General features: G+C 52.3%; 74 protein-coding genes and 1 non-coding gene across 75 annotated transcripts; 38 read left to right on the forward strand and 37 right to left on the reverse strand.

Moving 5' to 3' along the window:
* Positions 1-6,434: 6,434 nt before the first annotated feature.
* On the forward strand, positions 6,435-6,990 carry BDP55DRAFT_730776 (complex 1 protein; the record flags this gene model as incomplete). Its single annotated transcript, XM_060579736.1, has 5 exons — positions 6,435-6,457; positions 6,518-6,650; positions 6,720-6,798; positions 6,873-6,914; positions 6,968-6,990. 5 exons carry the CDS (start codon positions 6,435-6,437, stop codon positions 6,988-6,990), a joined length of 300 nt encoding a protein of 99 aa, XP_060427030.1.
* A 759-nt stretch (positions 6,991-7,749) lies between these two features.
* BDP55DRAFT_717491 (histone H2A-like protein) lies at positions 7,750-8,446 on the reverse strand (the record flags this gene model as incomplete). The annotated part of the gene is made up of 3 exons (XM_060578376.1): positions 8,252-8,446; positions 7,857-8,149; positions 7,750-7,814 (listed from the first exon to the last, which is right to left on the reverse strand). The coding sequence occupies exons 1-3, from the start codon at positions 8,305-8,307 to the stop codon at positions 7,750-7,752; spliced, it is 414 nt and encodes a 137-aa protein (XP_060427031.1). The 5' UTR covers positions 8,308-8,446.
* Positions 8,447-10,923: 2,477 nt separating this feature from the next.
* Positions 10,924-11,912, forward strand: BDP55DRAFT_670871 (histone H2B). Its single transcript, XM_060575418.1, has 4 exons — positions 10,924-11,226; positions 11,325-11,396; positions 11,453-11,540; positions 11,591-11,912. The coding sequence occupies exons 1-4, from the start codon at positions 11,064-11,066 to the stop codon at positions 11,679-11,681; spliced, it is 414 nt and encodes a 137-aa protein (XP_060427032.1). The 5' UTR covers positions 10,924-11,063; the 3' UTR covers positions 11,682-11,912.
* A 157-nt stretch (positions 11,913-12,069) lies between these two features.
* On the reverse strand, positions 12,070-14,298 carry BDP55DRAFT_556893 (uncharacterized protein; the record flags this gene model as incomplete). Its single annotated transcript, XM_060569637.1, has 3 exons — positions 12,070-12,526; positions 12,585-14,094; positions 14,178-14,298. 3 exons carry the CDS (start codon positions 14,296-14,298, stop codon positions 12,070-12,072), a joined length of 2,088 nt encoding a protein of 695 aa, XP_060427033.1.
* Positions 14,299-15,303: 1,005 nt separating this feature from the next.
* BDP55DRAFT_229771 (peptidase family C54) lies at positions 15,304-17,169 on the forward strand. Its single transcript, XM_060566139.1, has 4 exons — positions 15,304-15,980; positions 16,048-16,216; positions 16,273-16,500; positions 16,555-17,169. The coding sequence occupies exons 1-4, from the start codon at positions 15,410-15,412 to the stop codon at positions 16,940-16,942; spliced, it is 1,356 nt and encodes a 451-aa protein (XP_060427034.1). The 5' UTR covers positions 15,304-15,409; the 3' UTR covers positions 16,943-17,169.
* On the reverse strand, positions 17,128-19,399 carry BDP55DRAFT_229818 (DnaJ domain-containing protein). The gene is made up of 3 exons (XM_060566140.1): positions 18,937-19,399; positions 17,448-18,873; positions 17,128-17,382 (listed from the first exon to the last, which is right to left on the reverse strand). The coding sequence occupies exons 1-3, from the start codon at positions 19,044-19,046 to the stop codon at positions 17,251-17,253; spliced, it is 1,668 nt and encodes a 555-aa protein (XP_060427035.1). The 5' UTR covers positions 19,047-19,399; the 3' UTR covers positions 17,128-17,250.
* A 215-nt stretch (positions 19,400-19,614) lies between these two features.
* BDP55DRAFT_670881 (uncharacterized protein) lies at positions 19,615-20,035 on the reverse strand. Its single transcript, XM_060575419.1, has one exon. The coding sequence runs from the start codon at positions 19,889-19,891 to the stop codon at positions 19,718-19,720; it is 174 nt and encodes a 57-aa protein (XP_060427036.1). The 5' UTR covers positions 19,892-20,035; the 3' UTR covers positions 19,615-19,717.
* A 554-nt stretch (positions 20,036-20,589) lies between these two features.
* On the forward strand, positions 20,590-22,654 carry BDP55DRAFT_230064 (SPX domain-containing protein). The gene is made up of 5 exons (XM_060566142.1): positions 20,590-20,780; positions 20,970-21,137; positions 21,224-21,967; positions 22,034-22,333; positions 22,392-22,654. Exons 1-5 carry the CDS (start codon positions 20,738-20,740, stop codon positions 22,532-22,534), a joined length of 1,398 nt encoding a protein of 465 aa, XP_060427037.1. The 5' UTR covers positions 20,590-20,737; the 3' UTR covers positions 22,535-22,654.
* On the reverse strand, positions 22,341-24,812 carry BDP55DRAFT_230043 (cystathionine gamma-synthase). Its single transcript, XM_060566141.1, has 3 exons — positions 24,664-24,812; positions 24,489-24,583; positions 22,341-24,428 (listed from the first exon to the last, which is right to left on the reverse strand). The coding sequence occupies exons 1-3, from the start codon at positions 24,709-24,711 to the stop codon at positions 22,775-22,777; spliced, it is 1,797 nt and encodes a 598-aa protein (XP_060427038.1). The 5' UTR covers positions 24,712-24,812; the 3' UTR covers positions 22,341-22,774.
* Positions 24,813-25,878: 1,066 nt separating this feature from the next.
* BDP55DRAFT_730784 (uncharacterized protein) lies at positions 25,879-27,777 on the reverse strand (the record flags this gene model as incomplete). The annotated part of the gene is made up of 1 exon (XM_060579737.1): positions 25,879-27,777. One exon carries the CDS (start codon positions 27,775-27,777, stop codon positions 25,879-25,881), a length of 1,899 nt encoding a protein of 632 aa, XP_060427039.1.
* A 4,117-nt stretch (positions 27,778-31,894) lies between these two features.
* Positions 31,895-33,469, reverse strand: BDP55DRAFT_230147 (essential for mitotic growth 1). The gene is made up of 3 exons (XM_060566143.1): positions 33,306-33,469; positions 32,665-32,933; positions 31,895-32,550 (listed from the first exon to the last, which is right to left on the reverse strand). The coding sequence occupies exons 1-3, from the start codon at positions 33,343-33,345 to the stop codon at positions 32,074-32,076; spliced, it is 786 nt and encodes a 261-aa protein (XP_060427040.1). The 5' UTR covers positions 33,346-33,469; the 3' UTR covers positions 31,895-32,073.
* A 2,087-nt stretch (positions 33,470-35,556) lies between these two features.
* On the forward strand, positions 35,557-36,503 carry BDP55DRAFT_670895 (ribosomal protein S17). The gene is made up of 2 exons (XM_060575420.1): positions 35,557-35,853; positions 35,944-36,503. The coding sequence occupies exons 1-2, from the start codon at positions 35,719-35,721 to the stop codon at positions 36,229-36,231; spliced, it is 423 nt and encodes a 140-aa protein (XP_060427041.1). The 5' UTR covers positions 35,557-35,718; the 3' UTR covers positions 36,232-36,503.
* BDP55DRAFT_670898 (ATPase) lies at positions 36,504-39,471 on the reverse strand. Its single transcript, XM_060575421.1, has 3 exons — positions 39,138-39,471; positions 36,945-39,051; positions 36,504-36,879 (listed from the first exon to the last, which is right to left on the reverse strand). Exons 1-3 carry the CDS (start codon positions 39,252-39,254, stop codon positions 36,659-36,661), a joined length of 2,445 nt encoding a protein of 814 aa, XP_060427042.1. The 5' UTR covers positions 39,255-39,471; the 3' UTR covers positions 36,504-36,658.
* Positions 39,472-40,182: 711 nt separating this feature from the next.
* On the reverse strand, positions 40,183-42,288 carry BDP55DRAFT_556941 (oligomeric Golgi complex subunit 6; the record flags this gene model as incomplete). The annotated part of the gene is made up of 2 exons (XM_060569643.1): positions 40,183-41,997; positions 42,049-42,288. 2 exons carry the CDS (start codon positions 42,286-42,288, stop codon positions 40,183-40,185), a joined length of 2,055 nt encoding a protein of 684 aa, XP_060427043.1.
* Positions 42,289-43,736: 1,448 nt separating this feature from the next.
* On the forward strand, positions 43,737-46,645 carry BDP55DRAFT_557004 (autophagy protein Apg9; the record flags this gene model as incomplete). Its single annotated transcript, XM_060569651.1, has 3 exons — positions 43,737-44,443; positions 44,513-45,233; positions 45,299-46,645. The coding sequence occupies 3 exons, from the start codon at positions 43,737-43,739 to the stop codon at positions 46,643-46,645; spliced, it is 2,775 nt and encodes a 924-aa protein (XP_060427044.1).
* An 805-nt stretch (positions 46,646-47,450) lies between these two features.
* On the reverse strand, positions 47,451-48,306 carry BDP55DRAFT_670910 (uncharacterized protein). Its single transcript, XM_060575422.1, has one exon. The coding sequence runs from the start codon at positions 47,854-47,856 to the stop codon at positions 47,554-47,556; it is 303 nt and encodes a 100-aa protein (XP_060427045.1). The 5' UTR covers positions 47,857-48,306; the 3' UTR covers positions 47,451-47,553.
* Positions 47,997-48,915, reverse strand: BDP55DRAFT_230346 (uncharacterized protein). Its single transcript, XM_060566144.1, has 3 exons — positions 48,677-48,915; positions 48,569-48,610; positions 47,997-48,510 (listed from the first exon to the last, which is right to left on the reverse strand). The coding sequence occupies exons 1-3, from the start codon at positions 48,825-48,827 to the stop codon at positions 48,137-48,139; spliced, it is 567 nt and encodes a 188-aa protein (XP_060427046.1). The 5' UTR covers positions 48,828-48,915; the 3' UTR covers positions 47,997-48,136.
* A 1,367-nt stretch (positions 48,916-50,282) lies between these two features.
* On the forward strand, positions 50,283-51,854 carry BDP55DRAFT_230417 (mitochondrial carrier domain-containing protein). Its single transcript, XM_060566145.1, has 7 exons — positions 50,283-50,430; positions 50,557-50,626; positions 50,727-50,762; positions 50,830-50,962; positions 51,029-51,178; positions 51,249-51,720; positions 51,778-51,854. Exons 1-7 carry the CDS (start codon positions 50,393-50,395, stop codon positions 51,815-51,817), a joined length of 939 nt encoding a protein of 312 aa, XP_060427047.1. The 5' UTR covers positions 50,283-50,392; the 3' UTR covers positions 51,818-51,854.
* Positions 51,855-52,706: 852 nt separating this feature from the next.
* On the reverse strand, positions 52,707-54,642 carry BDP55DRAFT_230465 (DnaJ domain-containing protein). Its single transcript, XM_060566146.1, has 2 exons — positions 53,450-54,642; positions 52,707-53,392 (listed from the first exon to the last, which is right to left on the reverse strand). The coding sequence occupies exons 1-2, from the start codon at positions 54,431-54,433 to the stop codon at positions 52,799-52,801; spliced, it is 1,578 nt and encodes a 525-aa protein (XP_060427048.1). The 5' UTR covers positions 54,434-54,642; the 3' UTR covers positions 52,707-52,798.
* A 729-nt stretch (positions 54,643-55,371) lies between these two features.
* On the forward strand, positions 55,372-56,292 carry BDP55DRAFT_634287 (uncharacterized protein; the record flags this gene model as incomplete). Its single annotated transcript, XM_060572647.1, has 1 exon — positions 55,372-56,292. The coding sequence occupies one exon, from the start codon at positions 55,372-55,374 to the stop codon at positions 56,290-56,292; it is 921 nt and encodes a 306-aa protein (XP_060427049.1).
* Positions 56,293-56,402: 110 nt separating this feature from the next.
* BDP55DRAFT_634288 (vacuolar protein 14 C-terminal Fig4p binding-domain-containing protein) lies at positions 56,403-59,672 on the reverse strand (the record flags this gene model as incomplete). Its single annotated transcript, XM_060572648.1, has 9 exons — positions 56,403-56,766; positions 56,855-57,014; positions 57,062-57,141; positions 57,203-57,321; positions 57,363-58,270; positions 58,337-58,994; positions 59,079-59,246; positions 59,330-59,492; positions 59,605-59,672. 9 exons carry the CDS (start codon positions 59,670-59,672, stop codon positions 56,403-56,405), a joined length of 2,688 nt encoding a protein of 895 aa, XP_060427050.1.
* Positions 59,673-60,656: 984 nt separating this feature from the next.
* Positions 60,657-61,507, forward strand: BDP55DRAFT_230598 (uncharacterized protein). The gene is made up of 3 exons (XM_060566147.1): positions 60,657-60,716; positions 60,787-60,862; positions 60,917-61,507. The coding sequence occupies exons 2-3, from the start codon at positions 60,859-60,861 to the stop codon at positions 61,318-61,320; spliced, it is 408 nt and encodes a 135-aa protein (XP_060427051.1). The 5' UTR covers positions 60,657-60,716; positions 60,787-60,858; the 3' UTR covers positions 61,321-61,507.
* A 569-nt stretch (positions 61,508-62,076) lies between these two features.
* BDP55DRAFT_230644 (uncharacterized protein) lies at positions 62,077-63,372 on the forward strand. The gene is made up of 2 exons (XM_060566148.1): positions 62,077-62,292; positions 62,344-63,372. Exons 1-2 carry the CDS (start codon positions 62,263-62,265, stop codon positions 63,202-63,204), a joined length of 891 nt encoding a protein of 296 aa, XP_060427052.1. The 5' UTR covers positions 62,077-62,262; the 3' UTR covers positions 63,205-63,372.
* A 1,111-nt stretch (positions 63,373-64,483) lies between these two features.
* BDP55DRAFT_730795 (fatty acid desaturase) lies at positions 64,484-66,358 on the reverse strand (the record flags this gene model as incomplete). Its single annotated transcript, XM_060579738.1, has 2 exons — positions 64,484-66,005; positions 66,132-66,358. The coding sequence occupies 2 exons, from the start codon at positions 66,356-66,358 to the stop codon at positions 64,484-64,486; spliced, it is 1,749 nt and encodes a 582-aa protein (XP_060427053.1).
* A 1,570-nt stretch (positions 66,359-67,928) lies between these two features.
* Positions 67,929-69,247, reverse strand: BDP55DRAFT_634290 (cell wall glucanase; the record flags this gene model as incomplete). Its single annotated transcript, XM_060572649.1, has 2 exons — positions 67,929-69,115; positions 69,175-69,247. 2 exons carry the CDS (start codon positions 69,245-69,247, stop codon positions 67,929-67,931), a joined length of 1,260 nt encoding a protein of 419 aa, XP_060427054.1.
* Positions 69,248-71,426: 2,179 nt separating this feature from the next.
* On the reverse strand, positions 71,427-73,753 carry BDP55DRAFT_614605 (aminotransferase class I and II; the record flags this gene model as incomplete). Its single annotated transcript, XM_060571246.1, has 5 exons — positions 73,027-73,753; positions 72,842-72,942; positions 72,265-72,775; positions 71,703-72,194; positions 71,427-71,675 (listed from the first exon to the last, which is right to left on the reverse strand). The coding sequence occupies exons 1-5, from the start codon at positions 73,255-73,257 to the stop codon at positions 71,427-71,429; spliced, it is 1,584 nt and encodes a 527-aa protein (XP_060427055.1). The 5' UTR covers positions 73,258-73,753.
* An 801-nt stretch (positions 73,754-74,554) lies between these two features.
* BDP55DRAFT_730798 (1,3-beta-glucan synthase component FKS1) lies at positions 74,555-80,529 on the reverse strand (the record flags this gene model as incomplete). Its single annotated transcript, XM_060579739.1, has 3 exons — positions 74,555-74,897; positions 74,962-80,256; positions 80,315-80,529. 3 exons carry the CDS (start codon positions 80,527-80,529, stop codon positions 74,555-74,557), a joined length of 5,853 nt encoding a protein of 1,950 aa, XP_060427056.1.
* Positions 80,530-89,025: 8,496 nt separating this feature from the next.
* BDP55DRAFT_557035 (SprT-like family-domain-containing protein) lies at positions 89,026-90,999 on the forward strand (the record flags this gene model as incomplete). The annotated part of the gene is made up of 2 exons (XM_060569655.1): positions 89,026-89,864; positions 89,916-90,999. 2 exons carry the CDS (start codon positions 89,026-89,028, stop codon positions 90,997-90,999), a joined length of 1,923 nt encoding a protein of 640 aa, XP_060427057.1.
* Positions 91,000-92,727: 1,728 nt separating this feature from the next.
* Positions 92,728-94,083, reverse strand: BDP55DRAFT_670953 (ran-interacting Mog1 protein). Its single transcript, XM_060575423.1, has 2 exons — positions 93,661-94,083; positions 92,728-93,556 (listed from the first exon to the last, which is right to left on the reverse strand). Exons 1-2 carry the CDS (start codon positions 93,735-93,737, stop codon positions 93,031-93,033), a joined length of 603 nt encoding a protein of 200 aa, XP_060427058.1. The 5' UTR covers positions 93,738-94,083; the 3' UTR covers positions 92,728-93,030.
* Positions 94,084-94,844: 761 nt separating this feature from the next.
* BDP55DRAFT_557190 (HIT domain-containing protein) lies at positions 94,845-95,617 on the forward strand (the record flags this gene model as incomplete). Its single annotated transcript, XM_060569668.1, has 6 exons — positions 94,845-94,890; positions 94,993-95,075; positions 95,142-95,210; positions 95,295-95,387; positions 95,445-95,459; positions 95,510-95,617. The coding sequence occupies 6 exons, from the start codon at positions 94,845-94,847 to the stop codon at positions 95,615-95,617; spliced, it is 414 nt and encodes a 137-aa protein (XP_060427059.1).
* A 172-nt stretch (positions 95,618-95,789) lies between these two features.
* On the reverse strand, positions 95,790-97,392 carry BDP55DRAFT_557133 (CRAL/TRIO domain-containing protein; the record flags this gene model as incomplete). Its single annotated transcript, XM_060569664.1, has 4 exons — positions 95,790-96,334; positions 96,387-96,486; positions 96,543-96,584; positions 96,634-97,392. The coding sequence occupies 4 exons, from the start codon at positions 97,390-97,392 to the stop codon at positions 95,790-95,792; spliced, it is 1,446 nt and encodes a 481-aa protein (XP_060427060.1).
* A 2,045-nt stretch (positions 97,393-99,437) lies between these two features.
* BDP55DRAFT_230921 (DASH complex subunit Dam1-domain-containing protein) lies at positions 99,438-100,732 on the forward strand. The gene is made up of 4 exons (XM_060566152.1): positions 99,438-99,984; positions 100,046-100,112; positions 100,176-100,233; positions 100,299-100,732. The coding sequence occupies exons 1-4, from the start codon at positions 99,652-99,654 to the stop codon at positions 100,513-100,515; spliced, it is 675 nt and encodes a 224-aa protein (XP_060427061.1). The 5' UTR covers positions 99,438-99,651; the 3' UTR covers positions 100,516-100,732.
* An 18-nt stretch (positions 100,733-100,750) lies between these two features.
* Positions 100,751-101,278, reverse strand: BDP55DRAFT_634298 (zinc finger-containing protein; the record flags this gene model as incomplete). Its single annotated transcript, XM_060572650.1, has 3 exons — positions 100,751-100,886; positions 100,973-101,152; positions 101,229-101,278. The coding sequence occupies 3 exons, from the start codon at positions 101,276-101,278 to the stop codon at positions 100,751-100,753; spliced, it is 366 nt and encodes a 121-aa protein (XP_060427062.1).
* Positions 101,279-101,565: 287 nt separating this feature from the next.
* Positions 101,566-103,961, forward strand: BDP55DRAFT_717516 (Gaa1-like protein). Its single transcript, XM_060578377.1, has 4 exons — positions 101,566-101,785; positions 101,865-102,114; positions 102,181-103,294; positions 103,358-103,961. Exons 1-4 carry the CDS (start codon positions 101,770-101,772, stop codon positions 103,835-103,837), a joined length of 1,860 nt encoding a protein of 619 aa, XP_060427063.1. The 5' UTR covers positions 101,566-101,769; the 3' UTR covers positions 103,838-103,961.
* Positions 103,962-105,663, reverse strand: BDP55DRAFT_670997 (PCI domain-containing protein). Its single transcript, XM_060575424.1, has 3 exons — positions 105,127-105,663; positions 104,833-105,068; positions 103,962-104,766 (listed from the first exon to the last, which is right to left on the reverse strand). The coding sequence occupies exons 1-3, from the start codon at positions 105,392-105,394 to the stop codon at positions 104,125-104,127; spliced, it is 1,146 nt and encodes a 381-aa protein (XP_060427064.1). The 5' UTR covers positions 105,395-105,663; the 3' UTR covers positions 103,962-104,124.
* Positions 105,664-105,943: 280 nt separating this feature from the next.
* BDP55DRAFT_730807 (NAD dependent epimerase/dehydratase) lies at positions 105,944-107,459 on the forward strand (the record flags this gene model as incomplete). The annotated part of the gene is made up of 8 exons (XM_060579740.1): positions 105,944-106,071; positions 106,131-106,144; positions 106,200-106,262; positions 106,316-106,410; positions 106,473-106,564; positions 106,619-106,919; positions 106,970-107,305; positions 107,361-107,459. The coding sequence occupies 8 exons, from the start codon at positions 105,944-105,946 to the stop codon at positions 107,457-107,459; spliced, it is 1,128 nt and encodes a 375-aa protein (XP_060427065.1).
* Positions 107,460-107,872: 413 nt separating this feature from the next.
* BDP55DRAFT_556998 (putative N6-adenine methyltransferase-domain-containing protein) lies at positions 107,873-108,950 on the forward strand (the record flags this gene model as incomplete). The annotated part of the gene is made up of 5 exons (XM_060569649.1): positions 107,873-107,904; positions 107,999-108,167; positions 108,269-108,385; positions 108,461-108,650; positions 108,721-108,950. 5 exons carry the CDS (start codon positions 107,873-107,875, stop codon positions 108,948-108,950), a joined length of 738 nt encoding a protein of 245 aa, XP_060427066.1.
* A 451-nt stretch (positions 108,951-109,401) lies between these two features.
* Positions 109,402-111,290, reverse strand: BDP55DRAFT_556980 (ubiquitin carboxyl-terminal hydrolase; the record flags this gene model as incomplete). Its single annotated transcript, XM_060569647.1, has 6 exons — positions 109,402-109,538; positions 109,593-109,788; positions 109,845-110,632; positions 110,737-110,847; positions 110,896-111,132; positions 111,206-111,290. The coding sequence occupies 6 exons, from the start codon at positions 111,288-111,290 to the stop codon at positions 109,402-109,404; spliced, it is 1,554 nt and encodes a 517-aa protein (XP_060427067.1).
* Positions 111,291-112,473: 1,183 nt separating this feature from the next.
* On the forward strand, positions 112,474-113,894 carry BDP55DRAFT_231541 (metallo-beta-lactamase superfamily protein). Its single transcript, XM_060566153.1, has one exon. The coding sequence runs from the start codon at positions 112,594-112,596 to the stop codon at positions 113,449-113,451; it is 858 nt and encodes a 285-aa protein (XP_060427068.1). The 5' UTR covers positions 112,474-112,593; the 3' UTR covers positions 113,452-113,894.
* Positions 113,895-117,828: 3,934 nt separating this feature from the next.
* On the forward strand, positions 117,829-119,921 carry BDP55DRAFT_556923 (uncharacterized protein; the record flags this gene model as incomplete). Its single annotated transcript, XM_060569640.1, has 6 exons — positions 117,829-118,081; positions 118,143-118,828; positions 118,884-118,997; positions 119,059-119,250; positions 119,308-119,694; positions 119,751-119,921. 6 exons carry the CDS (start codon positions 117,829-117,831, stop codon positions 119,919-119,921), a joined length of 1,803 nt encoding a protein of 600 aa, XP_060427069.1.
* A 1,702-nt stretch (positions 119,922-121,623) lies between these two features.
* On the forward strand, positions 121,624-121,710 carry BDP55DRAFT_t235. Its single transcript has one exon. It is a non-coding gene; the product is annotated as a tRNA-Glu (tRNA).
* Positions 121,711-122,134: 424 nt separating this feature from the next.
* BDP55DRAFT_671017 (uncharacterized protein) lies at positions 122,135-122,966 on the forward strand. The gene has a single exon (XM_060575425.1). The coding sequence runs from the start codon at positions 122,339-122,341 to the stop codon at positions 122,696-122,698; it is 360 nt and encodes a 119-aa protein (XP_060427070.1). The 5' UTR covers positions 122,135-122,338; the 3' UTR covers positions 122,699-122,966.
* Positions 122,967-123,747: 781 nt separating this feature from the next.
* Positions 123,748-124,560, forward strand: BDP55DRAFT_770397 (CFEM domain-containing protein). Its single transcript, XM_060581085.1, has 4 exons — positions 123,748-123,902; positions 124,014-124,084; positions 124,187-124,249; positions 124,336-124,560. The coding sequence occupies exons 1-4, from the start codon at positions 123,822-123,824 to the stop codon at positions 124,391-124,393; spliced, it is 273 nt and encodes a 90-aa protein (XP_060427071.1). The 5' UTR covers positions 123,748-123,821; the 3' UTR covers positions 124,394-124,560.
* Positions 124,561-125,611: 1,051 nt separating this feature from the next.
* Positions 125,612-127,191, reverse strand: BDP55DRAFT_556954 (uncharacterized protein; the record flags this gene model as incomplete). Its single annotated transcript, XM_060569645.1, has 3 exons — positions 125,612-126,257; positions 126,309-126,775; positions 126,832-127,191. 3 exons carry the CDS (start codon positions 127,189-127,191, stop codon positions 125,612-125,614), a joined length of 1,473 nt encoding a protein of 490 aa, XP_060427072.1.
* A 1,289-nt stretch (positions 127,192-128,480) lies between these two features.
* On the forward strand, positions 128,481-129,183 carry BDP55DRAFT_671021 (uncharacterized protein). The gene has a single exon (XM_060575426.1). It carries the CDS (start codon positions 128,745-128,747, stop codon positions 128,955-128,957), a length of 213 nt encoding a protein of 70 aa, XP_060427073.1. The 5' UTR covers positions 128,481-128,744; the 3' UTR covers positions 128,958-129,183.
* An 831-nt stretch (positions 129,184-130,014) lies between these two features.
* Positions 130,015-134,196, forward strand: BDP55DRAFT_231717 (armadillo-type protein). Its single transcript, XM_060566155.1, has 6 exons — positions 130,015-130,366; positions 130,484-130,703; positions 130,769-130,944; positions 131,001-131,432; positions 131,493-133,564; positions 133,625-134,196. Exons 1-6 carry the CDS (start codon positions 130,184-130,186, stop codon positions 133,830-133,832), a joined length of 3,291 nt encoding a protein of 1,096 aa, XP_060427074.1. The 5' UTR covers positions 130,015-130,183; the 3' UTR covers positions 133,833-134,196.
* An 880-nt stretch (positions 134,197-135,076) lies between these two features.
* Positions 135,077-135,430, forward strand: BDP55DRAFT_671026 (uncharacterized protein). The gene has a single exon (XM_060575427.1). The coding sequence runs from the start codon at positions 135,091-135,093 to the stop codon at positions 135,322-135,324; it is 234 nt and encodes a 77-aa protein (XP_060427075.1). The 5' UTR covers positions 135,077-135,090; the 3' UTR covers positions 135,325-135,430.
* Positions 135,431-139,150: 3,720 nt separating this feature from the next.
* BDP55DRAFT_634310 (uncharacterized protein) lies at positions 139,151-142,948 on the forward strand (the record flags this gene model as incomplete). The annotated part of the gene is made up of 3 exons (XM_060572651.1): positions 139,151-139,192; positions 139,411-139,822; positions 139,848-142,948. The coding sequence occupies 3 exons, from the start codon at positions 139,151-139,153 to the stop codon at positions 142,946-142,948; spliced, it is 3,555 nt and encodes a 1,184-aa protein (XP_060427076.1).
* Positions 142,949-145,298: 2,350 nt separating this feature from the next.
* On the reverse strand, positions 145,299-146,849 carry BDP55DRAFT_730818 (uncharacterized protein; the record flags this gene model as incomplete). Its single annotated transcript, XM_060579741.1, has 1 exon — positions 145,299-146,849. The coding sequence occupies one exon, from the start codon at positions 146,847-146,849 to the stop codon at positions 145,299-145,301; it is 1,551 nt and encodes a 516-aa protein (XP_060427077.1).
* A 2,968-nt stretch (positions 146,850-149,817) lies between these two features.
* On the reverse strand, positions 149,818-153,806 carry BDP55DRAFT_695622 (uncharacterized protein; the record flags this gene model as incomplete). The annotated part of the gene is made up of 5 exons (XM_060577487.1): positions 149,818-151,149; positions 151,695-152,254; positions 152,318-153,164; positions 153,223-153,325; positions 153,385-153,806. 5 exons carry the CDS (start codon positions 153,804-153,806, stop codon positions 149,818-149,820), a joined length of 3,264 nt encoding a protein of 1,087 aa, XP_060427078.1.
* A 1,704-nt stretch (positions 153,807-155,510) lies between these two features.
* Positions 155,511-156,759, forward strand: BDP55DRAFT_557013 (OTU-like cysteine protease; the record flags this gene model as incomplete). The annotated part of the gene is made up of 2 exons (XM_060569652.1): positions 155,511-155,880; positions 155,942-156,759. 2 exons carry the CDS (start codon positions 155,511-155,513, stop codon positions 156,757-156,759), a joined length of 1,188 nt encoding a protein of 395 aa, XP_060427079.1.
* Positions 156,760-156,901: 142 nt separating this feature from the next.
* On the reverse strand, positions 156,902-159,190 carry BDP55DRAFT_671041 (acetamidase/Formamidase). The gene is made up of 8 exons (XM_060575428.1): positions 159,025-159,190; positions 158,945-158,963; positions 158,831-158,888; positions 158,538-158,768; positions 158,097-158,399; positions 157,909-157,997; positions 157,583-157,825; positions 156,902-157,468 (listed from the first exon to the last, which is right to left on the reverse strand). Exons 1-8 carry the CDS (start codon positions 159,097-159,099, stop codon positions 157,173-157,175), a joined length of 1,314 nt encoding a protein of 437 aa, XP_060427080.1. The 5' UTR covers positions 159,100-159,190; the 3' UTR covers positions 156,902-157,172.
* A 625-nt stretch (positions 159,191-159,815) lies between these two features.
* BDP55DRAFT_705728 (transmembrane protein UsgS) lies at positions 159,816-161,614 on the reverse strand (the record flags this gene model as incomplete). The annotated part of the gene is made up of 4 exons (XM_060578042.1): positions 161,056-161,614; positions 160,875-160,981; positions 160,580-160,782; positions 159,816-160,557 (listed from the first exon to the last, which is right to left on the reverse strand). Exons 1-4 carry the CDS (start codon positions 161,219-161,221, stop codon positions 159,816-159,818), a joined length of 1,218 nt encoding a protein of 405 aa, XP_060427081.1. The 5' UTR covers positions 161,222-161,614.
* A 1,351-nt stretch (positions 161,615-162,965) lies between these two features.
* BDP55DRAFT_231892 (uncharacterized protein) lies at positions 162,966-163,649 on the forward strand. Its single transcript, XM_060566156.1, has one exon. It carries the CDS (start codon positions 163,012-163,014, stop codon positions 163,432-163,434), a length of 423 nt encoding a protein of 140 aa, XP_060427082.1. The 5' UTR covers positions 162,966-163,011; the 3' UTR covers positions 163,435-163,649.
* Positions 163,650-163,864: 215 nt separating this feature from the next.
* On the forward strand, positions 163,865-166,548 carry BDP55DRAFT_556927 (inheritance of peroxisomes protein 1-domain-containing protein; the record flags this gene model as incomplete). Its single annotated transcript, XM_060569642.1, has 2 exons — positions 163,865-164,117; positions 164,180-166,548. 2 exons carry the CDS (start codon positions 163,865-163,867, stop codon positions 166,546-166,548), a joined length of 2,622 nt encoding a protein of 873 aa, XP_060427083.1.
* A 1,034-nt stretch (positions 166,549-167,582) lies between these two features.
* Positions 167,583-169,199, forward strand: BDP55DRAFT_671052 (RTA1 domain-containing protein). The gene is made up of 4 exons (XM_060575430.1): positions 167,583-167,861; positions 167,926-168,025; positions 168,125-168,271; positions 168,354-169,199. The coding sequence occupies exons 1-4, from the start codon at positions 167,843-167,845 to the stop codon at positions 169,105-169,107; spliced, it is 1,020 nt and encodes a 339-aa protein (XP_060427084.1). The 5' UTR covers positions 167,583-167,842; the 3' UTR covers positions 169,108-169,199.
* Positions 169,200-170,200: 1,001 nt separating this feature from the next.
* Positions 170,201-171,337, forward strand: BDP55DRAFT_671054 (uncharacterized protein). Its single transcript, XM_060575431.1, has one exon. The coding sequence runs from the start codon at positions 170,467-170,469 to the stop codon at positions 171,298-171,300; it is 834 nt and encodes a 277-aa protein (XP_060427085.1). The 5' UTR covers positions 170,201-170,466; the 3' UTR covers positions 171,301-171,337.
* Positions 171,338-172,013: 676 nt separating this feature from the next.
* On the reverse strand, positions 172,014-172,743 carry BDP55DRAFT_634319 (uncharacterized protein; the record flags this gene model as incomplete). Its single annotated transcript, XM_060572652.1, has 2 exons — positions 172,014-172,480; positions 172,704-172,743. 2 exons carry the CDS (start codon positions 172,741-172,743, stop codon positions 172,014-172,016), a joined length of 507 nt encoding a protein of 168 aa, XP_060427086.1.
* Positions 172,744-177,256: 4,513 nt separating this feature from the next.
* BDP55DRAFT_695629 (uncharacterized protein) lies at positions 177,257-178,324 on the forward strand (the record flags this gene model as incomplete). The annotated part of the gene is made up of 1 exon (XM_060577488.1): positions 177,257-178,324. One exon carries the CDS (start codon positions 177,257-177,259, stop codon positions 178,322-178,324), a length of 1,068 nt encoding a protein of 355 aa, XP_060427087.1.
* Positions 178,325-183,079: 4,755 nt separating this feature from the next.
* Positions 183,080-184,081, reverse strand: BDP55DRAFT_634321 (uncharacterized protein; the record flags this gene model as incomplete). Its single annotated transcript, XM_060572653.1, has 1 exon — positions 183,080-184,081. The coding sequence occupies one exon, from the start codon at positions 184,079-184,081 to the stop codon at positions 183,080-183,082; it is 1,002 nt and encodes a 333-aa protein (XP_060427088.1).
* A 1,420-nt stretch (positions 184,082-185,501) lies between these two features.
* On the reverse strand, positions 185,502-186,537 carry BDP55DRAFT_557017 (methyltransferase; the record flags this gene model as incomplete). The annotated part of the gene is made up of 4 exons (XM_060569653.1): positions 185,502-185,705; positions 185,787-186,131; positions 186,234-186,405; positions 186,479-186,537. 4 exons carry the CDS (start codon positions 186,535-186,537, stop codon positions 185,502-185,504), a joined length of 780 nt encoding a protein of 259 aa, XP_060427089.1.
* A 310-nt stretch (positions 186,538-186,847) lies between these two features.
* Positions 186,848-187,852, reverse strand: BDP55DRAFT_695632 (mitochondrial carrier domain-containing protein; the record flags this gene model as incomplete). The annotated part of the gene is made up of 1 exon (XM_060577489.1): positions 186,848-187,852. The coding sequence occupies one exon, from the start codon at positions 187,850-187,852 to the stop codon at positions 186,848-186,850; it is 1,005 nt and encodes a 334-aa protein (XP_060427090.1).
* Positions 187,853-187,930: 78 nt separating this feature from the next.
* Positions 187,931-188,251, reverse strand: BDP55DRAFT_730830 (uncharacterized protein; the record flags this gene model as incomplete). The annotated part of the gene is made up of 1 exon (XM_060579742.1): positions 187,931-188,251. One exon carries the CDS (start codon positions 188,249-188,251, stop codon positions 187,931-187,933), a length of 321 nt encoding a protein of 106 aa, XP_060427091.1.
* Positions 188,252-188,824: 573 nt separating this feature from the next.
* On the reverse strand, positions 188,825-191,368 carry BDP55DRAFT_671065 (heterokaryon incompatibility protein). The gene has a single exon (XM_060575433.1). The coding sequence runs from the start codon at positions 190,988-190,990 to the stop codon at positions 188,912-188,914; it is 2,079 nt and encodes a 692-aa protein (XP_060427092.1). The 5' UTR covers positions 190,991-191,368; the 3' UTR covers positions 188,825-188,911.
* A 170-nt stretch (positions 191,369-191,538) lies between these two features.
* BDP55DRAFT_586838 (DNA repair protein rhp54) lies at positions 191,539-194,446 on the forward strand. The gene is made up of 2 exons (XM_060570881.1): positions 191,539-191,695; positions 191,761-194,446. Coding segments are annotated over exons 1-2 (2,409 nt in total). The 5' UTR covers positions 191,539-191,693; the 3' UTR covers positions 194,168-194,446.
* A 97-nt stretch (positions 194,447-194,543) lies between these two features.
* On the reverse strand, positions 194,544-199,120 carry BDP55DRAFT_556952 (UDP-glucose:glycoprotein glucosyltransferase; the record flags this gene model as incomplete). Its single annotated transcript, XM_060569644.1, has 3 exons — positions 194,544-197,696; positions 197,748-198,921; positions 198,987-199,120. 3 exons carry the CDS (start codon positions 199,118-199,120, stop codon positions 194,544-194,546), a joined length of 4,461 nt encoding a protein of 1,486 aa, XP_060427094.1.
* Positions 199,121-200,137: 1,017 nt separating this feature from the next.
* On the forward strand, positions 200,138-204,090 carry BDP55DRAFT_557002 (coatomer WD associated region-domain-containing protein; the record flags this gene model as incomplete). Its single annotated transcript, XM_060569650.1, has 6 exons — positions 200,138-200,167; positions 200,247-200,296; positions 200,361-200,680; positions 200,740-202,638; positions 202,690-203,792; positions 203,848-204,090. The coding sequence occupies 6 exons, from the start codon at positions 200,138-200,140 to the stop codon at positions 204,088-204,090; spliced, it is 3,645 nt and encodes a 1,214-aa protein (XP_060427095.1).
* A 348-nt stretch (positions 204,091-204,438) lies between these two features.
* BDP55DRAFT_671073 (GANP/Nin1/mts3/eIF-3 p25 family protein) lies at positions 204,439-205,833 on the reverse strand. The gene is given in 3 exon segments (XM_060575434.1): positions 204,439-204,543; positions 204,560-204,842; positions 204,942-205,833. The coding sequence occupies 2 exon segments, from the start codon at positions 205,491-205,493 to the stop codon at positions 204,561-204,563; spliced, it is 834 nt and encodes a 277-aa protein (XP_060427096.1). The 5' UTR covers positions 205,494-205,833; the 3' UTR covers positions 204,439-204,543; position 204,560.
* A 775-nt stretch (positions 205,834-206,608) lies between these two features.
* Positions 206,609-208,027, reverse strand: BDP55DRAFT_730836 (glutathionylspermidine synthase; the record flags this gene model as incomplete). The annotated part of the gene is made up of 1 exon (XM_060579743.1): positions 206,609-208,027. The coding sequence occupies one exon, from the start codon at positions 208,025-208,027 to the stop codon at positions 206,609-206,611; it is 1,419 nt and encodes a 472-aa protein (XP_060427097.1).
* Positions 208,028-210,447: 2,420 nt separating this feature from the next.
* BDP55DRAFT_730837 (uncharacterized protein) lies at positions 210,448-210,846 on the forward strand (the record flags this gene model as incomplete). The annotated part of the gene is made up of 1 exon (XM_060579744.1): positions 210,448-210,846. One exon carries the CDS (start codon positions 210,448-210,450, stop codon positions 210,844-210,846), a length of 399 nt encoding a protein of 132 aa, XP_060427098.1.
* Positions 210,847-213,603: 2,757 nt separating this feature from the next.
* Positions 213,604-214,560, forward strand: BDP55DRAFT_232265 (uncharacterized protein). Its single transcript, XM_060566159.1, has one exon. It carries the CDS (start codon positions 213,623-213,625, stop codon positions 214,463-214,465), a length of 843 nt encoding a protein of 280 aa, XP_060427099.1. The 5' UTR covers positions 213,604-213,622; the 3' UTR covers positions 214,466-214,560.
* Positions 214,561-215,355: 795 nt separating this feature from the next.
* On the forward strand, positions 215,356-218,996 carry BDP55DRAFT_232233 (uncharacterized protein). Its single transcript, XM_060566158.1, has 3 exons — positions 215,356-215,784; positions 215,946-218,535; positions 218,588-218,996. Exons 1-3 carry the CDS (start codon positions 215,702-215,704, stop codon positions 218,597-218,599), a joined length of 2,685 nt encoding a protein of 894 aa, XP_060427100.1. The 5' UTR covers positions 215,356-215,701; the 3' UTR covers positions 218,600-218,996.
* Positions 218,838-220,326, reverse strand: BDP55DRAFT_557019 (aldehyde reductase II; the record flags this gene model as incomplete). The annotated part of the gene is made up of 4 exons (XM_060569654.1): positions 218,838-219,157; positions 219,254-219,382; positions 219,522-219,911; positions 220,071-220,326. The coding sequence occupies 4 exons, from the start codon at positions 220,324-220,326 to the stop codon at positions 218,838-218,840; spliced, it is 1,095 nt and encodes a 364-aa protein (XP_060427101.1).
* A 2,386-nt stretch (positions 220,327-222,712) lies between these two features.
* On the forward strand, positions 222,713-224,541 carry BDP55DRAFT_730840 (uncharacterized protein; the record flags this gene model as incomplete). The annotated part of the gene is made up of 4 exons (XM_060579745.1): positions 222,713-223,103; positions 223,386-223,583; positions 224,019-224,321; positions 224,408-224,541. 4 exons carry the CDS (start codon positions 222,713-222,715, stop codon positions 224,539-224,541), a joined length of 1,026 nt encoding a protein of 341 aa, XP_060427102.1.
* Positions 224,542-226,744: 2,203 nt separating this feature from the next.
* Positions 226,745-228,142, forward strand: BDP55DRAFT_730842 (mannosyl-3-phosphoglycerate synthase; the record flags this gene model as incomplete). Its single annotated transcript, XM_060579746.1, has 1 exon — positions 226,745-228,142. The coding sequence occupies one exon, from the start codon at positions 226,745-226,747 to the stop codon at positions 228,140-228,142; it is 1,398 nt and encodes a 465-aa protein (XP_060427103.1).
* Between the last annotated feature and the right edge of the window lie 741 nt (positions 228,143-228,883).

A 228,883-nucleotide genomic window follows, 5' to 3' on the forward strand; every position in this document is an offset into this window, starting at 1 on the left:
ATAAATAAAATATTTTTAGCCTCTTAAAGACCCTCTTTAAATCCTCTATATATTAATCCCTATTTTTAAAATAAACTAGGATATTATCTATATATATTATATAATATATATTTAATAAATTAATAAATACTTAATAAATATATACCTAAAACGATATAGGCGTATTTATAAGGCCGAACGGTATTACCGTATATTTAAAATAATTATATCTCGTCCTAAATACTATCTTTTATTTATTTATTAATTAAATTATAATATAATAATATACGTCCTTAATATCGACCTTTAAAATCTATTAAGCCCTTTTAAGCCTATTTAAAAGTTCGCTAATTAAAAAGAGGGGATATTTATTTTTTAATATAATTTTATTTAGCCCTTTATAGTCTATATATAATTTAAAAGATCCGTTCTTTTTAAAAACGAATATTACTAAGGCTCCTACCTTATTTATTAAAAGGACAATCCTCCCGTTCTTAAAATTTCTTAATAATATATTTTCTTAATTTATTAAATTATTATTTATTTAAAGGATATATTAGCCCGTATAGTAATTTCGCTCCTTTTAAAAATCGATCTTATACTTAGCTCCTTTTAAAACTAATAGATTAATTACCGCACCTTTATTAAATATAGCCGCTTTATTTTATAATTTTTAAAAAATAATTATTTTTAAATCCTTATTTTTTTCTCTAAATAATATTATTAAAGGCTTTATATCCGCTACGGCCTTATAAATATAAAATATATACGCTTTCTCCTTATTTTTAATAATCTTTTATATAAATATAGCCGGCTTAATAATAAAGATCCGATTATAATACTAAATATTTATTCTTATATTAATTATTATACCCTCCCGTCCTATAAAATATTAAAATAAGAATAGGTCCCCCGTACCTTCTAAATATAGGGCTTTAATAAATAGTTACCGGATCTTTTTTAAGTACCCTCTTAAATTTAATAAAAAGAACGTTAATTAAAAGGCCGGTCTTATTTTTACTTTTTTATTATTAAATTTATATAAAAAAAGGATTTTAATATATATTAATTAAAGGCCTAGTCTTTTTATTAACTTTATATTAATTAGGTCTATTTAAAAATAGCTATCTATATTTATAAGGACCTTTTTTTTAGTAAATTTTCGGATTATTAAGGTATACCCCTTAATAATAACCTTAATATATACCAACTCTTTAAGGAGCATAAGTAATACTAGCGGTATACTTATACCTCCTTATTTTCCGAATTATCTATTTCTATTATTTAACTTCTTTAAACTATATTTATAAATACTTTTAATATATCTAGCCTTAATCCTATCGGTACGTTATTTAGTAAATTATAGTATTACTAAGCTATATATTTTATTTTCCTATAAAAATAATATATTTTAAAGCTTTTATTTAGCCGGATCCTTATTAACGGCCGCTCGGTATTATAATTTTTTAATTATAGGGACCTTTATATTATTAAATATAATTAAATTATTATAATAGTCATAGTAAATTTTAAAGGTGCTAACCTTTTTTATATTATTAATTTAGTACTAGATTGCTTCCTATTCTTAATATAATTATAATTACTTTAATAATTTAAATAAAATATATAAAGGCGTTCTACCTTTTAAATTATAATCTTTAATTTATTAATAACGATTTAATATTAGATCATTTTTTCCTATAACTTTATTAATAAACTAAAAACGTAATTATAGGCCTATTTTTTATCATTTTTAAAAAGCGACCTTAGGTTATTATAAATTATACTCTATTTAGTAAAAAATTATAAAAGGGTCGCCTTTTTTTTTTCTTTATTCCTTAAAATACTCTTTAATATTTTCTTTTTTATATTTTAAGGTTGATATATTTTTAGTAAATAAATAAAAAAAAGACCTCTTAATCTATTTTATTATTAAAACTTACTTAATAGTTTTTTTATTACATTTAGATTAATAAAGCTACTTTAAAAAAAGCCTATTTAATTTAATATCCATTTAAGGCCTTTAAGTAAAGATCGTTCGCTTTTTTAACTATTTTAATTTAATCGTTTATTTAAACTATCGCCGTATTATTACCTAATATTTAGTAATTATAATTTAAAGGTTTCTTATACTCCTATATCCTTTTTAACCTTACCGACCTCTTAATAAAAAGGTAAATAATTTCTTTTTAATACTTCAATCGTTTTAAATAAAGTAGTTCGATAAGATCGCTAAAAAAAAGCTATTATTATAAAGCTAGGCCTCTTATTTATAATATTTTATTAATTACCTTCCTTATATAATAGCGGTATATATACCTTTTTACTCTTTTTATTTCCCTTTTACCCTTCTTTTTATATTTAAATCGGTAGGTTCTCGGGTTATCTTTAATTACCGTCGTTATTTAATATTAAAATTTAATCTTACTTTTTATTTTAACCTAAACGTAATATAAAATACGGTATACTCCCGGTAAATAGAACCGAAGCCTTAATCGTTTTAATATTAGTTAAAAATCGGTAAGTTTTATATTTATAATTAATAAAAGATATTTATAATTTATTTACGCTAATATTTATTATTTTAAAAAATATCGGTATATTACTAATATATTCTCCTTTATTTTAATTATTTATATTATATTAGTCCTATATTTTTACTTTATATTAGTTATACTAGTTTATAAAAACTTAAAAATTATAAAAGATATAGCTAAATATTATAGTTAAGAAAAATATAAAAGGTAAGTCTAATATATAATATAGATTTAAATTTAATATTCTTATAAAGCTATTATAAAAATTAGCCTTTCTCCTTAGGCTAGGCTTTATTAAAAATTTACTAAGCCTTAGCCGTAGCCTTATAATTAAGCTATATCGAGCTTTAGCTATAGCCTTATAGCTAAGCTAGGCTCGGTTAAGTACCCATATACTAGCACTCTTACAATAATATATTATATATATATATATAAAACTAAAATATAATTACTCCTTATAGGACAAAAGAACTATAAAATAAGTTATATATTAATAAAATAAGGATTATATTAGATTATTCTAATTTAATATAACTTAGGGTCTAAATAATTATTTTAAATTAAAATAATCTAAAACGACCTAAAAAATAAAAAATATATTTAAGGACGAGATTTTTATATAGGATAGATTTAAGCCGGGCTTAAAGATAGACTTTTTATAGCTTCTTTAATTATTAATTTTGTATTAGATTTTACGATTATTTTTAGCTATTTTTATTAAAAACCTTTTAATAAGATTATTATTAATTATTAAAGCTTTATTTTATAGCTTATAAAATATAACTCCCTTTAAAGTTATTTAATAACCTTATTTATTATTATTTAGTCCTTATGGCCTAAACTTTTGTAAATTTACCTTATTATAATTAGCTGGCCGTAATATATATAAAATAAAATATAAATTTAAAATACTCGGTATTAAAATAAAGGGCGTTATTAATAAATAAGAATCGAGGTAATATAATAGGCTAGAGGGAGTCGGTCCTATTAAGGAAATAGTATTTAAAATAGAATTTTAATTTTATTTTAAAGCAATAAGGCCAATAATAGGATAATAACTATATTTTTTATAATAATTTAGATAATAAATTATTAATTAAGTTATTATATAATTAAAGAACGCTAACTCTATAAAATTAATTAATACTAGAAGAATTATTAATTAAAAAAGGTTAATAATATATGAATATATTATAGGATTTTACATTACTTCTACGTACTATCTCTTCTACTTATTTAATCGCGCGCACGCTTATATAATACTAGTGGATTTCCGGAATTGCGGGTCTCTGGTTAACCTAATATATAGTTCTTTTTTTATCATATAATTATTTTATATTTATATCTAGGTAATATTATTTGAAATAACCGGTTCGGCCTACTTATTTATTTAATTATAATAATTGATTATATTATTAATCCGGTTATATATATATTATATAGCTTAATAATAGGTTATATAATATCTTTATAAGGCCGGTATATAATATAGAATTTATAATATATATATATTTAAAGTAATAAATTAATATTATTTTAATTAATTATATATAACCGCCCCTTATCGAGAGGTTATAGGGTACGTATCTCCGTATTTACGTAATTATTAATTATATAAACGTAAAAAACATTAGCTATAGGTGGATTTAAACTACCTCCTTTAAAATCGCACTAAAAATTAGCCGAGACGCTCGGGCACTTCTAGGCTTATACTACTGAGCCACGTCGCTAATAATATATAAATATATTAGCGTTTTAAAAAATATATTATATTATTAAGGCTATATTCTATAGTTTAATAGCGTAGACTATATTAAGGTTTGGCTATTAAGGGTAATATATATTAGTATTTAATATTAAAATTAAAATAATGAAGGAAATTTAAAATAAAAAAATCATATTAGAGCGGAGTAATAGAGTTTAAATATATTATTAATTAAATTTCGAGTTAATTATAAAAGTAAATATATATACTGTTATAAGATATATGCCGCTATATTAATTTTGTATGCCTCTTTATTAACTCCCTAAGACTTATATTATTAATTAAAAATAATATTAAACTTATTAACTATCAAATTAATATTAAGACCTATAACGTTCATTTTTTATTTAAAAACAATTCCTAAATTTTATACTTACTTAATAAGACATTTATAATATTAAAACCGTTATTAAAAAAAAACTAACTATTTTCTAATAGCCGTTTCAATAAGGCTCTTTAATAAATAAAAATAAAAATAAGTAAAAGGAAAATAGGTAGAGGGTATTAATAATAGCTCGGACTTTAAACAAAATAATAAGCCCTTAAAAACTATAAAGGTGCCGGCAGGCAGGCACGAAGCCCCTGGCCGAGGAGCTTACTTAAGCGTACGTGTAGTGCACGTCTGGCACGTAGTGCTAGAAGTGACTGATCTTTTAGGTTGATTGGCAGGAGCGCAGCACACCACCTGCCCCCTTTATAATATATTATATAGCTATATTATATATTGTATTATATAATTTTCTTTAAAAGCTAATCCCGTTGTTAAGGTTAATTTTTCACGCCTATAAAGCTGGAAAAAAACTCTTATATACGCCTAGATAAGCTGCCCGGCTAGAGGCTTTATACTTGCTTGCCGGTACCTTTTATTACGACCCAACGTACATGACCAACCCAGAGGCCAGCTACCGGGCCACGGCGGCTATAGCACACTATATATATATATATATAAAACCGGGATATAATTACTCTTTATAGGACGGAAATACTATAAAATAAATTATATATTAATAAAATAAAGATTATATTAAATGAAAATGATTTAATATGCTGTAAGGTTTAATAATTAGTTTAAATTAAAATGATCCGGAATGACCTAAAGGATAAAAGATATATTTAAGGATAAGATTTATATATAGAATAGATCTAAACTAGGTTAAAAATAGACTTTTTATAGCTTTTTTAATAATAAATTTAATATTAAATTTTATAATTATTTTTAATTATTTTTATTAAGAACTTTTTTAATAAGACTATAATTAATTATTGAAGCTTTATTTACTTTATAATTTATAAATATAACTTTAAAAAAATTATTCATAATTACAATATATTATTATTTAATATTATAGCCTTAATTGTTATAAATATACCTACTATAATTAGCTAGTTATAATACCTTTATACTTATTTTACTTCTATTAACGAAAATAGGACATAGCCTAATTCCCCTCTCTAGGTATTATAATTTTTAATATAGAGATAGTCTAGTTATATAGCCTTATAGTTATTATCCTCTTACAAATCTACTATCATACGTACTAATGGCTATATACTCTAAATTATTAACGTAGCTTTTCTGAATAAGATTCAATACTAATATCAAACTAAAGTCAACTTTATACTATAGACTTCAATAACCTGTAAAATCATATCTAAGTATACTCCTTAATGGTCAGTTATGCTTTTATTTAAATAAGTAATAAAATAGTAAAAGTTTAGTTATTTCTAAAGTATAATTAAATTATAAGTTATTTGCTTGTATAAAACCCTAGACTCCCTCCATTACTATAATAAATGCTAGTTTGAAATATCACTTCTATATAGATATCGTAGCTTACCCCCACTAGTAAATGTCCTAACAGTCTATAGAAGTCTTAATGGGATGTAGAAGTCTTGATAGGACGTGACAGTTCCGCGATGCGGCTCTGCTCAGGCTTCGTGCCTCAGGCCACAATCGGCGATACCAACGCCCCGGCCTGCATCTTTGTACCAAGCTCATCTACCTCATTCCCGGGAACTTCGTAATTGTCGACGCGCCATTGGCAGCCCAAGCCCGTTCTATGTTACCATCCTTTCGCCCATACGCTCTTTCTACTCCAGACGACTTTCATCCTTCGGTCCCGACGCAATTGAATTGAGCTTGGCCCATCATCATGTCGACCCGTCAAGCGGCACTGTGAGTCAAAGATCAACGACTGACAGGGCAGAGCCGACATGCTGACAGTTGTCACGACAGGTCGCTTTACCGGCGTTCGCTGAAGCTGGCTCTCGACTGGGCTGTTCATCGCCACCTCTGGAGAGGCCAGGCGCTGTACATACGCTCCTTGTTCGAGGCCAACCGATCCGTGACGGACTCCAGACAAAAGAGAGTGAGTAATGCGTCGGGCAGAGACTGGGAATGAGTTCGGAGCGACGAATGCTGATATGAACTTTCACAGGAGCTTTTGGCCCAGACAGAGAAACTGCTGTCGAAGTGGAAGCACCCAGAGCCCTACGTGCACCCGACAGCACCCGGCGGTTCGTCACATCCTTCTCCGAGAAACGACAGCCCTCTACAAATAGCGCAGACGATGCTGATGACGATTCTACAGGTTCCAAATTCGAGCGCAACCTCCGAGCACCTATCCTTGATCGTGAGTCCAATCCGTGACGAATATTGCACCACCCCCTCCTAACCGAGAAATAGCGCCACCCCCATTGAAGTTCTGAGCGAGGAGTGAAGGCACGGAATGGAGAAAGACTGGGATTACAAAACACGACGTTGATTTACACGACATAGAAATTCCATGTGGAAGCTTCAATGCGCGATTCTGACATCACCGTACCGGGGGTTGTGGACCGGGACAGTTGATGCACCATCGTAACAAATATGTGCCGTCTGGCCAAACCTAGCCCAGCGGCCGCCAACGCGCATGTCGTTCAGCCCGCAAGCATAGCTCACCCGATCCTTACGAGCCTGTATAATACAATACCGTCATCCGATTACTATAGACATCAAATTGTCACGTCGTATCAAATAGTGGCACAGGAAATCGGCCATTGGATATTTCCGCCAGTCTCTTTGCTCTATAGGAGGGAACAACCTATAAGACTGATAACATATACGCCCTGGTAACGAATTTAGAGAAAAGCAGCTGCATGCGCATGCGGCACATCTGTCACCGATGAGCCTGACTAAATATCCGCTGACACATCTTCTCAGACACTTGACTCGACGGTCACCGATAGCGAAGCTGAACAGACCCGTCAGAAACAAACTCACACACCGAACCAAGAAAGGCAGTATCACCCAATTATGCGAAACATGATCTTCAAAAGGTATTCTCATTCGTAACCATAGCTTCCTGCCGTGGTATTATTGTACAACCCAAACGTGAAAATCAACCGTGAACCCTGAACCGTGACCCCGATGTCATGACAACCCAAAGCAGCCGACCAGCACGAAAAAAACCCAAACTAGACACCCGTTTACAACTCTTGGCTCTGGTTCTTGCCAGTCTTGCCAGTCTTCTTGGGCAGCAGGTCTTGAAACTCTGTTAGCAATTGACGGCGAAACCGATGCGAGGTCAACTTACTCTGGTGAATGTTGGGCAGAACACCACCCTGGGCGATCGTGACGTGGCCGAGAAGCTTGTTCAACTCCTCATCGTTGCGGATGGCGAGCTGAAGATGACGAGGAATAATGCGGGTCTTCTTGTTGTCGCGGGCGGCGTTGCCAGCAAGCTCGAGAATCTCAGCAGCAAGGTACTCGAGGACTGCGGCGAGGTAAACGGGGGCACCAGCACCGACACGCTGGGCGTAGTTGCCCTTGCGGAGCAGACGGTGAACACGACCGACAGGGAATGCGAGACCGGCCTTAGAGGAACGACTAGAGATTCAAGGTTAGTAAACGAAACTCAACCTTGTGATGTTGGAAAAAGGCGCAAGGGAATATGCCGCCTTCCAAAAAGCTTCGGAATAAGGAACTTACGATTGCGCGTTCTTGGAACCGCTGGCCTTGCCGCCGGACTTTCCGCCTCCAGTCATTTTTGAATTTGGGGTTTGGGGTGAGTTGTGGGAGAGAGTTGGGTATTGAAGTAGACGCGTAAAAAGCGACTTGACTGAGTGCTGGCTGTGAGTTGGGGATGGAAAAGTGAGATGAAGATGGAAGAAAGGGCGTTGATGGTGGGGAGTGAAGAAGTTAAGTAGTTTTCGCGTTAGAGGAGCTCAATCACGGATCACCAACGCGCGATTTGGCGCTAAGCCCAAACCAGAAAATCGGTGTTGTGGTAGACTGAATGGTGCAGTGCTGCGGTGCATCATTTTTCTGGGCCCCGGGCTGGAAGGCAGGTACGTACCTTATCAGTCCTGCCGCCCGCAGCAATGCCGCTTGTTTGGTGGACGCAAGCTAGGTACAGATAAGCCTCAAGGCAGGCTGCCAGACGCGACTTCCACGACAGGGCCCCAAGGCAAGGAAGCGATTGCGTCCAGATGCGATCAATGCAAGGAAATAAAACCCCCCGCGGTCCCGCTCCCCTTTCCATCATCATTGCCGGGCCCTACTCACGTCCCTTTTCCCCTTCCACCTTTTTTTTCATTTGCACTTTCCGCTTTTAACCCCCCCCCCCCCCCCCCCCCCCCCCCCTTCCCGCGCGGGGTTCCGATTTTCGAATTATTTGACTGGCCAGGAAAAACCGTCACCGAGCCACGCCTTGATCACTTTCTCTTGCCTAATTTTCCTCCCCTCCCATCACTCACATTTCTCTGAACGAATCGCCACGACACAATCAGTTGGAGAGAGTATCACTTATCGGACTGATGCGACGCACTCACTTCTCCTTCTTCTGTCGACTATGTGAACACAATTTTTTTTTTGTTCTGGAGCTATAGTGTTTTGATGCAAGACAATACGGCTCATTTTCACGCATAGCTCCGACCATCCAGAGCATTTAAATTATCAGAGGATTCTTTTTGTGAAAAATGGTTGACCAAGTATACCGCTACTACTTTTGGTGTCAAAGTTCCGAGCTGAGGCCATCTCGAGGCATGTTAGTCAACCATGTCCTTACTCTGATGACCTGCGATATCTTTTGTTCTCTTCCCATTTTGCATTTTGTTGAAATGGAAAGCCTTGCATCTCAACTCCTTTATGCGAACTATAGATTTAGTGTCCAGTGACATTTCGACCCCATATGACTTGCATCGAGATGGATCTCAGATCTACTGGAACCCGCTGTACATCACGAATACAGTCCGATACGTGTGTTCATGTGAAGAAGCCTAATGAGACCCAGGCACCTGGGCCTCATATGGCCCATCGCTCGGCTCCATCCCGTATCGGGTCCGGAGAAATCTTCAAATCGAGAGCCCCGCGTCCTGTCTGACCCCGTCGGATAGAGCCTCCTAGAGCGCCTTATATAGCGACCCCTGCATGCTGCTCGTGGTGTTTCTACAGTAAACGGGCCCAGCCTTATAATGGCACTGAGTGTGGAGGGGTCCCGATTTGTACCGTAGAGCCCACCGCGTTACCATTGACCGCGTTTCCAGTGGCTGAAGAGTGGACGAAGTTTCTCCTGCTAAACGGAGTACGCCATCATGCAGGCTAGGTATTTGTACTCCACGTTCGATACCGCGGGCTCATGCCTTGCCTTTGTCGCCAGGTAGGGGTCGTTCTACCTCAGGTGTGCACGAAATATGGATCTCAACGAGCAGAGAACCTAGTACAGAATTTCACTGAGCCCCCGACAATTACAATAAAGACGTTTAGACCTAGGCCACTTAGAAATCGAGGTTGCAGGCTAGTCGGCTGCCCCCGTGGTCAACGACGCAAGCTGCAATCGACGCGTCGAGAAAAGTGCGAATCTCCTGCAAACTCAGAGGCTGCTCTCGGTGTCACCATTCCCCGAATGCACGCGAAGAGAAGCTCTATCTTACGGTGCCGTGCATAAGGCGTGTTTCTATCTCCATCTAGAGTGCTAAACCACCTCTGGCAGTATGGGCACTACATAGGCACATGTCGAACCGCCTGAAGATGTCGACTCAGCGGCGCATTGGCACGGGGACCCGAACATTCTCTCTGTTCTCAACTTATCACGTGTGTTGGAGAGATCCGGTTGACTCTAAATTGTTACTACGCACCAGCACTGCGAGAGCCATATTCTCGAGTCGTCAGTCAACCTCCCTAGACAATAAGTGGTGACTCGTGAGTAGGTGACCCGGCGAGTATTCGTGATGGGGACTGTTGGTTCGTTCGTGATGGGATGCTGTTATTGGTTGTAGCCCGTTCTTCAAGTCTCCCCTGCCCGCTTGGTGATACGCGAATTAAAAAAAAAATACATTGAGCGTCCCGTCACGTATTTGTTTTTTAGCGCGAACGCGTATGAGCACCCCAGTCCGGCAGCCGCTCTCGTGGGCGGTGGTCCTTCCCTCCATATTCCAGACCCGCTTTCCCGGTTCCCAGCCAACCAAGACAGCCGATTCCCCTTTTACCAGGCAAAGGCAACACCAGTGCACGCCCCCGGTACCCAGCCCAGGGCCTCAGTGTGCCGCTGCTACTGGTAACTGACCACCCACCTGGGCCACCCCTCCCCAAAATCACTCTGTCCTCGCATCAAATCAGTAACGCCGCAGGAGCCCGTCGCGTCCAGCTACAAAAACCCAGCCCACCCCCCCAAACTTCTTCCTGCCACATCAACTCTTCCTTACTCCATCATCCAGCTTCATCCACGGTCGCCAGTCGCAATCCATTTCAACCAACTTACTCACCTACTCATTTTTCACCTCCACTAATCCAAACCGCAAAAATGCCCCCCAAGGCCGCCGACAAGAAGCCCGCCTCCAAGGCCCCTGCCACTGCCTCCAAGGCACCCGAGAAGAAGGATGCTGGCAAGAAGACCGCCGCCTCTGGCGACAAGAAGAAGCGCACCAAGTCCCGCAAGGAGACCTACTCCTCCTACATCTACAAGGGTGAGTGGCATCGATGCCTCGCGACATTAGTCGACGCGTCGCGTCTTCCACGATATCCAACACTTTCAATACAACGTATTCTGACGCGATCTTCACAGTCCTGAAGCAGGTCCACCCCGACACTGGTATCTCCAACCGTGCCATGTCTATCCTCAACTCCTTTGTCAACGGTAAGTAAAACATCGCAATGCCTATTGATGTGCATTGTTCCTAACGCGGCACTCAGACATCTTCGAGCGCGTTGCCTCCGAGGCTTCCAAGCTTGCCGCCTACAACAAGAAGTCCACCATCTCCTCTCGCGAGATCCAGACCTCGTATGTCATCATCCTATACCCGAAAGTCAAACCAGCTAACCCTTCCGCAGTGTTCGCCTCATCCTGCCCGGTGAGCTGGCCAAGCACGCTGTCTCTGAAGGCACCAAGGCCGTTACCAAGTACTCTTCTTCCACGAAATAAGGGTGCTTGTACTGCTTTTCTTTTCGGGCATTGGATTTTACTTGGCATTTGGGTGTCATGATGAGACCTGTCAAGGTTACCAATATCCTTGGGGTCTCTTAATGCGTTACGGATGGTTTGCTTTTTTGGGGGCAATGTCTTCACGGTCAAACGGGGTTCGCGGGTTGTACAATACACCTTGAGAATAGGGTTTTCGGACGAATGAAATCGTACACATGAACATCAACAAAAGTTTTCTCGCCATTGCCTATGTGCTCCCATGCGCGCATCTACTAAATTGAGAGCATAGGTTTCCGTTTGGCCCGCGAGCTACTTGGCACAACAGAACAAGCAATATTGAACGCACCACGCATGACAACCAATTGCAGCGCGACAACAACGATGCCTGTTATCCGAGCCCGGCCTTGCTACGTTTGACAACATGGGCGACAGGCTGCAGAATGCCTTTGTTGTTAAGCGCGCCTAGTGCGGTTCCGCTACTCCAGCCCATTTTCTCGAGCATCGCGCGACCTTTATTTTCCTGGCTCAACTCTGGCGCGGACCCTCCGACGACCTCACCATCCCGATAAGCGACGCCAGCGTGCCCGCCGCCACCTCCACGCCGAGCCGATTGCCTGTGCACGGCGGCTCGCACTGCTGAATCGTTGCGGGGGAAGTATTTGCGACCGACCCGAGCAATGGCCATATCGAAGATCTCATCAGCAAATTTGGCGGTCCTGAAAGTCCGGTGGAGCATGGGTCGCCTTTGATCACCCGACCCTGTCGACTTGGATTTGATATTGAATTTGCTGGCCAGTTCGTGAATCACCTTCCGAGCATGATTGTCCATGGGCGGCAAAGTGAGACTGCGGCAACAAGTCAGCTTTCAGTATATCGGGTGCACTTGAAAGGCACGGAACTTACCTAGGTTGCGTGCCCAAGAGGAACGTCCTCAGCTCATCGGCGATTTGTTCAAGCCCCATCCCGTGCGGGTATTTGACTCTGAGATCTTCCGGGTTGGCATGTTTACCTAACAGACCTTGAGTACGCAAGGCCTGGCGCTCTTTCTTCCTCTCGGCCTTTTTCAAGCGGTCATTCTTCCACGCGGCCTTCATCTTGCCCTCTAGCTCGGAGTCCGAAACGTCAAATACGGGAACCTTGCCTCTGGCACCCTTGCCCTTCTTGGGCTTCAGAGCCGGGCGGCTCCAGTCCATGAAATCGAAATCGTCGATCTCATTCGCAAATCTGTCTGCAGCTGATGTAAAGATATCGTCGTCTTGGTCGCTTGAATCCGAATGCGGCGATGCGTCTTCAGCATGGGATTGCTCGAGTGATGCCAGATAGGACACATCCGTCTCAAAAATGCCTATCAGTGCATGATCATCTTGCGTGCTTTTGCCCCTTCCGGATCGCCTCTGTGTAGTACGGATAGGCCTCTTGTCGCTCGCTCGAGGAACCTCTCCGGCATCTGCTGACATACACTCCGGATCGCTGTTGCCGTCTGATGACTCCTTAGTCTTGCTCGTGGCTACAATGGTCTGGAACGAGTCATCGATACCGTCGGACTCACTCAAAGAACCGCCAATGTCACGGCGAGAGTAGGCTTTCGCAGGCATCAGGGCTTCGTCCTCGCCATATTCCCTCATGTTGGCAATATAGTCAGCAACCAAGTCATCTTCCTCCTGTCGCTTCAAATCTTTGACGGCATTTGGACGAGATTGCTGTATAGAGCTTCCCGCGGTCTTCACAGGCACATTTTGGCGGCTGTCTTTCCTCGACTTGACCGTCTTCTCCAGGACGTTGATCTCCGTGGAAATGCCGCCCAGGTTGAAGGTTTTCAGCTTTGATTTGGCCTTGGACTTTGAACTTTGTCCATCCCTGGGGACCTTGTTGCGACCTCGGAACAGAATGACCTCCTCACTCGAATTGGAAGGCGCAGGCGACGGAGAACGAGTCGGAGTTCGATCCACAGATGTGTCAAGCAGTTGATTCTCTCCCACAACGTCGAAGAAGAATGGAAGAGGCGATGCTGTATCCTGTGTGACGGGAGCCTCAGCGCCAGTGACGTCATCCGCTCGAGGGATCATAGCCTGTTCTGCCTCTTGCGGGCCTAGAGAGGCATCTGTAATTTGTACGGCATCATCAACCGGTGTTGCCTCGTGGTTGAGGGCTTCGTCAAGCGAAAAGGCAGGCTCAAGTTCGGTGGAAGGTGTATCGGCGGCTCGATCATGGGTAGTATTTTGTCCATCGGTTTCCGCTTGAGGTCTGTTTGTAAACCCCACCTCATCCTTCTGTAAGATGCTCTCTAGTTGTTTGAGGGGCTCTGCGGCTCCAGTATTGATAAAGGCAACCGGCCTATGGCGTAGTTTTGAATCACTGCTCCAGGGTGACGAGCGATGAGCGGTGCTGCGGGCTTCGTCTTGCAATGTGAAACCTATGGCGAACCTGGTTAACTCATACGTCGCAAATGAGAGGTACTTTCAGAAAAGAATTCTGATCAGGATGGCATATACTGACCGGCTGAGGCCATCGCAGGAATGAAGCTGGGTGCATGCCGCTCTGTGCCACCAGGAGGGCGAAAGCGAGGGGCATTGCGTGGTGGCGCACGAGCGCCACCTCTTCTTCCACCGCGCGGCATCGCTGCTCACGCGATGCAGAGGCTTCAATGAAGTCTCGTCCAGATATGCGGTCTCTGGGTAGTGAATGAGCAGTTCTTGTCGACTGGAAGACACGGTTGTGGGAGCTCTGAGCCTCACCTTTTGCTGAGGTCGGAAAGCATGTGGCAAGCTAGCTTAAAAAATCCCTTCTATCCGTCCCTGTATTATAACACAAAGTGGGGGGTGGGGACCTAGGCACCGGGGGTAAGGTACCTCAGGTGCCACGGGTGCTTACCTACTTGGAGAAGCACCGTAGAAGTTGATACCTTAGGTTTGCACGAAAGCCTCCGAGAGTTGCTGAGCACTATTGCAGCTGTTATCGATAACAAAAGCTTGGACCGGGCACAAATCATTGGCCACAGGGCAAAGTATCCGGATACATGCCTTGCGGACAAGATCCAGCGCCTTCCGAGGTAAACGCTTCGAACCGTAAGTACTCTGTACTTATCGCATTAGTTGTCGATCAAAAGAGGACCTGGGCCGCCCTCCCCTCACCAGGGCACCTAGCGTGGGGCATCATGCCTCCCTACGGATACAGGCTCCTTACTGTGCAACGGTACTACCTGAGTGCCACATCAAGAGCCCCGCTGTGTTCGGCCGATGCGTCACAGGGCCTGTCCGCCTGTCACCGGCTCAGATAGCTGAGAACCTGCGCTGCAGGTGTTCCTTCTGGTTACGTAGAGTTCCTTTCTATCACGCAAGGTAGTCTGGCTGTGCTAGCTTGTCTGCCTATCCATTCACGGTACCTACCTCCCCGTCGCATGCCTCGAGTCGAGATTGCCATCCCCCTTACTCTTCCATCATCTCCCGACAGACAGGCCGACCGACTTATTACGTTGATCATCTATCACGCCTGCGGCCACGCATCCGCCTGATTTCTAGTGTAATCGCCCAACTCTCAAGCTTGCACTGTCTGTCATCTGCAACATTCGCCCTTCTGTCTGCTTTTGACTTCTCCAAAGTCGTACTTACAGCTGTCAGAAGGAAGGACCGCTAGATTACCTTTGTTGTCGCCTGCGCACACGAGATCAACTTACTCAAGGACGAGTCATTCGATATCGTAGACAGGCTTTGCAGTCGAACCTATCCGCGATGGCTGCGGTAGACCTCGGCCGATACCGTCGCATCGTCCAGATGTTTTGGGATCCCGAACCCACCAACGACCATCAGAGCGATCTTCCAGTTTGGTGCTTGGGTCGTTCTTACAAGCTGAATACCAAGGCTACAAAAGAGAAAGATACAGACCATCGAAGCCAAACCCCTCCGTCGACCGAGCCAACCGAACACAAGCCAAAAGCCTCACAGGTGTTGGCGACAGCCTCGGCCTCAGCCAAGGCCCCGGAAACCCCCCCAGATTCTGTGTCCAGTAGCTTTTCGTCTTCGCTTGCTTACGATGAGGATTACCTGGAGCAGGACGGCGGATGGCCATCGGCGTTTCTCGACGATTTTGAGTCCAAGTTTTGGATGACGTACCGATCAGAATTCCAGGCCATAGCCAAATCTACAGATCCACGAGCCTCGTCCGCTTTATCATTCTCAATGCGTATCAAAAGTCAACTGGTGGATCAAAACGGTTTCTCGTCTGACAGTGGCTGGGGATGCATGATCCGGTCAGGTCAAAGCTTACTCGCGAACGCGACGGCGGTTATCAACCTAGGGCGCGGTCAGTTGCTCTGGATACCTCAACAATCACTTTTGCTATAAGTGCCTTTCGCTGACTCTGCTGGTAGGATGGCGACGAGGTGATAAACCCGAAGAGGAGAGAAAGCTGATTTCCCTATTCGCGGACGATCCGAGGGCGCCTTATTCCATCCACCAATTTGTTCAACACGGGGCAGTGGCATGTGGGAAATACCCAGGAGAGTGGTTTGGCCCCTCGGCCACCGCTCGCTGCATTCAGTACGCCTACATTATTGTTCCTAGATGCGGAAATGCAGGCTAATTTCCTACCCCAGAGCCTTGGCCAATGCTCAAGAACACCCGCCTCTCCGAGTGTACTCCACCGGAGACGGGCCTGATGTCTATGAGGAGAACTTCATGAAGATTGCTAAACCCGAAGGTTCTCAGTTCCATCCGACACTCATATTGGTTGGCACGAGGCTCGGAATTGACAAGATTACCCCGGTCTACTGGGAGGCTCTCATAGCCGCACTACAAATGCCACAGTCGGTGGGCATTGCAGGGTAAGTACCTCAAACAAAGTCAAGATATGGTGTACTCATTCATGGCTATTACAGTGGCAGACCTTCCTCTTCCCACTACTTCATTGGCACACAAGGTTCTTACTTATTTTACCTCGATCCGCACCATACTCGACCTGCCCTTCCCTTCCACACGGATCCTTCTCGCTACAGTGAAGCAGATATTGATACAGCCCATACTCGACGCTTACGCCGGCTTCATGTCCGGGAGCTGGACCCCAGTATGCTTATTGGTTTCTTGATTCAGGACGAGGACGACTGGGCCGAGTGGAGGCGTAACGTGAAGCACGTCCAAGGAAAAGCAGTGATTCATGTAGCAGACTACGACCCTGTGTCGAGAAGCGGAGGAGGAGAGCGGGACAGCGCCATTGATGAAGTGGAAACGCTTAGTGACGATGACGGCGACACCATCTTGGACGCTTGAGATTTTCCGGCGTATGCTACGATCCTTCAGTCAGGATCCAAGACCGAAATCCATGGGCGTTGGAAACGCATCAATGTACATGGCCCGATACAGGGCTTCCTCACCTCAAGCCACTGGGCTAGGGATAGGTTACATCCCGATTTCAGCGATGGTCGCATTATTGGCGTAAAGGATCCTTACTTTGATCACGAGGGTGGGCGACACAGGATTGGTTGGGTATGGACATTGATTCGATTTGGGGTGCGACTTCGCTTTTCAAACGTTGGATAATCGTCTAAGGCAGCTCAGTCTTAAGTACAGATATTGACTCAGCGTCTCTTCTTCTTGGCACCCGCTGGGGCTTTTGCATTCGGTGCTGGCCGGGCGTGATTAAGATCGCGAATGTGACTGAAGAGCTGGCTTTTGGAGGGAAACGATGCATTACACACAATGCATGTATTCTACGGGTCGGGTGTCAGTGATCAAAAGCGCAATTATTTTTGGTTCCATCCAGAAGGGGACTTACAGTGTTAGTTTCGGCATCCTCCACTGCTTGGCGTGCTGCTCTCTTTTCACGTTTCGCCTTGGCCTTCCCTAACTTCTTTGGCTGTGGTCCGTGGTCACTATCATTGTCATCGTCAAGTGACAAAGCTTCTAGACTGGCTGATGCAGTCTGAGCAGCAGCAGAAGCGGCAGCAGCAGCAGCTTTTGTGCCATCACCCTGGCTCGCCCTGGTGAGAGTAGGATCGTCCGCGAATAACCTTTGCTCAACCTCGGCACGCGAAGCATACTCGTCATCTCCGATATTGTCGGACGACGTATCAGTGAGCTCTGTCTCATCGATTTGAGAGGCTGATTCTCCCGGTGTGTCATCCTTGCCCTTGACGGCGTCTTCTTGACCACGTTCCTGAGAATCAACCTCCTCCTCCTCCCCAGATTCGTGGCTCGGCATCTCTTTCGCAGGCGCGATAGGAGCGTCGCGTAGACCCAGATCCATATCTTCGTTCTTCATTTGGCGCCTCAAGTACTGCACTGCCTTTATGTGTTTTTTGCTCCTCTCATGTGCCTCGAATGATTTCTCGCTCTTGAAAGTCTTGTTGCATACAACGCATTCGATCTCCTCTACCTCTGATTCCTCCTCCTCGCTGCTTGAGAAGTGGCCGGCCGCGTCGCCATCCTCCCTCGCCTGAGCCCAGTCAGGAACGAAAGCCTCGGATAGCTTCTCTTTATTGGCGGCACGTGAGCGTGCGGCTTGAGCGGCAGCGGCGGATCGTAAAGACTCCTGGCGTTCGGCAGCTGTTTGAGTGTTTGGAAGATAACGAGGATCGCGTTTTCGAACAAAGGTGACGAGGAATCTGACTGCTTCGTTGAATTCTCGTATGGCTTCATCACGAATCTTCTTATTTTCCTTCTCCATAGCACGCCTGATACGACGATCTGGGGCCTCTACGAGTCGGTATTCATCCTTCCATGCAAAAGTCTTGCGAGTCGAGAAGCTCGCCCAGGCACTGTAGAAGGCCTTGACAGTGTGCTCATAGCTGTCTGTAGAGGAGCCAAAAGTGGGATAATCTGGAGTGTCTCTCACGTCATAGACGCCAGCGGCGATTTCCTCGTCAACAAGATGGTCGAATGTCGCCTTCGCGATGCCGAAGAACCCTGTAGGACCGTCCGTGAAGGGAACGGTGGAATCAAAGTGGCGAATGAGGGAGAATATATCTTCGGTGGACGTGAGCTTCACATTGTTGTACTCGGGAGTACTGCCTAAATCGGTCGGATCGGTCCCACGCAAGATAGCTTCGCGATGAGAGTCGTACCAAGCTTTTTCCTGGGGATCGGCGAGGACTTCGTATGCTGCCTGGATTTCGGCGAAGCGACGGGTCGCGTTCAGGACATCGTGAAAGTTTCGGTCCGGATGAAGCTCAAGTGCTCGTTTTCTGTAAGCTTTCTTAATTCTGTAGTCCCGAGACCGATTAGTACAAGTTCAAGAGCACTGGAAGCGAAGAACGAGCACGTACTCGTCGTCAGAAGCGTCGCGCTCAACTCCAAGTAGCTCATAGTAACACGTCTTGACGGGTTGGGATGAGCTCTCGCTCTGGTCTCGGCCAGAGGATTGTTGAGCGCCCATGGCACGTCGAAGACACTATGGAGCGTAAAGAGAAGTGGGTGGCTAATTTGTCCGCTAGAGTTGGTCTACGAAGTACCTGTTGATGTGGGAGCTGCCACGTAATAGTGTGATGGAGCCAGTACGTGTTTGTTGAAAGCTGGCGACCGGTCGAACAATTCGGAGATGCTGCTCAATTAAAAACAAGTGACCAAGATATTCAGCGGGTCAAGAACATCAGGAATGATCGCAACAGATGAAGGGAATATGTAAGTTAGCCCCGTTAGGTAAGGTATTTCCGTAAGTACGGATAGAACTTCGTTGTAGTGCTTGGACTTTAGGTAATAATTCTTGAACCGACTTTCTTTTTTTTACAGGTGCCCCTCCATACTGTACCTTATGCCCCGCAACCCCTCATTGTCTTCCGTCCCGGGCCAGATAAGATAAGAAACCAAGGGTTGTCGAGGTCGGAGGTAGTAGGTACCGCGACAAGGTACTGGGTACTTATCCATCCAGGTTCGGAGCATACATCTACGTTGCCTTGTCGCATGGATATAGTCATACTCTGTATTCGTACCTATTCGTACGATGACAAAGACGAACAATGACTCTCGCTTGGTCCACCTGGTATGGCAACGTGCCAAGTCTGAGATTTGTGACTGGACCGAGTTGCAATACGCAGCATTAGAGAGGAGCTACTTTTCGACTGGATTAAATGCCACCCTTTTGTGGGTGTGCTTTGGGTGAGATATCTTCAGATGACTGACGCCATGTACGGAAACCACAGTCTGCATAGCTGGGACTGATGCAGGTAGGTAGAGGTAGGTATCTGAATCCGTACTCCGTACACTAAGCAAGTCTCGCGTCATGCAAACTTGGAACTTGCAGTGACTTGAAAGGTTGGAATCCTGCAGACAAGGGGGATGGTACCCGTTGCGACGTTTTCATACTGTAGTTTCCCTATACATATAGGTTGGCCCATCCGTGTGACTGTATCTTGGGACGGTCTCGTCAGGTAAGGTACTGTACAGACCGGGTAACCCACCAACTCTGCCCGATCCCCTACTGCACTTTCTTGATGTTACTCCAAGCATGCCTGCATGTATCCATGAGCCTAGGTTCTACGGAGACAAGTCCATTACCTACCAAAGGTACCTACCCACTACCTACCTAGGTACTGTATCCCGGTCGTGATCTGTTCTCGTCTGCCCCAGACTCCGATTAGGTATTCACCTATCGCCTTACCTTGCCTTACCTAATACCTGAAAAAGACAAAGGACTGACGAGAAGCAACAAGCGAGGAGCCACTGTCGGGGATGGGATGGGATGGCGTAAGGTAGGCACGCACGGTGTAGGCACCCATGCCATGCCCTCCCCCCTCCTCGCCTTTCCCTCCCTGTCCTGGTTGTTCGACAGCATGGTCCAGCCCAGCCTAGCCCAGCAAGTCGAGGCCGGTGACAGGAAACCAATTTAGTTACGTACTTTTGCGTGTCTGTGACTGAAATTTTATATAGTGCAACTACGCTGCTGACCCTTTATCCGTACCTATCTTTTCTTCACAAGCCCCCCAACCCTCTTTCTTGACCATTCGTCTGTGAATCCAGGGCTATCCTATCCACCCCTCGGAGAGAAAGCCATGTCTTTACACCTTGCCAAGACACCCGTCCGAGTATCGAGTATTGTTGCACTGCAGATCCGACCAAATTGAATACGCCATGAAGTTTGCACACGACTTTAAGGAAACGCTTAGGCGGCAAGGTAAGTCTACTAGATGCCTTTTTCTTATCCGTATTTCCTCTCAAATTCCATATCTTCAGCTCACAGAGACGGGCGTCTCATCCTCATCCCCCTCCTTACGTTACCTGTTCGTCTCATCTCAGATGCTCTGCGGGAATGAATGTCCTCTTCAGAAGAGACGATGCATTGACTGACGCTGCTCAACTCCAGACTTCCCGCCTCACTGGATTGATCAGGCCATCCCATATGGCCAGCTGAAGAAGGTTCTCAAACGTGTCGCCAGGGAACTCAAGGATTTGGGGCTTGATCCTGAGACTCTACGCCAACTTCTCGACCCGGCCAATGATTCGCCACTGGCCGCTAAATACCGTCTCAATGGTAAACTCTCTGCCCCCTCCCGCCCAACGGTGTTCGGATCGCCGTCACCCCCCACCTCTACCACAACGGCTAACTTGCACACACAGCTGCCGGGAACTCAAAGCTATTGAGGCCAAAGCTGACTGTCTTGGTGCACATGCGCGACGGCAATGCTATTGATGCATCGCTGACGCCCGCGTCCCGTTCCCTCATTGAACGCATCGCCGCCTTGCAGTCCCACGATCCAGGTCAACCGATCCCGGCCGCAGCTCATGAGGAGGCCGTACCAGCAAAGTCGCCAGTTTCATCTGCCGAGTCTCTTGCCAATGCTGAGATTGAGTTATCAGACACCCAGAGTTGTCTCCAAGTCCAAAGCCACTTACTGCCTACCGAGCACTTTGAGCGAATCGAAGTTCCACTTGTCTTTGATAGTGAATTCTTTGATATCCTGCAGAGCGATGTCAACAACTTGGATGCACTTCAGGCAAAGGAAGAAAAGGCCATGGTGACAGAAATCGTTGCCCTGAGACAGGAAATTTCGCATTTGACAAAACCCAGCCGACTCTCCAAGAGCGACCTTGCGAGGTGGCGCGCCATTTTCGAACTGTATCTGGACGCCCAGGTCTTCTTCTCAACCAATGAGCAAGATCACGGGTCACGAACCAGCCAGACGGCTGCGAAGCAGCTTCAGTGGTTCCAGGAAGAAATCACAAAGAGGAATCTCGTCAAATCATTCAAGATTGCCGAGAGTCGCGAAGCCCTGGTTCGCTTCTTGAGTCTCAACGCCGTTCTCCTCAAAAATTTGCAGTTCCAGGAAATTAACCAGGTTGCCATCTACAAGATTCTGAAAAGTGAGCCTCGCTCCTCCCGTTACCACTTTCAACCTACTTTGATATTCCAAAGCTAATCTGTGACAGAATTCGATAAACGAACTTGTCTTGGTGTTTCAAAATCCTTTCCCATTCAAGTCCACTCCGACAAGCTGCTGGCTGGCTCCGTGGCAAAAGACATCTGCGCCCAAATGTCCACCGATTTGGTGTCAGTCGTACCGCAGATTAGCGACTATCTGTGTCCAATTTGCTTCGCCATCGCTTATAGGCCTGTCCGATTAGCCTGCCAACATGTATTTTGCATCCGGTGCATTGTCAAGATCCAGCGTCGGAAAGAGAACCACTGTCCTTTGTGTAGAGCAGACACCGTCATGAAGGCTTCCGCAGGTGAGTAGAACAAATTACTTGATACAAAGTGTAAACTGTCTGACACTGATGATCGCAGATAATCTGGATATTCAACTAGAGAGATACATGCGCAAGTACTTTCCCAAGGAGGCTAAGGAGAAGCAACGGGCCAACGAGATCGAACGAGGCATCGAAGACTATGGTCCCGAATACGTGCACTCTGAATGCTCCATCATGTAAATGTTGCCATGTTTTATTTTCTTCTTCTTCGCTTTCCCATAGATTTCTTAGAGATACCCTTGCCGGTTGTAGCTCGAGCTTCCGGTCGTGACGAGACTTGAATGTGAGAAATAGTCTTGCAGTCGTTACTGGCGAGTGCTTTCTCGCTACTCTCATAATTCTTGTCACCTTCAGCTTCTGCGTGCCTCCGCGCCCAACTATCCATTACCGACCCTCTACTACCGAGTTTTGCTGTGCGATTCAAGCATCTTGGGACATTTCAACTGCTTCAAGAGCACTGGTGAAAATCATTTGTAACTCGTCCGTCTCCTCCAGTCCGACACTGACGCGAATGAGGTCCGGATCAACACCCAGGCCGGCTGCCCAGTCGAGCTCTTGGTAATGCGCCAATAGTACGTAGGGCGATGTCAGAGTAAAGTTCGTACCCAGACTTGGGCCCTTGGCCGTCTCAATGGCGTCGAAGAACGCAATGGCGTGGGCCTTCTTGTGGAACGTGACCGAGAGAAGGCCGCCATAGCCTCCGCCGGGCAACTTGCAAAGATCGTAGTTGGGTCTCGTCGGGTTGACTCTGGGGTAATAGACGCATTTTACCAGCGGGTGGGCCGAGAGGATGTCGCAAATGGTCTCGGAACTCTCGTTGATACGCTCAATACGCGAGGCAAAATCGCGACTGTTACGCTCCATGAAAACGACGTCCTCTGGCCAGTACGTGTCTTCCAGGTCCTCGACCCAAGCAGCCTTCAGGGCCTGGTAATACTTGCCGCTTGGGTTCAGGATGGCGCTGCCACCCATGACGTTGCAGTCGCCCGAGAAGATCTTGGTCAGACTGCTCACGACGATGTCGGCGTATTGTAGCACGTCAATGTTGATGAAGCTGCCAATGGTCTCGTCTACAACGACGCCAAAGTCGTACTTATCTGCGAGGGTACGGATCCGCGCCAAGTTTGGACAGGTTAGGAGGGGGTTGCCGGGGAATTCACAGAAGAGCGCCAGGAAGCGCTCGCCACCCTCCAGACGCTTTTCGAGGTCGTCAAGATCTTCTTCTGAAGCGCGTCCGTAGAAGAGACAACCAGGGCCAAACTTTTGCAGGATCTTGAGCGTATCAACGTAGGGGAAGCCAAAGTTGACAGACTGGAGGTCGCCCCTGGCGCGCAGCATGGCCCTGTGGGCGTTGTAGATGGCGTTCATGCCGCACGGGAACAGGTATACGTCGCTCTCTTGCAAGTCCTTTTGATTTCTGGTGTTTTCTCCCATGGGAGGCAGTGAGCTGATGCTGGCCTCCATGTCGGCGGCCATGGCGCCCGCAATTCTACGCTTGATGGCCGACCTGGCGCGCTCGACGAGGGACAGGTCGAGATTGCGGCCAAAGCGTTCCTCGAGGAAGCGCAGGCTTTCTTGCGTTTCAAACGCACTCTGCGGATTCACCTTGGCCGCGGGGTGGTGAGTTGTCTTGGTGTCGTCGATGGAGGATGGGCGGTGGTATCTCTTCGGGCCTCTGTGGACCTTTCCCACTGGCGAGTTAGGCCTTGCCACGGGCACAAAGAGGCCCTCCTTTAGTAGACCGTGACAGAACTCGGCCCTTCTGCTTGAGATTCCGTCTCCTGTATGCTGCCAGTACTGCTTGGCGACGGGGAACACCTCGGGGGCATACACCACGGCAGAGACGGTTGGTGACAGGGAGCGCAAGAGCGGCGAGATATCCTTGGCCGTGTCGAGCCCGAAATCAATGACGGTGGCATCGGCAGAAATTGAAGCATCTGCGTGCTTCTTTACAAAGGCCAGACACCTTCTCGCAATACGAGGAGTGGGAAACAACATGGCCTTCTGATCAGAGGGGCCATGCTGTGCAATCAGATCTTCAGCCAAGGCTCCGATGCTCCTATGAATGAAGAATCTTGACAGGGTCATAGTCTCAGCCGGGTACACAGAGTTGATTTAGGAAGACGAGGCTTACCTGGGATATCCGGTTGTCATCCTATCGACGACCCATGACTCTCCCTCTTCATAGCCGACATTCGCCTTCCACGTAGGAAGCTGAACGCTCACTGCCTGCAGGGGTTGTCAGTAACGACGTCACGTGGCTCTGAGGCATGGAAAAGTGAAGCATGTGGGAAATGGCTGTGGCGTACATGAGCAGTGTCTGGCGGGATGGATTGTCCCAGCTCTATAGCGGGCATTTTGACAATCTTGACTTGGGCTTCTATCTACGTGAACTGCACGATATGTTAGACCTCAGTTAGAAGTGTGTATGTTTAGACCAGGGATTGACTTGCTCTAGATTTCACCGAGGTGATGGTGTGTGTGTGTGTGGGATTTTATGCGTCGTTGGACTGTATGAGAATGAGATGAGTCAAGTAGACTGAAGTTTGGATTGTACAAGATGTGGGTCAAGGCCGGTGTAGAAGTGGCTAAAGTAGGTAAGGTATCACGCAAGAGCCCTCCACACATACAATCTTTCCTCTTTTCCGCAGTCTATATCTGTCTCATTCTCTCTTTCTGTACGTGGGGGGTGTGTATTTGCGCACTTTTGAGATGAAAGATGGTACAGACGGGGTAAGATAGGGGAAATGGTGACCCGGTTCAGCATCTGTGGATGAGAATAGACTGTCAATTGCGAATCTCATCAAGTTTGCCTCCAATGTCACGCCGGTACTTGACTAGAAGTTGGTAGAAATCTGCCAAATCCCCAGGACTGGGAGTGTGTGTCACTGTGACTGGTAGTTGTTGGTCTGTGCCGTGGCATGCGGGGCGCCGAGGATCGGAGTGAAACCCCGTGAGGGGCATTTCGTCTCTACGTAACCGAGACCATGATCAAGACCCCAAAAATTTCCAGCTCTTAGACGTGCAGCTCGACTTTTATGCCATGAGACGAGGAACACTACTCAACGCCAGTCTAGCATTTTGATAAACTTGACCCAAGAGAAGAAACCATGTACACGCATTAAGAGATTAAGCGGACCTCCGTGTTGGCCCGTGACCAAAAGAGTACAGGGGCGTCTCTAGCATCTATCTCAATGTTCATTCCAAGCAAGCAAACGTACTTCAACATAATTTTACCTGATCACATTCCATATCCTCACTGCGGCGGCCTCAGCCTCAGCTTGCCATCATCACCCTTCGTGAATAAAACAACTGCCACGCCATGCATCCAAATCCGTGTCCAATCCGTAAATGCCAGCCTCTAAATAGGAAAAAAATGTACTGCAATAGCCTCGGCACTCGTTCTGTGCGGCCGAGTAATCTGTTGGTGGTTTGGTGTTACTCGACCATGGAGGTCTTGCCAGCCTCGACCGCTGTATCAAAACAATCTGGTGGAAGACACTCCGTTACCCTCTTCAATCTCGTCAATGGTACTGACGCCTGCTGGTCTTGCTGCCGATACAGCTGATGCTATCACTTGGTGCTACGCTGATAGCGTCGTCTTCCCAGGCACTACGGCCACTATCAATGCGGCTCTTTGGCGGAGGAGGAGCGCGTGCCGATACATACGTCGGTGCTCGCGTAGCAGGGGGGTAGGCGAAGACCGGTTGTGTGTTTCGAACCACCGTTGGGGGTCTACTTGGAGCTCTGGTAGGAGCTCTGCTCGGTGCCCTGCTCGGTGCCTTGCTAGGGACAACAGTCGGCGCAGCCTGACTGGGTGCCATACTCGGAGCTCGGCTGGGGGCCACAGTGGGAGCTCTGCTACGCGCAACAGTCGGAGGCCGGCTTGGCGCCCTACTCGACGCTCTGCTCGGTGCCATGCTCGGGGCCTTGGTGGGCGCGCGGCTCGGGACAAGACTGGGGGCCATGGTCGGCGCGCGACTCGGCGCACGGCTAGGTGCTTGACTCCGCCCGCCCAGGATCGTCTCGACACTAGGCGGGGGCGGGCGGACGGTGGATTGAGACCTTCCGCTTCGGGCTGAGACATAGGTTCCGGCATCGTCAAGGACGGTGCGGGGCACCGCCGACCTGCTGGCTATGCTGTGTCTTGAGCCTGAATTACTCTGGTGCTCGTAATCGGTGAGCATGAGGGGAGCGGTCCGGGGAACGGCGGCCTGGCTGCGGGATCGAACACTGCTGCCTCTTCCCCCTTCGAGCTGATAGCGAGACGAAGCCCGGCTGCGGGTGTCGTCGTACAAGTCATCGGCGGCACGGCTTCGGGCGCCGACCTGGCTGTACTTGGCCATGTACTGGGGAGGTGCTCGGTTATCCGCGAGAGCCGGGTAAGCCTCTGGATACCGAATCTTCTCGACGGTCCTCTCGACTTCGACATAGCGTCCGGCCTGCGGATCCGCATATTGATCGGGGAAAGTGGCACGGCGTTGGAACGGAGGGGCGGCTCCGGAGCCGTCAAACTCCTGACGCGGAGCTCGTGCACGTTCCTTTCGCATCATTCCGTATGTGACGGCAGCGCCGGCGGCGGCGCCAACAGCTGCACCTAAAAGACTTCCGACAAGGGTGTTGGTAGTGATGCCGCTCGATGGAGAGGGCTGGGAAGGAGTTTCGTCTCTCTTTGACGGCGATTCGATGACAGAGGTGGTGACGCTTCGACGGAGCATTGTGTAGGGGGGTTCGTTACCGGGAAATGTCCCAGAGCGAGCAGCCATGGCGAAGACAGACGAAAAGCTTCCGGCAGAAGCGGAACCAGAAACAGAAGGCGGCGGCGGCGGTTCGGATGCTGCAACGTCGTAATTCCAATCCAGGATGCGACCAGCCTCTTCCGTGGTAGACTGTGTTTTTCGAACAGTCGACCCAGCATAAGAGGGAGGATAGTTGGGAGGGGGTTGATATACAACCTCCATGGTGTTACCATCCAAGTCGGTCACAGTGGCCCGGTGGATATCGCCACTCTGAGTGATTAAAGCGGGTCGAGTGAACTGATCAGCCGGGACGTTAGACAGCAGGTTTGGATTGGCCCGCACAGCAAAGGCGTGGAAGTCGGTGACAGCTGTGGGGGAGGAAGCAGAAAAGACGGCGCGAGAAAGCTTCAGGGGCTCGCTGGAATTGCGGGCCTCGCGGATTTGGAAAATGGGGGTGAGCGGGGATAGTATACCGTACGTGACGGTGCTGGGAAGTCTGATGGGGCTTGAGGTGGTGATGGTCGTCTTGGAGTCGGTGTCGGCGTCTTCGTTGGCGTTGGCGTTGGCGTCCGGGGGAGCGGTCTGCGAATCCGTAGATATATAGTGGATGCCCAAGGGTTGGAGGACGGCCGAGTAGAAGGAAGTTGAGGAGGGAAGATGGGAGACATCAAAGTAGGGAGTCATTTGGGGCGGTTGATGGTAAGAAGCCAATCTATAACCAGATCAGGCGGCTGTTTGAGGAAGGCGAGAGTGAAGCGAAGGGCTATGTGACAGGGCGAGAACAGTTGGTTGCGTGTAAGTGCCGTTGCGCTTCCGCGGACGCGAGGGAGGAAAAGAGGCGCAGACAGGCGATTCGAGCTAGCTAGGCTTGGTGGCAGCGTGGCAGCCTGGTTGATTTGTGCGTCCGTCGAGGTGGTTGCAAAGAAAATTCCGAGTGAAACTATCGAGGGCAACCTATTGATAATGGTGTGAAGGTTGGTAGTAGTAGTGCGCGGTGAGTGGTGGACTGGTGGTGGTGATGGTTGTAGTGCTAGTGGGTGATAAGATATCGACAAAGTCCAGTAGGTAATGGGCAGCGTAGCACTGGTGGCAGGAGACCCAAGTATACCCAATTTAGATAGATAGACAGACACTAGAATGCTAAGGTAAAAAGAAACGGGAATAGGCATCAACTGGAAGTCCAACTTCCCAAATGCTGCGTGGAAATAAATGCTTAAAAGAGATCCCTCTGAGTCTGACCAGGGGGAGGAAAGAGGGCACACGCAACCGACATAAACCAAGCCGTGTGAATGTCAAGCAAGCCTGCCCGCAGACATGTGTCTTATGTACCTTACCTTACTCCGTACAGCGTCTCTGACAACCCTATCCACCTGCAACTGCAAGTAGCCATACGGATACCGGGACTTTGTCTTCAGGGTTCGGCGTGCCTAGGTAAGGTATCATCGGCGGCACACCTCCATCACCCCAGTAGCACGGGGCCGCCATAGACTGACAGCCTGTTCCTGCTGCCGAGCCCAATCCCACTCACAAGTCGGTTATCCTGCTCCAGTGCTGTCTCAGTAAGTCGGTCTCACTCTCGCCCAGTGCCTTCTGGCCAAATCCAATATGCAGCAAGCCCGTTCCGGTCGAGTCCGGTGCAGCTGCGATGGTGGGTGGTCGACTGCAGCTAATGGCCAGTGAAGGAAGTGACATGTCCACACTGCGCCGGGGCACCCAGCCGGAGACCTCAGACGGAAGCATACGGTCACCTTCATCTTTTTCTGCGCCTATGAAAGTTGAGGCTATCCCAATGCCGCGCCAGCCAATTTGGCATAGCCTGTACAGAGTACAGACATACGAATTCCAACTACGTGTAATTTGCCCCATCGTCCAGATATTTGTTTTTATTCCCTCGTTCTGAATGGTGACTGGTGGCATCAGACCGTGGCCAGGCCCAACGATTTACAACCGGCCAAAGGCAAACGCCGCTTGGTATCGGGAGCCGAATGTGGTAAGGCCATGATCAATCATTCTAATATCCGTACGTCTTCCTTCAAAAGTCACGCTCCGTGAGTCTATCAAGAACATCCCCCGAAAAGCTGTGCCCGACCGAGTTGCGCACTGGGGCTGGGCTACGTGTACATGGAAGACCGAGGACCGAGAAGTGAAGTGTTGCTCAGGGGGGGGTACGGAGTAGATCGTCCTGCAAGCAGCCACGCCTGCCGCATCTCACGATCTGGATCGCGTCGAGAGCATGATCATCGATGTGTACTCTGTATTATTCGGGACCCTCACTCTGCGTCCGTACGGATACTGGCACTGGAGTGTTTTATCGCGTCGTGTCGTGCCGTGTCGTGTCTGGCTGCTATTCGCCTCTTCAAGCCCCGCCTTGACCCCCGTTGCCCTCATTGCTGCATACTCATTTGTCGTGCCCTGAGTTAAACCAGGATGAGATTAGCCAACCTCTCGGGACCGCTAGAAAGATGGAAAGAAATAGTATCCGTAGAATCCTCGGTCCATACGAAGGCTGGAGGCGGTGGAAGACTGGAAGTACACCTAGAGAAAAGTCACGTTGAGTGCTATTAGCAAGTGACAAAGTGAACTAGAAATATTCAAGACTTTCGGGTAGTAAGTGAGCTAAACAGGCCGAGAAATGCCGCACTGCAGATTAACGAAAGGCGGTCGTCAGAAATCACTGGGACCATAAATCGCGTCTAGAGCTGCTGTCATTGGATGAAATGAACGGAGGAGTGCGCGGGACTCGGGAGCGTTTGTGGCATCCAAGTGGTTCGGTGGAATCAGTAAAAAGCCGCTCGTTGCGCGCGTTCCAAATGAAAGCGGTTGGCTGCTGCGTGGCTCTCATGTTCTAAACGGTTAGATACCGAGTACGGAGTACCTAATACTAAGTACCAACGGATAATATACTAAGGTACTCCGTATTTCCTGATAGGCGGCCCGGTGGACAAGCTTGGCAAGCACGGTATCTGTAAGGTCAAAGTCAAGGGCACCTCGTCAGGTTTTCACACATCAAAGTGCAAATGGAAGGAAAGAATCCACCTTTACCGTCTTTCAATAGTCAAAATAGGAAGATATTAAGGCAGGCACGGATACGGGTACTTTAGACTTCAATGTTTCAACCTGCACCGGCGACTTCCAAAGCGCTTCCTTGGCTCATGTACATCTATATCAAATTGGCCAGCCACCTCAGCTAAGGCAAGGCAAGGTTCTTTGAGAGGTACTTCCAATCTTCGCATCTCTCTGTAACTCACCGCATCGAATCCGCTTCCATCACGTCGCAGCTTGATAGGCTCTTTTGCGGCTTTGCCTTGACCGACTTACCCTTCTGTATACTCTGTGAGTATGGATATCAGTTACCAACAACGGTTTTGCGCGATCCCGCGTCTCTCCACTTTGCTTGCGCACCGCAGGTGCCAACAGTAACACCCAGCCTCGCACTTTCCAGCTCGCGTGCTTCCATCAACTTGGCTGGTGAGTTGGCCATGCCGCCCATCGTCGGATTTCAGCACATTCAAGTCCTCGACTCCATACCACAAGGGCACTAATGCAACTATACGTCCACCTTGTCTGCTGCCCAACCTCCCACCAGCTCGAGCCCCCGGGCCCGTACTTGTTTGATGAGCTCGGTACGGAAAAAGTCCAGTCAGGGCGCATGCGGATGCGCATACATAATTCCTCTCAGCCACTCGGGCACATCGGACCGCGCCGCCCTATTCCAAGGCCCCCCCCCCCCAGCTACCTAACTTTTGTCAATTCTGTCAACTTTGTCTGTCAAATCTGTCACATCCAGCTCGTCAAGTTATGCGGTGTACACACCAGCCCGGGTCTGACTCCCTCACCATGCATGGCAAGGCGGACGAGCCTCACTACTGTCGCGTCTCGTTCGTCCCTGAGCAGACTGAGGTCACCAACAAGACTTCCTTCTGCTTCCATACGTTTTTGCTTCCAGGTTCCATACCTTAGTTGCCTGCTCCAGAGCCAGACTCCAGCCCCTATTACCGCCATTCCGGGCCCCTGACTCTCCTGCCGTCACTCGTCTGTCTCCCCGCCTCAGTCCACTCAGGCGTCAATGATATGCCAAATCATCATCGCAACTGTCACCTAACACGGGTCCTACACATTTCATTGGACCGCACCTGTAATCTATGCCATCGGTCGATCAGCCTCCCAGCAACACATGTCTGATTCCTTTCGCCCTCTCTCCCCCGTGATGCCAACAGCACGTAGCTGAGGAAGCTAGGCAGACATACATGGCATCGTAACATTCGTCGATTGCAGTGCGTTCCTCGGCATACACGCATGTTGGTCACATTGAATGCACAGGAGATTTGGTTCGTCACCCCATCAATACAGTAGATATCTTGTCTTTCTCAATAGCCTCCCAAGTCAGAGGCTTTGTACATTTTGACGGCATAGTCGCCAGTATCCAGCCATACACCTATTATTCCTTGCGACGTTTCTCTTTTCCCATTTTGTCTCGGCTCCCCAGCAATCTCGCTGAGCGTTTGATCTCGACACACCGTTTTTCAAGTGAAAATCGAGATGAGGCCCATTTACCACGACACTTGCCGAGAGCACCAAAGATACTCCTCTGCTTCCGGCAGCAACAGTGTTCAAGACCGCCATCCTTACAGGTCCTGAAGAAGGGGCAAACAAAAAGAAAGGACGGCCCAAGTTGAAATTGGACCGCCTAGGTGAAGAAAGCGTCTTGGACCCGTTGTTGAACGCCCCGGTTTTGGTTGCAAAAACAGCGACAGCGCTAGCACAGGTGACCCAAATTTCCGAGGTTGCGTGCGGACACCATGATGTTGTATCGCGGTTCCATAAGCTAGACCCCTTGACTTTCGATTTGCCGCTCTGGGCGCATATTGCGTCTCCACGCGCCTAAAGGTCACCACTTACATTGCCGCTCTTATTCGTCGTCTCTGCCGCCTGAATTTATGTCTCTGCAACATCAACGACTGAGTCGATATCGAGATTCGACTACTGAATGTCCCAGGAATCCTCGGCGGCGTGGCAAAACTTGCTGCATGCGACGCTGGCGGACAAGCTGTAGTTGCTGATGGAAATCTTCTCGTCCACGAGACCATCAGCAAAGGTATCGGCACCCTTGGCCATGGCACCGACGAAGACGCAAACACTCTCCTTGGGAGCGAGGGTGTCGATGTAGTCCCTCACGTGTACCAGAGGGGCCTCGAAACTGAGGGTGACCTTGCGGCAGTTGGGCGGAAGGTGATCGGTGATGGGGTTCTGGATTACGCGAAGAAGCTTCTCCTGCGAGTTGGTGGAGCGGATAGACAAGCGATGCAACAGCTGAACCATCAGACCGGCAAAACGCTTGAATGTACGTGGGATACGGACAGACGGCGAGACCTCAATCAAGACACCCTTAGCGGTGTGAATGTAGATCTGAAGCTTGCCAGCCTTGTTAATGGGAGAGTCGAGCAGGGTCAGGAGGCACTAGTCAGTATGGTCAGCATGTTGGATGCAGACTTGAAGGGCTAGGCGCGTTGAGGCGCATCAGAGAGCAAAGGCAGTAGCAGAAGCAAAAGCAGTTCGCTGGTAGTATCCAACCTGATGTGTAATATCCGGGCGCGCATCACTGATGTCACGATTCATCTTGCGCATAACTCCAATGTGCTCGTCGCTGTTGAGTAGCGAGTACTTCTCCTCACGCTGGACGCCGTTGCGACCAGTACCGCCATGTGAGGCCTTGTACGTCTCGAGACTGGCGTTGGAGAGAACGACGATGAGGCGCTGAGAGTCCTTGTCGGTGAATGGGATGGCGGTGTGCTGTTCAGCAACCAGCTGAGGGAGAGCTGGAGGAGGAAGTGACTGGGTGCCTAATGGGATACGCGCGTTAGCAAACCACGTTGACAGATTATGGCTAGCTTTGCAGGCTTGCCCTTGTGCGAACTATCTGCCGTGTCTTCCATAGTGTCGCGATTATCTGCGTCGTACTCTTGGTTTGTTTGGGGTAAGAGATGGGTAAAAAGTGTGCAGGGCGGCGCGGGGTAACTACGGCTTATAACCAACTCATGCAATGGCCCGCGCAATCGGAAGAACGGTGACTGGCAGAGAGGTTGACCGCGAGAATGAAGGCTCCCGGAATGACAGCGGCAGACAATCGCAATAGGTAGTAGCCTTGGACTCGGGTTTTGCACTTGATGCAAGGGAAACGTGAGTCGTGCAAGGGACACACATTGGGAACTTACGAGGTCGCTTGACACCAGCACGGGCCTCTGGGGAAGACATGTTGATTTTTTTTTGGGAGGGAGAATTCGAGGATCGGGTGGTAGGATCTGGTGCAAGGTTTTCCAAGCTCCTTCTTCTTCTTCTTCTTCTTCTTCTTCTTCTTCCTCGTTCCTTCTTTTCTCGTTGCACAAAGAGGAAGGCGCGTACAGCAGGCGCGTTGTTGCACACAACCGGAAAACGATGTGAAGTGGCAATGAGAGATTAAAAAATGAAGATAAAAAAAAGAGGTGAAAATTTCAATTGACAGATATGAGGCCAATCTGGTCACTGAGGATAGGGAAGGGACTGAGTGAGTATGCGGTAAATGGTGAAGAGGTGAGTGTGAGTCGAGAGGGAGGAATGTTGGTTTTTGAATTTTTTTCGACGGGTGAGGGATCAAATCTGAGGGAGGATGATTTAGGCCGAGCTGCGAGGGAAGAAGATAAAGCCAGCAAGCACGGGTTAAATGGTGGCTTACCTTATGGAGGGATACTCAACACTACAGTTGTACGGAGGACCTGCTGGGGGCCCTGGGACTTTGGGTGCGGGGTGAGTGTGATGGAAATGGAGCTCGGATACATTCACACAGTGTCAAACTCATCTTCTCGTGAAAGTTCCGCTTCAAGAGGCCTCGCTCACGACAGTGCGAGGCTGGTGTGCCAGAGGGAGGTACTTCTGTATCGTCGCGTTGAGTGGAGGACTCATCTGCGGTCCCATTTCAGCAAACTCAGGCCCACCTCGACTACCTAGGTTCTCTCAATTCTCCGCTGCATTTCTCGCACGCTCAGAGTCTCGACTCACGGCACCCAGATTCTGCTCGGCTCGGGTCTTAGCCACTCGACTTTTAGCCGCTACGGCGAATGTTTGCCGAGCCATCAACTATGTTACAACCCAACAGAAACATCAAGTCTTGGGTTCCTTGTCCTCCGCCATACTTGGTATATTGGCCATGACTACTCCGTAGCTAAGGTACCTAAGGTTTCCTCCATCAGGTGTCCCAAGGCCTGTCTCCTCTCAGCGAACTTAACGGGTCTCTTTTACACCTATCGCTCCGTCAATATGCGTCGAAATCCACCTGTATCGGAGACTTCAGGCCTCAGCCTATTCCGTATCAAAGCTGCTACCCGCCGTAGACTTTCGCATCCTAAGTGTTTTTCTTCTTTGTAGCAGCATGCGAGATCGGTGTCTTCATATGCCCATGGCTATTAATGCCTCGGTGAGCATGCGGTGCGGCCCACCAGCTACCCGGTAGTGGAAGTAAGATAAGTACGGAGTACACCATGTAAGTGTTCCAGCCACCTATAAACTCTGAGTTGGCCGAACGTCGAAAACCCTCTGCCGCAGTGGGATGAAGGACGTACAAACCTCGGCTGTCCCAGCAGACATCATCTCACATGAGTAAATGTAAACGCCTTGGCTACTCGTTCGATATAAGGGTCGGCCCTTTGAATTTCCAAGACGACAGAAAGGTCACGGCTTGCAAAGTCTTGTGTGAAGAATTCCTTTGCATTGTATCAGTCTGAGGCTCTCACAGAGTATGCTTCCGATGACCAAGCCGCTAAGGAAACGCCCACCCAATTCTAAGAGAACCTGCCGTGCTATCACAAGAGGCAGTATATCTAATAAGCAGAATTGCCCCTAAAGCCAGATGGTCGTTGGCTGGGGAGACATGTAGTGCTATTTTCGCAGTGAGCGTAGGTATTGCTCCGCCTTGCATATGGCTTACGCCCTGAGGTAGGACTGTCCTGTCTGGAATACATGACCGACATTTAGACATCAAGGCAGCTAGCTGATCGACATAATCGTTCCCCGTTCGAGGGCGGGCTCGGAAACGCCCGTGTCCAATCACACCGGCGATGTTTCTGACTTCAAGACAAGAAGAGAATTTACATCTCAGATCTGAAACTAAGAGGTAAACCTCCTAGGGACTGTTGAAAGTGAAAGAGATTGCGTGGCTTGATCAGCTACCTATCTTAGCTCTTGACACGGCAGACCAAGGTATCTTATCTTAAAACAACTCTCGTGTCCTAGGAAGCTGTCACAGAAAGCCACAGGCCAAGCCAAACAACCTCGTCTAATTTAAGGTTATCTTAGCGTCTGATCTTTCCGTTCTGTCGGACTCCAATCTGGCAGGCCAGAAAAAGGTCAGAGTGTCGGCGAAAACATGGCCCGCTAAGCCAATGAGAAGCTAGGAAGCACACCCCATTTTTTTCTTTTCTACTCCCTCCAGGAGGGCCATGGGACATATGGCGTCGAGGTCACCATCATAGGAAGGCATCCCATCTACCGCGCGAAACTCTCTCAGTAGCTCACACTTCACGACCTAAGAGCCCGCGTGGAATCGAACTCGACAGACCGAAGTGACTGCCATTGTCATCCTACCCATCGCCCACCATGTCAGCCCAGACAATGGCGCAAGCGCGCGCAGTCGTACGCGAACTCAACGGCGTCGTCGTGAGCGCCGGGCTCATGCAAAAGACAGTCAAAGTGCGCGTGGGTGGCCAGCAATGGAAGCAAAAGGTTCAAAAGGTAAGCATATCGAACCCCGGAGGATTCCCCAACCCTTCGATCTGCTAGTACCGTATCTCGGAGACTTACCACACACCGCGGCTTTCCTAGATGTTCACGAAACCAACGCACTACCTAGTCCACGACCCCAACTCATCCCTCCGCACAGGCGATGTCGTTTCTATTGTTCCCGGATGGAGGACGTCACCTCACAAGCGTCACGTCGTCAAGAGCATCATCGCGCCCCACGGTACCCCCATCTCAGCGCGTCCGCCGGTGCCGACCGAGGACGAGAGGATTGCGGCCAAGGTTCAGAAGAGAGAAGCAAAGGTTGCTAGAAGAGAGACGCGGAGGCAGGAGAAGTCTTCAAAATCAAACCCTGAGCCCGAGGTCGACTGAGGGCTTGGTCTGACGGAAAGGAAAAAAACTATCTTACACACAGAACCAGGAAAAGGTTCAGTGTGGATTGCAACACAACACTGTACAACAAAAATGAGGAGGGGAAGAGGGTTGATACAGCGCTGGGCATCGTCTTTAGTCAACGACGTCCTTGGCCTGATATGTAGTTGGAGTCGTGTGGGCGAAGCTTCAAGGTCACTGGCGAATCATCGTACAAACGCCAGCACTATTGTAGTAGTCTTGTCTGAGCCATTTACGCAAAATATTTTGTAAAACTCGATTTGTCTTGTTCCTTTACCGGTAATCATGCGCTTCTGGAGGGTATCACTTTCACGTGCGCTCCCTAGCCAACCGACCAACTGCCATATCTCGCATAAACAAAAAGAATCCCAAAACACCCGAAACCTCACATGCCTATTGCCCTACATCATCCTCCTCGCTCGCCAAACTCTCTGGCCCAGTCCTCATATTCTTTCAACCCAGTCTTGCTTACACTCGGTCGAATAGTAGTCAAACTTGCCTCAAAGTCTGCTAATGAAATTGGCCGAATTTCATCCATAGTCATGTGCAAGAGAGCCTCGCCCAAAGAGCGGAGCGGACCCATGGCCGCATCTTTAGCCAAGGCCGTTATGTCGGAACCCGAGAACCCTGTGCTTATGTCAGTACCAGCTCTGGCAGTCCAGTAGTCTCTGGATCGACGGCGATTGGCTTACCATCTGTAAGGAAAACGAGTTTCTCAATGTCTGTATCAGACAGGACATGCTTTTGCTGCCCCAGGAGTGTTCGAAACTGGGTAGAGCGAGTCTCAGACTCGGGCAGCGGTATGTATTGCCGCCTCACAAACCTGCGGCGTGCTGCTTCATCAATGGCCCAAGGCAGATTGGTTGCTGCCAAAACGAGCACTCTGTTCGCATCTCCTCTGCTCTTGTCCTTTTCGTCGACGGTTCGACCCGCCGCAGCTCGCTGTAAATCGCTCCATTGTATCAGAAACTCGGTCTTGATCCTCCTTGTCGCCTCGTGCTCTCCCGACCCAGATCTCTGAGAAAGTAAGGAGTCAATTTCGTCGACGAAGATGATGCTCGGCGCCAGAGTCTTTGCCAGAGAGAACAATGCTCGGACGAGCTTCTCTGATTCGCCCAGGTATTTACTCGTCAAGCTGCTTGCTGATATTGAGAAGAACGTCGATCGCGACTCTGTTGCCACAGCACGCGCCAGCATGGTTTTGCCAGTACCTGGCGGGCCAAAAAGTAGCATTCCTCGTGCAGGCTCCCGAAGTCCCATGAATAGGTCCGGTCGTAAGAATGGGTAAACCACGTTCTCCCTGAGTGCGTTCTTGGCTACTTCCAGGCCGGCAACATCGCTCCATCGGACCTCGTCGCCCTGAACAATAATCTCGTTGAGAATTTGCTTCGCGGCTGCCTCGTCTACGCCGGCTGGCAAGTTTTTCATAATCTTCTTCTTTGTTGCCTTCCAGGCCGTTTTGAGCGAAGAGTCCCCATTCTCATCATCGGCAGATGCTTCAGAGGAAGGTGCTTCAGCATCAGCTGCGATTGCATTTTCTTTCCTCTTTCCCTTTCTTTTTTTGTCGGATACCTTGGTATTCTTCTCTATGCTGTCCGAGCAACTGGAAGACGAACGGCCCCGTGGCGGTTGTGCGTTACGACGAGTTTGTTCGGCTTTGTCTTGTTCTGATCCGCTCGTGAGATTATGACTGGACCGAGTAGGTACGTCTCCGACTGGCTTCCTCCGGATTTTGGCCACGTCTGGCGTAGTCTTGCGTCGCAATTCTGACTCGTCAGCGTCAGACGATGGCGGCCGTTCATGAGACGATACTTTGGATCGCGAGGTTGAGAATGTTTGGTCTCTCGAACGCGGGGTCCGTTCTTGCCTTGGGGTGCTATGTTCGGCCGTTGGAGCATCTTGGTACGACATGGCATTCAAAGCACTAGATGCCGCGCTTACGGACAAGGCTGAAGGCCTCACTTGCGATGAGTCCTCAGAGGTTCTTGCGCTACCAACCGCATCAGAGAGAGGCGTATGAGCTTCTCTAGGCGTCACGAGCCGTCGGGTATGTACGTCCCATTGCATGCCAGATGAGGACAGCGGTTTGCGGGACTGCTCGGCAGGTGTTGCAGGCGCAGATGAGACTTCTGGTACCGCCGGAGACGCTCTGGCTAGTCTTTCTCTAGAACCCAGAGCAGTCCATGCAAGAGTTGCAGCCTTGCTGGCACCAGGTCCCTCGGTCTTAGACAATTTGCGACTTGACTTTGCAGACTTATCGCCTGGCTTTCCGGTTCGCAACGTCGTCCGCATTGTGTATTTCTCAGGACTCGGAGACCTCATGGTCGGTTCTTTCCTAGACGTTACTCGGGGAGAGTTTGATGGGCCGGCAAAGGGAGAGGCTACGGGGTTTTGGTCGCGACCGACTACAGCCTGCTCAGATGATGTTCTGTAGGGCAACGAAGGTCTTTTTGGCAAGGCGGGCCGTGAGAGATCGGGGTATCTTATCGCTGGAATTGTCCCCTGGCCAATGTAGCCTCTTTCTGGAGTAGACATGGTGTATGGGTCGGGGGAGATGGAGCGGCTCGGGGCGGGTGAGTTGGTGGGTTGAGGAGTCAAGGCGTCTTGTCGGGATATTCGTAACGCTTCAAGCAGGTCAATGCGCTCCTTGCACTGCAGTTCGAGCTTGCGCAGAGAATCTATCAAGGCGTCTTCTGTTTCGGTTCCAGCAACGTAATTGGGTAGCAGCTTGGTGATGCGTTGGTCGTTGAGCTGATCTAGGGCATTCCTCCAGCATCGCATCGCCTCGGTCTCGTCACCCTAGGACACGGGGAAACTTGAATCAGCACAAACGAATCATCCGCGGGTGCGCTACGCCATTGAAGTCCGGACCAAGTGGGAAATACCTGGCTTTCATAGTAAACAGCAGTGGAGCATTTCAAGTAGCTGTCGTCGTATGTCTTCTGGAGGATGGCAAGGCCCCGGGAGCGTGACATGGTACTGGAAGCCAGACCATAGTACATTCAAATCTGAGTGGAGACGCGTTGTTGCTCTGACGTTGCGATGCAATTTGTCACGATCCGGAGCGTCGAAGCAGTCGAAGGGAGTTTTTCACCGCGGGGATGGAGTTGGTCGAACTGGAGCTGAGGTTCAGGTCAGGCAAAGTTCAGGGCCAGGATGCCTTTGTTTCTCTTGCAGTGGGATTGCCGGCGAATGATGGCGGGGGGGGACAATTGAAGGCTAGTGGGCCGCAGTGACGTCGCTCTTGGTGGCTGAGTGGGGGTTAAGGTAGTGGAAGGACGGGCGGCAACTTCCAGTGGAGGTCATCTGCAGCGTGGCACGCGTCGGTAGCTAGCTCCCTACCACTCTTACCTAAGGTACCTGAGCTGACTTAGGTAAGTTGCAGTGGAAGTAATGAACGTGAGTTCGATCAGGTGCCTGCTGTACCAACGTGTGAATTTCCCTTAAGTTGTGACATTTGAAGATGCTCGCATAATGTCAGTTGCACCCCTGGGTAGGTCAACACCGAGACCAGCCAAGCACCTGACGACACTATGACATCTCAGGTACCTACGCTGTAAGTCACAAAGCATACTTGCGAAAAACATATCTCACATCGTCCGTACACCAAATTAGGAGACAGCAACATTCTGGGACAACTGGTCATTGAAGGTAGAGAAGGCCTTGTGGCTTCATCTCTTGTCATTTGTCTACCTGCCACATAGTCCCAGCCAAAGTCTCGACTTGATCTTGGGACAGATCTGGTCGAGCAAGATATCATCCCAGGAAGAATTTTGGAGCTTGGTCAAGCTCATCTGCCTGTCCAGCGCAATACGAGTTGGGTCAAAGATGACCTTGCATTACTGCAGCATCATTTACATCGCTTCGGTGGGGGCCTTGTAAGTAACGTATTATTTGCCAGACACATCCGGCTGTCCTATTGCGTTCCCTTCAAGACAAGAGGACCCTGATCTCCCCCGATGTTCTTGGAAATAAGTCTCGCAGCAACTGAGACTCGTCACCCTCATCGGCCGACGTATTGTCACCGGCCGACAGCTCGTCTGCCAAAAGTAACATCTGCTCGACATGCTCAAACTCGTCGCAGAATCTCTCCGCAGCCTTCTCCGTGAGCTCTCTCGCTAGACTTGAATCTTGCAGACGCTTCACATTTTCCATGGCGTCCATCAGCGCCGATGGTAAGAAGTCGTCAAGAGCCTGGCTGGCTCGGCTCAAAGCTGACGGCTGTACCTCCTCAAGCGACGCTACCTTCTTCACATCGCTGGCTTCTGTTGTAAAATTGCTCAAAGATTCAAGAATCTGCTCCAGACCAGAACCACGACGGAAGAATTGGTATTGCTCTTCCGTGAGCTTCTTGCTCTCCTCCACAACCCTCTCTTGCAGCCGCTGTGTTCTTCTCTGAGTAAAGTCGAAAGGTTCGAGAGCATGCTTTGACGCGAGCAAGCAGTTGGTTATGAAGATGGCACCAGCCGATTGTCTCACACCTTTGGCCATATTTTCGCAACCTGCCAAGAAGGGCTCAAAGGCCTCTGCAAGAATTGGTTGGAAGTCGGCTTCGCGATCCGATGACGATGCCATCGATATCTCGTACGTTTTCATGACCGCAGTAAGCTGCTTCAGCGCTTCGAGCAAAAAGTCTGGAGGGACAAGATCCGAAGGCGTCTGCTGGAAATCGCCCTGTAGAGTTGCGATGTGATCCCTCATGAGCGATCGGAACTGCCTTAAGGCACCTGATTCGAGTCCTGTCATGAGTTCCAAAAGAGCACACTCGCTGCCCAGAAGTTTGGCAAACGTGTATCGATAGAAGCCAAGAATGTTCGCTAACTTGTAGGCGAGAATAGTCTCTTCGTTGGACTGAATGACCTGCTCGACCCTTTGCCGCAGCATTCTCGTTGCCCCTGAGACATCCCGGTCCACCAGGTCGTTTAACGCCTTGAGAGCATCAAAGTCGGGTGCTGTGTCAGCGTCACCCTCGCCGAGAAGCTGCCAGAGCTCATTAGCTCGTCCAGTCTGGAGTCCCTTGGCAATTTCGTCGCCTTCCGACACAAAGAGTATTTCCAGAGCCTCTCTTTCGCTAACAGTGGCCGAGTGTATCCAGGCAAGCATGTCGCCCACATAACGGAGTGGATCGTGGGCAGCCATCTCAATGGGCTTAACCGAGTGATCTTCGAGTCCTGCTGTCGTTGTGCCCGTTAGGGCAACATGAAAAGAGTCGGACAGGATGCGTTCTCTAGCTTCCGCAAAGAAATCCAGGCAATTTTGGAAGAGCGATGGTCGCTCTGCAAGGACTCTAATGGCGCGACGGATTGATGAGTTCATCTGGGGGTTCTCGAGATTCAGTGTTCTGAATTCGCGCTGGACCCATTTGTACAACTTTTGGAAGGCGAGACCGAGATTCTTGGACGTCTGCTCCATGAGTTGCAGACCCAGCGTCTGCTTCTCGAATCCGAGTAGAATCTCACAGTCCTGACTGACTCGTTTTGCCTTGTAAAGCGCAGCGAAGAATTTGTCGTCAACAGGCTCGGCGGTTGATGTCAGAGAGACGACTTCATCGTCAGAAAGGATAAAGTGACTGCGTAAGGTCTTGAGGAGTTGCTGTTTAGATTCCACGTCTGCCCTTTGCTTCATCAAGGATGAAGCCTCTTCCAGGATAGGTCCCGTCTCTTGTTGAGCTGCAGTAATCCGGCCCCTCACATCTTGATAGTTGTGATTCAACTTGTCCAGGGTAGCCCCTATGCGACGCAATTGCTAAACGGGATGTAAATAAACAGATTGTGCACAACGGACGGAAGAACTTACGTCGGCGACTCTGCCAAATTGGGAGACAATCTCCCCATTGCTGTCAATTACCTCCTTCTGCAGGCCCAACCGTAGTTGACGGCGTGTCTCGGGTGTGTTCTTGAGGTTACGGCTGTCGAGCAATTGCAAGGCATCCCGGAATTCGGAGTCGGCATATGATGTTGAAAGAACAGTAGTCACCTTGGATGTAAGAGGGTTCAGTGCCCTTGCCGATGAAGTAGTTGAAGGTGACTGAGGCATGCTGCCGATACTAGAACTGGACACATCTCTGCTGGGCAGTGGTCTCAGGGATGGCGGCGGAGCAGAGACCATGATGAGCAACAATAGGTGAGTCAACCGAGATCATCAAGGCGTTGGAAGAAGTAGGTGATGATTGAAATCGGATGGACACTTAGGTTGCAGCTATCTGGCTAGATACCTGTGAAGGAGTTGACCTGCCCTCCTGGGTTTGACTGGCACTTGTGAGTATGGACTTAGACGTGAGGATAGATGACTACGAGCTATCCCTACCTTGAGTTACGTAAGATACTCTGTACTTCCAGTAGGTACACAGGGCTGGTGCGAAGCGCAATATCGCTGAAGTACGTAAGCAAGGGTCGGATGGGTATGGAAGGAGGCCTGGTGCAATCCTCTGGATGGTACGGAGTACGGAGTACAGATACCTAGCTAGGTACTCCGTATGGTTGGTCACCTAACACTCACAGACCTTCGGGTACCTTAGATACCTTGAGATAAGAGCGTCGATAAGGCACCTTATGACGTCCAACCCCCAGAGAAGGCGGTCGGGAATAAGAACGGCAAAAATGACATTGACCGCCTGCTGCCTGTGTCTACGGCCCCCACTCAGCACGTCTGAGCCATGCCGTCACCTGGATGTTCTCCGTATGCGCACCACATACAGCTAGCTGCCTATCTGCTGGAGGGAGACTAATAGTTGCAACTGGGAAGCCAAAGCGAAAGGTACTTACCTTACTGATCCCTCCATGGCCTGTCCTGACCTTTGCTAGACACTATCTTACAGCTTTGGTTTCTTTTGAGTATTTCTGCTACTCGTGCCGCTCAGGTCAAATTGTCCGTTCTTGACTTATCTTAGCGTGGTGCGAGTGTCCGACACAACGGGTTTACCCATTCGAGCAAGGCATCTTTCTCTGAACAACGTGCCGTCTTCTTATCCTTCTTCCTACCTTACCTTCCTCAACTGGTATGCAGACTTTGTGACTGTAATCGTCTTTTACTGTTTCAACATCAGACTAAAAGCTTCCTTATGCAGTAGCTAGCTTCCTTGTTCCACCGTGTCAAACTTACTTACCTGCGCTGACCAGGAGTCACTCCGCATGGGCTTGTGAGTATGAAGTCCTTCACCCCCAACACTTCCCAGAGCCTCTGTCACCTGCAACCACCCGAGATGGCCACATGACCGCCAAACCTCATATCAAGTGACAGCCACAGAGCCACCTTCAAATCGCCTTGCCGTTTAAACCTCGTCGTTCTCCCTAGCTGACCTAGTACTCCTCTAGAAACGCGATACCCAACCGACTCTGACCTCCAAATCAGACTGCTTCTTGTCGCGCAAGCTGCACTCGTTCCTTCCTTCTCCAAACAAGGCCCCTACGCGTCGCCATGAGCGACGATCATAGGCCTTGACGACCGATCAGCCTTCCCCGTATTCCGATTACCTTTTCCTCCACATGGCTTCCAACATCTTCCCTCAACTCGGCCCGCTGTCTCGAGGGTCAAGGTCTTTTTACAAAGAGCTCAGAGGAGATCCGGACGGCGACCTGGATATCGAAGAACACGCAGGTCTGGATGTGGACGAGGAGAATCTGCAAGAGCAGTTCCAAGACTACGACCTGGACCACATGCCAGGCCTCACCGTAGAAGACAGTCAAGCGACTCTCGACAGCAATGCCAACCTGCTCAAAACAACTGCAGGAGTCGTAGCGGGGCAGACCGGTCGCGGAAATCACCGTGGCGGAATCCGACAAGAGCCGAGTCCACGATGGCTGGGACAGGATGACGACGGAGATAATGACGTCCCGGCTTCTCTGCTGGTTGAACCACATGAAGCGGTAGCGCAGTCTAAAGGATCTGGGCGGAGGAAGCCAGCTACTCCGTCAAGGCAAAACGCAATACCCGGTCCTTCTAGCCGACGAACACATGCCCAATGGGAAGCAACACAAGCTCAGCAAAGACTTCATCCAGCAGATCCCGTCAAGCCAATCAGGCCTCACGCGAAGCGATATTCCAGAGGCCTTGGATCTAATAACGAAAAAGAAAAGGCTCTTTGGAGATGGGTTAATGTCTCGAACCTCGACTTCTTCGTTCAGGATGTCTACTACTACTACCGAGGGAGCGGTTTCTGGTGTATCGTGTGCGCGCGGGCATTACACCTAGTGTAAGTCGAGACCTTTGGTCTGCTGGACGTTGACAGTACATGTGAAAGATGCTGACCATATACTTCTAGAGAGTCCGCCTTCTTCGCCGTATTTCTGACCTTTCTTACTCAATGTGTTGAGTACACGAAAATCCCCAACAGCAACTCATTGAAAGAAGTTACGATTCCTCAGTGCACCAGAAAGATGTCGTTCATGTGGAATACAGGATTGTGGCTCTACGTATTCTACTTTATATGGAAGACAGTACAGTTCACCATAGACCTTCGACGTTTGAACCACATGCGCAACTTCTACATATATCTACTAGAGATACCGGAGGAGGATATGCAGACTGTATCCTGGCAAGATATCGTTGCCCGCGTCATGGCCTTGCGGGACGCGAATCCCAAAACAGCCATCAACGTACGACCATCTGCGCGAGAGTGGATGCGCAATCAGTCTAAGGAGAGGCTGGATGCTGCAGACATTGCCAACCGTCTCATGCGGAGAGAGAACTACTTGATAGCCATGATGAATAAGGACATTCTCGACCTTACGCTCCCGATACCCTTCTTGCGACAACACCAGTTCTTTTCCCGAAGTCTGGAATGGAACTTGCATTTCGCAATCTTGACTTATGTTTTCGACTCCAACAATCAGGTTCATCAAGAGTTCCTCAAAGCCGATCGCCGAGGTCTTTTGAGTCTCAAGTTGAAGTCGAGGCTTGTCTTCGCCGGGGTCATCAACTTGTTGATAGGGCCTTTTGTGGTCGCTTATCTCATTGTGGTGCATGCATTCACGTACTACAATGTAAGTGTCTTTTTATTGTGACTTCACAAAGATCACATCAGAGAAGCTAATATATTGGGCATCAGGAATACCAGAAAGACCCTTCAACGTTCAGCCACAGAAGATACACGCCTCTTGCTGAGTGGAAGTTTCGCGAGTTCAATGAGGTCCCGCATCTCTTCCAAGAGCGTATCAATATGTCTTATCCGTTTGCGAGTCGATATATTGACCAGTTCCCGAAAAAAATGACGGAACAATTTGCTAGAACGGTAACCTTCGTCGCAGGAGCTCTTACTTCGGTTCTTGCTGTCGCCTCATTCCTCGATCCACAACTCTTCCTTGGGTTCGAGATCACATCTGAGCGGTCAGCACTGTTCTATATTGGCTTGTTCGCAGCCATATGGGCGGCTGCCAGGGGCATGATATCTGAAGAGACAACCGTGTTCAATCCAGAGCACGCCCTGCTCTATGTCATTGAATACACGCGCTACATGCCAGACCACTGGAAAGACCGTCTTCACACAGCCGATGTAAAGCGTGAATTCTCGGAGCTGTACAAGCTCAAGCTGGTGATTCTGATGGAGGAGATCATTGGTATACTTACAGCCTCGCTGGTGCTCATCTTCTCGGCACCGAAATGCAGCGATCAGATAATCGACTTCTTCCGGGAATTCACAATCCACGTGGATGGAGTTGGCTACATCTGCTCGTTTGCTGAGTTCGACTTCAAGAAGGGCATGGGCAAGGCTAAGCAACCATCCGGCCCTGGCGATGTTCGAGAAGACTATTATTCCACGAAGCATAACAAGATGGCGGCATCTTACTACGGCTTCTTGGACAACTATGTGATTAACCCGAAAACGGGCATCCCGGGCCATCTACCGCCGGGAAGTCGCCATCCTTTCCATCCTCCACCAGCGTTCCCCGGGCTGAACTCGCCAACACTGGCGGCCGACATGCAAAACTCCAGGATGGGTCGGCATGACCTGTCACGGAGTCGGGCTCCTCCTGGTGGTGGAGTTGGACAACAAACCCGAACGCCGAGGTTTGGGCCTTCGATGACGGCTCCGTCGCCGATGGCATCGATGCTCCTCGACCCACACCACCAACCGGCTGCGACAGGGTTCGGCGTCCGAAGTACGCATCGGAGCCGAGCGGGCCGTGGGGGATACCAAGGCGAAGGTATCATTGAAGAGTCTGAAGACGGCCTGGGTATAGACGGCAAACTGCATTCTCAAGGACCATTCGAAGACGAGATCTATGGAGGCTCGGGACCTCTAGGCGAGTCTGTATGGGAGACGTCGCCGCCCAAAGGGTTGAGTCGAGAAAATAGCATGGCTGATACAGGCGAGCAAGACGCCGGGGTATTGGGGCTGATTTACCAATTCCAGCAGGCCCACCGCAGCAATCCCCAAGGCGGAGGAGGGCTCTAATGCTGTAACCCCACATCCGTAGACAATGTTATGGGTTTGTTGACCAGTAAAGTAGAATCCGGAGAGTGAAGCTGGGTAAAGGGGTCATGGGAACATGAATTTTATGGCTTTGAACATTTTCAGTCCTCGACGTGGGTCCGCCATAGTTGGCAAGGAATGCGAAGGAGGATACCCGGCTCAAGAAGCCCAGTAGTATGCACACGAACTATCAATATAGAATTGGAATAGACAGATTTGAATCACCAGCGCGAACCTTGAGAGCTGTCACTCTCATGGTCCAGCCGACGGGGCGTACGCCGGACCGGACGGGGAAAGGGAGATGTCGTATCTCCGAGCAGCCCGTATCCGGGGTTCCATAGCACCGTATGAGTGCCTTTAGGCGAAGCGATCCGCGGACGAGGACAAGTACGCAAGTATAGGCGTGCCACGCAAGCACACATTCGCCATTACTATAAGGGGATTGCAACAGAGTCAAACCAAGTCAATGCGAGTTGATTCGAGCCCCTGGGTAGCTGTGCAAGTACTCGCCGAGTAGCAAGCTAGCAGCTCAGACAGTGACACTGACAAGGCAATACGGAGCACAGTGTCAGGGAGGAAAGAAAAAAAGTTTTTTTGTCCGGAGCGTGACAAGGTGGATGTGGCCGGAGATGGTGAAGTCCGCTCAGTGGCGGATGCCAATACTGGAGTCTGGATGGGCGTTCTAGGGCTGGAGATTGATAAGATGAGATTAGATGCAAGCAATGGAGGCCCGAGTGCCGTGTCGAGAAAGGATGCTGGCAACCGAGATTAACGAATCTGAGAGCCTTGATCGTCCCCCATATTGGTGGTATTATGCTATTGCGAATTGCAGGAGACGAGACGACCTTTTGTTGTTTGTGGCGCTCTCTTCCGCATCGTTTCCCTTTGCCTTACCAACTGCAGCCTTTGCAAATACTAAACCCGCGCAAGCCCAACATGTTAAGTATCATACCTGACGATAATGTAAACCATATGCCATGCTTTGGGAAGGGATAGACAGAAAGAGAGGGGGGGTGTCCTGTCCTCTCTGTCTGTACTCGTATCCGTACGTCCACCATATTACCCATTTCATTGGCAGGGGCAGAAGAAGCGACCCGCCAAAGGGGGTGCGATATTATTCCAGAACCGAGGCCGGAGGCTACATGAGCCTTGAGGAAGCGTCGTCGAAGCGAGGACGCGAATTGATGGGCCATTGCCCTTGGAAGTGAACGCAGCCTCCCCCAAGGGTTAGAGGCTTCTTTCTGTCCTTCTAGAAAGACGATGAGAGAGTGAGTGCCGGCGGGGGTCGGGCTTGTCAGACTGTGCGGGTATTACCGTTTGACTGGATTGGATCGCTTTTGCAGTGGTGCTCACGTCTTTTGAGACCCTGCTTAGGGACCCTGCCATCCTGCCACATATCTCTCAGGTAGCTAAGGCAGCTTCAAGGTCTCGTGTTGAGGTCACCCTTTTCCTTAGCCACTCGCCGGAGAGCGCTTATAGAGAGGGTCGGAACACTGGAGACAACGGCCACGCGGGCCCATTGAAAGCACGCGTTGAATCCGGGGGTTCGGCCGAACCCTTGGCTGGCTTAGCTAAGCGTGTTAAGGTGCGGATAAACCGAAAAAGGAAAAAAAAAAAAACCGAAAAGGAACATGGTAATCCAATTCTCATCTTGGGTGCTGGCCTTGTCCTCAACGCAGTTGGGCTGTCTATCATCTCAGGCCAAATCCGGGGGCCCTGAGATCTGAGATGGACAAAAGGGTCGGATGATGCGCCGATACAAAGTCTGAGGTGTCGAAATGGGACTTCTAGGGTGGATGTGGTCACATCGGATGTAAAGTCAGCGTCATGAACTGTGTTTCTGGCATCTGCACGGTCAGGGAAAGGTTAGAAACGATACAAAACACTGGCCACACGACGACTTACAGTGCACTGCGGCCGCGACATTCGGTGCGGTGTACGGAAATGCTGTGGCGAAGGGGTCAGCAGACAGAGATGAGATTGATAACAAAAGTCAGGGGAAGAAATCCACACAGATCTTGCTAGGATGACCCACTCCGCCATCGACCAGATTTACCAGAATACCAGATGCAATGATAGCCTCGATAGGCAGACTAGGACGCGGGAGAGGAGAGGTCATGACATTGGTCAAAAGCAGGACAAGAAAGCTGGGAAAAAATCCCATCAACTGCCTACTGGCTGCTGGCAAGCCGAAGCTGGGTCTTGGGGGAAAAGCGGGCTGCTGATCTCCGAGGCCGCACAAGACGAGACCCGAGGTTGGACTCTGGAATCTGGACTGTCCAGTTTACTGTTGAACTGGGACACGTTGACAGAATGGAACACGGACAAAAAAAGTTTTCGTTCAGAAGCTCTTCCTTGCACTCCCTTTTTCCCTCCGACCTATTTCTGCCTGGTCATGCTGCTGAGATATACGAGCATGTTTGGACATCAATACGGTCTCTACTCTATTTTGAGGAACATGTTGGCTTCCTGTCTTGTCATGCTCTGCCATTTCAAGATTAGATAAACACTCACCTTGCATTACGAGCAACTTGAAGGGTGACATTCCTCTTTGCATCTTAGCGACTTGAACATGCCAACACATATCCAGAGACAGATATTCAATGTTCCAAGGGCAAAGGGCAAAAGGCAAAAGTGACCAAGATATTGAGACCATATATTAAAGTCCGTTGGCGTAGGAAGATATCTTAGGTACCTTAGGTGCTTGGGTAGACCGGGCCGTTAGGTAGCTCGCCTGGGAACCCCTGAAAAACCGGCTCAGCTGGCATTAAACCCGCTGGAAGGAGAGACTTCAATGACCCAAGTACCTTCCCGGGCAGCTCTGGAAAACTGCGACTACCTCAGGCTTACCTATGGTACCTCTACCATCTACCTCAGAAGGTAAGGTCATGTAGTTACCTAAAGTGCGGATATTGGAAGGTAGGTAGAGAGCATATCTTGTCAAGCAAATGCCTTCTTTACAAATTACGTGTCTACCTCGGTTTAGGGCCATCCATGGATGTGATTTCTTTCCATTCTCGACCTATTACGGATACCTGGGAACCTACGGATAGGTAGCTAGGTGTCTCGTCCCCTCTCTTCCACCTTAGTTCTCGGCCCCGACTTCATCCACAGTAAATGTACCTTCACTGGACCTTCACTGGACCTTCACTCTTAGCCCCAGCCTCCACTGCCTGTGCTTTACCTGACTCTGCTAGCTCCAATTGGCCTTTTTTTTTTTTTTTTTTTTTTTTTTTTTCCTTTCCCGCTAGTTACGACTTGGTTTGGTCTTCCTTACCTCCGCCGTTCCTCCAACCTCAACTCTCGCAACTGCCACCTGCATATCAACCGTGCATCGCAACTCTCAACGCACGGCGTCGTGAGCTCAAGGTCGCTTCTTCTAGATAGCTCCCATTGCACTCGCACTTGCCATTGCACGCCGTTGCCCGAATATCGTCGACTTTTCTGGCCGAACCGATCCTCCACGGCCTCTTTCCGAATCTACGTCCAGAGCCATAGGTTTCCCTAGGCCTACGAGAGATAATCGCGAGTAGAGAGGAAAGAAGACAAAAAAAACCAGAAAAGCCATCGACACCGACGGCCAACGCGATCATTTCCGCCTCTCCCTCAACGAGAGCTCCTCCCGCCACATCCGTGGTCGCCATCGCCGACCCCCTCGATCCCCCTCCAGCTGTCAATCTGGCGGCTCTTCAGCCCAAGCCCTACGGCGAAGCATCTGCTGTGGCCGCAATGGCCCAGCCTAATGCAGAGCCCGCCGAGGAATACGAGTGCGCAATGCCCCCATCTACACATTTATCACGTCCACATCTTCCGCCGCCACCCTTCGCAATCGACTCTTCTTGACGATGACGCACACCATATCGTACCCTCTCGCTGACTCTTTGCTCTGCTAGCTATGAATCTCTACCGCCCAACTTTTCCCTCGTGCAGAACATGGCTGCCGGGGCGTTTGCGGGCATAGCGGTACGCTATATTCTTTGCTTGCGGTCTCGGCCCCGAACGAGCTGCCCGCTTTCACGTTTGGTATCCACAAGGTCCCGGAAGCTGATGATTCCATTTGCAGGAGCATACTGTCATGTATCCGATTGACGCTATCAAGGTACGATGCCGCTCCCTTCAATGAATGCATATCGCAAATCATCATCCGCTAACCCCGAGCTTTGCAGACCCGCATGCAGGTCCTGAACCCCAATCCCTCGGCCGTCTATAATGGTGTGATTCAAGGTACATACCGCATAGCTAGTCGCGAGGGCGTCCTCAGCTTGTGGAGAGGCATGTCCAGTGTCGTTGCCGGTGCCGGTGAGTGGCCTCCCAGCATTACTGCTGTCATTTCGAAGAAGGCCTTGCATTTGCTCACACTATCAGGTCCCGCTCATGCTGTATATTTCGCCACATATGAGGCCGTCAAGCATGTTATGGGTGGCAACCAAGCCGGTGTTCACCATCCTCTGGCTGCTGCGACCAGTGGTGCTTGCGCTACGATTGCCAGCGATGCGCTGATGAATCCTTTCGATGGTACGTGGTCCCAACATCGCCTCGTCCGCCCATTAGGTATTCCCAGTAACTAACGTCGAGTCAATTCTAGTCATCAAGCAGCGCATGCAGATCCAGGGGTCGGCTAAGATGTACCGTTCCATGACCGATTGCGCCAAGTATGTCTACAAGACCGAGGGACTGGCGGCTTTCTACGTTTCTTACCCAACTACGCTGTCCATGACGGTGCCCTTCACTGCCCTCCAATTCTTGGCGTACGAATCCATATCGACGGCCATGAACCCTGACAAGGGATACGATCCCACAACACATTGCTTGGCTGGTGGTGTCGCCGGTGGTTTCGCTGCCGCTTTGACTACGCCCATGGATGTCATCAAGACCATGCTTCAGACCCGAGGAACTGCCACCGATCCGGCATTGAGAAATGTGAACGGATTCATGGCTGGATGCCGGTTACTATACGAGCGTGAGGGCTTCCGCGGTTTCTTCAAGGGTGTGCGCCCCCGCGTGGTTACCACCATGCCTAGCACAGCCATTTGCTGGTCTGCCTACGAGGCGTGCAAGTAAGTTGCCCCTGATTCCCCCACTACAAAATCAGTGCGCTAACAACAACCTCGCAGGGCCTACTTCATCAAAAAGAACGACAACCCGAACCCTTGAGACGGTACGCCGCTGTGCATATAGAAGAAACTGTCATTGACGATTCGATCACCGATTAGAGCGGTCGTGTAAATTTAGAAAGCAGGGTCGAGACCTATGGGGAACTCGGACCCCCGATTTGGTCTTTTTATACTTGGGGGGCACGATAGGCACGATACCAGCAATTCCGGCGAGTAATACTCTTCCTCTGCTAGGTAGTGACGTGAGGAATGATGCTCGCAGTCTTCCGAGCGGGGTCTATTTGGTGCTGGGGATCCGGTGGTTTGGCAAAATGCAACGTTTGAAAGGATACTCAACATGTTGGCGTCAGAAAATGACGGACTTGCCTGGAGTTGGTATGCTCACGGACGGATTTATAGAAACTAATCTGACATGCCGTCCCTCACTCTTCTCTACATGTGCTAAGTTAAGTCATTGACACGTCTTCATCTGTGTCCCTGTGGGAGCAATGCCAGCAATGGACCAACACTGCAACTCCCGAAACCCCAGTCTGATCATCTGAATCACTGTTTGTAAAGGGGCCAACGAGAATAGCAATAAAAATCGAATAGCAATGGACTGCCGTCTTAGTATTCGTCAAGTGTCCAACTTGCTCTCATGAGGGGAGAGGATTCGTACTGGGTTCAAGCCCGAACAGCCAGGATACTGACAGCAAGCGTATACGTTTTGGTTTTCGGCGCGAAGCAAAGAAGTATCACCAAGTCTCGTTGCCAACTTGAACGTGTTTATTGGCACATTGTGTTTATTTCTGACACCACAGACTATGGTATCGACTCCAGGAGAGAAGCTTGCGATTGACTGGCTTCTTGCCTCCTAGCTCGGAGCCGTTTGCCCCGTCTCAAACTACGAATGACGATAAAATGTAATATTGGCCGTCGAGTGAGGCCCCGTGAAACTCCAGGCTTTGACCTATTAAACTCCTTGATTCAGATGCTGCGCTCTCTTCGAGTCTGTCCCAATGCGTCACAACCCCCATCCTCTTTAGAAGGGGAAGCCGCCACCGCCGCCTCCTCCACCAAACTTGAAGTGGAATTGCTGGCCGCCGCCGCCGCCGCCGCCCTGCTGGTACATGAACGGGTGCCCGCCACCGAAGGGGTTACCCTGGAACGGGCTGCCCTGCTGCTCCTGGTTGTTCGGGTCGTCGCCGCGGTCGAAGCGTTCACGGAGCTCGGGGCTGCTGAGGATCTCGTACGCCTCGTTGATGGATGCCATCTTCTTCTCCGCAGCCTCTTTGGAGAGTCCTTGCTTGGCGGCCTTGTCGGGGTGGTGGACCTTGGAGAGCTTGCGGTAGGCCTGCTTGATCTGGCGGTCGTCGGCGTCGTGGGATACACCGAGCACCTTGTAGTAGTCCTTTGTCTTGCTCCGCTTCAGTGCGATCTGGGCCTTTTGCATGAGGGGTTGGACGACGTCGTTCTTGTCTGGACGGATCTTGCTAGCCTCCTCGAAGGACCTGATGGCCGCCTCGAACTCTTCTCCCTCCATCATGACCTTGGCGCGGTACAGCAAGCCGTAGAACGATTGGTCGTTGAGGGCGAAGGCCTCCTCGCAGTATTGTTTGGCTTTCTTGCCGTTCATCTACGACGGTTGTTAGCCAATCCAAATGCAGTTTCTTCCAATGTACGTTGTACTTACGTCGTAGTAGCCCTGGCACGCCATTTCTGCCACCTGGATGTAAAGCGATGACTGGGCGCCAGGGGGAATAGTGCTGTCGGCGCGCAGTTCCTCGACTTGGTTCTTGATGTCAGTGATCAATCCGGTGTCGTCGGCAGAGTCGATGAGTAGCTTGACACCGGTCATGGGTTGGTTCTTCTCGAAAGCCTTATTGACCCTGTTCAGGGTCTTCTCAATGGCCTTTTGTTGCTTCAGGAGCTTCCTACAGGGCTTCGAATCGGGGTCGGAGTGCAGGCACTTCCGCGTCTGGGCCATACCGTTCTGGAGATCACCGAGTCCGTAAAAGGTGATGGCGGCGATCTTGATGTGCGGCGTCGTGTCTCCCGGCCTCATCTGCAGTACGTGGTGCAGATCGCTCATGCCCTCCTCGACCTCACCCCGCTGGAAACGGCAGCGCGACCTCATCTCACGCAGGGAAATGGCCCGGTTGGCGGTCATGATGGCCTGGCCGGCATGTCCCACGCAGGCTTCCCAGTCGCCGCTCTTCTCGGCTGCCGCAGCGAGGTGGGCAGCGCCCTGGGCCTCGTCGAGGGCAGCGAGCTCAGCAGAGGCGGGGTCCTTTTTGGCCAGTTTGTACTGCTCTCTTGCGCCGTCCCAGTCTGCAATCTTGGACTTGATCTTGGCCAGCTGTACGTGGGCACCCTCGAAGCCGGGCTTGAGTGACAGGACCTTGTTGAAGTCTTCGGTTGCCTGGCTCGTACGGCCGAGGGAGAGGTAGGTTGTCGCGCGCTTGAATAGCGTCAAGTAGTTGGAGGGGTCGCGGGCGACGGCGGCATCGTAGTAGACAAGTGCATCGGAAGTCTGGCCCTTCGACAGGTGAGCTTGAGCGGTGGTCAGGAGGGACGACACGGGGGTATCGGAGGGTATCTGGTCGGCAGATATGGCGAGAGCAGGCGTCGAGAGCAAACTGGCTGCGAAAGCCAGGGCGCAAAGGCGGACGTACATGGCTGGCGCCAGGTGATTGCGAAGAACGAGTGAAGAGAAATCAGTTGCTCGGAGCCAAGTGTGAGTGTAGGAGTAAGTGGACAGATTTCGAAGGAAAGGAGAGAGAAAACGACCCAGGCTCAAGAAGAGAGTGGGGGAGGAATGAAGGGGGGGGTATAAAGAGAGTGAGGAAATTGGAAAAGTTGTCCTCAAAAGAAGCCAAGTAATACGGATGGGATGAAAGCTACATATGACCACATCAAGCTAAGGTTGTGGGGCAAGTACTCCTTAACGGGCTGACAGTGACAAGCCTCCTTCGTGTCCTTATTCCGAAGATGTTATACAATGTTTACAAGTACACAAACACCCATCGGCTATTCTTACAGCCAGAATTGTCTTGGGCAATTGGCTAACCATGGCAAGATAATACCAAGTTCTAGAAGAGAACACGAATCCTATTTTTTTTTTTCTTGAGGCTCTTCCGTAGACAATGCACAGCAAACAGGCAAACCGGAAAGCGCTCTACAATGGAGTTGCCACCCCTGGATGATCGAGTCGCAAACTCAATATTCCGTCAATGAATGCGACGGGGACTCTCACTTGGGAGACGCGCTGAAGTGTCCAGATTCCAGAAGTAGACACAACGGAGATCGGGCCCACTTGGCGTCTTTTTGCAGGGGTGTTGGCTGCACTTTGCCTGATTAGGCAGAGCTTTGTGCCTTACAGAGTACGTACCCTGCATCTCACTTGCATTGCTTCCTCTGAACCTACCCGGCGCCAATCAGTCGCGAGACAAAGCAACCAATGCACCTCAAATTCCTCGATAATCATAACAAGCAACAACGACAAAGATAGTTGTGGTTACTAGTCCGGTAAATCCACCGCCCATACCAAAGAGGAGTACCTTTACATCAGTGTCTCTACATGAGAGAGACAGCTGAACCTCACCGCACCGCAACATGGCTCATCTTCCACCCACAACCGCCATCTTCTCACCCTCGATAGCCCGCATCGCCGCCTCTACCGCCAAAGACTGGAGCTATGTTGATAGCTGGCTCACCTCAAAATATCAGGGCCGCTCCGTCCCGCCTTTCGAGCGCAGTCCCGAAACCCTCAAAGCCCTCCTCGCCCTGGCTAATACCAACGAAGCCGCGGATGAAGAGCGTGAACTAGTCACTCGAGCCGAGGCCGCCGCCCTCCAGGAGCTGAGCATCGCCCAAGACCGCTCCGAAACCCAGTCAGATCTCCCGACCTCGGCCACCGTCCGGGAGAGGATCCTCGGCACCGTCCAGGATCACCTTACGCGTGAAGGACGCACCGCGCTGAATTCACTGGCTACCTTGTCATGTCAACTCTCCGTAGCCCACCCGGATGCCGAGAGTATTGGCCGTTCTATGATTGCTCTGCATGCCGAAGCCTCGGAGCTAGAACAGATGCGCGTTCGGGTGCACATTCTCCAAAAGCACATTGAGCGAGAGGCTGCCATGGCTAACGAGATGCTGCGCACCTTGAAAAGTGACGACTACAAGCCCGTCGCTGACCTGGCCCGGCAGAATTTGGACATGCAGAGGAGGATCAAGGCCATGGCCGCGCGCATCCCCGAACTCAAGGACCGCATGGCTACTCTCAACCAATCTCCAGCTGCCTCCCATCCTACCATCGAAAAGGTTGCTCAAGATGAGGCCGACTTTCTTGACCTCCTTGCCCAAAAGAAGGGTCTGGATGCCGAAGTCGGCCAGTTCTCGGCTCTCCCCGATGATGTTAGGACAGCCCGGGCTGAGTTAGAGCATCTTCGCGCAGAAGTACGGGCCGTAGCACAGCACCGCGATGCCATATTCGAAGGGCTCGTTGAACGCGAAAGTCCCCGCAAAGGCCGTTGATGATTATGTTATTTCGTCTACAATACAGACACTTGCAAGCTCGCGCTTGCGTATGTTGGGGGTATTTGCACAATGATTCGCTAAAGGCCACAAGCCGTCTGCACCGGCCATTAGCCAGGTCGCTTTCCCCTGACTGCACCTCCCAGGTTCCTAATCTGCCGCATACCCAAACCTGATCTCTTGACCGCTGCTGGTGCAGGTGGAGGAGGGTCTTTGACAGGAACAGGTGGCCCGCTGGTATTGCGCGCCTCTTTTGCTCCCTTTGAGTCGAGGCCTTCTCCAAGCCGCAAATCCGCGACACCAAGGCTGCCTCGGCCTTCCTCAACGTCGCCAGAGTGTCTCTGGGCTCGGCGAGCCCTTTCCTGGACAGTGCGGAACTTCTCCAGTAGCTCGTTCCATCGAATGATGCTATCCTCTCTACTCTTGAGCCTATTCGGCCTGTCGTAGCTTGAGCTTGCCGTAGAGGGTGGATTGCTATGGGGTTAGAGTCAGCAGTTGTCATACAATCACGCCTTGAAGTTGCCTGTGTTCTCAGGGAGAGGTACGGCCTGGTGGCACTTACACTTTGGGGGCAATGTGGAGGTACCCGATTGAACTGACTGCGTTCAAGCGATTCTTTAGGGCGGCAAAAGCCGAGGATTGGGGGAGGAGCATCAAAAGGCCGTACAGGCATTTGTACAAGTGAGGAAATTTCTCAGGCTCAAGAAGCTGCAGTCGGAGGTCTTTTGGCCGTTAGCTGGAGTGACAACGTGGGCCATTGCAAACTTACAAGTGAATACAGGAGATTCTATCAACTGCACCAGCTTGTCAATCTGGATAAGAATGTTCACCGTCATCTCCAGCTCGGCGCTGTCACCGTCTCATTAGCCCACAGTGATCGTAATAAATCTGCGACGAACTCGAGACTCACAAAATTTGCAGAAGGTTATACGCCTGCTCGTAAGCCTGGGCCAACAGGCAGAGGGAAAAGGTTGCGACGGCGTTGTGGCACCACGAGCGGAACAGCGCGACAAAGAAAGTTTGTCCGTCCTGTATATCGTTCGTCAGCAAAGTAATCGAAATAGGAGAACCGGGAATCTTGCCTTCGATTCCAAATTCCGAAGTCGCTTGCGCAGTTCCGACAGCTCCGGAGCAGTAATTAGGTTGTTGTTCAGATTCTGCACCATTATGCTAGCAAACTCGACATCTTCCTCCTTTTCGATACAGTCTGCGAGTGTACGGTAGATCCTCTCTGCGCTCAGGCTCACGCAAAGCTGGCGGATGATCAGGTTTCCTCGTGTCTCAAGCAGTTTTCTGTCAGTAGCAAACAGCTGCAATAAGTTGACCATGAAATTTGAAAAGTAATCGTCTTCGCTGTTGCGAGAGATCTGTGACAGCAGCTGTAGATCTTTCGTGACAACAGTTTCAGCTGGATCAGAGAGCGTCTTAAGCAAGGCAGGGAAAGTTCCGTCATTAAAGGCGAGAACTTTCCTAGGGGCCTTCCTATGAAGCATTATCAACCACGTCAAGGCCGCAACACGAGTTGCCTCGTGGTCATTGAGGAACAACAGTGTCAAAGCATTCACGGCTGCGGCGTAGTCCAAATCTACTTGGGGATGGTTATTTGTTAACGGTGCAACCGGCGTCGAGAGAGAACGATTGTGCCCCTGGGCTGGGGTTGGGCTCCGCATTTCGAGGTCCCGCGAACTAGAAAGGGAAGCTCGTGCACTAGATGGCCCCTCCTGTCGTTCGCCAGATAATGGGATGCGTGACATGGACTGAGAGGCGCCACCTATCTCAGGCTCGTCAGAGAGGGAGACGACATAGTCCATCAGGCCGGCATTGACGCGTGCGGCAGCTTGGCGTATGGATTCAACACCACTGGCCATAGCAGGTAGCATGTGAGCCAGGACCTTTGGAGTGAAAGGTAGTACCTCTTCGGGGCAAATATCCAAGAACTCGACTATCCATCGCAGCGACTCCAAGAGAGAGTCCTCCTCTATCACACAAAGAGTCAGCTGTAGTTCGCACTAGGCTCTAGGGCGGAGTGAAATGCAAGCCTTACCAAGGGGAGAGTCCAGAGTGGCGGTTAGTATCTCGAGAATTTTTCGGTAGTTGATTTGGACATCTTGTCCTGGTACCCAGTCTTCCTCGCCGCTGCTATCATCGTCGTCGGATTGTGAGTCAACCTCATCACCCTCTTCCGGGCCGATTTGGAGACTCCCCGAATCTACCGACTCTTCGCGTTTTCGTTTTCCGCCTTCGCGCGACTTTTTGCTCTCAGCGATGCCCTTCTTGATCCTAGATATCCTCTTAATCTCGCTGAGAAACTTGTCGAGGCAGGCTCTAGTTGCAACGTGAACATCTCTATTGGGGTCACTCAGAAACCTGAGCAAGCCACCGAGGAAGTCGGGAAGAAATGTGACGAGTTCCAAGTCAGGAATAGAGTCGAGCAATGTAATCCAGCCAACTAAGAATTGGCGGGTAAAAGGGTTGATGACCCAGATGCGCTCCTGGAGGAGTGGGATGAATCGGCGTAAGGAAAAGGCGGTAGGAGGGGCAGCGCGTTCTTCAAGTTCATCCTTATCGCTAAGCTCCTGCTGATCCAACTCTCCCTCAAGGACGGACACGTACGACGCAGCCGATTCAGAGACAATGTCTTTGATCAGTCGGTCGAGCAGTTCGGCACCGTTTTTGACGGATAACTCAGAGTCGGCTCCCAGCTGTGTATATAGTCAGGTCAGAACTCCGGGCGAAGGGGGACGCTGGGGTGGTGTATTTTTGTCTTTGACGTCGAGTGTACTAACCTTGCAGAGGGCGTCGAAGATGTCATTAAAGTATATCAAGATCTCCCCCTTGGCGACCTTGGCAATATTGTACATGGCCTCACAGGCATAGTATCTGACTCTCGCATCTTGATCAGTGAAGCATGCTAGCACTGGCGGAACGATCTTCTCGAGATAGCGGGGTAGTTCCTATGATGTCAAATCAGCCACAAAGGTCCAGGCCAAGAATAGTGATCACAGCCATTTCATGAAAGGTGCATGTTGGCACATACGTGACCGAGGGCGATGGCAGCTGCGGCCAGGCCTATCAAGCCTCCATTTCGAGCATGGGGTTGATGCACCGCATAGGCGAACTCATTGCAGAGTTGCTCGAGGATTGCTTGGACTCTTGGGTAGTCTCTAGTAACGACTAGCTCTCGGATGACTCGTTCGAGCCTAGAGCGAGTTTGAAATGCAAAGAGTCAGCCACGAGTGAAGAGCATGAGATGAGATGAGATGAGATGAAGTGAATGAGAATAAGGGGAGTGCTGGGGATGGTAAGGCGTACTCGAGTGCGCCAACCTTGCGCTTGTCATAGAGCTTATCGTTTAAAGCTCTCTGGATGCTGACTTCCATGTTTGGTGGCGAGGTCGAGACAGCAACGACGGGATCATGTCCCGGAACGTTGGCGCAGGACCTTGTGTGAGATGAGTCGGTGACAGTCCAAGTGAGGTCAGGTAGGTACAACTGTCGGTAGTCCGCGTTGGGTTGAAATGGTGGAGAAGGATACGGATAAGATGACAGGAGCCAATCGAGATGCAAGCAGTAAGGTCCTGGAGTGAGCTGGGTTCACTTTCGGGTCACAGTGGCAGGATCGATATGTTTAGTGGCAAGTGTCGGGGACTTGGAACTCGGAAGCCGTCACTGAAGAAAACTAAACAAGTTAGGAGTTGCAGATGGAGAGGATGACGAGATCTCCCAAGGTGCCGCGTTGCAGTGTGATGTCGCGATAGGCGCGCTGAAGTGAGGCTGCAGCCGGGTTAAGAGCAAATAGAAGCAGCCGAGACAAGCAAGAAGCAGGCTTTGGGACCGTGGGACGTCAAAGAAAGAGGCGGGTGCAGGCGGCAGGCGGAGGTATGTGGCGTCACTGGCGACCTGAAGGATGAACAATTGGATGGAACCCACCTCAAGCCCCAGGCACGGTAAGGTAAGAAAACAGGCACGCCGCACGACAGGGCACCCACTGGCACCCTCTGGCATCCTACACAATATGAATACCACAGTAACGTAAGTACTCATGGGATGTACCTTTTTCCGTTTCCTTGAACCCAAAGCGCCTGCACCTCAGGCAAGGTGCCAAGGGTTTTACCGAATCTACTTCCAGATCTTGTTTCCGCGCCTCAGAACAGTTACTCTCGATACTGCCAGCCATTGCCTTTCACACATCAGGGTAATTTATGTCAAGTACAAATACATGAGTCGCAGGAAGCTGCATCGGAATAAAGCCCCTCCTGGGTGCCTTGAGGTAAGCGCGAACCTCAGCAAAGCATCACAGGCTCACCGAACCTTGGGGGAAACAGCAATCTCCAGCGACTGAGCGCAGCGTGGCTTACTATAGTGGAGACAACCAAGGTATCAGAGTATGGAGTTGGAATCTACTTATCCTGCCGCCTCAATAGAGTAAGGTACCCATTTCTAGGATTCAGGATGCCATTGCGACAATGGAACGTGGTTGACGTGAGACAACAAGTTAGGTAGCGGGGTAACTACCTTACAGTACAAAGCAAGTACTCCGTAAGGTGGGCAGACATCGCTCATCGTAATGGGTCAGAGATATATACCGCCACGACTTTGATCCTTGAATCTAACTGAAATCCAAGCGCCGAGGCAACTTCTTTATCTCTGGACAGGAATCTCTACAAACTTTGAGGCAGCTTTGTTCCAACCCGCAATATTCAACAGAGAGTGTAATCTCGGCCACGGTACAAAGTATCAATCCTTGTTATCGCGTCTCTTCCCTGCTCCTCCAAGAGACAAACATTTTGATTCTTTCTTTTTCAACCCCCCCCGCCTCGTCGCTCGCCTCTCGCTTCTGCCCTTCGCTCCTAGAGTCCCAGCGACTTCCACTCCTATAGCTTCCGTTAGCCCCACCTTGTTTGCTCTGGTGTTTATGCTGGCGGCGAATACCATGTCTACTGCTTCAGTGAGTCAATGCTACCGAGCGGCTTCTGTCACCCATTCGTGGGTATCAGACCTCGACGGTAATACGCCGCGACAAAGGTAACTGGGTATTCAACATGCTTTCGGAACCCCATTGTACTATGAGAACGGTAGACTCCGCGAGAGGCACGAGAGGCACGAGAGGGCAAACGGTCCTCTCGTGAACCAATGTCATCCTATACCAACTGTCTGATCCTGGTACCCAAGCCAAGATCAAGGCGTTGATCTCAACCAGTCACCTTGGACGATTCTCCCCTAAAAATTCCAGTGGTTTGGGTCGGCCTGGCCAACTTCCATCTACCCCTGCCCTGCTCTCAACTTTCTGCTCGCCTCTTTCCTCCCTCCATCAGTCTCATCTCTGTCTTTTAAATCACAAGTTGGCACGGCAATATCACGCACGCAGATGAGTACTCAGAATAGATAAAATGACGGAATCCAATGGTATCCGAAACGTTGTGTTTAGTATCTACACGTTACGATACTCCTCCATTCTGTCTACACAAGAAAGACACCACCAAGCCCCTCACTCATCAACCTCGCCTTCCTCTTGAGCGCCACTATCGCCTTCCTGTTGACCGTCACCACTTGACTGGCCTCCTTGTTCGGCGTTACTCGACGAGCCTTCATTTTTAGCCTTAATAGCCTTGTCGAGCGCGGCCCTCGCTCGCTTCACAGCAGGGTCCTACCTTGTGTAAGCTGGCTGGCTTTGTGAGGGTAGCTGTAGCTGAACAAGTAGCTATTCCAAACACTTACATGCGGGCCTAGGCTCGCTCTGAGTCGCTTATATGCTGCCTCATCCATTGGTGTCTTCTTCTTCTTCTTCTTTTGGTTTTGGTTTTCGTCCGGCATGGTCGAAAGCTTTGAGAGCTGTGTTTAGAAAGTCTCGACTCCTTTTGATTTCCCCGTTGTTCAGTCGGGAAAGACTCGCTCGAATTGCTCGTTAGCTTCGCCAACTCATCCTCGACTATTCGTCTGGTTGACGGACTCACATGTTGCTCAAAGCTGGATGGCGGCCAGGGATTACGTATTGGCTGTGGTAGGACACCTAAAGAAGTTGCAGAGATAAGGTTGACTGTGAGATCTGCAGATGCTAACGAGAGCACTACTGAAAATCCAAGTTCGTCTCGGGCATGATGCAGGGCAAATGCAATACCTTAAATACATTTCACGACCTGCGCCTCAACTGTCCGTCAACAAAGCATTCGAGAAACTGCATACCACCGCATCCTTGGGCTTCGACCGGCAGCTGCCTACCTTTGGCCCCCCTGTTCATGTTCAAGAGCTGTTCAAGAGCTGCTCAGGAGGTGCTGTTCAAGAGTACCCGTTCAAGAGTATCTGTTCAGGATTTGCTGTCCAGGAGCTTTTCAGCCCCCTCCCCTACAGCCGTGCCCAAAAATGTGGCTGCAGGCGCCCAACAGACTGTCAGATCCAGACCAGCCTCTCACCCAATCTAGAAAGCCGCCCATACTCATGTCTCGAAGGAGGTGGTGATGTGGCACCCATGATTCCAAAGGCCGTCTTGATTGCCGGGGATAGCCACTCTACAATACGGCTACCCAGGCACTACTTGGCCAACGGCCGTTACAAGACATACCTCATGTTGCGTCTACGCTTTTCCTTCTCTTGCGAGTGCTTCCGGGAGTACGGGGAGCCGGGCTGGCCTCCGAAGTTGACCGTTCCGTGTCACCCCGAAGCCCGGCGTTTCGAGCACCTCCTTCTCTCCCCTCCGCCGCTGTTCAATATTCGTTTGCTATCACTTGTGGCACAAGTCCCCCTTTGCTTTCTCTTTAGGACCTCTCATCGACTTGCCATGGAAACTGTTTGGGTTGCTTTATGGATACTTAGCTTCTGTACCACCATTTCTCGTCTCATGGTCATTGGCCGGTTTCAAGGAGGATGGTCGGAGATGAGAAAGACCTGGGTTCGTACGCTGATCAAGGAGATATGACAGTCCAACGCGTTAAAGGCCCTGTTGGTCTTAGCATGTTCACTGTCCATGGCACTGGGACTGTAAACTCGTACAAGGAAACGGAGATCGGAGGGTGGACCAGGATTTCCCGCCCGGGTCGGTATAGAAGACGGGTGCCCGCTGCTTGGCGTTATTGCTTATTCCAATGTTACGTGGTGTGTCTGCACCGTACTCTGTACTCTGTACTCTGGAATTGGACCACCCTAGCTCTTATGTTGTCTCCTGGGACCCTCTGTGCCTTTCCGTATCCTCTGCCTTCCCCCTTCTCTCTTCTTAGTTTGCTTGAGAGCTGTTGAATCCCTATTAAAGTGGCTTGAACCGGGTTGTGTTCCGATATGGCGTAAAATCTCTTACGGCCAGCAGCCTCATTGATTCACAGATCGTGCATATTTCAGGGTCAGGACATCCGACCGGACCGTGAATCACAGATCGGAAAAGGAGGCGTTTTCATGTGTGCCATGGTAAGGTAGAGAAGTATGCAGGAGGGGGGGCAAGGTTGAGATGATTAAACAATATGTTTCTGTCTTGCGACATGGCCCGTTAAGACCCTACGATCGCGCCTCTAAGCCGTCCCGTTACTCCGTATCCCAATATGAGGGTAGTCTGCAAGCCTATGGTTGCACCGTCCCAACTTCCAACGTTCATTGGTCCATGAGGAAACCGGGGAGCAAGGAGAGAATCCCACGCCGGTTGAAGGTTGGCTGACAACATTAAATTTGCTGTCTCTCCCTTTCCTCTACTCCCCCTTTCCCCGCGTACAGAGGAGAAAAGGCGAGGAAAAAGAAACAAAGCAAACCATGAAAGTGGGCGATGGTTGGTTAAGGCACAGCCAGAACCTCGGAAGTCGTCTCGAGGCCCCGGGGGAGGGAGCGGCGGCTCAAGGGGACTCAGGCGACGATGTACAGATCGGGCAACCCGATCATGCGGTCTGTTGCATATGTTCGTCACATCATATGCATGCACCCTCATTTTCACACACACAGATTTCAATATCATATCAGATCGATTCGTTTTCCAGATATTATTGTAGCCTATCTTGGCTTGGGCGCCACAGGCCACATGGTTGGTATGCACGTATGCATTTCTACGCTCCCCCTCACCTCACCCCCTAATCCCCCAGTCGCGAGTAGACTCATTCGCTTGCTCTCTCCACCACAAGAGAATTATGTTGAAAAGTACATTATGCAACCAGATGACGAACAGGGGACCAGCTCTTGTGAGATTAAGATGCGAGACCGAAACGGCCAACCGGATTCCATCAGTGACCGTGACCGCCGTTCTGGATGTGGTCCGCCGCGACCTTTTGGCATTTTGCCAAGATGGCCGCCTGCCTGGACACCTCGGCCAGCCGACCTATCACGTCCTTGTTACCGTCGACAAAGCCGTAGAGGGCGTATGGAATGCCCACATCGTTGCAAAAGTCCTGCACGAGCCGCTGCGTCTTGCGCAGATTGTGGCGTGGGATGCGCGGGTACATGTGGTGGACGACCTGGAACTGCAAGCCGCCGTGGAAGAAGTCGAGCCAGGTCGGGCAGTCGACGTCCATGGTCGTCCTTAACATCTTTTGCGGGAACGACTCGTGGGGGCCGAGGTCCGCGGTGCTCATGGCGAAGTGGGAGAGCGTGATCTGGACGTGCAGCGGGGCCTGGAACATGTGGCTGATGATGACGAAGACGAAGCGGTCCCAGTTGGTGGGGATGGACTTGTACACGATGCCGTAGCCGAACCAGATCCAGAAGAAGACCTGGCCGGCCATCTCGAGCCAGCGGTGCCACCAGGCGATACCCTTCTTTGGACCGCGGCCCATGATGAGGTGGTCCCAGGAGAGTCTGTACAGGTTAAAGCGGCCAAAGAGCATAATGGGATAGTAGAGATACGACTGTGCCTTCAGGAACAGCTTCGCGGCGAAGTCGTACTCCATTACACGCTCGTAGTAGGTCGACGTCAAGTTACCGAGGAAACGGTGGGAGACGGCGAAGAAGGGCAGATGCTCGATATCGGGGTCATGCTCGGGAGAATTCGTAACAATGTGGTGGACGTTGTGGTTCCGCTTCCACCATCCAATGGACAGCCCGCCCATGAAGTCGGCAATGAAAATGCCAATACACGTGTCGACGTGAAAGTTGTGAGTGATGCCCATATGCCCGGCATCGTGAGCGGTAAAGACGAGCTGGTGCCAGAAACAGCCCAGACAAGCTGCACTCGGGAAGTACCAGCCCCATCGCAGAAACGTCAGCATGCCGACGAAGAGGAGTGTATACCGTGATACCTCGATGGCATAGGCACGATAGTCGCAGTCGTAAAGCCCCTCAGCCTTGATACGCTTGTCGAGCAGCCTGTACTTTCGCACGATGTCCGACTGCGTCTCGTCGTCCAGGGCAGGGTACTTGTCGAGGTCGAGACGGATCTGCTTCCGCGTCTCGGAGTCGAGGAAGGCAGTACCGTTCATCTCCTTGTCGTCATGGCCATCGTCGATTACTGACGTAGCGGAAGAACCATGGGCCGAGTTTGGGCTCGGCGCGGCACCGTGTCTATGGCGGACTTGGTTCTGGGCGGTGTCAAATACGGGCGAGGCTTCTCGTGAGCTGATATCGCTGGGCGATGAGGCGCCAAAGAAGCGCAGTGCGTCGTCGTCTTCGGCAGGGTCAAACTCCGAGCCGCCCTGCTCGATGGCTCTGAATTTGCCTCCCTGGATGGGCGGCACAAAATTCCTCCAGTGGCCCTCGATTCTTCCGATACGATACCGAGCCATCTGTGCCTTGGCTTCCGGGGAATGCAGTCTGCCGTATTGCAAGGCATTGATAAGTCAACGTAATTTCTCGTTCTCGTTCTCTTCCTCGGCCTTTTCCCAACTCGCGACGGAGAGGATCTGGTGGGAGTTGGAAGAGGAACAGGGGTGCGCTTACACGGTGACCTCGTCGGTGGCATCCCGACCGACCATGTGCTGGATAGCCTTGTCGCCGCCAGGGTGGTATGCCAACCACCCATCCAACTTGACGACGAAATCGTCAACTATTGTGACAGTTCTGCCTTGTGCGATTAAATCTTCAATCTCGCGGCGCGACATGAGCGGGTACTCCCTCGTCCTCTTTGGCTGCTTCCCACCAGATGCTGTCCCCGCGGAGGTAGCCATTGCGCCTGCGGCTTCGACGCGACCGCGTTCAACGTTTTGTCGTTGGAATTGGGTTTGGCTGTCGGTTGCAAAGCTGCAAAAGTAAAAGAAGCTTGGGACGGGGGGTGGCTAGAGCAAGTCCTGTAACCCCAATGGAACGAACGAAATTGGAGTTCTTGAAGAAGAAAGGCAGATACCGGGAATAAAAGAATGGGAAAAGTGGTGTGCTTTGGAGGGGTGGCTGGCGGCAGAGAAGAACAACTGAGGTAATCGGAACGTGGGAAGGGATGCTGCAGCTTTGGTTCGCCGAAGCTCACCGCATCTTGTTGATCCGGCCGTCAAAGGTACACCTGGACCGTACATCAAGGTATTAGACGGTACCTCCAGTGGGCGCGTACCTCAACGTAAGCTATCAATGGTAAGTAGTGGGCCTTACACTCTCACAGAAAAAGTCGTGTCCTTTCTAATTCAGCTAAGGAAAGCTTGAGATGCTTTTAGTGCTTCCAAACTCATCCACCTACGCGGTTCAGATACCGGTACTTGAGTGTAAGTGGGAGTCAGGACAGGGAGTCAACATGTTGGAGGGGCTCTGCGCGGGCTCTGCGCCGGGATCCGCGGCGAAAACCCATCCCGCTCTGTAATACCTCCACCATCTTAGGCCTAGGGCACGCTGTCCATCCATGCGCCCTTGAACAACCTTGCCGTAGCTGCGCAGGTACCTCACCTCACACCAAGGCCACTAATCGGGTGATCGGGGGCCGCTCGAGTCCGCTGGCCGTTGCAAATAGACAGCCACAGCCACATTCCTCCCAAGACAAATCGTTCGAGAAACATCGCTGAAAAGTTCCACCATAGCGTGTTTCTAGTTGTCTCGGCTCACCCTCTGCCTGTGCCTGCGCTTCAATTACCCCATTTCTCGTTCTAGTATATACGTGTACAGATAGGCTCTCAGCATCGATCACGATGAACTTGGCTGGGTAAATTGAGTTGCTCGCCTCTCTCTTGAATTGCTCTCACTTGCTCCCATCGCAACCACATTTGGCCTTTTCTCATCTCTTGTTTCTTTGGGGGGCTCCCCTCCCATCCATCGAAACAACATGTCAGACTAGCCTCATCAGGGACGAGGTACTATCGGCCGTGTGGGGCCGGATGGCCCGGTTGTCCGATTCTTGGCCACGGAGAACCATCGGATCAGACACAGCCAGTTGTCTGCCTACCTACCTTAGGAGCATTGTGCTATGACGTTCGCATACATATCCACGGACACTAATGAGGAGCCACACGTCTTAATTGACAGCGAGTGCTTAATTCACCTTGAAAAGAATCGTTGGGCTTGGTGCAAGGTACTATGGTAGATCATCGAAGAAGAAAGAACCTTGAAGACAGCGACATGAACGCATAGCCTACAGATGCAGCGTAGCAGCAGTAGCTGATTCCAAAAAGAATTTGTTTTGTAATATATGTAACATGAATGTTTTGATAATCGTCATGTCAACCAAAAAAATCATATGTATCCGCTTCGTCCTTGGCTTGCCCGCAGCCCAGCAGAAACAAACGACCGTCTCACTTCCTCCTCTAGCAGTTCTTCTGCTTATTTTCCAGATGCCGAGTCCAAAGCTCCAATGCCCCAGTACTGCTCCGCATTGAAGGTCGCTGCCTCGGCGTGCTTCCAGAGGTCGTTGAAAGCAGAGAAGAGAATAACATCACTTGGATGGCTTGCGTATGCCCTCTTGATTGAGTCAACAGCCAACTTCTGCTCACTGAGACCTGGCACAGCGGCACCGTTGGCAGTTCCCTTCCATGGCCAACCCGTCTCCGTGCAGACAACGCGCTTGCTCCGGTCAGAGAGCTTGGCCTGGACCTGAGCAACCGTGTTAGTGATGAACGAGCCAGCATCTTTCGCCGCCGTGTTGCTGTCGAAGAAGGGGTGAATGTTCATGGCGCAGTAGTCAGAAGCATCGCAAAGAGCAGGGTTGGCAAGGACCGCCACAAAGGTATCGACAGTGACGACGGGGCCGTTGTAGCCGTTAGCGCGGAGAAGCTGGCGCGTCTGGGTGATGGCTGTGACCATTTGCTGCGCTGTGGCCTTGCCATTGTTGACCAATTCGTTGCCGACACTGACAGTATCGATCAAAGACCAGTCGCCGTTGGCTGCCGTGATAATGGATGCGACCTGGGTAGAGATCGAGCTGATGTCAAAGATGCCCAAGAAGAGTTTGAGACCAGCCTTCTTGGCCGCGGGAAGGGCGTTCGCGATCTGATTGCAGTCGGTACCGTAGGTGCGCACTACCGAGTACTTTCCCTTGAGCTCCGTAAAGTCGGCGTCGATCTCAGTAGCTGTTTTACACAATCCCGCTGCCGTGTAAGGCGCATAGGCGATTCCGTAAAGAGTCGAGTTTGAAGTAAGAGTCGAGTTTGTAGTAAGGGAGGAAGAAGGTGTGGGCGCAGAGGATGATGTTGAAGAAGCGGAGAGAAGAGTGGTCGTCGAGGCGACCAATGAAGAAGACGAGCCAAGGATGTCGCTGGTGAGGTCTCGCGACGAGGTTACGCGGGTAGCTAATTCCTCGGACCGGGTTTTGAGCTCTACAGGCTTCGAGGGGCGCTTGGGTGATTGCGTCGCGGGCACGAAGCGGACCGTTTCGACGGTCGTTTCCAAAGGGGTGCCCTCTTCATCGACATAAACAATGACTTGAGGAGCCTCGGTAGCCTCCTTGAGCGTAGAATCGGTAACAAGGATCTTCTCAGGACGGATGATTGCTCCTCTGGCATCTCTAGTACCTATATCAAAATGTCAGACATGCTATTGAACATCCTGGCAACGGACAAGCCTGGCTTACCTTTGGGATGAGCAGCTGACAGCCCCAGCAATACAGCGACTGCTAGAGTCGACGAAAGACTGGCTGACTTCATTTTCGTTTTGCGACTTTAACAGCTTGGTGGTGCGTGATAATTGGGCCCGAGATAGGCAAAGTAATGATACCAGAGAATGTGATGATATAGGCGACCGTGGTTTTGGCTTCGACTGAGGTTGAATTTCGCTGGAACAGGATTGTTCAAAGTCGGGGTCTGTAGCGACAAAACCGTGAGTTAAACAGGTTTGGGAATAGGATTGAACGAGAGAGAAGAATAGTAGGGTCGGAAAACGAGTGACTACAACGAAAGCATCGACATCAGCAGGAAAGGAACGAATCGCTGTCGATACAGCTTTGCACTACACGAAGCCAACGGCGACGGGCAACAGTCTAAGACGAGGGAACGAAGACAAGAAGATGGGGAGACGGGAAGTGCGAAAAGAGGCAGAAAGGGTGGGCATGGTGTAGTCAAGTAACGTAGTCCTCCACCCCACGAGGGGGACGTCCATGGTGCCTGGCTGGGACTCCTCACGGCCCAATCATTTTACAGAAATGTTCGGCAGGGGCTTGCTGTCTCGAGCCAAGAGTAACAAGAACGAGGTAAGATGAGGTACGGGAAACAATCCAGTAGGAGATGGGACGGGAAGGGAGTAACGAACGGAAGGGAGAGACAGCGCCACCGGAGGCAGGAATGTTGGTTTCCACTTGTAACAAGCAACACATTGCACTGGGGGAAAGAGCCAGCTTGTATCCGAGGAGCCGAGGAACCCCTCCCGAGGAATGTAAAGTCAACAAGAATTTTATGTAGATTTGTTAACTCACTTCCGAAAATGGGGTTTGTAGCTCGAGGTGTTGACGATTTGCAGCGTGTTGGTCACAAGTTATTCTCAATATCTGAAGATAATGACGAACAAACGTAGAGCCGTTGGGAATGTTGAGTGCCTGGTTCTCGATGCCGTCGTCGAGCTCGGCCGGTCTGAGTTCGATTGCTCCGAGTCAGTACAGTCAAGAGCGCAATGCTCGACAATTCTAGTAGGTAAAGTGGTAGGAAGCGTTGCTCTTTGATTGCCAGGTAGGACCGGATGCTGCAACAGAAGGAATGTTGTTTCTACTCAAAAAGTATAAGGAAAGTAATGAGAGGTAATTAAGATAGTCGTCTCAGACGGTTCAATGAATGTGTCAAGATTTCGGGAGCCGAAAAGATGAACAGAAACGACATTGAGGCATCTTATAGAGCTCGCCGTATGATCAGAATACATTGTACCCTAGAGCCACCCATTATCTTCTTCATCCAGCCTCCGAGGGAGACGACGACGGCAACACAGCCTAGGTACTGCAAAGGCGTCTCCCTTGAGCCCTCATCGGCGCCGTATAGGTAATCAATTGCGGTGCCCGGCCATCGAGAGGTGGCCAGTCTCTGAACGCCAACTTCACACGGGTGCCCGATCCAAGGGCCCGGTACCGCAATGGATCTCCCGATCTGTACCTAGTAGGAAAGACCCTTACGCGTGTTTGAAGGAAGACTCGTCACTCCACCGACTACAAGGCGGGGGGCTTATTCTAAAATCCCTTGTAAGGTATCGGAAGAGTGCAAAAAGCGGACGGTAGAGCACGTCTAAGAGAGAAGTCCGCTAGTCTGGAACACTTACAGAACCCGAAGCCGCGAAACCTTCAGCTTTTTTTCAACCTTGACCGAATGGAGAGGGGAAAGAGAGAAAACTTTCCGAGAGGTCTGGACCTACGGGCTCCGTCAACAAAGGTGTAGGGCGGCATAATGCCGAGTTGCTGGGGCTATTTGACCGCCCACCCGATGCCGGATCCGGGGCCGAGCTGACAGCGGGAAGTGGGTGGTGGGTACGGCCTTTGTACTGCTACCATCACACATATCCCCTTTGTCTAATATTTTCCAGTCTTTGTCTAGCGTTGAGAACTCCCTCTCTTGCATAGCTCCGCACCCTGATTGTTTCAAATTCCTGTACGACAGGAGATGTCCGAAATGAAAATAATGACTGCCGTTTCAGCCTCTATGATTAATTAGTATGTATATGTTTGTCATTACAAGTGAGTCCGCAAACTCTCTAGGGTATCCGAGTCCCCAGCCGCCGTGATCTCGATACCGGCATCGTCTATGTTCGACACAAGCCACATATGAAAACGACACCTGCATGAAGTCATCCACTATCTCCACTATAGTGCATGCCGTAAAGTCATTCCAAGCAGAGTGGGAGTTGAGTACGCTATGATGACTTGGAGCTCGACTTCCGGGTCATGACCTTCGTGATGGCGTGTCGGATGGTAACACCTGCTTTCTCGATATCCTTCCTTGGCAAGCCTGTAGTTAGGCACACCTTGAGCGCTGGCTGAATCTGCCAACTGTCGTCCTTCGGGTTCAGGTCGTTGGCAATGGGCATGCTCTTGAGGCGCGTAATGAGTACTCCATTGGCAAGGGCCTTGATGAGCAAGCCACGGTTAGCACCTTTCTTCTCCTGGAAGCTCATATGTCAATGACTTACCTCATCAACACAGTCTTGTAGGAGCCTTTCTTGGTCCTCTCGTGTAAGCTTGCGTGCAGCGACAACCTCGGCCTTAAGCACCAGCAGCATGATGGGGTTCTCAGGCGAGCTGGTGCAGACGACCCAGTCACTGCGAGGATCCAGCTGCGCCCTCATGGCCTTGGTGTTCTCACGACACTGGGTGAGGATGTCCGGGTTAGATTGCAAAACGCTGAGAGTCTCGCTGGCCGTGACCGCAAGCATGGCTGGCAGTGCAGCCGAGAAGGTGTAAGAAGCTGCCGTGAGACGCTGGTGCTCAACAACATCCTTGGCACCAGCGCAGAAGCCGCCACCAGCGCAAAGAGGGCCGGCGAGGGAGCCCGCGATCATGTCTACCTGAGAGGGGTCGACGTTCTGCGCTTCCGTAAGGCCGCGACCGGTTCGGCCGAGGACGCCAAAAGACCAAGTTTCGTCGAGGATGATACGGAATCTGTACTTTTCCTTCAATTCAACCTGCATGCATTGTCAGCCAACATTGGTCGCCTGTCGGGTGGCGGAAGTAGCGCCATTACGAGCTACTCACAAGTCTGGGCAGGTCTGCGCTGTCTCCCGTGATCTCGAACAAGCCTTCCGAGACAATGAATCTTCTCGTCAACTTCTTGCCCTTCTGGTCCTTAACCACTTTCCGGATAACTCGCTCGAGGTCGTCCATATCGCCGTGGTTGTACCACTTGATGGTGCTTCGAGACGCCTCCATACCCTTACGAATGGAGTAATTGACGGCGCGGTCAGCGACAATGATGTCTCCGCGCTTGCAGAAGGCGGGGATAACACTCGAGATAGTAGAGAAGGCTTGGGCATAAACAATGCAGGCTTCGGTACCAAGATAGGCGGCGATGTCTGCTTCAGTCTTCATGTGCACGTCCTGAGTCCCGTAGAATTGGGGAGGGCCGCATGGGCCCACGCCGTAGGTACGCAGCGTCTGGATGGCCTTGTCCTTGATCTGTTCGTTGGCGTTGAAGTTATAGAAATTGTATGAAGCGAGGTTCGTGACAGTGCGTCCGTTTGCGAGCTTGGTCTTGGGGCCGGTCGGTCTGCACAATATTAGTCAAGTGGTCTCGGGCGAATGATCGTTGATGGGAAAGGGGGATCGGTCGTACCCAACAATCACAGGCAACCTTTCGGCTTCAATCTCCTCGAGAGCAGTTTGAGGAGCCACAAGCGGCTCCGGGGTCCAGTCTTCTACCAACTCGTCGATTTCCTACCCAGCAGTGTCAGTGAAAGGCTCGGGGCTTCAGAGTTCGCAGTCAAGAGAGCATAGGGCAGGGGATCGGAGTCAATGTACATCGTCGCGAAGTTTGATGAAATTCTGCTTCTGGGTTGAATAGGAGGGCGACAAGAGGTAGCGGACGAAGAAGATGAAGAGAACTAGCTCAATGCCTGAACGGATAGGATCGTTCTGGTAGCTCGACTGAATGTAACGAATTAGGACGGATGAGCCAGGAACTTTTTGAAAGGCCTCGGAGGCCTCGTGCAGCCAGGCGATGAGCTTCGTTTGGGCCTCGCCTGCGTCCATGATGGCTTTGACGGAAATGCAGAGTAAGGACAATGCAATTCGACCGCAGTGGTTGACTGTGAGAGACGGAGAGATGCGGGACACGAGTCGACAAGTTGATGTGTTGTATCTGCAGAGTGGGCAAAATTGTGAGGGTAGTCGCGGCCGAAGAGTCCGGACCTGATGGTAGGAGGGAAATGAGGATTACGGGATGGTGCGTTGGACCGTCGGCCAATCCTGGTGCGATGGATGCCCGGGTGCTTTGCGCTCGCTACCTTGAGATATCCGTACAGAGAGCCCTGGATTGACAGGTACAGAGCCAAGGTGCTGCAGTTAAAGACGCGCAAGACACACGATGATGGAGACTTTCTTTCCGGGCAGTGGAGAGGTAGCAAGGAATTATCAAGGTGCCTTGGTGAGGGAACCAGAGGCAAGAAATCGGCCAAGTCACAAGTGCGCTCAGGTCGTGAAAATGCGCCAAAGTGACAGCACCTCCGACGCGGTTTTTTCCCCGAGCGCGCCCCCTGGCAATCGATCCTTCCATGACCTTTCACGTGAGTTCTGATTGGCCTACAGGGTTCTCTGCCCCTGAGTGCCTGAAATGTCCCGTGCTTTCGGATACTTGAATGCGTCCCTCCTAAGCGCCCAATACTCGATATTGCATATTCATATAATACACACTCTGCCCAGCACCCTCCGTCACTCACGGCACCTTATCTCACTTAACATCAACCCATGGAAGTTCTCCGAGGACAAATGCTGTCATCCCTTCCTCTAAGGGTGGCAGGATTACTCTCATTCGCAACTACTTTTCTCACCATAGTGAGAGGACTAGCCTCCTTAAGATGTCCACAGAGCAGGCCCCTTGAACTTAACACCTGGACCTAATCCGCGCAGCTACGCACAGCCCATGCCATGGTTCAAGGGTTGGGGTGGCCGTGTCATCAAGCTCAAGTCACTTCAAACCTTTGCACACTACGACTTGATAGGTAGAGCATGTAAGTGAACAAAATGGGACTTGATTATACACCCGTCTAAGGTAGTCTCACACTTGGCCTTTGGTGATATATGTAGTCTGCAGGCTTTCACAGCCGTGATTCCATGCCAGCCAAGTTTTCCCGCCCGTACAAAAAGAGAAATGAATAGGTAGCAGTCGGAAAAGACACAATACACGCCTGGTAATGGACATTAAAAACCTGCCGCCGGAGTCTGGGCTGTTCATCCTTGGAAACATCCCGAGACCGCTTGTGGAACGACAACTCTCTCTCTCTCTCTCTCTCTACCACCCCCGAATGCGTCTATGATACAACTCGTACAATTAGAAAAGGCGCACTCTCTCCGAGTTGCTGGTCTTGGATGCCTTTGCCGACGACGAAGTCATCGTGAGGTAGGCTCCCGAGTAGTCTGGCGCTCCGGTACCAGTCTCAGTCTCTCCTAGCGTGTTGTCGTTGTTGAGGCTGGTAGGTTGGATCAGGGCCAGGTCCGTCGAGTCCAGAGCCTTAAACATGCTCATAGGGATCATGTCACCAGCGACGGCAGGGCCGATCATGAGAGCCATGAAGAGAATGAACATGGTGAAGTAGAGGATGGCATAGCGGAACACACGCTTGCGTCTCAACTTGGACTGCTTCATCGAGTAGATTGGCGGGCGGATTTGGCGACTATTCATGGATTGTTAGCAACGGTGCAAGAAAGAATTGTGGAAAGAGTGATAGGAGTACGTACCCAGGACGAAGCCAGAAGAGCATCATGGAGTGCAGCATGTCAATCTTGGGAACAAGAATGACCGGAAGCATGATGAAGAGGAGGAAGTGACCCAAAACAAAGTCGGCCGCGAACATGCTCAACTCCGTGATCTTGCAGAGGAATTCACGGGCGGGCTGGGAGATCGTGTGCCATCCCATAGAGTACCACTTGCCGGTCCAGAATGCAATGTTCGCTGCGTCCGTCTTCATCTCACGCGTCAAGGTGAGCGAGATAATCAGTTTGAAGATGAAACGTTGGATTGCGACCACAGCGATCATGCCAAGCATAGTTCGGGCGAAATCGAAAGACTCAAGCAGGAACATGACCTCGAAGAAGACAAGTAACATGACCACAGCAATGCCGTGGGCAATCGCCGCAAGGACACTACCGAACTTCTTGCAGCACATGCTCAGGAGGGGACCCATGAAGCAGGCCATGAAGAAGAACATCATCAACGCGCCAGCGTTGACTGCAATAGGGGCCAGTGCGACAACTCCGACTCTGATCAGAGAGTTGGTGCGCTTGATCTCCGAAGATGAGGCATCGGGGTTGTTGGTAGCAGAGACACCGGTCTGGGCGTTGATGTACAGGTACGGAATGACGGTGACGACCACGAGAAGGAGAGGGGTAAGAATCTCGCCCCAGAACATGTTGGTGATGGCCGCACGGGAAACGTCGGATGACATCTTGGCAGATGGGTCGCCAAGAGCCTTGCGCTTGTAACCTGTAATACGGGTACGAGACAGACGGCAGAAGGCGATCCAGGAGGATGCGTGGGAGCGAGAGTTACCACGGGACAACCATCTCAAGAAGTCGCGGTAGTCGATGAAGAAATCACTCCAAGCGAACTGATGCGGGTTGTACAGGAAGGGCGAGATAACCAGGGCGAGTAGGGAGATCCAGAAGTAAACGAGTGCGGCTTGCCAGATAGTGACGGTGGCGAAGAGAAGCATCATCAGGAGACGGGACCCGAAGTAGATTGAAGGACCGGCAAAACGGGAGTACAAGACACCGAAGGGGATGCGAGCAGTCGCAAAGCCACGACCAGTACCAATGTACCGGGCACCGCCAAACGAGAGATCCTGCTGTACCGAATTTGCGTAAATCTGGCAAACGAAGACCTCGAAGAACGGCGAGAGCGAAGAGAACTGCTTGCCAAGACGCTTGGTGGCACGCCAGAAACCTCTCTCAGTCAACTCTTGTACGACCAGCGGCACGAAGGCCAACAGCAACACAAAGATAATGGAGAGAATGCAGCGGTACACCCAATCCATGAGAGCATCGGTGTTCTGGCAACCAGTCGGGAAGAGAGGATCAGTGATAGGAACGTCGCGGTTGTAGTCGCAAGCCTTGGTTTCTTTCCGGAGGGCGCCCAAGCTGAGCAAGCAGATCATGAACATCTGGACGGACAACATAATGAACATGTTGTTGAGATGGAAACCGGGATGGGCGTAGTAGAAAGAGAGGAAACGGTCCAAAGGCAACTGAGTTCCGAGGTAGTAGTACTCGCGAGAAAGCATCTGCTCACCCATACCAGTTCCAATCTTGGTGGTGAAGTTCAGAATTGAGCCGAATCCCAAATCACGACCCTTACCACACTGGTAGTACTCGCAGTGCTTGATTCTGCCACCTCGCAAGAGGGCGTTCATTCCGGCGTAAATATCCTCGTTGAGATGCAAACCCTTCTGGGCCTTCGAAACACCACCACGAGTCGTCATGAAGATACCATTGAGGAAATCCGGGTGACCATAATGAAGCTTGCCTCCGATTTGAGCGAGGGTACGGGCGAAAAGGGTACCGAATGTCTGTTCCTTTCCAGCAGCGACGTCACCAAGAATACCAATGTTCTCGGAGAAAATGTACTCGCGAGCACCAAGAATAGCGACAGGGTTGGTCATCTTGCTCTTGACACCAGGAGTATAGGGGCTGACATTATCAGTCTTCATCTCCTCGAATTCTGCGAGCACAGATCGGATCTTGAGGCACTCCTCGAGGTAGTTGTCCTGGTTGGCGTCGATAAGCTGGATGTATTCTCCGCGGTAGAAGATAAGCGAGTGGTTCTGGTTGTCGGATTTGCCGTCGCCCAAGATGGGGTTACCGGAAAGTTGGATGCGGAACTTGGGCTTGCGCATGCCGTTTTCCATGATCTCCGAGTGACCGTCGATGAGGGCAGAGTACAGACGGGGCTCGTCACCCTCAGCCAGAGGAGGCTCCTCGTCGAGGTAGGCAATCTGAAGATCGGGGTAGGCGCGAAGCAGGAACTCGGCATTCTCCATTTCTTCTTTCTTGAACTTGGCGTAACGCTGCATGGAAACACAGAGCTTGAACTTGCGGCGGGCCATGCGCTCGAGCTCACGCTCGAGCTTGTCGGAGTTTCCACCAAACATTTGGACAACCTCTGGGTTTTCCACACGATACAAAAGCTTGATAGCTCTACTATAATTCATGAAGCCAGAAATCGTGCGATACAAGGTCTGGAAGCGAAGAGATGCCCAGATACGGGTTCTGAGAGTGTACTCGGGGGCGGAAGATTTGAAACCAATGCAGTAGAAGGGCAAATCGTCGATCTTGCTCTTGGCGGTGTCCTTCTCGTTCTTCTCGTTGGTGTTACCGTCGCCATTGAATTGTGAAGTTTCATCAGCCAAAATCTTTGTATCCTTGACGAAGCAGTCCCATTCATGCGGATGAAGCTGCTTGAGGTACTCGAGCAATGTGACGCGAGAGTAGGGCTCATCCTCACGAATAATCTCGCGGAGAGAGAGCAGGATCTTTTCGCTGTAATGGGGAATGAGAACGGTGAAAGTCGGCATGTTGTCGACTGGCACAGGCTCCGGGATGGGAGTCGACAGCGACTGAGCGAAGAAAGAAAGACGTCTTTCGGCTTCGCTGTCGGTAGGGAAGAACTCTGTCTTGAACGAGTGATCTTCCTGAGAAACGAAGAAAGTAGGCGCTCTCAACGTTCTCTTACCCTCTTGCTCAGAAGGAACCTGGTGGTAGAGAAGCTTCTGCACGTGGTCGATGGCCAATAGATGTTCTCTGTACATGGAGATGACGATGGCGTTCCACACCTGAGAGATGAGCACCTTTGGCTTGTACTTGATTTCCATGTCGCCAGTAGCAAGAATCTTGGAGTAGATACGCTTGGGCAAGCGAGAGAAAATGTTTCTCCAAGGAGTCCAGATGGAAGAACCAATGTAGAAGGATCGGGCAATGGAGAAAATCGCATTGACCAAGACATACCACAAGTACGTGTCAAGGAAGAAGAAAATCAAATCGGTGAAGGCCATTAGAGCCAGAAGAACGTACGGCTGCTTCTTGCAAAGAACATCTCCAATGATCTTGTCGCCAAGACAATCGATTTGCATGATGGTGAGGTATCGAATAGGATCCCTGAAGGACAGGGTCAGGTAGACGTAGGATTCTCCGAATTTGGCACCGAAGACGGCGACCCATAGGAAGTAGGACATGGCCATGTCGTTGCCCTTCAAGCGTGGGTAGCTTGCAGTGAATGTCTGACTGGCAACGTACTTGCGCGAGTTCTTGGTCAGGTAGCTTCCGAAGAGGCCGCCGAGCGGCATAACCGAGAAGAAGATGAAGGTGAGGATTGCAATGATGAACTGCACAATGGCGAGGATCTTAGCAATCTGCGCATTGGGGTTCGGAAGCACAAAGACATAGACGAAGGGCGCGACATTGATGACCAGAATGAAGATCAAGAATAAGAGACGCTTGGTCAGGTGCTGCGCGCCAGCCCATTTGCGAGGCACGTACGCCCACTCGGCCAGGGTAGCCAAAACCTGAATGAGCGCGGCGATCGTGCCACCGAATCCAACGATAGAGAAGTTCTGGGCCGTCGACGGCTGCTGGTTGGCTTGTTGCTCGTACGAAGGACCGACGACCAAACTGGGAGAGTTGTATGAAGTGTAGAACCAGAACATGGTCAAGTGAATGATCCAAATGCGGTTGAAGTTAACAAGCAAATGGAACCATGATCGAGTCTCCTTGTACGTCTTGAAGAAGCACTTCTTCCAGTTGATGTCCTTGAACTTGAGGTAGCGCTCGGCAGGAGGAACGTCGACCAACTTAGACTTGTCCTCAAGGACGATCTTCTCGATTCCCTCGGGGTACCAGAAAAGCTGGTTGCAGTCGTCGTATCCGATAACTTTGTCGTGATCACGCTCACGTCGCACGTAGACGCCATCGGAGATTTCGTAGCCCTGGTCTCTGCAGTACTGGTAGATGGGTGTAATGACGTTGTTGAGGAAAGTGAACTCCTCCACAGGCTCCACCAGGTTCTGGCATGCGGGAGTGTTGAGGTAGTCGTCGGCACACTTAAAGATGAAGCACAAGCACTCGGGCATGAAGCGAACCTGGTTGGCTTCACCCCAGCAGAGCAGGTACAAAGCAAGCTGGCGAACGCGATCATGCTGAGACATGCGGTTCATGCGAGTCTTCCAACGGTACTCGGCAGCTTCGAGAGAGTTGTCACCCTCAAGATCGTCCAGAGCCTCGGCCTCGTTCTCGGCTTCACCCTTCTTCTTCTTCTTGTTCTTGGCCTTGCGGCGTAGCCCCTTGCCCTTCATATTGGCGAAGCCGACTGCATCATCCAGGTCCAAGTGGGCGGCGAAGTACCACTTGCGGTAGTTGGCGTTGTCTCCACCAATGTAATCGGCATGGAGAGACAGCAGAGCCTGATTAGGGGTCATGCGGGAAGCTCTTGAGTCCAAAAGAATCATGAAGTGGTCGTACATGTTGCGCATGCTGTCCCGCTGGAATCCGAACTTGGCACAAAGATCGAGGAAAATGTCCTCAATCTCCTCCTTGGACAGGGGAATTTGAGCATCGGCACTCCAGGCAGGGTACGGCTCGCGAGAAGCAGCCGACATCATGTTGGCGTAGTCCATGCCGTAGTTGGGTGTCGAAGCCCCGGAAGAGCGGTTGCCGCCGTAAGAGATCTGAGAGGAAGGGGGTCTGAATCCACGAGCACCGCCCTGATCATAGCTGTTGTAACGTTCGTCGCCGCGGCCGTAGTAGTCCATATCGGCAGCGCGAGCCATGTCGGATCTCATGGTGAAGTCGCTGAAGGTCTCGGAGTCTTCCTCGGAGCCCTGATGGCGTTGCCCACCAGCATGTCCCTGGTTGTAGTCCTGGTCGTAGTACCCATTGGGGTTGTTGTTGTTATTGTCATAGTAGCCGTCCTGGTACTGCTCGTTGTTGTCGTAGTATCCACCATCCTGGTGGTAGGCATTGTTCGGGTCGGCATTGTAGTAGCCCCTGGAGAGTACAGTTAGCCCAATCCTTCAATTGGAGTCGGCGAAAACGGAGAACATACGACTCATCGTAGTAGCCATCACCACCCTGCTGGGGGTGACCACCGTGGGCGTCGTAAGCACCATGCTGATCATAGTACTGCTGGTCGTCCTGGTAGTAGGAATCGGTCTGCTGAGTTCCGTTTCCTCCATGGCCGCGACCCTGTTGTTGGCCGTAGCCGTCATCGTAGTCCTGGTGGCCTCCGCCACCAGCACCACCGGCTGGATATCCCGACATTCTGAAAGTTGATTATCTAGCAGAACATGAGAGTCAGTACGGATGGGTCGATACTATTGCAAGCCACATCCATTGGCAGGCGGGGCTGTGAAGAGAGAGCAAAAAGGTATTGGGGAGAGGAGAGGGAGGTTGGTTCACTGACCGTCCAAAAGTCATCAGGGAGGATTCTCGAGATGATTGTGGTATGATCAGTGGGAGGGCTGACGATGGTGAGCCCAAACTGATGTGGCCGGCACAACAAGAGTAGATAGCGACAGTGATTTGGATTGCAAAGTCGTAGACCGTCTAGTGGCTCGGCGGCGTGAGGTAGTTAACCCTTGCGGTAGAGGAAGGGGGCTGCGGGAGCACGGCAAGGCCGACTGGCGTAGTTGGCTTGGTGATTGTTCCTTTGGAGGTGGTAAAACCGTAAACCAAAGGGGTTGGGCAAGGTTGGCGCCGGATACAAGATGCGTTGGACTGCTTGGGAGAGGAGGATAAAGCACGACCTCTTGCAGTAGATCGAAAAGCTTGGCCGGCTCTGGAGAAGACGACGAAGCGATTGACTGGTGATGTGTAATACTTTTTTTTTGTTGTTTTCAAAACCGCGACTGCCTGGGAGGCCGTCTCACAAACGAGCGTGATGAATTAAGGGTAGAGAAATCGCAGGTGAAGGAGGAAAGAAAAGGGGTGGACGGAACGCGAAGTGTGGAAGGTGCGAACCTGTTGTGGTGTGGAAGGAGGTAAGAAGGTGAGGTCGAGGTGAAGCAGTGGGAGAGAAGAGGTTGGGTGGAGGAGCAGGAGGTAGAGGGAGTGTATGGAAGTGACAACGGGCCTGTTGGTACTAAGGTAAGAGATGACAGGCTAAGGAGGACGGTACCTTTACGAATACACAAGTAACAACCCACGCCACAATGCTTCAAAAAGGGGGGAGGCGGATGGATGGATAGGTGGATGGATGGGCGGTTAAGGGATAAGACGGGGGGTGCAGCACAGTGGGAGATGACACAAAGAGACACCCGACCTTACTTTAGATCCTTAGCTGGGAGGGAACCACAGCCTACAGTAGAGGGCAGACCTATGGATTACTTTCTAACGAACAGCACGACAGACACAAGGAGGTACAGGAGGCTGGCAGGCACAGATGGATGCACAACTGGGAAAAAGGAGAGAGGGGATTATACAAGAACCAAGCAAACCCTGTCCGGTCTCCTTTCCCTTCCTGCTCTACTTCCTGAGTCCCTCTCTCAGTATTCATACAGTGCACAAGAAGTCGCGCCGGCAGCTATGTATGCACCAAAAACAAGGCGAAGTAAAAAAAAAAAAAAAAAATTGGAAAAGGAAAAGGAGGAGAGACCATCCCCTCACATTCCCAGACGGCCCGTCCTTGAACGGCTGCAGCAAGCAGGAAATTTAGAACAGGGATGGGTCCACACAGGGAATCTTGCCTCCTTGCACAGTAGACAGAGGCAGGCATGAATAGTACGGATTGATGAACTACGGATTCACTCACAGGCAGGCGCAGTGCTTTCGAAAGCGCCACCAGAACTGGACCAGATTCAGACATGCCGCCCAGTCGAAGAATAGGAGAATAGACAGGGCTTGGTGATGATGAAGGTGGCCCACCTATCGTCAAGGATCGACCTCGTCCAAGGAAGTAAGGTACTCCGTACCTACTGGGCATATTGCGCATACTGCGTATGCAGGCGATAGCAGCATCTTGAAAGTTGGAACGCATTAATAGGGATTGCGGAACTTGTTCCTGCCTTGCCTTCTTTTCTTCCTTCCCCGTCTCTTCCATGGTCAGTGGTAGGTAAGTAGACTGTCTCTCGCAACTTCCCAAGCTGCGGTTCTCTTTGGAGGTATCAGGCTCTTCTGAGTTTTCCGGCAGGAAGGCGTGGCTGTGCGACTGCATTCCTGCATGTTGACTGGTCAGATGAAAAGAACAGACAAGTTGAAGGTCCAGCTGGGCAAGGAGCCGGGGCAAACGGCGTGTCGCGTCTGTGGGCGGAAAGAGTGGGATGTCCTGGCCAGTCAAGCTAAGGATGGGTAGGAACGACTTGGAGCAGTGGAGGTATCTAGGTACCTTTGCATGTCATCGCACTGTGTCAAAAGGTACGTTCCTCGAGAGGGTGGAGAATTATGATGGACAGGGGAGGGGGCTGGTCCCAGCAGGAGAGTGAAGTGCAGGCCTGCAGCGGTGCCAGCTTTTCTAACCAGCCGTGCGGCGCATGCTAGCCTGCCAGCAACTGCACTGCTACCGTCATTGAGTTTTGACTGGCAGTGACAGTGCCAGACTTACTGCCAATTTCAAGGCGAGAAAACTCCCGTCAACCTCCACTCCGACCTATCACCTGCACCCGACAGGGGCTGTGTGCACAGTGGAATTGTCGGGCCAAGGAAGGGGACGATGAGCATCCAATGTCATTGGATGCGAATTGGCTTTTGGGGGCACGGCTCCACCACAGAGGAACGTCAAACACCCCCCTCACTCGCCCACTCACCTCACACAGCACTGTGCTCTCACGGCACTCTTCACTCACTCCGACCTTGGAGCTACCTACGCGTACAGATACAGGTGCTGCTATTCATAGACCAGGTGTGAGTGTCTCTTCATTTCTATGTATCTAGATACAGACTTTTGTGTGTTTTTCTCAATCCTCACTTTTCAATCGACATTTTCCTTCAGTCATCAACCATATCCCCGATCTAAAGACAACTTCACGCATTCAGCGAGTAAGCAGGCTTCACTACGGATACAGAGTGACTGGTTTGAAGTCACATTGCATCCGTACGCCATACGGCACCCAGCCATTTTCAAAACGAATAGTGAAGCTCACTTCACGCGTCACCATGGGTTGGCACTTTCAATCCTAGCAAATATGATAGTCTAGAAAGAAGCCTGAAGGAACCGCATCTCGTTATCCGTATTTGTACTACGCAGAATCGTTATCTGTCCCGCAGTCCTTGGCAGCTGGTACGGACTATGGAGTAGCTGCCTTCGAAGTTCATGGGGGCGCTCCATCAGTCCATCGGCCATCATCCATGTCTCCATTGGATTATCAATCCTCTCTTTCCCTCTGTTTTGAGACTCTTCTTTCCCTTTCCATTGGTTGTGGACAAATATCTCAACGAGAGGGAGAAGTTAGAACGGGCTGAGCCTCTCACGGGAAAGGGGCAACCGACCCGCGCAACAGGGGACGCTACTCCGTACCTGAATCCTTGGGTTTCCTTCCAGAGCAAGGCCGGGCGTTCCGGTACTTGCTGCTAGGTAATTAACAGCCAGGGCAGGGGTCGACTCAAGCGTGTCAAGGTCCTGTCCAGATCACAGCCGAGATCCATGGGGGTTGGGCGACCGAACCTGGCACGCTTGGGTGAGGGTTCGTCTCGTCGCGGGTGCGTCTGACCTCTCAAACCTGTCCTTCACACAGTTCTCGCACCGCCGCCTCGCCCAAATGGGAGTTGGTTTTTTCAGCCAGCAAAATGTTGCCCATCAAGCCTGTCTGGCGGACTACCTAGGGGACTGGAGATTCTGCCTCCCTCTCGGCCCGTCGCGGTTTGCCGTCAACGCCGTATCGATCTTCAAATGTTCAATACGAGTTTGGACGCGAAATCGTCTACGAGCTAGCGAGAGTAATAAGAAGTAAGGTGGCAATCCTAGGATATCTTCGAGAGCATCCTGTTCCCGAGATCCCGTCAACGGTCAAACTCGTCTCGCTCCGCACCTTGTCATTCTCCCGGCTCCCCTTGACCCCAACCTCAGATCATCCTTTCCGAGGACGATTCGAACCAGACCAAAGCAATAGAAGCATGGCTTTTCAACTTCTCCGACAGCATATCCACTTCAATCCATGGACCTTGTAGACTTTCCGTTCACCTTCACCTCGTCTCCCATAACGGCTGTCACATACTTGCAGCAGCCACATTGTCTGCAACCCTCGCGCGTTTTCCGAGCCACGACGGTCGTCCCCGTCATCCGGCCTCAGCCAAGGCTCTGGAAGGCTGAAGGATAAGCAACACACACAGACTCTTGCCGATGGTCGTGGGTGGGCAGCGATGTCCCCCCCCCCCGGTCTCAGTAATTGCAGCTGCGCCTCGGTGGGCTCGTTCTACTGTGGACTCCGGCACTACAACTTCAACGCAGTGCAATGCAGGACAGCTCTAGGAGCATCTGTTCTATCTCTTTCGCATACGGGTAGAGTTGATGAGGCTGTTGCTCGCTTTGACCTTCGGACTGAGCGAGCTGTCAGCTGCAGCTCGCAAGCAGAGACAGAGGCGGACTTCAGCACAGTCTGACCTCTTGCAGCGGAGATCGGATTGATCGCAGGTTGGAGTTATAGTCAGTGAGCTATCGGATATGCCGCTCGACAGCAAGTATTACAGGCAAAGCTTGATGACGTGAGTTGAATATCACTGCGGCCGCCCGCCCAGAGTGACTGGTATATCTCAGTTGTCGCTGGCTACCTGATCCGGGCTACATCGTGAATAACACGAGAAGGGTTGCGTGTCTCCGCTGGTACACGAGCCTTGTCAATCCTCCAGAGTCGATAGCTCGTAATAATGCTGGCTGCACGTCGTGCCTGTTGGTTGCCAAGTGGCCTCACGCCGACAAAGGATGCGTTGGGTTTGCCACCGCTGCACCAGCACGACCGAACTGGAAGCACTTTGGCAGTCCAATACGCAGACACGCAGACAGACGTACGAATCCCGAGTACCTGCGGCCAACACATTACCTGCATCCTGCCTTAGTGTGAACCACTGAACCCACCATTGATCTATCTTCGGATACTCACTCTTCGCACTGTCCATGTACATACACGGTAGAGAGCCATAAGAGTGTTGTCGCGTCTGCATACTGATTTTCATGCTCCCAGGCCAGGGACGCGTCGTTTTGGTGACTTTAGTAGGCGGCCCGACAGCAGATCAGCACCGCTAGGATATACGATCTACAACCGTCGACACTCGACAGCAAATGGCTGAATTGGATGATGGGACAATGCCATGTTGAACTTGAGATGATCAGTGGTTGAAATCCCTAGATTCTCGCCGTGGCAATTGCCCAGTCACACGCATGGCATCCGTATTTGTACTCCGTCGCACAAAGTGCTCAAAACTTGCTTGACAGTCACCCCAGAAAGAAGGCGACGTGAGTGAACTCTCCAAAGCATGTACCCTGAGCTTGAGGTACATAAGATGGTATGATACTACCTTACAGGCCCATGGTGGCATGGTGGTGCCAGTGGAATGACGACAGTTGTGCCGAGTGCGAAATTTGCCCCAGAGGAAAGACGATGAACGATTTGTCGATTTGTTTCCATTTCGATGCACAAACTTCAAAGTGCTATGGAGACCCATCCGCGCTTGCTGGTCCACTGTTTATTTCATGAGCGGCCTCCTATGTCAAGATGTATTCGTATATCCGTACTGTGGGCAGTGCTAGTAAGCTGAATGAATTTCGCCCTCACTCCATGGATTTGTCTCTATGGTTCTGCTTGTTCTGAATGGATATAGAATAGACGCAAGGGAAAATATTTATACATGTGAACACACTCAAATACCCACAGAGGCGACCGCAACAGTACGAAGGGGATTCTAAACATCACGATGCACTCACCATCCGTGCATCCATTGAAATTGGGGCGTCCCGGAGGATTTGGAGCCTGGTTGTGCCTGGGTCAGAAACCTGGAGCCTCTGGAGACTGGAGGGGAGGCGGGAGAGTGGGGGCGAAAGGTGGGTGGGAAAGCGGGCGTGGAAGGCTGGCGGGGCTAATAATCGAAGCCGAAAAGGAGGCCTGCAGTGTAAGTGTGCACATTGGTGACTGGGAAGGGGGGCGGAGAGGGGGGGGGGATGCGCCAACGCTAACGATAACGAAATGGGTGGTAAACCCAACCTGAATTGGACGCGGGCGCGATTGTGGATGTGTTGTTCGGATGCAGGTACCGGCTTTAGAACGAGTCAATCAGAGTCTTGGAAAAACACCACCATCATCTACGGAGTACCTTATGGCACACTATCCGCATCGTGGTAGGGAAAGTATTACTTGGACAACTCACCGAACAACAAGATTCAAACAAGGCGCAGTGCTTGTCTTGGCGTCGGGGTCTCGCAACTACCTCTTGCCCGCCGCTCCTCATTATTCGTTCTTTTCCCGACTATTTCTTTTCTAATGCGGATGAATGCGTATGAATTTACGAATACCTATCTAAGGGGTCTACTCCGTACGGATATACGAATCTTCAATCTCTGGTGTTCCGCACGGTCCACGATGATGCTGTCATACACACGTCCCCCAACCCACTTGGTTCGAACAGAAAGAAAGAAAAAAATACCACGCTGAACCTCCATGGCATTTTCCGGCATGCCTAGCAAATCGATTTTTTCCCTTTGCGAACGATAGCGCAACACACCAAAATGTCAGCTAATCCCCATTTTCTACCATGCTAATATCGGTACGGAGTAAAACCCACTGCAAAGCCGGATTCCGAGTTTGCGCAACGATCTCGATCGGAGGGGTGTCCGTCGTTCGCCTTTTTCCTTCATCACTACCATACTGGCAGAGGTCTTGTCCACCGTCCATGCATCCTAATATCTCACAAGTTGTTGGACTTTAACGATTCGGCAGGATGTGCTTTCGGGCTGCCTCCGAAATTGCTACTTATCTACCTACGGTGTATACGTACGTCACTTTGACTAGCTGACGACAAATCGACCATGCTAGTCTATAGTCTTTGAGGGATTGATATTCAGTCAGTTTGTCGTACGTCCTGAAGCAGATGGGCCGCGCTGTACGCATTTTGAACCGATGCAGAGATGGGCATGCCATACAAAAGCCCACTGCGATCTGGTTGTAGCAATCCCCGGCATTATCGCAGCAACTTGAATTCAGTCGTGGAGCAGATCTCATTCCCCAGTTACTGCGTATCTACAGCTATCAACCTCTAAGGAATCTCAGGCATGTTGAGTGGCCAACAGCATCAGCGTCAGCATCAGCGCCTGGGTTGGGCTACGGTTTCATGCTAGATCCCTCTAGCAAGGCCCGCCGGTGCTGGTGGCTTTCGTGGCGCAGCGGACAACGGGTTCGATGCCCGTCCAAATAAAGCCAGAATTTCTTTTAAGCAACGGGCTTCTCAAAGTTCCAGGGGGTTTTTCTTTGTTCCGCCGGTGCGGACAGGGGCCAGATAAGACGCAACATCCACACAATCCGTCTGTTTCTTGTTCTTTGTCTCACAATGCTAGCACCATGCCGCTGTTGTCAGTACTGAGCATATACCTAGCCGGCGTTAGATACTGTCCGGACGCTCCTTCTTGGCTTGGAGAGTCTTGACACGGCAATTAGGAATAAGATTGTTAAACAATCACCCTGTAGGGTATAGTAAGGGCAGAATTTCAGACTCGAGTCCGTTCTCCTTATGCCATACTCCGTACCGCGCGGCCTTCTTCTCCACGGGCAGCATCCCCCCCGTTTCCTTTCTCTGCCTGCCAACGGATACCTTATTACGGCGTGCATCTAGACTCCTGAAGACTTCGGCAAGAAGACAGGAGTCTCAGGACGCTGGCGGGCGACCTCCATTGACGGGTGCGGGTCTCATCTTGTTTTCCTGAACAATGCGCGCTTCCATTTGGTTGGGTCCCCCTCTGTGCCACACGGTACTTTATCTTTAGGGCAAGGGGATCAAATTTCCGTGCGTGCCGATTGCCTGCTCAGAAGCGGTCCGGTGTTTTGGCACACCCATTCACCCCGTCCCTGATCGACCGCTGCATTACAGGACATCCTGTCGCATCTTCCACTGTCCTTGGTAGATCTCATGGCTACCAAGCCTGTAAGACACCGCGGCGGCATCTCTCGCGACGCTGGGCTGGCTATCAAAAGGTCGGTGTGCTCCAGGTCTCCCTTTTGGTAATGGTCCTGATGGACAACTCTGTAACGTATTATGTTGTTCCGTCCAGGGCTGTGCATGTGCAGTATCGTTTCTCGAATGCATCAAGCTTCAGCTTTGCAGGGGTACCTGGGGCCTGTCAACTCAGGACTAGCCTCGAACGGCCATTCTTGGTCCGAACCGTGATCTGAAAGCTCCTTGACAGTTGATGCTTTGATGGGAGACTACGGCCAAAGCTCTTTAGTAGAAGCGAACAAGTTGAAGATACCATGTTCAACGCAGAGCTTCATTATCAGAGTGATACTCATTTTCCAGCAAAAAGCTCATCAGGTTACTCATTTTGCTTTACCTTACCCCCGTAGGTATCTAAGCGGTACGCACCACCTCATCCAATGTTGTCACGTGTCTGCATGCCATGGCTTCCAAGTCACGTGCCTATTGTCCTCCACCAGCTTGATTGGGCAATCTTCCAGAATGGCCATTCCACTTCCAGCGAACGGTTGCCCCTCGCAACGCAGAGACATGCACCGATCTACAAGGCGGCTCTGCAATACTTTCTTGCAATGTCAAGCCACACCCATGCCAATCAGACTTGGAGAGGAAATCTGACTTACAGCTATAAGCGGCGAATATTTCACCATCATGGCCGGGTACGTCGACTTTGCCTCGTCTAGTGAGGACGAATTCCCCGACCTAGATGCCGTCCTGCAGAGAAGTAAACAATTTCGCCGACCGACGAAAGCACCTACACAGACAACGTCCACCAGCATTGATAGTGACGACGATGCTTCACCGTCGAGACAGCTTGAAGAGGAGGCTCTTCAGTGGAATGAATCGAAGTTGAAAGACTCCGGTGTCGGGAAATCAGCAGTGAAGGCTACGCCGCCGACAGTCCGACGTCGAAAGCTTGGTGGAAAGGCAGACAACCCCTTGTTGAGGCCATTTGGGACTTTTTCGACGAGAAACGAGGGCCAGAACCTCTTCGATGTTCCTGCCAAATCCAAAGAGGTGCCCCGTGTAGGCGTGAGGGAGCTGCGTGTCAGAAGTCGGGACGCAACGCCAACGGGGAATTCATCAACAAAGTCGGACGACGAATCAGACGGTAGCACGAACGAGCAGACTGAGATTACCGAGGCCGACATATCTGAATTCTTTGGGGACTCCGCCTCAGAGTTCGAGGACGATAGTACCCCGACACTCTTTGGCAATGACTCTACGGCCTCGAGAGCTCGTGGTCCAGTATCAGGCCGCAGTCAAGAGGCAACCGCACCGAGACAGAAGGAGCACCAGCCAACCACGAAGCCTGCACCAGAAATCGACTTCCCCAAACCCAAGCCATCCAGTCAAAGCAGACCTCGACAGATCACCAAACCGAAGGGGCGAAGCACCGAGAGTGTGCCTGGGAGGAAATCGACACGGCCACAGTCAGCGATCGTAGATCTCACTGAAGATATGGCGGATGCTCTTCGCCGGCTAGACATGTAAGAGCCGTCTCGTAAGTGGCATTATGACATACTAACACCATGATGCAGCACAGCCGAACCACCAAAGAAGCAGAGCAAGGCTAGAAAAGATGACGCTCCCTCAAAAACCCCGCCATTGACACCACCGAGACCATCCAGCAAGTCGCTGGCATCTCCCAAAAAGCTCCCAGGTATTCCAAAGACACCCCATGGACCTGGTATGGATATGTTTTGGAGTCAGGAGTTTGTGGATGAGTGGAATGAAGAGCACTCGCCCAAGAAACTGATCTTGCCTCCGGCCCAAAGAAGTCCGGCGAAAAGTCCCAAAAAGGCAAAGGAACAGAAGACAGCTACGGCCAATCGAAAGGAAAGCAAGAAGGCGTTCGAGCAGAGGAAACACGACGTCGCGCAGGCCTTCCTCCAGGAACTTGACGAAACCATCACTCAGGGCAAGCTGCAGTCTCTGGCCGAGTCCACAGGAGGAGTCAAGATCCAATGGTCGGCCAAACTCAACACCACAGCAGGAAGAGCGAATTGGAGGCGCGAAACTATCCGCACCAAGCACGCCGACGGGTCCGAGAAATCAGTCATACACAAGCATCACGCTTCCATTGAACTCGCGGAGAAGGTCATTGACGACGAAAGCCGTCTTCTCAATGTTGTCGCACACGAATTCTGCCACCTGGCCAACTTCATGGTCAACGGCATCACTGGCAACCCGCACGGCAAAGAATTCAAGATCTGGGCGGCCAGGTGTTCCCAGCGGTTCGGGGACCGGGGCATCGAGGTGACGACGAAGCACTCGTACGAGATCGATTTCAAGTACGTGTGGGAGTGCACCGAATGCGGCCTCGAGTACAAGCGCCACTCCAAGAGCATCAACCCGGAGCGCCATAGGTGTGGCTCCTGCAAGGCGCAGTTGAAGCAGACGAAACCAACGCCCAGGGCCGCCGGGAAGCCGTCCGAGTATCAGCAGTTCTTCAAAGAGCAGATGAAGGTGCTGAAGAAGGAGCACCCTGGGAGTCCACAGAAGGAGGTGATGAAGATTATCGCAGAGCGGTGGGCAAAACGAGGTGGCAGTGCCCGGGCGACGCCCGACTCGGAGGCGGATGTGAACAAGATTGGGTCTCAGCTGGTGGATTTGACGTTATAAGAGGAGGGCATGGGGGATTGGCGTTCAAATTAAGCAGGGTCCATGTAGTTCTCCCTCTTTGCTTCAAAGTGAATCACCGCCCCTCTTGGGTTTACTCAATTTATACCCAGTGGCCGGGAATGCTCTCATCATAAGCATAATAGTGCCATTGTCGATAAAAGTGAACTCGTCTAGGTTCGTTAAGTGACATAGAAGCAAGCATATAGTACCTACCCAAAGCCAAGCTACTTGTGCGAAAATCATGTGTAATTGCCCGAGTGCTTTCATACACCCATTTGCCGTTCTATATAAATTGACTGAAAAGTGCGTCGTGAACAATCTGCATCGGTTGAAATTGGTTTTCTCACTAGTATTACTCCAGGTACAATTTCACCCAGACCCAAGTCAACTTCCCTCTTAACCGTCCAAAGATATGGATACGGTGCCCTAAACCCATATTCATCTCCATATGATGTGTTTCACTCCCTACGTATTCTTGGAAGAATATACTCTGAGAGATGCACGACTTGACATGGAAGGATCGAGGAATGCGTTAAGTTTACATTGGGAAGACCTCATCTTGGAGGAAATGTCTGACACAGCTACGCGCCGCAAGCACAGCACAAACTGGGTGCCCGTTGATGACCGTCTCCTTATCGGAAAGGCCCTGCTGCGCCCACATGTTGGAGAAAGCATTCGAAAGCCGCCTTGACGTCAGCATAGTAGAGTATATATACCCTCTCCCGCTGGCTGGGTGCTGGGTCTACAGGGAGATTGTGGAAGTCCTCGAGGGGCCTCAAGGTTTTATGAGTGGCACATCTGGCCGGGAAAGGGATAATCATGAGAGTGTTGTTCAGGGGGTAAGAAGACACGAACTCATTAACCGGCACTCTGTTTGCTTGTCTTCCATTGGTATGTCTTTCTATCGCAGGCAAGATAGCTATCAAGTGCTCTACCCTTCGTCGAATGTAGAGGGCTTCAAGGCTAAGCACAAACCCTCGTATTACTCCGTTTATACCCACTAAAATATCATGATCACACATCAGCAACGATGGTGGAACTTTGATCAAGATGAAATTATCCTCATTCACCTTTGCCAAGTCCTAATAGCAAGATGAATATTAGTCGAGAGTCTCGTTTCTTCGAAGAATAGGTAATTACCTGTCTCACAAGTAACGCTTCGAGTCTAAAGTTGAAAATGCGTCTGAGTTGTGGCTCGGTCAGTGATAAAGACATTGTTCATTTCTTGAGCAGATATATAATACGCGCCGGGATCGGGGAGGCTTCGCATCGCGTAGGAAAGGGTGATGTTCCACTGTAAATAAGGTATCACACGTTCTGAGTGGAACAATGATGTATATGTCGACGTTTGGTAAATTATCAAGGCATACGAGACGATACAATGCTCTTCCACCTTGTGAACAACATATTGGGGTCAAACCCGTTGTCACAGTCTGCGGTACAGATTGTCTGGGAATGAGGTTGACAATCACTAGTAAGGAGATAGTAAGTGAATGGCTTCTGTTTCTTGCGCGAGATGGCCACCAGACTTCGATCCCTTCAGCTCGTCTATGTTTGTCGACATACCGAGGACGAGTGCGATACTCGAGGCTTGCTGGCCTAGCTATCGAACCTTATGCAGCCCAGCAGTCAATTATCGATGGAAGAATAGTAGAGTGCAATAGCTCTTAATACCCCTCCTGGGCAGTGGTCGAAACAATCAGAACTTGGAGGAAGACATTTGGATGTAGGTAATCATAAACTTCACTTTAAATTTTTGATATCGTAATTCTCGGCATAGGATAACTCAACCAGTAAAACCTAAAGAACCTAAGAGATGGCGTGGCTATCATCTCGCATCATCGTCAACTTTCACCATCCTCCTTCTCCGTGTTGACGCCCCTGGCGGGAAAAGGGGAATACCCAGATCTGTCAACTGCTTTTCGTGGGGTGTGTATCTGCCTCATCATTCACACTTGCATCCGTTCTGGGGATGACCCTTCCTACTTCCCCTTTCTTTCATCGAACCCCTATCCTCGTCTTCCTCCTCTCTCAAACCTCCTGGAACAGAGACCAGTCCTTCACCTTGAACGTCTCCCAAATCCGCGCAGCATACTCAACCGCATCCCCAATCAACTTTCCCTGCTTACCAAGCTCCAAATCAACATCAGCCTCATCGTACTCGCCCTTGATATGCGGCACATTAATCGTCACCAAAATATCAGTCGACTCCTTTTCCAGACGAACAAGCGTAAGAATAATAGCCGTAAAGTCAGGCGCCGACGAAGACCTCGAGGAGGAAGAAGACTTGGACACGTGCGGGGTCTGCGTCGCGATGAGAGTGTAGGCTGGGATATCGGTGCTGAGGCGCGAAAAGGAGGTCTCGGTGGTGTTCCACACCTTGACGGTGTCGACGTCCTCGCCGACGAGCTCCTCGAGGTGCGTCGTCAGGGCGCGGCCGTCGATTTCGGGGCTGGAGCCGGCGGGGCCGACGCGTTCTGTGATGTCAAAGATTATGCTGGTGAAGCCGTCCGAGTCGATCCAGACTTCTTGGTTGTCGGGGACCTCGCGGAGTTTGCTACACGGGAAAGCTGTATCAGTGGCAAGGAACTAAGCAGAGCTACTTGGGAGGTTGTAGGAGAGCGGCGAGAGGAGAGAATAGATGGGTGAGAGAAGACTTACCTGACGTCGGCGAACTTGTCGGGCAAGTCGCTGACCAGAGCGCCGCCGTAGAGGGGGGTGCTTTTGTATCGGGTCATGATGTTGCTTTGGGGGACGGAGGGGTTGTTGTGACTGAACAGAGGATTGCTTCGATAGGATAGTCGGACCTCCTTTGTGAACTAGGCTTCTTCGTTGATGTTGTTGTGAAGATATACAGGGCTGGCGCAAAGGTTGCGGTCGATGAAGTTTACAGTGTGTAATCTGATGGAGCTGGTCTGGCGGGCGGGACGGGGCTGGGTATCACAAGAAAGTTACTGTAAGAAGAATGTCACTTGAGGAAGAAACAACGCTCTTTTCTGGTCTGACTGCCCGCCTTGCCTTATTTTGGCTGCCTTGCTTGCAGGTGCCGAGAGCACCAGGGTTTCTGTTCAGTCATTCCAAGGTGGGGTTACGTCGGCTTGGGTAGAAAAAAAGGGACCTGGCGTTGCGCAGCACCTTCGCAAGGAGGGGTATGACGACGATGGTGCCCAGGATCAGGTCTCGAGGTAGGTCACTCGTGCAGACTGCAGCAGCTCCTTCAGCAACTCCGCGCCACAGGCTGCGCTGCGCTGTGCTGCTGCTGGACAGGTCGCTCTCTTCCCAGTGCCGCGCGCGCCGCCCACTGAGCTGATGCGCTGTTCAGTCAGTTCAACTACTACTTGGCAAAAAAGGATGCTTCACAATGCAAAATTCGTTGCAAAGGAAAAGCGACAGGTAGGTTCCATCCAGCAGACGTTTAAAAACCCGAAAAACAAAAATTCGAACCTGGGTACTCCAGATGAGGGTGTGCCAAAGATTGGTGGAATGGAGTCTGTTGGGCCATCCAACGGTCACATCTGGTAAAAGGCAAGAGGTGAGTTCGATAGGAGGTCCCACTCCGAACTTTTGAGTTCTTTTTGCTCGCTAAGTAGCCTATGCCTTTCTCCTGGTCCCCGGTCGTAGTAGTAGCGCGCCGAATGGACCCCACACAAGCTTCCTCAGCTTCCGTATCCCCGCCCACCCTCACCTCACTGAGGTGCATTATGCCCTCCGCATCTCTCTTCAATCCTTCCCTTTGCTCAGACTTGGTGTCATCATCCTTTCCCTTTTCCTCTCGCAATTGACAGGCCAATTTTCAACTTGTCTAATCTTTCAATTCACAAACACAAAAACTCACAACCGCCATCATGACCTCCAGCCTGGCTTCGTGCATCTTTTGCAAGATCATCAAGGGTTTGTGGTTATCCCCCCCAATTCCCGCTCACTTGATTCCAACCCCAAGACATCTCCGAACCCCCGCAACCACAGAAACTAACTGACATGTTTCCCCTACAGGCGAGATTCCCTGCTTTAAGCTCTTTGAGAGCGAGAAGACACTCGCGTTCCTCGACATCAACCCCCTCAGCCGCGGCCACGCTGTAAGAATTGCCCATCTTGCATCCGTAATCGTCCTGTAATTATAGACTTACATTGTTCCCCCGCAGCTTGTCATTCCCAAGCACCACGGTGCCAAGTTGTCTGATATTCCCGACGATCAGCTCAGTGAGGTTCTCGTAAGTCTCCTTCGACCTCTCGCGCCCCCCGTGTGTGTGTGTCTGTGTGTGTGTTCAGTTCACTCTGACCCTACGTTATCGCAGCCTGTTGTGAAGAAGCTCGTCGCCGCTACCGGTGCCACCGATTACAACATTCTTCAAAACAATGGCCGTATCGCCCACCAAGTCGTCGACCACGTGAGTGTTCCTCCTTTATTCATCCGCCTTCCTATTCACCATGGCTAATTATCATAGGTTCACTTCCACATGGTAACATTTCTCATCAACGCCTCATACTCTCGTACTAACACCCATTGGAGATCCCCAAGCCCAATGAGACCGAGGGTCTCGGCGTCGGCTGGCCGCAGCAGGCGACCGACATGGACAAGCTCAAGGCCCTCTTTGACGATATCAAGTCCAAGATGTAGAGAAGCCAATTGTGGTATTTTCGACACCCCCGCCCTTAAATCGATAGCAGGGACATCAGTTCCCCGTAATTCAACGTCCCTGGCTCTTTCAACCTCCTTTACACCCAACCAATTCTCATAACCTGCGTATACGTCCATCGTGATTCTAATTGGATGCCGGTCGAGCCGGTCTCTAGTCTACATCATCGGCCGATGTCTCGACCGCGGGTGCTCCGTTGGTTGGCGCAGGGGCGGGGGCTGCAGCCGGCGTAGGAGCAGCGGCAGCGACGGGAGCAGGTGCCCCCTTGGAGTACATGTCGATCTTGCCACCGTCCTGGATGACGCCAGTCCGATCCAGAACACACTTTGCTCGGAGGTAAGGGTCGAGCTTCCAGTAGTCATCCCTGAGTTTGCGAGCAAGGTCCTCGCGCTGTGCCTTGATGGCTGCCTCCTTGTCTGTTCCGGCCTCTTTGATCCACTGAATGGTTGTCTCCTCATACTCTTGGATGAGTTCTTCTCTGCCAGAAAGCAGCGCGTCTCTTGTTGTCGTATCCTTCATCTTGTCATTCTCTCCAGCGACTGGCTCCAGGTACTTGTAGTCCCAGTTCTCCTGACCGTCGAGCTCCTTGAGGATGTGGCTTGGCTCGATGAACTCTGACATTTCCTTGGCATTGTTGGTGAAGTGAACCTTGGCAGCCACGACCGGATCCAGCCAACCCTTGATAATCTTCCAGATACCTGATAATTGCTTAGCTGTGTTACTTGAAGATCAACCATGGGGTAAACAAACCTTGGAAGACCCAAGGGGCCTTGTGCACCAGAACGGCACCGAGAGATTCGGGGTAATTTGCCTCGAAGCACTTGATCATGAATTTCACAGGGGTGTAGTCCTAAAGTAATGGTAAGAAGACATTTAATCAAGCCGCGCTGTACGGGGGTGACTAACCATGTTTGCCAGTGAAAAGCCAGTCATATCAAACACGATTGTCTTTGTCTCGTTAGCACGAGCCAAACTGCCAAAACACGGATCAACTTACCGCAGTATCAACGGGAGGAGCTAGGACCATACGAGCTGTCTCAATCAAGAAGACGGTATACTTCTCGAGACTCTCCTCGCATTGCTCCCCCTGCCTATGCATGCGCACCCTGACCTGGCAGATCGGGCGTCCTCCCTTATCAAGGCCATGGATGAAAGTCTTGCCTGAACGAGCCTGGGTCATGAAGTCCTCTCCCAGCTGCTTGATCTTGGGGTCGGAATTTTGCGCGGCTTCCAGCGCACCAGCCTCACCATTCTTCATGATTTCGTCGTCAACCTTCATCTCCGTCAATCTCCAGTGCATGGTGGAGATCATCATGACGAAAGCCTTCTCAACGTCCCACTTGCGCGCTCTCAGGAATCGTAGGGCAAGGGCATCGGGATGGTCATGCTTGACCATTGACCATATCGTGGCGCGCAAAGCTTCGGGACTCTGGTTGGCCAAAGCCTCTTTGAACTGGGCAGTTTGACCGTACTTATCATCGCCATCCTCTTTGATGCCAGCTGGAACAGCGGTCGATGTCGCGGCGCCCTCTTTCTTGTCCTTGCGGCTGAATAGCGAAGTGCGCTTCTTCTTGGGCTTGTCACCTTTTCCGGCGGCCGACGTCTCGCTCGGGGCTATGCTAGCAGACGCGCTGTCTGCAGCGGCGGTACTGGTCTCCTCTCCCAGGGACATGATCAGGTTCCACAGTTGGCGCAACTTGTCCTCCTGCTCCGGCGTGAGGTTGCCCTGTCTCCCAGGGGGAATGTCCGTCGCCATGATGTCTGATGGGTGAAGTTCTGAGATTTCGGTGTCTGGCTGAGGGTCAGGGTTCAAACCAATGGTTTGCTGGTAAAACAGGCCGTATGCGCAGGCAAGAGCAACGACGACAGAACAGAGGACGACGTCAACCCGAGACTCGAGGAGGACACGCGGGTTCTTGAGGTTGGGGAGGCCCGGTGACTGTGGTGATCCGAGTGGTTGGAATCGTCTGTAATTTGAGGATTTGGAGAGGCAGTTGAATTTCCGGACACAGGGTCTGACTGGGAGTTGCCGTCCAAATCGCGAAGTCAATGGCAGTTGTGCAAGGCGGCTCCCCGAAGTGTACTGGAGGGAGCTTTGTGGAAACGTGAAAATTCGAGGCAAAGCCGAGGTTTGTGGTTTCAAACTGACCGGCATCAGTCGACGACGTCAGTCAATGCTCTGGACTATATTGGTGGTGCTGAGACGGGGTCAGCAGGGTCATCCCGAAGTATAGTGCGTTGGCAAATAGCGGCGGACTGGAGAGGAGATTTGGCAAGGTGAAAAGAATCAAGCCGAGTGATGCGCGGGTGGCCGGAATATGGCTTGCGCCGGAGGTTGAAGTGACGGGAGGGAGGGACAGACTGGGTGGCTGACATGCGCCGGAGGGCAGTTAAGGTATGGAGGGGTTGTGAGGATTGGGGAATGACTAGGGTAGGTACCTACTTTGGTTACGCGGCTGATGGAAAGTTTACCAACAGGCGTCTATGCGGTTGGCAGCCAAGGAGTGACAGTGCAGAGAGAAGACGAGAGGAACAAAGTCGGGACGAGTGTTGAAGCAACGGAAAGTACTTTACGGAGTAAGGTGAGAAGATGACGGATAGAGCAGTGAGACTGGACCTATTACGTGGGCAGTGAATGTGCGACGGAGGGGCAGCGTTGCGGACGGAGCTTTGAGTAAAGAGGAAAGTCGGGGGCGACGGGGATTCAGGGAGGCTTAGACGCGGCCGAGAGGGGGGAGCCTGGAAGAGGACGACGACAGCTCAGGGACAAAAAGCGCAGCGTTGCGCGGGACAAGCGCTGGAGGATGCTGGCCAAACTTCCAATGGAGATGGTGGACGCAGGCGATGTTCAATTTCCGAGCGTTCCGGATTGGCACAGCTTCCAAGAATACCTGAGGTGCCTTATTCGTTTGTGTCTTTTGTTGTAGTAACTGGGTGTTAGCTGTGGATTTGCCCAATGTACCTTGGATCTGGACTGGCGAGCTAAGGTATCGTGCTGATGGATGTGTGGTGGGAGAGGAACAGCTGTGCAGACTCAGCAAGAAGACCGGGAAGGACTGTATACCTTAGGTTTAGGTGGAATGGGCGCGACGTTTGGCAGTGAAATGGGGACAGTGGTGGCCGGGTCAGGTTCGTTCAGGTTCGCAGAGTACTGAATGTAATAAACGCTGTGGAAAACGAGCACAATTGAAATACGACGTATTCGAATCCGTTAAGGTACCTCAGAGGCTTAGGGCCGCGAGGGAAGTGCGAGTGCGAGTATTGGATCGGGTTCCGTACCTTCCTTATTTTAGCAGATCCACCAAAGTCATCAGAAATGGCCACGCGACCTCCCGTCGGATGCGATGAGGCAGGGACGCCAGGTACATTGCCTGTGCGTGCCTCCTCCCTAGGTAGTTGAGCGAACGCGAACATGGAAACTCCCCAAGTGCTAAATGGACGTACCTTACTCCGTAATGGAACTTCGGGGCCGAGCTACGCGAGACGCGCTCGATGAACCTAATGGACGGAAACCTCAGTTCAGCCTGCCAAAGTTCTAACACCAGGGATGGCCCTGAGGAAACCCAATTTTGCGTCATCCCGCCTGATGACCAGCTGTCGGCCGGGGTCTTTTAGAGATGATGGGCCACTGTTACAGCACCTACTCCGTACACGTGCTGAGCTGCAGTTTTTGGTTTGCGCTGGGTGCGGGGGCCATGCCGTTGGAAGTTTCCATTGAACCCCGCCAGGATTAAAAACAAGAAACACAGTCCACCGGCCTTGAGATGCGTTGTAACACACGGTACAACCGACGTCGGGCACCAAATCATTTGTTGATGTTGACTTTCAATTGAACCTCCATTAACCAGCGACCACAGCTCCATTTCACCACCATACCTACCCCACAACAACCTTACTTCGACACCCCGCGTTACACAAACAGCTGCCACCGACACCGACGCATCTGACGACCTCTTTCTCACCGAGTTCCCCAGTAAGGTATTGCACATAGCACAACCCATTCCCACCGCCCATCATGGCAGATTACGATGCCAACGGAAAGCGATCCACCTCGCGCACACGCAACTCTCGTCCCACAACCCCCATGCGCCCGACCACGCCCCTGCGCCCTTCCTCGCGATCCTCCTTTCGCGAATCCGCCAGAGACAGCGTCCACGGCGGCGGCGAGTCGTTCCCACTCAATACCTTTGAGCCCGCCTTTGCAGAGCTCTCAGACGCCATGGCCGACCTCGAGGCCAACATGATGCACTTCCAGCTGATGCACGAGAGTCTGGCCCGCTTCAGCGAGTCGTTTGCGAGTTTCATGTACGGCTTGAACATGAACGCCTTTTGCGTGGATTTCCAAGAGGTACCCTTGTTCCATCAGCCATTTTTCGGCTTAGTAGCCATGCTGACGTTTTCTCCCCAAGGGTCCCGTTCCAGAGTCCTTCAAAAGGGCAAAGCTGCAAGAAGAGATGAACACAGCCGCAGGATCAGGTAGGATTCTCAAACAATCTCTGGTGGGCACCTTGGCAGTTTTTCTAACATGCACATTCACAGGTATTCCTCGTGAATTTGAAAAGCCTAGCAATGATTTTGACGGCGAGACGACTTTCATGTACTTATCCATACCCAAAGCTTCCTCGTTGGGAGCTTCGCAAGCATCCTGCTAACCACTCACAGGACCACCGACGTTTCGTTCGTCGAGAACCCACCCGCATCCTCCAAACCAACCCCGAAATACAAGACCCCCAGCACGGCTACTAGAGGTTCCCGCGTGCCGGCACCTGCTACACGTGGAGGCACAACGCGCGGTCGCGCGGGAGGCCGCGGAGGCTCCGAGACAACGAGAGGTCGGGGTACTGGTATCGTCAGACCACGCGGTCGTGGCGTCCGATGAAAGTTCTTCAACAAACGCCCTCTGTGGAACTTTACTACTAGCAACATCGCCGCCGCTTACTTGTCCCACGCTCCGAGCCCTCGGAAGCTGGGTCTCAACTTCCCGACCACGGCCCTTCATGGTGCTGTAACGAGAAAGGGGTGATGGAAAGTCCAGTACATTATGTCGTGAAAGGGTATCATCTAGCGTCTACTCTGGAGCCACGGTAGACTTATTGGCAAGAGGCGGGCACCTCTCAGGTCTCCATCTCGATCTCCTGGTCGAGGGCCTTCTCGGGGCCATCCTTGTTGGGACCTTTGTCGTCTGTACGAATGCCAACGACGGCCTCTGCTTCTTTCTGGGTATACGGTTCCTCCTTCAGCTGCTTGACCCTGGAAATGTATAGGTTAGCGGGGCCGCAACGGACAAGAGCATGGATCGGCCAGTTGAAGACGTAGCGGTGTAGGAGAAGACGAACCTGCGCTTGTGAGGCTTTGCTTTACGGTGGCCCACGAGGCTGACCTCGGTCTCAAACCATTTGGCGCATTCGACGCAATAATGTTGACCCAATCCCGGAAGATCCTCCTTCGCTTTTGATCCCGTGAAACGTTGGAGGTGGCGCGGCGAGCGCAAGTCGGCCTTGATCTGATCGACATCCCTGTAGTATGCTTTGTTAGGAACCAAGAGACGGATTCGAATTTTTGACCGTAGTTCGCTCCTGCAAAATCCCTTACCTTGTCTTTCTGCGTGTCTTGGTCAAGGTTTTCTTATTGGTGACACCCATTTTGCCGGTTCGTCGAGTCCGACGAGAGAAAATGCTTATGGTCTATGAGTTGTCGTAGTTGCGTCGGTGAACGATTGGGGAGGGTGGCAGAATCCCAAAATTGATACTCGGGATGGCGATGGCGGGGCAGAATTCTGGTGGTGAGCCACAGAAAAGTTGCTTCACCGCTCACAGGTGACGGGGATTAGTGCCTCCGTGCTCCCGGGCCCACTAAGAAGTCTAGGTACCTGGCGGATAGAATCGCCCGAAGCTTGAGCCAAAGTCGGGAATGGAACGCGAGGGGACGCGCCCGGATAATTGAATATATGGGCACTCCTGTCACTTGTACTCCGTACCTACTCCGTACCTCGATCAATGCCTCCACGCCCAGGACGCCCTTACAACCCATCTTTGAAGATGACGGTTGTCCTTACGGAAGTCACCGCACAGCAAAGACAACTTAATTGTGCAATTGGGCAGCTTCCGGGAGCTGCAGCAGAACAGTCTCCGTCATGTCGCGACTAATATGTGAGAATACACAAGGAACCCCTTGATCCCCCCCTGCTCTTGGCTATATTGTAGCTAACCTGGCATCGCATCTATCTAGCTTCAGCATTGTCGTTGCGTCGTGATCCGCGCATCCTCAAGCTCCCGCCCTACATATCATTAGCATGCATCCTAGGTGGAATCGCATGGCTGTTTCTCTTGCCTCTTAGCGACTATTCTCGACGAACCTATATTTCCGAGAATGCGCTGCTTCCGGGCCAAGTCCACACGTACTTCGGTGGAAGCGACCAACATGTGTTGCGGGCGTATAAGCATGAGGTCAACTCGGTCAGGGACAAGTCCAACTACGAGTAGGACACCACAATGATGCCTTCGCGGCGATATTGTATCTTGGACTAACCAATGGGGTATCACAGAATCAACGACAAACTCGAGGGCATCCTCAAGAGCGTTGGCTTGAAGGTCGGCCGCCAAAACTACACGTACGAATCCGCCGGCGATGTATACACTGGAGAAAACATCTACGCCATTCTTCAAGCTCCTCGTGGCGATGCCACGGAGGCAATTGTGCTCATCGCGGCCTGGAAGACGGTCGACGACAAGTTCAACCAGAACGGCCTTCCGCTGGCGCTGACACTGGCGAGGTATTTCAAGCGGTGGTCACTGTGGTCCAAGGATATCATCCTTGTCATTCCTCCGGACAGCAGGACGGGCACACAGGCTTGGGTCGACGCATATCACGACTCGCACGACTCCTCCCGCGTAAACTCGCTCCCGCTCAAATCTGGCGCTTTACAGGGTGCCATCGCAATCGACTACCCCCAGGAACACCGCTTCGAGTCTATTCACATCATCTATGATGGTATCAACGGACAGCTCCCCAATCTGGACCTCATCAACTCCGTCGTCAATATCGCGGGTGGCCAGATGGGCATGGGCACCGCCATTCAGGAGATGTGGTCACACTCTGACAAGTACCGGGACCGACTCCTCACGATGCTCCGCGGCATGTTGAACCAGGGGCTCGGCCACGCTTCTGGTCCCCATAGCAGCTTTATCCCCTATCACGTCGACGCCGTCACTCTGCAACCATTTGGCGAAGGGTGGCACGATGAGATGGGGATGGGTCGCCTTGTTGAAGGAACGTTCCGCAGTCTGAACAACCTCCTCGAGCACCTCCATCAGAGCTTTTTCTTCTACCTTCTCATGCACAAAGAGAGGTTTGTGAGCATCGGCACGTACCTACCGAGTGCCATGATTCTGGCTGCCAGCTTCACCATCACCGCAATCTCCCTCTGGGTGAAGAGTGGTCATCAGGGCCAGCCGTCAGCTTCGGCCAACACGACAGTGAAATCAGAGAATGAGGGCACTGCGTCTCAGGAGGTACTTGAAACAGCAAAGGGCACAAATACACCATCACCTTCCGTTCCCGCCGTAGAACGCGACTTGTTTCTTCCTCTGGGTCTCGTAGCCGTTTGCCAGTTTCTTGGCGTCGTGCCATTGTACATCTTCAATCACATGCCTGCAAACGTAAGCTCTTTCCCACTCACCCCAGCTTAAACAGATACAAATGCTTACACTCCTACCCTACAGATGCTCACCGTGGTATACACAGCCTTCGCCCTCACCAACTGCGCCCTCCCCTTTTTCATCTCCTCGCTCCTCACCTCCACCTACAACCCCACAGTCCAGCAATACCAGCTGGTCAAGTCCTTCTCCCTCCTCTTGCTCGGCATGTTCCTCTCGGCTCTGGCGACCCTCAACTTCTCTCTCGCCTTCCTCGTCGGCGTCATGGCTAGCCCGCTGTCCTTCATGCAGCCGTGGCCGAACCACGCTGCCGTCCGCTGGGCCTGCGCCGCCTTTCTCCAGCTCGCCTCCCCGACCGCGGCGCTGTACTCTGTCTCGTCGTACTTTAACATCAGCATTGGCGAGGTCCTAAAGGAAGCGGCTTTCGGGTGGGATGTCTGGGGCATGTATACGCCTGTCATCATCTGGGGTGTGTGGTGGCCTGCGTGGCTCATGGGGTCCGTCATCGTGCTTGGACAGCCTACGGCCAAGTCAAAAAGTGCATGATATACCAAGAGAGTTTTGTCATGTAGTCTGTATGAAAGCATCATTCCTGGAGTAGTCTAGGGACCGACAAGCGTAAAAAGAAACGTCTTGAGCTTTGGAATTAGCGCATCGGAAAAGAGGGCAGTAGCATTGTCATCAAAATCATAACGGCCCTTTTTTTGAGGCCGATTTCCATTCCTCTTCTAAGTCTAGTGGTGTACATTGGTCTCCCCCTAGCCACAGTAGACCTTTATTACAGGCATACTTTTCCCTTTCCGCCCATAAACCTGGTATCCTCTGCTTGTCCACTAAGCCGCCCACACGTCGCCGCCGGCAGTCTCGATCCAGTTACCGAGCTGGTTGACTTGCGAGTCCCAGTCGAGCAGCCGCTGGCGCATGTTGCCAATCTGCTTCATATCGAGCACCTTGGGCTGGACCCAGGTGATGTGCGCCACCTCGTCGACCTGATCAATGTTGCCGCGCAGCAGACCCAGGCTCAGAGCCTTCATGATGAGGTGCTCGATCTCGTTGGGGCGAACCTTAGTCTCCTGAGCGATATCGGCGAAGGACATGGCGCGGTCGTGGGGCGGCCGGCGGAAGACGGCCTCGGTGAGGGATGCGAGGTAGATCTTCTGGCGGAGGTGGCCGGCGTTCTCGGCGAGCAAGGGCTTGGCCCGCATGCGAGCCGAGAGAGCCTCGAAGCCCTGGAGGTCGCCGCGGTTGAAGGCGAAGAGGAGGTCGCGGAACCACTCGTCCTGTGTGCCCTTGAGGGCGTCGAGGACGGGGTGCAGCAGCAGCTCACCAAAGTTGTAGATGGTGTCGGAGACTAATGCGGCGATGCTAAGGTGCAGCGCTCTCCTGTGTCGCTCCTGGGGTGTGAGGGAGTTGATGTCGATGCAGGCGAGGTAGAGAAGGGCGTTGCGGTAGTAGGCTGCGAACTCCATCTTACGCTAGATTTGGAAACCGTATCAGCAATTGTCCTATACCTCCTCGAGGAGGGTGGGCTAGGAGCTTACCTGGTAGTAGTTGGCGTTCGCATCGTAGAACGCTGCGTGGACAATCGTCTCAACAGAGTCGAAGCTGTCTAGTATTCTCTCGGCTGTGTCGAGGTCCTTGCGGGCACCATCCATATCCTCTAGATCCAACTTTACTCTGGCCACCGCAACGGAAGCGTATACAAGGGCATCCTGTGAGTTCTCGTTGTCCACCTTCTTTGCGACTCCTTGGAGGAATGTAAGGCGCTCCTCGTCATCTATCAAGACCTCGTCAGTTCCCAGACTGCTCCACACGCTTGTATAACTATGCCTTACCAGAGCATTCCGTAGCAGCCTTCAAGGCCAGGTCGACAAGCTTAAGCTGGTTGATCTTATCCGCAAACTTAAGGATGAAGACCTTGTAGAAGGAAAGCCGCTGGGGCTTGCTGCCCGGGTGACTGAAGAACTGGCCGAGAGCATCGGTAAGCTGGTGCCAGAGTTTCCTCTCCCAGTAGTTCTCAAACTCCAGAACAAGGTGCTGAAGTTCCTCGGGGGCCTCGTCGCGCTGCTCCGCCAGGAAGTCGGGAATTGCGTCGGCGCTCATCTTGGTGGGAGGTCGAGTTTGGGGCTCGGTCGGTGGGTGTGAGCTTCGGAGGGGTTGAGGATGACGACAAAATCGTGAAAGAAAGACCAAGTGGTAGTTCTTTCCTCAGATAGCAGCTTCAGAGTCAGAGGGATTGAGGCTCGGGAGCGGGCTTTCGTCGTGGAAAATGCCGGGGAGTTCGTCTAGTGGTTGTGTGAATGTGTTGATGAATGCAAGCAGCAACAGTAGCAGCTCCGGAGGGGCGATGCACATAACGCGGCTAGCTAGCAGCCTGGTCAGTCAGCTAAGGTAGAGAGGTACGTAGCGCAGCACCGATTCGGATGCTTTTGGATAAGACCCGCTCTCAGACACGATAACCAATGGTTGTTTTTCCGATCCTATGACCAGGGAATGGGCCGTGCACTTGCTTTCCACGTGACCCGCTCACCTTCCGTCCGGGATTCTGGATGAAGCTCGCGACTTTGGAGCTTGCGGCAGGTCAAGAAGTGTTCAGTCGCGAGTCAATTGAGAGGCCACCGCACTTATTTGTTGCAGCCTCGATATCCGAAAATGGCCTCCTTTCAAACCGCCGTGCGGTCGACCCAGAAGGTCGCGCACAATGCCTTGAGAAGCAGGCCCATCTCCGATGTTGCCATCACCCGTACCGGCAAGCCCATCCTGCGAACCCAGGGCGGAAGGTAGGCATACCAATCAATTTCATTACTATGGGCCGTATCTGACTCTGTTCTGAATATAGACACTCTCTTGGTGGTATGCATCGATCGAACAGTTGACTACGGAACTTTTGTCTAAGATCGAAGTATAGGACACACTGCAACGGTTTTCGGTGCAACGGGACAGGTTGGACGGTACATCGTGAACAGGCTCGGTACGAACATACACTCCACGAATCGCTACTGCAATTCTGACCGATTACAATAGCTCGCCAAGGATGCACTGTTGTCATCCCTTTCCGCGAGGAGATGGCCAAGCGCCACTTGAAGGTCTCTGGTGACCTTGGCCGAGTTGTCTTCCTTGTATGGTCTCCCTTCCGATGCGGTGAATTGTAGTCCAGCAGGGACTAATGAGATGGCTATAGGAGTACGACCTTTACAACACTCAATCGATCGAGGAGAGCGTCAGACATTCCGATGTTGTCTATAACCTGGTCGGCCGCGACTACCCCACCAAGTAGGTTTACGAAGCGAGGGGCACTTCAAGATCGATGGCTAAGAAATCGCCTAGGAACTATTCCCTCGAGGATGTCCATGTTGAGGGAACTGAGCGGATAGCTGAGGCTGTCGCCAAGTACGATGTCGATCGTTTTATCCACGTCTCCAGTTACAACGCCAACCTGGAGTCGACATCCGAGTTCTTCCGCACCAAGGCCCGTGGTGAGCAGGTCGCTCGCAGCATCTACCCCGAGACCACCATCGTGAGGCCGGCTCCCGTCTTCGGTTTCGAAGACAACCTTCTCTTAAAGCTCGCCAACGTCATGAACCTCTTCACTGCCAACAACATGCAGGAGAGATTCAGACCTGTCCACGTAAGCTATCCGTGATGACATCTACCTTACACGAGGCCTAACAGTTGCAGTCCATCGATGTTGGCCAGGCTCTCGAGGTCATGCTTTACGACGATAGCACAGCAGGTCAAACGTACGAGCTGTACGGTCCCAACGAGTACTCGATGGCCGAGATTGCTGAGTTCGCCGACCGTGAAATCTTCAAGAAGCGCCGTCACATCAACCTCCCCAAGGCTGTCCTCAAGCCTATCGCCGGTCTTCTGAACAAGTACCTCTGGTGGCATACCATGTCCGCCGATGAGGTTGAACGTGAATTCATCGACCAAGAGATTGACGAAACGGCCAAGACATTCAAGGACCTCGGCATCGAGCCCGGTGATATTAGCAAGTTCACATATCACTACCTGGTAAGGATGCTCGCAATTATCTCTACTACAGCAACTTGTACTAACTTCCTTATAGCAAGGTTTCCGCAGTGCCAACTTCTACGACTTGCCCCCTGCAACAGAGAAGGAGAAGAAGGAGGAGCGCAAGTACCTGCATGTTCTTGACGACCAGTAAGCCTGGGTTTCATTTGTTGGAGGGGATTGATTCTGGGCAAGCAAGTCGTTTAGAGTGTATATAAGTAGCCAGCTAGACAGAGTTGCAAAAGTCGAGGAATCCATGTACAGTTTCGATATCATCTCTAAAACGTGCGATGTTCTTCATTAGTGGCTTATATTCTGTCGTGTTGGCGTTAGTCGGGATGTCTGCAATGCCAAAGCTGATTCGTTGAAACAGTGTAGTTTCTTACAGTTCAAACTGGGTCCTTGACCCAGACTTAGCGGTCCTCCCTCTCACCTCACGTTGCGACTCATACTTCCTCTTTCATCTGAACCTCTTGTTCACTGCAGTCGTTATCTTACAAAACTTTCAAATTTTCCTTGTCAAAAAAAGCCTCCCATAAATTGCCGATCTCAAAAAAGACCGCAAAGATGAGCATCTCAGACAGCGACGACGAACCTATGTAAGCCATAAATCACCCCTCATGAGCCCAAGAAAAATTCGAGCCCGTCTCCACCAGTCGAATATCACTAGATACTAACACTTTGCTCCACAAGTACTCTCTCCTCGCACGCATTGGCGGCGCTGGCCGAGTTCAAGGCCGAGGAGGATGCCCGCCAAAAGGAGTTTGAGAAGCTCCAGGAGCAAGCGGAGGCCAATGCGGCCAAGAAGGCGCCGATTTCCATGGCGGCGTTCATGGAGGACTGGAACAAGTCGCAATTCTGGGTACGGCGGTAACTCTTCATGTTGCCTTTCCTTTCTTTGTTTTTTTTTTCTTTTGGCAGAGTTTCTGAGATTGCAAAAGTCTAACTGGGATTGGCATTCAGTACTCCGATGAGACGATGGATTTCTACGCGAGGCGACTCCTCGAGGGCGCTGATGAGAACACCACCATTGCGATTGTGTCCGCGCCCAGTGTGTTTGTTGCTCTGCATAATATCCTAGTAAGTTTTTGGCTCAACACGGCGGGCGATCTTCGCCTTAACGTTGAATGATTTTTTAACTAACCTGCTGTGCAGACTGCACGGGACGAGAGCGAGGCCCGGCCAAAGATCTACCTGCTGGAGCACGACGACCGCTTCAACGTCTTTCCCGAATTCGTCTGGTACGACTTTGCACAGCCCTTTAAGCTCCCGGGCGAGCTCAAGGGTGCCGTAGACCGCATCATCGTCGACCCCCCGTTCCTCAGCGAGGACTGCCAGACCAAGAGTAAGTAGCCCCTCCCAGTCACGCAAACTAGAAGAACGCTCTCCATGCTGATTGTATTTAAATTTTTCAGCTGCCATGTCTGTTCGGTGGATGATGAAGCCGGACGCCGCGGAGAAGAGCCGCGTCATCGTGAGTACCGGCGAGCGCATGGCAGAAATCGTGCGCAAGGTGTACAAGTCCTTTGGTGTCAGGATGGTCACGTACGAGCCGACGCACTCGCGAGGGCTCAGCAACGAGTTTTGCTGTAATGCAAACTATGAGTGCGAAGACTGGACGTGGAAGGAGACGGATGCGAGTTAAAGGGGGGATACCTCGGATAGAAATACCCTGGCGATGCAGCCTCCCATTCACCTTGGCTAGCTTCACGATGGCAAGACTGGCCCTGATGGGAACCGAATTGGGAAAGTGTTTTTTTTTTTTTGGTTTTCCGAGATTTCAATAGAAAGTACATACGCTTGATCGCTGTTCTATACAATGATGGCCCCTTACTTGGATTGCCATCCAAAATGCGGATTTTGTGTTTTGCCTTGCCAAAGGGCCCAAGATGATGCATTACCCACGTTTATTTCCAACGCCGACAAGATGCTTGATCCTCCGTCGCCCCCTCCTTCGCCATTCCAAAGCGCCCCTTGGCCCCATCCCGTTTGACATACTTTCGGCAGCGCCACCGCGTACATCCTCTTTGACCTGGTGGCATTAATATCTTACACTGCTTGGCATGAGATGTCTTGTTCCCTCTCGAGGTACGAGGTTACGAGAGTGAACGGATAATGTAGAAGAGCAGATAGGGTTGAGCGCTCATCACGTCAGATTTTGTCGCCATCTCGACCTTGTGGTCGTTGAATTTAAACCATTGGTCGCCTACGCGGCAGTATGATACGTAGTGGCCTGGGTGCTCGATTAGTATGGGTATTCAAATTGGTTCGTCATATGTCAGCTCACCCGTGTCAATCTCGCCGACGTGGACCACCACGCTAAGGAGGTCGTACGTGCAAGATCTTCCGAGCTCAAAGGCATCCTTGGGGTCTGCGCCCCTACCTCTGGTAGTATATGGCAGCATGTTGAGCTGAAGGGGGAAATTAACCACCGTCTCGATCTTTGATGCGCGGTCATGGCGGCCCTGCTTATACTCGAATCGCTGGTCATAGTTGTTAGTCGGCGGCAAGTCTACTCAAATCATGCCAGTAGACATACCTTGAGTTGTATCGCGAGAACATTTGGCAGACGCTTAATGCTGGTTGCTCTCTTCGCCTGCTGCATTGAGCTGCAGTTGTGGCACCTGTACTCGCACTTGTCTGACTTGACATACTCTTCGTCCAAGCATTCCTGCAGAGTCAGACTGGGCACCTTCTGGCCACCCTTCTTTCTCTTGTGGGAGAGATTCTCCAGTCCGAGACTGAGATCCAGGAATGACTGGACCGCATTAGTGACGCCTCCGCAGTTCTGGCAAGTAGTGCCAGTCTGGAGCTTGCCGTAGAATGTTTGGTGGATGATGCAGTTGCATGTGTGCTCGCTTCCAGTCTCGGGACGCTTGCCATCTCCGTTTCGCTCGTGCAACTCCTCAGCGAGGAATTGGAAGAACTCGTGAGCGTCCTGCTCCTTAGTAGTGACCAGGTTCTCAAACGCCTTCTTCTCTGAGATCCAGAATCCAGACAGAATACTAGCCGCCGTGAATCCATTAGTATTCTCAACAGCATAGAAGTCCTGGAACATGTCGTCCATGGCACAGCTGAGACAGTTTGTCAGCTGGCAATCAGTGCTCTGATGACCGTCGCTCAGGTAGAAGTTGCGCAGGAGGGGGTTATGGAGGAAGCTCTGCAGCACTACGTTCTGATAACATGTTGCTCCGGCGTTGTAGATTCCGCGCAACCCATTAGCCTTGCATGAGGCAGTGGTCGTGTTGTTGGAGATATAGCCTGGGTTGCTTGCAGTGCTATCCTTTACACCATCTGAGAACATCTCATCGTGCTTTCTTTTGCGGTCTGGAATGTTCATCAGCATATGGTCAGGTAGCTGGAAGTCAAAGAAAGGAGGTGCCGCAAAAGTCATGGTTTGAGCTTCGAGGTGATGAGTGAAGACAACTTACTAGAAAAAGTCCCGGTTCCCATCTTACGAACTCGAAGCTCCTCGAGAGTGGGGTCCCAGACTAGGTCATCACATATCTGGCAGTAGAGGGCACCACTCCTTGAGTCGACATCTAAAATTTGTTAGGAGATTCACGTTTTTTCGGTAATGGGCTACATACAGAAGCGATGCTGCTTCTTTGTGCCGTGCTTGAGACGATCGTCCTCATTGACAATGGCGGAGCATTGTAGACAAAGGTAGTTGGATATGAGAGATGTCATGACCTGACCGTCAGAGTTCTTGAATGTTTGCGGAACAACGGGCGTCTGTTCAAAGATGTTCTTAAGGATCATCTTGTAGTGGTGGACACACTGGGTTATGCTCTCCGTGGACCGAGTGAACAACTGCTGTATGTGTTCTGTTTGTATCCTGTCAGCCCGACTTTGGGCCATTTCTGCCGTCGCAGCAAGTAACAATTGGGGTATACTGACCACAGCCAAAGACCGGTGTGCCAGGAAGAGGTGATTTGACCTTGGCGGTCTTTGGCGACATCGGCGTCGTTGGTCGTGCAGACATCTTGTGTGCTGTGGATGCTGTTGTTTAATTAAGCGATCGGTCGTCCTGCTCTTTTGCCTATTTGCTCTTGCCTTGGAGTACCCGAGAAGCAAAAACTGGCAATGTTCCTATTATGGGGAAAAGAGCCGAGGCAAAAAGTGATCCAAAACGAGAAGGTAGTTTCGTGATATCGACGATGGGAAGGAAGGTATCTCGATCGGCAACGGCCGGAGTCGGTCCCAGCGCAACAATACTACTAGTAACCCACCATTAGCCGCGAGTTCGTCGCAATGACTGGGTCAATTAGAATATAAGAGGTGGGAAAGCAAAGTAAGAGTCGATTTTACCAGTCAGAAAAGCCGGGCCAGTGATGCTGAGAAAAGTAGAGGGTGTTTGGATTGTCGGAAGGAGCGATTTCGCGCCGGTGTTGAAGCTCCCCAGAGAGTGGAAGGGTGGGTGAGCTTTGGTGGATGGCGCAAGCCGAAGATCGAGAAGGTCCGCGCGGGTTGTCGCTTCCCAAGTCGCAGTCTTGGAAGAGTCCAAAGTTGGTTGCGCAGAAGCAAAAGAAGAATCAGAGACTCCAGACTGCGACAATATCATGCGCAAAGAGCAAAGTGATTCAGGATCGTCGGGAAGGCACAGTTCCAAAGCCCTTACAAACAATCCCTGGAAGTTGCAAATGTTGGAGCTGGCGCTGGGTGCACAGACGGGTAGATTCCGTGGCGCCAGTGGCCAACAGGCAGTAAATACAATCTTATCGGCACCTGATCGGGGTCTGCATCTTATCGATAACAACTTTTGCTTATCCGCCTACCGATAGTTTCCTATGCCCCTGAATTCCCACAGGACCTCGGAGCACTTTTAAGTGGAGCTGTAGCAGGACCCTCTCTGGCGCATTATTGGAAATCAGTGAGGTCACTGTCACTGCCACTGATGGGATTCAGTGTACTTTCCGTCTTCTCAATTGCATCGTATTGCTGATGTAAGCCGCTGACGGGAGCCGTCTCGAGCCTCAAAGTACCTACCCACCTACCTAACGGAAGGCGCATTCTGTTCAACCTCGGCATCTTCAGTTGCCCCTCCATTGCGTCTTCAAGTACATGTAGCACCAGCTTGTTCTATTCGCTAAATTGAATGCCCAGCATCACGTCGCGGCTATTTCTCTGTCGCATACCTTACTTCAAGGAACATGCGGGGTCTTGTTTTCAGCGTGCTTTCCCCATGCAATCGCAACGCTGCCTTGTGACTAAGACGGCCAATTAACTCAACCACCTCCGGGATAAGACATATCGCCCATCTGAATCGCACCAAGAACACCAACATCATGTCTTCACAACTAGTATCACTGCCCGAAGTCGAGCGCCTCAGCCCAGCATGCATCCGCATTCTGGGAGGCAACCCGGGAAAGTTTACGCTGCAAGGCACCAATACATATCTCGTCGGCACAGGCAGCCGCCGTATACTCATCGATACAGGCGAGGGCAAACCCTCGTGGATCGCAGCTGTCAAGAAGATTCTGGAAGAGGAGGAGGCAGCGGTTGAGAAACTCTTGATCACCCACTGGCACCATGATCACACAGGCGGCATCCAACAGCTGCTAGAGCTATCCCCAAGCTCCGAGGTCTTCAAGAACCAGCCCGAGGAAGGCCAGTCAGACATCTCGGACGGCCAAAAGTTTTCCGTCGACGGGGCCAGCCTTACCGCTGTCTTCACCCCAGGGCATACAGTCGACCACATGGCCTTTGTCTTGGAGGAGGAGGACGCCATGTTCACGGCGGATAACGTCTTGGGCCAGGGCACCGCCGTATTCGAGGACTTGATCGTCTACCTCAACAGCCTCGAGAGAATGCAGCGCCTGTTCAAGGGGAGGGCGTATCCAGGTCACGGGCCCTTGATTGACAACGGCCCGTCCAAAATTCAAGAGTACATCAACCACAGGAAGGCCCGAGAGGAGCAGGTCATTCGTACGCTGAAGACGGCGAGGCAAGGCTCTGATATCGAGGGCGACCCTTATGCCTGGACACTCATGGAGATTGTCAAGGTCATCTATGCCGACGTTCCTGAGGAGCTGCATATCCCGGCGAGCGGTGGGATCATACAAATCTTGGAAAAGCTCGAAAAGGAAAACAAGGTTGTCCAGAGCGGCGAGAGATGGAAGTTGAAAGATCGATCGGCGTTGTAGTCCGTCGTAGATGAAAAACGGCGGGGTCCAGCGGACCTTGGCCGGAGCTTCGGATCCGAAGACGGTAGATTGACGCCGTGATTCAGCATGCTACCGTGTAAGGTAGGGCAGTAAGGAAGTGGAGATGCACCGCACGATTCTGAGGGCTGGACATATCATAGAAGCCAGACGAATCCGCTCTAGGCCGGAGTGTTTTGAGCGTACAATACGATACAATAGCTTTCTGTCAACTCAGTCAGGGCCAGAAGCTTGGGGGCGGTGACTCAAAAAAAAAAAAGTCTGCGTAAGCTGGGCCCAGTGCATCGCGATGGCTCTGCGGCGAGCTTACACAGGGCAACAAAAGCGCCGGAAGGTTCGGACAAGTCGAGCCTCGTGACGGGGCGGGATATACGATGATAGTGGGGCGCCACCTGGAAGGCTAGAACAGCGTCTGCGGTCTGCATCTTACCAAGGACTTTCTTCTTCTTGGTAGCATCAACACGGATGCGTTGTTCCGATATCTTGTGACGCAAGCTACATAGTGGAGGTTGAAGGCGGTGTAGTGTAGCGATTGGTGTAAACTAGGACTTTGGGTGATATGTCATAGTCTCACCCTCTAGTTGGCCGCTATCATGAGAACGTCCATGCAAATCGGCGGGGTGCCTTGTTTTCTATGTACAGCTTACATTTGTTGACCATGTACCTAGGTAATTGTAGGTAATCACCTTGCTATTCTGAGTGTGAAGGTTGGAAGTTTCTCAACGATATTTGCTCTTCGGTTACAAGTGAAAATTTTCAAGATATTCGGTAGTGGCACCGAAGTGAATGGTATTTTATGTTCTTCAGAATCAGCGCCATGTAAAGTAAAATTTCGTTTTCTGTGACTTTTTTGCGACGCCCCGTGATCGATGCGGGTCGGACTCCGACTTGATTCCCGGGCCCACCGACCGCAGGCCGCGGGAAAAGAGGGGCCTTCACTGTTGTGTCTTGGATTTTCAAGCCCGGTCGGTCATAGAGGAGAGAGAGAGGGACAGAAGTACCTCCCGTCAGGTAGGGTACATCAAATGTACCTTAACCGGCCTTTTGTCATGTGGAGCCAAGAAGGAGGGCGGGATCGCGGGTTTGACGGGCGGATCGGAGGCAAGGATGCGCACGTACTGATCCTCTCTGTGGATTTTCTGGGTGTGGTGTTGTGGGGTTTTCTGTTTGCATCCATGTGGTTTTTTCTTCACTTGGTGGAGTTGCGGGATTGTTGTTCATAAGGTTACCTTAATTTTTCTTCTTGCTGACTGATGTTCAGCTTGTTGGCTTGTGCCCTTCATGATGGAGCGGAGTGGATAGATCTCTTCTCCATTTGTAATGCGGTCGCTGTAAGCCGTACCGTGGGGCTGGTTCTCTTGCGATTATGTACGTGATGATTCAACGTGAATCATCAGTACTGGCATCTGTTGATGCGGGCATGGTTCAGCGCAGGTTTCGGTCAACCGCTCACATTGGACATAAGATACTCAGGCCAAGGGCACGGCGCAGAGAGAAGTAGGTGAAGTCATTGGCTCCCTTCAAGTCAGACCATTGGAAGAAGCAGAGCAAAGTTCCATTGCAGATGGCAGGCAGGCAGCACAATAGGTATAAGTGACATGGACACAAGTTCATCATCATCAATATAGGAAATCAGAAGTTCAGAGGTTTCGCAACCACATGGTCGGACGGTCTACGGGGACTACGGGATGAGAGACACGCTGTAAAGAACTCCGTATATCGCTTCGTTGAACGGAGCTTTGGAATATCCTCCGTGTCCGTTTAATTGCTCTCTCTTGGCGCCGCGTCGGCAGAAGGCTCGGCCGCCCGCTGGGACGTCGTTCAACTTCCCATCTCGGGATACCGACATGTACGGTGGGAAGCCCAAGTCGCAAATGATGATGTTGCAATAGTTGAAGAGCAGGGCTGGGGCGTCAGAAAAGTTGACGCGGCTTGCCTGAACGGACGGAGCTTCAGAAGCGCGGCCAACACTTTTCTTGTTCCATTCTTTTGTTCTTACGTTCTAGATTAGACGTTCCTGTCGGTACTTCGCGCTTCCCGCATCTCCCGGCACTGGGGGCCTTGCACATCTTGTTTCTGCTTATTAACAAACATTTTGTTTTCTGCCCTATGATATTTTAGCTCGCGGCCGGCCCTCTTTGAGTCTCTGCTTACCGCACCCATCGGTGGAGTGGGAACGACGCACACCACACCGTGGACACCACCACACTACCTCCATGAAGTTACACTACAGATCGATGCAAGGCAGGGATGGGCACAGAGTTATGAGATGGCGATTGCTAGCTCGCGCGTACCCGTGTGACTCAACTGCTATGCCGCCATGCCTAGACGGAGGTATTCAGAAGCCACGTTCATGTAAGAATCTGACATGGTGGGACACACATCACTGGTATTGTTGGTCCGTTGGGAAATGTGTCTTACAAATCCACTGAGCCTTCTGCCAGCTTTACATCTCGGACGACGACGCTCAAGTGGCTGCGGCGAGCATCACGAATCGAACGCGTGTGTCCTCGACTCTTTGGTGGTCAGAAATCGTCTCTCGGGGTGCTTGAGGCCGCATGTAAGTAGAGAGAGGGCAGGTCATCGAAGATCGAACGACGGAGAACGGCACTCGGCTGCCGTGATCTTGGCGATGAGGTTGTTTTGTTTGGGGTTGGTCTATTACTCTGTAGTCGCTATCTTACCCACTCGACTACCTGGCGTCCCTAGTCCCCGTTGATCCCGGGAGAGTCACACATAGCTGCATGGTCACGGATTCCATGTTCAAGGGAGTACATCTGAATGCTGAAGATCGTCCTCTCTTCTCTTCTTCATGAGGCTAACATACGAAATGAGTGGCGCATTATGAGCATTTGTGAGTTTTAGCCACTCACTTACCGAGAACGAGGTTCTCACTTTGATATCATGATCAGGGACGTTTGGTGGATGAGCTTGATTGACTAAGCGTGTAAGTGTTAGTGAGCCATCGGATGAGTGAGAGTATGTATGTACAAACTGCTACTTGGTCGCAATTGTTCCCGGGAATGATACCCTCCTCTTTCAAAGACAGGTAAGGTGAATACTTACCTTACCTGCCCGTCTACGCTACTGCACTCGTCGCAACCTTCTTCTCTCCAATAAGGTGGGATGGTGATGAAAATTTCTGGCAGGGTCTCATGGCGTCACTGCCGCGAAATCCGCTGGCATAAGGCAGCTAGTCTGGTAAGCTGGTGCAGGTAAGCTCCCCGCACCCCCACTAGATTCCCAGGATGTGTACCTACAGCGTAGTGTCTGCCCCACCTGCATCAGTAATAACGGCGTGGAGGAGAGAAGGAAGAATCTCAGGGAATGAAGCTCTCGCGTCTTCCATGCCCATCGTCCACATGTCACTCCTCCAAGCTACTTTCACCCACCTCCATCCAAACTACAACGTGCCCGTGCCGGCCAGCTCCCGTAGCTTCGGGTCGGTGGGCGGGTGCATCTTTCGAGTACCTCCGCCAGGGCGAGGTGGGTTGGACAAGTTACTACCGTTTCCATCCCGCGCAGCTCTTGGCCTAATTCTTCTATGTGGTCACTGGACGATACTGGACTTGGCCGGACCCTCGCTCGTGGATGCCTTCGGAACCTTCGGAGTCGGCCTTTGCACTTTTTCTTGACCTTGTCACCACTTACACACCCGCTGCCGAACATATGCAGTACTGCTGCCACTCGCCTCGCGTCTACCTTGGTCGGTGACTTCTTTCTCGCGGCGGCCGCCTTACCTTACACGGGGTGGGTAGGATGACTTCCAGGAAGTCACCTCAACGGCATGTGCAATACACCACCGGTACCTTCCCGTCTTGCACCATCCCATAAAGTACAATGGAGACGGGGGACGCACATGGGTATGACCTGACTTCTGGCTGCCCAGACCCAAGGTACCCAAAGCCCGGCCATGTCATCGCCGTGTACCGACGCCGGCTCCAAGAAGCTATCGTTGGCCTACCCTTACACCGTGGCTTTGTACCTCACTTACAAGTCTACACAAGAATCTTATCGCAAAAGGACTGCTCTCGGTCTCCGGTGCGGTGCTGGCGCTGGCGCGACTCCTCTACTTCTCTCTTCGCTAGACCCCACTCTATTTGCTGTTTAATAAAGGTGACCTGACCTCCTTCTCGCTCATGGCATTCTTTCGATTATCGTGAAGCTTACCCTTCTGCCCTATCTCTTTGCGTACGCATCTGCGAAGAAGTGCCAATCGGACCTCTCACCGACCGTACCATTACTTGTCTGAATAGATCCGGGACAATTTCAACATCATCCTTGCGACATCGGCAAACCTGATATCACCTCTCTCCTCATCTTGCGACGACGAACATTTTAGTCGCAAAAAGGCCCTTGATGAGATCGTTAAGTAGCCAAATCACCACGGTAGTGGCGCTGGGTATTGTGCCCTTAGTCGTTGCCCACGGCGCTCACGAAGCTGGCGCCGACGCCATGGAGATGGAGATGGGTATAGCTCCCGGCGCAGACGAGCCGAAAACCGACTCCAAAAGCTATCCGCCCACATACTTTGCACTCGCCGACCATGCTGGACTAATGTACGCGCACATTGGAGCTATGGTACTCGCGTGGATATTCGTTCTGCCAGTTGGTACGTTTGACGAGCTCCTGCCGAAAGGCATATGCCGACTTAACTTACACGCGATTCGCAGCTGTGATGCTTTCCATTGCCCGCTCTAGATATACACTTGCGCTACAATTCATTTTTATGGCTATCAATGCGCTTGGAGTTCTCCTGGGAACAATTTACAACGCCAGCACACCTGATCTCTACCCCAACAATGCGCACCACAAACTGGGTTGGCTGGTAACCTGGGTCCTCTTGGCGCAGGTTCTGGTCGGCCTTGTAGGAAGAGTTGCTGGCGCTCTGAGGCATGACAGTCGCGAAACCTCCGACCATAACGAATGCCAATCATTCATCCCAGTTTCTACGGCTGCCATGGCTGAGCACCACCGCATCAACAGCTCTCGATATGCCAGCGAGTACCGCCTCTCAAACGACAGCGGGCAGGGCACTGAGCCTTGTACCGAATCGCTCCGGAGCCACTCCCGCTCTTCATCGTCTAATGAGGTGTCCCCGCGCAGCTCCAATGCCTACCTCAAAGAGTACGCCGAGGAAGAGGACGATCTGGAGGATAGGCTTCCCATGCCCATGCCGAGCAACGGGAACGAAAACAACAATGCCAACCCCAGGTCGGCTATTGGCAGGATCGCGGGAAAGATGCCTTCACGCGTGTTGAAGGGTCTTTTGTTTTTCTACAACTTGATCGACAGGACTATCCTGCCGCTGGGTTTTGCCACCTTGTGTCTAGGAATTGTGGCCTATGGGCGGTTCTTTGTAAGTGATACATGAACAAGCTTACTAGAGTCGTAACGCTAACAAAATATCACAGGAGGGCAACGGCATCTTCAGCGGTTTGGCGCATTGGGTCAAGGGCGGCATTTTCTTCTGGCTTGGTTTATTGACCCTTGGTCGATGGACCGGTAGTTTTGGTGAACTCGGATGGGTAAGTCTGCGGTCCATTGCCGGCCGTGTCCGGAACCGTTTTACTGACTTTGCTCCGGCAGGCGTGGAATGTTCGGCCCAAGCGCGCCGACGGCAAGTGGCGGCCTTCGGCCGAGTTTGTCGAGAGCGCCCTCATTTTTATCTACGGATCGACCAACATCTTCCTCGAGCATCTTGGAAATTGGGGAGGAGAGTACAGCGCGCAGGATCTGGAGCACATTTCAATCACCGTTCTCTTCATTGGTGGTGGACTGGTAAGCCTCTCATCAAGGGCAATATGGATCGCAGAGTGGACTAACACCTAAAACCAGGTCGGCATGCTTATCGAATCGAGTCGCGTTCGAGAGCTCTTGAACACATCGGTTCTCGATGCTGCTTCTGAGCAATACCACGACGAGGAAGAGCAGAAGAAGGATGTCCAGCCGCCGAAGCAATATGAGTTTTCCATCAACCCCATCCCGGCGCTCGTCATCCTTCTCCTAGGCATCATGATGAGCTCGCACACCCAGCACTCCATGGTTTCGAGCATGATTCACAAGCAGTGGGGTAACCTCCTCACCGGCGCCTCTTTCGCTCGCGGTTTTTCATACGTCATCATGTATCTGAAGCCTCCCAAGTCCATTCTTCCGTCTCGACCTCCCACGGAGCTCCTCGCTGCGTTTGGTCTAACTTCTGGCGGAATCATCTTCATGGCGAGCGTAAGTTTCCTTTTGCCTACTATAATTCGAACGAACAACAGCTTACAATGGACTAGGCTAGCGATACCGTTGAGGGCATGGAGCACTACGGCCTAGATGCCATGTTCATGTACACCGTGACCATGGGCCTTGTGGGTGTCTTGATGGCCTGGGTTATCATCGTGTTGGCCATCAAGGGCTGGGCTGTGCGCAAGGAGATCGGCCGCCGGTCGTATCGGCTGTCTTGAGCCGTTTAGGAATAATTGACTATGAGATGAGTGGCTTGGAATGACACGGCAACGACGCAGTAATGAGTTCGCGGTCGACGACGGCATTAGACAGCGATGGCGTGTATGTGTGAAGCATGGCTGAAGGGCGTTTTCTTCTTTTTCTGTAATGCTTAATCCTAGAGATACCCTCATGACACCTCGCAGAATTGAATTATCATCATGATCATGTAAAGGGCTTCCCAAACGGTTTGTGAGTAGACACAAGGCATCGTGGAATACATGGTGCGAGATTGATTTGCATTGATGTTATTGCGACTTCGTAGCCGGTTTCCGTTTTCCGTCTTCTATGCCGGCACTAGGCTTCTCCTAGCATATTGCAAGGTATTCTGTTTGGCCTTGGGTTTCGTCGCGGTGCCCTTCTCTATCCCGCCTACGCTTTGCCCGGTCTTTGGCACAGGAAATCTCATCAAGTAAACCGGCGTGACGAGATTCTAGCTGCTGATTATAGCTTTCAACTCTTCCAATAAGAGCTGATCTGAATCGGACCACCTTGTCTTTCCATTGCCCCCGAAACCTCTTGTTTTGCTTGCATTCCTGCCTCATGCCTTCTTCTTCCCTTACTCTCGACGTCGGGCTTCTACGCCAGCGACATTGGCGTATTCTTCGAGGAGGCCAGTCACGGTGTCCCGTAGACACCTTGCTGGAATGAGGGCTTTTCCGCGGCCCGGAAGCTTCGTCCAGTCCAAGTTTCTCAAACGTTGCGATGCGAAGAATCCTTTGCGCCCAAGTCTTCGAGCTTTCCCTCCCAATTCCCCGCATATCAAGGACCTAACACAGGGACCACCCTCAACCAGAAGTCGACTTCCTCTTTTTGGACTTTTCCTTCTTGTCCTTTTTCTCCTTCTTTTCATCCTTTTTACCGGCGTCCTCCTTCTGCTGCTCCTCTGCGTCGGCTAGTGTAGCGGCTGCATCCGCCATGTCTACATCATCATCATCCACGACAGCAGCAGCAGCAGCAGCAGCAGCAGCAACGGTAGTAGGCTTGACGACGCGCTCCTGGTCCCGCTCAGAGTAGAGCGCGGTGCCTTGCTGCAGAGCATGAATCAGGAAGGGCAGCGACTCGGCCTTGAAGTCGTCGGCCGCACGGACTTTGTCTAGATCCTCTGCGAATTCTTGGGTGGTGCGTTGGAGGTAGTAAGTTGTGAAGTCTTGGGTTGTTGTGGTTGCCATGGTTGCGGATTATGTGAGATGGGACAGTCTCTCTTTCTGATTGAAGTTCTGTCTGGGATTAATTATTGTGAGGCGTATTCGAGGGCAACTATTGTGAGAACTGACAATAGTGAGGCGTTGCTGTAAGTGAGATTTTGGGGGTGATATTTTTTGGTAGATGAGATGAACCGAGATATGAGTTGTTGGAGGTAGGTTTGAAAGTTTTGAGGGACAGTGCTGAGACACAGTGTGCGATCGAGATGACACTAACCCAGTCTTTACGCAAGACGAAAGTCAATTCGAATTGCACTTTAGTTTGAGTGCAAAGAAAGTTTTGTCTCCAATTTTCATTGCCTCTTAGGTTTCAGTGAGTTTGCATGATTGACATAGGATCACGGACAATCAATCAGTTCATGACAGCACAATCTGGTTTGGAGTATCAGCTCTACTCTATCCGTCCACTGGTGGGATTGGTGTGTAGTTGGATTAGGGAGCCGAAGAAATATCCACATCCGATATGGTGTAGTGGCCAACATGATGCCCTCTCATCTGCGTGAGAGGTTAGGCATAGCCCCGAGTTCGATTCTCGGTTTCGGAACTTTTGCCGTTGCCCACTCTTTTGAAGTGGGCTTAATCCTCCTATTATGCATCTGTCTGTTGAGCAGCCTAGATTCGTTTATTTCTCGTTGCTCAAATTGTCTGGCACCTATGTATTGTTGTTGTGTAACTCGAACCGTAAGGGAAATCGTTTTTGCTTCAAAGTATCGTTTTCTCTGGGAGGATTTGGGCATTCTGTGAGCGCCAGTCACCGTCAGCTTACAGTTTACCAACCTGACCAGAGAACAAGATGTCATTCGTAACTTGTCAACATCTTAAGTCTTCATTTTAAGCCACCCCTGCACTTGCAATCCTAAATATTCAAATACGGCATTGAAGTGCCGGCGCGGGGAAGCCTTGTCCGACTAGTGACGAATTTGATAACGCCCCCGAGCTCTGAACAACTCTCCGCGCCCACGTCTCCGTCAAAACAAGCTACTCTTCATCCATACAAAACCACTCTTAGAAGAAGAAGAAGAGGATAAGGAAAAAAAAGCAAGTCTTTTCCAGGAGTCACATTATCAGAAGCCATTTTTACCTTCTCCCATAACGCCTCGCCTCGCCTCGGCAAGCCACTCTCACTCAAAGGCCTTTCCCGCAGGCGGAGCGGCTTGGCTCGACTGACCCCGATGCTTCCCCCGATGCAGGAACTTCGTCCTTGGCCACACCCTGGCCCTCCGAATGCAACCTCACACACTGCGGAGTACCACTCCATCCTCTACATCGTAATATACCCTTCCTTCCCCGCAATCCCCGGATTTGCAGCAAGTCCACAAGTAGGGTTTGGGAAGGAACCACCTCCCTATCCAGGTTCCCAGCAGAGCCGATCACCCAGCAACCGTTGTGCCGTGCCGTGCCTGGCAAAATTCTTGAAAGGGGTGTGGGGCCTCGAATGTCATGATCTCATGAAGGTTAAGGAGGGAGGATGTGACGAGGTTGTATCTCATGTAGGCGCGTTCCCTTGTCATAAAACGGTTGACCTGAGATGAACCGCTCCTCTCTTGGATTATGGATAGAACTGCTAGTCACCACTGGGGTTTACCTACATCAAGCTTCCCCGCAACTTTAAGCCAGTGTCACATCGGTTGAGATGCCTCCATGTCCGAGTTGGCCTTGTGATCGGCCGAAATTGTGCGGGCCAGAACGGAGGAAGGTGCTGGCGTTATATGCGCTCGTGTTAATCGACCAGGCTCTTAGCGTGTTATACTCACGTCTCCGCCGTTTGCGAGCGACTACCTAGGTAGGCGGGTTCAAGCGTATCTCGGAGCCGGTCAATGGTTCAAAGAGATGTTAACGGAGAGGAGAGAGAAGAAGCTGCCCCGTTACCACCTAGAGGTTCATCTCGTACTTTGGCGCTGGGAAGACTGTTGTAGTTCATCGTCTTGAAGTCTAGGTCAAGGGGCGGTCCTTGTTAAGTTGATCTGATTCAAGTCAGCATGATGCCCTCCTACTGCTTCTCCTCCTCCTCCTCCTCCTGCTCCTCCTCCTCCTCCTCCTCCTCCTCCTCAACCCCCCTGCTGAGGTAAACAAGCATACGTACAGCCACATCATCTAAATCAAGGTTATTCAACCTCCAAGCTTCTTTTTCTTCCCTCGTGGTTCTCCATCCGGCAAAGTCGCCGATGTTGGCCAGGTCCATTGGGGCACGTCACATCCGTCTAGGGTTGCTTTCCAATGCCGCGATGAACCATCTTGGCGGCCTGCTCACGCCTCCTCTCTTCCCTCAACCCCGCGTCCAGTGTTTTTTTCGGCATCATGTGAAATTGGGAAATGATTCATTCTTACTCCCTAACCTAAGCGCTTTGTAGCTGTAAGCAAGGGAAGAAACGATTGAAAGATGGGAAAAGGGAAGAATGTGGGTAGTAGTTTGCGGGGTAGAGGACCATCCATGATGGGTTCCTGACGTTTGGCAAGTATCGATGTCATGTTGAGAAAGAGTAAAGGACATCAGACTAGGAGGAGGATCAGAAAACGATCTATATAAACCCATCATCCCCAGATGTCGTGATTAACCCTTCCAATTGCACAACATCACCAACTCTCAGATCAATACCAAGATAAACCAACAACTAAGCCCACTTTCACACCGTCTTACACGACCAACCAGTCAACATGCAGTTCACCACCGTCGCCGTCGCCTTCTTCGCCAGCCTCGTCGCTGCCCAGGACCTTTCTCTCCTCCCCGACTGCGCGGTATGAAACACAGCACATCCCCCAGCCCTCCCGCCTGTCTATCTTGAGGCAGACGACACTTGGTGTTTCCCAATTCGAATCATGGGCTGATGAGAATCTTTGATGTTTTAGCGCCCATGCTTCGTCGACAACTTCCCCGTCTCAGGCTGCGCTGACCAGACCGACTTTGCCTGCATCTGCGCGTGAGTTTTCTTGTCCCCCTCTGCTCAGGAACATGGATATATACACGTCCAAAGTGCCTTCCGAGAATTCATTGACTAATACGTGGCTGTTAATTCATCTAGTTCCTCCGCGTACAACACCGCCGTGACCAACTGCGTTCTCGGCGCCTGCGAGATTTCCGACGCGTAAGTGACACTTTATCTCTTCTCCCCGAATGGTCCCCCGAATGGGGATGTAAGATTGCACAAGAACTGACTCTTACGTTTCCTAGTCTCGCCGCTCTCACCTGGTCCCAGAATACCTGCGCCGCTGCTGGTGTTCCCATCTAAAGCGTGGAACTGGGTCAAAATTGACTCTCTGCTCTGGATTCAATTCATGATTTCAGTCTGACTTTGGAAAAGGAGAGGAGTGAGGGAGAAGTTTTTGGCGTGGAGTGTACATATTCAATCTGTGGACAACAGCTCCAACTATATATACGATGCAAAATGGAAAACGATTGCTAGCAATTTCGTTTCACTCAATGTTCACCGTGAGAGACTAGGTCTGTATGGCAGGTGCGTTTATTGGTGGTGGTGGTGGTGGCAGAGAAGGGGGTGGGCTGCCTCATAGCCACACAGAGTACGACTTCTTTTTCAACAAGCAGCGTCCGTTGTATTCGACAGCCGAGCGGTATGATTCTAGCATTCATTAGCAAGGGGTTGTATGTCGGCTCACGGTCCTACATAATGCCATGGATCGCTTGTTTTTTTGGTGTCCTTTTCCCCTACGTATTCTGCCGTGTATTCACTGTGATGAACACCAAGCAGGATACTTGAGATGGCTCAGCACTACGTTCATCCACGATCGACTGTAGTAACCTTTGCTAGCTCACTAGGTCCAAGGTGAGGGGACATATGACCATGCTTGGGATCTGGACTCCGGAGGCCGACATGTTGATGACAACACACTTTGCGCGCACATTTCATCTCCCAACGCGTCTTGACCAAGGGAATACAAGATGCCTAGAGAGGTCCCGCGGCCGCGAGGCACTCATAGCATGCAAAAGGAGTCTCAGATCACAGCCAAGGGGCTGTGTAGTCTACTCTGGTCAATCATATACAAGTTACGTTCAATAGCAACGAGTGCCCAAGAAACGACTCGGCGTATACTAAGTCCGTGGCCAGTTGCACTCGCCATCACATCGTTAATCAGGCTGTTAGACTTGCCTACAGGATGGCAGACATAAAACAGGTAGGTAGTCACCCACAAACATGGATGCTGTGAGGCACTTAAAGCTCATCCCATGTGTCACGGACGAGCGGCATTGGGTGACACCATATTTAGATCACATATATTGCGGGATCCGCCTGTTATCGAAAGTGATCTAGAGCATCTCGTCTGAAGCTTCGGCCGTCTAATGGAAACAGAAGAAAAGCATAAAACCTGAGCACAATCATGCTCCAGTCAAAAAGCAAAAGCCCCATGCGACGAACTCATAAACGCCAATCATTAAAGCTCTCTAAGACTTCCTTGTTATTTCTCCCCTTCGCTGGCACCCAAATTCTTTCTCATCGACGTGAGTCAAGGCTCGGTCTCGACGAATCGAGACTCGGCCGCATGGAGCTGCTAGAGCTCCTGCGACGGCGCGCGCGCTGCTCGCCCGGATCCGACGGCCGCAGCCCCGACGACTTTGCAAACATGTTCAAGATGTCGGTCAGCGAGATGACACCGGTCAGACGCCCGGAGAGATGGGCGCCCGGCATGGCTGCAGCAGGTACAGCGTGCGAAACCTGGGTCGGGAGAGGCGACTGAGGCGCGGAACCAATGCCCGGTACCAGCACCGACGACGTCGTGGGTGCCAGCAAGGGTGTAGCCGGTGCGGATGGAGATGGAGACGCCGATTCGACAACCCACATGCGATGAGACTGAGTAGCCACCAGCTTTGCTACAGTGTGCGCCAGTGTCGAGTACGGGTTGACGTAGAAGACCGGGAAGGAGTCGCGACCGTGCTCGACGCCGCGCTCACCCAGGATGACAGAGATGAAGTGCATGCAAGACTGCTTGAGTAAAGGAGCGTCGGCGGCATTCGTCAGATGCTTGACATCTACGGTCGAGATGTTTCCAACAACGTTGTGACCATTGTCAATGACAGCCACACTCGTTAGGCCCTCTGCGTTCATAAGCGCCAGGGCGTCTCCCAGTATGCTGTCGGAGCTGCAAAGCATCAGTCCATGTCACAAGATGGCGATAAGCGGGTGGACTCACTTGACGGAAACAATTTGCTGGGTACCGATGCCGATATCGCGCAAGAGTATAGGGTATAATCTGTCAATGGCGGGGAAATTGATACCTTCGTTCCAGAAGAACTCAATGACCTTGAGCTGACTGAGGATGCCGACTACGTCGCCTGTGGGGTTCGTGACTAAAACGCGGTGGATGCCGCTGCCAAACACTTCGATGGCCCGTTCCAGTGTCTCGTCAAAGGGCAAGGTGATGAGCGACTCCTTGCGGCAAAGCGGCTGGATATCTCGAAGGGCTATCCGGGCTCCCGTCTGGGCCTTATTCACGATTTCGTCGTACAGAGGCACCTGCTCCTCGTCGGGCCTGGCGAGTCCTACAACTACGAGGAGGTATGTGTTTAGGTCATTGTAGTCAAAGGTAGAGACGGCAGTCTTGGCCGATGCATCTTCTCGGATCAGAACGACGTTGGATGGGCTGTGCTTGACTAGAGTCTACCGCAGCGTTAGTAAACGATGCAAAGCACTTGGACAAGATGAAGAAGACGTACCATAGAGGCCTCCTCGACACTGGTGTCTAGAGTGGCCCATCGGAAGTCATCTTGGGCAACGAGCTCGTTGACCGAGATATCGCGCCAGTCGCGGCCTGCAAAGCGCGGGTTCGAGTGCTTGTTGGCGGCAGGTGGGTGATTCAGAAGATCCTGTACAGCAGCTTGGGTAAAGGAAGGGTGTCGCTGGGCGCGAGGAGAGCCAGGCGCATTTCTCAGGTTCTCAGCAAAGCTCTGGCGATGGGCGTGGACGTGGGTGGTCTTGTGCAGGCTCGTCTGGGAGGGAGTTCGCTGAGGGACAGCAGGAGGTGAGGTTATGATGGCTTCGTCATTGTGCGCCCCGGACGTTGGTGTTGCGTCCATGGCTTGATTCGATCGGGGAGCCCTTGGTGCAATCTGGGTTGGGCTAATCTACTCGGGGTGCTGTAGCAAGACGGGCAGAGTGATTGTGGGCGGGGTTTCGATGGTGCTTGGCGACTTGCTGCGTAGAAGCTCGTGATGTTGGCTGAAGGCTCTCTCAATAATGCACTTTAACTTCTGCACGCCGCTTCTTCTGTGGTGGCTGAGGGGATTATTGACGAGGCGCCGAGAGACGAAGAAGTCAAACGGTCGGCTGATTGCGCCCGAGAGCGACAGTTGCCCAGCCTGGGCTGGAGAAGCTGCACCGCCTTACGTAGAGCTATGGATCGCAATTGAGGGGCTCCGGTGATCTGACGGATCCGAAGATGACAGGGGAGGCGAACTTGACATGCGCTTTCAACGGGGGGTGTTCCACGACTCTCTGGAAGATTGTGTTTTATTGGTTGAAACGTCTTTTGACTCGTGTAGAAGAAGTCGAAGTCTTTGAACGTCGCGATGCTGGGATGATGGGACAGCGAGATGGCAGTGTAGTTTGAACTATGTGTAAAGGGTCTGAAGAGAGTTCCGGCAACGACCAACATCGACGACGACCAGAATGAGGCGGGGAAAGAAAAAAGAAAAGAAGCAAGATGAGGGGTTGCAGCTATTGGACCGTAGGTAGCTAGGTACCTCGCTAATTACCGTAGCCTAAGGGACCTGGAGGTAAGTGAAGCATCATGGCAGGCGCTACGGTGGGAGAAGTTAGCCACTACACGGCGGGGTCGCGTACCCCGGAGACGCAAGCCCGGGGTCATGACCAGCGCCGACGGGAAGTTTTGGTGGTGGGAATTGGAACCTGGCATCGACTGAGGCTGTCTTCAAATTTAGTGTAAGGAACCCCGTTACCCCTCCTTCAACAGGTAGGTTGGCAGACCGGGTTTCCATTGGCTACGTCTTCTTTGGAGACACAAATTACTGGTAACCTCATCTTAGGCATACCTACCTCGCTCATATACATACTCATATGTATTCCAATAATGCAGGACTGGTGCATAAATCAAGTACAGGAAAATAGGGCGAATCGGACTCTGGACTGAAGCACCTTCCGAGATGAGGTTTACAATGCACCTCAGATGAAGAATGAATTCCGCGTTGGATCAATCATATGTTAGATCCATTCGCCATTTCGTCTATTGACTGTCAGGAGCCACCTGCAGCTACCTTGTGTAACTCCACCACTGATTGTATAAGGTAGTGTGTGCTCGGGTCCTGGCATTCAGATGGGCTTTGTATATTGTATGTGGCCGGATATCTCGCCGTACCATCTTTTCTTTCAGCTAGCGGGCTGTCCCTTGATGCATTCGCCTCATCCATGCCTAGAAAGACGCGTCGAAGCCCGCCGCAGGGACACAGGTGGGCAGGCACGGCGGTGGAAACAAAGGGCATTGTCTGTTGAATGGTCTTCATGGCCATTTTCCACTCGTCTTTATTAGTGTCAGGGCAGCCGGAAGCTTGGACGAAAACACGAGTGCCTTGAGATAGGGAGCTCCTTGCTTGTGGGTGAGCTTCTCGGCTTCATGCGACGCATGTTTACATGGTGGAGCTTGCCAGCGGGCTCTCCCTTCTTTGTGTTATTTCCTTTCCGCTCAGAAATTTCTTGCACTTTTATTCTGGGGTCTCGATTGTGTTCTATTCCTATGACCAGATTTCATCTTACTGTTTGGCTCAAGGTAGATGCTTTGATGATACCGAGTGTGCTGGGTATTTGGCTGGTGGGTTTTTACAAATAACCACGGAGTTGACTACCAATCAGTCTGATCATCGTGGCGACACTTGTCATGTGACTAATGTAAGACCTCTTCATTCTGGCATCGTCACTAAGGTACGTCTGCTGGGTAGAGTTTGGCATTTCGGAGCATACCAGCCAACGGTTTACTTGGTAACAAGGTGTAGAGAAGTCGCCGTTGCTCTGCTCTGCTCTGCTCTGCTATGCGCGTCTGCGTGCCTGTGCATTGGAGGAGGGAACCTTGATCAAACGTTGACCCGTTGGTGGAGACCAATCTTCACATGCAACCACAGCCAGTTAAAACCCCAAATCACTAACAAATTATTTTACCCGTACACACAAAGTGACGATGTACTTTGTACCTACCGTAGACGGGCACTTACACAGCAGAACCCCTCCCATCCGTCCCCCTACCCCTCCTCAAGCCGGGGGGCCAGGGCAGACAGACCACCGACAGCCCAGGACAGCGCGTTTTCGTGCCTTGGGTGCTAATAATGCCGCCGCACCACAGGTACGAAGCAGCCACACCATCTCAGTATGAGTAAAGTTACCAGAAGGCCATGGACGGCTTGACGGGAGGGACATGAGGGACGTACAAGTGGAGCCCACCTTCAGCAGCAACAGCCCCGCCAAAAACCTACCCAAATTATTGTCATTTTTTGCAGGTTTCCCCTCCACGACCAAGAAGACCCGAAGAAGAACCCCCCAGTCCTGGTCCCTCACCATCGCGGGCTTGCTGCCTCACTTTTTTGACTCCTGCATGTTCCTTTGTTTTTTTTTTTCTTCCCCCTCGACCAAAAAAAATAAACCTCCCTCCACCACCCGAACCGTGCCTCTTGAAGCACATATTGCTCATTGCGATCAGTCTCTTCTTTCCAGTAGACCACTGCATATACCCGCCTTCCTCCCTATCCTCGTCCGACACGGGTTCGCTTACTTTGGCGCACCAAGAACTGGGGGAAAAAAAATAAGGTCCAGAGACATTGGGCTACCGAAAAGGGTAAAAAAGTACCCCTCAGAACAAAACATAACCCGACGCCGACTCTTATCCGCCTCTTCCCCCGCGTACACCCTACCTCTTTTTTCGACAAGCTTTGCGCCCTCGACAACCTCACACCGCCCCGGCTGCGCTGTCTTGGGGCTGGTCATTTTAATTAATCTGCAAAAAAGCAGACGACGACTCGACAAGACAACAACCCACCCTCATCCTCTCCCGTCTCAGTCGCAAACATGTCTGTTCTTCCCCCAGACGTCCACGCAGAGCTCTCGCAGCTGCTGCAAGCTCTCCAATCCCCAGACAACTCGGTTCGATCGCAAGCCGAAGACCACCTTCAAAATAACTGGACCGCCACCCGACCCGAGGTGTTGTTGATGGGCCTCGCAGAGCAGGTCCAAGTCGGTTCTGATGCTTCGGTACGCTCGTCCACCCTGCACCTTATGCCTTCGCCTCTATCTTCCCTCGCCTTTCTTGCGCGTGTACACACACACGCTCTTCTGACCTTCAGCTAACCGCGCCATCTTGCTCACCAGATACGCTCCTTCGCCGCCGTTATTTTCCGAAGAATCGCCTCCAAGAGCCGCAAGAATGACCGCGGCGAGCTGGTTGATATGTTTTTGTCCTTGTCCCAGGACCAGGCCGCCGTCATCCGCCAGAAGCTTCTCGAGAGCCTCGGCGGTGACTTCCAGCGTGCCGTGAGAAACAAGATCAGTGACGCTGTCGCTGAAGTCGCGAGGCAATACACCGAAAACAGTACGTTGACACCCAGATCCTGCTCCTTCATGCTTGAGGACGTTCCGAGCCTAACATCATGGCAGATGATTCCTGGCCCGAGCTGCTGGGCGGTCTCTTCCAGCTTAGCATAGCGCCCGACGCCGAGAAGAGAGAGACGGCATTCCGTGTCTTTGCCACGACCCCGGGTATTATCGAGAAGCAGCACGAGGACACCGTCATCCAGGCCTTCCAGAAAGGCTTCAAGGACGATTCCGTTCAGGTAGGAGAACCCCGATCCAGTCGCTACCGGTGTCAAACCGACTGACTCTCAATAAGGTGCGTCTGGCCGCTATGGAGGCGTTTGCGGCCTTCTTCAGGAGCTTGGGAAAGAAGGCGCAGCCCAAGTACTACCCTCTTATTACCGATGTTCTCAACATCATGCCGCCTATCAAGGAAAGCCACGACTCCGAGGACCTTAGCAGCGCCCTTGTCGCCCTGATTGACATGGCCGAGACCGCGCCCAAGATGTTCAAGCCTCTTTTCGGCAACTTAGTCAAGTTCAGCATTTCCGTCATCCAGGACAAGGAGCTCGACAATCTTTGCCGCCAAAACGCTCTCGAGTTGATGGCCACTTTTGCCGACTACGCGCCGTCTCTGTGCCGCAAGGACGAGACCTACACAAACGATATGATTACACAGTGCCTCAGCCTCATGACCGACCTTGGGGAGGACGACGACGATGCTGCTGAGTGGCTGTCATCTGACGATGTGAGTAGCACCTTTGGCTTGTCTTGAATTCACGTCATTGAAATACTAACACTTCTCTAGCTGGACCAAGAGGAAAGCGACCAGAACCACGTCGCCGGAGAGCAGTGCATGGACAGACTCGCCAACAAGCTTGGCGGCCAGACCATCCTGGCACCGACCTTCAACTGGCTTCCCCGCATGATGACCTCCATGGCTTGGAGAGACAGGCATGCGGCTCTTATGGCCATTTCTGCCATCTCTGAAGGCTGCCGGGAGTTGATGATCGGCGAGCTCAGCCAGGTTCTCGACCTCGTTGTTCCTGCGTTGAAGGACCCGCACCCCCGTGTGCGCTGGGCTGGATGTAATGCTCTTGGCCAGATGAGCACCGATTTCGCGCCCAAGATGCAGACCGACTACTACGACCGTGTTCTCAAGGCCATCATCCCGGTCCTTGACTCTCCCGAGGCTCGTGTCAAGTCGCACGCGGCCGCTGCCCTCGTCAACTTCTGCGAGGAGGCCGAGAAGTCCATCCTGGAGCCCTACCTCGATGAGCTCCTGTCTCACCTCTTCCAGTTGCTCCAGAATGAGAAGCGCTACGTCCAGGAGCAGGCTTTGTCGACCATCGCGACCATCGCCGACGCTGCCGAGGCTGCCTTCTCCAAGTACTACGATACTCTCATGCCTCTGTTGGTCAGTGTTTTGCAGAGAGAAAACGACAAGGAGTTCCGCCTTCTCCGCGCCAAGGCTATGGAGTGCGCTACGCTGATCGCCCTGGCTGTTGGCAAGGAAAGACTTGGCCAAGATGCCATGACTCTTGTCCAGCTCCTTGCTTCCATTCAGCAAAACATTACCGATCCTGATGACCCTCAGGCGCAATATCTGATGCACTGCTGGGGCCGTATGTGCAGAGTCCTCGGCCAGGAGTTCCTTCCCTTCCTGCCCAACGTCATGCCACCTCTTCTCGAGCTCGCTAGCGCCAAGGCCGACATTCAGCTCCTGGATGACGAGGATCAGGTCGAGCAGATCCAGCAGGAGGATGGTTGGGAACTCGTCCCTCTCAAGGGTAAGATGATTGGAATTCGGACGAGCACCATGGAGGACAAGAACATGGCCATTGAGCTACTTGTCGTGTACGCCCAGGTGCTCGAGGGAAGCTTCGCCCCTTACGTGGCCGAGATTATGGAGAAGATTGCCCTCCCTGGTCTGGCCTTCTTCTTCCACGACCCCGTCAGATTCATCTCGGCCAAGTTGGTACCTCAGCTTCTGAGCTCCTACAAGAAGACGTACGGCAGCCCATCAAATGAGCTCGCCGGGCTCTGGGCTGCGACTGTGGACAAGCTTCTCGAGGTGTTGACCGCGGAACCTGCGATTGATACTCTTGCCGAGATGTACCAGTGCTTCTACGAGTCCGTTGAAGTCATTGGCAAGGAGTGCCTCACCGCCGATCACCTCTCTCGCTTCATCGACTCAGTCCACTCTGCCATTGAAGACTACAAGGACCGTGTTGCCCAGCGTCTCGAGGATAAGGAGGCACTCGGGGCCGAGGATGTGGAAGACGAAGCCGAGGACGTTTTGTTGGCTATCGAGGACGATCAGACGCTCCTGTCTGACATGAACAAGGCCTTCCACGCCATTTTCAAGAACCACGGCGCTGCCTTCCTACCGTCATGGGAACGCCTGCTCCCCACTTACGAGGGCTTCCTCAAGTCGGAAGACCCTACCCAGCGTCAATGGGGTCTCTGCATCATGGACGATGTGCTGGAGTACTGCGGCACCGAAAGCCAAAAGTACGCCAACCTCATCACCCAGCCCCTGGTTGATGGCTGCAGGGACTCATCGCCCGCCATCCGCCAGGCTGCGGCCTACGGCATTGGTGTGGCTGCCCACCGCGGCGGTCATCCTTGGGCCCAGTTCTTGGGAGGTGCCCTGCCTTTCCTCTTCCAAGTGACGCAGGTTCCCGAGGCGCGGAGCGAGGACAATGTCTACGCAACGGAGAATGCTTGTGCTGCCATTGCCAAGATTCTTCACTTCAACGCCGGCTCAGTTCAGGATCCCAACAATGTCGTGGCTCAGTGGATCGAGACCCTTCCCGTCACAAATGACGAGGAGGCCGCACCTTACGCCTACGCCTACCTGGCAGAATTGATTGACAAGTGAGCACATTTCCAAGACGTGGGAAGTTGAATATGACTGATACTAATTCGTGATTTCAGGCAACATCCGGCTGTCGTTGGCCAGGCTGGCAAGATCTTTGTGCTCACTGCACAGGCTCTGGAGGCAGACTCTCTGGCAGGACAGACTGCAAGCCGCGTAGTACTCGCCATCAAGACTCTTCTGTCCCAGGCAGGCGTTGACCCCACACCGCTGCTCCAGCAGTTCTCGCCCGAATCTCAACGAGCGATCACTTCGTACTTCTCTTAGGAGATGAGTATGCGCATGAAAAACTAGGGTGACGTGTTGCACACACCCGCAACGAAGAAGAAGCGCCGAGGACGCCGCGGACCGCTGTACTAGAAGAGGAGCAGTCGATGATACCACAAGCACCGAAGGGGTAGGGAGGGGTCCTATGAGGCACGAGAATAGTGCTGGACTTGGATAGCTGCTGGAGCAGACTCGGAGCCAAGGTCCGGCCGAGGCCGATTTCGGTGGCAAAAGCAGAGGAAAGAGTGAGGGATGGACATTGTTGTAAGAGGGCTCAGTTCGGCTGACCCCTCGTTTTTATCATTAACCAGTCCCCTCCTCCATGGCGCCATTAGTGATGCCGATATGATGATATAGAGGAGTGGTTGTTTTACAAATAGAAATTCACGCAGATGAGATATGCCCGATGACACAGAATGTCATTCAAAATATGAAGAAGATATATTGACTTGAACAAGGAAGTGTTGGTGATTTCCAAACCCCATCATGGGAAGCTATCAAACCTGACATTAGGATACAGCATAGCCTCCAACCGGGGAGCGGCTTGAAGGAACGACGGAGCAGCACAAGAGACGAAGAGACGAAGAGACCAGAGGGCTGAAGGAAGAATATGATGTTGCCCGTGCCATCGTGTTTTCGCCCAATCACGCCTTTTTCAGCATTCAGGATACTGGCGTTTTTCAAACTTTGAAGCAGAGCTGAACGAGCTGAGCACCGGAAATGACAATCACGAAAGAAAGATTCTTCGTAGCGGCAACGCCTGTACGCCCAAACGCCTTGAGTGGTGGCGTATGGGTCTCAGCTTTCTAGACCTGGTTTTATGTACGATACTGGGTGCCTTGCTAGCATCTCGGCCATATCCTCTTATGGCCGGAGCTGGAGCTGGAAGCTGGAAGCTTGAAGCTCGATGTGGACTGGACATGCGGAGGCTATGGAATGATGGCGCTGCAGCTTGGTGTAGCTGAGATGGGTGCATCGGACCATGTTTTTGAGGTCTTGATTGAGGCTGAACTCGGGGAGGGGGATTACGGACGAGGGTGAGTCACTATTGGTCTTTGGAGGTAGTCGTCAAACATCTCTCTGACTCTTTCTCGGCGTTCTGGCCAGTATCTTGTTTCGCACTCTGGGACGCCTCTCTCTCTCTCTCTCTCACACACACACACACACGATATAAGAGAATTTGGTCTCCTACACAAGTACATACGACCACACCCATCGGAGAATTCGGGATCCCGTCCGCTCTCCCATAGACAAGCCGATGAGGGCCAGATTAGTAGTTGAGTCGGTGACGATCAGCGAATACCTGGTGTTGTATGTTTTTGGTTTTTTTCCCTCTTGGGATCGGGCAAAGAGGTTGGTGCATGACGCTATTTACGGCGTAGCTGCGCGCCTACCCAGTTCAGAAATCGGAATGTGGCGCTATCTTCCCTTGGTCTCTTGGTGTAAGCAAGAGGTTTTGTCATCGTTTTGGGAGTTTGGGAGATTCGGGTGAAAGAGAGGGAAGTCGTTGAGAGCCTGGGCTATTGGCGAGACTGTATTATGAGATCTAATTGGTTGACCAGATGAAATTCTTCAGCGAGAAGGAAGAAGAAGAAGAAGAAAAAGAAAAGTCAGGTCATGGAGAATCAGATGGGCAAATAGGAATTGCCATGTTCCCGCGCCTTCGCCACCCCTCTTTCCCTACCACCTATCCGTACCTACCTTTCCGAAAGGTGTGGAAATCGGATATGGTGGGGTGGTGGTTCAGACTTACACCCCGACCTCACTTAACTACCTGAAATACCTAGGTGATTAAAGCCACCAGCCGACATCTGATGAGATTCCTCTTCTCAAGGTAGTCACATACCGGATCGGTTGGCTCGGTTCATCTGTGTTTGACAGGTCTTGCCATTTCGGAAGTCGAGTTCACGTTCAAGCCAAGCTCAAACCGGACCGGGGAGGGGAAAGGGGGGGGGGAGCCGAATGAGGTCCTTCCTTTTTTCGGCCTTCCCAACTCCCGTCGTGTCGTTGGAGATGGCGGGGAGGCGGAGGGAGAAGCGTGAGTTCTTGGTGTTACCGCATTCTCTTTCTGCATCGATTGTCAGAATGCCATGCTGGGCATGGGTATCTGTGTGTTACTGTTACTCGGGAGATTGATTGCTTGTCCCTCGTACAGAGACATAGAGACACGTCCGTTCGATTTGTAAAGATGACATGGTATACTCAGATCAAACACTGCCTTCGGTTCGTTTCCGGGTTGTACGAGAGATGCTGTCGTGTTGCTCATCAACGGTTCTCTTGCATTTGTGATCTCCGAGCTTTGGTTGCCCCGTCGGAAAGCGCACTGAAATCCAACCGTGGTCTAGAGAGAGTGGGTTCACGGTTGGGTTATGGTAATGGTAATGGTAGTGGCGGTGGTGGGTGCTAGTAATGCATGCCCGTTTATGGTCTCTTTAACTACGCGTGTGTGGTGCAGCTTCAGCTTTGCTGCAGGGAGAAGTAGTTGACCTACAAGCGTTGCGTTATCGCGCCTGTACTAGGAGATAATGAGTCTCTGTAGGTATATATTCTTCCATTACCCAAGAGGGGTAGAGTTCGCCTACACATGACTTGGTAATGAGACTTAACCTATGGAAAGGTTTTAGAAGGCACATTTCGATGATTAGAGGCGTTATTATCAACTTGCAAATGTGGTGTCTAGCAGAGCTTGCAATACATATTGTTGAGGTATGCTCGTTCTTTTGCTGATCTTTACTGTTTTAGGGGTACATGGTGGGCGGGCGGGCGTCACATGGCAGACCACAGGTGTGCGCTGTTGAGTGCTTCGTAGACTTCGTAGTGGCGGTCGGCTGAAAGGTCTCATGTGGCGCCGAGACGTAGGACACAGCAAACAGCCTGGAGGGGGGAAAGAAGAGCTTGGAGCACCTCATTGAGCTTGGAGTAGGTAGTGAAGTTAAGAGCGAGGCTGCCGAGGGGGCTGGTCAGTGGGCTGGCGCCGAGTCAGGGGCCATTGTTAGCGATCTATACGGCGGAGGGAACGACGGGTAGATCGTGGAATAAGCATCATGAAGGTTTTCGTGTGAGACGACGGGTGGTGGCATGTCTGCATGTTTGCATGTCTACATGTTTTGGTGGTTACCCAGGTTCGGGCTGCTGCCCAGGCTTTGCCAGAACTGCTAAGTCTCCGCGAAAGGATCAAAGGAAGACATCGTGGGCGCGTGGCAGAGTGCCAGAGAGGCTCGATCGCCGATGACAAGATGGGAATCGGGGTGGAGGATGGGAGATCGTGTTCGATGCATTTTTAGCAATGGAGAATTGGGAGAAACCCTAGGTGTGTGGTCTCTCGGCGTACGCTAGGGGAGATGAAATGGGGAATGCACCTTGGTCAAGTTTCCTCCTCACTAAATACGGTCTGTACTCTATAGCAAGTGGTGCCGTAGTTGGTGGGCAGCAAAGATGGGATGGGACCAACGGTTTGTTTTGCAGCTCGAGCTTGGGTGCGGTTGACTTGTTTGTAGCCGTAGTGTACCGGTAGGTGGTGAGCACGTCAAGACCTCCGGGAGTCATGTCAAGGGGGACGGGACTCAGGACTCAGTGTCGGGGCAAATTTAAGGCTGTCCAAGGCCCCCAGGAGAAATGACGAAATGGATTTCTGCTGGGTCAAAGTCAACTTCTGTCCGTGCTTGTCCCGCTCGCATGCCCATCCCTGCCTGGCGTCGTGTTAGCAATTAGCACCGGTTTCAATCTCCGTACAGATGATTCTGCTTAATAAGGAAGGCCGGATAAAATTAGGGCACTGATCAAACAGTAGGTAACACCCTGGGAATATGGGCATGATGGTGCAATATCTACAAGTCGATATAGAGGCAAGGTTAGATGGGACAAGCAATTCTCATCAGGCGCAATCATGGGAAACTGTGGCGGCCCGTTTATTGGTTGGATGGAAGCAGGTACGTATCCTGAAGCTGTACCATCTCCCTCCATTCAGCGTCCGCTTTGGATGTAGGGGTGGAGTACACTCTCCACTCACGCAGTACATTTGAAGAACCTGACAATTAAGAGAGCCCTAGTCATACCAAGAAGTATTGATGATGTACTCGGACCCAACGTCCCATATGATGACGAAAGAGGTTTCTCTCGAGCACCATTGGCGTTTTCTTGTGGCATGGCGGGCGCATACCATTTCCTACTGGCATTCTTCAGATGCACACTCTGGAGAGTATTGGGGGCCACAAGGCTTGCGGCTTGCTGTCGGCGCATTCTCGTAGGCAAGAACAAGGCCGTCAACTTACCTTACGTGCTTACAATAGTAGTGGGGGGTTTGAGTTGAGCCTGCCACGCTCCCACGAGATGCGGCATGCCATGCACACAAGGTAAGGTACGGATACCTCTCAAGTCCCGTCAGCCACGGAACCACGATGCGGATACCTTGGACACTGCAGCATGGGCATCTTCAACATTCCACCCATCTCTGCCACGGCCGAAGAATCGGAACACCACAGATCCAAGACGGATGGCAGCCTCTTGACCGTCCTATTCCCATAAACTTATTCTCGTTCCGCCTCAGCTAGCCGCAATCTTCAGACAGTCTCTCCAGTCACCCTGGTGCTGCCATGCGCACTAGGTATTGCAGTGTTACATCTCGCCCACCGGCTCTGATCCGTATGTACATACCTACCTACTTCGTAGTCACATAAGGCGCAGCGCTCTCGGCCCATCATTCCAACCATCTGGGACTATCTGGGTCTTTTCTTACTTCTGGCGGATCCGAACTTCCCGTTAGGGCAGTTATCTAGAACAGCCATGCCGTGATGATTTCTTACCTACATCTCAGCGATTGCAATAATAGAGAGACATCTGGGACCCTATCTGGACTATCAAGCCCCGTCGCCATCACGTGCCCGGTGAACCCAAACCAGCTGTACTTTACGGATACGGTGAAGGCCAAGAACCGAGGAGAAGGACAGAGAACGGGGCCTTGGCCACTGGTGTCGTACAACCTTAGCAGAGATGTTCCATGCCGGAGATCCCAAGGCCGGCATGCCCTGTCTCGGTGCTCTTCCTCCGGCGACGACTCACAGAGGAAAATAGGGTAGGCAACCTCCCGTCGCCAAAACATACCGGATCAGCACGGGCAAGGAAAGGCAAGGTGGGTAGGCGACTCCAGAAGTCCAGGGACCTCGTCTCCTTTCCTCCCGCCGTCCGTCGCTACCCAAACGCGCCGAGTCTTCCAATGTAAACCCAACCTGGACATTGGTACCTAGCATCCCCGGTCCACTCCAGGGCACCGGGCTCTTCCATGATGGCAGTGGCCGTGACTGTCCGCTCTTTCGCCCTTAATGCTGCCCGTCCATGATCAAGGTAAGGTTAGCGGAAGCCAGGTAAGCCAAGTACCTTTGCGATGTAATTAAGTACCTCCTAGCCTCGAGGAATTGCAAAAGGAACATTGCGATACATATCCGCCGGCCCGTAGGCCTTGCTGCCATGCCGCCCCCAATCACGTCTCTCTCTCCTCCCCTCGCCTGTCCGTCCAGTGTCCACCACTACGTAAGGTACACTGCTACGTACCTACACTGGCACACTGGAATCAACCACCGAGAACGTCCATCAAACTCCATCTTCCCTCCCCGCAACAAAGCCAATCTGGGTCCTTTCCCACGACTGTTTCTCACGTCTGCTCCCACCACCTCCGGGCTGCGAATCCACCGACGCCCAATTCTTCGACACGATCCGACATCAACAACTCACGACGACAACTGCTGCCGCCGCCCGGTACATCACTTTTCTACCTCGCCGTCCCCAAGCGACGACCGCCCTCTGCTCCGTTCCGCTCTTCACCAACCCCGAAAACCCGACGACCGATACGCATCTGGCCGACGTTCAATTGCCGGTTCCCTACCTGCTTTTCCCGCAGTCCACGGCGGCCACCCCCCTTCTCACAACTTCTGCAATACATGCGCTGGTCCGAGACAAGAGGCCGAGGATTGTGACGCGATATCGCACCCCCGACCGTATGCACCGGTGGCACTACTTAAGCCGGCGCCTTGGGAGAGAAAAGTACAAGTTGGACGGCTGAACCACCTGGTTGCGACTCGACACCACTCGACGACGACTTCTTGCACCCCACCACCACCACCACCACCACCGACTGCTACAACGACACGACACGACGACTGGCCCACTATCGACGACAAGGTCCTTGGGACACCGATGCGATCGCCATGGAAGCCTTTTACCCACAGCTCACTCCCCAAGAGCTGCAGCGACAGATGTCGCAACAGTCTCAGCAACGCCAGATGCAGGGCCAAGGCCAAGGACGCGGCCACGCCTATCATCAAATGAATCAAGGTCATGGCATGCCAATGATGGGTGGCAACGGCGACTCGCTCGACGATATTATCAACAGTAACAACCATGAACTACAACGGCGCCGCAGCATACACCAACCATACATGCCTTCAAACCAGAATACGCAAAACGCCGGCGCCGACAGGAGAATGTCCATGATGGAGTTCGGCGCTGATGATAATCAGATGCTCAACTATCCTTTCCAGAACCCCGCCATGAATGGCGAGTTCTCTAATATGGCCGGCCAGATGGGCAACGGCATGAATAGCGGCATGGACGGCAATATGACGGACAACGGAGGGATGGGCAATAGTGTTCCCGGAAACATTTCCATACCTGGAGGCATGGATGCGTACTCTACCCAAGACGGGCTGCAGATGTCGCCGACAAATGCATTCACCACCTTTTCTCCCGATATGATGAGCTCGATGATGCCCCCGGCGTACGCAAACATTGCTATGCCGACGACATCGAGTATGAATATGTACGGCCAAACATCCATGGCCAACGCTTTCCCGAGCCCATTGAACACCGCTGCCAACGACATGACCATGGACCTAGGGGCCGATGAAACACCCGGAACAGCACCACAGTCTGCTCTCCCTACGCCGCTAGATATCAACAACGCAGACAACGAGACTATGAGTATGGGTCAGCAACAATATCAGACGCCGACAGAAAGCAACTCGAATAGGGCCATCTCGCAAGTTCCCAAATTCGGCTCTGTTTCAAGCGGTCCTCAGACAACGCCGTCAACATTATCCCGCGATGTGTCAACCAACTCTGGGCAGACTTCTTCGCAGTCCCCCAACAACCGATCATCGTCCATGGCAACGAGCCAGACAGCAGCCTCTGCTGCACCTACCGCAACTGCAGAGACTACTCCAGCTATGGGACCTCAAACCCCTCGTGCAGAGTCCAAGGAGAAGAATGTCTACTCAAAGAGCGGCTTCGACATGATGCGGGCGTTATGGTATGTCGCTACAAGAAAGGATCCCGAGATCCATCTAGGCGCTGTAGACATGTCTTGCGCATTCGTGGTCTGCGACGTGTCACTCAACGATTGCCCTATCATTTACGTCTCTGATAATTTTCAGAACTTGACGGGGTACAGCCGCCATGAAATCGTTGGCCAAAATTGTCGATTCTTACAAGCTCCCGACGCCAAGGTTGAAGCTGGCTCCAAGCGTGAATTTGTGGACGACGCGTCGGTCTACAATCTCAAGAAGAAGATTGCAGAAGGCCGTGAGGTTCAGCAAAGTTTGATCAACTATCGCAAGGGCGGCAAGCCTTTCCTCAACCTTTTGACAATGATTCCAATTCCTTGGGACGACCCCAATGAGGTCCGGTTCTTTGTTGGCTTTCAAATCGATCTAGTCGAGTGCCCGGATGCCATTTCTCAAGGCCAGGATGCAGGAGGGGTCAAGGTCAACTACAAACATAGCGACATTGGCCAGTATATTTGGACGCCTCCGAACCAAAATACCGTCGAAGCCGAAAACGGACAGACATTGGGTGTTGACGATGTGTCTACCCTGCTGCAGCAGTTCAACCCCAAGGGTGTGGTGTCTGACTGGCACAAGCAGTCCTGGGATAAGATGCTTCTCGAAAATACCGACGACGTTGTCCATGTCCTTTCACTCAAGGGGCTGTTCCTCTACCTTTCACCCTCCTGCAAGAAAGTCCTGGAGTACGACGCGACAGAGCTGGTAGGGAACTCCCTCTCGACCGTATGCCACCCCTCCGATATTGTGCCTGTTACCCGTGAACTCAAAGACGCCACGGCGGGTAATTCGGTCAACATCGTCTTCCGTATAAGGCGGAAGCAAAGCGGCTACACGTGGTTCGAAAGCCACGGCTCATTATTCTTCGAACATGGAAAGGGTAGAAAATGTATCATTTTGGTAGGGAGAAAACGACCCGTTTTCGCATTGAGCCGGCGAGACCTAGAAGCACACGGAGGCATCGGCGACAGCGAGTTATGGACCAAAATCTCGGTATCCGGAATGTTCCTCTTCGTGTCTTCCAACATCCGGTCTTTGCTCGACTTACAGCCAGACACCCTGATAGGCACTAGCATGCAAGAGCTCATGCGCAGGGAGAGTCGTGCCGAATTTGGCCGAGCAATCGAAAAGGCAAGGAGAGGCAAAATAGTAACATGCAAACACGAGGTTCATAACAGGAGAGGACAGGTACTTCAGGCACAAACGATTTTGTACCCTGGAGATGCCTCAGATGGTCAGAAACCCACGTTCTTATTAGCACAGACCAAGCTCCTCAAAGCATCATCGAGGACCATCGCGCCGGCGGCTACACCCCCTGGAAGCGTCAAATCGACTTCCCAGATCAACCAAAACCTACAACTCACAGCACCGAATACCGATCTCACAAAGACCGGGCCCCTGTCATTACCGGGAGGTCAAGCGATGCCGGGCTCGCAGGATGCTGCTCTCGCCTCGGACGACAACATTTTTGACGAGCTGAGGACGACCAAGTGCTCCAGCTGGCAATTCGAGCTACGCCAGATGGAGAAGGTCAACAGAATTCTCGCCGAAGAACTGGGCGGTCTATTATCAAACAAGAAGAAGAGAAAGAGGAGAAAGGGAGTAGGCAACGTCGTCCGCGACTGCGCCAACTGCCATACGCGCAATACGCCTGAGTGGCGACGAGGTCCCAGTGGTCAAAGAGACCTCTGCAACAGCTGCGGTTTACGCTGGGCAAAGCAGGTGAGAAGCGCCGAGCCCTCTGTCGTAAGCCGAGTGGAGGACGACGATGTTAATCAGGATTAGGTTGGACGGGTTTCGCCGCGCAATTCGTCTCGAGGAGGCGCAAACACCAACGCAGACGCGCTCAGTAAGAAGTCGAACTCGCCAATACACTCGTCTCAGCTCCAAAACGAAGTCAAGGCAAACAATAGTACGCCAGCGAGACCCAGCGACGGTTCATCAGGGAATGGTACACCTGCCACTTCCGTTTCCGTCTCTAAAAGTTACCAAGGCATGCCCCCTCCGAGCCAACCTCTTCTCGAAGGCGGTAGTGGCGTCGGAATGACATCTATACGGGAATAAGCAGAGAGCGACGACGATGCACACTCGCCCACATCTCTCACTCAGAACTCAGATACTATCGTTCCGAACGCACGTCCTTTCTGTCGAGATACCAGCATAATTTCGTTTCTTAAGGTCTTGTGGCGATGGCCTAGTAATATCTAGTGCCTAGAAGCGGCGCCAACAAGAAGGTTGATTTCCCCCCGGCGATTTTTCTTGAACATTTCTAGGACTTTTGACATTTTCTCTACACAAGGTGCACGAGGCGTCCTGGGACGGGCGGGGGTCAGAACGCAGATCTTTCTTTGTGATTTATCAGTCACTCGCTGTTACGGCCGGAACTGACCAGCTTGCGATACCACACCGACATTATCTTGGGTAGATTGGCATCATGAATTTTCTGCTTACCTCCTGGGGTTGGGGGAAAGGACAGCCAAAACAAAAAGCAGCCCTCCCTGTTACTCCAGTGGTTGGTTTTTATCTGGTCTGGGATCTTTCTGTTGTAGGAGGTGCTGGCAAAGGATGAAATTTTGCGGAGCGGAATTGAATTGGGCTTAGAAAAGAAGCGATGAAGCATTTATGAAAGGCCGGATTGGTTGGAAGCGGTGTTTTCCTTTCTTCGTCTACTTTTTTCCACACCCTATCACGCTTTCCACTGGATTCTCGTCGGGATAGACCTGCTTGGCTACATGGCGGATCAGCTGTGGGAATGGGGGGTGATTGAGGCAGATGGGAGATGGGCGAGGGGATGCGAATCACGCGGCCATTTGGCCTGGGTGTTAGCCATTTATATAAAACGAAGTCTAGCTGAATGAGACATACCCCATGGATTTTGTATGAAGATCGTTTGAATGAGTGCTGTGGACGTGATGCCTGTGGCGAGTGCCATGTCATGTATATAGATAGGGTTGTGACGGTGTTGCTCTAGTTTAGCCTTGTTGTGCCTGGGTTCTGCCCACGCATTCATGCGGTGACGATGCCTTGGATTTGCTGTGAACATTTTACTGCATTATGGCAAGTTTTGGGTTCTCTACTCTGAAGACACATGTTTAGAAGTCAGTCTGGGCCAAAGAGTCTCGAGAGCTGCAGCCTCGTCAGCCTCGGCCATGTGCCTTGGGAGCAGTAGCCTTGTCAGCCTTGGCTTTTTTTGGGCTCAAGAGGTGTATCTATCGTCTTGGCTACGTGTGTCTGTCTTGAGCTTATACATCATTGATCTTTGATGAACTTCTGAGGCGATCATTGGGTCGTCTTGGGTGCAGGTACATGGTGAACTGGGATGTGGCATCGGCGAGGAGGAGCCAGAGGAGGTGGAACTTTCAAACATAAGATCGTCTGTATCACGGTGTTGTCGTCGGCGTAGAATGACAGTTGAGAGATCTCTCACTTGGCGTTGTGCTGATTTAATTTGAAAGTCCTCGATAAGATGGCACGATGACCTTTTTGTACTGACGAGTCAAAAGACATATAGACTATAATAGACATGACGTCAAAAGAGAGAGTATATCTCAAGTCCACGAAGCGTGTCTTGGTCCGACCATTGGACAAATGAGGCATATCAATGTTCTGCTTCATCAATCAGATCATCTGATCCATGGGGCATGCGACCAGTCAGAGGCATTCGTCACAGGAAAGCAGTCATTTCAATGAACAGAAATGTATTTGCGAAAAAATATCAAAGAAAAGGCATTTTATGCCCCGCCGGCGCATTTTATGCTCACCAGCACTGGGAGAAAAACGGTCATACCGAGGTGATCGCGTTCAAAAAACTCCCCCATCGCCCACTTCTCCCTCCCCAAGATCCACGGGGCCAGAACCGTCTTTCAGGTCTGCTACCCCTCTCGTATACCGATTCCCATAATACCCCCGGGGCCAGGCCGTCTTTCAGATCCTGCGTACCCCTCCCGTATACCATCCCGAATAAAACCCACGGGGCCAGAGCCGTCTTTCAGGCCTGCGTACCCCTCCTATGTACCGGTTCTCCTCGACAATGAAGCTATAGAAAAATCTGGTTGCTGCCTTTCGGCTGAGCGAACGCAGAAAAGACTACAAGCAAGGGGTTGGAGAGAATTTAAAAAGGCTGGTCACGAATGACTCAGCGGGTGTGCCCGTAGTTGCCCACCTGATTCCCCCAGACTCCGTTGTATTGGTACTGGCCCAAGGCTGCAGTGTAGGACGAGGCCTGAGGGAATTGAGGGCGGTAGGCGGGTGCGGCGGCGGCGGCAGAGAGAGCAGGCGGCGTGGGGATCTGGGCGCCGAAATGACCCATTGCGCTGCCGGCGAAGCTATTGGCGTCTCCGTGTACTACGGCGCGAATAGGAGCAGACGCAGGGTTGGCGGGAGGAGGACTGGCCGAGGCGCTGCGGAGGATAGCTTGGGCGATGACGGGCAACAGCGCCGGGTTGAGCTTTCCTACCAGGGTGCCGATCTGCTCTGCGTCTGCTTGCTCCTCTGGGGTCACTGGTGCCGACGTCTCTGGTGGAGGACTTGGCGGAGGGGTGACTGCTGCTGCTGCCGGGGGGAGAGCAACGGAGGAGGAGGCTGGCAAGGTCCAAGAGGGAACGTAGGGCCTGCCCTCGCGGCGAGTCCTCTTTGCAGAGCGAGGGGCCTCTGTGCCGAGCGGGGTGAGCGGCTGCTGCTGCTGTTGCTTCGCGTCCATATCGAAGACAAAGTCGTCCAGAGCATGGCAGGTGAGGCGGCCGTCCCATGCCGGGTTGTGGAGGAACCGCGGGTCGCGCCAGGTGGAGTGGGCGGACTCAGCGAAGTGGTAGACCTCGACGACCCAGCCGTTTGCGAGGGCGGATTGCACCGCGGCGGGGAACCCTCCCTCCATGTCGCCGTCGAGGTTGCCGTCTCCCGTGGCGAGGATCATGGTGCCCGGCGCGCCGAGGTTGTCGAGGACGGTCTTGCGCATGTGGTGCTGGACCGTCTCGTCTACCCCCTGCTCCTTCATCGCGAAGGAGCCCGCGTGGGAGGAGGGGTCTGCGGGAACCCGCTGGAAGACCTTGACGGTGTAATCACACGCTTCGGCCTCCTGCAGGTATAGGGGGATAGACGAGGACATATGCCTGTTGTTGTTGTTGTTGTTGTTGGTGTTGCTGGCCTTGCTGCGGGAACCGACGACGACGCCCTCCTTGACCTCTCTACCGCGTTCGAGTATTCCCCTGAATGCGTAGAAGGAGAAGGCGGAGGTAGAGAGGCGCTGGTCCCTAGACATGCCCATGCGCTTCTTGAGGTGGTTGAAGAAGGAGACGCTGATGTTGGAGCCGTCGGCGTAGACGTAGAGACCGCGGGCGGATTGCTCCGGATACGTCTTTACCTGGGCCTCGTCGCGAGCGCCGAAGCGCTGCTGGAGGCGGATGGGAAGGGGCAGTTGGGAGGTGGGAAGGGGTCTCTTTGCCGTCTGCTTGTTGAAAAGCCTTTCTCCCGCGTTGTCTGGGTTGGGGACGGCGACGACTGCTGCTGCTGCTGCGGCGGCGTTGGAGGAGTCGGAATGGTAGCCCGAGTCTGAAGAGGCTCGAGCTACCTTTCCGCCAGCGGCGGCGGCAGCAATCTTCTTGCCCACATCCTTGGACTCGACCTTTGATCTTTTGATCTCGGTCAAGTCCAAGGACTGGTAGTTGCGCTTGGTGCCCGTTCTGGCCATTTCTTCTTTGATGAATAAGAGCGGGGGGAGGAGAAGAAGGGGCTGAGACTGTTTGCTTGATGTGCTCTTGCTCTTGCTGTCGCAGAGAGGCTCAAAACAGTGTAATGAAGAAGAGTAAACTCTGTCTGATAGAGGGAGAGGAGGTGTAGTTGAAGAGGAAGTTTGGCTAACTTGCAGACTCTCAAATAACTTCGTAAAGTCGCCCAACGTGTTGGATGGTTGTTTGATAGGAGACGAAGATGAAGATGAGTGAGATGTTTCTGCTAGGTCCGAAGACTGCAGAGAAAGGATTGAGAAGTCCATTTTATAATATATTGGTGTGGAAAGTTAGAGGAACCCTTTTGATACGAGAGCAAGTTGCTTCGGCTGAGGACACGAAATGTCCTTTGGTGATAGTCAAGGTACCGGGGACTCTTTTGGAATCCCGGTCAAAGGGTCGGATGTTGTAATTGTCTCCTTCCTAGCGCCTTTGAGCCGTGGCGGGAAGGTGATTGAGTTTGGCAAGAGTGTGGTATCGACCATGAAACTCGTCGGAGATAGTAACCTCTGCCGTGGACGACCACCTTGAAGCTGGCCGCAGATGTCGATTGAGAACCGGACCGAGGTCTCACTAGCCAAGGTTCACGATGAAAGGTTGGTTCTGGCTTGTTCTCGTGACTCTCAAAGTTTTCAAGATGCCGTGTCTCTTTACCAACCGGATCGAGGGCAGAGGGGCAGAGAAGGGGTTCGATCCGATATTAGGGCTTTGGCGAGGCCCGGTTGTCGATGTAGTTTTTGATACTGGCCTGGATGGCCCAAGTACACTCTCACTTCTAGGGTTTGCAAGTGGGCCGTAAGTCTTGAACGACTGGGTTGCTGAAAAGGTCCGGGGGGAGATTCCGAGCGTTGTGTCGGACAGTGTGTCAGATGGCGATGAGGCGTAGTTGTCTACAACCTTGAGTTTGGTGTCCCCAAGTTGATGTTTGGCAGATGATGGCCCAACGCTGGCAGGTTCTCAACGAGACCTTCTGCTAAGAGAGAGACAGAGAGATGATAGCTTCGATCGTAGACAGTGGGAGCGGCGAGGGCTCAGTCGTCGATAGTCTTGATTCCGTCCTGGCTTGACCTGGTTTCCTCAAATTGACAACTGAGAATCCGAAGTGACCAGATATCTCAACCCGCAAGGTGACGGAAAGAGCCAAGGAAGAACGAGCCGTGGATGTGTATCGGAAGTCGTACCGGGGCGAAGCAGTCGTGAAGTCCTTCCTGATATCCCGAACGTAAACGCCGACGCCACCCAAGATACTAAGGATGACTATGCAAGAGAGAGAACCCCTGGAGAACTGTGGATGGGCTCAACCCAAGAGAGACAAGCCAGGAACAGCAAGGTAGAAAAAAGCAAAGACTTTGAACTTCAAGTCCTGATCCGATGACAAGAAGGACGAATTCCGACTTGGTTGAAGAACGCCACGAAACGGAATGCTTCAATGAGAACAGACGCAAATGAGAACTAAGTTGAGGGCGAATGAGCGGTTGACGGATCGGATGTGTGTGAGTCGGTTTCCTCGGTGTGGCAGAGGGTGAAGAATATGTTTACTCGCGGATTTAGAGAGAGAGGTGTAAGATGAGAGATGAAGTCGAACGTAAGAAGGCGAAAGGCGTAGTGAAGTGGTTATGAGAGAAGAAGAGGTGAGAGGTGAAGTCGGAACTGAAGTCGAGAACGTCAGCGAATCAGTCTTAGCCGCCTTTGGGAGAGAGGCTCAATTAGCGTGCTGCGCTGCATTTGCCCCCCTCACCCACGCGAATCGGTTCGCCCAAAGGAAAGGGTCCGATCTCTGGTGAAAGTGGGCGGCACGGGCACAAACGTCCGCTCGGGTCGGACGGCGGGGAGGGCAGATACTCTATTTGATGCACTAACATTTAGGACCTGTATATAGATGGGTAGAGTCTTCGTTTCGTGAGCTTTATGGGATTCGAGGCACCTCCTGGGCTACAGCAGCCATATAGAGATGGATAGCGTTCATTTGGTCTGTTCTATGAATATCTAGGTTGAAATCTCGTCAGAAGTAGTATTTCTGAATGGTAGGCACATTGGCCAAGATTGAAGTGGTAGAGTCACATAAGCCGGCACATGACTTTGGGGGGCGAATCAGATCTACGCTAGTGCCCCTGGTTGGGCCTGGCTCTGGCCTGTCGGGTTCGCTGCACTGGCGCTGCACTGAAGCTTGCGTCTTATTGGTGAGAGATGTGGTTAATACGGGGCAAGGGTCCTGAGGCAAAAATGTCAAAAAACCACGAAGGAAGCATAGAAGGTTTTGCGCCCAAAGCCGGAGGAACTCGGCCGGGCCGCTCCCTCGACGGCGCAGGGACAGCCGACAGCCAGCCAGCCAGCCAGCCAGCCACTCACAGAGCCTGGTCTCCTGGTTCAGCCTTTGTCTTGTTAGTTTCTACATGTCTCACTCGCGCAGAGGCCTCGAAGGGCGAGGTCTCGGAGGACTGGGTGAACGGGTTGGCGAGCTCATGATCCCAGCTGTTGAAATTGAATCGTGGCTCAACACACTCGGATCAGCACATCTAGATAAACACCAAAGTCATCATAGAATGAGACGCTGATTAACAATTCAAGAGGTGTCCTTTGCAGGCGTTCTCTTCAGATAGAGTCAGACTCGTGGTCATGTCTGCAAACAACGGGAGCTCTGAATACTGTTCCGTCTCAATTGTGCGAATTAGGTACTTAAACGGGCATCATGATGCCCTGACGATGATAATCTTTTCTTATGATACAATGAGCCGTTTGTTTCCCCCTTCAAAACTCCAAAAAAGCCAATAGGTATCACAGCAGTCCGACCCGCCGAAAACTCCGCTCCCTTTCTACCCAGGAGAACGATCAGTCCTCCCTACTCAAGGCCCTTACAGTCGAAGGATCAGGAAGCAGGGAGGATGTCGATTAGAATACACGTTGATGTTGCTCAATCCGTTTACTTCCCCATCAGTGAGCAGTCTTGGGCGTACGCAGACTGGAATGGACAAAATAAATGTCTTCCAGGTAATTGGCACGCTTGGCCTCGTCGGCTCGCTCCTCCTCCTCTTCCAACTGCTTTCTGGTCTTCTTGCGGCGAGCGGCGCGCTGCTCCCTCATGAGACGGTCATGCTCGTCCAGGTCACCCTCGTCGCGCATGCGCGTGGTCTCCTGGGCGTGCGCTTCGACATAGCGGACGAGGGAATCAGCGGCCCAGTCGCGCAGCTCATCTCCCGTCTTGCCCTTGGCGGGCTCGGTGACCTTGTCAAGGGCCATCTTGACCTTGAGCTCCTTCTGCTTGGCGACGGCAAAGGGCTTCGCGCGGGAGGTGCGTTCGGCCAGCCATTGCGGGTTGCTCTTAGCAAGGTAGGCGAGGCTGTGGCCCGAGTTGGCATTGTCCGGGGCGAGGCCGTGGTCGGGGCGAGCAATGGGCGGTGTGGAGTAGAAAAAGATTCTGCCGTTCTCGTCCCTGTTGTACTGGCTGCGCACCTCTTCGGGGATCTGGTCGTTGAGGGGGTCGGCCAGGGTAAAAACCTCTGGCGGCCTGGGAGGGTTATAGGCATTGGCGGGCTGCATGGCATTGGGCGTGCTGGCCATGGGTGTGCGGGCTGCAGCGGGATGAGGCTGCATTTGATGATGGTTGTAGGTCGGGCCGCCCATGGGATTTGCTGGCATCATTTGTGGATGCATTTGGTGGTGGCCGTGCTGCTGGTGTTGGTGGTGCTGTGGGACCGGCGCTTGGGCCTGATGGTGCTGCTGGTGCGGCGGAAGGTGGTGGTGCTGCTGCTGCTGGAACTGAGGCGCTGGAGGAGGAGGGCCTTGGTGGTGGTGTTGTTGCTGCTGCTGCTGTTGGGGGTGCACGTGCTGTGGTGCGTGGTGGGGATGGTGCTGTTGCGGGTGTTGCTGATGGTGCTGTGGGTGCTGTTGTTGGTGTTGCGAGTGCTGGAGAGGGTGCTGCTGGTGCTGGAACGGGCTTGGCGCGAATCCCTGCTGCTGGTACATGGGGCGGATGGGCTGCTGCGGAGAGTGAGATGCCTGGTGAGGAAGTTGGGGTAGAGGCACCGGCGTTTGATGGTTCACCGCGACTGGCGATGCCGAAGCATGCTGAGGCGTGTACTGCTGAGCATACATTGCTGGCGAGGGAGACGGTGCAGCTCCCATTCCGTGCCCATAAGGCGTGGGAGGATTACCCATCGACATGTCGCTAGGCGTCTGGCGCATCGCCTGAAGGACTGAAGGCCGTCTCGCAGGCTCTTGGCTCATGGGTGGTGGAGAAGGCGTGGGCTCAGGTGGAGGAGATTCCTGTACAAACAAAGTGAATTTTGTCAGTAATGAAGAACCAAATGAAGGTGAAGTGAGTCCCAAAAGGTAGGCTGTGAGAGCAGAAGAAAAAACTAACGCGCAGCAACGAGTGAGAGTGAATGTGAAAATCGAAAGTGCAATTGAAGGGTGAATGAAGGTGAGGGGGAGAATGAGGATGAGGGTGGGAGTGAGAGTAAGAGCAAGAGTGAGATGTGAGGGCACAAAATTCTGCTGCAAAGCATGTTTGATACGGGCTGCAGGGTGTTGTTATCCCATACGCGACGCTCCCTTTATCTACCTGCACTGCATAACCGAAAGGGACGACGAGAGGGTGTGGTGGTGCTGTTGGAGGGTTGCCAATTATCCCATCCACCTCCTTCATCCAGGAGGCGGCACGGTAAGGCTGTGTGGTATTCATGCAGGTGTTCCAGCACGTATTCGTGCAAGAGACACGCCCGTAATGACAAGCCGACCCAGGTCAAGATGACAGACCAAACGAAAGAGACAACAGCAGGGAAAACAAAATAAATCACATCACAACTCACGTTTGATTCTCGAGGACGCCGATGCACGGCACCAATGATGGGCGGTGCGTTTGCAGCACCCCAGGTCGGCTTCGGGAGCTCATCCGTTTCCTTCGCATCCGCCTGCAGGAGGTGTTTGATCGGGCTAGGCACCTTCTTGAGCCGCCGCGGCTGATCAAACAGCTTCATCTCGTAGTCCTTCTCCCGAACTTCGTCAGGCACGCAGCTCGTCCACGTCTTGATCTTGTTGAATTTGCAAGTCGCCTCGTTGTACCGAGACTCGCACACGTACACCTCCTTATCCGCCGGTAGTGTACGTGGCCGTCCTTTATTGAACCGCGTGACGAACATGACGAAGCATCGGTCGAGCACCTCTTCAATTTGGTGATCGCGATACTGGCCCGTCTTGGCCACCTCATTCTCGAAGAAGTGCTTCTCGAACCTGTGCACCGTCTGCTCGGGCCGGTAGTACCAGCAGGCGTTGATCCATCGCTGTCCAGCTCGGTCTTGCCAAGTTCGGAATATTTGCGCAACAATCGGCTTGGCTATGTCATTAACATTACGAATATGCACCCAGTCGCCTACACAGGAACCGTTAGGACCCAAGTCATCATTGTACACAAGGCACCGAAAATAAGACTTACCGACTCGCCACGCCTGGCCGTTGTGATGAATTTCCGAAAGTGGCAGCTTGCCATCCTCGTCACGGAATTCATCATCCGGCCTCGACTTTTCCTGCGCAACCAGCTCACGCGCTTGCTTCTGCAGCTCGACAGCGGCTTCGTAAATGTCACTGGCCTCCTCGTTATACTCCTTTGCGTTGTTGAACATGAGCTCGATATCCTTGAGCGCGTCGTCGACAGTCGAGTATTTCTTCCTCTTAGCATTCCTCTTGATGTTGTCGAGCGCAATCGGATTGGTGATGACCTGGTAGTAGTCCGGGTTCGCCAGCTTATCGGGCAGCTTCTCAAAGGGACCAATGAGCAAGTCACCGTCATCTGACTGGAACTTGCGCAGGCCCTTGATAACGTTGTGAATACGCGCTTCGAGTGGCGTCAAGACTTTGGGAGGGCGGCCGCGCTTCTTATGCTCGTCTTCCTCCCGGGCCTCCTCAAGCTGGCGCTTGGTGAGCGAAGTGCGGGCACGCCTCCTGCTTCGTCGGCGTTTTCCGTCATCGTCGGATTCGTCCTCTTCTTCCTCTTCTTCCTCCTCCTCCTCCTCTTCTCCTTCGTCCTCTTCAGATTCGGCCTCTGGCGAAGAGTCCTCCGCGGGCGGGAGCTCTCCCAAATCGGGAAGCTCAGCCTCTTCTGACTTGATTGTGCCTTTGGCAACGAGTTTCTGTAGTTCCTTCTTAAAAAGGTCTCGGATGACGGTGGCACTCTTGAAGATGGCCGAGGAAGGCCGATTGTACACCTGCGCATTGTGACAAATCTGTGCAAGATCGCGAACAAACTCGGGGAAATCCGTGTACAGCTTTTTTTGAATCTTGTGCTACTTGGTGTCAGTCTTTTGTCGTGCCAAGAAGGCTCCGCAGATGGGCAGGACATACGCGAATAGTGCTGAAGGCGATGGGGTTCTCAATGATTTCGAAATAGTCAGGCAGTTGACGCTTGTTCGGGATGCGCTGGAAACTAGCCGCCCACCATTCACCACTACAACGACCATGAATTAGCAGGAAGATGCGCAAAGAATGCCTCTGATCCCAACATACTCTTCATCCTTGTAGTTGCTCACTGTTGAGCTGATGGTTTGGATGACATCCAAAAGGTCGCCAGGCTCGGATTCCACGGGCGATGCGGCACCATCATCTGGGTCTCCAACCGCGTCTATGTCAAGTTCGCCATCTGCGTCTGCGTCTGCGTCTGCGTCTGCGTCGGCGTCGGCGTCCACGTCGCCATCTGCATCTGCTTCTCCGTCGGCGTCCGCATCGGCATCCGCATCGGCGTCGGCGGTCGCACCCGCGTCGATGTCCATTTTATCGGATTGGGACGGTTTCGCAGAGACAGTCGGCTCGGGCTGTTTAGCGTCGACGGTGTTGGCGTCAGCATCGGGTGCGTCGGTCATTTCGACATCTTTGGTGACCTTGGCCTCGATGGACTCGCGCACTTCGGGCGCGTCGCTGCGCGTCGCCATGGTTTATCCTCCAACCTCTTCGGGAATCCGCAGGCGAAGGCAGCGTCAGGAATGCTCTTCTCTCTGGTGGCAATTGAAGGCACAAGGGATCGAACGAGACACTGGACCCTCTAGATTGGCAAGGTTGAGTAGGAGAAGGGGTCGAGGGCTTGCGTCGCAAAGATGGGATTTTACAAGTTACTACGTTTCTTTGGGGGGGGGGGAGCTGAGGAATTGAAGGTTTGCGAAAGCAGTGAGGCGGGAGCTGGCCGGGGTGCTACGGGTACAAGTGGTGCTTAGAGGGGATGTTAGCAAGGAACCAGCCCGGGGCCGGTTGTGGCCCCTTCCGGCTCCACCTCGGCTAACTGGGACGTTGGAGACGGGCCATTGGACGAGCCAGAGAGGACTTGGATCAATGGCTTCAGTGACAGGTGACGAGTGACAGGGTAAGGTACTTCGAGCTGTCCAACGTGTGAGGAGGAACTTGATGGTTGTCATTTGTTACCTCTCATTTCTTCGAACATCCTTTCTTGAGTTGAGAAAGAGAGGAAAGGCAGGGCTCATTAAGTCATTTGCATAGTACCTTTCAATGTTAATTGAGTCATCTACTCGAACTATTCTTTGGCCCTGTTTACCACCGTTGGTCTTCAAAGCCTCTAAGACTCTATCAGGATGTCATTCCATAGTACCTCTTCGACCTGCATCTCCGTTTTCCACGGGATACTTACAGATAGTTGCGGTCTGTTGATTTCGGAGACAGCTATCTTCAGCTCCACATCATCGCTCCTCATAGCTCGTAACACGATACAGAGCTACCAAGCTACTTAGTTATCAACTCCAGAGGCGCACAGTGGAGGAAAGACAAAGTGGGCGACTGCAACGTGGAACCATGAAGTCATTGTCACTGCAGCACCGGGACAGGACAAAACAGCTCGGCGTTTATTGGAGTAGTTCTCCACTCGGGAAACTATCAAAGACAAGCACAAACCTCCAATCCCAGCACCGTTACTGTGGACGCCGTCATCCTTTGCTTCCTCGAGTCGGACAAAGCTGCTGACCTACCAGAGCGTCCAAGCCATTGGGTTTTGACCCAAGGTAACCCAGGCTCTTAGGTTGAAAACGTCCATCTGTCATAAACGCTCAGACTCGGTGTCCCAAGTCTTCCCACGTTCCAAACATCACACGACCTGGTCAAAGCAGCTTGCTAGAGCTACTTAATAAGCGGAGAAGCTTCTAGTGCATCCGAACTCTCGGCAACCGTTGTTCTACCCTACCCTGTCTTACCTCACCTTCATCGTTTTGGGTCCAACATAGCTGTAGAAGCAGCCTTCCCGCCGCCTTCGCCGAGGGCTTCGCCTCAATTCTCTCACGCCGGAAGACTCTACGAGACGAATCAGACTTGAATCTTGAGTCAAACCATCCGACTTGGAGCGCATAGAGACCTACGTCTCACAACCAGGCTCCTTGGCAATCGAGTCTCAGAGTGAGAACCCGCCGGTGATCATCTGCGATAAGATAAACCCCTCCGTTCGACCCCGCCATCAAGAGCTTGGTGGCCATCGGCTGTCCGTCCGGATCCGTCTCCGGCCAAGATCGTCTCCTATCAGTCTCCAATTCGAAGCTTGTGCGCCACTGCACTATCAGAAACTTCGACTCGCGATCTCAACTGTGAACGTCATACTCATCCTCTCACAGGCCCTTTAGCAAAGCAACATCTACATCACAATGAGAGCCAGATACAAGGGTCCGGGAGGCACAGGCGTCGTCTCACTCGACGATACCGCCACAGTCGGAGACCTCTTCAATGAGATCAAGGACAAGACGGGCATCGCCGAGTTCAGCCTCAAGTACGGCTGGCCCCTTCAGACCCTGACCCTCGAGCAAAGGGACGCCAACGCCAAGGACTTGGGCCTCAACGGGCAGTCCTTCAGCATCGAGCCAGCCCACCACCGCACGATCACACCCCCGCCCGCCGCTGTCGCCGCCCCGGCCGCTCGAGCTCCGGAGGCGTCCAAGAGGCCCCGCCTCGACGCTGACGCCGACCCGTCCCCTTCGGACATCAGCATCCCGTGGCCGGAGCGCGAGTCGACGTTACGTGAGTACCCTTCACTCCCCAAACTGTACCTCTCTCTCATCTGACATGGAAACCCCCCAAGTTCTTCGCGTGATGCCCGACGACAACAGCTGCCTCTTCACCGCCTTCGGAGGCGCCATCCCCGGCAAACAAATGGAAGCCAAAGAGCTCCGCAAGATGGTGGCAGACTACATCCGCCAACACCCAGACGACTACCCCGAAGCCGTCCTCGACATGCCCGTCGAAAAGTACATCCGCACAATCCAGGACCCAGAGCGCTGGGGCGGCGCCATCGAGCTAGGCATCTTCTCCGACCTCTTCGACCTCGAAGTCGTCGCCTTTGACGTCAAATCCCAAAACCCGCTCCGCTTCGGCGAGAACAAAGAGTCGCGCTGCATCCTCGTCTACTCGGGCATCCACTACGACCGCATCGCCTGCAGCCCGTCGGAGCCGCCGTATGCGCACTCGGACCTCCCGCCCGAACTCGACCGGACGAACTGGAGTACCGCCGACGACGAGGTTCTCGACCGTACACGAGCGCTGATTCGCAAGTTGCATGAGATGCATTACTTTACGGATACCACCGAGTTCTTGCTGCGGTGTACCGTTGCCGGGTGCGACTGGTTAGGGAACGGGCAGAAGGAGGCGAATAAGCACGCCAAGGCGACGGGGCACATGGGCTTCAGCGAGATCAAGGACGAGCCTGCGGGCGGATCGTCTGGTGCCGGTGCCGGTGCTTCTGCTGGTGGTGGTGGTGCTGCTGCCGCCGTCTTTGGCGATAACGCGCTGCGCAAATGTGATGTTCCTGGCTGTGAGTGGTTGGGCAGCGGTACGGCCGAGGCCAGGATTCACACGAGCGCGACGGGACACACTGCCATGACTGAGATTCCCGACTTTTGATGAGCAGAGACAGAAAGGGCCTATTGATATATGCATGGCGGGGCGGAGTTGTTGGGCACGGTTATACGAGGATCGGGAACCGATGACTTGGGGAGTTTGGGGGGGGTTTTTTTTTTACAGAGAATTTCAATAAACAGGAAGTGACTTGATTGCGGCTTTCGGATGAATTTTATATTTCACGAGTGAAATTTGCATGAAGATTCGGCAACTACCATATCTCATGAGTACGCTTGCCCAACCTCATTCGACTCCAATCAAACCTCATCTCGCAGCTCTGTCTCAATCGCTCGCGACGAAACAAGACATAAAAATGTAAGAAAAAGAAACATGACTCAAAACTTCCACCTCCATATCAAAGGCAAATCTCCAAAAAAATACTTTCATCTTACTCTCAACAACACAACACCCCATTCTCATTCCTTATAAGTCAACCCACCACCATAACTATGCTCGCTATTCGCCCCGCCCTTGGTAACCGTCCCCTCCTTAACCCCCGTCGCGAAAACACAGTTGCCCAAATCCCGCTTCTCGACTTTGCCCGCACCCGGCGAGATGTCAAAGTCGAAAATGTCCATGGGCAGACCAATGGTCGTGCACGCGTTGGGGATATCCACGATGCCCGCGACGTGACCCTGGATGGGGGCGCAGGACATGAGGAGGTAGACTTGGTAGTCGCTGTAGCCGAAGCGGCGGAGGTATTCGATTACGCCTTTTCATTTGCGTTAGCAGATTCACATCTTTCAGAATCATATCCGGCAGCAGTGATCGGCTGAGAAGCGGTGAAATGTCACTTTAAAAAGGAAAAGGGGTGGGGATGACATACGGAGACACGTCTGGCGGTACGCAACAGTAACGTCCATGTAGTGCTGCTTCCCGTGCTGGTCGACCGAGAACCCTTCAAAGTAAATATGTCTCCCTGGTCCGAACTGCGGCTCGACGGGGCCGGGGATATAGATGGGCGACTTCAAGTCTAAGTCGGCCACGCCGTTCTTGATGACTTTGAAGTTGATCGTGATGACGCCCGCCATTTCGATGGCGCCGCAAAAAGAGATTTCTCCGTCGCCCTCTTCGGCATGGTTAGTCGAATACTTGATGATACAGAGTATAGCCACCATTTGAGAGGAAGATCCGGCCTAGTTGAAAACTTACGAGAGAAGTGCAAGTCGCCGACGCTGAATTTGGCGCCGGGAACGTGGACTGGGAGGTAGACTTTGCTTCCCCTGCTCAGGTTCTTGATACTACCACCCCCTCAAAGTCAGTAACCTTCGTTTCCCAACATCCCCTCCCCAAGTTTTCCCATCTAACTCGGAAACTACTCAAAGACGCGCAAAACTCACTCGCAGTTCCCGCCGTGCTCAGGCCGTCCAGGAATCGTCCTAGCCCCTTCCTTACCAACCTTCTCCTTCAACGCCGCGTCCGCCGCGCCAGCATGCACATTGATCGGCTCCGGCGGCTTCGCGACGTCGCGGTCGAGCTTGTTGGCGGCGATGAGCTCGCCCTCGCGCGTGTTCCAGGTGTCGAGGACCTCGGCGGAGGGTGCGCAGCCCAAGATGCCTGGGTGGATTAGACCGGCAAATTTCACACCGGGGATATGGCGCGAGGAGCAGTAGATTCCTTCAAAGTCCCAAATTGCCTTCGCGCTTTGTATTGGGTGGCCATGTTAGCAGTGGTGCTCTATTGGTAAGATGATGCCGGTGCGAGGATTCTTCCAACGTAGATCAATGAAAAGTGTCGTTGGTGCTCGTGAGAATGAGTGATGAGACATGGGAAGAACTTACGCGGTAGGATACATCTCATCCAAGAACCCACCGCCGTTATTCTTATCAAACACACCGGTGAAGCCCCACGGCTGGTCCTCGAAGGGTTGAACGTCCATGATCTCCACCAAGAGCAGGTCGCCCGGCTGGGCATCCTCGACCTCAAAGGGACCGCTGAGGTAGTGGATCTTGGTCAGGTCGACGTTGAGCATGTCGTCCGCCGAGTCGTTGTTGCCAATCTGGCCACCGGTCCTGTGTGGGATGTGTGAGTTTCGTGGATACTAAACCACAAGGGGTTGAATGAGGTGGATTACCAGTCTACGCATTCAATCTTGACAGTCTCGCCATTTTTGATTGTGCCGGAGAAGGGGACTTGAGGTCGGTTAGAGGGTATCTTGACTTGGGCCCTTGTCAACCAAAGCACTTACTGTCCGGGTGCCATCTGTTCTGGTTTGGCTGTCAACATCTTGGGTTTAAAAGCTTGAATCGACAGCATTTAGACACTTACATGCAGGCCAGGTTGCTCAGAAGCCGGCTGATCAAGGCTGACCTTGTTAGCCACACGTATACCAGTCTTGCCCATGATGAAGTGATTAAATGCAAAGTTGATTGGTCTCAAGATGCGACAATTCCAAGACAATAGACCTGAGCCGTCCACTTTTTGGTATGAGAGTGAGTGCTAGACCCATCCGGACGGAATTTGATCTGCTTCGTCTGTGGTAGATATACATGCATCCAAGCTAATGTCTCCAAACTACCCCGCCCTGGCCTCCTCGGAAGCATCTCAACCAGCGAATGAGACACCTTTCTCTCCTGCCTCGCCTGGCTATCTCTCCCGAGTATGGGATTACCTATCCCCAACTGTGTGAGAAGTGGTGGCTGCTGGGGCGTTCAATGTGCCGTGCAAGTGCGGAGCTGGGTGCAGGCTGCGGGACATTGATAAGAGCTTTTGACCCGATACCGTAAAAGGCTTGTGTCTGGCAACCCCCGCATTGGCTCCGCCCGTCGGCCACTCCCAAAAAACCAATCGATAAGAAGGGCGTGGTGATCTCATGTCGCATGACTGCTCCTATCATAAAACGTAATTGATTGGAATCCGGGGGGTTGTTTATCTCGGCATCTGTCGTTTACGCCTTGTCGGTCCCGTTCACCCGTACTGTTGGAGAAAGGACCAGTGCAAAACGTCCGCGGAATGTCACACAATCCCGGCATGTCTGGATTCACGCCATTGAATTGAACGTAGCGAACGCCGAAAAGCGACAGATGAACGGGTAGCCTCGCCCTTCCCTTACGATTTGCTTACTCGTGCTTTTGCGCATCTCCTGTCGGGTTTGCCGGCCGCGACTTGAGGTGAATGGCATCAATATCGCCGAGGGAGAGGTTGAGGAACTCGTGCTTGTTCGTCCACTCTTGCTGGCTCGCAGCGAATGCAGCCTTCTCGGCGGGAGGCGGGGGAGGGTCGGTAATCTTGGTAATCAGGTACGCCGTTGAGGCTTCTGCGATACCGTAGATCAAGACACCAACAAGCGGGATCTTGATCAGCGTGTAGAACCCAATGGCGAAACCGAACAACAATCCCTCTCGGTTCCGGAACCAGTTTCGCTTTTGCTCCTTGGTAAAGTGCACCCGAGAGAAGTACGGCTCCAGGAGCTCTCTCATCAAGCTCCTCGACGCAAAGTAACTCTGCAGGAAGATAACAATGTACCGCTTGGGCAAGAAGATGCCAGTTCCAAAGATCACAGACGCAGGGCCCAAGCCGACGGCGTTATTGAATGTGTAGAAACTGGCTGCGGGCAGCACGAATCGACCGACGATGGGGAGATAAGACAGGGCGAATACGGCGAGGGAGATGGCACCCTTTCGAGCGAAGCGGTACAAGAACATGCTGATGGCTTCGGCCGTGCTAGTCGTGTGGGTGCTGCCGTCGCTGACCTTGTACATCTTGAGGTTGGGATAGTACATGTCTCGAAGCTTGTTCGGGTCTTCATGCTTGTGTTTCTGGACGTACGTCTTGTCGACCCAGTTCAGCGAGTCCATGAACCTGCCTTCGTGTTAGCGAAAACTCAAGGACTGGGGGTAAGGTGTGGGCTTGCATATTGTCGAGAGTCGGGGTGACGTAACGCATCAACGCCATGAGGAAAAAGGGGACCTGCAATACATATTCCTCGATGAAGTTGAGGCCCCCGACAATCTGGTCGTCCCAAGTGACATGGTCCAGGCTCAAGAAGAAGGAGAGAATCCAAAGGAAGACTTTGACGCCAACGATCTATCATAGTGTCAATACCAAACATGAGGAAAAAGAGGAGTATCTCGAGGGTTGTTCGTGCTCCCAACGTAAGGGTGTAAGGGTAGACATACGGGAATGGAGATGACGAGACGGATGGCAAGGCCACTCAAGACGGCAATGCCGGCTTGTCGGTAGTGGTCTGAAGTAAACAAGGCGGGGTTCTGAAGAGCTCGTTGAGCTTGACGACGGTTAGCATTTCAACCTGGTCTACAAATCTCAGAGTGACTGGAGGCTATGGTTCCATTAACTGACCTCCAACTAGCGTCAACTGGATGCCCCGCAGGATCTGGTTCACGTCGAAATGGGAGAGATCGAACTCTCGCTTCAGCCTCTCCTTGTCAATGGGAAGTTTGTCGAGCTGCTTGTCGATCTGGCCTTCCAGCTTGTCGCGCTTTTCACCTTTTTCGGAGGTCGCCATGGTTTTCTCGAGGTTGTGGAAGTGACTATGTCGATCACCACGAACGTTGCTGGGTGTTGAGGTTCAAATTGTCGAGGGTTTTGGAGGGGTACACGAGCTGCTACGACCATGTCAGCGCAGGGCTGGTGCTTGGCCAAGCTATACTTGCCGGAAGCTGGAGCTGACTGTGGCGGCAAGACGATGACGACACCCATGCCGGGGATAGTGGCTGAAAGACCTGGGAGCAAGGTACGAATACCTCGCGACACTGCAACCGGTACATCCGAAAGTCCTCATGGTCCGAGCTTCACCGAGTGCCGGGCAGTCCCCGTTATCCTTATCTTATCGATACTCACCAGATAAAGACAGTGATTAGCCATCAGCTTCAAGTCACTGAACCAAACCACAGCAATTAAGGCGCCTCGGTCGCAATACCATTCGCTTGTATGAGGGCTAGCTGCATAGTGATGCATCAGCACAGAACCAGTCAGCTCAGATGGCCGGGTCCAAGTGGATTGAAATTTTCAGAGATATGGCACCGGTTCATGTCGAGTTGCTGCGGCTGCGGCTGCATTGCGCACGCGTCGAACTTGCATCCCAGAACGCGTCCACTGGGCTTAGAGCTGCAACCCCTGCAAGCATTGCTCAAAGCTCGAAAAGCTCGAAGCTTGGAAGCTCAGAGCTTCAATGGACCAATAGCAGGTCCCTGAATTGCTATATCCCATGCTGCTTCAGGGTAGGTAGAAGACCCAGGTCATATATCTGCAATTGAATAAGGCGGCTGTTGTCATGGGGGATCCGAGGCTCTCGAAGCTTTTCTGGAAACCTCGGAAGCTAGTTTCTGGTTGAGAATGCGGTGAGGGCCGAAATGACGAGGCAACACGAGTTCTCCAAGCCTTAATTTTCAGAGGCGAATTTGCAAGGCGGAGCTGGAAAGTAATGACCAAACATGAACTGCTACTGACACGGCTGAAATGCCAGGGTTTCCACTGGATTTTTATGTTGAGGTTGCCCCGTCTCATCTTTGCCGTTTTCTTCTAAGCGAACATTACAACGCCCTGGGCTCCCCCATATCAATCCCCATACGAAGTAGTCATGAAAAAAGTTAAGGGTGCATTTCGGCTGGGATACGTCGGCTGTCCCCGTTGCGACCCCCCAATCATCAATGGAGAGCGGCACCTTATTAGCGAAGCGACTACGACGTGCAATCTCCAGGTTAGCTCCAGATGGGGCCGGGCACATCACGAGGGCGCGCGCTCCAGTGAGCCTAGTCATCCTAGCTTGTTCTCCAGATCTATCTAGATGGTCTCCGTGCATAAGAAGAAGGGGGCAAGTGAGAGATCAAAGCGAAGTTAATCACAACAAGACGGGTGAGATGTGGTGCTGAGAATATAGCATAACCGACTCAGATGAGGTATGAGAGATAGAAAGTATGTGAGAGAGAGAGAGCATGTGAAAGCCAGTTAGGGTACCGGTGTTCTCAAGTGAGTGAGTGAGAGAGTGAGTGAGTGCATTTTGTCTCAAACTCCCGCAATACTGGAATTGAGAGTCTCTCCTATAATTACCAGGTGGCAATGCATGTTCACGTCGAACCACAAACAAGAGGCTCACTAACGTCTCCATGAGTCTGCCTCTGTGTTTGAGCATTAGCAATCAAGTCGAATGAGGTAAAGTGAGATGATGAGATACGTCAGACGAGGAATTCAGCGTGAGAAAAGGGAGGAAAGGTCTCATCGTATGGTAGGGGCTCACTTGGAAGTAGGGACGTGGGTGCGGGGCGCGGGGGTCCATCGCTATCAAACGGCGACGCGATGGTCAGGAAACCGGCAGCGTCAGAACCCCCCAGTCGGGCGCGTGTTTCCTCCAAAGGCTCGAACGAGTCCCCAAGAAGCCGTGACATCGTTAACCCCTGGTCGAACCATGAGCAAATCCCAAATCCGTCCAAGCTTCCACTTCCCATCTTTTGTGCATCCTGGCATCCATCACCTAGTCTTGCTTTCCCACCTCACAGGCTCACACCTCCACGTCCGCCGCGCCGCTGCCCCCCTCCCTGTCGCCCTGCCTCAATCTCAATTATCAGAAACCTTTTTTTCCTCTTCCTCCTACTCCCTCCATCCTCCGGTCCCTCCTCCTCCACTCCCTATTCGCTTCTCCGGGGACACACTACACACCCATCTTCTTCTTCCCTTCCATTCGCTGTCGTGTGGTGGCACAAGTGTTTCTTCTTCATCTGAAGGGTACTGAGACCGGAGCAAGACATTTTATTTCCTTGCCGATTCTCGCTCGGCTCAAAAGGGGGCCCACGTCCTTCCGGCGCCGCTGCATTGGACCCGTTTGTTTGCCCGTCTCTCGGATTCCTCCAAAAAATACCCCCTTGCTACGGATATCATATCAGTCTTTCGCTTCCGACTTGCACCGCCCTGTTCTCTCGACCAAGGCCGGCGCGCTAACTCAACGCGACGGAAATCGTCCACGCCAACGAACGTCACCTCCGACGACAGATTCCTCCTCCCAAGGCCTGTCATGTACTCGATGTCGGCCTCGACATGACCCAGGTCCGATTCGAAATACTCGCCCATCAGCTGATATTTTCCGCACATACGTGCCGACACTGCTCTCCTCTGGCGGAGCTCCCACACTCTCCCTTCCTCTAGGGATACCACGATGGAATCTCTTCGCCCTGCCTATCCGGCTCCTCGCCGCGTCGCAACCGCCCCGGTACCAACACACTTGTCACGCCCGGCACCGTCCACATCGGCCGGTGGCCTCGTCGAGACACTATACAACCACCCCAATGTCAAGATCGTAGCATTCGCTGCTGCTTCCAGAGGCCGGGCTCGGAGTCCAGGTCGTGGCCCTTCAGATGAGCCCGGCTCTTTGTCTGCCCACTCGCAGTTGGAGAGGACAATTGCCATTGGTAAGTTGCGCAAGTCCACAAATGCTTGCATGGCCATAGCTAATTGGGGGCTGTCTTGATAGGGCCGTTCCGAATATACCGTACAGGATCCGTCGCCTTCTTGAACTGCGGCTCTGCCCTGCAGCCAATGTTGCCCAAGAGTCAATGCTGGGCCCTAGCCGAAGACTCCAGCAAATTCGTCCTACAAATTCGCCGACCCAATTACTGGAGGATTGAGATTCCTGTCACCAATGCCGATGAACTGGAATTGGCAGCGGCACTGAAGGGTGTCTGGGATCAAATACTGCAATTTGAGAAGACGGAATGCCCTTTCAAACGGTCCTTTACAGTCATCCTCCCCGAGAAACCGAAAACACCTGTCAAAAAGCGACCATGGACACCCCCAGTTAAACGAGCCCTGCCTGTCTTATCGACCCCTGCTCACGAAGTCGAAGTATCACCGACCCCGAAGGCTCTGACGCCTAACACCGGCAGGAGAGCTTCGACATCTTCTCTCCGCGGTAGAAGCGAGCAACGCCGGCTCTCCACTGTCAGCAATGACTTTCATTCAACCTCAAGATCTCGCGAACCTAGTGCCGAAATACCGAAAGCGGCAGAGCCCAGCGATGCCGCACTAACTCCCACGGCCGAGAGACCAGCCGTTGCGACAGAATTGAAGATTCCGAAGCGTGGAGCGGAGGCAACCCGCAATTTCGATAGCAACAATACGACTCAAGAGGTGACTGAACAGGGAGGCCCTACGTGTGACCTGGTCAGGATAGAGAAGAACGAGCCCAAGGAGAACCATGAAGATTCCATATTCGAGGACTCCATCGCCGAGGAAGTGGAACCCGAAGACGATGCTCAACAAACAGATCTGAAGGCTCCCGCCGAGGAGCCGTCAACAAAGTCGTTAGGAATCCAAGTCGCGGGCGGTGGCATTGGTGCACAGGATAACGCCGGCAAAGAGGTGACTGCCGCTGCGGTCTCATCAGCGTCCCGTTTCTCCCCGCTACACACTACCGTGACAGCCCCTTCGACAGAGACGGACGATTGTGAAAAGATTGCCCAGAGCCCTCGAGTTCCCCAAGCTTCTATCAAAATCGACGACTCATTGACTCAGCCGAAGAAAAACCAAACAGATATCCAGGTCGAGACTGTGATGACTGTTGAGCGGCCAGTGGCTGGTCGGCGACTGCAAAACGATATCAAGGAACAGCTCGTCACTGTGGAGGCATTGCCCAAGACACCTCCGTCGGCTGAGGCAAGCACACCCACGCCTACTAACATTTACGACGTGATCCGGAACTACGAAATCAAGATGGCCGCTGCGACTCCCGAGTCTACACTGGCCACCGAACCCGTCGCTGAGCCCGAGACTGTGTGTGAGAAATCTGCAGTGGAGACGGCGAATACCAGCGGGAATGGATCAAGCAGCGAATCACAGTACGCGACCGATGAAGAGGCAGTTCTCGAGGGAAGCGGAGTTGTGGGTGGCAGAAGAAAGAAGCTTCGCGGGTTCAGAGCCGGCAGGGCTCTTGTTCCTCCACAGTTGACTCTCGTAACTTCGCCGCCCTCAAAGTCGGCTATGAGATCAACTCCGATTCTGGATGAAACCACTTCGCCTACCGGCTCTACAGACTCATTCCACAGTTCAAAGTCGTGGCACTCGCCCGCTCACTCGCCAATCACGCCTGTCCCAAGATCTCCTGCCTCGGATGTGTCACCAACGAGGTTCCCATACCCCCACGATAATATTTTGATTCCCAAGAAGCCTTGGCACTACCGCGATATCTCCGATCTGACTGTCACCCCGGAGACTCGGCGAACTTGGGATGCGACTTCGTCTCTTACCGACGACAGCTCGCTAGAGAGCGCGGCTACCGCGCCAGACATGGTATCTGAGGTGGTTGAGCAGCCTGACAAGGTTGCCCTTTCCGAGGATGAAGCCGCAACCACGGCTGTCGTGCGTCGCCCGTATATTCGACACAGGTCAACCACGAGCAGCATTTCGGTTGGCCGCAGAGCACTTTCTCCTTTGCCGACAGCGGCCAACCTTTTTGCGCCCACGAGCACTCAGGCCAGGTATCATCCCCTGAGAAGCCGCCTGGAACTTGTCCGCAGACTCCCCATGGCCATCGTGTCCAAGACCTGCGAGGTCCTTCTGGGTCCCCCGAGTCATCTCATCGCCCTGATGCTCCAGGTGGCCGCTAAGATCGCCGCTGGACAATGGCGCGGTATGATGTTCGGGTTCGGCGAGGGCGGCGAGACGATTCCCGTGCAATGGGACTACTCTGATGACGAGTACGATAGCTGGGGCGAGAACGACGATTACTATCTCAGCCAAGTCGAGTCATCGCGTGCGAACAGCGTGATCGGCACTGACGACGGCGACAATGACGAGGCTACCGACAACGCGAACGGCACGGGTCGCGGGTGGGAGGTCGACTGAAGCGCCGCGCGAGGCATCAGTCTGTAATGATTTCATGTATGACCACTGTATGTTTTAATCGCCAGGAACTGCATCTAGGATGGAAATCTTTTTGGGCGTTTTTGTTTGAGCAGAGGAAGCAAACTTCACGGACGGGCCTTGGGTCTGGAAAGGCCCGAGCAAAAAACGTGCAGATATCCCGACAATATGTGGGATCACGTTTGGACCTTGTTCTTTCTCTGATGTATAAACACTTTGGGAACGGTGGTGATGGATAGGGCAACTTGAAGGATTTTCCCCCTTCTTATTGGCATTACGAGGCATTTAGTCCGTACGCTGGCCTTGCCCAGGTACTATTCAGGAATGAATTCACTTCACGATTTCAAGAGCTTGTTGCAGTGCCGTTGTGAGTTGGGCCTCTACGGGCGTGTTGGTGAGTGAGTGGGTGAGTGTAAGCAGCCACACTCGTCTTCAGACGTATGAGAAGAAGGGTCTACGAGGCTAGGAGAGTCCCGTCGGGTCATCATTGTAGAGCGCCATAACGCATTGCTCATGGAACCTCAAGGAGTCATGGCAAGGACTGCAAAAGGCGTCGGGTACATGTTCCGAATTGTCGACTGGACTGTGGACTGTTCCCGGGAGACTGGGAAAGCCAAGAAAATCAACAAAGATCAAACACACGAGATACGACGATATGACGGCTGCAGATCTACATGCCGGCGTGTGCCTGTGGGCTGTCTCTTGGGCTGATTTAGGTTATCGCCAATTGTAGTTGGAAACGTCGTTGGCATCGAACAAAAGTTGTCGAAGGGGCTCATGGGAGAGAGTCAAGCTTAGTACGTTAGTTTCTATGGTATGTGTGTATGTGTGTGTGTCAGTCGGGTCATCATTCTGCGCGCGTCGTATTCGAGGGATCGATGCGATTGGTCGATATGGACGCCTCGTGAGGCTGATCTTGAGGGGATTTGGGGGGCTTGGCGAGCGTATTCGTCGGGTTACGGGGAGGACATTTGGGATACCGAGATTTTGAATAATTGGAAGATTACCGGAGGGAAAGTGCCTTTCTTCCCTTGATGGGCGAAGGACAGTGGTTGAAGAAGTATGTAAGGTAGAGTAGGTCGGTATTGATATAAAAGAACGTGGGACAAAGATTTCTACACCAGATTATTTGAAGGTCCATAGTGACCCATTGTCGAATGTTGCGAGATTCAACCCAGCCCACGCACATTGCCCAAAATCGATTTGCTGGATCCATATCCACGTAGAAGCGAGCACTTTGTAGGAACTGTGAGCACTGAGAGATAAAGGAGCGAATATGGAGGATGGCAATTATGGTAAGAATCGACCCCTCCTCCCCAGAGCAGGCACCTTCAACGCCCACTAATAAGATATCCAAAGTCGACGGGAGCTACTTCTTTTACGCTCCAAATAAGGGAGCGCCCATCTTCTTCGCTGTAGCATTTGCTGCATCTGGCATATTGCACTTTTGGCAGAGTTAGTAAGTCACTTCAACCGTGCCGTCTTCTAACCACTACCAACCCAAACTCAGCCACCTTGAAGAAGAACAAGTAGCTAATTAGAGGCAATGGGTTTCCAGTCACTATAAATTCTTCAAAGTCACTGCCTTGTACTCCTTCTGCTGTCTGCTCTTCACAGCTGGCTTCGCCGTCCGCACGTACGGCGCATGGCACTATGATAATCTCAACATTTTCATCGCGAGTGTATGTCTCATCTACGCAGCTCCGTAAGTCACACATTTGCTTTCCAAACGGAAGAGATAGGGAAAGAAAAAAAATCTTTCAACTTACTTTTTATCTCCCACACAGACCCCTCCTCGAACTAGCAAACTACAACATCCTCGGCCGCGTCCTCTACTACGTCCCCTACTGCTCCCCCCTCCACCCAGGCCGCGTCCTCAGCACCTTCGCCTTCTTCTCCAGCATCATCGAGGCGCTGAACGGGTGGGGCGCATCCTACTCGGCCAATCAGTCCCTCACACAGCGGGAGATGGAGACGGGCCACGCGCTCATCAAGACGAGCCTGCTCCTCCAAATCTTTGTGATTGCCTGCTTCGTCGCGCTCGCCGTCGCCTTCCAGCGGCGGTGCGCCGCCGCCGGCGTGGCGTCTGTACGCGGAGTACAAGGTCCGATGGTGACGCTGTACGTGAGCGTCGGGTTGATCTTCGCGAGGACGCTATTCCGGGTCGTGGAGTACTTTGGGGTTGCGAAGGTGAGGTTTGATGCGGAGACGGAGGTGGGGGATATTCCGGCCGCGATACGGTATGAGTGGTTCTTTTATGTGTTTGAGGCGAGTTTGATGCTGGCGAATGTGTGCATGTTTAATGTGCGGCATCCGAGGCGGTATTTGCCCGAGAGGTATACGGTGTATCTTGCACCCGATGGGGTTACGGAGGTGGAGGGGCCTGGGTGGAAGGATCCGAGGAAGTTTTGGGTGACGGTTGTTGATCCGTTTGATTTGAGGGGGTTGATTGGGGGGAGAGATCGCGGGATGGAGAGGTTTTGGGAGAGGAATGGTGGTGAGGTTCGAGAGGAGGGGAGTGGTGGGAAGGGTACTGTTTGAGGTTGTATGTGTGGTGAGGTTTGTTGGGATTGGTATGTTCTATGGTAGACTTGGCTTGTGTTTCAATTACTTGCTTTCATTTTTGTTAAGTCGGTTTAGCTTAGAAATATCATTCTCTGTATTGGGCATATCTCTCTTATACGAAATATTGTCTCCGAACAGTCTAGCATGATATTCAAGAGTCACGTTGCCTCCGCGAAGGTTGGTCTCAGTATACAAGTAATCCTGAAATTCGCGAGACGATACAGACCGAGCGGTTTATTCAACTACTCTGCGATCTTTCGTGGATGACCATCCTTGGCTAGCAATGAACCAAACCCAGCTGTTAACACTGGGCTTCTGCTCCTGAATCAAGAGCTTTCGTTTTTGGTTGTGTACGGGATTCAACTTGGCAAGGTTGTTTGGTGACGTCGATTAGTCCCTTCAGGGAGTTGGCATCTCGAAGTTCTTCATCGTGATTTGCAGCTGTACGAATCAAAAAAGGAGGGGAAGCCCAGCGAAAGAAGAAGTCCTGTGACAATGCTGTGTAAAAGATTTCTAGGTGTCAGAACTCTGGGGAATGATTAGCCATCATCATTGAAGTCAAAGTAATGGTATTCGTAGGTGTAGAACAGTCTCAAAATAACAAGAAAGATTCGCCTCACGTACCCCGAAAACGACTTCGTTTTTTCTTCTCTTCAGACGTACAACATCAATAGCTATTTGTTCATGTCATAGGCGAAAATTGCCAAGTATAGAAAGGCGAGAGAGAAACAGTTCCATTGGAAAGGAAATCTTCACATCTCCGATGCTTGGCAAATTGTCCGCCGTTCATGTTGGGGCACAACCCATCCCAGCGTTTGCGTATAGTTCCTTCTAGTCGGACGGGAACTGTCAACAACCCGAAGTCCCGTCGTTGCGACTACATACTTGCCTTGCTTCGGAGACTTCTTTTATCGATGTGTGGAGTTCTTCCGGTTGGAAGTTACGCCGGTGGTTCATGGTCCGACCTGGAGTCAAGCTTAAGTTTCGGCGACTTCTTCCTCTTATACCCGGACACCCCGGACACCCTGGCCGAAATTTCCTTTCTTGGCGCCGTTTGTGATGCCCAAGCGCCGCTCCGCATGCTCCACATCAACCTCCACTGCGGCGATGGTCTGTCCGAGTACAGGCCATGCAATTTGTTCGGCGGACTTTGAAGATGTGTTGGCCACGATAGAATGGTGAGCTCGTAGAGCTTCCTCTAGAGAAACATAGAGGGTCCATTCCTATAAATTGAATTGGCATGCCATGGCTCTTTTATGTTCATCAACACATCCAACATTCACTGCATTCGTAACTCTCAAGACTATATCACAGAGACTCTAGAAATTGCCCACCATGTCTTCAACTTCACCTGCGCAAGAATCTTGGTCGCTCGTCGGCAAGACGGCAATCGTCACCGGAGCATCTCGTGGCATCGGACAAGCCATCGCCATCCATCTAGCCCGGAAGGGTCTGTCCAAGTTAGCAATCACGTACGCCAGCAACTCCGACGCGGCACAAAAGACTCTAGACGAGTGTCGCAGGCTTGGAGTAGAATCCGCCATTGCCATCCAAGCAGACGCTCTTGACCCTTCCTTTGGTACCAAAATCGTCTCCCAAACCCTCCAACAGCTCTCCCCCACCTCCATCGACATCCTCGTCAACAACGCCGTCCTAAGCGACTACTCCAAGGTGGAACCGATCAACGACACGACGCTTCCCGTCTTCCTTCAAGTCATGCAGGCCAACGTATTCGCCCCGATCTCCCTCACAACCGCCGTCATACCTCACCTGCCCCCCCAAGGCGGCGGCCGCGTCATCGCCATCTCGAGCGTGCTGGCCTACCAAGCCAATTCGGATCCTACAATGACGTACGGAGCCAGTAAGGCCGCTTTCCAGAGCTACACGCGCTCGCTCGCCGAGGCGTTTGGCAAGACCACCAAGGCGACGTTTAACAGCGTCATTGTCGGTCTAACGGCCACGGACTCGGTGAACAATAGCAAGGATTTGCTTCCGGCGGGGTATCTCGATGGGCAGATTCGAAATACGACGGCGGCGGACCGAATCGGGGTGCCAGAGGATATTGCGTACATCGTTGGGTTTCTTGCTAGTGAAGAGGGTCGTTGGGTTAACGGGGCTGCTGTAAGTGCCAACGGAGGTAATCGGCTTGTCATGGCTGCTCTTGGATAGATGGTTATTATGAGGTTGGAAAGCTAGCGAAACCGCGGTACTGTTATGATTCTTATCAGAACTTTAATAGAAAGCGTCGCATATTGAAATCGGTTGCTTCATGAGGTCGACGAGGGACAATTGGACCAGCCTCTCGAGGTGGCGTTGCTTGGACAGGAACCTAGGTCATTTGGCTTTTCAGTTTCTCACGCGTGACTAAGACAGGCGGTATGTGGGAGGATTGCTAGAGATTCAGAACACATATTGAAGTATCGTGATGCCCGGGCTACCTGTGAATTGCCTTTTGACGCTGTAAATACTTGGTCGTTGTGTTAGACTAGTCATGGAAATATTGCCGCTGTAACCCGTGCGACGAGCAGCATTTGCTTTGCCTAGTATGTACCTATATATACCCCCTAAACACCGTTCCTGTCACCAGCCAGGAGGCGCCCGTCTAGATCGACGGGTCAGGTCAAACTGGCTGGGTGGTGGAGTGGTTCAAGGTCGACATTCAATTACGCCCACAGCCTACTCGACGACAGGCTCCGAGGTCGAGTGCGATTCCCAGCCAGTGCACCAAGAGATATAGCCACACCGGTGGTGAACTCTTTTTCTTTCTTGTCTTTTTGAACTTTTGGGTGTTGCATTTAATGAGGTTCACATAGACATATAGCCCCTGATGCTGGATTATACATAAAGAAGCAACATCCATCTGTATGTGCGGTTCATCATGTTTATGGCGGGGGTGGCGGCCTTTTAGTCGAAAACGGAACGTCCTCCCTGAATACATATTTCGAAGGCCAGTCCTGGTACTCCTGGCTCATGTCCGGAAGCGGGATGGGGGGACCAGTGTATCTGGAACGAAGAAACCGCTTCTCGTTCATAATTCTCAGATAGTCCAGGGTGGTGATGTCCACCACCAGACTCTCAGACTCCTCTGGTGTCCTCTCGCCCATTAGGTTGTCAGCTTGCGCAATGTCCTGCCGTAACCCCATCAGCCACGGGTGCAGCACCGAGACGTAGTCGTGTACGGTGATGTATTCTGCGTTGGACGCCTTGATGATGAGGGGATATGCCCGTTTTGGTCGGTCTGTGTCGCAGCAGCGCGAGAGCTCTCCACCGCCGCTATCGTCATCATCATCTTTTTTTTCCCCTTCGCTGCTGCTACCCTCTGACTTGGAAAGGTCGTCGTCTAGCAACTCTCCATAGACACAGCCGTCATCGTCAGGACTAGCGTGACGCTTATGCCACGCAATTCAATCACGCTGCCAACGCTCCAGAATATCGACGTGTACGCTTATAGACTTGATTTTGGGTTTAGCAAGCGACTCTCGTGAGATAGCGTGCCAGGACGTGCTGCCTTTGAGCTCCTCCTGGGTGGCAAAGGGTTCGCGCGGCGGATCCAGGGTATCCCAGCTTCGCACGACGAAGATGCTTTCCGCCAACGGGCCCTAGAGTCTCCATAGGAGATTGAGTGCTTGGGAGCTCGGGAAAGGGCTGGACATAGCGGGTGTGTTGTGATGTGAGAAGCGTGGTTATCTTTTATCAAGATTCTACGGGAAAGACCAAGTCGTTATCACGCCTCAAAATAGATGGGCGGAGAGGCGGTGCTCATAAAGCAGAGCTTCCTTCGTCATGGGGGCCCCCAGCTTGGGGGTGTAGGATCGCGCTTGCGGCGTCTATTTCTGCGCCGGCGCGCGCCTCCATCGCGCTTCGCCTTGTTTACAGACAGCAACCAGATTTGAAGGAGCTGTGCCAGTATCGGAGTGCTCCTAATTAGGCTACCGAAAAACCCAAAGGAAAAAGGCCGCTGGATGTCGGGGCCGGACGCGGAGGTTGCGGTTGAGGGACCGGGACAGAAACGGAAGGGCCCGAAGGGGTGTGCGGTTTTGGTGGAGAATACGCTTACCTAATACTCGCCGTACCGAATTGCAATTCTAGCAGGATGGGAGAATTAAAAATAGCAGTCCAAGCCACGCTTCCCCGGGTGGAACGTGGCGAAAGATGGCACGTGGCTCGGAGAGAGAGAGGTGTGGCGCATGAGTTGGCTTACGTAATACTGGCAATAGAGACGAGCAGTCGGGTAATACGAACACATCAGCATTCAGAATGGCAGGTGAATTTCCATACCTCGGTGATGATTGATGAACCACTCGGACAATTCGGCAGACCAGGGCAGAAAACAAGTAATAAATCCCCGAGGTGAAATCAGGCACGCCGTCAGTACTCCGTATTCCCGGGTCCGCGTTTCTTCGACTCCGTACGTACGGTCCCCAGCTTTCCCATTGGCTTCCTCGTAATCGTTCCCTCCAAGCTCGTTCCGCATCCTTCAATCCATCGGCCCTCGTGTGCCTGTCTGAACTTTGGGATAAACCTTCCAGGCAGTGTCAGGGTGAGAGCTATGAATGCTGTGCGATATTTTCGGTCATGAGTATCGCTAGGTAGTATGTAGATGGCTACCTTGGATCTTTTGGGTGCTGACCGGTACCCACTCATGGAAGTCAGATTCGAAGATTCCATCATGTGTCACCTCCCTACCTCCTAAGCCTCTTCGACTGACCGCTTCCATGCGATGACCGCTCCCGCACAACCTGGCGATTGTCTTTCCCATCACGAAGGGGGATGGGCAAAGAACGCTGATCAAGGGACACTCGGCGACTCGGCACATCCAAAAGCACATTAGCTGCAGCAGTTGAGGCATTTCACACCACAAACGTTAGGGATATTCTTCTTGCCCCCCTCATCTTTGAAGGTTCAGTCGAAACACTCACAATTTTTCTCTTAACGGCGGTTGAGCGGTACCGGGAATTTTTTTTTATATGGCTGCCTGATTGATGAACGAGATGCGGTTCCACGCGACCAGTGCCACAGATGGGGGTTCGGTTTAGGGTACCTTGGTTCTCGAGAGTCAATTCCCGTCAAGGCCCAATCATATCCGTCGACTCGGTCAGGGCGGGGTGGAAAACCCCATGATACAGATGCGATGATTGGCAGCTGTACTTGGTAGGGGGCGCTGATCGGCGGACTCAAAATGGAGACCCTGGACGGTGGACAAGCAGATGGAGACGGGACGGGGGGCGAATGTCACCATCGGGACGCCCGAACTAGTCGGGCCACACGGCCGGACGCAACCTTTTCACTTGCTGTACATTCAGGTGTTAGTGGTGTTGTTCAGCGCGTACTTGTCTAAAAACCGCGGATCACAGATCTGATGTGACACGGAGGGAGGCCGCGAGGGCACGCATGGGGGGGGGGGGGGGAGCGAAGATCAACTGCAAATCATCAGCCAGAACCCGATAACTGTAGCTTCAGCTGAGCTGATGTTGGAGATTGTGTGAAAATGGGTCTTTTGTTCTATTTTTTTTTCTACGTCGGTTTGAGGCGTTCGAGTGGCAAGATGAGTGAACACAAGTAGAAGAGGCAATTTGCAGTGTGCATGATGTATGGCAAGATTAACCAGGCAGCGAGCTGTAAAACTAGCATTATCCAGAGTGATATGCTGTTGATAGCATTGAGATCAAGAGAATGGTGTCGTGGAGTTGCACTTGGATGTATCTCAAGGCCGCAGAAGAAATGACCGAAACGTAGGTGGGCCTGGGGTTCCAAGTACGTACGTACCTTTAACCTTGGTCTTTGTGCTTCTAGGGTGTTTTGAGGGCCTGTACCCTGTCTAGACTCTCCCGCATGCCCTCAATGTTCCGACGGTGCCCATTATAATGGCACTTTGGTGGTATTTGACAAGTAGGATATCCATCATCTCTCAGTCAGCGCGAGCAAAAGCCGCAATGGAAGTCCACTAGTCCATCATGGAATTCCATGAACTATTGGCATAGTGGAGGCATTCTCACGAGATCTGGCAGCCTTGTCTTGGTTACAGTACCCATAGAGAGAGATTGTATACTTCGTACCAAAATCTGACATGGAAGTCGGCACGTAGCGCAGCAGACTTGGCCTTGACGTTGTTGATGTCAAGTTTGAAGTTCGGATTCGAGAAAGATGGAGAGAATACTCCGTACGTACCTGGGAGTCATCCCCCCTGCATTGAAGTACCTTGTGTCAAAGTACCGTGTACCCTGATCTCCCCGCGACTTACACCTTGTGGGCAGTTGGCAGTGACCACGGACCACGGTCCACAGACTCGGTCACTCCATCTCGACGTCGTCCCCGCCAGGGTTTCTCATCCTTCGAGCATCCCAAGCTTGGCCAAGCCTCCTCCCTCGCCCACCTCATTGCATTCCGCCCTTTTCTCCCTACCTAGCTAGCTGTGGTGCTGCGGTGCTGTAGTCCGCTTTCCGCTCTTTTCACCATGTCGCGCGAAGCCGAAATCTAGGTAGGTAGGTAGCTGTCCGGCTCATTGGCCTGTCAGTCTCTCACGCCTGTCTCGATCGCCTTTCTCTCAGCTGTGCAGTGTCCGCCGCCAACAGCCACGTCTTCCTGGCAAGCTGCCATGTAACTGCTGCTCAGAACATACGGATGGATACACAAAGCCAGACCATCACTGCGCTACCCCATGCTCCGCGCCTTCGCCCTCGTCCTTGGTCTTGGCATCCTTCCACGGCCGTATTGGGGTCTCCATCCCGCGTCTTGAATTTCCCGTCGCGCCAACTCGGCCTCTCTCGCGAGGCATCATCATTTCTCGTTGACTCCTTGTCTTGTTAGCAAAATAGGAACTTTGGCTTGCGTCGTCAAATTACATTTGCTTCCTTCGCTCGCGGCATTTCGTCCGAAGCGGGTACGGTTGCCAGACAAGCGAGGCGCCGAGGGGCTGTACCATGCTTCTCAGTCCGTCCTCACTTCTGATCGTCTGCTGCTGCTGCTGCTGCTCTCATCTGCTCATTGCTCTGCTCCCAGACGGTCGCTGTACTGATGCATAGCCTATCTATCCGTACCTTCTCTCAAGTGATCCCTCACTCCAAAGAAGAGTACCTACATACGGCAAGGTCCCGGCATTCGGGGCCGTGCTGTGCATCAAACCATGAGCTGCCAATGCCATTATCCGTAAGATACTTACCCACAGATACGGGTCACTCTCACACTGGCGTAACTGGGTTTAATTCTGCTGCCTCAGCCGCCCTCCACAGTCTCGGCCTCGCCTCACACCTCACGCCTCACACCTCACACTTCACGCCTCTCCCCTCCCGCACTCACGTCTCACACTCACACGTACACGCCGCCCCTTCGCCCATCACATCACCTTACACCAAGACCCGATGCAGCCAACCCTCGTCCCCCCCCGGGGGCCCCTCTAGCCTCCTTGCCCCATCTCTCGGACACCCTGCGCTGGCTCTGCTTGCTTGATTAGGTGCCGTGGGTGCTTAGGTCCAAGGTCCCTCCTCGATGGGGGGCCTTGTACCGGGCGGTGTCTTGCTTGTTCCGCCACAAACCTCTCCTCCTCCTTCGAATCCCTTTGGGAGCCACTTTTCGCCCACGCTCGCCTTCAAACGCCTCGCCTTAATATCATACACCAGACTTCCATCCTAGGCGGCCTTGTTCCTGTATCATCGCACCTCGCTTTTCTATACGCTCAACCCAAAACTAAAGTAAACATCCGCTTACATCGGAGGGATGAACCGCAGCATCTGATCTGACTACATCTCTCATCGCCCATCCATCGCACACCAACACGAATTCTGCTGGTCCCATCCACACCACACCTCATTCTTTGCCCATCATTGCAGAACCTCACACACACACACACACAAATCCACACACATCCCTTTGACACTAGCGTCCGAGCCCAAGCTCGGCCCCGTACATACGGATGCTGGCACCGCATCATACTGCCATACCTTTGCATTCATCCGACTCTATCTCCGCTTTGTCCTACTTTCACCCTAGCTCAGACCGCCGTCGAGTCTAGAGCATCCACTCTCGAGTCCGCCTCCCGTCCCTCATATCAACCACGGACGTCCCCTCCCCTTTCATTATGGGCACCATTTGGAGAACAGAACCTATCCCATCTCACCTATTTGACGATATGGCGTCGAGTTCAAGCCGGAAGCCCCAGATCTTCGTTCACTTCGAGTTTGGGGTCTCCTTCTCACCTAGACATGCACCCAATCAACACTCCGTCACATATGCCTCTCGTGGTTTCCGTGATCGCGCTCAGTTCCCCAGACAAGTCCCGCCGCCGAATACAAATTATCTAGCAGAGCCCTCCCACTCGGCCCATCAACACCAACCGACACGATCTTCACCACCCATCCAGGAATACTACGCACCCCAAGCGCAACCACCAATGCCGCCACACTATGAAGTCAGTAGACAATCTCGACAAGAGAGTCGATCGAGCTCCTCACACGAACGAGGTAGCTCTGCCCCGCCGCCATGGAACGACAGCCCCTGGGACGCCGAGCCGGACGCTCTAGGAAGCTCAGCGCTGCCTCGTCAACGACCGCGGGCCCAGAATGCGCCCGACTACTGGAAGGCATTGCCCGAAGTGCCTTCACGTTTCCGACTCGGCGAGGACGAGATGCCGTGGTCAGCGTCATCGTGGCCAGGCGAGTTCGGCATGCCAGACGAGTCCGAGGTCGTCGACGACTACTCCTCCGAGCTGTCCATGAAGTTCCGCGACGTCTCCCTCACCAACGCCACGCCAATGCCCCGCGAGAGAGGGGACGACGGGCGGAGACATGACCTGGAGGCGCTGTCCGCGGCAATGGTCACCGTGGACAACGGGTTTGAGAACCAGTGGTGGTACCAGGGCGAACGCCAGCAGATCACTGCGCCGGGGGTGGTAGCCGGCGACTTACACACGACCGCCGCGGCGCTGGCGAACACGACGACGACGGCGACTGCTGAGGCGGTGGTGTCTCCTCTTCCTCCTCTCCAGACCCCTGTGCACCTGCACCAGCAGCTTGGGGGCTACGATACGAGGGAGTCGATGGGATGGGTGTCTGCCCAGGGCGGGGATTCTCACGCGAGCATGATGAGCGCTACCATTTACAACCCGAGTGTCTTGGTGTCACCCATGTCGGAGTACGCGAGCCCCCGCCTTCACCGGTCGATGACTACGAGGTCCGAGGAGCTATTCTTTTACAGCTGAACGGAGGGGGGGAACAAAATCCAAAGTGGTGGAGGTTGAGCATGAATTGTTTCAGAGCATGGCGTACAGGTTTATCATTTAAGGGGGGTGGTTTTGGATCGCGGAGATCTAGGAGTATAATCGGCATTCACCATAGTTTAATCTGGATGACTAGACTATCTTGGTTGGATATGGAGTTCTCTTTTTTAGTTGGAGCTTCTCATGGAGGATATATCCATAAGTGCCCAAATTCTTGGACAAGAAGGGGCCTTGATTCGTGAGAGAGAGGCGCGGTCCTCTCTTCCACTTTCACCCAAAATAATTTTTTTTCCATAAGTCACGTTCCACAGGCACGGTTACTTTGTCTGGCCGGCCCCCCTGTGATCCTGTTTTCAACCACGAACAATCCCATCCTGAGACCCTTTGTCACAAACCAGGAACACAGGACCACAAACAGCCAAGACACGTCAAAGGCAATTCCACAAAGCATCACTTATTTTTAGGAAACGAACCCTGGATCATTGGAACAATAAAGAAAAAACATGCCTCAATAGAGCATATGGTATACCAAGCGTATTCAGGCTTGCGGGTTGTTCGAAAACACAACATGGGAAGGTTCACCAACGCCCACCCCACGTCAAACCAAGAAACAGCAGCCCATTCACCCAGTACCACGGCTTGTTCCCAGTTTGCGGATTTCCGCACCGGTCTTACCAAGGCGTCCCGCAGGTTTTTCTTTTTCTGTGTTGGCGATGTATGCCTGCCGTCATCGGGATCTCCTCACATGAGGGTATTGAAACATGGTCATTGTCCTTTTTTCGAGATGTCTAACCCGCTGATATCTAGGGGAACCCATTTTTCCCGACTTTGAAGAGCCTAGAAAGCCTTTATCTCGCGGGGTTCCGCGCGCACGCGCGCATGATCCAGCCCGTCGGTTGTGTCAGGTGTTTCTCTTTTGACATGTTTCTTTTGCGGAGGACATCCCGTTCCAACTTCGAATGCAAACGCGGCGGTAGGGAGGTATCCTTGGCGAAAGGGTCAGGGTCTTCAATTGGTATTATGGAGTCGAATGTTTGAATAAGACCCAAATTGGGGTTTGAGCAGAGGGTCACCAACGTCCATAAACGGGAGCGAGGCCGGGAGAACCTTGAGGTTTCATCCCGTTGATGCGCCCGGGGTGAGTGGGGGGGAGGTAATTGGGATGACACATTTCAGAAGCATTAGCCCACGGGTAGTATTTTCGTTTCCCGCTTTATTGCTTTCTATGTTGCTTTTGGTAACTGCCCGCCGGCGGGTTATGTTGGTGGGCCCCGGCCTCCTGGGGGGATATGGGGGTGAACCTAATTATCCATGAAAGAGGTTATTGATGGAGAGGGTGTACGGTTGTCCAGAGTGTGTTGTTGTAGGAGGAGACTTTCGAATCTCTCCATTTTGTTCCCTAGTGTGTTTGCTTTCCGGGAGAAACGGTTCGCAATACTTCATGTTACGAAGAAAGACTGGAAAGCACTTTGCTCACTCTATTCTGTCATGTTAATAAACTGAACAAACGATGCCTCTATTTGCTGTCATTCGGAGGGGTGCTGTCCAACGTTTAGATGTAGACTGAGTACGACGTGGAGCATAGCCCGGGGAAGCTAGTGGCCTCTGTTCACACCCATCTGCCTGCCTCATCTATCCTTAGGTCCGGCTCCCCTGGCGGATGGCGAGATTTCCGCAACCGCCTGCTGTCTTGAATGCCTCGTGAGAGAGTCTTTCTATGGGCTCCTTCCGCATGGGACACGTTTTCTAGAGCATGGTTTACCGAGGAGATTGGGTGGTAGCTGCGTGGTCTACCGCTTCTGTAGCCCGACCTTACGTTGTGGTAGGCAAGTTAGTTTACAAGTGTGTATGGGTAGATTTGCTGTGATGTTTTGGATGCTTATGGAAAGCAGCGATGCAATCAGGGTATCTGATGTTACGACCGTTCCTATGTAACGTTCCGCCTGAATTGCAGATAATATGGGGGCATCTGGTGGCGTTGACACGGCACGGGGATGAGTAACTGCGGTGGGTGGCTGTCGATGCCTGCCTGACCTTGGGGTCTGGAGACAGCTAGATCTCTCTAAAAAAAGAACTTGGTTATGGAATGATGAATCTCTATGCTAGTAGCTGACCAGCTTGATATCCATCTCTGTGTCTCTTGAAAAGTCCTGCGAACTAGGTGTACATCACCACATTTACGCATCTTGGTAGCGTCGTTCTGTGACGATGTTGTTCCCTGTTCACAGCTCTCTTTACGGCTAGCTACTTACTCCTTCGAAGTAGACGTAAATTACAAAGATCACAAGGAGGACGTTGTGGCGGTTTGCGCGGATATGCTTCAAAATACCTCTCAATCCAAGGACCAATCTCAGGTTCATCTTCGCGGAAAGGAATCCCATCCCGGCCAGCATACCACCCCCCTCGTCGAGGATCCACATAGGAACGAAGCAACTACTAAAGCACTGGGCATGAGTGGATTATCCGTGGGAGGGCCCAACGCCGGAGGAGAGCACGATGATGGCACATATCGAGACTCCTTGATAGTCTAGAGAGTGGGAGAGGTTATGGCAGAAACCCGTGGGTGAATATGTTTGTCTTGACCAAGATGCCTTTTCACGGTGTCCGGTTTACATCTGCTGCGGTGGGGTGGGCATGCCCATTCTTCCACGGAGGCGAGTCCTGAAGTCTCGCTCCGCTTGCTAATGATTGTGCTGATCATTTTCTATCCTCTTTCTCTTTACTTAAGCTTTATGGTTGTTTAGGTAAAAGTGCCTCAAATTATTGCGAGAAGTCATGCTGTGAAGGATTCGCTGAGAATAGATTGAGCCTCTTGAGATAGCGACACAGGCCTTTTCTAGGACTTATGGAAGAGTATTCCTCGTGAGGTTTTGGCTGGAGTTAGAACACCAAGCTTAAGATGTCTTTCTGGGCAAGATTCATCCAAACTGGTCATAAATTGCGTGAAAGCCTTCATTTCCACCTCTTGACCTTGATAGACAGGTCACTTGATGTGCCTACCTAAGTATAGAACGACAGACGCATGCCCATAATGGAGGCCTGCCTCTGCAGCCCGTTCCACCAGATCCCACGACCGACGTACTAATTACAAGAACCATGGGTTTTCCAACAGGCTGCGGCAATGGAGGAACTCGGAATGGACTATGACAAAGGGGTAAGTACAACGTCAAGCGTCTAAACATCGTGAATCTGGCACGAGACTTTGAGGACGTTAATGTATTCTTAGGACATCGACCCCTCTCAACTTGTGTCTATCTCTGAGTGCCGGGTAAAAGCCGAGTGGTTCCCTGGAAATGAGCATCGCAAGGCTTTCGAGGGCAGCCTAGTTTTACCAAAGAGAGGAATGAGTTCATAATTCTGGAGCCTGATATTGGTACTGCATCACCTTTGAAGCTCAGATATTGTCCAAGGGGCAAGGTTTAAGGGGCCAATACTCTACCAAGCTGCAAAAATGAGAGTGATCAAGGGACCCGCTCAGTTCCAGCAATACCAGGCAGCTTGGAAGGTGTCGAGCAAGGAGCCCTCGTTGAATACATGAGGCCCTAATCGGTATCATGGAGTTCGAAATACAAAAAAAATCAAATAGCCAGGCCTTGAGTTAGTCAAGAATAGGGCTTGATGCGCCGTATATCCCAATGCCTGAGGTGGAATTGAGCGGTGGTAATTACTCAGCGACGAAGCCACTCAAAAAAAACTTCGTCAAGCACCATTTGTGGCTTCATTAGAGGGAATACGTTTTCAGTAGCCCTTTCAGTGCAAGTATGATAAGGGAATAATGATGTAGAAAAGGTTACAGCTACTTCTTTCGTCATGTCCGACCTGCTTCCCCCTTGCAAATTTTGTTTCTGTAACCGCCTGCTGGCTGGTGTAACCTCTTTCGACAACATCTGCATGCAGCCCATAGAAAGAATGATTGAATCCCTGTCTCAGATATCGAATCGAGCCTCCACGGAGAGACTATCAACCCGCCTCAGCTCCCCAGGCTCTCAGTTCAGTTGCCGGCCGGATCAGGCTTCGATGTAGAGAAGAGACCCCATCCCCACACCGCCTCTAACATGTGGCGTTCAGCTGATATCCCGAAAAGTCATGATTTGACGATACAAGAAGTCTCGGCAAAGAAAAGGGGGGGTGGTGACTTTTGTGGTCGCAAGATCGGGGAATGGAGGGGAAGGGGGAAAGCTGCAGGAGAAATTAATTCTGCTGCCTGGAGGCAACGGATATGCCGCGGCGGGGATTGGGAGAAACTTGGTGGACGCTAGTGCATGTCGAACGATAGTCGGTCCGTCTTTAGTATCTACTGCGTTCAAGACGGGTTCCTGATCCTATGGTAAAAGTAATTCGGTCATTGTGGCTCTGAGGAAAGGGTTGCTTGTTTGGTTGGGTTTGTTTGGTGCCCACGATGGGTTCGGACATGTGTTTGGGCAAGGTTGGTGATCCTACGAAGATGCGGGAAGGAAGCGGTGATGGCTCTCATTTGGGTTACTCGAAATACTCCTGAGATGTTAAAAAGATTCGGCATAGTGGTAGGCTCCATAGACTGTTCGGGAACATAGTCGACTGGTTGGCATCGGAGTTCACCTCCGATGTGGGCTTGGAGAACGGCATTTCAAGTCTTGGGCATATGGTCTCTTTTCGCTATTATTTTAATAGACCGGACTTATAGATCTCCGGAGTCAAGCTACCTATTTCTATCCCAAGGAACTCCTCCTCTGTTAAGTACCTTTTACAACAATCTCTTTACCCAATAACTTTCTCCATAGCCTCGACATCCATCTCAACCCTGGGCTCCATCTGCATCGGCACGACCATGCCACCCGCAGCCATTGCACCGCTCGCCGCCGCCGTCGCAACGGCCTTGACCATATTCCCGCAGTCGCCCACGGCATAGACACCAGAAACACTCGTCTCTCCAAAAGGGGCAGTCGTCTTGATATCTCCGTTCTCCGCCGTCTCCAGCCCAAGCTGCTCCACAAAGGGACCGTTGGGTCTTGTAAACGGTGCATGAGCGAGGAAGCCCTCCGTGACTTCCTCTCCTTCTTCTCCATCTTGTCCACTGAGTGTGAGTGTAACGCTGGTGCGGTGCTCCCCGCCAGCCATGCGCATCGATGTGATTTTCCGAGTGTCAACGGTAAAGGGATTATCCGTCATGGCACCAATCTCTGAAGCGAGAGCCTCATCACCGTGAGTGTAAATCGTCACTTTTTTGCCCAGCGGCCGAGCCATGTAGGCGATATGCGTCGCCATCTTGACGCTCCCCGTCAACCCGAAAGCGAGGACGCCCACCCTCTCCGCCCCGCGCTCCTCGAAGCCGTGGCAAAACAGACAATGGAAAATCCCGTAGCCCCAACAGTTCGCGTAGCCCGGCACCTCGGGCGCAATGTCCGTGACGCCGGTACCCAGGACCAGCCGCCGTCCAAACCACGCCTTACCCTGCTTATCCTCGGCCCTAAAGAGCCCGTCCTTGACCTTGGTCGTCTTGACGACTTCGACGCCGTCGGCGAAGGTCACGGTCTCTGCGTAGCGAGCTCTGAGGTCCTCTCGCGCTTTGGCGCGGAAGATGGGGGGCGGGACGTGGTCGAAGCCGAGGACGTTGTGCATGTTGGTGGCGCGGGCGTTGCGGTAGAGGTTTGAGTCGAAGAGGACTGTGGTGTAGAGTTGGCGGGAGAGGGCTGTTGCTGTGGCGAGGCCTGCTGGGCCTGCGCCTATGATGAGGACGTCGTGGAGGATTGGGGTGGTCATGTTGTATGTGATGATGCCCGTTGTTAGTGGGAGTGCTTTGATGAGGTTTTTGTAGAGGGTGTTCATGGAAGTTGTAATGTGGTATAAGCTTGGAAGTCAAGTTGCGTGTATTCGATGAGATTGCAATATTTTCGGCTATCATTGAGGCCATGTTATTGTCTTTTATGTTTTTCCAAGTGAAGAACGGGCGTGCCGGCTTGAGACGCGGCCTTGCGGGATGTCTCCGAGGCCGTGAAATGTTGCCGAGACGATCGGATCCGAAGTGGGGCGGCCAGGCCGGGCGTGAGAAATGTCTCCGAGAAAAGGCGCCGAGTGATGAACGAGCAAGTTTCGGACCCAGTAGCTTGGCATGACTCATTTCAAAAGGAAACTGATCACATATCGCATATCAATCTTGGTTGTGCTCGATAGTAGTTGTCGAAAGATCCTGTGCGGGTGGGTGCTATCATATGTCGCCGGTCGTGGTAGTAGTGACCCCGTGGAAGAAGGACAACAAACAGTTCACTCCACTCCAAAGTTCTTCGCTGGTTGTTTGGTTGATGCATTTGGTAGGCTCAATTCCTTACATACGTAAGAGATGGTATAATAAGTAATTGAAAACGGAGCGCGGTTCGGTCTCAAGACATATCTCGTGATCGCTGCTCTCACGATCGCCTCCTATTCGAGATGAAGAAACAGTTATGTTCGACTCCTATGAGTAGTCCAAAATTGAAACGGAAACAATGAAGACGGGACAGGACGGCCTTTAGGCATCACCTTCTGAGCGAACTTCATAAATGATATCTACAGTTTCAAGATGAACACAACATCAAATCCACAACGACGAAAGGGAAAGGAGAATAGAAATAATCCCACAAACATCCGAAAGAAGAACTCCTGGTAAAACATAGGTGCCAAGAAGTGCAAAAAGAATAGCTCTCAAGCGTGGAGTCGAGCTTAAGGGTTCGAGGTCCATCTCCCTAGAGACTTGTGGAAATCTCACGTCCCCAACTGAGTGTTCCATAGTAACCGCTGGGCTACATCGCCTGAGGGGGTTGAAACCCCCGTTTGCCTGTTGGAATGAGGAGAGTAGGTTGGTAAAAAACGCTTGCCATTGCTGGATGGATGACCTTGATGGTTTGAGGGTGTGGATGGGCGCGTGAGGCTGTTCGTGAGGATAGAGTTGGAGTATGGCTTTGTTGAGATGGCGGAGTGGCGCTATGGGTTATGGGGTTGGGGTGAGGGAACTTGCTCGAAGAAAAGTCAAAGGAGGATTCGTTTCATGGGTGCTGGTTGCTTTCTCCCGAGGTTCTTGATTGATTTGGTTGTGGCCGGGAACTTGGTTAAGAGAAACCGGATTGCGTATTGCTTCAATCGATATATCGACGTCAAGAAAGACATCCCATTCCTACCAAATCATTGCTAACCAAGTAGTCTATCCTCACGCCTTTCTCACTGAAGAAGTAATGACCATCTTCCTATCCAATCCACCAGCCTTCCCAGAAACCTCCTCCGGAACATGACTAACCTCTCCATTCTCAACATATACAAACTTGCTCTCATCACACCCAGCATCGAGAAACCAGCCCCTGAAAAGCTTTTCGCTGAAAACCAGATGCTGATTCGTAGTTTTGAGAACGTCGTGCTGGTGGACCTCATGCTCATGAACACCATGTTCATGAGTCCCCCTTCCATGAGCCTTACCTCCATGCCCTCCGGACCAAACCTCCCCCTTTCCCTCCCCCTTCTCGAGCATCTCTCCCTCCGCCTCCAGCCCTGTGGGCTTACAATCCACCCCCTCAACAGCAATCAACACACCACCAACCCTCACCCTCTTCGCAAGCAACTTCAACATCCCCAACGGATCATCAAGGTGATGAAGCGCCATCGATATGATAACCACATCAAATACCCCCTCCTCAGCTAACCCTCCATCCGAAGCCAAATCACCGGCAACGGCATGGGCTTGCGCTGGAGCGTATCCCAGCCGCGCCGCGCATTCATTATAGCGTTGGACGATGGCGGGCGCGATGTCGATGCCGAGGATCGAGTCGACGTAAGGGCTGAGGGCCTAGAGTTCATGAAGTTGTTTTGTTAGGAGCCATGTTTGCAGAGAAGAGGTTGAGCAAGGCAAGGTAGCCATCGTTTGAAACTTGGAAGCAAGGTTCTTTACCCAGGAGGCACCGCCCGAGGCACAAGCATAATCTAAAAGCCGGACGGGGTTTGACGGGTCTGTATCCCGGGGCCGAAGACCTAGGTTCGGGGCCTGGGTGCGTAGGAAGCGGGTGAGTTGTTCGGAGAAGACTTTGATCCAGTCTTGATCTAGAAAGGTATGTGCGTTCGCACTAACGTCATATCAATGTCAGCTTCACGACTTGAGGATGGATCCAATATTGAAGAGAATTGGGGTTGGCGGACTCCCAGAAGACGCGGTTGATTTCTGCCAGAGAAGCTGTCTTGGATTCGGTCGTGGCCATGATTGCAACTGTTAGATGTTTGATGGCTTTGTATTTCGTCTATATTTGGTACTTGAAAGATTGATTGTAGTTGCTTGAGCGGCCTTGGTTTTCTTTATATAATTGATCCCAGCTTCAACTCGCCGAGCTTGATATTCTGTGCTTGTGTGGTTGCGTGGTTGTCTGTGATGCCGGAGAGTATTCGGCAACTTTCTCCATCAAGGTGCGCGCGCGCACAAGCGGCAACATTGCGGTGACATTCAGAAACCGCAAGGCGACCATCTGGAGCCGACCTTTCTCATACCACCTATTCCATCAAAGTCGTGATTTCTCACATGACTTGTCCTGCAGGCTCAATGGCAGCAGCAGGCCGTCTCCGGCCCTCGCCCATCTCATACATGGCCCACTCGTACACGGCCCACTGAACCGCGTTGACGACGAAGGCTCGCACGCTGCAGACCGTCAGACCGCGGAAGAAGACTCTCATCCCGCCCTCGCGGTAGGCATCCCTTGCGACCTGCATCGCGCCTGCACGCTTCGCCGGCTGCTGCTGCTGCTGCTGCGACAGCCCTTGTGCAGCAAGCAGAGGTGACCTCTCGGGTGACTGAGCCTGTGCCTGGAACGCCTGCGTCTGAACGCGGGTCTTAATGACGTCCAGTGGGAAGATGCTAACCCACGTCACGATACCCGCGAGACCGCCGCAGAGCAGCACCTTGGCAGCTTCCTCCTTCAGATTCGTTTCCTGCACGCCGTCGCCTCCGACGCCCATCCACCGCGTGGTGATTTCATACGACCAAAAGTAGAAGCCATACCCGACGCTATCCCGCAGCGCAGTCACCACGCCACCAAAGTAGAGACCCCTGATCCCCTCGGCGCGCCAGACGTCCTTCGTGATAGCCCAGCTCGAGGCCGGCGGGGAGGAGAGCTGGGCGCGGCACTTTATCAGCTCTGTCGGTGTGCTCACGACCCAGGTAGCGAGACCGCCGACGGCGCCGGCGAGCCATGTCGTCCAGAGGCTGGACTGGACGTCGAGGGCGCGGTTGAGGGCGGCCGCTGTGCGGTTGTAGGAGACGAATAGGAGGGCGTTAAGGGCGCCGTAGCCTAGGATCGGGGCGGCGGAGCCGGTGACGAGGGAGGCGGGGGATTCGAAGTGGCGGAGGTAGGATGCGGCTGCGGCTGCGGTGGGGCTCGGGAGCGGGAGCGGGGAGGAGGGGAGGGGTGTCGAGGGTGCGGAGGCCGGGCGGGCTTGGAGGCGGACTTTGAGGAGGTCGAGGGGGTTGCCGATGATGATGCCTACGGCGCCGCTTATGTAGCCGGCCCAGAAGTCGGCGGACATGGTGGGCTGGCTGGCTGAGGGTGGTGAAGTTTCTGGTGACAATTGTGTGCTTGTAGCTAGCAGGAACGTTCGAGTACTTTAGGAATCGCGGTATTGAAGGCGGTTGTCAGGGTCGAGGTAGTGGTTGACTTTGGCCTGGGCGACGGCGATTCCGGTGCATATGCCGAGGTAGGAGAGCATCCATCCGCCAGAGGCTAGAGCCCAGAAGCGGGCATTCTTGAGCGGGTTCGGGTTCGGACTGCGGACGCGGGAGAGGTACTGGTAGTGTGCGTAGTGAGTGAGGACGGTGCCGCCGAGGATGGAGGGCCAGTTGTCGACGATCCAGAAGATGCGGGCAGAGGGTGGACGGAGCGGGGTCCCGGGAGAGGAGGAGGATGAGGAGGGGGAGGGGTCAGCCATTATGGGGTTGATGAAGAGAGAGCGAGAGAGCCGTGCTTTGTTTCGTTCGAGACGGGACCGAGGGAAGCTTGGTGAAAGCGGAGAGGTGCCGTGGGACCGGGGGCCGGGGGTGCTTGAGATCCACCCTGACTAGAGACGTTGCGGGCGGGCGTATCCGTACGAATACCTAGACGTGGTAGTGGTATTTGATGCGGAGCATGTGAAGATGGAGCTGTCGTCAGGCGCGGGGGCATGAGCGTCGATATGCAGCTGTGAGGTCAATTGAGTTTAGATGCGAGTCAATGAAATCGCAAGCAGTCAGCGCAACGTATCTAAGATAAGAGTGCGCCCGACAAAGAACGTTGGAATGCGGGCTTGCGCCGGTTGTGTCGCGTTGAAGAGATGGAGTTGGGGGCCGCAGAAGTGAGGTATGAGGGGCGCCGACCGTCTGGCCCAATGTCTCACCTGATTTCTGGTGTCAGCAGGTACCCTAGAGAGCTCCAATTGTGGGGGTCAGGTCTCACCGAGACTTTTCGGTAAGTCTCGGTGGGACAGTCACCGAGGTACACCGTTCACTTCACCTTGCTCAAGACGATTTTCGATTCAGTGTATTATGGCAATCTTCTTATGAACACCTCAAAATGATGCCACATGCTGTAAGCAGTATCAGCAAACATGTTGTCACTGGATGCAAATATCTTCCCACAACGCATCCTTAATAACGGCTTCCCCGTGCATGATGCCGTGCACATAGGCCTCCCCAATCAATCGATAGCTAAAAGGCCCAGAAATAGAAGACACCGGCAACTCTCGAAGCACAAGCGGTGACGGACAGCCAGCCACCACCCATATCCCATCGCCATCTTGCACAGACTGACCTCCAAGTCCCATGTGATCACTATCCGTCAGGAATGGCCGCCTCTCCCAGAGTGTCTCAAACGCAAGATTCACATACACCTGGCAGGTGTGCTTGAAGCGATCAAACAGCCCCTCGACTTGCTCCTTCTTCTCACATTCCTTGAGCTGCTTCAAATACCCCATGATCATGTCGCACGATGGCACCGTCTTGCTGACATCCGATGCGGCGAGTCTCTTGATGCTCTCCAGACGGCTGATGTGCTCTTCAATATCGGCGCCTTTTTTCATGGCGCAGTAAACCTCCCACACGACGTGGTCTGTGATCCAGGAGTGGAACGCCTTGCGCAGGCTGTCCGGGGCGGGGTGCGTGAACGCGTCTCGGTCACCGATCAACGTCCTCCAGAACGCCTCCACTCGACACTGCCCTGTCGGCTGATATACGGGATCGCATTGCAAGAGGAAATCGGCCCATTGCGTGAAGCTCCCGTTGGTCGCTAGCTCAGAGTATACCTCGCCCACCAATGATATCGTGCCGACGCACAAGGCCTTGACGTGGAGGAGCCTGTCATCGACGACTCGATAGTTCGTCGGCATGGACCGGCAGGCATCAAAATATGGGATCTCGGCGGGCCATCTCATCGCTAGAAAGGCAGAAGGGCCGTTTGCGGAGAAATCAGGCACCCAGGACGGCAGACCCTCAAGCTTCTTGACCGAGTCATCAGGAACCGCCGTCAGGAGAGCCAGGTTATTGCATTCTTCCATGATGAAGACTGCCGTGTCGGTGTATATACTGACAGGCGTGCAGTGCTTGCGGTAGTTGGCCTCCAGCTCCGTCCTCGTGCGGCCACTGAGATCCAAAAGTAGGTTGAGGATGCCCAACAGACCAAAGACCTGGTCTCTAGGGTCGGTGGCTTCCACTCCGACCGTCAGCCGTAGCATCAGGAACAGCAGCGCACCCGCTGTTTTCGTTCTGCTGCTTCCGCCGGTGCAGGCGAGAGGACCTACTATGTGATCTAGTGTGGTGCTGTCCCACATATCGAGAATGTCGCGTCTACACCTCTGGATTGCGACGATGCCCGACGAATTGCTGCCAATCTTGACGTCCTTGATCGTAGGGTTGTCATTGTACAAAACCTCCGACAACTGTTCGTACAGACGACTTTCATACAAAAAGTCGGAGCAAAATGCCACCGTCTCCCAAGGAATAACATCGTTGCCCCAGAGAATACAGGCGTCTTTTGACAAGGCAACCTCCTGGACGACCCAAACGCGGTTGAACCACTTGCGTTCGAAAAAGGCAACAAAGGCGTACCACACATCATCCGGAACATGTAGCAGGCCGTATTTACTCAGAGCATCGTCGTCGAAGAAAGAGTTTTCCTGGTCGAAGCTGAAGTTTCGCTGGGTATTCTCGGCCATTGTACGAACAAGTCTGGATACCTCAGCCGGGTAGTGCTCTTCGGTGACGGAGCCTAGCCATATGTCAACGCGGGTGGCCTTTTTGTAGATACGGTCCATGATGCCGACTTGCATGCTGCGCTCAGTGTCGTCGGCCTGGTTGATGCTGATGGCGTCGATCCAGTACAGGTCACAGGAGTTGTGCGCTCGGATCCAACATAACGCATCGTGCAGATTCGGAAATAATTCGAAGCTGTGGTCATTGAGTATCACCGAGACTGTCACGGGCTGTTCGATTTGCCGAGAGGGCTCCTTCATGGCGAGGGGCGACCCCCATGTGTAAGAGAGGCCTCGGTATGCTGGCAGGTCAGCAACGGCGTGTTCTTCGAGTGAAAGCTGCAACGGTTCATCTTGAGATGCTCCGCAACCTAGGATGCGCACAAGACGAATGGTTTCCTTGCCGATACGGTGGCTGTATTCGAACTTTGCTGTCCCAGACGACATGGCTGTAGACCGGGGAGCATCTTACAGGGTATTTTCTTTCTCGTAATCCTCACCAGATAAAGAGAATTGTACGGGGACTGAAACGCTTTTGTAATTGCTAAATTGAATGTAAGCCAGGCATCATGACTTACTTAGCCACGTATGACTTTGGAAGAATCGTCAGCTGCATCATTAGGAGCAAGACTAGGACGGCGCCAACTTTGGTTCTCACGCACGGCTTGGCTGCGCCGCACAATTGGTCAATCATTGAAGACATTTTGGTAGCAAAGCATGTCGCTTGACATTGAAAACCTGACGAAGGATTATAGCCATCCAAGAGAATGACGCGTCAAGTCGTCGTTGAATGTCTCGTGAAGTTGTTGTTTTTGGGATCGATAACTGCGAGTTTGAGGTGGAAGAGACGGGTGTAAGTGGGCGACAGACTATACTTACAGAGAGATGTCTTAGGTAAGCATTGGTGAGGTAAGCAGGCTAAATAGATGGGCCCTGGTGCCTGGTGCACGTGAAAGCGTGTTTGAGTGGCGACGCGGGTCGAGTCGCGCTTTGCCCCAACACAACATCGGGCCCTCGACCGGGAACATTGGCCCTATTCTTTTCCCTCCTCTTCATCCGCCACTCCTCTGCTGGTCTTTGCGAATAACCACCCCGGGACTGCGCATATCCTGCAACCGCAGCATTGCTACTGCACAAATCGCGGCTCAAAATGTACGCAATTCTAGTCCAATGCCTCTCCAACTAACACGGCGCTGTATTAACTAACCCTTCCACAGGACTGTCGACGTCACCGCCACCCCGATCGCGAACAAGGAGAACGTGCCGTCTAAGCGATGGCCGACTCCTCAGTCAGTTGATAAGCTGTCAAGACCGTTCAAATGTCCCGGATCAGCAACGAGAACAGTCGCAACCGACAGACCGGCGCGAAAGAAGAGAAGGGTCGATTACAAGGGTGCTGATGGCGAGACCGACGCCGATAAGCCCTACACAAATGCCGATCGCCTGGCTTTAGCGAATCGAGATGCGAATAGATTCCCCGTATTTCAGGCCAAGGACAAGTCAACTGTGTTTCGCAAGGCATTCTCGATACCTTTGATCAACAAGGATTCCAGTGCCTACAACCCGAACCGACCTCCACCAACACTTGGTCTGCGCACTGGAGCACAGTTCATTGCGAAGCCCTTACACGACCCCAGTGGCGAGTTCGCCATTGTGCTATACGACCCGACCATTGACGATAAGCCCAAAGAGCCCGAAAAGAAGGAAGACAAGAAGGATGCTGAGGCCGAAACTAAGATTGACGCGCCTCTCGTCCACAAGAGTCTGGCTGAGATCCTAGGAATCAAGAAGAAGGTTGAAGGAGAGCACCCCCGGGTTCCCGTCGTCATCGACCCACGACTGGCCAAGGTTCTGAGACCACATCAAGTTGAGGGTGTTAAGTTTATGTACAGATGCGTTACTGGCATGATTGAGGAGAAGGCCAATGGCTGCATCATGGCAGACGAGATGGGTCTCGGCAAGACCCTTCAGTGTATCACTTTGCTCTGGACTCTCCTGAAGCAATCCCCGGATGCTGGAAAAAGCACCATCCAGAAGGCCATCGTTGCATGCCCTTCCAGTTTGGTGCGCAACTGGGCCAACGAATTGGTCAAGTGGCTTGGCGCTGACGCCGTCACGCCTTTTGCAATTGACGGAAAGGCGTCAAAGGAAGAGCTGACGCGACAGCTGCGTCAGTGGGCCATTGCGAGCGGCAGAGCAGTCACGAGACCAGTCATTATCGTGTCTTACGAGACCCTGCGTCTCAACGTGGAGGAGTTGAAGCACACCAAGATTGGCCTGATGCTTTGCGATGAGGGTCATCGTCTCAAGAACGGAGACAGTCAGACTTTCAGTGCGCTCAATAACCTGAATGTCACAAGACGAGTCATTCTGTCTGGAACTCCCATCCAGAACGACTTATCCGAGTACTTTGCCTTGATCAGCTTTGCCAATCCTGATCTGCTTGGTACTCGTCTGGAGTTCCGCAAAAGATTCGAGCTTCCGATCCTCCGCGGACGTGACGCTGACGCACTCGAGTCTGAACGGAAAAAGGGCGATGAGTGCCTGGCTGAGCTGTTGGGCATTGTTAACAAGTTCATCATTCGCCGCACCAACGACATCTTGTCCAAGTACCTGCCCGTCAAGTATGAACATGTTGTGTTCTGCAATCTCGCACCCTTCCAGCTGGATCTCTACAACTACTTCATCACGAGTCCGGACATTCAGGCGCTTCTCCGTGGCAAGGGCAGTCAACCCCTCAAAGCCATCAATATCCTCAAGAAGCTCTGCAACCACCCGGATCTGCTCAACATTTCGGATGATTTGCCCGGCTCAGAGAATTGCTACCCCGATGACTATGTCCCGAAAGAGGCGCGTGGCAGAGATAGAGATATCAAGCCCTGGTACTCAGGCAAGATGCAAGTCCTTGACCGCATGCTCGCCCGTATCCGCCAGGACACAAACGACAAAATTGTGCTTATCAGCAATTACACATCGACGCTTGATCTGTTCGAGAAGCTCTGCCGCAACCGCGCTTACGGCTGCCTGCGTCTCGACGGCACCATGAACGTCAACAAGCGCCAGAAGCTCGTCGACAAGTTCAACAACCCGGATGGAGAGGAGTTTGTCTTCCTCCTCAGTTCCAAGGCCGGTGGCTGCGGTCTCAACCTCATCGGCGCCAACCGCCTGGTCCTCTTCGACCCCGACTGGAACCCCGCCGCAGATCAACAAGCTCTCGCCCGTGTGTGGCGTGACGGCCAAAAGAAGGATTGCTTCGTCTACCGCTTCATCGCCACGGGCACCATTGAGGAAAAGATTTTCCAGCGCCAGTCTCACAAGCAATCACTGTCCAGTTGTGTCGTCGACTCCGCAGAGGACGTTGAGCGGCACTTTTCGCTCGACAGTCTGCGCGAGCTGTTCCAGTACCGGCCCGGTACCAAGTCTGATACCCACGACACGTTCAAGTGTAAGCGGTGCAAGCCCGATGGCAGGCAGTATATGAAGTCGCCTGCCATGCTGTACGGCGACACGAGCACGTGGAATCACTTTGTAAATGAGGGGTTGAAACCGATTCAGGATCTGCTCCTGAGGCAGGAGTGTGGGGAGCCGGAGGTGTCTGCTGTGTTCCAGTATATTTCGCATTAGAGTGTTGTCTTTGACGGAAGGGTATGTGCATGCATTATGAATATGTGGCTTCTTTGTCTTTAAAGGAGTCAACAGAGGGTGATTGGCGTCATGAATTCGGAAATGGCCAAGGTGTTGCGGGGGGCTTTGCTTGATACAACGGACTTTATGAGAAGTCCTTATGAACATACTACATGAGCTAGAAATATTCACGTCTGTAGAAAAGGCGTGTTGGCATGTCGAGCGTAGCGTTTCGTTTCTACGTTCAAGATCAAGTCAAAATAAAAGAACATTTCATGGAATGCGAGTGTTCGTTTCTTTCCTGTCTTTCTACGTAATGCTGCGCAACTCTACACAAGAATCGTTAGGTTCTCTGACTAAAAAATCTTGTGAATGTCTATAGCTCGTCTCTAACATGCGTTTGTTCCGAGGGCGGCTCCTCCCAGTTGCGGCTCTTGGTGTTCTTCTCGACCTCTTCAACGATAAGAGGCTTCTGCTCAGACTCGTCTACGACAACATTGGGCGCCTCAGCGGGCAGACCCTTGCGCTTGCGGTCGAGGGCGGCAATATCGTCGTCGTAGACGGTCCACTCGGGCACCTGGCGCCTCGCGCGATCGAGCTTGGGCTCCTTTGTCTGCGGATTATTGCACAGGTCAATCGTCTTGGCCACGCGCTGGCTCTCGTCGGAGCACCACGTCTCGCACCACAGCCACTCCTGCGGCAGGCTGTGGATGGGGATCTGGAACTGCATGTGGTTGGGCAGGTCCTGGTCGAGGTTGGCGAGACTGTTGGGGTCGGCGCTGAGGGAGTGGTATGTCTGGCGGAGGCGGTCGCCCGCGGCGAGCTCGCGGAAGCGGCGGAGGTCGACGACGTAGAGGGCCGAGATGTGGTAGGGTTGTCCGCGGAGGTAGTTTGCCCAGTAGCCCTGTTTCCAGAAGCGGAAGCCTTCCATTTCGGTGCGGGAGTCGCACATGGGGGTGAAGCCGTAGGGTTTGCCCTCAAGGTCGTGGTTGACGAGGGACATCATATCGGTGCGGACGATTTGGTCGGCGTCGACGAAGATGACCTTGTCGAGGGAGAGGGGGAAGAGCACGTCGAGGAAGAGGATCTTGTAACCCCAGATCTCGCGCTGCTTCTCCTTTTGCTGACGCAGCCAGTGAGGCCACTTGAAGGTCACCATCTCGTACTTGAAACCGTATTCCTTGGCCATGTGCGGGATGAAGTCCTTGAAGGAAGGGGACAGGAACTGCTCAATGAACCAGAACTTGACCGTGTGCTTGGTGTTCTTCATGACGCTGACCATCATGATGTTGAGCATGCGCTCGTAGAGATGGCCGCTGGCGACGGAGAAGATGTTGATCTCGGCGTGCTCCTCGTCAGATGCTGACTTCTTCTTGCCCAGGATGCCTTCAGCGAATTTGAGGCCGCGGCCTACGATGCTGTTGTCCTCGGGTTCGGCCAGCACGTCCGACTCTTCCTGACCTGGCTTGCGTGACAAGCGAGGGTACAGAGTCGTGCCTTGGAAATCCATCAGCACCACCTCGGTGCCCTCATCGCCCGGCACAGGAGCCCATCCCTTCGCACCAATGCTATCGATGGTGTAAATGTCGGTGCTCCTGCCTTCCTTGAGCTTGATGTTGTAAAAACCTGGGTTTGCCTTGAATTGGAAGTATCCGAGGTTGGCCATGATCAAGGTGTCGGCGAAGTGAGGCTCTTTCTCGGTGCCCAAAACGACCTGCGCACCGCGGGGAGGCTGCGACTGTCCTCCCTCACGGGAGTGTCCTTCAATGAGGATACTCTCAAGCTCGTATGAGGCGTGCACGTTCGACTTGATGGAGCTGAGTTTGATGTTGTCCGGGTCGAAGGGCGAGACTTTGGGTGCAACGAGCCAGGATGGTGGGACGTCCATGCCGGCGTTAAGAAGAGCCTCGGAGGGCAAGCTCTTGAAGGATGCCTCAAGTGCGCGAACCTTGCCAGCTTCATCAAACGTCGGCTCTGACTCAAGTACATATCGGAAGAATCTCTTCACAGGCAGCTCGTCAATCTTGTCCTTCGGGTTAAGGAAGAGCTTCAGATATACGCCCTCAAGCTCGGATACAACCTTGAGGATAGGTGCCCACCGTTGTGCTTGCTCACTGGCAGGGTTGAGAACACCGACCAAATGGATGCTCGATGTCTCGGGGTTTCCAATTTCAATGGCAGTGTAGGTTGAGTTCCAAGCATCGTGAGCACTGACACGCAATGATGGCGCAGACTCGAAAATGCCAGCAGGGAGGTCAGAGATGGTTGACAACGCCGTGACTGACGTGATCTTGGCAGCTGCCAGAGGGCCAGAAATCTTTTCTGTCAATCCAAGCTCATCCACAGCCGCGTAGACGGGGAGGATACGGGCCTTCTGCTCAAACTCCAAGAGGAACTGGAAGTCATCGCCTTGGAAGGGATCATCTTCAGTGAAAGGTCCAACGACACGGCCATTGAGGATAAGTAAGTTGGAACCCGGCTTGACCGCCGCGAAGGAGAGGAATTCGTTGAGGCTTGCAGTGAAGATTGCATCCGAGTCACCAGCAGCGGCACTGAGGAGGTTCTTGATGTCGGAAAGAGTCTCAGCTTCAGCAAACTTGTCACCGCCATTCTTCAATGCCGTGTTCACATTAGAAGCCGAGGCAGATGCTGGAGGGTTGTGGACGATGTCAAGACGCACGCCAGGGTTGTTGCGACGGAAAGCCAAAGATGACAGAAGAAGGTTTGCTCCCTCATCCGAGGTGAAATCACCGACAACCGTCAGAACAGCCCAGTTCTCTTTCGTCGAGTCTGCGTAAGCCTCAATCACCGGGACCTTGCTGAAGAGACCGTCATACTCGGTGTAGATCTTGTTGACATCGAGGACCTGCAAAGACTTCTCATCTTCTGGGTAGATGTAAGTATTGCGACGCTTGACGGCCTTCTCAAGGAAGAAGTCCGGAATCCAGCTCTTCTCATCAACCATGCCTAAATAAACGGCGCGCTGAATCGCTTGCAAGTCACTGGAAGCCTTCATGCTCATTGCCTGAAGCCAGTTGTTCTCGCGAGAAACCGGAATACCGTTGATGAAGACGGGTGGAACGGGCGTGTTTGCGTTGAGTCTCTTTGCCCAGTTCTTGGCCAGCTTGACGATGCCATCGAGCTCGTCCGACTCCACCACCTCGGCAAACGAAAGTATCTTCGAATCCGCATCCGGAAGAGGCTCACGGTCCTGGATCGCCTTGTCGAACGAGCCTTGGTCCGGCTTCTCAGTCTTGGAAGCCTGCATAGCAGCATCGAGATACTCAATGAAGACATCTAAGCCATAGTTGTCGAGGAGATAGTAAAGAACCTTGCTGATTTGGAATGCATCCTCAGTGGGCGTCAGAGGAACCAAACCAAAACGAATAGGAAGCTTTCGCTGAACAAAGGAGTTCATCTGAGCCACCACGCTGAGATCCTCCATCTTGGAGAAGTCAACGGGAATGATGAGGTTGAAGATGTCGCGCTTAATGGGAGGCAGCTGGCCAGGGTAAACACGCTGAAGGAGCTGGGGTAAATTAGCACCTGGGACTTGGCAGAGAGGATAGATCGGACTTACCGAAGTTAATTGATCAGGGAAATCTTGGTAACGCTCGTCCTTCTCGAGGTCGTTGAGGAACATGATGACCTGCTCCTCTTCAAGGTCATCCGTCCAGTCGAAGCGCGGGGGCTCCTCGTCTGACTTGGACTCGGCAACCTTGGGATGGCCAAGGAGAGACACAGCTTGGCCGCCCGTGAAGCCAAGATCGCGAACGCCGTCGATAAGCTTGCGCTCACGGCGGAGGAGATCAATGATGGTGAATGCCTCAATCTGGCGCTCAATGAGCTGGACTCCATTCATCCAAAGCACGTTCATACCGCTAGGAACCAATTGTTGGCGATTAAGCTGGTGCTCGGCGAGGAACTCAGCAGACACGTTGTGGGCGGCGATGGAGGTCGAGAACTTGGGGAAGTCTTGCGACAACTTGACGAGCGTCTCAAAGGGGTTCTGGCTCTGCATGACAAACGATGCAGCCTTCAGACCAAGTTCCTGTACCTCGGACTTTGACAGCGGCTTCAGGTCAGCCACCTCTTCCGCAGCGTCCAAGACCTCCTCAGTCTTGACAGCCTTCTGCGAGTCATCCTGGTGCGCCTCTCGGTCATCAATGACGATGTAGTCTGTCCTCTTCAAGGCCAACTCGACTCCGTACCCGCTGACGGGTAGAGGCTCCTCGTACTTGCCAGCAGGCTTCGTATAACGCAGGCGGTATTCGAGCTCTCCATTGCGAGCCTTCTGAGCCAGAGCCTTGTGAAAAGAACCGAAAGAAGACGAAGTCGGGTCTGCGTATAAGATGGCCTCCTTGCCAGATCCTAGAACTCGGTCGAAAGGCAGCACCTTTGCGCCGTCCAATGTCGAATCCTTCGCGCTATCTAGAGACGGAGTGCAATACTGTTTTCCTCCTTGCTCAGCCCAGATTTCACAGCCATCCTGAGTCTCCGCTCCGAGCTTTGGCTCTACGGCGGTCCGGTAGTATTGATAGTGGGCTTCGATACGAGGAGCGGCGGTCCGCAAGGAAAGGGCCAGCTTGAAGGTAGATAGGGCGTCAGGTGTGGTGATGTGGCCATCCTTGTTTAGAGCATGGAGGAACTTGTCGTAGACCTCTTTATCAGTCTTGGATTCGCTGAAGTAGCCGCTGGCAATGCGATCGAGGAGAGGGAAGTAGGCAGTTGCATTTTCACCCGCGGCGGTCTCACTAGAACGGTTATGTTAGCCAGCCGTGAGACAAACAAGGGGTAAGCATTGAACAAGTTCACTTACAGCAGCTCGAGAAGATAGGGGCCAGACGGGAAGGCAGCCTTCATATCCACTGTCACAGAGGGGACTGCAGCGACATTAACGGCTGCCAACAGCGACAGGCCAAAGCCCACTGGCAGTTGCGACAACCGCACCATGGTGAAGGAGGGAGCGCGACGGCCGGCGCAAGGCTGTCCTCCAGATTGGTCGGTACTTGCAACAAGTTGTTGGCTTGGGGTGTCGATAGAAAGCGAATTGGGTTTCTTTTGAGTCGAGACCGGGTGGAAGGAATTCCCGAAGACTTGTTTCTTCCTGCCGAGAAGGAGGGCGGCAAGGTTGGGTGAATATTAAGGTAGACAGCTTCTGAAAGAAAGTGTCTTGGACTTGGAGAAGAAAGGGCAGGGACGCCGAAGAAGGTGTTTTATTTATCGCCTCTGTCGCATGGCGGGTGCAAGAATGCTTGGAGGGGTCTCCAGAGACGAATTCCGTTTAGGCGGGCCAAACGTATTCGTAGGTAATACGGTCTAGGAGTTGCTCAGTCCGGGGCCGGTGTAAGTGACCGCACCTTCTGAACACATTGACAAAAGAGCTGTACCAAAGTAGACTAGCGTCTGGTCTTCTACCTAGGGATGCCAGGGGTATTAGGTCCACGGGGAGAAACGGCAGAAAAACGGGCCTATTGGAGGGGCATTTGCTTACCTCAGCTTCGCCAAGTTCAAGACCCGCATCTGGCAGCATAGCACCCTATTGAAAGGCACAGTGAACGGTGTCTCCTAGATTATGTAAGGTACAGAAGCACAGGTGGGCGGTGAGGACACGGTGGTCGGCGGAACTCTGATGCGGAAGCTCCTGTCAATCGGCGCCATTGGACCCACAGAAATAACCCACACTTTACAGATGGCCACGAAGCGGAATTGTTACTAGGGGCTCTGAGACGAGGAAGTGGCCTTTACGTATCTCTTTACCTTACCTCGCTACGGATACTTCTACGCATCCAACCCCTTCACCGCGTCCTCTTCGTGACCTCGTGAATGTCACCATCCTCTTTGATTCCAGCTGCAGCCTTTTTCGGTCGGTAAGCTGGCTTGCACTTGATACCATTTTCTCTCTAGAGGTGCCGCCTGATTTCCCCCCCTGCTGGTTGCTAGAAGCTCCGGCTTCACCTCCCCGCCAAAATGCAGGCCTCCTCGGGCATGTTGACCAAGGTACGCTCCGCCCTCGGCGCATTGGGTCTCGAATGAGATTCTATGCTCTGGTCGAGTCCATTGCTCACGTAGTGTACAGTTCGAGTCCAAGTCTTCCCGCGCAAAGGGTATCGCCTTCCACCCCAAGAGGTGAGCTTCCAACTCATAGCTTCCCATTACCAAGTCTGCCCCCTTGCTGACGAACAGCTACCAGACCATGGATCCTCGTCGCACTTCACTCCTCTACGATTCAGCTTTGGGACTACCGCATGGGAACATTGATCGATCGATTCGAAGAGCACGATGGCCCGGTTCGAGGAATTGACTTCCACAAGACACAACCCCTCTTCGTTTCCGGAGGCGACGACTATAAGATCAAGGTTTGGTCCTACCAGACCCGCCGATGCCTCTTCACCCTGAACGGTCATCTCGACTACGTTCGCACTGTCTTCTTCCATCATGAGTTGCCATGGATCCTGTCAGCATCCGACGATCAGACTATCAGGATATGGAACTGGCAAAACCGCTCCCTGAGTGCGCCCAACCCTTAGGATCCCGCAATACCCGTGAGCGTGACTGACCTTGATTCGCAGTCTGCACCATGACAGGACACAATCACTACGCCATGTGCGCTCAATTCCACCCGAAGGAAGACCTCGTCGTCTCTGCCTCCCTCGACCAGTCTGTCCGCGTCTGGGACATTTCCGGCTTGCGCAAGAAGCACTCGGCACCGACATCGATGACCTTCGAAGACCAGGTCGCGCGCGCGAACCAGAACCAGACCGACATGTTTGGTAACACCGATGCTGTTGTCAAGTTTGTCCTGGAAGGCCATGACCGTGGTGTCAATTGGGTTGCGTTCCACCCGACCATGCCGCTAATTGTGTCTGCTGGCGATGACCGACTCGTCAAGCTGTGGCGCATGAGCGAAACGAAGGCCTGGGAGGTCGATACCTGCAGGGGACACTTCCAGAACGCCTCCGGCTGCTTGTTCCACCCCCACCAAGACTTGATCCTGTCTGTCGGCGAAGATAAGACCATCCGTGTCTGGGACCTCAACAAGCGCACTGCAGTGCAGTCTTTCAAGCGCGAGAACGACCGATTCTGGGTTATCGCCGCCCACCCCGAGATCAACTTGTTCGCTGCTGGCCATGACAACGGTGTCATGGTTTTCAAGCTGGAGAGAGAGAGACCGGCATCGTCCGTATACCAGAACAACCTCTTCTACATCACCAAGGAGAAGCATGTCAGATCCTACGACTTCCAGAAGAGTACCGAGAGCCCGACTTTGCTCTCGCTCAAGAAGCTTGGAAGCCCCTGGACCCCGCCGCGCACCTTGTCGTACAACCCGGCCGAGCGCTCCGTTCTCGTTACCTCTCCCTCCGACAGCGGATCTTACGAACTGATCAACCTTCCTCGCGATGGCTCCGGTGCCATTGAGCCCACCGAGTCGAAGCGCGGCCAGGGCAACTCAGCCATCTTTGTCGCGCGCAACCGCTTCGCTGTGCTGAACACCTCTAGCCAGACAATCGACATCAAGGATCTTTCCAACAACACGACCCGTTCCTTCAAGCCTCCCGTCGGAACCAGCGACATCTACTTCGGTGGTACCGGCAACCTCCTCATCATCACGCCTACCGCTGTTCATCTCTACGATATCCAACAGAAGAAGAGCGTTGCTGAGTTGGCTGTTAACGGTGTCAAGTACGTTGTGTGGTCGAACGACGGGCTGTACGCGGCACTCTTGAGCAAGCATAACGTTACCATCGTGACGAAGACCCTTGAGCAGGTCAGCACATTGCACGAGACTATCCGGATCAAGAGTGCAACCTGGGACGACGCTGGTGTTCTGCTATACTCAACCCTCAACCACATCAAGTACACGCTTCTCAATGGCGACAACGGTATCGTCCGTACCCTGGACCAGACTGTCTACTTGGTTCGTGTCAAGGGCCGTAACGTTTACTGCCTTGACAGAGCGGCCAAGCCCAAGGTTCTTCACGTCGATCCCACTGAATACCGGTTCAAGCTGGCCCTCGTCAAGCGTAACTACGAGGAGATGCTGCACATCATCCAGAACTCCAGTCTCGTTGGTCAATCCATCATCTCCTACCTTCAGAAGAAGGGATACCCTGAGATTGCTCTGCAGTTCGTGCAGGACCCCGCGACTCGCTTCGAGCTCGCAATCGAGTGCGGAAACCTCGACGTTGCGGTCGAGACTGCAAAGGAGCTGGATCGTCCTAAGCTTTGGCAGAGGCTGAGCGCCGAGGCTTTGGCCCACGGAAACCATCAGGTCGTCGAAATGGCCTACCAAAAGCTTAAGCAGTTCGACAAGCTGTCATTCCTGTACTTGTCTACTGGTGACCACTCTAAGCTGGCTCGTATGGCCAAGATTGCCGAGCACAGAGGTGACTTTACTGCACGTTTCCAGAACGCTCTCTACCTCGGCGAGGTTGAGGACAGAATCCAGATGTTCAAGGAAATCGATCTCTGTAAGTTGTTGCAATGCAAGCGGTACTCGGACCTCTACTAACATGACACAGACCCGTTAGCATACATGACCGCCAAGTCCCACGGCTTAGAGGAGGAGTGCCAGGCTATTCTTGAGGCCACTGGTCTCACTGAGGGCCAACTGGAGACGCCTACGATTGGGGAGGCTCTGACGCCCCCCAAGCCTGTTGTCCCCACCTTCAAGGCAAACTGGCCTACCAAGGCTACTTCCCAATCCGTCTTCGAGAAGGCCCTGCTTGGCCAGGTTGAGGGACTGTCTCTGGAAGATGCACCTGCAGCTGCCAACGGCTTTGACGATGCTGTCGAGGACGATGTCGTTGCGAAGAAGAATGGCAACCTCATCGACGTCGATGACGATGAGGATGCGGCAGGCTGGGATCTCGGCGATGATGTTGTCCCCGAGATTGAGGGCGACTTTGTGAACGTTGACAGTGCCGACGCTGGTGGCGCTGGAAGCAGTGAGGCCGATCTCTGGGCTCGCAACTCGCCTCTGGCTGTAGATCATGTTGCTGGTGGCTCATTTGAGTCAGCGATGCAACTCCTCAACAGACAAGTCGGAGCAGTCAACTTTGCGCCGCTTAAGCCCCGCTTCCTCGAGGTCTACCAGGCATCAAAAACGTATCTCCCGGCTTCTGCAAACCTTCCCCCGTTGGTCAACTATGTACGACGTACGATTGAAGAGACGGACCCTAGAAAGGTGTTGCCCATTGTACCGAGGGATCTCGAGTTCCTGGCAACCAACGACCTTCAGCAGGGTTACAACTCGATGAAGACGAACAAGCTCGAGGACGGTCTCCAGGTCTTCAAGGGTATCCTCCACGCCATCCTAATCAACGCCGTTACAAGCGAAAGCGAGGTCGCCGAGGCAAAGAAGCTCATCACATCCGCCAGCGAGTACGCCGTGGCCATGGAAATTGAGCTCAGCCGTCGCAAACTCGGCACAACTGGTGAGCAGCTCAAGCGCAACCTTGAGCTGTCAGCCTACTTTACCATCCCCAAGATTGAGGTTCCTCACCGCCAGCTCGCCCTGCACAACGCGATGCAACTGGCGATAAGAAACAAGAACTACGGTTCAGCACTGAGCTTCGCCAACCGCATTATTGCCAATGGCGGCTCAAGCAAGCTGACCGAAAACGTGAGTACAGACTTTGCATTCCAAAAAAAGATCCTCCGACTAACACCGTTTGCAGGCCAAGAAAGCCAAGGCTCAATGCGAGCGCAACCCCTCGGATGCTATTGAAATCGAGTTTGACCAGTTTGCCGAGTTTGATATCTGCGCAGCCAGCCACTCACCCATTTACAGCGGCACTTCCTACGAAGAGTGCGCCTTCGACGGCTCCAAGTACCACAGCAAGTACAAGGGCACCGTTTGCAAGGTCTGCGGGGTGTGCGAGATTGGCAAGCACGGCAGTGGCCTGAAGCTCTTTGCGTAAAAGAGCTAGCTAGTATAATAGATGTCGACCCATGATGGGGTGAAGACTGCATGATTGGTGCAGTAACGCTCGGCCGATGGGGGAATGGTCTTGGGAAAAGTTCACAGTAGACAGACTGGAGTGTCTGATGAAAACCCCGGGCTTTTGATTGTTAGCAATAGTTTTGTGGGAGACGAATATATGTCATCATTTGATCCATGACCTCTGATATGCCGACGTAGATTTGAGGGTTCGATTTCCGAGACAATCCGTTACTTATCTGTGTGAGTAGTGTGCATACTCGCTGCTAGCCTGTAGTACCGGGATTCTCAAGTTCACATTTCACGCCGCATAGCAAGCCTCTTATGGAGATCGTTAACGCCCAGCTTGGATTCCTGTTTCCGAGCTTCCTCTTTCATGGTCTAATCGCATGATATTAATACAACCAAAAAACAACCCGTTTCCTCCAAATCATGTAAAAATCTTGGATTCTACACAATGGTCTCCAATTCCCTGGCGTATCCCAGCGCATTCTCTATCACCATCTGGCTCATCTCCTTTTCGGTGGTGCCGTCCTCGGCGGCGACGCCCTCGGCGGTGTCGGGGAAGAAGATGTGGCCCTCCTTCAAGATCCAGCCGCGGGCCTGGGCAAAGGAGACGACGTCGCCCTCGGAGTCGAGGAAGAGGAGGGATTTGGCGGAGCTGATGGGCAGGCTGGGGTATGCGCGCTCGCTGCTTGAGGCGATTTCGGAGCGGATTTGGAAGGTGAGGATCTAAGAAACCACGGAATCAGCATCAAGTGTTTCTGCATTTGTTGATCATCTTGAGGTGATGAGGTAACACTTGTCAACGGGTGAGGGGGTGGGCATTACCTCTGAGAAGACACCGTACTCCTCGCTAGGCACCTCACGGCTCTTGAGGGCGTTCCACACGCGGTCGTAGCTGCCCTCCATCAACCACCTCTCAAGACGAATTGGGTAGCCCAAGTACTTGTCCCCCTCGACGGCGCTGCTATCGCCGCCGCCCTCGCGGTTCGCAAGGCTCTCGAGCTCCGAGTGGAATTCGGCGTAGCGGCCTTGGGTGAGGAGTAGGAGCAGGTAGAGGCCGGTGACCTTGTTGCGCTCGGGGACGTTGGGCGGGAGGAGGTTGGAGGGGAGCTCGTAAAAGGGCTGGAGCTGCTGGACGTAGCGGGTGAAGGCGTCGGGGTTCTTTGCGCGGATGGAGGCGAGAGCGCCGAGCTCGTAGGTCTCGCGGGCGAGGGCGAGGAGCTGGGGCGAGGTTTTGGGGTTGGAGGGGGTGAGGGCGTTGAGCTGGAGGAGGTGGAGTTTCGCTTTGGAGAGGAGGGCGGAGGATTCGGGGTAGGGGAGGGAAGAGCCCTTTGATTTGAGCTGGGTGAGGACTTGTTGGAGGTTGCGGTCTGCCATTTTTGGTGGTGGTATGTGTTGTTGCGGGGTGATTGGGTTGGTGTTCCGGTCGTCGGGGATTGATGTCCGCAACGGGCGTGGACCTTCGGTAGGTATTTGATGTTGTGGGAGGTCGATTGACAAGGTTGCCTCGTTGTGGTTCCGTGGAGAGGAAATGGAGAGACGTGGATTTCGTGGTGGTGTTGATCGTGTCAAAGGTTGAAGTGTTCAAATGCTCAGGTAAGGTAGGTTCGACGCTTTGGGTGTTTGGCTCAGCAGGCTGAGAGAGGCTGACGAAAGGTGCCGTCAAGCTGGCCAGGTCCGTGCAGGGGTCCTGCCCACTAAGGCGCTAGCTCTTATGGGCTTAGGGGATTCTGGAGCTGCCTTGGAGCTGGTCATCAATGGAAGCGTCAAGTTGCTTCGCTGAGGTAATGGACCAGGAGCTGGAGACACACGTGACACGGCATCGCCGGGCCCGGTCCCCTGTTCCCGTTCGCTTCCATTTCCCCAACTCCCGTCCCATCACCCCGCCGTGCCGGGTTCCGGCAGCATCTGGGAGAGTCCTGCTTGGCTTCCCGCACCTCCCACCCACCCGGTTAGTCGGCTTCGCGACGTGCAAAAGCGTGTGATCTTTCGGGCACGTTTCGAAACTTCTTTCTCCATGATGAGCCAGCGTACGTAGTCAAAATCTACTTCCGTTGACGATGCTGCAAGCGAAACCGAAGTACATGATATTCTATATTCTCAACGAGGTCGGGTACCCTTACACCCAGTACCTTGCGCATCGATACTCTGACGAGTTTCGCTTCCAAAGGCCCAGCATTGGCTCTGCGCTCGTCAAAGAGAGCTATTTACACGGTTTCCGGGTCCCGGATCTCACAGGGATCGCCTTCACGAGTAAAGAGTACATAATGGTGGCTGTTGTGGCCCATGATGATCACCTCCTAATGGCCAGGACCTCAGTATGGAAGCACCGCATGGCGTCGACAGAACGGTGCCAATGAGCATGCCAGAAGTTATGAACCAAAGGTTATTAGGAACTATTTTATCTCAATTTCAGCCCCGCTATAGAAGACTTCCAAGTCCCTCGAAAGAAAAACACGCCAAAGAGTACACTCGCCCTGGGGGAGCCCCCGCTATGAAATCACAATCTTCTTGATATAGCTCATCATTTCATTCTCCTCCTTGTCAAACGAATCAAAAAATGGCTCAACCCGCAACAAATTCTCAATCTCATCCTGATCGGGAATCTTCTGCTTCATGTAGTTGACGGGTCCATCCTCAATCGAATGCGGGATGAACACTGACGCATTAGTCGTGATGGGCGTGCCATCCTCCCGGATCCCCATGCCCACCGGATCGCCGTCGACGAACCACATACCCAGCACGGGATACCACGAGCTGCCCTTGGCGTCCTTGAACTCGGGAAGCACGGCGAGCTCCTGCACGATGTACCCTTCCGCACCGTAGTCTCCCGTCGACGCGTCCTGGAGAATCTCGCCGTCCTTCTTGAGCACCACGTCGGCGCCCTCGCGCGCGAAGATGGGCTTCCGCGCAAAGCTCGTCATTGAGGCCGGCGCTTCGTTGTCAAAGTATGTGGGGAGAAGCCACTTGCCCCGCGGGTCGTCCTTGAACATATCCCAAAGAACAGCAAAGACAGCCTTGTTGCTCCACAGGAGCTTGTACGGCGGCTCGATCCAGACTGTTCCTCCAATGTAGTTCCCCTCCTCGTCGCGCTTGCCGATATTCTCCATATCCTCGAAACACGCCTCGCCAAATTGCTGATCAACCATGTACTCCCACGGGTACAGCTTGAAAATGACGTCGATATGCTCCCCCTGTGCATCATAAAACCGCCCATCCTTTTTCGATTTCGCAATCTCCTCCATCGTCAGCGCCTTGGTCGTCCACCCTGCCTGCTGGCACGTCTCCATCAGGAGCATGGTATTCATAGCATCCTCTCCCGTGGTCTCGCCTTCGCCAACGGCAAAGTGAACAGTCGGCTTATGCCCCAGCTCCTTGTCGATGAGCGTCAAATTGCGCTTCCAGCCTTCGACGAGCTTCTCCGTGATGCTGTTGAACTGGTCGTTTCCGTGGCCCGTCTGCTCCATCCACAGCCACTGGATCGACGCCGCCTTAAGCAGTGACGTCGGCGTGTCGGCGTTGAACTCGTAGAATTTGGGCACGCGCAGCCGCGGGTCCGGGTGCGCGAGCCCGCCGAAGCAGATGTCGAAGCGGCCGTAGATGCTACCCCAGGCCGGTTCGCGGTCCCACGAGGCCTTGATTTGTTTCAGAGCGAAGGCGGGGACGGCCATTTTCTTGGTGATGATGTCTGGGTGCTCTACGAGGTAGTCTGCTGCTTCGCAGCACATTGCGAATACGTCTCTGGCGGCTTCTTCGAGGAGGAGCATCTCCTTTTCGGTGAAGGAGTAGTAGCGGTCGTCTGGCCAGTACGGCTCTGAGGCGCCGGGGGCCACGAGGTCGGCGAAGACTAGGCCTTGGCTTTGAACCAGGCGGGTGGCATTTGGCCTCTTTTCTACAGGAACACGGCGCATTTTTGTTGTTTCTTTGGTTCAGATTAGGAAAAGAAAGAGGACGGTGGAGTGCGGATGTTGTGCTTAGACAAATACTTTAGACAGAGTAGAACAAGGAACTCAAAAGACAACCACAACGATGCTTGGCCGCTGTCCCATAGGGCAGTCTCACATATTTATTCACCAGCAGCTCCCCCCTTGGACAGTCACCAGGCCCTCCTCAAAGTTCGGATGAGGCGGGGATCACCCCTAATCTACAACACCCTGAATCCTGTTACGGACACCTTTTTTTGATTGTCCCGATCCTGCTGGCACTTATTTTGAGTTGGGGTTTGATGGCCCATGGGAAATGTCCCCAATAAAGTTTGCCGCTAGAAGAAGTCTAATATCAAACGAGGCTTTCTAGAAGCTTTGACGGCACCCTCGTTATGATCTGCCCTCCTCCTGCTGGCCTCTGCCCACTTCCCCTCGAGACACGTTGCCGTTTAATCGTAACGTTACCAGAGGATGTCGCACCCTAAGTAAAAGCTGAAACTGCAACTCACGGACGTTGCGCGCTTATCTCTATCCTTTTCTGTCTATATGGGCAATATAAGCTGTTTAAGGCGCGAAACTCTCATTGGCTCGCTGTATTATTCAAACGACTCATGAGTATTATTACTTCTGTGGGCTCCCGGCACTTTGGGTCGCCGAGTCAGGAAAACGATCTGATCTGTCTGCCTGCGTATCTAAATAGATTTGGTTGGAGGATATTAATTCTTTAAACAGCTCTGGTCTTGGCATTGAGCAGCACGAAGTGGCGATCTGGGTTGGCAACAAGCTCAGCTACGCCGTGATATCTGAGATCAGTTGCAAGTTTGTGGCTTGCCTATTTGCGGCTTTCATTTCGTGAATGAATGTATTGTGTGCCGATAATTCTGACCTGGTTGAGTTGAAGGCCTCAAAAGCAAGAAGCTTCAAGTCTCTGGTAATCGCAACATTGCATGAAGACCTGATGCAAAGTTTCGCTTCGCATGTTCGACATTTCCATTACCTGCCTCGTTTCTGTAGTTGAGAATCTGTGAACAATCGAGTTCATCGGCATTTTCTTGACGAGTCACGTAAAGACGTCCGAACAGACGTTTCGCGATACTCGGCTCGTTGCGAAGAGCCGCGTACAAAATGACTCTACACAAACGACGCTAACTCTTTCTCCATGTTACCTCGCGTGGGGGAACCGGAAACACTTGCCACAAGTGACAAGAATGTAGATGTTGGTAGGACCCCTGGCGGCTGTCAAACTTTAGCGGAAGCTTGTTTTGTTGTTATAGAGTGCCTAGAGTGTTGATGGTCTGGACTCTACACTTGCACAAATCGTCGTGAAACACGGCAACTTTTCAGAACTCGGGAATTACTATTTTCCCCCCATGAATTTGAATCAATTACCGGCTTTGTCTTGTCTTGGCTAGTACTTGCGAAGTGAGGTGAGGCGAGAACGAAAGCTGTTGTCAACATGTTTGTGTTGAAGAATCGAAGTATCATCGGTCCAAGCCGAGCCAACGTGATCTACATCCCTTTGAAACACGGGTTACGCCGAACAATACCTCGCAACTCGGCTATCAGGTTCCCTCCTCCGATTGATCATTGGGGGCCTTAGTACGACTTATTGGAACACGTGGTAGACATTGTGGGGGGAAAGTGGTACCTTGTCATCAGGGTGGCCTTGTAGGATGAGCCGCAAATCCGGGTGGATTCGTAATGCATTCTTGTTTATGACTGGCTTTGCGTTGTGCCTTGAACACATGATAGAACCAAGGCCTCCTTGTTCTTACGGCGACATTTCGAAAGAACTACCCCAGAGTAGATTGGTTTGGAAACATGCTTGCGCATTCGGCGTCTCGAGCCGACCCTCCACAGACCAGTCCTTGGCAACGCCGCCGGCGTGTAAGAGACATTGTCGTTCACCCCCTATTGAGTCGTTTGCAAGCGTGCCTTGGGTATGGTAGAACCACGATGATGGCGATCATCATGTTCGTTAGCAAAGGGAACCTGGGCAGACCACTTCATGACATGGGCAACGCAGAATAGAAATCTTGCCGTTCAAAGTTCTCAACCTCGGGAATAATTGAGTCAGATGACGGCGACATACAATCGGGGAATCGTGAGAATCTCAATTCTGCCTACGGCGTGGCCGATTCCTTGCGCCGCAACCTGTTACCTGTGTGGGTAACTAGAAGGCCTCGCCATCTCAACCACCTCAGATGTCCAGTCAAGTAACATAAATAGGAGGCCTTGATACCGAAATGAAGGCCTTTTTTCTTTCTCATCACTCACTCAACACTTTAACAATCACTTCTTTGATCACAAAGCAATCCTCCAAAACATCTTTCACTTCCTTCTTCAAATCCAACAACTTCAATTCTTCCGCCTATCCATTCCATCACAACAACTAAACATCCAAAATGAAGACCCAACACATCACCCTCCCCACCATCCAAATCGCCGCCGCAGCCTTCTTCGCCGCCTCCGCCGACGCAAAAGCCTACTGCATCGACAGCGCGGGTAAAGTCGTCGCCCAAGCCAGCTGCGACGGCACCGCGCCCGCAAACACCTTCTTCCTCGCCGAGCACGAGGGTGACGACCTCCAGCTCGGCAACGTCATCGCCGAGGATAAAGTCGACGCCTCGCACTCCGTCGCGCGCGACCTCGAGGCGCTCGAGGCGGAGGCGGAGGCCGAGCAGGTTAGCGGGGGGTTCGGGCGCCGGTCGCCGCAGAGGCAGTGTGATCCGTCGCTTGGACGCTGCGTTGTTAGTGGTGTTGGGAAGGGTGGTAACTCTGGTGGCGGTTCCAACGGTTCTTAGAAGAGTTGTTTTGTGTGGTCTTTTGTAGTCTCTGGAAAGACTTGTGAGTACTTGGGCTGTGGTGGTTTTACTGGTATGGTCTGCAAGGTTGAAAGGCTGGACCAGCAGCAGGGAAAGAGATCCGGGGTCCGGTACTGGGATAGACTGTTACTTCAGACCTTGCTTAGACAATAGACTGGTTTCTTCTTGAACATGGATGGCCCATGCCACAATCAAAGGAGTCAATCTGCTGCTTCTAACTGTGATCTTTGTTCGTCTTTGACCTGGATAATATGTGTAAGACGACGGTCAGTAAGGTATGTCAAAGTAACACAGAGAGGTGGAAGGTCGTCAGGGGAGTCTGTCGCCGGTTGCTGGTGCAAGTGCCTCCTTATCTTACAGCCTCTGAGGTTAAAAGTCTAAATGATGGGATCAGAACTCGGCCAATGTCGGTTGTCTTGACTGTTGTGACTAGTACTACCTCCTCCAAGATATAGGGCCATGAAGAACGCATGACCCGCAGGAGAATGTGACTTGCGAGCTGATAGGCGGATGCTAGGGGATCAAAATAGTAAGCATGCGGGGAGTTGAGACTGGGTTTGCGTCCTAATTCTATTATCCCAAGTGTCGATCTGCCGCAGACTGCCGTCGGGACTGGAGGCGCCGGTGGCACACGATAACCCACGGCGCTAGGTACACGCGCGGCTAATTATTTCCGAGCGGGCAGCAGCAGCAGAAATGAAGAAAACATGGTGCTAGAGAATCCCACGTGTAGATGCGGGCAGATGGAGTTTGGAAGCATTGGGGATTTCCGTGCGAGGGTTTAATATTGCATCGACAAGAGTGTTCATCTCGTCTCTCCCCGAGCTGCGCCGGAGATGAAGTATGCGGTGCGGATGTTTGTTTCAGTGTGGGTTCAGTGTGTGAGTGTCTACAGTACAAAGTACTTGGGCAAGGTTACACTCGATGGCTCGATGAGCAGGGCACGGCCTGGTAGAGGGTGGTGACTTTGGGCGAAAGAGATGGGACGGGTTGGATCGGATGATGGCCGTTGTGGCATCTATGACGTGTGCTTGGGGAAATTCGGGGCGCCAAGTAGAATGTGAACTGCATGGAACGAAGAGTCGTTGTCGGCATGGAGTGGGATAGGGATGTATGAGTTGGTGCTGCGATGATCCTGACTGGATTGCACCTGCGGGCAGGTATAAATCTCTAATAGCTGGGAACGAGATCTCATATGATACAGTAAGCTTGGAGAGACTCTGGGTTCGGAATATGAGTTTTGAGAAGTGTCGAAAGGTGTATTGTGAGCAAAAAAAGGCAAAGGCATTCTCATCAAGCAGCGTCCGTTGTAGTTGATGGCCGAGTGGTACAATTCTCCCTTGAATGGCAGAAGCGTATGTTCGCTCACGATCTTACATAATGCCATGGATAGCTTGTTTTTTTTTTTTTTCTGCATTTTCTCCCATAGTAATTTCGGTGACAGTCGATGTTGTCAGGTGACTGGTATTCCTTTCACGTGTACCCGAATACATGACGAAATATTTTGAAGACCATGGGTTCGAGCCAGTTTCTCTTATGCATCTTTGCCCCCTGGGCCTGTGCAAATCGATTCCAAAATCGTGATGCTCATGAAGCTGCCGCCAAGGAGTGGTGAGAACGATAACGAGACAGGCGATTGCGATTGCGATCGGACCTTGGCCCCCAATGGGCGGGACGGGCAGCTGCGAGCCTGTGGCCGGTAATGGTAAGGTATGCAAAGTCACTCGTTGGTCACTCGATAAATGCAGACAAGGGTCTGTTTCTATGTTTGGAAACAGCACAAAAGACATTCCTCGAAGATTGACATTGTGGCTGAGCAAAGCGGGCTGCGCAGGGAAACGCGAGATACCCGAGTGGAGGAACTTTGATTGAGTTTTTGGGACTTACGGTATGAATGTCATTCACTGCCAACCAACACCCGGGCCGCATATGATTGGTTTGGCTTGGAGAGTGAGTTTGTCCTCATATGAATCTACAAGATCATCCTCGCTCTGTCATAATAAGATTGAAAGGAGATTGATTGACTAGCAACATGAAGTTTGAGAGTTTCCATGAGATCTCATAAGAATAAGGCATAAGAATGAATATCCGTATTAGGTACGGATATTGGGGGGCAATGGAATGCAGTGGATGAAAAAAGGTGCCTTCCATTGTGAGATTGAGAAGGGGGCGCCGGGCTCAACGGTCGGACAGTGGCGCAGGCTCCAGTGATGCATCCAATACCTGATTGGAATCCCTTTATGGATTTCTTCTCCCTTGCAGGGGCAGGACATGGGGGCGGGGTGTTCTGTAACGCGATGCAGCAAGCAGCCACCAAAGGTCCTTACACAGTACTGTATTTATTATAGGTATCTCCACTTACGGTAGGCATGGAATTAGAGGACTGCAGCGCAACGCTGCCGCCTTGTCTGTGTCGCGACATCGCATCTTCTACTGCTAATCCAAAAATTCGATTACTGAGATGGTGAGAATCATTGGCTGCTTCGTCTCGGTCAGATGCATCCTGTCTTCCCGTCATGTCGCTGTCCATGTTGCTGGTTGCTGTGTCTCATCTAGGGAAGGAACATGGGAACATCCCGCGCGCCTTCCAAGCTTCCATCAAGTTTGTACTCCGTAGAACGGGACGGGTAACAAGCGAGGCCATGTGAGGGAGGACCGGCCGACCCTTTGGGCCTTCCTTCACGTCGTTTGGAAAAGAAGAGGCAGGAGGCAGCAACGTGCGATGATATCGCTCTTGCTCTTTTTGCTTTAGATAATGATAATAATAATAATAATGATAATAACATCATCCAAGCCTTCAACCTCCCCGCGCCAGACTTCTTCTTCAACCCCACCACCTGATATTATTCTTCTGTCCACCTCATTCAGATTCCATCGCTTGGCGCCCTCGCTCGTCAAGCGATTCTTCCTACCTTATCAACAGACCTATCCATCACGCATTCCGGAGCATCGATACCCGGACGTACAAGCTACCATCGCGAACAGAGTTTCAACATTCACACACCCGTCCCGGTATGCGCCACTCGATCCCGCGGGTTCCTCCCAACTCTGTTCTAGCTTGATTCGGCCGAACCCTCACCTACCTACCTACCGCGGCATCTCGCGAACGAAAACACCTGCTGTCATTCGAAAACAAAAGATGTACCCAAGGAGAACGACACCCTACGAAGTCGAAGCGTACAAAGCCAGGTGGGCGATGTACGCGCGGCTTGGCCAGGGACATGCGCCGGGTGCCGTACGAGGCCCACACTACAACGGCCGCGGCACTAGAAGCGCCAGTCGCGGTGGAACAGCCGCTGCGTCTGGACCGCATTCCATCTCCGAGGGTCAAGCACAACTTCCACAAGGAGGACGAGGACGAGGACAAGTTGGGTTTTATCTGAGAAAAGCCGGTGGTAAGTTTCATCTCCCTTATTTGCCGTTTTCCTCCCCATCTCCCTTTCGTGGAGACCACCTCATTTTATCTAGCCGGCAGCCCGAAGGACCCCCGACCCGGAATTCTGCTGCTGCTGCTCTATGGAGTACTTCTCCGCCAACCAACGCTATAATTCCATGCATCTGCAAGCGAAAGAGGTACAGTCAAGCGCATAATGACTGAGAACTTCGCGCTTGCTAGGTGCCATGTGCACATGTCAGACTTCCAAAGGATTACCGCTGCTCTGCTTTCAACCATACTTGCTCTCTGCCTTCGGATGGCCACGGACTGCCACTGCCACGCCGTCTGTTCATGCTTGTCAGATGACACATCCTGGTCACTGACGGAATGGACGGCCGTCAAAACGACGAAAGATGTCTCCAACGTCTTACATGCCTCATCCTGGAGCGGCCCCCCTCGATTACCTTTCGGTACCTGATCCTCAAGACCAGCCCACCCCCCTGCTCCGCCCACTGCCAGCCCAGAAAGTACAGACGAAGTACCCTTCAATTCTCGAGGCCGCAGCATGGAGCTGCACAGCAACATACCAACATCAGCATGACCACAAGCACTAAAAAAGACAAAGGCTTGTTACTCCTCAGCTCATCCGTTCCCTCTGCTGCCAGTGGCCACGACTACCTAGCGCCCGTGCTGCGGCTTGGGCGGTGGAGTCCCATGGGCACTCGACAACTTGCGACGAGACCAACGACCCCTCCTCCTCTATAACTTCCCTGGTCAGTCCCGCTTTCTGGACAATGGGACAGAGAGAAGGGAGTCCCCCCCCCCTCACTCCTGACCCGAGAGAGAAATGCAACATTGGCACCTGGCACGCCTATCCGAAGCTGCTCCCATGTTTCACTAGCCGGCTCGCGCACACAAGAGAAAAGGGGACACTCAGCTCTTTCTGCACGCTAAAAAGAAAGGGCCCGCCGTCGAGAATCCCAGATGCTTTGAGCTTCTACCTGGACTCTCCACCCCGCTTCCGGACATCATCCTCGCCCTTCGGATCAACGAGACAGAGAGCAAGTGAAGGCAGAGACAGTTCATAAGAGGACCCAAAGACTTGGATATCCCCCCAAGTCCATTCCGACATCAGCTCAGCCTTTATTGATTGTTTTTGATTACCTACCGTTTTTCTTCGCCAAATTCCACCCCACTCAGGATTACTTTCCCCCTTCCCGCACCCTTGCCGGGCGTACTCAAAAAGCAGATCAGCCCGACGAAAAGCAACAGCCAGCAGCAACAGCTCCTTTTTCCGGGGGGCTCCAGAAGGCGGCCGGCCCAACTGTCAGCAACGAGACCACCACACAGAAAAAGCTGGCGGTGGCTCCGACCTAAACGTCATTCGACTCAACCCCCGCTGACCGATATCCTCCTATTTATGCAGGTGCACCTCAGCCCGAAAACACAACTGACGAGATGCCACAATTCGGCGCAACCTTCGTTCCTGGAGGGTTCGACGACTACTACATGCCCGAGGTCATTGCACCTGCTCCTCAACGGTACGCGTATTCCCTCATTTTAATCTTGGCGGATCAACCATGGGTCCTCCTTTCCCGCTGGCTGGAACTGGAGATGGGGCCGTTTTTGGCGCCGCTCCTTGTCTTTGTTGCGTCCCTTTTCCTAACCCGATAGCCTTATGCTGACCACACCTCTCCTCCAGTGTAACGCCGCAGGTCCCCCAGAATATGCAAAACGACCTTCAGCGCATGGAACTTGAAGCCCGCGAAGTCTCCCCGAACCGAGCTGCCGCCTCCAACAACATCACAAACCGTCACGGCCGTGAGCCGTCCCTGTCCTCCGTTCTCAAGCCAACCGATTCCGGTGCGCCCTCGCTGCCGCCGAAAGGAGACTCCAACGCCCAAGCCGGCGCACCCCCGACCGACTCCTACAGACCCTTCCACGAGAACAGCGCGAGCGACAACCCCCATAAGATGCGGCCCAGCGCGGCGCCCTCGTTCTCTCCTTTCCCCAAGCTCACGGGTGACAACGTCCCTCCGACGGACGAGGAGAAGGAAACGATTCTGTGGAACGCCCGCGAGCATGTCTTGCACTCAAACAATGTTTCTATGCAGCTGTCCTGGGCTCGCGACACCTTGGCTTGGGCTGAGATTGTCATGGATGCTAGAAGCCGAGACCCAGAGAGTGGCCGCCAAACACCAAACGTCGAGCACGAGCTGCGCATTGACGCTATCAATATTGTCAACTACTTGGTGGGCCAGGAACATCCCGAGGCACTCTTTATGAAAGCAAAGTGGCTCGAGTTTGGAAAGTTTGGCTGCAGACCTGACAAGAAAGATGCGTACATGAAGTACCAGCGCGCGGCAGAACTTGGCTACGCGCGTGCTGAGTATCGTCTGGGCATGCTCTTTGAGAACTCAAACGACTACAGCAAAGCCGTCGAGCACTACTACCTCGGCTTGCGACTCAAGGATTCGGCCGCCATGTATCGCTTGGGTATGATGAGTCTGCTCGGCCAGCACAACCATCCGAAAGACTACCAGCGAGGTCTAGACCTTATTAAGGAGGCCGCTGACGCTTCGGACGAGGACGCGCCGCAAGGATCGTTCGTCTATGGAATGCTCCTCGCCAAGGACCTTCCTGACATTGACGTTCCAGAGGCCCTGCTCCGGGCAGACCTGCATCAGGCCAAGATGTACATCGAGAAGGCCGCTTACCTTGGTTTCGCCAAGGCACAGTTGAAGATTGGCCAAGCCTACGAGTTGTGCCAGCTCGGTTGCGACTTCAACCCAGCATACTCGCTGCATTACTACGGACTGGCCGCCCAGCAAGGGCAACCCGAGGCGTCGCTCGGTGTGAGCAGATGGTTCCTGTTCGGATATGAGGGCATCTTCAACAAGAATGAACAGCTCGCCTTCAAGTACGCTCAAGATGCTGCCAACGCCAAGTTGCCGACTGGAGAGTTTGCCATGGGATACTACTACGAGATTGGCGTTCACGTCCCCAAGGATCTCCGCCAAGCCAGATTCTGGTACGAAGCGGCCGCTGATCACGGCAACAAGGACGCCAGAGGCCGAATCGACGCCTTGGATCACGAGAAGAGTTTGACCAAGGCCGACCACGAGACTACGACGTTGACGAGGATCAAGTCCCAGCATGGTTCGCAGCGAGGAAAGAGGCCCGATCGCTTCAAGCAGCCGAATGCCATGCCGACCGTTTCCGAGAGCGCGCCGGTTACCCCTACCGATGCCCACCCCGGCTACCCGTCTACGTCGGCCAAGACATCTCCTCACCCTTCGCCTAGAGTGCACCCTACTTCGGCGCCGCACGACAGCGTTGACTACCCTGACCCGTCACGTCCCAGCAGCATGGGGAACAGGCCATCCGCATTCACCGTGAACCTTGACTCCAACCTTGCCATCCGGCCCAAGTCGGCTGCCCCGTACCCAGAGGACGACCGCCCTGCTCCGCTCAACCTGAGCAGACCGAAATCGACGGCTCCTTATCCCGAAGATGAGATGCACCATGGTGGCGGCGGCGGTGGCAGGGGTGCTGGACCTCAGCTTTCCCCTCACTACGCTGGGGGCCGCCCCGTCTCGGGCCCGCACTCAGATCGCCCCGGCAGCGCGTTTGGTATTCGCACCGGTCCTGGTGGTCCTCCGGGACCTGGAGGCAATATTCGCGCTTCACAGTCGATGGGCAACATGATCCCGCCAGCCGGTTCGGATCCCCGCGGTCGCGTGCCTGTCGGAGGACCTGCAGGATATCGCCAACCGAGCCCTGGTCCCGCAGCGCGACCACCCGGTCAACCATACCCACCGGCTGGTGGCCTTCCTCCCAACCCAGCCGCAAACAGGCCGCCCAAGCAGAACCCGTATCCTCCTCAGCAGGGAAGCTTTGGCCCGAGCGATTACGGCCAGCCTACCCCGCCGCCTGCACAAGCTGGCAACTTTGGTCAGCGAACATCATCCATCCCGCCTGAGGCCCAGCATGGATACGGCAGAGGCGCGGCACCTCAGCGAATTGACTCGATGCCGCTAAGCCCTTCAGGCAACCCGCGTCCCGGCCCTGGACCGGCGCAGCCCCGGCCCTTCACCAACCGACCAGACCTTGCCGAGCAGCCGGGTCGAACGGGCAGTGCGCCGCCCTCATCTCAGCCGCGTCCGCAGCAGCAACCCAGCCCTGCTCCTAGTGCTCAGACTATGCCCCCTCCCAAGAAGCAACCGACAGGCCAGGGACCTGCCACCTTCGAGGCGATGGGCATTCCTAAGGGGAAGGATGAGTCTGACTGCGTAAGTAAAGCCGAACTATTGTTGATGAGCGCATTACTAACAATAGCGATAGATCGTGATGTAAATTACTCTCAGATACCAATTTCACTTTACGACACGATGCTTTCCAACTTTCCGAGCCTGGCACCGGGGGTTGGCTGGAGCGCGACTTGTAGATATACAACATCCAATTGGGCTAATGGAACAGTCAAGCGGCAGTTCAACAGCACCCTAAGGACAATTAAAAGGCTTTTGAGTTCTCAAAAAACACGACCCGGTGAAGCTCGCCCATGTGTCCATTCGCTTCTGATCTCGTTTCGACATCACTTTGTTTCCGCCTCAGCCGCGGCATACTGTTCAGCCAACGGTGCTAGGCATTCCTTCAAGCTTGTCCAGCCCTTGCCGCCCTGAAGACGTTCCAGCAGCTGAGTGGCTCTTTCGTTGGCAATAGTGCCTTTATCAGAGGGGAGATCGGGAAGATCATCGGGGAATTTTCGGTGTGGTTGGATTTGGCGGAAGGCAGCTAGGAGGTCGTTGGTGTTGAATTTGCCAGCATAGGCGATGAGGCGTTCGGACTGGACATCTGCGAGGAGGAGTGCTGCGACGTGAATTCGAGCTATATCGATGACATCGCAGTACCATTCTGGAGGTGGTTAGCTTGGGTTGAGATGGGAGACATGGTTGTTTAAGTATTTCGAGTGAGGCAGACCAGAGCAGAGGGAGGGGACCGTGTACTTACGAGCTGGGAACATTGCGACAAACTCGGGCGTGATGTTCCCCTGCCAGAGAGGCCGCATTGCGCCGACGGCAGTGGGGAAACCTTGGTGTTCTGGGAGGAGGACTTTGCCTAGGGCGGCGTTGGGCACGACTATTGATTATTCATGTTAGGCTCAGAGAGGGTGAAAGAGGAAGACAACGAGACATAGAAAGAGGAGGATCAAGCAGATAAAGGGGAAAGATAAGTAGGGACGGGACAACAAGAAGACACATATCAATGAAGAACATACTCGAATTCAAGACAAACCCAGGCTTCTCTTCCTCATACCACTTCCACAACTCCAGCTCGGCCCTGGTCTTTGCGGCAGAGTAGGTGATGTACCCGCCCGCCATGCCCGTGGGACCCTTTCCGGAGAGCGCCATGGCTACGGCCTGGTGGTTGTAGGAGGTTGCGTCGACGGTGTAGGGGCTTCCGGGGCGGGGCATGGCGGCTGCGCCGGAGGAGGAGGTGTAGACGAAGCGTTTCACGCCGGGTTTGTCTGCCGAGGGAGCGGCGAAGCGGGCTGCGGAGCGGAGGACGGAGAGGGTTGCGTTTACGTTTGAGGTTATTGTTTCTTGCGGGGTGGGACCGGTGGGGGAGAAGTTCATTATTGCTAGGGTGTGGATTACTGCGTCGGCGCCTGGTTCGGTGTGTTAGTCAATGTTTGAAGATGTCTTGTATTAGGTAGGGCGAGGTAGAAATTGAGTTTGAGCAAGGAGGTTGAGTTTTATTGTTCTGTCTGCCTCACTTTCCATCCATGCCCCACTGAGAGAAGGATGAATCGAAGGAATGGACGTACCATCGACGACACTATCAAACGCCCCGTCCTTCTCGACGTCAGAGACCTCGTGGAGGGTGAATTTCCCGGGGCCGTAGGTGGACTCGAAGTGGGAGGCTAGCCATGCTGTTTTGGAGGGGGAGCGGACTGTGCCGCGGACGTGGTGGCCTCGGAGGAGGAGTTGGTTTGCGATGTGGCTTGCGATGTAGCCGTTTGCGCCGGTGAGGACGATGGTGGAGGAGGGGGGGAGGGTTGGGTTGGGGATGGTGAGGGACATGTTCGTTTAGATGGTGTTATTGGAGTTGAAGTTGTGATGCTTTTTAGGGGAGGATAGGGAGTTTCAAGGAGGGTGCCGGGGAGAAGAAGAAGAGGAAGGGGTGAGCTCGTGGTGCGCTTGTGAGTTCATCATGATCGTGATGGGAGCGCGGCTTGGTGTAGTTATATGTCTGATCGTGTCTACAAACACTGAATAGCGGACTTTGGAGGGGCGAGAAATCTCCGTCTTGGAAGAGGAGGGGAGGCTATGCTTTCTCAGCTTTTGTCGTCATGGAAAAGGGTTTGAGGATGTGTGGTTGGCTATAGTATGGGAGAGACTTGGTGGTTTGTGGAAGATGGGATGGGTGATGGGTGTAGTTCATCCCACCGGAGCCGTTCGCGGGGCCGGGCCGAGGGGGAAGGGGGGGGGGGATTATGTGAGCATTGAACGGGCGGCGGGCGGGAGCCGGGTGGGGTTTGGCCCATGGGTGCAATGTGGGTTTAGGTTGGTGAGGACCAAGGTAAAGTAGTGACTTGTGGGGGCTTTGGAGGTTGGAGTTTGGTGCTACAACGACGAACCTCTTGAGTTTGTTTGCGGTTTCTTCAGGTGGTTGTGTTGGTGATGTGGATGATGTGAGCTTGCGATGTGAGTGAAGTCTGATGTACCAAACCTCGTCATCGGATTTTCGTAGTCGAATGAGGCCCTGTGAGCTTCCATTCTGCTTCGATACACGCCAGTTTCTGATTAATCTCACACCTTTTTACACTTTGCTCTGAGGGTTATGTATGGTTCTATCGAGTTTGGAGTGTCGATGTCAGGGGTTGCAGCAGTCCTAGACCGTTAAAGATTGGTCACATGCAAATTTTCTGTAGATTATCAAAAGAATGGAACGATTGGTGAATTTTGAGGGACTATACCGTCTACTGCCCCGAACATCTTTGTGTTCGATGCTGGGATTGGTCCGTTGGGAGCAAACGGATGTGGCTGCGTCCAACGGACTACATCCGGTGACTCTCGTATGTGACGCCAGTAGTGGCCCTTTGCCTTCAAGCTAGGTGAGTGGTGCTCCATACGAAGGCAACTATCTGATGGAGAGGAAGTACGGATTGAGGGAAAATGCTCATGTAATATCACGTGTATCGAAGACTACATCCGTTTTCATTCATCCAGAACTCATCCAGAACACATCGTTAGCGTAGTGTAGATCTACGGCGTTGAGTACCATCTCATATAGGTTTTTGGCACCGCCAAAACCGAAAGAACATATTAGGATCATTGGAATAAATAAATGTTCAATGAGGTACCCCAGAGAGGAGGTGTGATGTGATGTGGTCGATGCGCGTATTAGACTTGATGCCATAAGGGCCAGCGAAGGGTCTCCTTCCACCCTACTGTGAATGATCGTGAGATACAACTCCTCGTAAAAAGTTTTTCACCAGAATGGAAATGCAAGTTTTCCTCTCTCATCAAATTTTCAAACTCCTGATCCATCAAAGATTTGGTGACATGATCTGCTCCCAATAGAGTCGTAAGTGTCCGAGGTAACCGTCGTGGAACAAGCTGGTGCAACCTTCGACCTCACCTCCCTCTCCGCCTTCATATTCGTCGTGATATTCACCTTCATATCCAGGCTTCAATTCCCCTTCATCAACAAGCCCTCACCTCACAACCTCCTACCCGCGATAAAACAACCGCGTGGCGCGCTTTCTTCTCATCCAAGCAGGCGCTCCTTCTGCGGCTTCATCTCCTTCCTCCTTCCCTTCAGCGCCAAAATTTCCATTTTGGATTTTCTGTGCCCTCACTCTCCACACCACTGACCGTGCGGAAGATTATCTCTAACCCTTTCATCTCTCTGTTTACTTCCCCCCCTCCACACCTCCCCATCGCGGCTTTTCTCTCATATTCACTTGGAATTCGTCTACCAGACTGTACTTCATCAGCATCTCGCTTGCCCTTCATCTGCACCTCGTCGACAGTTCATCTACATGTCGTCTACTCTTTATTGTAAATACAACGCAGTCAGAGTCAAGACTAGTAGCTTCAGATCGCAAAGGGAGTACTGGTTTCATTTTTTCTTATCGATCACGTCTACCGTTTGATTTGAACTGGCTGTCTCGATTATTGGGTCTTTTTATGAACATCAACACTATTTCCTTCGAATCTCTCGGCTCTACTACTCACATTCCCTTATCTTTCTAACGCAGATATTACAGGCGTGACAAGCAAGACAGTCGCTATGGACCGCCAGAGCCCGGGGCAGCGCTCGTCAAGTATGGCTCACTAGTCTCTAAAGCGGCCTGCCGACGTCCTCAATGAGAGCGAGGATGATCATGAAGCCCCTCAGCATTCCACCAACCCCTTCAAACGACGTGGACAAGCTCCAACAAAGGCTCCGATAAAGCACAAGATGACCACCATCAGATACTCTGAAGAGGTTGCAAAGCAAGCCATGAGAAAGGAGATCGTCCACACTCCCGCCCTCGTGGATTTGCATGACGAAATTCTGCGCACCGTCACGACTACCCGCCAGACTAAAGGCCTTCTGTTGGGTGCAAACACATATCACTCAACTACCAAGTCGATTCTGAGGAACAAGGGCCAAGAAGACATTGTTGACATCAACCGTTATCATACAGCCGAAATTTACATTCGAACTGACAACTGGGCTGCGAAGCCCTTAGCGGACTGGTTCAACATGGTCCATGAAGCTCGTCTCGAGAAGCAGTTCCGCAACAAATACTGGGCAGCTAATCAAAGAGCCAACAAGGAAAGCATCCCTTACTTGTTCAGGAGAATCAGTAGACCGTTCATCAGATCCAACCCCGGTCTTGCCGGCGAGTATTAGGCGGATGCCAAGAGGATCCTGTGCCGCTCCGTCTGGGTTCCTGGACCTGGACATCCCATCATTCGCAGCGCTGTTGCGATTATGGCGTGTGCCGACGAGGACCACAAATACAAGGGGACTCAGTAACACATAAACCAAGTTTGGACTGCCTGATGCCTTCTTCAAGGCGACTCTTGCATTGAGAGAAACTGCCTCGCTAGCATGATTTACGATCGTGCTAACAAGAAAACCGCAGTTGCCACATGCTTTTCTCACGAGTTTGCCGACTTGCGCAGGGCTAAGATTGCACAGTCTGACTTCAGCCAGTACAGCAAGTGGCTTCAAATGCATGGCAGATGCCACACCATCACCTTTGATGAGTTGATAGAGAGACAGATCGTAATGTCCAGGGATGGCGGAGTTCAGCCTCCTGCCAACAACACAAGCCAGATCGGTAATAACATCACAAAGACAAGTCCGACAAAGACCCAAAACCCTGACAATGAAAAAGGCAATAAAATCGGGCTGGTTACCGAAAGTCACTTATCAATCAGGGTCGGACCCCAGAGGAGCGTTTTGAGTCTCTGGCTATCTCTCGTCTCCAGCAGCAGAGCCGCCTTCACGAGGAGACTCGATCTGCCACGAACAATCACATGTCGGACCAGGCAAAGAAGAAGAAGGCTGCCTTTGGAACTGAGGCAGGAAGTTTCGTCAATTTCGATGAACCCACCACTCGAGCCCAGTCGATTATTTCAAAGCCTCCTGCGCCGAAGCCTTTCCCTACTTACCTCTGCAGCTTCAACTTCTCCAGTTTCAATTTATCAATCTCAAATCTCCACAGCGAAATGCCATTCCGCTCGAAATTCTTCAGCTACAACCCCTTCCGCAGAAGATATCGCACCTTCAGCTTCTACCGACACAACAGCTCTCGCCACTGTAGCTTTCATCGCGAAGGGCGCTCTCAATCCGGTAGGAGCTACCATGGCTAGTCCGGATTCGAACACAACCCGATCAATGACTCCAGCCGACGTGAAGGACATGGTAAACGAGATGATGAAGTCCCACAACGTGGTAACTGAAGCCACTGTCGAGGGCCTAATCGACAGAAAGCTTGCGCCTGTCCTGGAGGCCGTCGCAGAAGCCAAGGGCGACTTGAAGAAGCGTCCGACGCCCTCCAGGACATGGAAAAGAAGTTGGTTGCCATGGAACTCCGCCAAAAGAAAGTCAGCGACACCGTGAACAGACTCTATCAAAAGCAGTTCTCAATCGAAAAGACAGTGGCGGCTACCGAGAAGGCTCTGATGACTATCGCGAATGCTCTATCGGCTAGAAAGACCGACGTTCAGGAAGTCATCAAGGAGTTCAAAGGAGACATCAAGGCTGTCAATTACAAGCAGGAAGTCTTGGAATAGCAGGAGCACATCCATGAGATGAGACTGTCATAGCCGAGATGAAGCGGATCATGGACGACATCCGCGGCAACAAAGAGAAGTAAGAGGCTTACGAAAAGTCTCCGGCGGCTGCGATGAGCGAGTTGCATGAGAAGACCCTTTCCAGCTTCAAGTCCTCCAACGAAGAGAAGAGCGGCGATTCGGTCACCTGCGCTCCCTACGCTCCTACTTCGAAGAAGGGCCTGTCGACTCGAAACAAGTGAGCAGTACTCGAAAGTGGTTCGCTCGCCTCGCAGCCTACGACGACTGTGCCGGTTCGAACAATATAACGAGATGGACAAGAACGACGGAATGCAAATTACAAACGACTTGACGAATGATGTGAGAGTATCACCTAGATGACGACTACATTGCTAGCATCGATGCCAGGCAAGACGGACACCGGTACTACACCGACTCGAATGACTGGGTTTTGTCCCCTCGAAGAAGCAGTGAGAGGATTGGCTAGGAATTGAAATGACTGGCAGATCGAAGCAACAGGGAATGGTCGTTACTGGAAATTGAGAATGTTGGAGTTGGATGTTGGTTGATTGGGTGTACGGAAAACAATGGAACGTAGCCTTCGGTCCTGGCACAATTGTAAAGTATCTTATGACGAGCAATCGGTAGCGAGAGGAAGACAAGAAACCCAGTTGCTCGTTACTCTGACGTCCTGTCACACCGAGTGAGGGGGTGATATGGCACGATGCAATTTGCCAAAGACCTGAAGGAGCTCAACGAGGCCAACTCGGAACCTGTCAAGCCACCCCCCGGCCCTGGGCCTATCATTTAGACCCAACGATCCGCGGCGGAAATTACTCAGCACAGCAATGAGATCATTGGTCCCCAAGGCGAAGCGGAAGTTGGAACCATTCAGGCACTTTTTCTTGATTGTGGTAAGACGAGAGAGAACCAACAGCCGCGGTGCGTGGCTGTGTGTTGGTGAAAAAAAAAAAAAAGGGAGAGCCACAACCGCGCCCAACTGGCCTCGACAAGAGCCACCCCCAGTTCCCCAGTACAAGGCTCTCTCGCACTTTTTTCCCGGAGTTGAGTCAATCATAGAGAGCCAACGCACGTGAGGTTTTTGGAATGCGCCTAGATCGCTAGGATCAATTAGGTTCTGAAGTTCGGTGCCAAGCAATGTGGTGGGATCTTGACAGCGGCTGTGCCCGTCTTTTCTTCACCTCGACACTTTTGGGTAGTGCCTTTGTAAGAACCGATATTTTCCTTGCAATGCGATTTGTCATCTACAATATTGAATGGCGTCTAATTTCTCATAATCTCTGGTCTTCTCTCTCTGCTGAGATTGTCTAGAGGAGCATTCTTTGTTGAAATGCTTCCTCTTCTTCTACCCACTTACACTTTTTCGGCGGGAGAGAGGCGCAGCGTGTAAAGACCCCTGTCGAGATGTGGTCGTGTTGGAGGTCGCTTGTTGGTCACTGGACTCGAGGTAGGTTGAATGCAGTGCAAAGCACACTTCGATTCTACATCCTTTTTTCTGACAATCCCGGTTCTTTTCTTTTTTACTCTTCCTTCTCCTCTTTCTTTTGCCCACCCCCTGTCAACGGAACACCTTCTCCATAGAACACAAGTTGACGAATAGCGTCGGTCCCCCTTCTCCAGCGGAGACGCAGCAAACGGGCTGCAACGACCCTTTAGGCAAATACGAACAACGAACAACCTGTCGCAGTACTGACCAATGCGGTGGGACAGAGACGTGATGAACAACAGTCTACCCGTTGGGGGCCCTTTTTTCGAACGAGGTCTCGAGATCTGGCCTACCTACCTGGGTTACCGGATTACGGCCGTTGGAACTGACCCAACCGTTACTCTTACCATTCGCACACTACTTACTCCCTGTTACCGTTGGTGCTTGGGGCGGACAACGAACCTGGTCTATTGTATCACAGGGACTAATGTTAATACATATAAGGAAGGCCGGCGAAGGGGGTCTTGCTTGGATATCTGGGAAGAAAGAGGTAAGAGTCACCAAACTCAACTGCTCTGAAGTCTGCTCCAGCGAATTTCAAAGACCTATTTAACCATACCGACCTTGTTTGAATCCGGGTACATCCATTCCTCTTCAGCAGAGCAAACCAGACTCCCAATCACATCTTATAATCTCACTCTACCTTCACTTCGGCACGAGCCGTTCTCACACACGCTCACCACCACTCTTCCAACAATGAGACTTACACGGCCCTCGCGCTTCGAGCGCCTCGGCTCAATACAAATCAACGAACTCCAGCGCGTCATCGAGCTCGACGCCGGATCAGGCCGAAGCACCTCCTCAAGCCTCACCGTCTCGCGGGACGACTTTTTAGCCATCGAGTCGCGCATGGCCATCGTCGTGCTCTGCATGAATGAAGAGTTCCGCACAATCGAGTCCGTCTTCTCGGGGATCCCGCACGACTGCCTCATCGTTCTCGTTTCCAACAGCAACCGGACGGGCGGCTATAACGACAGGTACGAGACGGAAGTCAACATCTTGCAAACCTTTTGCCGCGAGGCGGATCGTTTCGCCATCGCGGTGCATCAAAAGGACTCCTGCCTCGCTGATGCGTTTGCGGCGGCCGGGGCTCCTGAGCTGGTGAGCGCTGACGATGGGCTTGTGCACAGCGGCAAGGGGGAGGGGATGCTTGTTGGCATGGCTGTTGCTGCGTTGATGGAGAGGGAGTATGTTGGCTTCGTGGATGCTGATAATTATATCCCCGGTTCCATCAACGAGTATTGCAAGAGCTATGCTGCTGGGTTTCACCTCTCGAGGGCGACGGCGGAACATGCCATGGTCCGGGTGTCGTGGAGCTCGAAACCCAAGGAGCGGAACGGTCGACTCATGTTTGATCGGAGGGGACGGAGCTCACGGGTGGTGAATGAGTGGCTGAACAACCTTTTGCAAGAGTTCTCCGGCTACGGGACGGACTGCATTGCCACGGGGAATGCTGGGGAGCATGCCATGACCATGTCCCTGGCGCTGAAGCTTCGGATGGCGAGCGGGTTTGCGGTTGAGCCGTATGAGTACCTCTACCTCTTGGAGCAGATGGGCGACTTGGACTATCATCATCACCACCACAACAAGTTCAACAACAAGTTCAACAACAACAACAGCCACCACCAAAGACTCGATGATGACGGCAGCGACATGCTCTCCGACGCAAGCACCCCCATATCTCCGTCGTCTCCGTCACGAATGTCACAGCTCCTGTCGCCTCCCGCTTCGCCCATGAGCCTCAGCGGCCGTAGCAGCAGCAGGAGCAGCAACGGCTCGCGGCAGCTCGCGCACGCATCAGTGCAGATTCACCAAATCGAGACGCGGAACCCGCACCTGCACGACAACAAGGGCGACGAGCATGTCAGCGACATGCGCGCGCAGGCGCTGCACATGCTGTACCACTCGCCCATGACGCCTGCGCCGATGAAGGCGGCGCTGCGCAAGTGGATGGAGGACGAGGGGGTGTTGGCGGTGGGCGGGGAGGTGCCGCGGGAGCGGGTGTACCCTGCGCTCGGGGAGCTTGATATGGCGAGGCTTGAGGGGTTATTGGGCGGGGAGAGTGTGAGAAGGATGGTTGGGGGGTTTCTTTGACTGCTTCTGTTGTTTTCTTTCCTTTTGTTTCCTTTCTTGTTGTTGTTGTTGTTGTGTAGATAGATTTCCACTACGTAAGGTAGATAGGCATAGCGTTGAGTTTTTTGGTTTCTGTTGGTGCTTGGGTTTCTTAGCATTTAGATGAATATCTTGAATGAATAAGAGATACCACTTCATCTTGACTCTTTGCCTCCCAAGGTCCCTGTCTGTAATAACTGTGAGCCATATCAATTATCGCAAGGCGCTGGACATTTGACGCGAGTTCAAAAATGTCAAACGGCCGTAGACGTGCTTCTAGAAGAGGGGGGGTATAAGGGGACTTGCATACTTGCATCGGATCACCTGCCTTCTGACGGATGCGCACCGGTTTCAGTGTGTAAGGCAAACCTTGGAATACCTTTGGGAATTATGGGATATTCTGTTTTTAAATCCGGGATACGGTACAAGACGTTTCTACTCTGCATCAACTTGCTTCCCAGCATCTCCGGAGGGAACGTGGGGGCGGGATATGCGGGAATAGTTAACGGATGGATGTGGATGCGGGGCAGCTCCTCTGGTACCTTACGGCCGGGTGGCCCAGCTGCTTCGCATTCGATTATGCACGAAATTCGTTGCGCCGCCGTTGTTTGACAACGGCCGGCCGGGAGTGTTGACCATTGCTTCCGGCATGCAATGCGGGTGATGACTTGGGGCTTTTTTGGTACTGCGTCTCATTGGAGGGAAGTTGAGAAGGCAGGGAAG

The sequence above is a fragment of the Colletotrichum godetiae genome (assembly GCF_030913485.1).
Source record: "Colletotrichum godetiae strain CBS 193.32 chromosome Unknown BDP55scaffold_33, whole genome shotgun sequence".
Taxonomy (NCBI): Eukaryota; Fungi; Ascomycota; class Sordariomycetes; order Glomerellales; family Glomerellaceae; genus Colletotrichum; species Colletotrichum godetiae.

Bases quoted from the DNA above. Each gene is read 5' to 3' on its own strand.
- BDP55DRAFT_670871 (XM_060575418.1), top strand. From the start codon at position 11,064: ATGCCCCCCAAGGCCGCCGACAAGAAGCCCGCCTCCAAGGCCCCTGCC. The intron at 11,227-11,324 runs GTGAGTGGCATC...CGATCTTCACAG, and splicing joins CTCCTCCTACATCTACAAGG to TCCTGAAGCAGGTCCACCCC. The intron at 11,397-11,452 runs GTAAGTAAAACA...CGCGGCACTCAG, and splicing joins CCTCAACTCCTTTGTCAACG to ACATCTTCGAGCGCGTTGCC.
- BDP55DRAFT_229771 (XM_060566139.1), top strand. From the start codon at position 15,410: ATGGCTGCGGTAGACCTCGGCCGATACCGTCGCATCGTCCAGATGTTT. The intron at 15,981-16,047 runs GTCAGTTGCTCT...CTCTGCTGGTAG, and splicing joins GGTTATCAACCTAGGGCGCG to GATGGCGACGAGGTGATAAA. The intron at 16,501-16,554 runs GTAAGTACCTCA...TGGCTATTACAG, and splicing joins CAGTCGGTGGGCATTGCAGG to TGGCAGACCTTCCTCTTCCC.
- BDP55DRAFT_229818 (XM_060566140.1), bottom strand. From the start codon at position 19,046: ATGGGCGCTCAACAATCCTCTGGCCGAGACCAGAGCGAGAGCTCATCC. The intron at 18,874-18,936 runs GTACGTGCTCGT...TCGGGACTACAG, and splicing joins CGCGACGCTTCTGACGACGA to AATTAAGAAAGCTTACAGAA. The intron at 17,383-17,447 runs GTAAGTCCCCTT...CCCGACCCGTAG, and splicing joins AGGATGCCGAAACTAACACT to AATACATGCATTGTGTGTAA.
- BDP55DRAFT_670881 (XM_060575419.1), bottom strand. From the start codon at position 19,891: ATGACGCGAGACTTGCTTAGTGTACGGAGTACGGATTCAGATACCTAC.
- BDP55DRAFT_230064 (XM_060566142.1), top strand. From the start codon at position 20,738: ATGAAGTTTGCACACGACTTTAAGGAAACGCTTAGGCGGCAAG. The intron at 20,781-20,969 runs GTAAGTCTACTA...GCTCAACTCCAG, and splicing joins GGAAACGCTTAGGCGGCAAG to ACTTCCCGCCTCACTGGATT. The intron at 22,334-22,391 runs GTGAGTAGAACA...TGATGATCGCAG, and splicing joins CGTCATGAAGGCTTCCGCAG to ATAATCTGGATATTCAACTA.
- BDP55DRAFT_230043 (XM_060566141.1), bottom strand. From the start codon at position 24,711: ATGCCCGCTATAGAGCTGGGACAATCCATCCCGCCAGACACTGCTCAT. The intron at 24,584-24,663 runs GTACGCCACAGC...CAACCCCTGCAG, and splicing joins TCCCGCCAGACACTGCTCAT to GCAGTGAGCGTTCAGCTTCC. The intron at 24,429-24,488 runs GTAAGCCTCGTC...GACCCTGTCAAG, and splicing joins ATGACAACCGGATATCCCAG to ATTCTTCATTCATAGGAGCA.
- BDP55DRAFT_230147 (XM_060566143.1), bottom strand. From the start codon at position 33,345: ATGTCTTCCCCAGAGGCCCGTGCTGGTGTCAAGCGACCTC. The intron at 32,934-33,305 runs GTAAGTTCCCAA...GTATCCCATTAG, and splicing joins TGCTGGTGTCAAGCGACCTC to GCACCCAGTCACTTCCTCCT. The intron at 32,551-32,664 runs GTTGGATACTAC...CATACTGACTAG, and splicing joins GCCCGGATATTACACATCAG to TGCCTCCTGACCCTGCTCGA.
- BDP55DRAFT_670895 (XM_060575420.1), top strand. From the start codon at position 35,719: ATGTCAGCCCAGACAATGGCGCAAGCGCGCGCAGTCGTACGCGAACTC. The intron at 35,854-35,943 runs GTAAGCATATCG...CGGCTTTCCTAG, and splicing joins GGAAGCAAAAGGTTCAAAAG to ATGTTCACGAAACCAACGCA.
- BDP55DRAFT_670898 (XM_060575421.1), bottom strand. From the start codon at position 39,254: ATGTACTATGGTCTGGCTTCCAGTACCATGTCACGCTCCCGGGGCCTT. The intron at 39,052-39,137 runs GTATTTCCCACT...CCCGTGTCCTAG, and splicing joins CTGTTTACTATGAAAGCCAG to GGTGACGAGACCGAGGCGAT. The intron at 36,880-36,944 runs GTAAGCCAATCG...ACATAAGCACAG, and splicing joins ACTCGTTTTCCTTACAGATG to GGTTCTCGGGTTCCGACATA.
- BDP55DRAFT_670910 (XM_060575422.1), bottom strand. From the start codon at position 47,856: ATGGCCCATCAATTCGCGTCCTCGCTTCGACGACGCTTCCTCAAGGCT.
- BDP55DRAFT_230346 (XM_060566144.1), bottom strand. From the start codon at position 48,827: ATGGGATTTTTTCCCAGCTTTCTTGTCCTGCTTTTGACCAATGTCATG. The intron at 48,611-48,676 runs GTGTGGATTTCT...CCTTCGCCACAG, and splicing joins GGGTCATCCTAGCAAGATCT to CATTTCCGTACACCGCACCG. The intron at 48,511-48,568 runs GTAAGTCGTCGT...CTGACCGTGCAG, and splicing joins TGTCGCGGCCGCAGTGCACT to ATGCCAGAAACACAGTTCAT.
- BDP55DRAFT_230417 (XM_060566145.1), top strand. From the start codon at position 50,393: ATGGCCCAGCCTAATGCAGAGCCCGCCGAGGAATACGA. The intron at 50,431-50,556 runs GTGCGCAATGCC...TTGCTCTGCTAG, and splicing joins GAGCCCGCCGAGGAATACGA to CTATGAATCTCTACCGCCCA. The intron at 50,963-51,028 runs GTGAGTGGCCTC...TCACACTATCAG, and splicing joins CAGTGTCGTTGCCGGTGCCG to GTCCCGCTCATGCTGTATAT.
- BDP55DRAFT_230465 (XM_060566146.1), bottom strand. From the start codon at position 54,433: ATGTACGTCCGCCTTTGCGCCCTGGCTTTCGCAGCCAGTTTGCTCTCG. The intron at 53,393-53,449 runs GTAAGTACAACG...CAACCGTCGTAG, and splicing joins CGTGCCAGGGCTACTACGAC to ATGAACGGCAAGAAAGCCAA.
- BDP55DRAFT_230644 (XM_060566148.1), top strand. From the start codon at position 62,263: ATGGCGGCCAGGGATTACGTATTGGCTGTG. The intron at 62,293-62,343 runs GTAGGACACCTA...TGAGATCTGCAG, and splicing joins GGGATTACGTATTGGCTGTG to ATGCTAACGAGAGCACTACT.
- BDP55DRAFT_670953 (XM_060575423.1), bottom strand. From the start codon at position 93,737: ATGACCCGATACAAAAGCACCCCCCTCTACGGCGGCGCTCTGGTCAGC. The intron at 93,557-93,660 runs GTAAGTCTTCTC...TTTCCCGTGTAG, and splicing joins GACAAGTTCGCCGACGTCAG to CAAACTCCGCGAGGTCCCCG.
- BDP55DRAFT_230921 (XM_060566152.1), top strand. From the start codon at position 99,652: ATGGCAGATTACGATGCCAACGGAAAGCGATCCACCTCGCGCACACGC. The intron at 99,985-100,045 runs GTACCCTTGTTC...TTTCTCCCCAAG, and splicing joins TTTGCGTGGATTTCCAAGAG to GGTCCCGTTCCAGAGTCCTT. The intron at 100,113-100,175 runs GTAGGATTCTCA...GCACATTCACAG, and splicing joins GAACACAGCCGCAGGATCAG to GTATTCCTCGTGAATTTGAA.
- BDP55DRAFT_717516 (XM_060578377.1), top strand. The intron at 102,115-102,180 runs GTAGGACACCAC...GGGGTATCACAG, and splicing joins AGGGACAAGTCCAACTACGA to AATCAACGACAAACTCGAGG. The intron at 103,295-103,357 runs GTAAGCTCTTTC...CCTACCCTACAG, and splicing joins TCAATCACATGCCTGCAAAC to ATGCTCACCGTGGTATACAC.
- BDP55DRAFT_670997 (XM_060575424.1), bottom strand. From the start codon at position 105,394: ATGAGCGCCGACGCAATTCCCGACTTCCTGGCGGAGCAGCGCGACGAG. The intron at 105,069-105,126 runs GTAAGGCATAGT...AGGTCTTGATAG, and splicing joins GGCTGCTACGGAATGCTCTG to ATGACGAGGAGCGCCTTACA. The intron at 104,767-104,832 runs GTAAGCTCCTAG...TTCCAAATCTAG, and splicing joins CGAACGCCAACTACTACCAG to CGTAAGATGGAGTTCGCAGC.
- BDP55DRAFT_231541 (XM_060566153.1), top strand. From the start codon at position 112,594: ATGTCTTCACAACTAGTATCACTGCCCGAAGTCGAGCGCCTCAGCCCA.
- BDP55DRAFT_671017 (XM_060575425.1), top strand. From the start codon at position 122,339: ATGCTTCCCCCGATGCAGGAACTTCGTCCTTGGCCACACCCTGGCCCT.
- BDP55DRAFT_770397 (XM_060581085.1), top strand. From the start codon at position 123,822: ATGCAGTTCACCACCGTCGCCGTCGCCTTCTTCGCCAGCCTCGTCGCT. The intron at 123,903-124,013 runs GTATGAAACACA...TTGATGTTTTAG, and splicing joins CTCTCCTCCCCGACTGCGCG to CGCCCATGCTTCGTCGACAA. The intron at 124,250-124,335 runs GTAAGTGACACT...TACGTTTCCTAG, and splicing joins GCCTGCGAGATTTCCGACGC to TCTCGCCGCTCTCACCTGGT.
- BDP55DRAFT_671021 (XM_060575426.1), top strand. From the start codon at position 128,745: ATGCGACGCATGTTTACATGGTGGAGCTTGCCAGCGGGCTCTCCCTTC.
- BDP55DRAFT_231717 (XM_060566155.1), top strand. From the start codon at position 130,184: ATGTCTGTTCTTCCCCCAGACGTCCACGCAGAGCTCTCGCAGCTGCTG. The intron at 131,433-131,492 runs GTGAGTAGCACC...ACACTTCTCTAG, and splicing joins AGTGGCTGTCATCTGACGAT to CTGGACCAAGAGGAAAGCGA. The intron at 133,565-133,624 runs GTGAGCACATTT...TCGTGATTTCAG, and splicing joins CTGGCAGAATTGATTGACAA to GCAACATCCGGCTGTCGTTG.
- BDP55DRAFT_671026 (XM_060575427.1), top strand. From the start codon at position 135,091: ATGAGGGCCAGATTAGTAGTTGAGTCGGTGACGATCAGCGAATACCTG.
- BDP55DRAFT_671041 (XM_060575428.1), bottom strand. From the start codon at position 159,099: ATGGGCAAGACTGGTATACGTGTGGCTAACAAGGTCAGCCTTGATCAG. The intron at 157,998-158,096 runs GTGAGTTTTGCG...AGGGGGTGGTAG, and splicing joins GAGCACGGCGGGAACTGCGA to TATCAAGAACCTGAGCAGGG. The intron at 157,826-157,908 runs GTAAGTTTTCAA...ACCATGCCGAAG, and splicing joins CGGCGACTTGCACTTCTCTC to AGGGCGACGGAGAAATCTCT.
- BDP55DRAFT_231892 (XM_060566156.1), top strand. From the start codon at position 163,012: ATGGTCAGGAAACCGGCAGCGTCAGAACCCCCCAGTCGGGCGCGTGTT.
- BDP55DRAFT_671052 (XM_060575430.1), top strand. The intron at 168,026-168,124 runs GTAAGTCACTTC...ATGGGTTTCCAG, and splicing joins TTGCACTTTTGGCAGAGTTA to TCACTATAAATTCTTCAAAG. The intron at 168,272-168,353 runs GTAAGTCACACA...TCTCCCACACAG, and splicing joins TGTCTCATCTACGCAGCTCC to ACCCCTCCTCGAACTAGCAA.
- BDP55DRAFT_671054 (XM_060575431.1), top strand. From the start codon at position 170,467: ATGTCTTCAACTTCACCTGCGCAAGAATCTTGGTCGCTCGTCGGCAAG.
- BDP55DRAFT_671065 (XM_060575433.1), bottom strand. From the start codon at position 190,990: ATGTCGTCTGGGACAGCAAAGTTCGAATACAGCCACCGTATCGGCAAG.
- BDP55DRAFT_671073 (XM_060575434.1), bottom strand. From the start codon at position 205,493: ATGGCAGACCGCAACCTCCAACAAGTCCTCACCCAGCTCAAATCAAAG. The intron at 204,843-204,941 runs GTAATGCCCACC...GTGGTTTCTTAG, and splicing joins AGTACGGTGTCTTCTCAGAG to ATCCTCACCTTCCAAATCCG.
- BDP55DRAFT_232265 (XM_060566159.1), top strand. From the start codon at position 213,623: ATGATAATAATAATAATAATGATAATAACATCATCCAAGCCTTCAACC.
- BDP55DRAFT_232233 (XM_060566158.1), top strand. From the start codon at position 215,702: ATGCCACAATTCGGCGCAACCTTCGTTCCTGGAGGGTTCGACGACTAC. The intron at 215,785-215,945 runs GTACGCGTATTC...CCTCTCCTCCAG, and splicing joins ATTGCACCTGCTCCTCAACG to TGTAACGCCGCAGGTCCCCC.